The sequence below is a fragment of the Rousettus aegyptiacus genome, unplaced genomic scaffold (assembly GCF_014176215.1).
Source record: "Rousettus aegyptiacus isolate mRouAeg1 unplaced genomic scaffold, mRouAeg1.p scaffold_m13_p_3, whole genome shotgun sequence".
Taxonomy (NCBI): Eukaryota; Metazoa; Chordata; class Mammalia; order Chiroptera; family Pteropodidae; genus Rousettus; species Rousettus aegyptiacus.
Genome location: NW_023416306.1, coordinates 160,700,557 through 160,988,914, shown reverse-complemented (window position 1 = coordinate 160,988,914; position 288,358 = coordinate 160,700,557). Strand labels below are relative to the sequence as shown.

The 288,358-nt window shown below is 36.7% G+C and overlaps 1 protein-coding gene and 1 pseudogene across 2 annotated transcripts; both read right to left on the bottom strand.

Annotated features, from left to right (window-relative positions):
* Window positions 1-90,151: 90,151 nt before the first annotated feature.
* Window positions 90,152-90,270, bottom strand: LOC118601353 (annotated as a pseudogene).
* A 77,555-nt stretch (window positions 90,271-167,825) lies between these two features.
* On the bottom strand, window positions 167,826-261,879 carry FLRT2 (fibronectin leucine rich transmembrane protein 2). 2 transcript variants are annotated; one of them, XM_016153384.2, is made up of 2 exons: window positions 261,283-261,879; window positions 167,826-177,023 (listed from the first exon to the last, which is right to left on the bottom strand). In XM_016153384.2, exon 2 carries the CDS (start codon window positions 176,636-176,638, stop codon window positions 174,656-174,658), a length of 1,983 nt encoding a protein of 660 aa, XP_016008870.1. In that variant the 5' UTR covers window positions 176,639-177,023; window positions 261,283-261,879; the 3' UTR covers window positions 167,826-174,655. The 2 variants fall into 2 exon arrangements, with proteins under 2 accessions (XP_016008870.1, XP_016008859.1); XM_016153373.2 differs by lacking the exon at window positions 261,283-261,879 and adding an exon at window positions 257,912-258,045.
* Between the last annotated feature and the right edge of the window lie 26,479 nt (window positions 261,880-288,358).

Sequence of the window (288,358 nt, the reverse complement as noted above, 5' to 3'; positions counted from 1 at the left end):
AATAAAACACTCACACAAAAATCTCATAGATAATAGACAACAGAGGGAAAGGAGGTTGCAGGAGGGTGAAATGTATAAAGGAAGGAGAGCGAGCTTGGGGTGGTGAGCACACAGTAGAATATACAGACGCCATGTTAGAAAGCTGAACACTTGAAATTTATATAATGTCATTAAGCAATGTTACCCTAATAAATTTAATTTTAAAAAAGAACGAGTTTACTTTGGTAAGAAACTGCCAAACTATCTTTCAAAGTGGCTGTACCATTCTGCATCCTTACTAATTATAAATGAGCATTCCTGTTCCTCCACATCCTCCCTGAGCATTTGGTGTTGTCACTGTTTTGAACTTTTACCTTTCTCTCAGGTATTTAGTGATTTCTCATTGTTGTTTTAATTTGAAATTCTCTATTGATATATGATTTTGAGCATCTTTTCATATGCTTATTTTCTTTCTATATGTCTTCTGTGGTCAAGTATCTGTTCAGATCTTTTTTTTTTCTTTCCTTTTTTTTTTTTTTTTTTTTTTGCCTAAGACTTTTTTATGTTTAAACAAGAAGTATAATTTGTTAGACTGTCCTTGACCCATGAGATCTTGGATAAGAGACTTAAGAATACTGATCCATATTAAAAAATTGGAACATTTGAGTGTTTTATAGAAATTACATTGCATAGATGGATTGACAAAATGGTAAATAGAGACTGCAATGATTTAATTTTCTTTGGCAAACTGGCCCAGATTTAATAGTATAGCACATATTACCCTAATTATCATAAACTTGCATTATCAAAATAACTGTCATAAGGAATTAAATTTAATCTGTAACTACCAAGAAAATAGTTTCCCTGAAATTTCAATAGTAATCAGGAGCCTTATCTACTCTCAAGATGAGCTCTTAAAGGCTAAGTATAAACTCCATTTCCTTGGCTATGGAAACCATATCAAAAAGCCTGTGCAATTTCCTGCTTTATTACAAGAATTTCGTCCAGGTCTTGTCCTTCTACCCTGTCCTGAACATTCATAGTAATGAATTTGAAGCAATCCACTTTGTCTTATTTGGATGTTATAAATATGCTTCAGAGAATTTACCCTGGCAACACTGACCTGGAAGTCCTCCATAGTATTTGGCCATTTTTAATTGTTTCTAGTACATGCCATGAAAAGCTCAGTTCTGAATCACATCGGTCTAGATTTTAGGTCACTGATACCACTGCTGCTCATATCAGCCTCCAGTTCCTGATTGAGACGAAGTCAACGATGATTCTGAGTCATGGGCAGTACTAAATTTTTAACTTTTGCCAATCAGAGCCCACTTTTGGAAAGTAAATTACTTTTTTATGGAACTCCTAAACTAGAAGTTGAGCCAGCACCGATGACATCAACTTGAGAGTCATAGTTTAGGTCGAATGAAAAGCCTTCACTACTTTTAGAATATTCCTGATGTTTGAAAACCAATATTATCATTGACTTGATTAAAACTCACCAAAGATTAAGGGAGCATTATATATATAAACACATACACATTATAGGTCTGTAAATGTCATTTTTATGAAAATACATTAAATGTCCCCCATATGCTCGCTCTTTATTTTCCTGCAGAAAACTCACACTTTTCAACAGCTAACTAAGCTATACCTCATCTTGGTTATCAACGGCGATTCATGTTGTCATACCTATAATAAAGTGTAACAACTCAACACTGGCTCTCCCCATTGGTGAAATGCAATGGGTCTCACCCTGGAGCCTTCTCTCAGTGCGCCCCCTGGTGGCAGCACCAGGCTGTATCACTACCACCTGGCAGATAATTCACTTTCTAGTACTCAAAACGAATAAAGTTAGATATAAAAAGTTTGGGTGCCCATCATTTCATGAGTGTTGGTCTTCGTGAAAAACAAAATCTATCAAATATAAGATGATAACACCCCCTCTGATTCATGTTAATCTGGTATAGTAAAGGAAACTCTTTAACAATATTCTAACTTTTCTTTGTTATTATTTCTTGCAGTTTTTATCTTTTTTCAGTTCCTGATTTTAATGAACCCTTTTGTCGTTAAAAATTGTTTGAACTCATCAATATTTCAACTTTTTTATAGCTAGTTTCCCAATCACTGCTATCTCGGATATTAAAAAAAAAAAAAAAAAAAAAAACCATGATACAGAAAGCAGTTTATTTAAAATATAATACTTTGAAGTGAAAAGCTTGACCTTTAGGATTTCCAGACTTTTCATAACCAGATACTCTTCTAATACTAAATAGCTTTCCCTACATCTGTTCTTTGCAAACCATTTCCCTAAATGTTTCTGTTATTTAGCATTTTTGACATAAACGTCTGTTGTTAATTATTAAAGCAAATATTAAAAATTATCATAGATCTTAGTGATCCCTTTGTTATTAGGCAAATCTTTGGCCAGCTTCCATCATCAGGAGTTCATTCACATTTCAACAGATTAATTTTGTGACTGCCATACCAGCTCATTTGAGGTCCATTTCTTGAATCAATATCTATCATTTAAATGTAGCATGGTCCTGTGAGATTCAAATTAGTCCAAATGGTAATTGAGCTACTCTATTCCCAGAATTCAGTACCCACAATTTTGCCTTTCCAATCAGAGAAAAGACATAAGCAAAATCAGTGATAAAGAGCAACAACTATTCATGAAGGAAGTTATAGACCAATAGTGGTAAAGCGATACTATATTTTCACAAACGTTTTCCAATAACTACTTGCTGGCTTATCAAGTTAGGCAGTAATTACTGGTAACAGGAAACATGCTTAGCCTTGAAGCTTTATTAAATAAGAATTTGTTTTCCATTCTCCTCTTATACTTAAACAAATTATCCTATTTAATTCTACTTAGCCATTACTTTTGTTCTTGACTTCTTGCAGAGAGACATGAGCATTTGCTAATACACATAAAATAGCAATTCCTTCCTTATATTGAAACTAACTGGAAAACACTTAGCACTGAAAACAATGACTATAACTGTTGATGAGGAAAACATATATTCACAAAAATCATTTTGTGCATGTGAATTGTTGTATCACAAGTATCTAAAATTGTTCTTAGGATCCTCTGGTCCCCGTCTTCATACAAATGCAAAAAGATTGACTACATGAACTGTTGCTTTGTGTTGCTATAGAACATACCTCTGTTCCCCCAAGAACAGTGGTAATAATCATTGGTGGGGGTATGGTGGTGACAGGAGTTATAAGTTGTCCCATAACAAGATAATGTGAACATATTCCCAGAAACTAGCATTTTTCCACCATCTGTGTTTGTTGAAGTTGTGACATTTAATGGGCTATCGCCCAAGTTTTGTAGTGATATTCTAATTAACTCACATCCCCCCGGTGATTCTATTATTACAGATACTAGTCATATTTCATGTACTAATATCCAACTCTGTAACCAGAGGTTGAGAAATCTAGACTACGCATCTACATTTTAGTTCGGTATTCATGCAGCTGTTAAGATGGTAAGGCAGGTGATGAAAGAACTTCAGATTTCTTGTCTGGTCAGCTACCAACATGTTCTGTTGCATGCATGGTGTTTCTTTTCTCATTCCTTGGGGCAATAAATTGTTTTGAATACATTGGAATTTTAGAGCCAGAAGAGACTTCAGAAATAGCATAATAATTTAGTTTAACTTTCTCATCAGGAGGCAGACTTACATAATGGATACTGGAAAAATTAAATTAGATAATGTGTATGTGTTTATATATATAATGCTTAGAATAATGTGGACCTAGTATAAAGTCTCTGTAAAGGTAGCTGTTTAATAGATGAGGAAGCAAAGCACAGATATATTAGTGTCTTCCAAAGTTCAAGTAAATTACCAACAAAATTGCCAAGTTCAGAATTCAGAGTTCCTGACATCTAGTTTACTGTTCTTTTCTCCACACCATAGAATGATACATAAAAACCTTCCACTTAGTGTTATATATAATAGCTAAAATTCCTCTTGGAAAAGCTATTGCTAGGAATGCATTTGAATTTTATTAGCTTAATGTAGTTAGTTATTATATAGCTATTAATAGCATAGCAAATTAATATTGTTATAAATCTGATTAGTTTGATAAGTCATTTGATCTTTAGACCAAAAATTAAATCTTACAAACTCTTCAGGTTCCACCATTATGAATGCCCATATTTTAGCTATCTCATTTTTTTTTCATGAAACTACTTATGTTTATGTCTAAAGCAAACAGCATTCCATTGATTATAATTGTTTAAAATATTCATTTAGTATATATTTAAGTAAAATAATCAGCCAGTATTTAGAACTCATAATAAAACTTATTACTCAATCTGCAGGTATGATGTGTTCTACCAGGTACATCTGGTACCACTACATACCATAGCTGGGAGGTTTTCTCTTGCTGAATAAGGGAGATTTGGAATCTAAGGCAAAACGAGTAGGTGGTCAGTTGGATAAAAGCATAGGGTTCAAAACAGTATTAACCACTTAACCTCTGTTTGCACTTATAATCGAAAACTCTCGTTTTATCTATCTCCATAATCTTTGTTGAGTATTTATCAAAATGATCTACATAGTGCCCCTTACTTTAAGACACATAATATGACTGGATCACTTTCACAGTAAAAACCCCAACTCAACACTAAGATCACAATACTTTATGGTTGTTTGGAAGAAAATAGTGAATTTCCTATAGCTTCCTTTATCATCCATGGTACCTTTAACACAGCCAAGAATATTCTACAGAATAAGTGCTAGACATCTCTCCATTCCTTTCCCTTAGTTCCTCAGCTAACATTTTAAACTGATTGGCTTACCATTCAGTTTCCTAATCTAATCACTAGTATGGGGATGGAGCTAGGTCAGGTACCACCATGAAGCCATTGCATTTGATATAAAATAAATTACCTCTGAAAACACCTTGAACATAAGTAGGCTAACATGACAACTACTTAATAGACATATTTTACTCTGATCTTCAGCATGATCTGACTCTCCAGTTTTCTCTGAGTACAGCCCACTAACCTCTAACTTGCTCACACTCCTTCTGCCACGTGATCTTCTCATGCTTCTTAAACATGCCAGGCACAAGGAACTGTACACTTTGTCTTTTTTTTTTCCTATTGAAACTTCTTCCTGAAAATATCCACATGGATAAAGGTCTTTAGACCTTTGCTTAAATGTCACATCTTCAGTGAAGTCTTTTCTGAGTATTCTTTTAAAAATCGTCCCACCCCCAACCCTGCATAACCATTCCCCTTCCCTGCTTTATGCTTCTTCAGAGCACTTAACTAGTCCATATTTTACTTATTTATTTGTCCATTTATTCCACTCCTTGTCCAGAAATTAAACCCCAGAGAGTAGGGATTTTCTGCTTAAATCACTACTAAACCCTAAAAGGCTATATGGTACATATTAGGCATTCAATAAATATTTTAAAGTAATGCCTAATCCATCTAGGGTTCTTGTTTCCATACTCCTTTCCTCAGCTGAGATTTAGGTCAGCAGATGACACTTCCTGTTGACTCCAACTTATAAGTAAACTTCTCTAATCACTAAAACACTCTTCAACGCACCCCTATTTATCATACTCAAATCCAAGACTACTCAATAATGTGAGAATATGTACTGTAATATTTTTATGCTCAGAATGACAAGGGATCAAAATATAGTATCCCTCATGTGCTATATTTTATTTATGTACTTACTTAAATACATTAATAAGTAAATATATATTTCCTTATTTACTTAAATACATAAATGTTTATTTTGTTTACTAACTTATTATTTACTGCCAGTTTCTGTGCCCATCCCCAATCTCATTCCTAAACACACACATTAGAATTGAGATTCCATGAGAACAGACAGACACCTGGCTCATTCTGTTCACCAATGAATGTCCAGTAGAAAAAAGTACATACATGTACTAGATTTTTAAGGGGCATAAAATGAATTTAAAATGTAGGCTTGTCTCTCTAGAATCTAGAAACTATGGGTAGGCTCTTGGAGGTGAGATCCTAGGACCAGATCTACCATTTTATGCCGTTATTTCTCTACACAAATACTATGCTCTGAACAAGTTGACCTTTTCTAAATATAATCCATAATTTTCACTCTGGTGATTTTGCTTCTGCCATTCTGCTTTCCTGAGGAATTATGGCCTGACCCCATATTAGCGTATGACAGTATTTCATATGCTTACTAATCATCCCTCCAACATAAATCCTTCTTTCATAGCATGCTCATTTAGCATCACAGTGGTCTTTTCATTATTAAAACAAGTGGTGTTTAAGTGACTTAATGCTTTGAAAAGGGGATGTAGGAGAGGTATTGATACAAAATTATGGTAATAACAAAGAGAATGTGTGTGTTGTCCATAAACTAACTGATCCTAAGAAATTTACAGTCCGTTACTGCAATCTGATGTGTACATGTTTGTAACATCGACTCGTATTCATCGACGCTATTTTTTTTTTTTTTTGCCTAACTGATAACTTAAAAAAAAAAAAAAAAAAAAAGCACTGTCTGCAAATAAAGGGACTCATAGAAGGAACAGGAACCAGGTGGTGGCTCCTTCCACATCGTGAAGTGTCAGTACCCGTTGGGCCGTATGCCAGGGCTCATCTCCCAACAAATCAAACCTTGGCTCTTCCATTTTAATTTTCTTCCTCAACTCTCTGCACATTGTCAGGCTGTCCCAGATGAAAAATTTTACCTTCTCAGCAATCCGAATGTGTTGTCTTTTCTCAGAACTGATTCTCCTCTGAGGGCCCGTAGGTCATTGCTTTTTAGTCCCACAGAAAGGTAGACACTCCAGGAATCCAGAGAGGGCCGACCCTGGCCCGTCACTGGAAACGCTAGACCACATGTTTCCATCTAACATAATACTATACTCCGTAATGCAGACAGAAAAAAAATTCAAAAGCCAAAACGGATAGAACCACCCTTGATTCTACCCTGAGTGGTAAAACTAAATATAAAGTATAGGCAAATGGATGGTACAGCCTTAAAAACAGATTACATTTATATTTTTCCTACTTCGGTAGAAAAGCCAAATAGCTTAATCATAATTGCATGTATAATATGAAATGTTAATTTACTTATGCAAATATGTATCTACGGTACTGTGTAAAAAGACAAAAATATTATGCACTAAAACGTATGTCATGCATACAATTCCATGAACATATCCACATACATAAAGCATAAATGCCGCTTATAAAACTCTCACCGTTTATGGCTTTATACCGTGATTAGTACTCTACATACACTAGATTATAATTTCTTGATGAACACGACAATGTGTTTTGCTCCTTTGACTTATTCCCTGAACTTATGACAGTTTGGTTAGATAGAATATATTTCAATAAGTAGACATCGGATTAGTGAGAAAGTTGAACAAACAGAAGGATAAAAAGAACAAAGAAAGTTTTTGGAATCTGATATTCACAACTGTGTTTCCAATTTTTTTCTTGTGCCTTGTAACTCCGTTATATTCAGCAGGGTTCAGTGAATGTTTTTCAGACTCTGCTTTTCCTTTCCAATTAAATCTCTTCCTTTTCATTTAAATTAGACATGTTACTCTCTCAATGAACACCATAATAAAAGTATGAAGATAGCAGACATCTAAGAAGAATTTAAAGAAAATAAAATTTGGATCACATGTATTTGCAGAGTACAACAGCCACTGGACAAACCAATATTTTTCAAGTTCAATGCAGGAGTCCTTAGGCTGTTGATTATACAATAAAATCCTCTACCCTAGAGGAACAAGGCTATATTGTACACATATGTAATACCCTCAAAGGACTTCAGCCAAGTGACGTTTCTAACATAAGCCACAGGCAACATCTAGCAATGTGTGTGGAATTGCTTTGTGTCTAGAATTTCAGGAAAATCAAATGAGTTAACATTCTTCGACCATAGAAATCTCATCGGTTTTGCTTTTTGCTATTTCCCCACTCCATTTTTCAATTAAATACAATTCAAGGCTGAACCAAAGTGGCCAGCTGTTATTCGAGACAGAAATTTCTTAAAAACCCTTAGGAAATAAATACATGGACACAGAAAAATTTGACATCATTCTAGTGTATTTAGAGGCATCTTTTCCTACTGTCTACTTTGAATTTATTGTTTGCCTATAAATGGTTTTACTCTGAAGCAGCAAATCCAAACAAAAGAAGGTCTAGGAGAATCAAACTGAATTAACTTTCACGCAAGAGTAGTTTTTCAAGATTTCCATTTGCATGTAGATAGCATTGTGGTGATGAGTTTGGACACATCTCCCATTCTAAAATGCATCTATGGTCAATTGGTGTAGTAAGTGGTATCTTTTAAATAACATGATCACACCCAAATTGTATGGACCAGAGGTTAACTGCTTTTATCGTATACTTTTAAAATTAAAAAGACACTGACCATTTAGCTTTGATCCATAATTTCAGTTTTGCAAAAGAGTGAATATTGAAGATCTATGAAACATAATAAGAATAAAATCATTTCATGAATTTATTTTTGGCATTAAATGAAAACAGATTTCGGTTTTATTTAAACCTTTCGAATGTCATCCTAGAGATGCACTAAGAATGGCTTTATATCATGCTAAACATAAGAAAATTAAAAATTTAAAAGTAATAAAATTAAAGACTGACTACACTGAGAAAGACCTGAGTGTTTTTATTGACCAAACTAAATTAAATGCAAAGAGCAGCACCATGAAGGCTAAAAAGCACATTGCATTATTTGATTCTGTTCAGTTTTGAAGAGCCTGGATTGCTGCTAGAATGAGAGTGAGGTCAGGCAATGTTTCTACAGGAACCTGAGACTAGCATTTGTTTTCTAAAGTTATGGAACACAAATATTTGTTCCTCTCTCTATAATCCTAAAAGAACTGCAAACAGGTATAAAAGTGCAATAAAATAATGAATTGTGTTTGAAGCTGTTTAGAAATTAAGTATCCTTCAACACGATAGTAAGTTTAGCATTTATAGTTATATAGTTGCTTTTATATAATTGTAGCCTGCAATCAAACTATTTAGGGAACATCAACACATCTAATAATTGGAAAATCAAAGTGTATGTGTATGTATATATATATATATATATATATATATATATATATATATGTTCAGTTGTTTTCAGTATGTGTATGAGATGACTGATCAAAGATTTTTCTTCATTTAAGTTAACTGACTCTACAAGAATTAAATACAGTATTCAAAATGCAGTCAATTTTCAGTTACATGCATTAAGATAATATACCATTAATAAAGCAGTTTAGCCTTGTTTTCCTGTTGCCTAGCCAGACTGTGCTTAGGAAATAAAAACATGTTAATACAAGCTTAAGCGAAATATAATTAAGAAGTTAAATCAGCTGAAAAATACATTTCAGACCAAACATTTAAAAATATTTCTACAATGAATATTAACAATTTGAGCCTATTACTGCTGCTACCCAAATTCATTAGCACAATTAAAACTTGACCCTATAATGTCTTAGATGTGTAAAACTTTGCCTTATCGTTCTTTGAATGTTCTATGGCAACCAGATGTCAGTTGAAGTCATCCTACCTTTGATATTTCTTCAAAAGTGACTGGAGTCCTTTGACCCATATCCCTTGCAATGTCCTATGTCCTTCACAGAATGTCTTGTGATCCACTGGTTTCTTGTTTTGCTCTGTTCCACACGAAACCATATGTGCAACTCAGCCCTACTCTTTGATTTTTCTCAAAAGCAAAACATGCATCTGTTTGGCAGCCTTGTTTAAGGTTTATGGCCATACCAAGGTCTATAATCACAAAACCCAAACAAATTAAAATTAAATAACGGCTATCTTGATTCTTAAATGGCTTTGGTCACCTATCTAAATTGCTTATCCTCCTCACTTAAGATTCCTTTCCCTCCCCTTCTCCTCTATTTATTATGCCCAACTACTACTCAGCTTTCTATTGCTTAGGCTTCTGGATTTATTGTTATCTCTCCAATATGCTTTCAATAAAACTTGCTGTTTTTTTATTCTGATAATTTGACAGCACAGAAAAAATAGTAGAGGATAAAAGGTTTAGCCTTTCCTCTCTACTACTCACCAATCTCTTTGTATGGAGTAATATAAAATTATTTGCAATGAAAGAAATTTGCTGCCTCATCCTCTCCTCTTAAGAGACAGAAAATGTCACAGGCAGTTTTAAATAAGAACTAATTGTATTCCGTTACACATATTTCCAAAGGCAATTGAAAGACATTTGGAATTTGTAGGATTAGCTGCTAAGAAGATGGCAAAAATAACTGACTTGACAGCATATAGAGCATAACGTACCATTTTGGACCATATCCTTCTATCTTATTGATTTCCTACTTTTTCCCACAAAGGGTCCTACAGATGATTGAAAATCCTCCCCCATGCTAACTCACTCCAACTAGTCCTAAATGTGCCTTAGACATTGAAATTCAGTACAACTATCACTTCTTACAGAGAACAAAGTCTGGGTTAACTGCTTTCTTTCAGTGCTTCACTATTCTGTGCATGTTTCTTTCTCGACATTTGTCACAACTTATTTTAATTACCCTGTTTACTTATTGTTTGTTTCCCCTCCTTAAAATTGGATGTTGCCTTGCACATAATGAATACTCAAAGTAGTTGTTGCATGAATGAGTGAATAAAGATATCAAACGAGAATGCCAGAATGATATAATAAAACATACAATTTATAAAGTAACCAAGGATAAAACTCACATTAACCATTATTTATTATCCATCATAGGATTTCCAGTAACCATTGGCCATTTCCTGAGTTTCTTCTTCTGTTTTTCAAAAGAAATCTCACTCCACTGTTCAAACACCCTCAACAATTATGTTCAGAAGTAGACAGAGAATGAAAAATTTAATTGTTTTTTTTGAACTACCATGTTCATTTTAAGTAATTTCAACAAACTTCATCTCTATACAACCTCTTTATACAGTAAATAACTGGAAATCTTGTCTAGCTTGATAATAATGTCTGTATGAGGCTATTAAATTTCTGTACAGGGATATGTTTAAATAACTTTCTAAAAAATACTCATTTACAGAAATTTAATGGTCAAGACTATCTGAAATATGTCCAAAAAATACAAGGAAAAAAATTTATAATTGAGAAAAACATTGTAGTGATATATTAAGTTCTGCCAAGTTTCCCATTATAGAACCAGGTGAAATGCTCCCTTGGGCATCACTTGGCATGAAAGAAATCAAACCAGAGGGGAAGCTAAACATTCAAATTGGTTCATGGTTTTATAAGTTAGAGAAAAAAAATTAAGATATGGAAAATTATAATTTTTCTTATTTAAATAAAACTATTATTTCAAAGAGTTTATTTTGATGTAAGACATGAATGCAGTCTATTCTCTGACATCATGAGACTGTGCACAATCCAATGTGTTGGGTGAAAATAAAACCAGAAACTCAAATGGTTCGGATTTTGAGACCACTGTGATTCGGATTTTAAGAACTGCAAAGGCTTGTTAGAAAATCAATGAAAGCTTTTCGAAATATTTCTGTGACAGAATTAACGTTTGGGATAGCAATAAAATAAAAGACACTTCTCACAAACACACCCCTTTACAGCATGAAATGTATAGATTATTTCAAACCGAATGCAGAATTTAACATGAATTAGTGAATTCTCTGAGAACCCTATCTCAATTTGGAACTAAAATCACAATTCTAGGCTTTAAAAGTAAACGCAATAGGACACTTTTGATTGTTTCCATGTCTTGGATATTGTAAACAATGCTGCAATGAACACCCTACAGCATATATCTTTACTAATAAATGTTTTCAAATTTGGGGGGTATCCACAAGAGGGATTGCTGGGTCATATGGCAATTCTGTTTTTAAATTTTTGTAAAAACTCCACACTGCTTTTCATAGTGGCTGTCTCAACTCACATTCCCATCAGGAGTGTATGAGGTTTCCTTTTCCCCCAATTATTGAATTGCATACTTGAAACTTATATAATTTTATTAAGCAATGTCAACCAATAAATTTAATTTTAAAAAATTGAATGCAATATAAGTACTCTGACAATACTGCCATCTACCCAATTTGTTTAAAGTAGAACAGCGATATCTGTTCTCTTGAGATTACTGACGTTGTGTTCCATGCTTTAGAGTTTCAACATTTAGATGCGATATTTTCATTTATTTTACTTTTAAGGTTTTGGAACACTCCACTGAATTCACATTCCCCTTTGCATATTGTTTTGGCATTATTGTTGTAATTTTGAAATCACCTAACTACTTTTACCTGATAATATAATTTTCTCTGCCTGTTTCCAACTTATAGTACCTTTAACTTCATTCCTTTTCTCTCGGTTTCTGAAGCACTTATCAGGAAAATAAGAATGTTAAAATATTAAACATATACAGAATTACTTTCAATTACACTGGTAAAATTCTTTAAACTATACAGGGAATATATTGGCAAGTTAAACATGTGCATATAAATAATGTATTGGGAACAGTGGCTAAGTATCAAATGGCAAGATACCAAAATCTGAAAATTGTTTCACATCCCAATCCATCACTGAACTTTTGAGTGACATAGAATACACTCAGGTTATCTGCCTCAATTTCCTATCTATAATTTAGTTTAATTTGAAAGGCCAATCAGCCTACTTCTTCATTACTAGCTGTGTTGAAGGAGAAGATCCGGCCTCCTTTTGAGCTGTTATAAGCCTCAGGGTGCATGGATGGTAGTTCTAAAGTAAATATCAAGTCTTTTTTTCCAAACTTCAGTTCCACCCGCAGAGAACCAATAGCAGCATGACACTGGCACCTGCTAGCTGAGAATCTGGGGAATTCTGTGTTCTAAAGCATCATAAACTTTCAACTCATCAAAATAATAACGGCATACCTTTTGTTCAAGTTACAGAGAATGAATAAATTACTTTGATTCCTCTTTCACTGTGCCTTGTGTCTCTTAGCATTCTTGTTTGTTTTTGTTTTTGTTTTCCAGTTTTCAGTACTGGATTGAAGGAGAGGAAGAAAGCGAACCCCAGACGTGGAAACCTAAAGAAATCTATTTTTTCATGTTGTTTTTCCACAATTGTGTAAACTCTGAGAATTGAGAAAAAGGTCATCACAACAAGAATTCTGATCTCAAGGCTGAAGTTAGCACTGGATGCAAAATGATGAGAAGGATGCTCTTCATCTTCAGAAGAAACTACCTCCAGGTCTTGCGCTGATGTTTACCTGTTCTACTCTGTTAAAACTTAGAAAAATTACAGCTAACAAGGCAAACATTTTTATACTGAGTTTGAAGGTTGGAGCGTTGCCATGACACCTAGCCAGTATCAAAGCAGGGTTAAGGAGTCACTGGTTTTTCTTATTGGTAAAGCCTTTCTGTACTCAAGTATTCCATATTTCCATAACCTATAAAGCTTGCATGTCTATGTTCAGCTTTATTCATCATTCATTTAAATCATGTATATTTAATGCATGTATTGAGCAGTGTTCTATCTAGATGCTTGGATGAACAGTAAAGATAGAGCTCTGCCCTCAACAAGCTTATATTCTAGTGGGAAAAAAAAGAACCTATCCACATTTAAAAATAAATAAGACTGTTATCCCCCCCGCCCCACATTGAATGGCTTCTTTCAATGTGGTAGGCCAGGTGGCAATATAACCTGCTGTCATTGCTTATACCTGGGTGCACTTGGCTGTCATTTCTGATGGTATAAGAGGACAACCTTAGTCCACTGACATATCAGTCTATGAACCATTCGAAGACCATTTAAAAATGGAATATGAGTCCCTGTTAGTGTCTTAAAATCCCCTATTGACAACTTTGGTAAGATTTTTAAAGCACGATTATGTAATCAGTATTAAAGCATTAGAAAAATCCCTGAGACAGGGGTGAAATTATTTTTTAAGGAAACAATGATGTGATGTGTTCACACAAGAGGATAATATTGTTTAGAAAAATAAATAAAATCTACATTTGAGTCTCTATTATGGCTCATGAACAGTATTAATATATATTTATTTTACTTATGAAATATCACATTAATTTTTTTAAAAAAAATAAATACTATAACAAATACAACAATATAATTTAATGTGGCATAACTTTTTAGTATATGCAAAATAATGAAAAGTCTTATAATTGAAGATGTTACAGATTTAATGAAATATATAAAATAATTTCAGTTGGTGATAAGTGCTATGATGATAATAGGTTACCTGGATACTGGTCTGGGTCTGCGTTTTCAGGGAAGGGGTGTTCTTTTAGCTGGAATAGACTCCAGTGAAAATCTCTGTATTAGATTTGGAGAAGCTTCCCTAAAACTACAGCATCACCCTGAACCAAAGTCAGATGAACTACAACCTGAATTCATTTGTGTTGTGTTTGATACTCTAGTTGACATGCCTCATCTCCTCTCATCTCATATTTATTAGTGGGTTTGCAAGTGTTAAAATCCAGTATTTGCTCACAAGCAGTAGCAGGCGTGTTTTTACTGGGTGGGATTGGAGGGGTGTGGGGGGACTATCTTACCCATGAACAACTACAACTACTCAGTAATAAATCAGTTCCAGATTTGTCCTTTCATAGAAATCATATGAACAAAAACTTAGAGAAACACCAAATCAAAACAGTAAGGGCCCTCTCACCAAAGCTCTCTGGTGCGTTATAACTTTCCTTATTTCTTTACATATGAAGCATAGTTTATTTGCAGTAACTTCTTCAAGAACAACTTTTTTATATGCTCAATACAGTGTTATGCATATAAAAGAAGTTTTAGGAATAGGAATTTTTTAAACTAACCGGTCAACCCAACTTCTTTCTTTTTATGTTGGTTTCAGCATTTTGGAAAAATGTTATACCATAGAGTTAAAATTACGGACTTCTGAGTTAAAACCCAGATCTGAATACCATATGCTAGGAATTGTGGTGAATATTAAAGGCATAGTAGGTATAAAAGTTATTAATACTCTTCATGGGCCATAATAGAGACTCAAATGTAGATTTTATTAGTGTTAACAACCAGAACCCAATAATGATTTTAAGAAAACAAACAAGGAAGCCATTATTCTTTCAGAACTCAGCATCATGATCTCATTTGATCTTTAGAGTAAATCTGTCATTAGCAGAACAAATATTATAAACCCCACTTCACAAAGGAGGAATCTAAGGTTCAGAGAGTGGAGGTGACGGACCAGAGGGACATGTCTATTAAATGGCAGAGTAAAAATCTCCTACTTCAGTATTATCCTACCAGCAGTACCCAGTGCATGGTTTCTGGATTTCCAAAATCCATTTATAAGGTTCACAGTGTCAAAAACACTTTTGTAAAAATACCAAGATATAATCTGCCTTTTTCACTATGTCGACGTTTGAACTAGTATTACAAAAACAATGGTGCATTTAACTGCCAGCACCTTAACATAAATTAAAACTGTAACACCAAACCGCATTAGAATTCATCATATTCTTTACCACTACACAAATAGGGTGAAGATGAAAATAAGCTTCACTCTAAAATATCTGCCATAAATCACTAAAACTTGTTAATAATATTATTTAAACTTTGAACCTTCAGCCTTTGTCTTCTAAATATTCTGGGTGACAAAATGGGAAGTGTAATTGAAGCACTTCTAATGCATTTCCATGTGTGATGGTTATCTGAAAAAAATAATACTTATATATTTGTTTGAGTTGCAAGCTGAACTAGCCACTTTGTTCATGGCACAAAATGTTTACTCGAAAAGAAAAATGATTGACAATTATGCTTATTCAGACTTAGGTATTAGACAGATGTTTTTTCAAAAAATGAATGAAGCCTCATCCTGTCACTTCAAGGAAAACGACTGACGACATTTGTTGTCAATGATAAAACTTGAATTCTAAGTGGAAATTATTATAAGTTTTGAAAGCTGTACCAGTCACTGTGAGTTTGACAGCTTCTGATAAGACTGAAGGTGGTAGGAATAAATGTTATCTGAGTCTTATTTGTACAATGAAATGTGTCAAAATTTATAATATTTGCATTAATTTAGTGAGCCAATGTTTTTCATTGAATAATGCATAATGTTATAAAAAGCATACATGGGTAAAGATCTATTTAAAGTACATGATAGACCAATGGATTAAAATCCAAATGAGCAAAAATATTTAAAATATGATATCAGACTGCATATTGAAATTAACTTATAAGAAACTACCACTTACTGAGTTTTAGTATAATTTCAAGAAAGAATATCCACAATTTTCTGAAAGGCTATAAATATGTAGTTAAACAACTAATTTATGAGAAGCCAAATATCCAAAACCATATATTGCAATAGATTCAGCATGTAAGCAGATATAAGAATCCAGATGTTTCCTATTAAACCAGACATTAAAGATATTTGTGAAAGTAAAAACCAAAGTCACTTTCCTCACAACTTTTTTGAAAATGTAATTAATTTTCATGAAAATATTTAAACAAACAGGAATGGTTTTGTTATTGCTGTATTCAAGGTTGGCTTCATGAGAATATGGCGTGGGCAGTGGTCTCAAGCCCTGCACTCAGAAAGGCTCCCTGCTTAGTTTAATGCTCTGCTATATCATCTTAAAATTTTTAATTTTATCTTTGAACTTGAGTTTTACAAGTGAGGTCCAATGGGACAATGGAGCATGTTCTTAAGAAAAGATACACTCTACATGCATGGCCACTGTCCCTTGCCAGCCCAGTGGCATAGAGCATTCACAATGCCACATGAGCTCAGAATCCTGGTGAGCCCACAATGCATGGAAGTCCAGAGAGATTTAAAGCAAGTACAAGGTAAGCACATGTCGTATAAGACTAGAGTATGGGGTTGGCTATCAGCCCTGAGAAGATATGCTTTCTCCTTGAACCAGAATTTGCTTTAAATTCAGGCAAATGGCAAGGGCATTTTAAGAGACACTCACAGCCAAAAAACTCTATCATATCTTTTCTTATTTTTATTACTCCCCTGTATTAAACAAATACTCTAAAACATGATATAAAAAGGGAAAGCTGAAGTAATCATTGTTCTTTTTCCTTTCAATCCTTCTTTACAAATCATTAAGGTAAAGGAAAAGAGTGTTGGGAGAACATGCACGCATCAGACGGCGAAATAAAAACAGTAGAGCTAGTTTTGTGGGTTTCATTGTTGTGGAATACATATGCACATGACCTATGACATATGAATTGTGTAATTTCACTCGTTCTACACAGAAGCTAAGTGTTCTCATATTTGCATTTAAAGCTGAAATTGCACAATATATAGATAAAGGGTATTCATGCTAATAATTTTAATTTCTTTTACTTATAATGACATTAACTGGCAAATAAAATAAGAGGACAAATAAACAATGAAAATGTGATATATATTATATAAAATGGAATATTATTTAGCAATAAAAAGAAAGAAATCCTGTGATTTGTGACAACATAGATGAGTTTGGCTTTTTAGGCTTCCCATGTCAGTGAGATCTGAATATTTGTTCTAACTCCTACCCCTATACACACACGAGGTAACTCTGCCAAGTGATGAAGGTGTTAACTAACTTTATCGCGGTAATCATTTAGCAATATAGACATATATAAAATCACTATCACATCATACGCTTGAAACTCACACAATGTTATATCAATTATATTTTGATAAAGCTGGCGAGGGAAGTGAAAAAATGACAAGATCACGAAAGAAAGGATAAAGCTTTTTAATTGCTTTAAAAAATATATCTTTCCAAAAAAAATGATTAAAATTTTTTTTCCTGCTCTTTGAACAATGGCCCAATTTCTGATTTTGTAGCAGGCCTCTCAAATTATGTACCTGGCCCTTCTTTATTTTCAACAAATGAGCAAATAAATATTTTTAAACTTGTTAGTTTAACTTCTAATATGTAACAATTGTGTGTTGGAGCTGCCTTGTACTAGCTTATGGAGTTGATTGTGTGCCTCTCTTCATAGCTTTGAGTTCAGTGACCTCACATTGGTTGCCTGAAATCAGTCATCACAGATGTATTTATAACACAGATATCAGCAAATGCTATCTGTGTTAGCATTTGCTGATATCTGTGGCCTTTTTTTTTTCTGTCCTGAAGAGCCTGTTGTTAAACATTTACCACCACACAACTGAATATAACGCACATAAACAAAACTTACTTGGCATCTTCAATAACTTTTAAGAAAGTAAAAGTATCCTGAGACTAAAAGACATGAGGATCACAGTTTTATGTAACTGATTATTTTAATTGTGACAGAGACTTCTCAGTGACTTATTCATTCCTCCATATTCTCAGACATGTAGTATTTCGGAGTCAAATAAGAAAATTGCCATTTCCTTTCATTTCTGTATATACTCCCCATTATATGCCTTCCATTGCTTTCTCTCTCTCTCTCTCTCTCTCTCATGTGTGTGGACATTTTTCATTTTTCATTCTGAAAATGCTCTTATCAATAGGTAAATCAGCCCACCTTCACTGCAGGAAAGAGTAGGATGAGATGGGGAAAATAAGCCTTTTATTAGGCAAAAGTTTTCTTACACAGTGACACGTAAATACTTAGTGATCCACATCTTTTCAGCCTTCAACACCTGTGCCATTCACCTCCAGAGTGAATAGCAGGTCATAAACTGCACGCAATTTGAACTTGATGCAAGAACCATTTTGTGGAAGCTTTACAATGAGTATCTAAACATAATTACTTCCTTTGCTGCTTAGTATAATATTAAACATACTTTTTTTTTCATTTTTACAGCTTTGCTTTGAAATTAATTACCAAAGTCAATGCCATTCCTGATCAAAATTAGAGACCCTACATGTTTTCATTAATAAACTTAAACCACAGAAATGATGTCAGAACCTCACAAAATCCCCTCTACATACACATCTGTAAAATGTAAAAATCTGAGTAATCTGTACACTTTTAAAAAAAAATAGATGAAAATTGGAGGAAATGTACCATGGTTTTCAATTGCTTTCAATTACCATTAAACCTTTTGGAGAACAATTTGCATAATGTTTCATAAACATGTAGGCAGATTAACCTTTTTTAGTTAATTTATTCATTAGCAGTAAAAATTCAAAGCACCTCTTATGAGAAAATAATGTCTTGCTGTTAAATTACATGGAAACAAAGCAATTGGGACATACTTGCCTAAGTTCGCACTGTGTCAGAGCACAAAAAAGTGGAGGAGGAAAAAAAAAAAACTTTGCCTGTTAGCAGAGTGTTGATTAAATTGCTGGTTTGTGAACAATTAGTGGTATTACTAGAAGATTAGGTGAAGTATTAATTAGAGTTAGGCCAAATGGCTTCCGAAGAGTAAAAATACTTCCCACAAATGTGCTGAAGGTAATGCAAGGCCTTCATTATGGAACACTGAGCCTGTTTTGGGTCCTCTCACCTGTGAGTATTTGGTTCTGCAGGTCCCCAGCTCAGGCCTTGAGTCAGGGCACAGGTGTATACTTTTGTAAAATTTTTTTGTTGTTGTTCTTTTCCTTTTTATGGTCATTATGCCTCAGGAATCACAAAATCCATTATATATATTTCGAGTAATTAGAGATCAGGACTTAGCCCTGACATTGGTTAAAGCCTCAACTCAAAGGTATACCAAGCAAATATATGTTTAAAGAAAGCCCTACCAGGCCAAGGGGAGTTCTAAGGGTTATTTACCCAAACAGATTTTAAAAAAGAAAAGAAACTGCCAATTTGGCATGCAGGATCTGTGAAAAACCCGTTGACCACATAAAGTAAAAGAAGGATGAGGCGAGGGGAATGTGCTTCCTGCACAGGGAACGGAAGACTAGTCTCTCGCAGGTAAGAGCTGGGTGTGCGATTCCAGCTTCAGAGACTCCACGTGCCTGCTACACAGGGACCGGATCATCCCTGGAGGAACATTTATTTAAAACAAAAAAGTCAGACCTGTCTCCAGTGGTCAACCAAAATAAGTAATAACAATAACAATAAAAATAATAATAATTTTTAAAAGATGCAAAGCTCAGCTTTCTCTTGGTTCATGACTCTCTCTCCACTTTTTTTTCATATCATGCTGCTCTCCCCCGTCTGCCTCTCTCTCCCTTTTATAGGCATTTATTGCAGGTCTACAATGTGAAAGCCTGCAGGTCAAGCAGAATTTGTCTGAACTTTCAAATCTTCCATTCTCATAGAAACCAGAGTAGCTTTTTCACGTCGCTCCCCAAGTCGGAAATCTGTTTCATCGTTATGCAACCTGATGTTTGCATCCTGTTCAGAAAACATCCTTATTTCCTTTTTTTGCACTACAGCAAACTCCCTGATGAGACTTTAAGTTCCTGAAGGACTGAGTTTATGTTTCAGTCAAAGCGATATCATCATATGTTTATCAGAATATTCTGCACATTGGTGTTTAAATGTGCTTGCTAAGCTAAATTTTAGAAAAACTAATGGGCTCAAAATTTATACAACTTGTATCTGCTGAAAATTTGAGGGAAGAACGTTAACTTCGGGGAAAAAAAATGCAGTTTTTAAATAAGTCTTTCACTATATCCAGCTAAAGTCAAATGATAACAGAACTGGTCTGCCCCAGTTATTACTTCAGACAATGTATAACTTATTTTAGTTATGGCAGCCAAAATGTTGTTGTCTATACATATTCATTTGCTTGTTGCAAAGACATGGATACTCACTGAAGGTAAAATCGAAGTAGGGCAAGCGTAAAAGAAAAATATTCCATAAATTGAAGTGCTTTGAAAATCAACTAACAGTAAAGTTATTCTGAAATGTGAAGGTAAAAAAAAAAATTACAAAGTTAAGCAATTTTTTTAAAGGTGTGTTTGGTGAGGCAATAAACTGACAGAGAAGCATATTATACTACAAGTTACAAAAAAAGATTATTTCACATATCTTAGATATTTATGTTTCTTTAAGTTACCCAACTTGTATAAGCTTTCAAATTCATTCTGTGTAGAGTTCTAGAAGTTTGTTTCAGGAGAGTGGAGAGTTAACTCCAAACTGTGACAGCTCAGGAATTTCTATACTGGATGTATTTTAAGGACTAGATGACTTGTGTTTCCTGCATAATAGCCAACATTCTTCTTTTACTTGGAATATATGTGCTTTTACTTACATATAACATATATATTTTATATAAAATGTGTGTGTACCATGAAATGGGTATGGAAAGCTGATGAGGAACATAAATCCTGAGAGCGCTGGCCAGCAACCTCAAAGGAGACCCACCAATCTTAGGGATGGCACCATAAAATCCAGAACATAAAACAACTGAACTCCAATTAGACTGCAGTTATATACTATGAACATAATTTTTGGTCTTTCACAGATATTGGCAATCATCTGTGAGGTGGTTCTTTAGATAGTCTAAATTCATACCTGTCCTAAAGAAAGAGGAAGACATTTTGAAAATGGACACTGTAAGGAATATTTGGAAAGGCTGGTTACCTGTATATATCCCGCTTTTTAAAAATGTGATATCATTCTCTACAGCTGGACTATGAACCTCTGACACAATTTTCTCTTAGGCATATCTATGTGAAATCAAAACACATGCCTGAAAATTCAAGTGTCTAATCAGTCGTGTATTATTTTTTCAAGCTAGAGACAAATATAAGATGATAAAAAATAACTCCTGATTGTAAATGTTGACTCTATGCTACTTAATATTCCAATGTTTCACAAATATTAATATCTTTATTTTATAGAAAAGGAAACTAAAGCACAGGGAGATTAGGTAAATTGCACATGATCATACAGCTAATAACAGCCCAGGAACGATTTGAACCCAAACCATTTTGCTCAAAAGCTCACACCACAAAAATCAGAAAACAACATACAATGCAACGTATATATGCCTTACTATTGAATTGTATACCTGAAACCCTGGATTTCATTAACCATTGTCACTATAGTAAAAATAAGTTTTAAAAAAAGAAAACATTATTTACTCTCTCTGCCTCAGTTTCTTCATCTCTGAAATGGTGATATTAATATTAATCTCACGAAATTGTTACAAGCATTAAATGAATTAATCTTTATAAAGTGTCTAGAAGAGCTCCTGGCACAAAATAAAAGCTAAAAAAACCTTATGAAATATAGTATCTGATCTCATAGTAAGCACTTAACAGTTAAAGCGAATGCTTCAATACAATGGCTGAATTCTTTTTAAAAAACTAATTGTCTGAATATTGCGTTCTCACATATGGCTACAGTGTAACAGACTATGTTATGCCAGGCTGGTAAATAAATCCCATTAAATGTTCTCTTCAAAGGACAGGTCAGTGCGTTCAAAATTTTGAGACTGTCACTATTGTTTCTCAAGTTTTCCTTCAAAAGGTGTTTTGAGTTGTGCCAAGTGGTGCTATTTTGGTTACAAGCTCGAATGTCTTTGGAGAAATCCATTTCATCAATACTAGGTTAAATAAAACTGATTTACAGTTTATATATTAGGCAGAAATGCCACTAAATCATCTGTAATCCAGAGGCAGCAAACCACATAAAACTTAGCATAAACTATCTTTACGAGAAATACTGCAAACCCTTTACAAACCTACTGTAAGTGTCTCCATTAGCATACAACCTTTAGGCTACATTTTAACAAATTAGACAACTTTTAAGGATAGAAGAATAATTTACTTTCCAGAACAAGCATAACATAAAGTGATGACATTTACCAGGACAAATGTTTTTAGATCAGAGAAAATTTCATGTCTTAAAGACTATACAATGAAAGCTGTGATAGTGCATTTTAAGATAGTTTTTAATGTGGCATTAGAAGTATTTACTCGAAAATTTTCTTAAGTAAAAAATGTTCTGAGAATGATAAAAAAAAAAAATAGAAAAACTCAGGCACTTGCCTCCATAATAAAATGGTTTAATGGATGGGTAAGTGGATGGATAGATAGATGGATGAGTAGACGAATAAATAGCTAGAAAGACTAATTACGAGAATACATACAAATAAAACCATTTTTTTTTTTACACTTCAAGCAAAAATAAAGAATAGACACAACTCCACCTAGGTAGCCTAAATAACTTCAGATTTGTTTTTGCATTAATGATGAAAAGCACACAAACACTTATTTTTATAGTCCCAAATTTAAAATCATGACACTAAAAACGATATTTGATTACTTGACTAGAAAAGGAGTTGCAAGATCTTAGTTCTAGTGCTGTTTCTTAGATTCCAGAATAATCATGAACAACAAATTGAAAATTAATTTGCCTTATTTTTCTACATTTTTAGAGATTAGACATATTTAAAGCAATTCCAAGCCCTAAAATGTTGTCTTATATTGAAACATGAAAATATTTACAACTTATGATTGAAAATAAATTGAAAATTGTGTTCATTGAAAAAGACTTAATGAGATAAAGTTAAATTTGAACAGAGACCTAAGGTAGATTGTTTTCCATCAGCTTCCCATCCCTAGAAAGATCACTTTTTGTTTTGTTACAGTTTATCCCTTCTGCTTTACTGCCCCCCTATAGAAAAACTCTTCAAAATATTTTGTCATCATCTCTAATTCATCATCTCTAATACTCTCGAGAATATTCAATTAAGTTTTCACCCCCATATTTTTGCCTAAATTTATCCGCATCAAGGTCACTAACAGCATCCAAATTGTTCCTTTCCATAATAAGTTCCTAGAGCTCATCTTTATCTATCGACAATATTGAACACAGTTTATCATCTACTCCTTAAAATGCTTTCTCCTGTCAACTTCTGGAACATAACCCATTCCTGCTTTCTTCTGACCTCTCTCTTCTTCACTCTCCTTTGCTGGATCACATAATTTCTTGATGTATAGATGTGGACATGACTAAGAACTCTGTTCCCAGAACTTTGCTCTTTTGTACTGACTTCCTGGGTGATCTCATTTGTCCCATGGCTTTAAATACCATCAACATCCTGATGACTTTTGAATATCTGTCTTAATCCCTTACCTTTCTGTGACCACTGGCTCATATCCTGCTGCCTTCATGACCTCCCCATTGATATCCAGTTGCCCTCTCACACTCAACGGGTCCCACACACAACTCTTGGCTTCCTTTTCTGATTTTGTGCTTCTATCTGTATTGCTTTTTTCAACAAATGGCACTTCCACTTACTGTTCAGATGTCGATTTGGGTGTCATCCTTGACTCACCCCCTTTCTTTCACACTAACATTCAATAGAGGGCAAATCCTGTTGGTCGAAACTCCGAAACATACATGATATGCGGACAGTTATTACTTCGTTCTCTGTGACAATCCTAACTCAAACTATGTTTGTCTCTCGTGTGTCTGTTGAAATAGGCTTCTAATTGGTCTCCCCGCTTCAATCTTTGCCCTTATTGGTCTATTCTCCATGCTGTAGTAGATTGGTCCTTTTAAAAGGTAGATCAAATGACGCTACATCCCTACTTTCAACCATTCAATTGTTCCCCACTACAGTTATTGTCTTGCTATTCAAGAAGAAAGTTTGGCTTAAGGAATATGCTTGATGCAAATGTACCTTGGTCCCGATATAAGAATATATCAGGATTAATTTGTCCTATGTATTATCACACACTATCAGTTTTCTATTCTTTATTCTTTATTCTTTAGTTGTTTATCCTTTCCCTATTCTTTTATGTACTTCAGTTTCCTAAACTGAGGCATTGTGTCACATTGATGTCCCTACACCTCTTTATTTGATTATATTCTTTAGGCCCAAGTAAAGAGCTCGGACAATCATTAAGTTTTTGTCAGAATCCTCTGTAGCCCTTCTCTTTGAAGGAGGAAGCAAGAGAGTGAACAAATATTTGTGGACCATCTATTATGCTTTTAGCAATTTGTTAAGAAAACTGGTGTTATTTTATTTAATCCTCACTGCAATAAAAGAGAGAATTATGGCCTTCATTTCATAGGAAAGAAACTGAGTCCAAGAGAGAATAATTGACCTACCGAAGTCTAGTAGCATCGCAGAGACACAAAGCAGGCCACTGAGTCACAGCAGACCAATGTTTGCTCCACCACACAAAGGCAGTCTTCTTACGAGAGAAAAAAAAAAGCATTATCATACCATTTCAAAAGTCTTTGGCTCTGGTAGACATCATCTTACAGTCAGGGTTCAAAGAAATTTGATTCATTTTTATATTAACCTACATGAATTGGGTGGTAAAATATGGAGCATGATTGCTTCTTTCACACCGAACCATTAACTATCTCAATTGAATTTCATAGTAAGTATCCAAGAAGGAGAAATGAAAATCTCTTTTTTTTCCCCACTGAACAGAATACTAGAAATATTATTTCATCTCAGAAAAAATCACAGGTACATCCAACTTTAAGCAAATTCAATACACGAAAATCTAGTTTTTAGAAGTCATTGAACTGCCTCACTTTAAAGCACTGGAGTGTATGTGTGTGTGTGTGTAGCTTTTAAACTATTTCTATTGAGCTTTTAACTATTCTATTGAGGAATTTCAGTTAACACAAAATTTTAGGAATATGTCATTCATTTAAAAGAACATGACATATAATGACAATTTCCTAAAGTTCTATGCCAAAATTATATTCTAACATTAAAATATTTAACAGTCAGTAGATATATCTTACATTAATTTGATACATAATAAACATAAAATACATTGTATTCATTGGCTAAAGAATACTATGGATTATGACACAGTAGAAATTTCTCTTACTACCACAACTGGCCTCATTTTGACTTACAATAATTAGAAAAACTTTAATCTGCTCCTGGGTAAAAGGGCTTATTCATTATCTTTCAGATTCACTCAAGGGCCTGAAAACAGGGGGATGTCCTAGATGACCTTTGAAGATCCCTTCTAGTCCTATGACTCTAAAATAAATTAAAGTTTTATGACCACATTATGCATAAGCATCAGTGGGTCTGGAAGACAATGAGGATGAAGTCTGTGCTCAGACTCGCCCTCCTAGTATTTATGCTTCCTATTCATTTCATGCATAACTAATTTCATATAGCAATTGGTAATCGCATCTTGGTAATGACACCACGAGCATCACAAAACAACTGCAATCATGGCTGCAATTCATTGTAACTACAGCGAAATGCCAGCAATAGAGCTGAAATGCCTCCCTGACCCACCCAAAAGTAAAGAATGAGAAGAACAAAATATAGTTATGAGATGGTCACCTTCACTAACTAGCTTTCAGTTCTAAATAGTCTGGGTTCCTACTTTTACTACATTTTCAAGGACATACTCATTTATTGAGATGGCGAAGCTTGGAATTACCCCTCCTTTCAAAATCAAGAAGACAAAGTCCTAATTTATATCACTTAACCAGCGCCACCATGTTTGTTTAACTCTCACTGTTTTAAAGATTTGCTGATGCTTGTGCATAATGTGGTCATATATAAAATGATATCTTTCTGTCATGTGTTCTATTGAACCAACAAAAACAAATTGATAAGAAGTGATTATCAAGACATGTTAAGATAGCAAAGTTGGTGTTCCTTTATTACTGGAATTTAAAGAAAGCATCTACCAGAGATACCTTGCAAGTTTATTTGGAATGTGCTAATACTATGACAATTAATAGCATACCTTTTATGGCATACCTTTTCATGCTAACAAAATACATTTCATTCTGTTATTTTATTTTACATTCCTAAAAATCCTGTTAAGTAGATGAAATGAATCCTTATTATTTCAAAACCATGACTAAGGAAGGGATCAGAGGTCCAAAGATTAAATATTTGGATTGTCATCCAGACTAATTTCCCATCACTATGAAACTCACTAACATTTCTTATATAGTGTATAACAATCCAGAAACCCAACTCCATCGGCTGGGAAACTAAGCTGGAGCTGGACTAGCAGTAGCTGGAACATTGCAACTGGAACTCTGTCCTGCTCACTGATAGGAGCTGTTGGTACCAGAGACTCAGTTGTTCTCTAACTCCTCTGGAATTGTACAAAGCAGTATAAGTGTGGCCATTCTTTGCGACTGAGGCTTCCTTTTAATTAGTTAATAGTAAAGACACTGGCTTTTGTTAAGCCATGGCAGTGCTTTGAATAGCTTCAAAACCAAGAAAAGAGTTACTGATCTTCTTCTTCTTGAATTTTTAAACATTGAAGAGCTTTTAGATGAGGCAGGTCTAGTTTATCCTAATTATCCCTTTACTAGTCACCACAAAAGAACAGAACTGTAGACTTTATCATATTTTACTAGCATGACTAACAGTAAACTGTACCTATTCACATTTGATTTAACATGGGTACATTTCAGGTAATTTATTCATGAGTCTCTGAGTAACCTTGGTCAAGGTTAAATCTCCCTATTCATTAAATGATGTACTTTACTCTTAAATAATAGTTTTTTATTTGTGGACTCTATTTTTCTAAATGATGATGTTTCATTTTTTTTTCAGGTATATCAAATCCATATTTTTTTTAAAAAATCAGAAATGTATAATCTTCACAGACTTCAAATGTTGCAGGAATATCTATTCTGTGTTAAATAAAAATGATATTGTAGATCAAGGAGTAAATATATCCATTAGCATACTTATAAAAAAAACACTGGCAGAATCAAAGGATCTAGAGTATGTCAGTAACTGTCCATCAGCAATGTGTAACCAACCATCTTTTAACAAGAGTCATCAGCAGAAACCCTTTCTCATAGGTTCAACAGAGTAAGTCTCAAAAAGGAATGGATGGAATTGTGATTTTAGAGATAAATAAGCTAGAGAGAATTCAGATCCGCTTCATTTTCTTTAGAAAAAGGGGGGCAGGGTGGGGTAGTAAGGGGAAGTCAGGGCTACTGAATTACCAAAAGTTCGGACTAACTAAATGCATTAGAGAATTACATGAAGAAAGAGAATTAATGAGCTTTGAAGCCTCCGGGAAAAGTAAGGCTGGAAACTCTGGTTTATATTAAACATGCTAAAGCAATAGAAACCAGTTTCACCCACTACTAAAAATATAACAAAATTAACAATAAATAAATAGTTGGAAAAAGAATGAATGAAGCAGAGGGTACTATCAAAGTGAGTTTTCACATGTTAAATTATTAATGATTATTAATTATAATTTGATTATTATGCTTGATATAAAATTTGTTGGACTTGTACTCGTGCAATTTCAATGAAATTATTTTGTGTTCATATCATTCTTTTACACTACAAAACAATAAATTTTTTAGAGAAGGAAACTTGCTTGGTTCCCATTTCAAATAAGTAGTGTCTTCTTAAAATGGTACAACTTGGAGTTTACTAGTTATTCACTCCAAATCATGTTTTGAATTTAATAACAATTTTTCAACATTTAACCTGAAAATCTTATGATTGTGAAAAATATATGGAAAACTACATCTACATTTTCTGAACTTGGGTATAAAGCACATTTTAGTTGAGGAGGAATTACTTTAATTATTAAATTCGCCCTTTACTTTGTATGATCCATGAAGTTTCAGCAATAATCCTTTGGAAACAAGTCTACTGAATAGTTAATGGAAATAAAGTTCCAGCATGAACACTTCGGACTTTTCCTGAGATTTTTAATTTCAAGAAAGAATAAAATACAGCTGCCAATCCATTCATTCGTGAGAAAATGAATTCATGCACTTCTGCCTGATTTATAACTAAATAGTTAATATACGTTTCCATAAGAACCATTTGATGCTCTTTTTCTTCCATTTTTAGTTTCAGCCTCCAGAATACCTATAAAGGACACTGTCTTTTAAGAGGTAAATGCAGAGTTGCACATAAAGTCATCAAAACATGCCCTGAAAAGTTTATTACAACAGATCTGCTAATTTTGGATTACTGTCCATTTTGGTAAAGCAAGTTTTCTCCCTTGTATTCATGATAGTGCTTTGCTATAAAGCTGCCTTACACACACAGAGAAACACAGATTCCAGATGGAGAGATGCTGCACAAGATGAATTTCTGAAGGAATTTGTTTAATCTGCATAATGGTAAAACTCTCATTACTTTCTCCTTCCCTTGATTTCAAAATCAGAGGTTGCATAAAGCATTTAGATCTGGTTCCAAGTAAGTCATTTATTGTAAACAGACTAATAATGTTTAAGGGGCTCTGCACTACCGCCAGGAAGATCAATGGCTAATGAAGTCCTCTATGTAATCTAAACCTTGTTTCTAATGTGACTTTTCCTTCCTATCACAATTTGTTTATTTTTGAAATTGTAGAAAGATGGCCTCTTTCACTTGGAGACAGACACCCTCCTTCTACAGAAATGTCAATATTCTTTATTTCATTTGTTCAACAATAGAACCCCCAATCTGCTGTGCTCAAATAACATTATGGCATGGTTCCATTTTTCACATTAGAAAGTAATCAACATTGAATCAATAGGAAGCCATGTTTACTCAATAATTAATTAAATTTCCTAGAGAAAATGAATGTGCAATAATTTAGTAACCTGTGCTATAAAATAATCCTTGTTTTATTATTTTGGCCAAGATCGTTATCATGCTTCTAAAGGATCAGACTAAAATATGAGAAATCACTAGAAAAGTACCACAGGAGACAGGCAATGTGACCGCTGGAGAAGTAACACAAATGTTCATTGTGCTCAGACCTCTAGAATGTGTCTTAAGATGCCCTAACAAGGATTACAAGGGAAATAACTATTAAGACTCATCCCTATGTCAGTTTATCTGGGTTCAGGCTAATGATATTTGGATAGCTGGCATATATCCATACTCAAGGAAACTTTAAACTATGAAAACTTAATGACAAAAAAAATTCATCAAAACTAAAGATTTTAAGGTTTAAATTTATAAATAAAAGGTAAGGTAGTGTTGGCTGAGAGTATTCACTCTAGATCTGGGTTTCATAGGGGATCAAAACCTGGGTTTGCCATTTACCAGCTGTCTGACCCTGAATAGAATTACCTTTTCCATGACTCAGTTTTCTCATTTGTAAAATTGAAACAATAATAGCATTTCTATCATAAGGTTGTGAACATTAACTAATATATAAAATGGTTTATATTATAGAGTTCGGCATTCAAATGTATTTTTTATCATAAAATATATATATATAAAAAATTCTGATCCCCAGGGTTATATAGGAACTCTCTATAATTCCTGCTCAATTTTTCTATGAACCTAACACCGCTCTAAGGAATATCTATTTTAAAAAATCTGGGATACACACTCTACTTCCTGTAAATACAGAAACTCCTTTCTTTCTATCTTCCTGTTCTCATATGAAGGAATGTCCATTTAAAAAAAAAAAATACTCCTAGCTTCCCTCTGCTGCCTTACTCATTGGGAAAAGAATTGCGTTCTGATTAATGCATTTGGAAAAAGGAACTGATGATGCTCAGATAACCCCTTTGTCTCTCCTGTTTTCACATTCGTAGCTTTGCAGGAAAGATCCATTCTGGTCTTGGTCTCTGCATAGGCCAGACCCCACAGCTATGGCCTACTTGGTGTTAAGCAGCTGTATAAATTTGTCTGACTCTGAGGTAAAGTATTAGCAAGACCAGGGGGGCCATGAATCTAAAACCAGTTCCCCCAATTCAACATATTAGGTAGCAAAGCTGGTATTTTGAATACCAACTGTATGACACTTGTGCCTAGCTTATAATTTGTTTTGAGATTGGATTTGGGAAATGGGGTGTTATTTACCTACCATCTGAAAGTTCCAACACCCTTCTTGAAGATTCACAGTGCTTATCTGTCTGTACCACAAGTTGGATTAGTGTTTACCTTCGAATTGCCCAAGAAAACCTAGGTGTTGATATATATGCATGTGTGTATCTGACAGTGTCTTTGTGTGTCTGCGTGTGTTTTTACATATAATGTTAACTCTCACGGAACCAAGATTTATGAGTATACATTTGGAACCATTTTGGTGTCAGAGACAAATTGTTGGCATTCCCAAATAAACTGTTCTTAAAAATGTTACTTTAGATAATCTATTCAGTTTGAATTTTAGTTGTTTTTTGTTTATATTTAAAATGGTGATAACAACACCAACATTGTGGCTTAGGGCAAAGATGAAATGAGGTAGAACGTGGAAAGTCTCTAGCACTTCATAGTGTCTTCAATGAATGTTGATTTCTATCTCACATCAACCTCCTTCAACCACAGAGTAGAATACCTCAAAAATGAAGCATCATTTCATGGAAAATGTGATTCTCCTGTTTTGCGTCATATGGCACAGGAAAGTCTCACTGTTACTGTTGGCCTGGCTTACCTCCTACTTCGGGTTTTATTCTAAATGCCAAATTCCTCAAGGTCTTTATTAATAAAAACTATTTCTCCCCCATTTCACTTTCTCTTGGCCTCCTGTGATTCACCACACTAATTACAATGTTTATGTCACATATATATTTTATGATTGTTTGCTTAAAACTTATTCCCAACAAGAATGTCAAATTCGTGAGGAAAAGATCTCAATCTGTTTGATTCAGCACTGACCATCGAGAGTCCATCACACAACAGACACCAAACATTTGTTAAATGAATAAATTAAAAAAAAAAATTTCATAGTACAATTCAAGTATCAGATAAGGGTCTGAGCAAACAAGGATTCTTCTGCATTCTTTCACCTGAAGTATCAAGGTGTGATATGCTTTTATTGTTTAAGGAACATCATAAACTAGAGCAGAATAATATCTTACTCAGTAAGCTTTATTTTTTCGCAATCAATAAACAAGCTCCAAAAGTAAATTAGAGAGATCACAGCTGAAATGGATGCCATCAAGCTGCTGTTGGAGTCATAGTGTCAGGCATGTCCTCCCACACACCCTGTCACACCATGGGGTTGTGAGGTTGCTATAACTGCTATTCAAGGAGAGTGGTCAATATTTACATTCAGCTTGAGTCTCTCGAATATTATTTCCTTTCCCAGAGAGAGTGCATTCGGCCCCATGAATTTTTCTAGGAGCATCTTTGATAAAACATGTCAGTAGCCCTCAAGGGAGAGCCATTCATCGCAGTGCGTACAATTTGCTGGTGTCAGAGAACAATGTCCCTAATGACATGATTCATATATACACAGTCCTCCCTTTGCTCTTCCAAATGCCTCCATAAAGAAGCAGCATTGAAATTTAAAAGGTACTTACTTAAAATACAGATTGTTTGCAAAGTATATTAGCTAAAATTCAGCCAAGCCAAACTCAAATAAACTAAGGCCATAAAAGTAATACAATGCTTTATTGTACCTTAAGGCTGGTAGAGTCCTTTGTTAGAAAGCCACCTGAAATAGCCAGTCTTTCTGCCTTTCTCTTTAATAGCTAGTAATAAGGAATGCTCAGAAAAGACATGCATCAAATACTTTGCTATGGATGGTTGGAAGGGACAGAGGAATGTTCTTGGATTTACTCAGGTTGAATCTGCTTTAGTGCATCAAGGGACAATTAGCATTACAAATCATTCACTCTTGACTCTCAAGGATGTAAAGTGGATGAATTAAATACAACTAGCTTTACCTACTTTAATAGCTTAGAAAGGGACTGGTCACTATCAGATCCTTATTAAGACGACATACATATTTAAATACACACGTTATGGGAGGTAAGTCGGCCTGATTTAGTGAAAGGAGCATACACAGACTCTGGATCCAGACAGAACTGGGTTTAAATCCTAGTAGCTATTTATTCAATGTTGCCATAGACAATTTATTTATAGCACTCCGAGCCTGTTTCCCATCTATAACTTGGGTAAATACTTTTGACTTGAAAAGTTGACTCTCATTTATAAATAATGTATAAAACATATAACGTAGTGCCTGGACCACGGGGAAAACTCAACCAATTTTATGTGTTGTCAATATCATTACATTATACCATCTAACATGGGCCAGGTCAGGTAATGGACATGAGTGAAGTTGGCCCCATACAGAATTGAGACCAATGGAGACCATCGTAAAAGGAAAGAACTAAATAATGACAGCAATGCTGACTGTCAGGGCTTTCTTTTTGATGACTGTTTCTTCAGCCCCTCCAACTATCATTCTTGTGTTTTTAGCTTCTCACGCAATTCTGGCTCATACCTTCCCTTCATCATTTTAAGCACCCACATGTCCTCCATCTTAAGTCTAAAATAAAAAGATAAAGAATAGCAAAACAAGACTTTTTTTTTTTTGATCACACATCTGCTTCTAACTACAACCACACTCTCCTCTGCCTCTCTCATGCAAACCCCACGAAAGGATGAAGTTTATTCCATTCCACTTAAATCTTTCCTCTCTTTCAGCCTCAATTCAAACAAAATTGCTGTCACGAAAGTCAGCAGTAACCTCCCAACTACCAAATCCGACAGCCACTTTGCAGTACATACCTTTCATGAATCCATTCTCTGCTTCACTTATCGATACATTCATTTCTTTAAAATGATCATCTTATCCTCTTGCCTCCACCCTGGGACAGCTGTCTCTCCATCTTCATGGATGCCTCCTCTCCTGCCCGCCCAGTAAACACTGTGGTTCTTCAGGTTTCTACCCTGAACCTGTTGCTTTTCTGATTCTGCCATCATTCAAGTCACCTCAGTATCTTCATGGTTTCTGAAACAAACTTGTACTGATGATTCTAAAATCTCTGTTTATAGCTAGTCTTTGAAATTTGGCTTCCAACTTTTATATTCAAATACCTGCTAGACTTCAGTGATGTGCATCCAATGTCTTGAACTCAACATGTCCAACATTGTACTTACTAAATTCTCCTTGAAATTATACTCCTTGTATAGTCTGCTTCTTTTTTAGACATCTGAATCTACCCAGCTGCCCAAGCTACAAGGTAGGGAGTCTTTGGCTGGTCTCGTCTCCATTACTCAACTTTCCCCAAATTCCATCAATTGTCAAGGCCCTTATTTTGCTTTATAAGATTTTCTCAAAGCTTTGCCTCCTTTGTGTCTGACCACCTTTCTTCTCCAGACAAATGTAGTTGTACCCTAACTGATTGTTTCTCTCTATTCTTCTTTCACATAACTGCCAGAATTATATATTTCAATATAATTCTGATTATGTCCTTTAACGCTTAAAGATCTTCTTTGACCATCGATTACTTAGTAAATCAAACCAACTTGGCTCCTCAATGTGACAGCCACTACCTCCATCTCTGTGCCCTGCCAACCCACCCAGCAATCCTTAGCTCTCAAATTTGGGACTTCCCAGACATTACTTTGGCACCACTGGACTGCATCCACTATGAAAGCTAAATATGTACTAAATCTCTGAACCAGAAATTCCCCTCTTAGTAAATAAACTCCACAGAAACTTGTTCACCAAAAGAATGTTTACGAGCGTACATATTCACAATACTTCCAAAATGCAATCTACTCAAATAATCATATGTAGCAGAATAAATACAAAATTGTAACATATCTATTCAATGGAATATATAAGGTAATGTGAACGAATAAAATACAATTGCACACAATAGTATGGATAGATTTAATGGATACAAACATGAATAGAGCCAGTGGTTGTCAACATGGGCTATCTGGTAGAAACACCTGGAAAGATTATTAAAACTAAGGTTGATGCCTGGATTTTGATTTCATTGGCCTGGGGCACAGCTTGAGCATAAAGGTTTTCTTAAGTTCCTGGATGTTATTGTTAAGATACAGTACCACTATCTACATTTTTACAGTTTTAATTTGTAACACATAAATATTTAGATATATGGTATTTATTCCTTTTTATATTCATGCTTTTACCTTTTCATTTCACAAGTATTGATTACTAGATCAATAAATGGGCCAGGCCCCACACTAGTGGCAGAGTGTATGCTGGCACATAGAACTGGTGTAGACTCACCATATTCACCATTATAGTTACCCATACTAGAGTCTATTATACAAAATGACAGTCATCCACCTGTGTGACAATCCACACAGAATCATCTCTTTGAATGACTGGAAGTTGCCTCAAGCCATGAAGACAGCTGCTTCTGAAGTGAAATCATGGAGTGCCAGGATGTGATGAGCAATGACAAGCAAACTTTCTCCCATATTGTTTGATATACCTTCCCTTTATAAGCCATGTGAGCTTTTCTTACTTTACCCTCTCAATTACTTCTTTCTTTCTCCTGCCAGAAACTTTTATTTATTTCCCAGGTATCCTCTCACTGTTAAATTGTTAAGGTTTGAAATGCTCACCCAGAGCAGCACTTAACCCTAAATCATTTCTGTCCATGGACTAAGTTAAAATAGCTGACTATGTAAAACATTACATGTGATTGTGGTTCTTATTATTTATTTTCTTTATGAGAGAGACAGGAAGGTATCACAAAAGACAAATCACACTATTTATAAACACTTAATAATTTTGTGTCTATAACTAATAGTTAACGTTAGCGTAATATATCAATACATATTACTAATAATAATAGTTAACATTTGCTGAGGTTTTTCCTTTCAATCAGGTACTTTCTAAACACTTTACATGGATTAATTTACTGCATCCTTAGGGGAAACAGTGAGATAATATGTACTATTATTCTATTTTAAAAGAAAAGGAAACCGAAGCACAAAGAATAAATGTGCGTGTTAGCCTTCCTGTGTAAAAAAAAAAAATGAACATGGACTTAGACATCCTTTAAATGTTAGATATATACCCAAAAATGCCTCTTTTTTTTTTTTTGACTTGTGAACTCTTGAAAGCCTCTCACTGCACATTGCTATTCTTGCTTGTTTTATGAAAAATGGCCTTGTTTTCCAGTCAATGTTGTCATGAGTCAGGTAGTTCACGAGTTTCAATCCAGCAGAATTTTCAGAGAATGGTTTTCTAATGTTTTATATAAAACTAAGGATGTCAAAAATCTAATCCATGGTATCAGAGTTTTGCCAGAACATTGTTCAGACTGAAATGAAAAACTGGATCTCCCATGGGGTTCTCTTACATAATGAAATCATTGAGATATGAAGGGCCCCAGGAGGAGGGCTTTCAAAGTTCTAGCCATTGGCAAATAAGAAACCAATTGAGATTTGTTTTTAAAGGAAGATGGTGTAATATTCCTACAGTTTGATATTAGGAGAGAAGCCAAAAATCTAAATAGTAGACCATCTGGAGAAGAAATATAATGAAGAAAGCCAACAAAAATATAATTACAACAACTGGCTTAGAAATAACAACTGCCTTTATTAAGAACAGCCTAAGTAGGGATGTCAAGAACAAAATCTGAGTTAAATTTCCATCTCAGCTTCACTGTGGGAATAGGAAAATACACTCTGGGGTGTAGACTCGACCCATGAGTGAGAGATATGAGAAGAATTTAGTAAAATATCAAATACAAAAAAAAAAAAAAACACTTAAATCTCTGCCTCTGTGTTTTTCAAAAGAAAGAAATAATTGAAGAGCATTGACTGTATGTGATAATCTATGGTGGATGCTGTCTGGGAGTACAGAGATGAAGCTAACATGGCCTTTTTTTCCAGAACTCTAAATCTGCGCATAGGTATTTTAAAAAAAAAAAAAAAAAAAACAATATCCATACAGTTTAAGAAAATGATTAAAGCAGACTTAGATATAGTTATTCAAAAACAATTCACAGTACATTAATTAGAACTTCTTCGCTTCCTAAAATAATAAAACGGGAATTGTTGAATTGATAATTATGAGAAACAAATTTGTAATATATTTGCAAATATTCTTCATTTAAAATATGTAGCAACCAGAATGCAAAGCACGAACACTAAAACAAATATAAAAATATACACTACTTCTAATGACTTGACGGATTTGGGAGAGAAAAGAATTATTAGATGCAATGTGTAAAGAAAGAAAACCAAGGTAGACTTGTGATGATGAGGTGAAAAAAAGATTATAGAAAAGCTTCTAAGAGTAGACTTACTTAAACTGAGGAATGGCTAAGTATCTCTTAGGAGGAAAAGTGGGGGGGAGTAGACGTATTTACAAAAGCTCCGTGTCCTACCTATAAGGATAGGCTGACACACTAAGAAAACAATCTTCTTGATGTGAATGGAATAAAGAATAAGCGGCAGATGATTCGAGAGCATGGTAAGCAGGGTACATATCGTTATAGCCATAGACGCCAAGCTAAAAAAAACAACAGCTTTACTCTGAGATTGCTCAGGAATCAATAGTTGATTCTCGGCAAGGAAGTGACACAAACTGATCTGCCTTTTGGATAACAAGCTACATCTTAAAACTTGATTACAACAGCCCCCTGCTGCTGCCCTTATCCGAGAGGAATGTATTCCAAGATCTGAAACCAAAAATAGTACAGAACTAAATATATAATTTTCCTGCATAGATATACCTATGACAAAGCTGAATTTATAAATTAGGCATAGTAAGAGATTGACAACAATAACAAATAGTAAAATAAAACAATTATAATTATATACTGTAATAAAAACTGAATGTGGTCTCAAAATATCTTACTGTACTGTACTCACCTTTTCACTTAAAGGAGGCACTTCATGGGTTCTCTTTGGCATATTAGAATCACCAGCACCACTATTCTAGCATTTTGGGACCATTACTAAGTAAAATAAGAGTTACTTGAACACAAACCCTGCAAAACCGCAACAGTCGATCTGATAACCAAGATGGCTACTCAATGGCTAACAGGTGGAAAGAATCTACAGGTGGAGGTGCTGGATAAATGGGAGGTGCACATCCCTACAGGTGGGACAGAGCAGAACTCGCGAGATTTCATCAAGCTACTGAATGGTGAGCAATTTAAAACTTATAAATCATTTATGTGTAATTTTCCATTTAATATTTTTGGACTGTGGGTAACTGAAACTTCAGAAAGTAAAACTATAAATCATGAGTAAGCAGGAACTACTGTTTACAATAAACCAACTAAATCTGGTCATTTAGATTGGGGATCCAGAGCAACAGGCATCCATAATATATTACGGAAAATGCACGTGGGTCTGACTGCTTTACCCTTTTATGGTCTTTGGAATACAGGAATCTCAAATGGCCACTCAAAACTGATTCTACTTTTTATCTGCTGGGAAATGCTGAGATGACTTCTCTATCCTCTATGAACATATCTTATTGCTTCTTTGTTGCCACTGTCTACCTCCTGAACACCATCTTGTACTCGCTGAAATGTATCCTGCTTCCTTTTCTGTGCTCCAGAAGGTCTCCTGGCCCCTCCTTGGCATCCTCCATGCTCCCTCCCAACACCAAGCCTTTTTATATTCTGTTCCTATTGCCTGGCATAGTCTTCCCTTTTCTCTTCTTCTTTTTTTCCTATGACATGTCAAGCTTCTTAGGGGAAGATACTCAGAGAGAAATTATTTGACTTCCCTATCTTGGAAACAACCTCAACAACTGCCTCTAAACATTTGATGAAATTCCCTTCTGTAGTACCTTTGCAATTTGCAGATTGTTTTAGATGATGACTGACTTTTTTACTTCTGAAATGTAAGGTCCAGGAAAAATATGGCCAGCCAGGGGAGTCTAATTCTTTGACTGCAACTTTCTTCAGAGATTGTAATGAGTCAGTCATCTGTGTACCAAGTCTTGTGTGTGGAGGACCACTTTCCTCCATGAGACCTGCCAGGTAAAGACTTTGAAATTGCCTATGGTATGGCCTGAAATATCACACAAAGGTTTTTGGCAGGTGAATTCTTTGCATTTTAACATAGATAACTTTTAAAAAATATATGTATCATAATCTATTTTATTCCTTTACATGTTTGCTTTTTGTGTAACATTTGAAATGTTTTTCAAGAGATATATACTTATTCTTATATTCTTATATACTTATATTCTTATATACTAATATTCTCCTAGTAGTTTAATAATATTATTGGTTATTATAAAATTACGATCACTTTTGAATTATGATCAGTTTGGTATACAGTATTAAGTAGAGATAAGCATTTTTTTCTTTCAAAAGAGTATTACCAATAGTTTTACAGTGTGTTAACTTTAAGAGAGGCTGAGTGAAGTGTTTACAGTACTTTCTGTACATGTCCTTATATCTTTCTATGAGTCTGTAATTATCTAATAATTAAAAAATTTATTTAGTGTTTTAGCCAATCATCCCTACTGTAAGCTGCTTTCGTGTTTCAAATACCTAACTCAGTAAGCACATTTTTCCCCAGATAAGTTTGTATAGACTGAGAATTTATTGCGAATCTCATTACCACTTGCCCTGAACTAGAAGGCTAATTGTTAGCCTTTTAGTTTCCATCATCTTTTCTAAAACACTAATCAGATCATGACATTGATCTATTTCACACCCAAAATTATGGATGCCTCCAATTAAAACAGGATGCCCCCTTAATGATTCTCACTTGTGACATTTTCCTTCCCTTATTTATCTCTACCTGCTCCGATAATTCTAGATCTACCAGCGTCGTTTAATAGCATGTGCAATCACTTAGGCTTCCTTCTTACCATGGAATTCATTGTCACATGTTGAACAGCAACTCTAAATCATGATAACACCTGCCTTTGATCATGAAATATAAAATTATTTGACAAGTACTTAATAATTCATTTAAAAATTTATAGTATGGATAGAGTATGGGTTCAGAGTTACAAAGCCCTAGCACTACCTATTGGCTTTTTACCCTTAAACCCCTCTGAAACTTTGTTTTCTTTTCTTATAACAGGAAATAAGCCCACCTACCTCATTGGGTAGCCATAGGAATGAAAGTAGGTAATGGACATATACAATGTCTGGTATGACAGATGATATTATTCCCCCAACCCTCACCTCCCACACAGCTACTTCTTAGTAAATTCTGGTAGCCAAGCTCATTCAAATCATGGAGAAAGAGAAATAGAGATTCTTGATAGTGAAAATTTCGAGAACCCAAATCAATCTGCAGCTAATTTTATAGATAAAAAAAAAAAAAAAAAGGCACAGCCTGGACTAGAACTCGAGACTCTTCACACCCAACTAAAGGGTATATTGCTGTGTTTGCCATGTAGTTAAGACTAAGCGTGAATTCCCTACATCGAGTGGAGTTTTGAAATGAAGGTCATGGAAATTATAGCCATTAGATACCTTGACCACTGGTGTTCTGATGCTGACCTCACCAGTGTTTTTGATGGAATGGATAGTGACTGTGTTTGATTTCAATCAGTGTGAAAATGAAAACTCTGACATTCTTGGCAAATGAACCTATGTGGGTCTCCTAGGTGACTAGAAGTGATGAAAAGTCAGAGCAAGTTGGATTCCCACTAACGATAAGGATAATTGGACTGGGGCACAGGTCCATGCTCTGTCTGGGGCACATGCTCACTGCTGACGTGAGAGCTCTCTGCTCAGTGCAGGCCTTTTATAATATACAACGTTTGCTCAGCTTTTCTCTCTCCTCTGTGACATGAACTCAGGCTTCAGAATCCAGAGTAGCCCCTGAACCACATGAGGTCTCTGACATCTAGAGGCTTCTGTAATCAAATCCTGCTATAACTCAGAAGGGATGCTTCTATTTCAACACAGAAAGGGCCACTACAAGAATATTTACGTTCACTGATACAATAATGGTTTTGCTAAAATTTAGCAACTTTCCTTACTACATATGCTCTATTTTCACTAAGCAAGGTAACTGGCAATAAATGAAACATTTCTTTATGGACTAAAGTGGGCAAAATGATACAGTAATAGCTACTGTCTACTTTGACATAGTCTATAAAATATATTCATTAACTTATTTGTTGGTAAATATTATCTTGAGATAATTTACATTTTTCTAAAGACTAAAAGTGAATGGAATGGGGAGTAAAATTGGCAACATATGTACTGGCATTCTTTATCTATTCAATTGAAATTATTAGATTTTCTTTTCTTTTTTTTTTTTCCGTTTTGGTAAATTGACCTGGGTATTGAGAGTTAAGATTTCTATAAAACTTAAAAATAAAAATTTAATGGTTAAACTATTGCAGTTATACAAAGGAAATTTTAATAAGTTCAAGGAAAGCAAGTATATTATCTCCCAGAATGCATACATGGGAAATAGTCATTTATTAACTTAATCGATTTACCTCAGGCCAGAATCTGACCCTCCAACTTGTAGAGTTGGATTTTATTTGTTTAGCACACTAAGAATGCATTCATCAACCAAGACTGATGTATAAGTCTGAAAAAAAATCTATTGTTTTATAATGAGAAATATGACTATCTCAAAGCCCAGAATATGCACATCAGCAGATCAGTGTATTTCATTCTCATAAATTACCTAGAAAACAACTCTGACTTAGATGACTTCCTGGTGAGTGTGAAGGCAGAGGTAGTAGTGTCACCATTTGTCCCTCCTAGAAGGAAGGGCATGATGGAAGTGTGCAGGCTGCAGGCAGGATGCTGCCCACTAGAATCACTAAAGGCAGAGCCCTCGCGCTTGCCAGTGCTTTGTTGAAAGCTAGCACACTGCCTCCATGCTTCCATGTCTGTCCAATTCCATTTTTGATGAGCATAGTCTTTCTTTAGCAATCCGAACATATTTGGCCGAGGTACGTGTAAGTCTTAAAGGGCTGAAAATAACATCATCTCTTTAAACTACTTTTTAAAATATGTATCAACAATGTTTATGATCTTAAAGTTTAACTTTCAAAGAGCAGTTTTATTGTCTTCCTTTTATATTTTTAGGAATGCCTTAATATGATTCCTAAAAGCAACCACTGTTAAGGAAAACAAACATAAAATGGTAATGTTTTTACATTGCTATAGCTGATGGCCAAGTGCTAATATTTGCAGGTTCTATTTATGAATTGCAGGATGAGCTGATCTTAAGGTCCTGACCATTGACTGCTTAAACGTTGGTGGATTCTTTCTTTTTATGTTTATGTTTTATATTTATTCTTTCTTTCTGTTTATGTTACTGAGACCCATCCTGAGGGCTCCACTCTAATGTCTCTCTTAATCAATTTGTGACAATGGCCACACTGGTCATTCTGGTAGGCCCTGGTATATACAATTCTAAGAATATATATTTTTTGAGTGCGATCTTTCTCTAAATTATTTCTTATGTCTTCCTGCATTTGAATTAAACATTATAAGATTTACTTTTTTAATTTAAAAATTAAATGTCAAAGAATATAAATCACCAAACCCAAGTTACCCTAAAAATTTGTGTCATGGTTTGAGGATGATTCCTTGGTTTAAATTTATTTCTCCATCTTACAGAAAATGTATGTTAATTATTTTCCTTTTTTCCCCGCTAAGGAAAGATTTTAATATAAATTTATGCCATTAAAAATGGAGTTGGGTTTAATTTTTCATTGATCTTTAATTACCTTCTAGATCAATGAAAAATAACTTTTCTAATTTAAACCCCCAAATCATAAATCACATGTCACAGAAAGCAACCTGTCCACAGATTTGTATCCTACTTCTATGGTTTAGAGTTGTTGATAGAAAGCAGCTACTTAGCAAGGGGCTGTGTTTCCCAGTAATACTTGCATCTCAGTGTATCTTGTAACTAGTTCTTCTAACAGATTTTGAGTGGAAATAATATATACCATCTCTATACCTCTCTGCTACCTTCTACCTAAATGCAGAGTAGTCAAACATCCTAAAGGATGATAGAGTCACAAGACAGAAAGAAACTAGGATTTTCTATCACCACGTAAAAGCTTAATTCCTTGATACCCATATTCAGCTCTTATGTAAACAAAACTTCTTTTATTTATCTATATAGTATCTAGTGTTTCTTCAAATAATCACTAAGCATCATAGAATCTTAAAATACAAAGTTAATGTTAAAAGAAATGTTAGAGGTTATTTAATCTACCCCCACCCAAGCTCTACTCAAATATTAATCCTTTAGGGGACATATTTGGGTTTTGGGAAAGAGAGAACATAAGTAAGAAATGTATCTTAAAAAGCTGACATGCCAACTCTGGTAAATTCATTGACCTTTTCTCTACTTATCCAGCTGATTTCATAGACTTTGAAATGTTATACTTGGCTCTGAACTAGAGAAAGAAATGTGGAATAAAGAGAGGAAAAAGAAAGGCTACTTTTCTTCTGACTGAATAGGGACATAGACTAATGAATGAAGAAGAATTTTATTTCTAGGCTCCTTAATCACCAACATGGCCTAGAGTGATTTGAGGCAGTATGTTTAATTAAGGAACAAATAAATAAAGAGTGTAAAATCAATGGAGAATAACCAATATTAAGTGTACAAAAACATTCTAAAACAAACAAACAAAAAAGCAAAATAAAAGTTGAGGAATGGCTGAGGAGAAGACAAAGGAAATGGGGCAAATCGGGTAAATAAATGGGAGCAGAGACCAAATTCTAGACCCAAAAGCCTTAGTTCTATTCAATTTGTATTGCTTTTCTGTCAAATCAAGCTAATGTACTTGAATATTCATTGTTTTAAATGCTTTTTTGGATTGTGTACAACAACCATTGTGAAAATCTGAGAGTGTATCTAACTAGTAAAATCTTTTTTTGTTGCCAGACCCTTTACAAGTCCTTATTGTTAAAAATGCACAAGACACTTCAGAATACTCTGCTTCCAACTTTTACTTCAATGGAATTGTTTGCATATATGAAAAAAAAATACGATGCATAGATGAGATCTCCATGGTCAAAAGAGATGTATTAGCCTTTGTCCTATGCCAAGGTAATTATGTTTTCTCATTGCGAAGGTGACTTTCTTGTGGCTATTGGGCACAACAAGAAGGATGAGCTTCCTTACTCCTGAAGGCCATGTCCATTCTTAGACAGCTCAAAAAAAAAAATGCCAATGAAACAGATAAAAACCTGAAAAGACAAAAATTTCCATGTTTCTATGCCTGTCCTAATTAACACAGAGATGGCAGTATTGAGTAGGGAATTTATTTCATGGTATTACTGTAAAAATTAAATAAGAAACACATAAAATATATTCAATACAATGACTGGCACAGAGTAGTAAATACAGCAATGACTAATGTTTGTTATCATTATGGTAACCTGACTATCTCTTATTTCTTCCATCCTCAATTACTCAGTCCCCTATTTCTGTTGACCAGTTTTGTGCCCTCCCCTAAATACATTTTAGGACCCTTAGCCAGTGCCTACACTGCTATAATTTCCACTTCACACCCCTTTCTGTTATCTAATTTTCTATGCATCTTTGAGTTCACTTCTATCTGATTTATCACTTAACTACTCTTCATTCAGTAATTTGACCAAAAAATGGGCCCACAGTTTCTCCTTTTATTTACTGGTTAGCAGGCTAGTAGTAGCCAACGAACATTACAGTGAACAATAGTTTAGTATAGAAAATGACATGAAAAACAGTAGCTCTCTCTAGCCGTATCCATTCCTATGGTCCCTGATTCCCTAGCTGGGCTTCCTGTTGTTCAACCTACTCTTGTTAAGGGCTATTAGCCTAAAACAATTTAATCGAGAAGAGAAATGAATGAGGAGTCATGGAAATAATATGTGTAAAATCATAACACAGAAGAATATTGATGATTACCAAGAATGTATAGAAAGTAAGAAAGACTATAGAAAAGGTGACTTCGGTCTCACCAAACCAGAGTGAAATGAGCCAAGAACACAGCTCAGGCCACACCCAAACTGAGCCGATTATGTGTGGCTCTTCAGCGTCCTGTACTGTGCTGAGAAATGGATCATAGGTGGAGACACACACAACCATACAGTTATACTTTAAAGAAAAACCTGCAGGAAACTTTGCCAAGGCTTAACATGGGAAACAATGATAGCGCAAAGGAAATTAACTGACATGTCAACTGACTTTAGTAGCAGTCAATTGAACCAAACATCTCCTGCAAGCATAGTTCCTTACCTGTCTTAGAAGCCAGGACTGCAAGGAAGGAATCACTTCTTGCCCCCTCCAGTCCAAAAAAACAATTGAACCCTAATGTGTAGGCTGCCCTCAGGAAGACAATCAGTCATATATTCAAATCATACCCTGCTCATCCCCCCAAAAAAATAAACAATAGGACTAGTTGTTTTTTTCAAAGCAGTTTACAGCTTCTTAACTAAACCATCCTAAACCTTGTCTTCTGTTCTGCTCTTCATTCAACAAATATTTAGTTAAATCAACACTTTTTGGGGGACTGACGCATACAGCAATGCATAAACCAGATCAAAACCCCACTCTCAAGGAGTTGATATTGCAAGGTGAAAGATAGGTAAAACACAAACAACAAATGTATAGTAGCAGGTGTTTATAAACGCTAATGAAAAAAATAATATAGGAGACAGAGGATTAGGAGAGCATGATTAGATGTTCTTATGTAAGATGATTAAGGAAGGCCTCCTCTGAGGGGCGGTGTCACCTGAGCTGTGAAGAGAAAGATATATCTAGGGGGATCAGTGCTCTAAGCAAATAGGAAAACGATCGCTAAGAGCCCAGGCCTGGAGCATGATTGGGGTGCTAACCTTTTCATATCAAAAATCTGTAAGCATGTTCTTCCCTAAATTAAAAAAAAAACAAAAAACCTTTTCTGCAAAATTCAGAAGTTGCAGTCACTTCTGAGATACAGATATAGTTACAGTGCTGTCACACTCTGCTTGGCCCTGCTATATTGTGTTATAATAATGATGAACATCATTATCTTTATTATTGTTGTTATTAACTACAAAATCTAAACTCAGATTGAATCTTGGAGGCAAGTAGACAAAATGGAAGCATAAAGAAAAGGAAGCCTAGTAGCTTGAAATACTCATCAACCAACATTATCCTGAACCACATCCCCTCAATTTGCCCTCTGTTTATAGCAGAAGGATGCTCTGTAATATTGTGCTTCTGTTAGTTAAACATATGTGATGCTTTCCAGAGATAAACAAGTTTAATTCAAACTGGGATATGCATGGACTAGCCAAGACTAGGTGGTCAGAAATTTTTGACATATAATTAGAGACAGAGTTATAAGACTCGTTCATATTTTGACATATTTACAATCAGAATGAAGAAACAAATGCATGCTCAGTAATAAGTAGAAATTTACAACTTGACACAGCATAGTGAACAATGGCAATTTGTTGGATTAAGAGATACATTGAGTGTTAGATTTTGTTATAAAATTCCCATGTAAAAAAAAAGCCACTCAGGAATGAGAGCACATGGTGATTAGGAGTAAAGGATTTTACATGGAGGAGGAGTACTACTGAAACTTCACACCATGCCTATGCACTGCCTGGGGAACGTTACTTTAAAATTCCAGCTTCTAGAGATACAGAGTAGACTTTCCCCCAAGCTGCCCATTTGAACTTCCATAGCTCAGTGGGTGGCAACTCCATTCTCCTAGCTGCTCAAGGCTGAAAACTTGGAGTCATCAGCTTCTTGTTCTCTAAGTCCCAGATCTAACTCATCAGCTTCATGTGTTTGCTGTGTCATCAAAATACATCCAGAACCTGACTGTTTTCTCCAACCTCTACTATCATCGCTCCTGTCTAAGTCTCAAGATTTCTCACTTCAGCTATTGCAAAAGCCACCTCATTCACCCCTCTGCTTCCATCAATGCCCCCAGAAATCTATTCTTAACAAAGCAGCCAGAGTGATCTCCTCAAAAGTTAAATTAGATCATGTCATTTCTTTGCTCAGAATAGCTGCCTAATTCGCTTAGATTAAAATCCTAAATCCATACAATCAACTGGAACTCTCTTAGTCACCTCATCTTGTGCTATCTCTTTGAACTTGACTCCTGCTACTCTTCTTTGCTCACTCAGCTCCAGCCATCTGGTCTCCTTGTTACTCCTCAGATTCACTGGGTATTGCCACATATTTTACTGCATGGACTATTTCCTCTTCTCCACGTATATACAGGGCTCATTCCCTACATCCATCACGACCTCACGTGTCTGATCAAATGTTACCTCGGTGGTGGAGGCCCTTGGGTTCCCCTCCCATGCCTCTCCTAGCCCTCCATCATCTGCATTCTGCACTTACCATAGATAAGATATATTTTTATTTTTAACTCTCCCCATCCCTGACCCCACAACAAAGTAAGTTCCATGGCAACATGGAGTTTGTGTTGTTCATATGCTTCCTCAACATCTGTATCAGTCAGTGGCAGGCATCGCAAACTGGCTTTACTCCAATTCCAGAGATAAACTCAGTTTGAAACACCACTTTCAAAACTCACATAATATTAAACTTACCCCCATAAAATAAAATTAACAAACATCATACTCTTTTTCTTTTATTTTTTCTCCTTTCATTTTTTTTTTCTTAAGTATGAACTAAATATGATCTTTGGTGTTTTGGTACATTGTAACAACATTTTGTTGGAAAGACAGATATTCAAATGTTAGAAGTACCTACAGGGATGTAAAATAGACATGACTTCATTGGTAAGAATAGTGACTCTCTGCTCCTCTAAGATGTATATTTTAGCATTATAAAAGTATTTAATACTCTATATATTTTAACTTTAGTCTCATCAAAAATTTACTATATTTTATACTTCTTTATAACCATTAATATGTAACTTTTTAAAAATATACCTGCTCTTCAACTTCAATTTTTAAATGTTTTCCCTTTCTAGTTACTTTTTTTCTTGAGAATTTTTTTTAACACAAAAATTATACTGATATAAAAACTAAAGTCTTTAAATATGAAAAAATAAACACTATGGAGGACCTAACCCTACTTGACATTAAAACATGCAAGAAAACCTATATAATATTTTTTTTAATGATGTGGTTCTAAGGAGTTAACAAATATTTCTATATAGTTATAGTTCTTGCTGCCAAAAGCAGGGAAAGGCAGCAATTATAACGAGGCTCAGAGAAATTAAGTGATTTGTCTAATTTCACAGAGCTTATACTTGTCAGAGTCATACCCTTAACACAACTGTAACTTTAAAGACTCGGCAAACAAAGTATTATTTGGGCCATAAATTATACGCTATCAAAATGCAGTATAATTTGAAGTTTTCTTGCAGTACTTATGCTCTAGTTGAGGATATAAAATACATGTTCAAGAAATAACGTACAGTGGAGGTAGATGTTTCACATTGACTTAAAAGCTTCCAATTATGTGGCTGTATTTGATTTTCACTACAGCCCTGGGTAATAGAGCTTTCCTTCACATCTTTATCAAGCAAGACAGACAGTTATGCTGCAGTCTCAACTACCCTCAAGTCCCAGTGACTTTCCAGAACTAATATTGATTTCTTGCTCACTCTACATGTCCTTGCAAATCAATTGGGGCTATAGCGACTCTATTTGGAACGCTGCTATTTCCAAAAAGAGAAAGGGAAGATATGGTGAACCACCACATCTTAGAAATGACACAGCTCAATTCTCTTCATGTCTGATTAGTCAAGTCTTATGTCAGCTCCTGAGTGCTCAGTGGGATGTATTCGCCATCTACAGAAAGGGAACAGCAAAGTGCCACGTTTGAGCCTGAAGTCAATGACATTGGGAAGTACAACCCTCCCTTAGAGATTATTCAAGATGTAATACAATCTATCGTACTGCATAGATTATTCATATGAGGAACCTGGAATTGAGAGAGAGAGTGGGTAGTTAGTTATTGGTCAGAGTATGGAATCCAACTCAAACTCATGAATCTAGTTCTGTTGTTCATTATTCCACGCTAAACTATGCTGCTTGAGAAGTCAGCAACAGAACCATAGATAGCCCTGAACAGAGGTCAGCTTTGCCAATGAAGAACCATAAGGCAGATTCTGCACACCGCCCCACTCATCACCAACCCCACCACATCTTCACATCAGAGCCTACAAAGAGCATCCTAGAGCATCTCTGAGGATCTGAGTCATTGTTGAGAAACTCTAGACCTCCAAAAAGCAAAGTTTAAAAATAATTATCTACCCTGAATTCTCTGAGCTTCAATTTTTCTAACAGTAAAAGTAAATTAAACAGACTGCTCCTTAGATTCTTCATAACTGTGAGAATCAGTAAAAACAAGGCTTATTTGGCCTCTCACAACTGACAAGTTTCCACTCTTATTTCATAATGTTCTTTGGTCATAATTAGAGACATAGAAGAAAATGTTTTTCAATGGAGAAAAGTAAGACATATACCTAGTGTAAGGTAAAAATTATCTTTATTTTTTCATTTAAAGTGATGAATCTTATAAAAGGAAGCAATTTTTCCCTTCCTTCATTTTTAAAATAAAAATACAGAACTCAAAAGTAGTGTTAAAGTCATTCTTGGCAAAATTCAGGTTGTGGGAAATCCTGCGTTACAAGTGACCTGATTTCTTCAACAAATAAAGTATAGAGAAGCAATCTATATGTTACGTATCTTTAAAGTATCATTGTTCCTCACTAGAACAAACTGTAAAATCTTTCTGTGATAATGAGGGATATTTGAAACCTGTCTGTAAATTATAGAATTAGTTATTGTTTTCAGTTTTAGAATATTGTGTCTTTCAGAGACACATTTCGCAATATTTACAGATAAAATGAAATGATATCTGATAAACAGTTTTCAACACAATACTTTGGGGCTGAGGACAGTGGATAGAAATATGAATGAAATGAGTGTGCCACTGAGTTGATAATGGTTAAAGCCTGGTGTTGGTGAGAACATTAGGATTCATTATACTGTTCTTTCTCCTTTTGTAGGTTTGAAATTTTCCATTTTAAAATATTTATGGCAATTTACGGTAGCAGCCCCTGTCCAATCTTTAAGACCACAACACTAACTTTGTCATGCTTTTTTAAATGTATTAAACTTTATTCATCTGATAACTCCTATCATCTCATTTATTTATCTATGAACTGAAACCAGAAAACTGATAAGGCCCCAACCCTATATGTTGTGACATTTAGGTTAGTGAAGCCAGAGACACACATCAAAGCCACCCTATTCTTTTAGGCTGTAGTCAGAATGAACCAAAATAAACCCTTTTCTATTTAGAGTATGAGTCTTTGGAGATAAAGCACTAACTACATTTTAGTTTGTCCCCATTGACATTGAGTGCGATTTGCTTGGTATTTGAAACACACAGAAGAAACAGCTTTTCTCAATTTTAATTCCCCAAATTTAAGTATTCTCTTTCCTATTTGCAGTGACAGAAGGATTTGGATGTGAAGAGGGCCATCCAGGGCTTACAACCTTTGTCAATCACAGTGTAATAAGACGTAAAATATAGTAACTCCATTTTTTTCTTACTCTAAGAAACTCACTCACAAGATGTACATTTCCAACTTAGCCCTGACCTTGGTTTGTGTTGTCAACACGAGATTCCTACCATCAGCAGTTCTTCCTAGAAATTCCATACAACAGTATGTGAATTTTATTTTTAACACGGCACTTAACATATCTGAGATGGCAGCAAACGTCCAATATGAAATCCTTGAATTTATTTAACTTGAATCACTTGTGGCTGACACAACAAAGATCCAGTGCTGGAGTGTTTAATTCATGGTCTTGAACAAGATTCTGTATTGTGCCTAGATGCGGCTCAGTCAGAAGCTGGAGAAATGCAGCACAGTGCCATATTGAGCTAGTTCCTCAAGTGGCGCCGGTAATAGGAGAGCATTGTATGTTTGTGCAAGCACATGGTCTTTGTGTGTGTGGTATTTTATGAATGTCCGCTGCTTGTGGTGTTTGTGCACAAGCTTAACCACAGGAGAGGTGCGCAGTGGGCACGGGAGACGCGTTGGGATGAGGAATGTGTATTGCACAATTTCAGCCCACAGTGCACAACTGTCCATCAGTTAATACGGTGAAACAACGCCTAAGTCAGAGGTACTTGATTTAGATTTCTTTGGTAACTAGATCAGAACTAAGATATATTCAAATTGCTTTCTCAGAATCTCCTCAAATTTCACTCATTTTTCCTCTCTGTATTATTTTTCCATTTCCTTTTGGGACCTACCCACAGCATTACTCCCTCATGATTAGGTAGAGAGAATAAATCACTTTAAACAAAATTAAGGAGCATGATTCAGTTCCATACAACAGAGCACAGTTGTTAAGAATGGTTATGGACCCAGTTTGCCTTGCCTGTTATCACTTGTTTGCTGTGTGACCTTGTTCAGATGATCAACTTCTCTAGGCCTTGCTTTTCTCACTGGTAAAATCTAACAAAGAATAGAACTACATCACAGGGTTGTTATGTAGTTTAAGTCCCAATTAATGAAAATCCCTAGTTTTGTGTCTGGTACGTGGTAGATGCTAGGTAAATTTTAGCTAGATGGAAAAGAAGGAAGAAGAAAGTTGTTCAGTTTGTTTAACAAAGAAACATCGTGGGTGGGTGGAGAGTAAAATTTTTTTAAAAAGGGATAAATATAGATTTAAAAAAGGAAAAAATGCTGAGAGAAAAATGTACACCCAATATGAAAGACAGTGACATATGAAAGGCAGCAAAGAGAAAAACGTTTTCAAGAAAAAATGAGCCCCCAAATTTGAATCTTTTCAATTCAGCGCCATCTTTAAATGCCTGTCATTTAATAGGTACTGCATAAGACACTGGGTTATAATACATTATATAATCACAATAATGAATTCTTAAATATGAGACACTATTTGCCTTTAAGAGATGACAGACAGTTCAATGATGGGGCAGGTGAGACAAATAGCCATTATGTTAAGCCGTCCAAGTGCCCTGTCAAGGGCAAGCTTGAGACTATGTGGAGCTAATAAGAGGCGAGAGTTAGGGCGAGAAAGTTTCAGGGGAAGTTCTGCTGAGGACATGGCTCCTGAGTGGGGGCATAAAGGAAAGCTAAGGTTTTGCCCGTTGAAGTATGCTGAATTGTTGGTCCCAGAAGATGCAAAACCAAGCAGACTAAAAGAAGGGTATTACTGAAAATTCCAGGGACCTCATATTGGAAGGAGCCTAACAAACAGATCAAGAGGAAGCCATGAGAGAGACCAGGACTACAGAGAGCCTTCCATTTGGACTTTTTTTATGAAAACAATAGCAGCTTTTTAGAAATATAAAGCAAGAGAACCTAATGAAATTGGCCAGGGGTGGAGGCAAGGGCAAGTATGAGAATCGTAACCCAATAGCTTGGAGCCATTCTAAATTTTTCAGACTTCTAGGCTTCTGAGTTGGTGAACGGAGCCTTATGGAGATATTCATAGGAAGAGAAATTACAAGAAAAGGGGAAGATGAGAGAACAGGTGGGTGATGAGTTAGTCTGGTCTTGTTCTGATTTGAAATCCATGTTCAAGCGCCTGATAAATTCATTCAATATAGTTAAATATCACTGGATGATGATTGTTGAAGATAAATACATTGAAATTTTCACTATACAAATGTCATTTGACCCTATTGGTCCTTATGCTGCTATTTCTATGTCTGATTTTTTCAACTGAATTTAAATTGCTTCATACCAAAGGCAAAATCAGGTATCTCTCTCTTACTCCACAGTATCCTCAGCACAGTGTTGGCTGAATAGATTCATGTAATAAATAGCCGAGCAAACTAAATTGAGTTTTTTAAAATAGAAGCTAGTTCTAGAGTAGAAAAAATACTATTCTTAGGCTGTTGGTCAATTAAAATGTTAAAAAATAAAATAATTTCTAAAATAAAGATCAGTTATTAATATATGCTGTCTTAATTCCGATTCTAAAAGGCAGCTACTTTTATTAAAAACACATCATAAGATTATATACTTTTAAGATAAAATTTGTATCTTAATCTTAAATTCACCTCCTTTATAAAAATTTTTGGGAGGATTTCTATAAACTAAAGTGTATCACATGAGACAAAGACTTCAAATTCCTCATGTGTAATTGTTGACTGAGCCTCTCCCTTTGGACAACCTTGTGAGTCCTTAGACTTCCTGTGTCTTGATTTGAACTCTCCTTCCAACAGCGATTACCTCTGTTAATGACATCCCCTCCTCCCAGTTATCCAAGTTCAAAAGCCCTGATGCAACCATGACTTCCGCTTCCCTCTTATCTCATGTCCCATGCCCAGTCTTCATATTTCTTCTAACCTTTAACCCTTTTAATCACCACTGTTTCCTTTAGTTTTACGCTCCTTTCTGTTCTTCCTACCAACACTCTTGCCTTTTAATTGTTCCATGTCTCATCTGTCACTCTTTTATTCAGCACAGATTTACTTGTTAGGAGTGTCTTCAATTATATACTTAAAATGCATGAGCTCATTTTATCCCACAAGGAGAAATTATTGAGAGGAGGGACAATCCACATAGAATTGGAGATACCGTTATTCATCACAGCTTCTTCTCACTCCAACCCCAGGCACCATAAGGTGACATAACAAAAGGTTGTAAAATGGCATTATAATGCCAGACCCTGGTTGTCAGGCTATATTTAAACTCTTTTAGCAATTGAAAATTGTGTAGCTAGAGGGCTGCCAACTCAGAATGTTGCAAGATGGAGAAGCTTTGTAACAGGGAGAAGCTTTGTAACATTCTATTTTGCTTTGATTAGCAGATATTTTTAGAGGATTTAAATGGAAAACTGGCTGTAACACACAGCACTAAATATGAAACCTTTTTTACAGACCATGTGGGATTCCCTTTTATTTTAAGTGGGGAAATAATAAAACGAAAAGCACACCAGCTCACAAACAAAACAAAATAAACACAAGTACCTTGTGACATTTCTGTTTGGAGGGAAGGGGTATAGGAGAGGAGTCATAGCATAGAATCACAAGACTTTAGAGCTAGATGAGGCCACTGAGCTCCTTCGTTCCAAACCCCTCATATTACAGATGAGGAAACAGGCTAAGGGAGTGTGCCATTTTCCCAAGGTCACCGTTAGTTAACTTTTCAGCAGGGACCAGAAGTTGAATCTTTTAAGTCCTAGTCCAATCCTCTTAAATCCTAAGAAAAGGTGGGAAACAAGTGTTATTTCTCAAGGAATCACTTATCCCCTTGCAGAAACAGATTTTGCCTATCTGGAAAGGACACAGCGTGCATTACTATATGGTTTAAAATATGGAGCAGTTACCTGACAATCCTTTGGAAAGTTCTTTCAGACAAGCTAGTATCTTCCTGCTGGGTTTCCTGGCTGTCCTGGAAACTAATCCTAGGGCCCGTGGTTACTTCTACAGACTTTACGTATGAGACTAAACCAGCAGCTTCTGAATTATGATCCCTGAGCTATTTGGGGTTTGGCATGCCTTGCAGTTTAGCAGAGAAGTAAATTTTCAATTTCCAGAAGAGTGAATTTGGGAAGGAGGAGAAAAAGAAATGTTTCTAACTGAAAAGTTAAACATACAAACTGTGGATTTTACCATGAAAGGTAGACAGCAGTTTCATTGTATATGAAATTCTCTCTCTCTCTCTCTCTCTCTCTCTCTCTCTCTCACACACACACACACACACACGCACACACACCATAAACGAACACAATAACAAAAACACAGTTTCATGCCCGTGTGTGCTACCTGGAGGACTGGACAGACCATTTGCTGAAATTCTCAGGGCTTTTAAAGAAGGCCACGGGAATGAAAGAAACACCCATCTGTATACAGAAAAATTCAGTCTTTTCTGATGTGACCAAAAAATAATTATTCTCAAAGATCTTTGCCCCTACTTCTTACAGCAGAATAAGAAATAGCATAATAGCATACTCCAGGGAGAAATCCTATATGTCCCTGGCAGTGTATTGGAACATACCAGAGAAAATTAACAGCTTCAAGTCAGATAGGTTCCTGGATCAGAGAAACCTCCTGCTGAGAACTTTTCACTTAAGCTCAGTTTTCTCAAATGGCCATTTTCCCTACACACATATTGCTAACAATCATATATGTACATGTACCCCATGTGCACACATGTGAACACACACACACACACACACACACACACACACACACACACAATAGCCCCTACAGTCAACACATGGCTACAATTTTCTTATTGTCCCAAATTGAATTTGAATATGCAGTAAGCCAGCTGGATGATGATAGTTCTACAAGGTCTGGAGATAATTTATCAATTGAACTTCAAAGGTCTCATAGCCTTTCTGCACTGGTCATTATTAAGTAGGAAAATATGTAATCATTTGAGAAGAAAAATATTAGATTTAAACTAAGGTGAACTAATCATGATTCCATGTAAGTTTCCAACAATATCGCTCACCCCCAACTCCTTGTTTTTCTAATCTGCCATTCTCTCAAACACAGTTATCCTTTCCCTAACATCTTTAGATCTAGGGTAGAGAAATCTATGGAGAGAAAAAAGAAATGAATGAAATTTAACAGGCAGTCCCTCTTCCTACCATTTTCACATGGAAAAAAAAAATGTTTGCATGGTTTGGGAATCTGTTACCTGCTGAGATTTCAAGGCAAAATGCATCTAAAATTTAGAAATGGGCACAGTTGAACACATGAGTAAGGCAGAGAAGAATTAGAATATTCAGTTGTCCCTCAAAAGCTTTAGAGGAAGATAATTCTTATAGAGCATTTGATATGTACTGGCTCCGTGTGAAGCCACTTACCAGCATTTGTGCATTTGATCTTCAGAATACCCTTGAAAATAGGTACTCTTTCAACTACCATTTACATAAGATAAAAACATTGATCTCAGAGTGGTTAAGTAATTTTAGTTAACAACCAGCGAAGTTGGTACACTTGACCCCCAAGCCCATCCTCTCACTAGCATAAAATAAGTGAGAAACAAAATAACAACAAATACTATATTGGGCAGTTGCTACATTTCCAGCTTGTAACTAAAGTAGGAACAGAAAAAAAAAAACACACACACACACAAATAAATGACAGGTTAAGTAACTGTTCAGATGTCTCTTGTTTTTGTTAACACAGTTGATTTCCAGCTAGCAGATACTTTTTTACCAACTGCATGTCCAAGGAACAAGTCTTTAGGTATCAGAAACACAAGAGATTTTTTAAAAAGAGTAAAAAAAAATCTGCTCCCTGACATCATTATTAAATTTTAATAGCAAATGAAAGATAGGCATCCAAATAAATTCAGGTCAAGCCAGATAAACATCTTATTCTCATAGGAAAATTAGAAGTATTCACAGGAAAGATGGTATTTTAATTAAGAATTAAAAGATGGGTAGAATTTGAGAGGCTGACATGGGAATAAGATTCCCTTGGTAGGACAAATGCTAACAGCAAAGGTCCAAGGTGTGAAAGCATGTGCCCAATTCAAAGGTCATCTGGTACATGACCCGACTAGTCTATAGACTTGAATAGTATGAAGGAATAATGGAAATAATAAGATTGAGTCCACATTGTAAAGAAAATTGCACTCGCCTGAATTTTCTTTTGCTGTTTAATTGGTTATTTATAGTAGTATTGTGTTGGAGTGTCACAAATTGCCATGCCAACAATTGCTAAACTGGAACTCTCCATGAAAATATTTTATTTATAAATTTGATTTGGATGCCTTTAATGACTCCTGGTGTTAAAGACTTGAATACACCAAAGAAAAAAACAATATTAAAAATTTGTTTTACGTTTATTCATAAAGATATATACACTCCTATGTTCATTGCAGCATTATTCACAGTGGCCAAGACATGGAAACAACCAAAATGTCCTTTGATAGATGATTGGATAAAGAAGATGTGGTACATGTATACAATGGAATATTACTCAGCCATAGAAAAGATGAAATACTGACATTTGCAACAACATGGATGGATCTTGAGAATATCATGCTAAGCAAAATAAGTCAGACAAAAAAAGACAAGAGCCATATGATTTCACTCATATATGGGATATAAAACAGAAAGCGACAAGTGAACATAGACACAGAAAATAGTATGGTGGTTACCAGAGGGAAAGGAGGAGTGGTGGGAGTTAAAACAGGGTAAAGGGGGTCAAATATATGGGGACCTAAGGAGATTTGACTTTAGGTGGTGAACACACAATGCAGGATACAGATGTATTATAGAATTGTGCACTTGAAACCTATCTGATTTTATTAACCAATAAATTTAATAAAACTTAGAAAACATGTCTTAGTGTTCCCCAATCAATATAGAATACTTGAGACTATTTCTTCTATAAACCCTCCTTATCGCATAAGTATCTGATGACATTCCCGCAGTCCATCAAGAAGATTTGAGGCAATAACCTATGAGGATAATTGCTGAAAATATTTCCTCAAAACAAGCCGAAAGGTCCTATTTTCTTTTTTCACTTGGCTATATATATATGCAATGAGATAACACTAAATTATCTGTAGCATGACAAGGGGCCCAAACCTACTAAAGTTTTAAAATCCTACAATTCGATCAGGCTTCGTTGTTAAAGTCCTTTACAATTCCCAGTTACATGCTAGTTCCTGGGTGGCATAGAGTTTATATTTAACCACAAGGAAAATTAAGGTATTTGAATTATCAACTTGTCTCTACTATTAAAGGCAGCAAATTCTAGTACAAAAAAAAAAAAAAGTAGTTGGAAATAAATAAGTTTTAAAAAGCTGCATTGAATGTTTCAGTTTTCTAGAGATGTAAATTGAAAACCCCCACAAAGTGCTGTAATCAGTGGCCCAAAGGGTAAAATATAGCAGATCCCACAAACCAGTGGTTGGCACACAAAAACAAATTTTTGGTTTATTAATTAGGAAATAAACTATGAGGCAATTACATGATCTAAATCTGTTATTGACTTGATCTAGCATTTGACTAAACTCTTGGTTTGAGTAAAATCAATGCAAAGAGTTTCAAATTGACTAACTTAAAAGAAATAGGTACACCTTCTTTCCCTCAAATATAGCAGATAAGGCATGGGAAGATTTTTTTTTTTTAATCACAGCTATTATATTTACATTAACTTTAATCAAAAATAGAATTTTCATAAGAATTTTTTTCACAATATTTAATAATATCTTTATAATAAAGGATGATTACTAAGTTAAACTGCTTAAATGTGAGGATTCAATTTAATGTTCAACTTAAATTTGACTGCCAAACCCACAATAGTTTATATAGGAATCTTTGTTCATTTTTGTTTATTTTTAAATTAATTTTATTATCAGTTTCAAGTATACAGCACACTTGTTAGATATGTATAGTTTATAAAACGATCCCCCTAATTGCTCTTTCTCTCCTCCTGCTCTCCACCTAGCCATTACATTAATGTTAACTGCACACAGAAATCTTTTAAACTTCGTTCTATACGGGGACCTTCTGTTTTCTTTCTAATATATGTTATATTTTGCTATATCAGTTGGCCAGGTTATAATCGTGCAAATATTCTCCTACCCAGAAAGATAAATACTTTTATTTTTGTTTCCTGCATCAAATCTAAATTCCAAATTCTTTAAGTGAATTTGAAAGCCTCCCTTAATGTAATTCTGTCTTATCTAGCCAAGCTCACTAGATCCAAACAATACATTTCAATCTTTTTCCTCATCCCGTGTCTCTTTCCCCACACACGCAGCTCTGCTTCAACTTGGTATATTTTGCTTTCATTTCTGTGCAAAGCCATGTGTTATGCTTCTCTAAATTCAACTAATCCTTGAGGTCCTGCTTAAATTCTCTCCTCTAGCCCATGGTGGACAGTGACTATGCTGAACAAAAACTACATTCACTGACAGTGTGATAAAATTTAGCATACTTAAATATATCATATTTTATGTTCTTATTTTGTGAAAAGTAGTTATCACCATACTGTAAGCCCAGTAAGCTCTTTTTATACATATTGATTGATATTTCCACAGTTAATTTCCCTCTAGCACCTCTTTAAAGATAGAGTGTTGATTTTAAGAAATCACTATGTATTCTGTCCTTGAAGAACTGTGAAAAATCACCTGGCATTTGTGTTCAGTTGTTTCAAACCTTGCCATACTATTAACTTTCATTTTACATCCAAAAAAGTCATAGCTTCAGATTAAAAGTGACTTGCCATTGCAAAATACAGCATAATTAGATGTGCGATGGTCCATAGTGATCCCATGTATCAAAATCTGTCTACTATAGTCTCTTAGACACTGGAATATAAGCCAAATAGAATCAATTATTATAAATAAAACATAATTCCAGTGACAAACAAGTTCTTCTGAAGTATCATTGATGCACATTCACTGCTGTTTTATGAAACTGAAAAATGAATGATAAAAACATCACCAATTACTAAGATTGCATTTTATTGGACTCTCCTATAAACAGCTGCTTTGCCTCCATATTTTGGAGCAAGCAAATCACACACAGGTAGTTAGTTTCTTTTATGCACTGGGTTTGCTCCTGAAAAGTTGTGTGTGTGTGTGTGTGTGTGTGTGTTAAATCCTATCTCCCCCTATTGGCTCACACTAGGTTTATATTTCAGATTTTTTTATTTTTTCTCAATAAACTCTAACTCTAAATTTAAAAATGTCTCTGCCTTGCTCTCAACATTAGTTTTTTTAAGTTTAAACCAAGACCAAATGACTAAAGGCATTTCAAAAACTATATTTTAAAGGTTTGGTATATATATGGTAATGGAAGGAAATTTAACTTAGGGTGGTGAACACACAATGCAGTATATATATGACATTTTATTGAATTATACACTCAAGACCTTTATCATTTTATTAACCAATATTACCCAAATAAATTTAGTAAAAAAATAAGTAAATAAAAAGTCTGGTAGTAAATATATCACAATAGTTATTTCACTGATTTACTGCTTTGTCCCTGATTTATCTGCATATTTTAGTGTTCTCGTACTCACAAAACTTCGGTCAAGGCTTCTTTTTTTCTGGACTCAGTTTTCACCACTCTTTCCTTGTCTCAGTCAAGCTTTCATGTTTTTATAGATCCTGGAAAGTGAAAGAAAACAATAAACTGGTTCAAATCCTTCAAAGATTCATAAAGTTTAGATCCTTTTTTTATAACTAGCAGGAAGAAAAAACAACAGCCATTCTCCTGACTATTGTTCTTGCTTTAAAACTCTCTTAATTTTGAATGAAAATTATTGTTTTAGTAGCAGACACCCAAGGAGATAGACAGAGAAGGAACTTATGTGTAGAAACAGATGTGAAATTCCCCAGAGCACACCTCTGTCAGTAAGAACTTGTCAGATCAGGTAAAACTGATAAAATGGCAGGTATCAGCATGTAGCCATTTTTGTCACTGTGATTGAAATAAAGAGCTGAACATTTGCCAAAAATGATTTTCAGCAATGTCTCCTCAGTGCATGTTTTTCTGAGTATCAAAACAAACTGAGGCTTTTTTCCACACTTGTTCGGCATAACTGTGGGGACAAAAGATGAAAGCTAAATTAGGACCAAACAAAAAGGGTCAATATAACTCCTTTTGGAGAGAATAATATAAACATGGAGACACAGAACAATTCCCTTTGTTCTCTGGAAACATAGGTATAAAGAAGCTACAAAATTTAGGTTCAGATTTGAGAATTTCGACAACCAACCATGAAAAGATGGAGATCAAAGAAAACAGAGACCAATAATCGAACCCGATGAGCTTATTCAAACATTTAGTTTGAGACATGCCTAAAATCAGCTGCACCTCCTGGGATTTTCCAACTCCATGAGCCAGTAAATTCACTTCTTTCATTTAAATTTATGTGAACTGGCTATCACATAAAATTCTCATTCTCTTTTCTAGTAAACCAGAAGGACTGTATACTCACGAGTTTGACTTAGCTCATCCCTATCTGCTTGTCCACTATCCCTCTTCCAGATGTGGATAGGCATGTAGTGTTGACTTACAGTGCCAAAATTACAAAGACTTTGAACAGAATAGCCCCTAAGAATTAGCCCTGCCATAATTTTTCTTCAAAGTTAAGTGCATGCTTTTTGCTTAGCACGTGAACGGCCACATCTGTATGACTGAACATCAGACTCAACGTTTTCCCTGAGCCGCATTGCCACGCAGTCCAAAATACCCTCTGTGGTTTCCTTCCAGCCTCAGTCTTGACCTTGGGGTGCCATTTAGAGGTCCCTCCCCACACCAAGTCACATCTGGAAAGGGCTTGCTCTCAGCTGGCTACCAAACCGATTCATTTTGGATGTTGAAGAATCTCTTAATAATGACAGTTGGGTACCATGGTAGGCAGTGCAAGCAAGAATCGAAAGAAGTGGGGGCCGCTGAGTACCCCTTACATTGTAGCCTCTGGGGAGCCACATGCTGTTTTCCCTGAGGTCTGCCTGTGTTAGAGGGTGGGGTTCTCCTCAGAAACAATACCCAGTGTGCATGTCAACCAATGGAGTTTTCTCACTTCACATTAAAAGCTATCTTCTTAGCATCGAATGCTCGTGTTCTATTCTGACCATCCTGTTGAAATGTTTTACTTTCTGAATAAAAAACAACATCTAATTTTTGACCTTGAATGGCTTTTTATTGATGATATTGATTTGTAAAATATTCTTTCACTGGAGATGAAGTTTTAAGTCCAACTTCATTCAGCTAACAACAGGAAATAGTTCTCTTCTACATATTTTCCTTTGATTTTGATAAATTTTGTTCCTTTTGACTTTGTCTTTCAATCCAAAAGAATGAAACACTAGATAATTTAATGTTTATGTTTTTTAAATAACGCTAAAATCTCATGTACACACACACTCATGCTTTTATATATACCCATAAACCCTGAATAAATAACAAGAAATAAAAACCTTACCAAGGAAATGGAAGAGGACCTCTCATGGCTTAAACTGTTTTGAGAATATGTCTGTTAAATAAATTTTACACGTGATCAGAAGTGTAAGCCAAGGAAATACATATGGTGAAACTTTAGCAAATACTTACTAGGGGAGTAACCCACAAAGGAATTAAAGATCCTAGCCACATATTTAATTTTTTCACCCAAACTGTTAAAAGTTATGTCATTTTTCACTAGAGAATGTAGGTTGGCTAATGGATTTAACACTACCATTTGGTCTAATTTCCTGATGTCTGCTCCAATCATTGCATAAGCCTCTTTATAAAGGAAAAAAAAAAATCTTAGAGCTTCATCTCTTTGTTTTCTGTGCTCTCACACAGGCACTCTGTTATTTTTTACTCTTTGAAAGCTAAGGTTGATTGAAAAGGAAACAATTCAGGATAGAGATGAGTTTTAATGTGTTATACCTATCGCCAAAGCCAAAATGACTGAGATGAAAACAGTTTCCAACATAAACTATACTTTGTAGGTCAGGATGGAAAACCTGGAGAAAGAAAAAGTGCTTTACACTATTTATATAAAACACGTCTTCTGGTTTTAATAATTTTCATTCTTTCCTATCTGAATCTAGTTTTATCTTCTAAATGTCATGTTGCTCTTTCTAATAAAGCCTATGAACAATATCATTCTAGAAATGGCAATTATCTTCTTCAAGGTTTGGGCTGACCCTTTGTAACTTGCATTTTCCAGATGAGAAAGTTCCATGTTTGAAGTAGATCTCTTTGTTCGGCAAAATTTTTTAAGTAAGACTTTGAAGCTCTTCTTCGGAAGAAGTTTTAGGATCCTGAATGTTTTGCAGCCTATATACAAACCTAGATATTTGATTAAAATGTTTTGCAGCATTCGTTACTAATCTAGACAAGTAACTGAAAATGAATAAAAGTTTAAAGTCATATCCGAGTTCCAATTGCAGCCCGTCCCTTAGGAGCTGTGTGACCTTATATCATTTCCATAACTCTTCTGCGTTCACTTCCTTATCTAAAATAGGGATAGAAATTGTTTTCATTTCACAAGATGGTTATGAGGAATGGGTAGCATAGTGCACGCTTTTAGCATAATATTAAATAAATAATGAATGCTCAAAATAAGTCAGTGATTTGGTTATCGATATTATCACTGCACTATTAAAATTTTCATGCAGTATTAGTCTCCTCATATCACTGAGATTTTAAGTGCGGAAAAATATTTGGGTTTGGTCATGTTAGAACAATAAGTCCAATGTTCTTCACAAACCCTAAATGCTTCTTCATATACTTATATAAAAACAGGCAAGCATCTGTTTTAGAGTTCTGATTCTTAATCATTGTTGTGTTGTTAGTCACCATAATTTATCGCCTCCTACATGTCTATCCACAGGTTGACTTCTTACTTGTATATACAGATATTTTGAAGAGAAATGCTACCCTTTCTACATCTTATAGTGAAAGCGAGTTCTGCACAAGCCTAAAAAAGTTCATGGGACTTCATTATTAGTACATTTATTTGCTTGATTTTATTTATGATTCTTTCTTCTTTATGTTCCAAAATAACTTACACAGTAAGAAGGTGGGTAGATAGAAAAAATAATCATGCATGAAATAGAAACAAGATTATCATATCACAATCTTAGGACAGTGAATACTGAAAAATAGCCTTGTACATTCGATGGTTTCCAGAAGTGGAGAGAAAGAAGAATCAAGAATAAAGCTACAACAAAGCTGGGCATGATACGGACTTAGTGAAAAGAAACAGCATTTATGAAGATTTGGTAGGTGCTCAAAACTGCGTCAGATGTCAATATATCACATATTTCATTCATTCTCATAGCAACTTTGTGAAGTAGGTGTCATTGTGTCCATTTTAGAGCTATATAATTGGTGTTAGTAGCTACACAGGACCTAAATACACACACACACACACACACACATTACATATATATTTATTTTATATATCAACATATAATATACAATTATATCTATTATATAATATATAATATGTTATATGTGATGTTATTATAATATATTATATGTAATGTGATTATAATATTTTATATATAATATTAACAATATATTTATATATATATATTACACCGAATGAAATATAGCCTTCATTTGCAAGGAATATAATTAAGTAATCTGAGAAAACTAAATGACTATTTTACTGACTGGAAGGAAAAAATGATGAGAAATGAGAGGTCGATATGTGCTTAAAAGGTCAGAGACATCCTCATGACAGAAACCTTTCCTTAAAGGTGGTATAGGGTTTGGAGAGTTAGATAAGAAACCTGATGGATTTGTAGGTAAAATGAGTTACATATTCAAAGACAAATGGAAATGGCCAGGATGTGTGTGCCACACCTGCTCACTCTGATAGAAGTGAACACACCTCAGAAATGTGGGCGAACTAAGAGAGTGGTTAAGCAGAGGTCAGCCAGCACTGGTTCCTATCCGAACAGAATCACCAAATTCTTCCTTAGTAATATCTAAAATTCAAAACTCAGTATGTTTACTTATTCATTTCATGTTTTGATATTTTTCAAATTATTCAAAATAGTAATTTGAAAGTTTCAAATTGAAGTTAACCTGTTTTCTTATCCATTTACTGTTTGCACTTAGAAAAAAATTAAACACCCTGAATACCATATCTATTTTAAAGAGAGAGAAAAAAATACAATAATACCATATGAAGCAATCATGAGATTTATTAAAGACTAGAGATTATTTGACCAAGTGTTGACAGTCTAAAGTCTTAGATTTAAAATTACTTTAATAGCTTTGCCAAATGCATCTCGGGCTCTAATTAATGTAAAATGTTTAAAAAATGTTTGAGAGAAAAATATGTTTTAATTTCCCAGCCTTAGTAAAGTATTTACTGAATCTGGAAATGATGTAGAAGCTTCCGGGATTTATTTCTTTATAATTAAATAACATAACAGACAAAATATTTCTGGCTCATCCAGCTTAAGCAACATTTCCTCATAAGAAAAAAAAAAATGTTAAACAGGTAGCAGGTGTCAAAGGAAACTTTCATTAGACACTAGCACGACCTACACACCTCCTCTGATCCTTTCTACACCCACAATATATATTGGAAAAATTAATCTTATACTAAATTGCAAGACCCAGCAATGACCTTGCCCAAGTTTCATAACTTCTCAAAACACAAACAACACTATCGTTATGTAAAGAATGTGGTGAGTCAAAATGGCATTTCACTCTGAATGGCAGGGGGAGAGAAATTGCTGTTTTGTTGAATTTACCCTAGATAAACACACCCTATACCAAAATATACTTTATTTGATTATTTTCCTAAAATGTTAGGTATTTCATTGTGTTTAATCAGGAAGATTATATCCACCCCAGGATGATGCTCGATAAAGTGAAAGAGAAATCTACCCTTTCCAATTAGTTGCTCAAGCATTTAAAATAATTTTAATAGTGTTATCAAAATGCATTTGACATTAATTACCACTTTGTTAGGATGCGGTCAATGGTTCAGATTCTTTTACCAGTTTTTGAGGTAGCAGATAATAGAGCAAATGCATCAGTAGTTTAGTGGTTAGCCAATCAAAAGGTTGTGTTACAAACTCTAAACTAGGTAAATTGAGTGCAAGGAAAACATGCCAAAACATTCTGTAACACAATATTGTGAATATTTTTAATCTTGGAGCAAAGAGATGCTAAGCCAGATTTGAATTAATTTGATTGCTAAAGCATTTCGACACTGGTATAAATCTGATAGTAAATAGATTACAAAAATCGAGTTTGTGGATTTTTGTGATTCCTATCAGAGCACAGTCCCTGTTTTGTCATCAAAGAATTAATTCATAGACACCAAGTACAATTATGTTAGAACATTTTACAGCTAAACCTCAGAAAGTGACCCCTCTCCACCTCATCATTAAATGCAGAGAATTCTTTTTAAAAAACCGAGCTTCGGTATTTGGGAAGTCCCTTGATTTAGATTAGACCTGAAGGCATTTTTATATTGGGGCAAATCTGATTTGTCCCACCCCATTTTCCTCCCACTTGGACAGGGCTGAAGATATTGCACACACAACTGTTTAAATGCTTTATAGACTCCTCATAATTGGAACAGAGATGGCAAAATCTGGAGAATGAGGAGGCGGTTATCCTCCCTCCCTCAGACGTCTGCAAAGGAGATTCTGAGGACATCATCCTGGTAACTAACCTGGGAACAAAGGAAGTATCTGCCAAGGTCAGGGCACTACCTTGAAGGGATTTCTCACTAAGTGCCATGACAGCCAGGTAGGAAGGGAAATAGCCGTTCGCAGAATATACTGAAACTTAACCCCAATATCCTTAAACCACTGATGGCTAAACGACGATGGAAACCTGCTATTTTTAAAGACCAACAAATTTCTCTATTCTTTAGGTGAATGCTTAGATTTAAGCTAATTTTAGTCTTAATATGATTATTTTTGTCTTAATATGATTATTTTTGCGTGGTTTTTTGTTGTTGTTGTTTTCTGTTCTTTGTTTTTAAAGTAATCAGTACTAGCAGGAACTTTCTAAATTAATCTTGCCAGGATGTCTGGTTAAATTTAAATTTCAGGTAAAAAAACAAATATTTTTATGTTAGTAGAAGCACTTTCATTTGCTAAATCTGGCACCCCTAACTATGTTGAGCTAAACCTAAAAGCATAAAAATATAAAATATCTTCATGAATAAGCATGCTATAACTGCAAATTCTTATTATATTGACTGGGAAGTAGGCCAATAATTGGGGTAAGAGGTAAACCATTTTGTTGTTTTTCCTCCCTCTTGCTCTGTTTCAGAGAAGACTGAGATAAATTTGGGGTAGTAAAGACAAGATCAAAGACAGCCACCTTGATGTCAGATAAAATGGCCCCTGCAGCTTCTTGGCTGGAAGGCTAGGACAAAAAAAAGACAGGTCAGTTGGCGTTTCTTTGGGAATATCATGGTTTATAGACATGACGGCTGGGAAAGTGACCACCCAGATGCATTTGTGAAACACATAAATATTGTTCAAAATCACCCAGAAATCCTTGGGGAGAGAAAGCCGACAAAGGATTAAAAATCTTGTGGCCAAGCAAGATAGGGTTTAGACTATTGTCTAAAGGGTCATATAAAGATAGATGGGACCCCTGATGGTTAAAATATTAGTATACTGGTTTAACCTAACACCCTGTATTGATACCACTACCCCACCCCAATTTATATGTGATAACAATACTCACAAGTCCACTGCACTAACCCAGAGTCTGAGTTACATGTACACATACACTGAATACATTTAAGACTTTTAAACCTAAAACATATTTAATTGTTCCGCTGCCTAAGTAGGGCCCATAAAGGATCTTATTTTTAAAACCATTGGGTCTAACTTAGCCACCAGTGATTAATATGTCAATGTAAATTGGGACACATTCTTCAAAATGGTTAATATGATCAAGACCAGTAGGAAAATTTCCTCTGACCTAAAGTAACATTTATGGAAAAATTTAGATATTTTGTTATAAATACATTTACCTCAATAACAAATGAGAGTGATCAAAATTAATTTCCCAAACTCTTAGAAGTAGAGATGCAGTAAATAAGTTTGCATCTCTTCCTACACTAACTTAATTTATTTTATTAATAATTGATTTCCAAATGTAATGATAAAACATCACATCACTATGAGCCACCTTTTAATGTTTTTAGGGGCTTTCTTACAGTCTGCTCTTTAAAGAAGTTCGTGGGAATGTGGCTTTTACATCAATTTATATTTATGTAATATTGCCTAAGATAAATGTTTATATAAATAGCTACTCAGAAAACTTTGTGAAACATTTAATTAAATATAGAGAAATGTCATTACCAATTTTTACACTCCTTAAGTTTTCTTTTTCTTTTAGCTGTGTTTAAAACAGTGAGTGAATGAACGAATGACTAAATGAGAGAGATGTATGGATGGATAGATAGATATAGATAGATGATAGACAGATAGATGATAGATAGATAGATAGATAGATAGATAGATAGATAGATATAGATTGATTGATTTTAAAGGCCCACTTCAAACTACAGTGAAAATGAGTTAGGAATTGTTCTCTAACATGAATAACTCCTTTTAAAAAATTGCATTTCCAGATGACTATCAAAAAGTTTAGAAAATTTTTAAAAAAAGATTAAAAATGACTATGTTAACATTAGCTACACAGGCATTCTTTGTGGAAAAATTCTAAACTCTCATAAACGTTGTTCTATTCCATTTTCTTAAACCCACAGAGAACAAATTGTTTCCCTCAGTTACTTCTTCCCATATTTCCATAGAGGCTGGATGCCAAAGGATGCTTTTAGTTAAGAGAAAATGGATGGAACCATTCTATACCTTTCTGAGCCTGCACAAGTTTGAGAGGTAAAGGGAAAGAGATTCGGTAGACACTAATACAATTGTTCCATACACATGAAATTTTCATCCCAGATTCCCTAATGTCAGGTCATTTGCATGTTCATGATCTTATGGTCTTCAGTTAATGTAGCCTTTTCCATCTGGCCTTTTTTTATGCTGACAGCAAGGAGAATAAATCCATAAAACACTGCAACCACAAAGCGTAAAGTTCGATGGTAAAGCTATTGCTTAGCTTAAGGTTTAATAATACTATTTAAAGCCATTTTACCTCAACATTGACAAAACAAATCTATTTAATAAGTTTAGAGAACAAGAGTTATTGCCTTGTGATAGCTGCTGTAAGCCAGGCTTGGGCTCTGTCTCTAAGAAGAAAATAAATTTGTTGAAAAGCTCAAATTTTGGTCAACCAACCACTTGTTTTCATACCGCAAAGTCAAACATATTGTTTAAATGATTCTAAAATAAATCCAAGGAAAGTAGATATCAATCAAAAGTGGACACCAGTAATTCCAAATAAAATATTTCTACTCCATTAATCAAGAAGACAACCAGTTGTATCAAGCAGCTACCTTGAGAAAATTACTAGCATGCATTCCAGATGGGATAAAGTAGAATATGTTTTGACCCTTTTCCTCAAGTCTTTGGACTATAATGGTAGAAAGTTAAAGGTTTGAGAATGGTCTAACGATTTGCTTGGCCAAGTTCTAATGCATCATTCTAGAGTATTTTGGACCAAGCCCCACATTAAGAAACACAGTGTACCATGAACCAGTACACACAGAATACTTAACCATACATACACACATAAAACAGATAATACTTTACTTACTTCATATAAAAAACTCTGAAATTTTTATTCTATATTTTTAATTTAAATGATGAGTCATTACCCACAATTTCAAAAACATTGGTCTAGTAAGCAGGATTATGACCACCATAAGTACAAAATGCCTGACTTAAATCACTGTATTCCAAAGAACTAGTCCAGTATATAGAATTGCATGAATAGGTAGTAAATTTTTAGTGGATGGCTGAATAAGTGAATAAATGGAGTAGATATATGTATCATATTAAAAATAAAAGACTAGAAGTTTTGGAAGTGCTTATTAGAATTTCCCCTATATTGTATTCTTATTATTGCTAAAATAGGTAGATTTAATAGATGAGTACATGATAGATAAATGGATGGATGGATGATAGATGATAGATAAATAGATAGATAGATAGATAGATAGATAGATAGATAGATAGATAGATAGACAGATAATAGAGTGAGCTAGATCAAGTTTTCCAAATCAAATATGTTTTATAATATTTTGCATCTCTCTGTACTAAAGGTTCTCAACTAATAAAATGATATTGTTTTAGTGTATTATGGTTAGGAACATGGATTTAGGAGGCAGTCTAACTGGACTCAAACTGAACTCTGTAAATATATTTGTGACTCTTACCTTGTGCACTTTACTTAACCACTAAGTATCTCAGTTAACCTCATTGGTAAAATGCAGATGGTTCTAGATTCATTTTCATAAGCTTGTGAAGAAGATAAAATGATTATATATGTGTAAAGTACTTAGAATTCGGACTTATTATGTAAAGACTATTCAATAAGTATTTCTCAAATGTCTTGGTCAATCCAGAATGGCAGACATCTTTCGTCCCCTTCGTATCCTCAAACACAAAACCTGAGACATAGAGATCAAAATCCGCCAACAGTGAAAATGTGTGATGTCGGTAGGCTGTGCTAAGTTTCCCATGAGAGAGAATGTTCAAACACACTCTAGAGATTCACAAAGAGTGTGTATGTTGCACATGGTCCTTGCAGACACGTTGAATATTTCCCCAAAGAACAGCAACAGTGTTGATTGTGTAAGAATAACTCCAGTCCAACTCAAAGGTAGGACCTAAGGAACACAAGTAAAGAAGTATACTACCAATGTGCTACCTATTGTACCATTGACAGATCCAAACATGGGTATTTAATCCCTGTCTAACTCTCTAAGGATAAGCCATTGCTTTGACCACAGGGATGGACATATGATCTCAAGTAGTGTCATCTGAGAAAAGGAGAGGGTATTTGTTTTTTTTTTTATCTGAGTGGTAAGAAACTCACATACTTTACATGATAAGGTATAGCCCAGAGTTGACTGCAGCCATTTTGTTACTTTGAGTGAAGTTAGTCTGAGGATAAAACCAACATAAGGAAGAGTGTGGATTTTAGATGACCTCTGAGAAATGGAGTTGATAAGCCATTTCGGCCCTGTTCTACATCTGGACATTCCAGTTATGTGAATCTATTGTCTACACTGCATAAATCGTTTGAGTTCAATTCTCTGTTTAATTGTTTCAAATATCTGATGAGGAGTTCATCTAGGTGACTTACAATATCTCATCCAAACCTCAAAAAAACTTAAACTTGGGATCCCTTTTTGTGTCTTTGGAAATGGAAAAAAAGCTTTTTTTTCCTAATATTTTTATTTTATTTAAATATTTACTAAATTTTTAGAAATAAAAATATACTAATGATTTCAAAAATAAATTCAGTGCTTACAGTGAGTTGATAACAGTACTAAGTACTTAGCAAACATTCTTTTATTTAATTTTCTAGCAACCTAATGAAGTTGAAATTATGACTAGACTTTATTTCATACGAAGAAAATTAGGCTGCTAGAAATTAATAAATTTGCATTTAAGATATATCATTAGTAAAAGAAAAACTGGAATTCAAACATGATTTTTTTCTAGCTTTTAAGTTATTAACTATTATACTCTGCTGCTTTAATTAATTATGTTTCAGGTGCTATGTTAGGTAGGTTCTAGAAGCACAACTCAGTATACTCCAATAAAATAATTTTGAGACTATATTATGTGCCTGATAAGATATATAATAGAATAATTGAATCAGATGAACTTAGAAAGGTATAATCAGAATTTTTTTTATTCCCCCGGAGCAGAGCCTTCAAGTACAGTCTGAAATATTTCCATTGTCTTTTTCTGGGTTACAATGGGGCAGACTATGGTAAATTTCAGTATTAAAGACTGTTTAACTTTCAGATATTAAAAAGTCTAGACTGTCCAAACTCATAGAAATTACAACATCAAGAATGAACTTATAGGAGAACTATGAACTTGTAGAGATTATGATATGTCAATACACATTCATCACCTGTAACAAATGTACTGTTCTAGTGAGGTATGTGGATAATGGAGGAGATAATGCATGTGCATAGTCAGGGAATATATAAAAAAAACTTTTTATATTTTTCTCCATTCTGCCATGAATCTAAAATTACTCTAAAAATATCAAGTCCTCAAATTGAAAAATACGTATTTTTTATGGTCTAAACCAAGAATTTATGTTTCATCCATATTGGAAAAAATACTAGAACTTTACCTCTCAATCCTAAACTACTAGTCAACTAAGCAAAATATTGTTAATGATTTTTAGACATTAAAGAAAAATCTATGCAGGATATGATACTTCATAAAAGGAAAACATTTAGGTGACCCTACCATAGTCCCAATGTCCTGACTGGAAGCAATTATTTGTAGGAAGAAGGAATCCAAACAGAATCCTATAATCCTGCTGAATTCAGGAGATCAAGACCAGAATTTGAGGATACTAAAGCAGATGAAATTCATGTGACTGAGTGTCATAAAAAGAGGGAGCTTCTCAGTAAATGAGCCCAAGAAATTTACAAAGAAATTTTTAGTATTTAAGTTTTATAATACAGATGCTATCAGTTAAACTAGAGAAGCAGAACCAACAAAATGGAGATATTATTATATTATATTATACTATATTATATATAATGTATGTGTATATACATGCAGGCATATATACACATATATAACATATGCTGATAAAATATACTATAATAACATAAATATATAACATATGATGTACATAATGTATTATTTTATAAATTATAAAAAATATATATTCACTTATTACAAGGAATTGGTTTATGAATTTAGGGGGCTGATAACCCAAAGCAAGTCAGGCACTTAGGAAAGGAAGATTACGTGTAGGCTAGAACCCTATTAGCTTGATATAAGGCTCGATCCACAGGCAGGCGGCTGGAAAGGCGAGATCCAGAGGAAAGGGAAGGCAATGTCAGGCCTAGCTGCTGCTTGGAGTCTCTCTCCTCAAGGAGAGCCTACATCCTCTTTTATGGGCTTTTAGCTGATCAAATCATGCCACACAGGATAACTGTATTTTGATTAATTCAAAGATAACTGATTATTATTTTAATTTTATCTGAAAATTTTCTTCACAGCAACACCTAGACTGTTTAATTGATAAACTAAGAGATGTGTGCATGCTACAGAATGGCTGCTGTCTCGCTTATAGACCATTCTAACTTGAACAAGTCCAGAAAGGGAATTCTCAGGAGCCTTATTTAGTGGAGGAAACTGAGCACATCACAAAACGATCACAGATGTAAAAGGTAAAACTTCAAATGTCAAGCAAAGAAGAAGAAAGTTACAAGTTAAGTAAGCAATTTCCTGAACTCACATCAGAAGGGGAAATATTTAAGTTCCTATGAGCCAGAGTACAGAAACAAAGAGGTCTATCTCTGGGTAAAAGGCTATTCTAGCCAAGCAAGCCCTAACAAAGTTTCAAAACAACTGACAGGATCAACTTGATCTGCCACCAAAGTGACTATGTGTCAAAACAAACCTCAGTGGTCCTTAAAGAAAGAAAATAAAATCCAATCACTCAACAATATAATGTTAAAATGTCTAACACACATCCAAAAATTAGTAGATATGCAAAAAGAAAAGAAAATATTACCCATAACCATGAGGTATGTCAGTGTTTTTTTTTTTTAAGAGTCGTTTTTTCTTTTTTTTTTTTCGATTCAGGAATAGCTACCATTAACTTTCATTAATGTAAAAGTTGATTGATTAATATTAAAAATCAAAGTGAAGAATAAAGCTGATACCTATGTTAAATATTATAGTTTGCTTTAGTTAGGAAATTTTTAGAATGTCTTTCCCTAAAACATGTAGAAAAACAAATACAAGAATAATGACAAACTTCTCCTCAGAAATCATGCAAAACAGAATAAATATTATGATATCTTTAAAGTGATAGAAGAAAAACACTATGAAACTAGAATTCTTTACCAAGCATAAATATCATTCATAACCAAAGAGAAATTATAGAACTTTTTGGATAAAATTTGAGAGAATTTATGACCAACTTATTCACAGTACAAAAATTTTTAAGAAGTTCTTCAGATTAAAGATAAAGGACATAGATAAAAATTTGTATACACAATAGAATGAAGAATGTTATAATGATAAATATGTGACAAAATTTTAAAGTCCATTCTCATTTTTAAATTTTCCGATAATTTATTTTTAAAGCAAAAATAAGAGTAACATATCTTAGAGATTATAACATAGGCATAGCAGTATAATTATGACAATGATAAAAGAAGGGAATGAGCTGTATTAAGTTATATGAAATGGTAAAATATATCAAAATAGGCAATAATAAGTTAAACATATTATAAACCCAAAGGCAATCTTATGGAAAAAAGAATACACAGAGATATAACCCAGAAGAAAACGGCGAGAATAACACTAAATGATAAAATATACTTAACTAGTCCAAAAGAAGGCAAGAATGTTAAAAAAAAATAAAAATGGATGGGACAAGTGGAAAACAATTAGCACATTTTAGATTTAAATAGAATCCTATCGATAATTATTAAATGCAAATGTTATACACACTGGATTAAAAACCAGAGATTTGTCAGAATACATAAAAAAGCGAATCCCATTAACCAGCGTCATCCCAAAAAATTTAATTTAAAAACTACAAAATCTAACCATATGCTCCCTACGAGAAGTCCATTTTAAATTTTAACTAAAAAGACACAGATTAAAATTAAAGGATAGAAAACAAAATGCATGCAAACTCCAAGAGAGCTAGAGTTCTTATATTAACATTAGACTAAAACTCAAAAGAAGAAAGCATATAATCAGAGATAATGATAGACATTTTATAATGATAATGTCAATTCTTAAAAAAGACATAACAATGATAAAGGTGTATGTACCTTTATATTAATAATATCGAGTGTCAAATTACATAAAGGAAAAATAACAGAATAAAAAATAGATGAATCTAAAATTGGATATTTTATATGTAGTAGAAATAGTGACATATGTTAATAAAAATAATAAAAATAATTGTAGAACTATCTTTTGTTGCATGTTTATAGTATTATTCCATAATAGTGTAAGTACTTGAGGTAGTATCAATCAATATGACCTTGAGAGCATGCAGAAAGGTATCTGAAAATTTCCCAAATATCTGAAAATTAAAACAATACATTTCCAATGTATTAACATGAATCAAAGAAAAAAAATCAGAGGCAACATTAGAAAACATTTTAAACTAAATAAAATGAAAATCACAACTAATCAAAAGTGTGGGCCGCAACTGAATCAGTGCTTAGAGGGAAAATCTTATCTTTAAATTATATTAGAAAACAGGAAACACTTAAAACCAATGGTCTAAGCTTTGAGCTTATGAAGCTAAAAATAAGAGAATAAATTAAACCCAAAGTAAGTATAAAAAGGAAATGATAAGGATAAGAGTATAAATCAATGAAACAGAAACCTGAAAAAAGCAATAGGGAAACATTAATAAAACCAAAACCAAAAATCAAAAGAGAGAAAATTTCAGCTGGACAGAGAGAGGAAGACAAAAGGGAAGGGTTAGGGGGGAGGAGAGAGAGAGGGGAAAGGAAGGAGGAGAGAACTTACCAATATTAAGAATGAAAGAGGAAAAATTACTAGAGATCAGACATTGAAAGGAGAATATTACAAATAACATTAAGCCATTAATTTCAAAAAATTTAGTTTACACGAACCCCTTGAAATATCCAAGTTACCAAATTAAGCTACAGAAGAAACAGAAAATATGAGTGGTTTATATCTATTAAATAAATAAAAATAATAATCAAAAACGTCCCCCTTTCGTTCGCACACTCAGGACGTCCCCTAGCGGCTGCGGTGCGGTGCGCGGAAGGCAGGGAGAGCCCATGCGACAGCCAGGCCACTCCAGATTGGTCGGCAGCAGTTTTAATAACCAAGGGAACTTACGAGGCTTATCTTGGGTGTCATAAGAGGAGTAGATCGTCACATGCACCTGCCAGAATCATAAGAGGAGTAGATCGTCGCACGCGCCTGCCAGAATCATAGGCGTTCACATAGAGGCCTTAATGGAGTTCAGTCACATGTACTGTCCAGATGGTGCCAACACCATGTTGCTCTCTGGAGGGGCCCTGCTCAGACCCGGGTCCCGCTGTGGGAATGGCCAGAAGAGCACGCATTCCAAGGACAAGGGAGGGAGGGGGTGAGGAGACTCTATGACCTAGGTTCAGCTCTCAGACCAACCTCTCAATGACCTCCAACACCTCACACCTGGTGACCGGCTCTTACAAACTACAAACTTACAAATTTACAAACTTACAAACTCACTCCTCTTCCACAGCATGCCCTGAGCCTCCGGCAAGGGTTTTACTAGAATGGAAGCGGCTTGTTTGGTGGCTCGCTGGCAGATACCGCAGCAACAGTAGAGGTACATGCAAGAGAAGACACCCACCAAGGTAACAATTCCCAAAATAAGTGACTATATTTTCCGGCAAGAGCCTCATGATTCAAATGACTGATTTATTTATTAAGTCCCCTTGGCTGGGAGTTGGATCACTCGGAGTGTTCAGTTTTGTCCTCACGTCATTTAATAAAGTGATACATTAGTTTGAATAATGGCACAGGTGCCTCCTTGTGAGGCAGTAATAATGTCAATATCTAAAGCCATTCTATTTTGGAGGAAAGATTTTCTCCTTTTCTCCTTAGAGACATTTCAGTGCTCAGTAAGGACAAGTTTCGCTGGCTATCATTTAAGGCTTGCTGGTTGAATTTAGGAATAGTTTCTATGTGTCTATAATGTCCTCCAGGTCAGTGGGACAAAGAATGTGCCCAGCTGATCCTGAAGAGAGGAAGGCTGGTGATTTTTATTACAATAAGGTTGAGTCTCCCCTATACCCAGAGATAACAAGGGTGCAGTGGCCCAGCCACCAAGGTGGAAGCCACAGCCAAAATTTGTGCCACTCAACTATTGAATCCCATTTGGGGTCACCCAAATAAATACCTGAGCAGTGCGACCAGTCAGTGCCAGATCAGTCGCTATCCTTTAATGTGACACATAACTACACAGTGACGTCCCTGGTGCAGTTCAGTTGGTTCTGTTTAGAGAGTTTCCAACATGGGGGGGGGGGGCAGGTGTTCAAATGTCCACAACCTGGGGTGAGCCACATGAACCCTCCCAAATCTGAGTGTAGCCATCCATAATTCCAATGGCGGTAATTTTAGGACTCTTCGGGTCAGCAGTTCGATGGGCCGCCTGTGTAATTTATTTGACAGAAAAAGAACATTCGTGCCCAGTGTTATTGATAGCACAAGCCACAGGCCAGCCTTCTGGATCAATGTTGGTACTATCACATGAGTTAAGAGTACTAGTCCTAGCTTGTTCTTCCTTAACACATGGCCAGTCCCCTCTGCAGAGTGGTGATACCTCCATGGCAATCCCGATGAGCTAGAACGGGGCCACTGCCTACATACCCAAGGACAGGATTGATCTCTTTGCTGGGCATACAAAGGGGACAACTGTGGAAAGGTTTTGTCCATCAGGGCCCATCCCATGGCTGGATACCACAGGAAGAGCAGAAGTCTAAGGCCAGAGACAGATATGTAGTACAAACGTGTATGGGAATGTCATTCCCCTTGGTAAGAATTACACCCGCAGCCTGATCCTTAGATGTTAATGTGGCTTCAGCTTTTGGAACTTAGTTATTTGTAACATGCATGTGTGCCGGGGGAGGCAGTACTATCAGGTGTGAGGAGGGGAACAGGGGGCAGGATATGCCAGTCCAGGAATGCCACCTTCTCCCTTCTCTCAGTGGTGTGTGTTCTGATCCAGCTGTCGTGCGTCACAACAGGTCCTGCTTGCAGCCAGATGTCTGGACCTCAGTGCAGATCGAGTAATTCCCTGACACCCAGGAGTGTGAAGTAACTCGTCCATCCTGGCGGAAGACTCCTTTGCAAATTCCAGTAGATAACTCCTTTCCCAAGCATGACGGGGTTTGGTGTTCTAGTAGCCTGGGACATCGATCCAGGGTGAAAATCAGAGCAATGGCTGTCTCCCTCAATGTCCATACCTTTACGGAGTCTTGGCAGGGGTCCCCAGCTAGGCGCATGGGGCAACAGGTCATACTGGTTGACCATTCAAATATATCAAAGCCTGAGACAGTATTTTAGTCCACCTGGTCAAGGTGATTTACCTAGTAGTAATTTAATCTGCTGCTTTAGTGTTTCATTTCTTCTTTCTACCAACCTTGCTTCTTGCAGGTTATAGGGGAAATGGAACCTCCATTCAATGTCATGTTCTTTTGCCTGGTCTTGCACATCATGATCTTTGAAATGTAACCCCCCCCCCCCAACCCTGTTTATTCTACAACAGTATTTGTACTTGGTACTCAGCTCAGTGTCTCTGATCCCATAATGATGGCACTCTGGTTTGCATGGAGACGAGCAAACTTGAGTTAGGGAGACATGGTGTCCACACAAACCAGGGCGTAATTAGAACCTTCACTCATAGGAAGGGGGCCAATCTAATCAACTGGCCAATCCGTGATCCTCTCATCAGCTGAGAACTCTGGTGGAAAGCCCCAGTTTCCTTTGGCTGTTGGCTTGGGTAGTGTTTGGAATACACATGCTTTTACTGCATTAACCAAATCATTATACTTCAAGGGCAATCTGGCTTTCTTGGCAATCCGCCGTTCCACTTGGTGGCCAGTCTGAAGGGACAGTTGCTAGGGCTCACATCCGAGCTTCTCGATTGCCAGAACGTGTCAGCACCTTATGAGTCTGGAGGTGAAGGACAGCCTCAGCCTCTTGCAGGACCCAAATGTCTTTCCATATATTTTGACCCCACAATGGCTTATTCATGATCATTCATCCCCTGGTTTTTCATCGTGCAAGGCATGGAGTTAATCCCTTGAGAAATAGCCCAACGGTCAGTGCAAAGGGTTAGTAGCCAGGACTCGTGAGTGATCGTCAGCCAAAATGCTCTGAGTTCAGCCTACTGGCTGCTGCAGTTTGGTCCCCATTTCATTCCAGCTGGTGTCAGTGTTGGGGAGAATAGTGGCCGCATCCACGTGGAGGGGCTGCCCCAGACAAGACGCATCTGCATCCCAGGCCTCAGAGAGAATTCCCCCCACTCCGAAGGGCTACTGCAGGAATAGGGGAGGGATCTATATACTCTAAATGGTCAAGTAGCACCCGCATTTCTAGAAACAGTGATCTGACCCACAGGTGCCCCTCTGTTGCCAATAGGAGTGCCTCTTAGTCAGTGTGGGAGTTTAAGGCCTTTCTTTATCGAGTGGCATAAGGGATGCCAAGCGTTTATGAGTGTTTCTTCTGGGTTTGTTCCCCACCCCCCGCCCCGCTCTTGTTTAGCATGGGTGTGGGGAAAGGGGAAGGAAGACTTATCTGGTTCTTTCTTTCACCTTAAGATGACAATATACCTTAGGAGTATCTTCTCTTCAGTATTTTCACTGAAAACAAAAAACTTTAAAAAAATTTCTAGCCTTCTCTTATACATTTGGGAAGTGGATGAGGGTGCTATCAGAAGGCCAGATCACCCAACCTCTATTAAATCATGTGGCGATGTATATAGCAACCCTCATTATAAACACTGATTTTCTTGTCACCTTTTATCTTTAACTTTAGGTCATCAGGCAAATTAAGAGAAGTTCCACTTGACATTCTCAATTTCTGAAATAATAAGCCTGGTAGTGGTACAATGTATTTTAAGCCCTCCAGGAGATCAGAGGAAAGTGGAGAATGCAGACAGATAAACAAATCATTTAATACAATATATGAAAGTCACGCAGGGACTCATATCTTGAGAAACCCTCAGTCTTATCAGAAAATAGTCAAGAGGACAGACACTTAGAGAACAGGATAGGAGGTGCTCTATGAGAGGAAATGACAGGTAGGAATTAAATTTTCGAATAAAAGCATAGTCCCCTGACTCCTCACTCATTATATTCATCCCTACTACTTTTAATATTTGTTTTCCATAATGTCTAATAACTGCCTATTTATTTCCATGCTCTTGCAATTGCTTAGGCTCTGTTATGTTTTTTTAAAGCAATAATCACCATTTTATATCTTATGAGAAATTAAATATAAATATAGTTTTTTAAAAATCCTCATTGTTTATCTATGAGCTATTGAATTTTACTTGGGGCATGATTGGCTTAAATAAAACATTTAATGTCAGTATTATGTGCAGAGAAATAAATGTATACTCTTATGTATATATCCGTATTTATGTAGCGGTACACAAAGAGTATAATTTGCCAGGGTAATTGCCAGTTCTAAGGATATCTAACTGCTCATAAGTAATTGTAAAATTTTGAAGTCCTTTCTTCTATATTTGCTCAAGTTAAAGAATGTAATTAGCAAGTTAAATGTAATTAAACTTCTATGACTTCACTCTAAAAATCTGCATAAAATATAAATAAGTTGAATCCAATGACAGCGGGTTTCCAAGAACCATACGACATGTCTGCTTTTTCTGTGTTCCTATCTCCCTTCTTCGTTTCCTTGTTTCCTCCTCTCTCCCCATGGAGATTTAAATATTAAGTAATTAAATTAGTTATAAAGGGAAAAATGTACACAGTAGACGCATTGGTTAGAATTGAGCAAGTATCACTTCACTGTCATTGAATAGTATCAGATTTGCTAACAACTAATAAATGAGGCGATAAAAAAGGGTAAAGAATCAAAATTCCTAGGCTCGTGCCCCTCTGAGAGCCTTCTCACAGGATCCAATCCTAGATTAACAGGTGCGTGCTTCAAACAACTAACAACTGGTCTTCCCCACATGTATTTGACATGTAGTGTTAAACCAAATTATTTTCCAACTCACACATCACTTAAGATTAAAAAGATGAACAAGGTATAAATTTACTATTTCTTTTAAGTGCCAAGAGGCCCAAAAGGGCAAAAAAAAATGACATGAGAAAAAATATTTTCATCATGCCTATTATATACAAGATACTGTTATAAACACTACATTTTAAAATCATTTTATTTAACAAATACTGCTCTAGTGCTTGCTAGGTACAGGTTACTGTTCTAAACCACTTTATTCATATTACCTTATTTAATTATCATAATCACCCTAGGAGCTGGAAGTTAGTTCCACTTTACCAATGGGGAAACTGAGGAACTACTGAGATGTGATGGAATTGGTACTTAACCTCTAGGCCTTTGGGCTTCATCAGGTCACTTTTATTATAAAAGAAAGAAAAAAACAAGTTTCATTTCAGTCACGTGCCTTTTATTTGCCCAAGCCAGTATTTGAACTTGGCTTTATTTGGTATCAATGTTCATAATCTCTATTTATAAAATAAATGCAGCAATTCAGATTAAACTAATTGGCTGCATGAAAAGAGAGCATGTCCACAGTTTGAATTCACAAAAATTGGCATGCGCCAGTCTCCGACTACACATGTGCTAGGTCTCAGGCATGCAGCAAAGAATCTAAGAGGATCCCCAATTTTTCCAGCAGTAAGCATAATAATTTATACTTAGTAGATACACAGTAAATGTTTCTTTCATAATAAATGATCTATTTTAAAATTATCCCCTCTCTGCGAAGAATTTGAGAAAAGAGGTCCTAATAAACAGAATGAGTAGCGATGGAGACAGGGAAGACTTTAAGAGGAAATGACAATTGATCTGAGAGTCTAAGGATAAAAAACGGGGCAAAAAAAAAAATAACTAAAAAAGACAAGAATTAGACGACCATTCTAGATTATAAAACGGTGTGCTGCCATTGTCAAATCATGGTTTGTTCGGGTGTTTATTGCTGCTTAACAAACATTCCCAAAAATAATGTCCTAAAACAAGAATTTATTGCTAGCTCTCATGGTTCTCAGGGTTGACAGGTGAGCTAGAAAATCTTCCTTGCTGCAGGTGTTATCACCTTGGCAGTATTCAGCAAGTAGACAGGCTGGTCCAGTGGATACAAACCATCTGTGGCACCTTGGCAAGGATGGCGCAAACGCTGGGCCCAGCTCAAACTGTCACCCCAAGGGCCTTCAGGTTGATGATTTTGGTTTGGAGTGAGGGGTTGTCAAACTTCTCACATGGCAGCTCAGAGCTAAGAGTGAAGATTTCCGGAGACCTGGAAGGAAACTGCCAGTCTCGGAATGTCTGGCTGCCACTTCCTTCACATCCTATTAGTCGAATAAGTCACTTAGTCTGACTCATGGGGAGGAGAATTAGATTCCATCTCTCAAAGAATTTGCAGTTGTCTTTACCACATTCTTCTAGCACACTGAGCTTCAAATCATAATAGGGGTACGAGCCCAACAGATGCTGCCTGTGCTAAAATTTCGATTAAGGCTGAAGACTTACTACCATCTTGACAACACTCATGCAAACCCAAGCACAGCCCAGACATCTGTGAAACACATCCTACCTCTTCATTTTGAGGAATCAGGCAATTTCTGTGGATTGGACTTAGCATAACGATGAAGATAGTAAAAATAAACAGAAGATAGATGCTGTTTCCCAGACAACCTGAGCTAAAGCACCCACTGGACGTGGACCTTACCACACTCAAGCCCAAATGCAGAGATGAGAATCTGATACGTGCAAGAATAATTATTGGATCGGTGTTTTCTCCCATTGGTAGACCAGGAGTGGAAACTTGCTATTCATTTTACATGAGAAAGAATGTTCTTAAAAGTCTCCTCCTCCTTAATCCTCCCCCATCCCTCCCACCGTCTCAAAATAATTCCCACTAAATTGAAGCCATATTTGTAGATCCTAAAAAGAATTTTCACTTAGTAGCCAATAAATAGTAGTAGGTTTCAATTCTTGTACGTGTGCAGTGTGCCATGCTGAGTGGGTCACTTCATTTGGCATTGCTGGGGGACTGGTAATGAATTTCCCTGACAGATACATCCCCGGTCAGATCAGATCAGGGAAATGAGCTCTTTGGGGCACAGGCTTGTACAGAATTATAACAGTATGTGCTCATTGACCCCAAATTGAAAGAATGTTTCATTCCAATACTCTGAAATGGAAACTGATCGTCTCTGTTGTTTTCATTGCTTAAACTGCATATTATTATGAGGGATTTTATTTTAAATTAACTTGAATGGTAGCATAGCTTTCCATGAAAAAACAAATAAATCAAATGTTTCGTATCTTGCCAGAGGCATATTGGGTACAATATGAAAACCAAAAACAATTTCTTTATGGTTTTACAGGAAAAGAAACAAAATCCTGAATTTAAGATAAATTAACAGTAATATCTTTTTCTTTCTGTCTGTCTGTCTGTCAGGCTCAGTTTGTCTGTCTGAACTTTCTATTGTTCTATATACTTGAATAAAAGCGATACATTCTCTCCTTTGTCTCTCTTGTATAATACCTTTGGAAAAAGATTGTGAAATCTTAGTTTGGACTGAATTCTAGTTAACTGTCAGAGATTTCTGCCTGAAGTTAGGTGCTCTTTGAATTTGAGTTTCCCTTGGACACAGTCCTTGCAACTAAAATAGTCTCCAGAATCAAAGCCCAGGATCCGGCCAGCCTGTGTCTGACCTTTCCGGCAGATGTGTGTAAATTGAACAGATTGCCTTTCCCAGCCCAAACTGCGTAATCTTTGGTTAGGTTTGTTTTTCACGCAAATACTTAGACGGGCTGTGGTTTGTGCCTCTGGGTGTTGGTAATAGAATATACACAGAGCCCAGGTCACTGCCTAAACCCAGCTGCATCTGGAATGACCATTTTTAATCTTGGGATGAAAGCTTGATATGTTAGGGAAATTAGTTGATTTGGTCAGCAAGATTTTTCTTTTCTTGCTAAAACCCAAATTATGATCTGGACAACCACTTGACATGGTCAGCAAAAGAATATAAAAAATAACTCAATTCCGATTTGGCCGAAATGCCAACTGGCCAGCACAATTACAAATAGGTTTCATTGTGTGGTGTTGGTGATGTAAAAAGTTGAGCCCACATATGGTTATTTAGTGGGGATGACCTAACGTCAGGTAGAAAAAAAGGCATGAGAATATTCCCCAGGACTGATCTATTTGCCTCAACAACTTTATACATAAAGTGAGACATCTGGAGAAACGAGATCTCATAGCAACATGAGATAGAATGGTGAGGGTCAAGCACCTTCTGCTTGTTTTAAAATACACAGTATCAGGGTTCCTGAAGGGTGCATTGGCTGATCTGCAGGGAAAAAGTGAGAACTAATTTTATGAGTGAGTATTCAGAAAGGGTGGCTTGCAGACAGCCTCTTGAGAAGAAGGCTTGGGACTGTGACACCCCAGATGACAGGGAGATCATACTGCACTGCTGTTCCTCTTGAGAGGTGAAGGGACCCGATGATCAATATGCCTCATGGACAACTTGGGCCTCTTAAGGGGGCACGAAGTTTAGCCCAATAAAAGAAATGGGGACTGTATAGATCAGCTGACCTGCATTCTACTTTCATTTCTGCAACTTCCAGCTGTGTGGCCTTGGTGGGCAAGCCATCTAACCTGCCTGTGCCTACCTTGCAAGTCATATCTTCAGTTTTGTAGTAAGGCTTAGTGAAAAGGTGTGTAAAGCACTTAACATTATGCCTGGTACTTGGTAGTGCTTTATAAATAGTACTCTCTATGATCGCTCATGTTTTATGTGACAGTATCATTTAGTGAATGAACTAGACCAGGTTTTCTCACCAGATTTAACTTTTCGTAGTTGTATGAATTAGAACAAATTTCTTTCCCTCATTGAACTTTAGTTTCTTCATCTTTATAATGGGAGAAACAATAATTACATTGTAGGGATCATTTGATCATTAAACCAATGATATAATAAAGAGCCTAAGAGAGTCTCTAGTATTTAATAGTGTCCGTTTATTATGTCATTACTCTCCCCATACTTTTCCCACATTGGTGCAGAGATGAATAAGGAGAACTGCCAAGGGGCTTTGTTAACTCTCCAGGGAAAATAGACCCAGACTTGAGTTCAGCATCAAGAGAGAACTATAGCAGAAGAAAGTGTAGCAATGTACTCGGGGGCTTTGTTACAATTTCAGGTAACAGTACAACCATGGAGAAGAAATGCACCGAGAAATTGGATGTATGTGCTCACAAGAAAGGTTTCTGACATACAAAAAAATGGGACTTCTTGAAACTGGCAAAACATCCAAGCAGTTGGGAGAGTCAAAAGGTACTTGACTTACTTTTGCTGGGGAGACTCTAGTGGCTTCTGTTGTGATGATAACCAGTTACAGGCTCAAAACATTGAGCATACATGTTTCTTTAATGCTCTTTAGCTAAGTGTTAAATGATCTGCTCTTCTAATTTTATTTAATTTCAGTATCTTTTTCATATTTTCTTCTTTTGGAGCACTCCAGGTCTTTTTACATCCTTCATTTAAAAGGTATAAAGCAAACCAGAAACTACAGGGAATAAAAGAACTGATATTTATGCTGCGGTACTTAAACTTTTTCCCCCTCAACTCACACCCAAGAACTTGTCTGTAGGCCAATTTGCATTTTGGCCACTTTTGAAGCACTTGGCTTCAGCAGCCACTGTGCAAACTCACAGCACATGTGGTACTAATTGGTGCTGTTGGCAGTTTAAGAAAAAAGCCTGGGACTGAGTGGGCATGCAAGCCTCACAATGCCTGTACACAATGGCTCTCACCAGGAGCTGGAAATTAGAAGTGAGGAAAAGTTTGGGCATGTGTGACAAGGTCAGTGAGCTGAATCTTTCAGCTCTTTGCAAAAGAAGAAAAGAAAAGCAGGAAAAAGATTTGAACTACATACTGTATTTTGTACCAAACTTCCAAAGCAGACCAAGGAAACCTTGTTCACTTCACATGTACAGTAAGGAGCATGAATGTGCAGCTGGAGGAAGGAGCAAGGGTCAGATGGGTGCCTGGAACTGTAGGGAGAGTCAGGCATTGCCCGGGACGGGTTAAACTCCCCTGGGTCAATTTCTGCAACTGCAAAGTAATCTCTAGTTTTTGTAGCATTTGCTTCCTACCAGCTGAAGGGAGCAGGGGACAGATTTGTAATTTGTTAATGTGCTTTGATTTTGCAAACTTCAAACCCAAATACAGGGATCTCTCATGATGGCTCAGCTATTGGTGTCTGTCCACAGGAGGGAAGTAGCATAGTGTTGGGTTAATTATTCCTCTAGACAGCTGTGTTGGTCCAGCGCCTCTAGGCTGGGCTTCTAGGTTGAAGGAAACAGAATCTGCATGAAATGGAATGGAGCCTCAGGGAAGTGGGGTTAATTATTAGGATAGCCGGGGAGAGTGAACCCAGAGAAAACAGAGCCGCCCCCAAAGCCGCTTGGAAGGCTCACGGAATGGGACAGTTTCTTTTTTCTTTTATTTTTTTTTTTCTTAATATGCAACAGTAGCTTTGATTTCCCAGTAGCAATTATAATCATCTTAACATTCAACTTCTCTCTCTTCTTCACTGTGCCTGCATGTGCTTCCTTCCTCTCGAAGCACAATAAAACCAAAGAAAGCTTCTTGTCTGACCCTATCAAGTTCTTTACGGAAGCTTCAGTTCTCTTTTCCCTAAGAAATAAAAATATATATATATATAATTTCAAAGACCTGAAATTACAAGGGCACTTATTTCATTTGTCTCTTTTTCTCTCCTACTGTAAGGCCCACCCTTAAACATGCCAGGCCTAGGACAAGGGTGTGACCAGAGACCCCTGGACTGTCTTCTTCCCTTCCTCCTCTCTGTTTGTTCATCATGAGAGGCCTCGTCACATGTGTGTGAACACCTGTCCCCTAAAATCCAAACTCCATTCACTTCATTGTACCTGCTCCTCCAAGATCCTGATGACAGCCATTCCTCCGTGCCTTAAGAGGCTGACTAGGAAACAAGTCTCTGCAGGATGAAAAAGGGGTTCAGGGAAATTGGATTAGAGACTATCAGGGCCCCAAGCAACCCAATATGACCTAGAAGAGGCTCCTTGAACCCATGCATTTCCTGTCCTAGGGACAAAGCTAAGGAGGACAAAGGTACAAGGGCCTCTACAGTGTAGGACCCTGGGAAAGGCCCTATCTCTCCTGGGCCTAAGACAACCTATTTACCTCCATTCTCTCTTCTCAGTTGGTAACTCTGTCTCAAAATAACTGCTACCACAACCATACCTACTACCACCTCCGCCACTACCATCTGAGGAATAAATAGGGAATAATATTTAATATAAGGGATCTTCTTTTAAAAAAAAAAAATCATATGTTTTTTTCTGCTCATCTCTGGACGCTAGAAAGTCCAAGGTCAAGACACTGCAGGTTTGAGTCCATTGAGAGCCTGTTTCATGCTCCTTTTTATAAGGTCACTAATCTCATTTTCAAATTACGTCCCAGAGGCCTCACCTCCAAATACCATCACGTTAAGGATTAGGTTTCAACATATGAATTTTGAGGAGACACAAACTTTTAGTCCATAGCACAGGCCAAAGCTATTCTGAACAGTAGAAACAGGAAGTGGACAAGAGGCAGTGGTTTCATCAGTCCTTTCAAAAGGAGCAGGGCTGAAAGTGAACATGGTAAGGAGATGTATGCACAGGTAACAGATGCCAAGGGAACCCAAGGCCAGAGCCATTTGTAGGACTGGTTATGGGCTATTCAAATCAGAGTTAGTTCTTGTGAGTCTCTTTCAGAACTTGGTTTCCTGATTTCTAAGCATTCTCACTCATTTCCTGATTTCTAAGTATTCTCACTCAGTTAAATATTCATTTTAAAGTTGGTCCTGAACTGTATGGTATAGATGATGCTGCGGCTGAAAACTGCAGGGATCTAAGATAAAAGGGACATTTTTTCTTGCTAGTCACCCTTCTTGTCATCTTTCCTATGTCACACGTGAGGGTTTACCTTAATTTTCTGAATTGAAAGTTAATTTTAAGAGGTTCAGGTAGTTGCTTGGGTCATAAAGCAAGAAAGTGGTAAAGTTGTGAGCTGAATCTCTCCCTTTCTGACTCCCAAAGCCAAAAGCGGAGGGTTTTTCTACCAAGAATTTATTTAGAGAACATGTTATAGAATCCGATGCTCACCTGTACAGCTTCATTTTAATAAATTAACAAATAAGTAAATAAAATTATAAACTTAGGAAACAGCAATGACAGCATTTGAGTCTGAGTTTCTTACCTTATACCGTTTATTCTCATTTTTAACCTGTTAACATGGATAGAGTCTTTTGTATTAGAATGTGCTAGGTTACATTTTGGTAACAAATACAACTAGCCTAGACTATGCTTCACTTCTTTTAGATTTGTTTTTAATGTGAATTTCGGAGAGGAAAGGAACTGGGGATCTTGAGAATAGCATTTTGAGTGTTAAATTCTTGATGTCTAACGAAGGTTTTGTCAAATCTGTTAAAATCTATACCAAGTTGAAATGACTGCAGAGCGATCATATGAAACTTTCAAGAAAATACTTGAAATTAAGTATAAATACAGTGGAATTAAGCTACTGAAGTATTGCACTTGTTACCACAACACAACCTAGCACATCCTGACTCATGCAAAAGATAATATCTGACTTGAGAGAGATAGAGCATTAAAAATGAGAAGATACTACATAATAAGATTGGAAACTGATTCAAATCCTGCCTCCACTATTTCCTAAGTTTATGTTCTTACCTTCTGTTTCCTTATCTCTAAAATATATGTATCAGATGGGATGATAGAATTGAACTTTTTGACAAATTCTCTGTTTGGAAAAATGAGATTTAAGAATGTATTTTTAGCTGCTAATATTTTATTATATACTAATTCAGATTGTTTAGTAAAGAAAAACTTGAGCAATTAGGACATGGAGCGGGAAGTGGTTAAACTGTGGGTTTGAATGTTGTTGGACTGAAATTTGAGTACTGGTTGTTTCATGATAAAGTAGAGTCCATGTCTGTCTTATTTCTTATTCTGGGTACATATTAGGAACTTAATATTATGTGTTAAATAAATGAAGTTATTGGCGTTCTGAGTCTTGCTTCGTAATCTATAATATATTTTCTTTAATAGCCACTTTAAACTTAAATGAGCTAATTCTTAGCAATGTTTTTGTAAATAGTACAGACTCAAAAATAGAAGGTATTATATTTATTTTTTATCGTTATACAAACTCCACAAAGCTTACCTTAACTGGGAGCAGTAACAGTTGTCAGAAGAGGGGAGATAGGAATTACAGGCGGTGTTAAAAGATGGAACAGCCCAGTATTTGGAAAAGCAAGGCAAAAAGAAATGTTCAGATTCCAGAAGCCAACTAGTAGTGCTAAAGCCACTGGGGAATATGGGAAAATAAGAAGGGCTGACATCGAACAGCTACCATGCCAAGTATATCACATAGAATACTATGATGTTATTATTAACTCCCCATTTTATAGGTTAAGAAACCACATCTCACAGAAGTTAAGAACATTGATCAAAATGTTGGCCTAGTAAAAATTCAAGCCCAGGTCTGTTTGATTTCATATTCTCTATTCTCCAACTGTATCGTGCTATGTTCTGGATGGTACCAATAAATAAATGTGTTCATTTACCCTTTAGACTAATATTTGCCTTCTTACTCTTCCAGGTAATACTGGGCCCTATTTTAACATGTTTCCTTCTAATATGTATTTAATGATAAAGACAGAGAACCAGAGGTCACTTGTCCCCTCAGGTCATTTCTAGATATGCTTCACATCAAAAGAGCAATTGTTCAAATGATCTTCTCAAATGTTAGTGCCAACATGTAATAAAAAACTTACAACTACAAGGAATCTACAGGGATTATAGCCATGATTTAACAGTAGTGGAGACTTTCGCGAAAGAAATTTTAATATTCTCCTTCTATTCAAGATTCATGTAGGAAAAATTTTTCTTTGTAATTCATATAAAGATTTGAGAGACTTTTCAAACTCTGAAAATTGAAGAGAAAAGTGCACATTTGTTTCTTTGCTCTTTTGGTATTAGTACATCGCTCTAGAGAACAGTGGTTCAGATCATTTGGCCCCAACCTGGACACTGTAGATACAAAGATGCAAATTTAAAAGAAGCTCTAAGGTACAAGGAACCCAGAGTTCACTTGGTGTGATAAAAAAAATAAAGAGATGAAAACAATATAGTATGATGAGTCATATATAGGGGTATAATCCTCCAGAGAGAACTCCATCCCATATAGGTGACTCAAAAAATGTTTTCTGAAGGAGTGGAAAAATTGGCAGCAATTAGTTAAGTATAAAAAGTGAGTGAAAGGGTGGAAAGAGGAAAGACATTTGTGAAGTGTAAAGAGCATGTGCCAAGGAAAGTAGGTATATCACTTCCGAACCAAGGCTTTACAAACACCTTGCAGTTTTTTTGTGCTGTCTTTTTCTTTGTCCTTAAATCCATGAAGCTTCACGGGAGTTGTTACTGTAACATTATGCATCCTCAGAGCTAACTATTGTACTGAAAGTTGACCAGCATCCTTATACCTTGGGGCGACTGTGTGAGATAGTTCAGGCCAATAAGAATTAGACAAGAAATTCTGGGAAACCTATGGCTTTCCTAAAGAAAGCTAGATGTGGCTTGCATGACTTTTTAAGGCTTCTTACTTAATCTTCTTTAATTTTTCTACTTTGAACTGAGACACCACCATAAAATGACAAGCCTAAGGACAAAATTCACCCCATTCTATATGAAGAAGAGAAACAAAAATAAAAATATGAAAGTCCTGATAGCAAACTTCTTATTATGTAGAAAAGAAGTTGTTTGAGTCGCTTTAAGTTGAGTTCTTAATATTGAGTCACTTTAAGTTGTTTGAATCACTTCAGGTTTATTTTTTCTGCATTCCCCACTATACTAAGCTTGTATTCAATCCAAACATGTCTATCAAGCTGGATCCCAAACACAGCTTGCTCACTCATGTGCCCTTGCTCCAGTTAATTCCCCAATATAAGATGGTTGTCCCTTCCTTTTTGCCTCATCCAAATTCACACTGTGTAAGCACAGCCCATGCCCAATATCCCCACAGAGGTAAGAAGTGATTAATTCCCCATGTTTCACAGTCAAAAATCAGGAGTCGAAATCCAGAAAGTAGATATTGCTAGCTGTATAACTAAACTATTCACTTAAGCTATGTAGACCTTAATATACTTACCTGTAACATTGGGAAAATAGCTAATATTTCACAACATTCCTGTGTACACTGAATGAGATTACTTAATGAACCAATTAAAGGCCATGATTTCAAACATAGATAATGCTCTTATAGATTTAAAGTTTATTTTCATACCTTTGCCATAGTCTACATAGTCTACTCATCTTTCTTATCCCTGAAACCCTGCTAGTGTTTTTTTTTTTTTTTTTAATGCCTACAGCACTTGGTATTCCAAGGTGGTCTCTCATCCAAGTACTAACCAGGCCCAACCCTGCTTAGCTTCCGAGATCAGACAAGATCAGACACATTCAGAGTGGCATGGCCATAGACTCTGCGAATGTTCTTACTGGTTAGTGCAATGTCATCATATGCTCATCTTTTTTTAAAATCTAATTTTGTATTTTAAATGGATTATCTTGTTTTTACCAAAATGCTCCAACTGCTTTATAATCCAGGAACTTTAAGAAACATATTTTTTAACCTATAATATTCACATGGAATTTGCAGTTCTGAACTAATAATAGCACATGCTCATTAATAATACTTCAGGCAGTGTACAAAGCAGTTTATATGTATCACCTCTTTAATCTTCATAATCCAATGAGAGAGGAATGATTATTTTCCTGCTGTTGCAATGGAGTTATGCAGCCCTGGGGGGTCTCATCATTTGCCCAAGGTCACAGAGTTAAGTGAGGGCTAGGCTGGGATTGACACTCAACTCACCTGTCTCTGACACCCACCCTCTTTCACGACCTGCTTTCTCATCTGTAATAATAACTCATGCATGCCAGCCAAATACCAAAGGGCCACTAGCCAATACAAGTTAGCTGAATATGATTAACTGCTGGTAAGTGAGTCATCCTTTTTCTCATTTCCACATCAGCGCAAAGAATAGATTAAAACAATATGTCTTATAAGGTCATTTGTGCTACCTTCATTTAGTTCCTACAGAAAGTACTATTTTCCTCACTAGCCTGTGTCTATCAGGTGCATCATATTTCTCTCTGAATGTCAAGGACATAGCACCACTCCTGGAACACAAAGTATCTCAAACAATTGTTAAATAAAACAGTACCGGATGTAGAAGTTTCATTTTTTTTGTAAATAGTACAATGACTAGAATATATCAATGTACCTCCTGAAACAAATTTGGTATTTCAAATCTTTACTGAAATAGAAAAGTATAAAATCTACATTTTTTGTATTAATTACTAATGACAAATTACATTTTATATTTTCTGTTATATAATTGATTTAAAGTTTTTCACTTATTTTTAAAAAATTTAAGTTGCAATGAATACCCTCTAACTTTTGTATTTAATAAAGTATAAAATACCAAATTATCTATTAATTTGGACACCATTCATTGCACTTTGACTTGGAACACAAAATAAGGACATATAATTCTCCATTGTTCATAGAAATGTTATCTTAAGGCAATGTTTCAACAAAACAAATATTGAAAATCAATTTGTAAATGTAAATGTAGCTTTAAACAAGGGAAAGTTATACCAAGATAGAGCTACAATCATTAATTAAAGGCAAGAGTTTTCCAAACTAGAGTCTCTTCCTAGACTTTGTGCCAAATCTCAGCAATTCTAGCTGAAGAACCCAGTGTTGGAAGATCATGGGCTACTTCTTCCTACAGTTTCTTTGCTTTCATACTGTATAGATCACCCACAAGCAGCTGGACCCACTAAGAACAGGCGACAGTGAGAAATTGGTGCTTTTTCTCTACCACAAAATTCAAACCAAAAATAAATAAACGAATAAATCTGGATGCATAGAAATGCTTTCCTTTTCAATAGCCCAAGGTGACTTTCAGCAGAAAAAAGGAGATTATTTCTTCCTGAAATAGGATATATGGAAGCACTTTAAAACTCAGATACTCATTGTATGAAAAAGTGTTGTTCTTATTAGTGGGACAGTGTTACTTATTTGTAATGAGAAATGTCTGAAAGGGTAACACATTTAGAGATTAATATAAAATCACTTAATCCTAGAAAGTTTCTGGGTTTTAATTATCTGAAAGACTGTAAGTGTTGTTATAATCCACTTCAAGCATACAATGAACTCTGACATAGGAAAATGAATAGAAACATTCTCTTAAACACAGATAAGCACAGGCTTAGACAGATTGTAATTTGTGTTATCATATTACATATTGTCATCACTAACAAATCTGGTTTCTTATCACTATCTACAGCTTCAGGTGATATGTCAGCATGGTCCCAAAACATCCATATAAAAGCAAATTCAAGTCAGTCTACCATCTAGAATGTTAGTTTATTCAACGCTAAACATCTGTACATTTGAAGCTCTCCAAAATCATTGATTTTTTACAGTTTTTATCCAGATGGTGGTACATTATATACTTGAGAAACAAATAAATTTTACGGTCTAGAGGATATAGAAAAGAAAAATAATAGTGTCGGTTTAGCGAATGAGAATGTGAGATTTACATAAATGATATTATGAGCCAAATGAGTAGATACATCTAAAGCACTACCTCTATCTTCAGATTATCAGGGACACTAAAACCAGAATATCATCAGTATCCTCCATGGAGTTCTCTTTTGCCCTAATAGCAGAATGCACATCAAATGCCCTGAATCTTTGTCTTTGCTCAGCATCCATTTTTAACTTCCTGTGCTTGTGTGTATTCATTTTCTATGGTATATAATAAATTTCTGCAAACTTATCAGCATAGAACCACACACGTTGTTTATTATCTCACAGGTTCTGCAGGTCAGGAGTCCAGACACGCCTTACTTGTGTTCTATGCTCAGGGTTTCACAAGGCTGAAATCAAAATGTTGGCTGGGCTTGATCTGAAAAGGGTCTGCTTGCAAGCTCTCTCAGTTCATTGGCATGATTCATTTTGTTGCAGCTTTAGAAGTCAAGATATCTGGATTCTTCGAAACTTAGCAACAGAGTAGGTCTCTAGCTTCAGAAAAGGACTCATATGATTAGATCAGGACCACCCAGAATAATCTCCCTTTTGCTAAGTCAAATGTGAAGGGACCTTAATCACTTCTAAAAAAAGAAAAATCTCTACACCTTTGCCGTATTCTGTTGGTTAGGAGTGAATCGCAGTTTCCTCCCATCCTCAATGAGAAGAAATTATACACAGTTGTGCACACCAGAAAGGTAGGAATCTTGAGGCCACCTCAAAATATTGCCCATCACATTTTGTCAAGTTAGGGCTTTGCCACTCTCATAACTACCATGAACCACTTCAACACATACAGGGGTGACGGTGGTGATAAAGCAAAATTTGGAGTTTAAAAATGGGTCTCATTTTTCAAGTTCTTGCCACAGATCATAGAGCCATGGCGCCACACCCTAGGAGGGTTCTTTGGTTGGCAGTGATGTTAGAATGCGAGGTAGAGAATTTCTCAAACTGAGTGCATTGGGAAGTCTACTCACTGGGGAATATTTAAGGCCAGGTGAGGGAGGTGGACTGGTGAAAACGCCACCCACCCTCGTCATCTTGCTGAGGCCCTGATGCAGCTGCCATTAGTGACTCTGTTTCTCCCATCAAGGCAAAAACAATACGATTCATTTTCCACTTCCAAGTAAGAAAACGCAACAGAAGTGTGTGCCGTCATGTAATAGTCTATGTCTACTTTTCCATTACGATCAGCAAAAATGCAGTTGTGAATATTTGATTCTTAAGATGCTTTATTTCTGTGTGTGTGTGTGTGTGTGTGTGTGTGTGTGTGTGTGTAAGAGAGAGAGAGAGAGAGAGTTGTATTCTGAAATCAGGATTTCATTATGTATTAAAAGGGGAATGTTTATACATTATAATTCATTAAGTGCAATATGTTCTTGACAATAAAAACAAGAATGCACTCATTTTATAACTTAAATTTTCTATCACGCTCTGTCTACACGGTGGTGTTTTTCTAGCACTTTGCAAGCTGGTAAGCTTCACTGAGACTTCACCAGTTAATTTTGAAGCTTGAGGAATTAGTTTTCTTTTCTGCATCTGATCAAAATGTACCTGAGGAATAGCAAAAATAATGGCACAACCAGGGATATTTCAATGATTTCTAGAAATTGTAAAAAAGGCTATCAACTGAGTGTGAACTTGCTGTGACTTCTTTCACGCAAAGCCACAGACATATGCAACAGGTTTTCAGGCACGTTGAGTCTTTCATTGAAATCAAGAAAAAAATAGCTTAGTTTTCATCTCTACCTTTTGCACTATAAACCTCTCCCTGGGGAGAGCAGTGGAGTGAGCTCATACCTCTCTATTCTCATTCCAATTTTATCGTAATGGTGTAAACTGCACCCAACTTCCCTCAGGATCCTGTGGATGCTGAATGCACTTTCTAAAAACTTGTGACTGCTTGAGTTTCGCACATCAAAAATAAGAAAAAACAATTACTTGAAATTACACCAAGATGTAAGGCATCGAATAATGATATTCTCCTTAGCTTAATAATGCAATGACTCATTCAGGAACTCGGATAATATTTATGGAGACACTATGACCACGTGTTCGGTAGTATTTTAAAAACCAGAATCACAACAAGGACCAGTAAATAAGTTTTTGACCTCTTGCCTTCAGAGAACTTACATTCTAGTGTTTAATAATAGCACATAAGGTGGTGGTAAGTACAGAGCCAAAGGGTAGAAAGTGAAAGAGGACTTTTGTTTAGACAGGGTGGTTAGAAAAGGCTCCTCCTACAGAGGGGACCTCATGCTGTACATTCAATAGTTTATGCATTACCTTTGTCCTCGGTAGAATGTAAGTTTCATGAGTGACCTTCATGTTGTACACCCAATGTCTAGATGATGCTCGAATGAATAAATAAATTAAAAAGTGGTGTCATGCAAGGTGAATAGTTCAAAAAAGGGATTAAAAGGTGAGTGGAGGATGGAGACATGGAAGCAGCTGCAGAAACTATTCACATAGGCCTTGAATGAAAGCATCGAACCATGCACAGAGCAGGGGAAAGCACATTCCAGATAGAGAAATGAGCAGATGAGAAGTTGGAAAGACAGCAGCACGAGCACTCACAGAGAGGCTGGTAGAAGTGGAGTGTAGCAACACAGGGTAGCAGGGCAGTTGCAATTGGTAGCCTAACACATCACGTAGGACCTCACAGCCAGTGCAAAAAATGCTGACTTTCATTCTGAGTGACATGAAAGGCATGGGAAGGCTCTGAGCGAGAGAGGGAAATGACTGGCTTTACGTCTGTGAAGTACAAACTGTACACAAACATGAGTGGAAGAAGAGACCTGTTAAGAGTCTATTGCAATAGGCACAGACAGAGAGGCAGGCGTAGAGAAAGTGAAACACGATCGCACTCACCACAGATTTTGAGGTTAGAGCCAAGAGCGTGACTTGTGGATGGGAGTTAATAACAATGCCTTCGTTTACTGAGAAATGGAAGATTATAGAAAGATAAGGTTCAAGGTGGGGCAATGTAGTGGACTGATGCTTATGTCCTCCCCAAAATACATAGATTAAAGAAAGCCCTATCCCCACAGTGTAGCTGCATTTAGAGACAAGGCTTCAGAGGAAAAAAATGAAGTTAAAAGAGGTCAGAGGGTGGGGCTCTGATCCAATAGGATTATTGCCCTTATAAGAAGCACCAAAGAACGGAATTATCATTGTAGTAACAGCTGCTTTCAACCCCCCCTGTAACAAAAGTTTCAGAATCCCGAGATGGGGCTATGAACTGAGTTATGCATCACTCAAATTTATATGTCTAAATTCTTAATTCTTATTGTGACTGTATTTGGAGATAGGGATTTTAGGAGGTAATTAAGGTTAAATGAGGTCATAAGGATGGGATCCTGATCAAATAGCATTAGTGGATTTATAAGAGAGGAAGATAAATCCCTGTCTCTCTCTGCACCAAGGAAAGGCCAGGTGTAGGCATAGGGGAAAAGCAGTCATTTGTACCCCAAAAGGAAAATCCTCACCAGACACCAACCCTGCTAATACCTTGAACTTGAACTTCTAGTCTCCAGAAAAAAAATGAAGAAATAAAGTTCCATTGCTGAAGCCACACAGTCTGTGGTATTTTGTTATGGCAGCCTGGGTAGACTAATAATAGGAGTTGTATTAAGAATTCTGTCCTGGATATTTTCAGTTTGAGATCTGTTATAATTCTGAGCCAAGATAGCAGGTGTTGAACTATCTGGAGTTCACAGAGGTTAGAGCTAGAGATATAAACTGAAAGTCATCTGCTGTAGATGGTATTGGGATGGTTACCACAGTATTTAATCTGGGGACAGGATGAGACCTCTAAAGATAAGAGAAAGATGAAAGAGTTCATTGTGGAGCTCTGGGGAACTCCAACATTCAGAGGTTGGATAAAAATGATGGAAAAGCCAGGGAAAAAAATCTGAGAAGTAGCTGGTGAGGGTGAAAACAGGTTTGCAGAGCAAAAACCTTGCCTGGGGTGAGAGTGGGAGAAAATGAGGAGAAAGAGCAGAGAGAAGATGAGAACTTAGCAAAGACAGGAGACTCTAGAAAGGTTCTCATGCCATCAGACGCTTTCTCAAATCCTCCATGAAATAGATTTTGAGCCGAAACTATGAACAGAAATAATTACAAATGTGTTCCTTCTTCAGTTCAAATCAGGCTGAGTTGGAAACACACCACTTTTGTAATAAATAGAACCATTTCTATGATAATCTGTCACTATCTGTAAATTAAGCATAGGAAATTAATTCTCCAAACTACACATGTCAAAATTAACTATTAAACATAGAGTATATTCCAGGGTTATAGTCAAAATAGTTAACTAGTCTGACATTCTGAAAAAAAAAAAAACAAAAAACCGTGACCGTAAAACCACTCCAATTAGCTTGAATATGTTCCAGCCAAGGAGACAGCTTTTAATTAACTGATTGTTTTGCTTTTAATTAAATGGCCAGGCAATCTGAAGAATTACTTGGAGAGAATTATTTCTTATATCTATATTTTCAGCACAATCTTATTTCTGAACTCCAGATCTATATCCTCAAATTCCGTTGGATTAGCTCCATCTGGACGACTGATGGAAAGACTTCAACACTGCTTAAGCAGAATAAACCATCTCTTCTAACAAAGTAGCTTCTCCTTCGAATTCTCTGTCTCCCAGTGGCTGGGTTGCTTTGCATATTGAATGCCCTCCAGTGTATCTTAGATTACTAACAAATTCATTTTTCACCTGCACTCATCCATGATTGTGGCCTCTAGAAAAGGGGCAGGATAAATCCTACCTCAGGAATGAAGAGGATATGACATAAGGCAATTGTATCCCCAACATTGATAGAAAATGGGGAGCCCCCTTTGCTTCTTTGGTGTGTGACAAGAAGAGAAATGCAGGAAGAAAAATTTAGTGAGGGCTCTGTTTCCCTCTCACCGTTATAAAAATGAAGATTCAAATAGGAAGAATTTGAGAATGTTATAGCTTGATTTCCTTGGAAAAGCCTTGGGGTAGGTTACTAACTTACCAAAAAAAAAAAAATCTTGAAATTTGGCTGAGATCCAGATCCAATGCACCATGGGAGCAGCTATACAGCATGCTGGGGAGAAGGTGCTTGGGTAGAGGGCTGGGTTATACTGATACTTGTCAATGCATGACATGTAGGGCACCAGAAGTTACCACCTGTCTTGATAGAACCAAGAGATGCTGAGAGAAGAGCTGGACCAACAGCCTGCTACAGAAAGATGAGACAATCACAAATATAAACATCGGCAACCAAGCATGATGACAACAGCCACAAAATAAGTGACATCTGAGACTATAAGGTGAGATGACACCTGTCACACCTCAGTAGATTCAACCGGTCTTCCTCTGGCAAAGCCACTGACACTCAGAGACCTCTAAGTCATAATACCCCCCACTCTTCCTCTGATAGTAAAATGACATTATTTTAGAACCACAGAGAGAAGGAGAATATAAAAGATATGAGCATTGATGTGAAAAAGGTGGGGCTTCTTGAAACAGACTTATTTTCTCTCCTCTAAATATTCATTTCTATTAATTGGCAATTTAAAGCTCTAGTCATCCTTTGATATTTGGCGGAGTGGGGGCTTAGGAAGAAAGTTAGACCAATTATACAAAATAAATAACCATATTTTCTTTGCATAGCTAAGTGGTAGTGAATAAATATTCTCTGCTATAGCATTGAAGGTAAACTTAACTCTTCAAGCTAAAATGTTTCAATATGTCACTGACACTTCCCCTTCATAGACCTACAGAGAATCTGAAACTCTGGGATTGGGGCCCAGCAATCTATTTTCTGCTAAACTGTTCAGATAATACTGATACATGTTAACCTGGACATCTACTTTCCTAGAGAATCCATGAGAGTAACTCAGGAGTCAGTGGCTGGGGAAGGAGTCCTGTAAGGAAGCTCTGGGCAAGAAAGAAGAGATTCTAGGCTGTTTTAGACTAAAACAATCTATTCCTTTTCTTTTGTACAAATTTCCACCTAAGATACCATTTGTGTAAGGTATGAGGTTTAATCAAGTTTCTTTAATTTTTTTCCCCCTATGGATGGCCAATTGTTTCATCACCATTTGTTGAAAAGGCTATCTTTCCACCATCAAATTGATTCTGCACCTTTGTCCAAAATCAGTTGGCATTTGTATATGAGTCTATTTCTGAGTTCTCTATTCAATTCTATTGTTCTATGTGTCTGTCCCTCTACCAGGACCACACTGTCTTGGTGACTGTCACTGGACAGCAGCTCTTCATGCTAGGTGGAGAGGCTCCTCTTATTTTATTCTCTACTTTTTAAAGATTGTCCTAGTTGTTCTAGGGCCCGTGCCATTCCACATAAATTTTAGAATAAGTTTAACTATGTCTACAAAATCTTGCTAGGATTTTTCATTAAACCTATAGATCCATTTGGGAAAAATGAATATCTTTCCTTTTTTGAATCTCTATCCATGAATTCAGTATGTCTTTCCATTTGTTCAGCTCGTCTTTGAATTCTTTCATCAGTATTTTATAATTTTGAGCATACAAATTCTGTACATATTTTGTTAATATTTAGATATGTCATTTCTCTAGAGCAATAGTAAATGGAGTGTTTTTTCTCTCCATAACCTTTTCCTGAAAACTCCATTCCATGCTGCTGTTTTAATTAGCTGTGTTGCTTCCAAGTCATGAATCAACACCTCCATTCCCTGCTGAGCACTCTTTTCATCTCTCTCTTGAGCTCCTCAACCTTTCTTCCAACTTCCCAGCTGAGGACTTGACATGAAAGTTCTAAATGTTCCTCAAACTCAACCTGCCCTAATACGACCTCATTTTCTTTCTTATTCTAGTGGCCTTTTCTCTCATCCTTCCTATTTTGGTGAGTGAAATGCCTGCTTGTCTAGTTGTTCTAGCCAAAATCAGAGAAAGGTTTCAGCCCTGCCTCTCTCTCTCTCTCATTCCTGTAGTTGATCAGCCTCTTTAGTGCTGCCATTTCATCTGGCTACCTCTCTTCATCCTCAAATCTGCCTACTCTTCTCTATGTCCAAGGCCACTGCCATGGCTCATTATCTAACCATGCCTCACTTGAACCACAGAACACTATCATCTGTCTACAACTGTGCCACCCTGAACATGCCCAATCCCGTCTGATCTCAGAAGCTAAGCAGGGTCAGGCCTGGTTAGTACTTGGATGGGAGACCACCTAGAAAGATCAGATGCTGTCAGTGTAAAACATTTTTTAAAAGGATTTTAAGCTGATAAGGCCCTTACAATCTGTGAGGTCAACTAAGGGTTGCCTAGCCTGTAAAAAGAGAAAAGAAAAGAAAAACTTTTATTTAATTTAACTCTCTCTCTCAAGTTTAATGTACTTCAAGCAATTATTTCTCTACACCACAGCCTGGACAGTGTTTCAGATATACAAATTTTTGTTCGGCTTGGATTTTTTTCAGTTCTTTCCTGTTACTTACAGCCTTAGGACACAAAAGGCTTTTTATAACTCAACTTTCACTGCATTTCCTCTAGAAACACTCTGAACCTAGATTTACTGAAGCCTTTGCACCCATCTGAAATTCTTTATCTCTCAATTTATCTGTTTATCTTCTAAGACTCTTTCCTCATTTTTGCCTAATACATTCATCTTCATTCTTAAAGACTTAATTTTATTAACCTGTCATTAATGAAGCCTTCCCTTACTCTCACATATAAACCTAGGGACTTTTTCTTCTCTTTTTATATAATATTGTATATATTCTTTTATGTTCACTTATACCAGATTATTTTGCATCTCCTTGTTTAGATGTTGATCCACTAAATTCAATATAACCTCTGATAGCAAAAATATTCTGTTGTATTCTACTTTGTTTCCGAAATTTCTTGTGATATAGCATGGCCCACAGTAGACACACGAAATGTTTGTGAGCGAAGTGTTAGACAATGGAAAACAGATACACACATAAATTATGGTAACACAAGAGTAAAACTGATATATGTTTCATTGGAGTATAAATGAAACAGGAATATGTAGAAGAGAACATTATGACCAGGAATATTTGATTTTGGTCTAAAAGAACAGACATGACAATATCAGGAGAGAGAGAGAGAGAGAGAGAGAGAGAGAGAGATGTCATTTTAGGAAACAGATACGATATCTCTAAATATACGGATGTGAAAATCATATGACATCTTTAGTTACAGCTACACAGTCTTACTGGCAAACCTATTTGGTAAATGGAGAAATGAGTATACTGAGAAATAAGAATGTAAGAGATGTTAGATCTTATTGTGAAGAGTTTCCAGTGCCATGTTAGGGAATTAAAACAGCACACATTTGAGACCTCTTCAAGCACTTTTGACAGAGATTGGTGGGTTTTCAGAAATCTGCTTTGCCATAAGTATAAAGCAATGGAGTTTTATACTTGACAAACACTTTAGTGGTGGGGAGGATGCAAAGTACCTTCAGTAATTCCAAGCAAAGGTAACATGAACCTGAACTTGAGCAATGATTTCTAATAAACAAAGAGCATCTAGTCTCTAGCTTCTAACTCTGGTGGTTCCACATTTTCATAGGAGGCCCCGAAGGATATAAATAACTTTATCTGCATATATTTGTTCAAAAGGGAAGACTGTGTTTTACTATGTGTTATAATAGAGACAACATATAAAAATAAGGCCTGCTCCAATATAGAGCAGAATGAAATTTTTTATGCATGCTTTGAACTTCCTGGATGCTAAAAGATTTTGCCAAACCAAGCAATTCTGATATTGAATTAAATAATCAAGCATGAGGAGAGAAATTATGATAAGACCAAGCAGAAAAAACATACTATTTTTATGAGAACTGAATATGGATGAAAAGTTAACAAAACAAAGGAAAACTAACAGTTTCCACTAAAATGTTTTAGAATGATTATATAAAATTTACTAGGCTTTTAAAATCTGGGTGGTATTTATATGTCTAACAGTATGTTATTCATAATATTACTGACCCTGACCTCTTGATAATACTGTAAATGTATTCATATTTGTTGAATATATGTTTATTCATACTTGGAAATATGATATTTTATACACACATATACAAATACACAAATAGATATAGTACATTCTAGATTTATCGTGAACCCCAAATGGTCATCATTTCAGATTTCTTAGACACTATAAGTTTTGGCATATATCAGATAAACGGGACCACACTACAAAAGAATTTATATTCTTATCTTTGCTGAGACAGATAGAAATCCATGAGAATTACAGATAGGAAAGACTTTAGACATCAGGAATCGTTACCCCTGCCAACTCTGCTGCTGCTGTAATTCCTTATCATTCCAGTTTGAAAGTGGTAATGGAATATGCTTACATATCCTTTGGGAAAACATCTTCTCTTACAACCTTTATAGTCCCTGTTCCTAGGCTTGTGGTGTGACCTTCATCTTGTCTAGGCTTTCTTGTGATGTAGAGTTCTCTAATACTTAGTGCCAGTATCACTCAATGGACACTAAAACAATAATGCAACACCATATGCAATTCATTGTTTAATGGATTTTTATGTCTTCTTAACTATTTGGAAACATCCTTGAGGCACAAACCATATAATATCTACATTTTTTCCCTCCATAGTACCTAACAATTCGCTGAGTGCAAACTCATACTAACACATCTAAACACACTGTCAAGTTGAATTTATTGTTTTGAAGATAGTCATAGGGCTAACTAACCTACATGGGGTTCCAAAAATTGCTTTTTCATACATTTCTCTGCTTATTTATCTTGGTTGATCTTCTTACTCATCTCTTACAGCCCTTAGTGGAGGCCCATGCAATGTTCATATATCAGCTCCACTTACTGAACCCTCCCCGTCACTATCAAAGCAACTTATATCATGCAATTGGTTCAAAATACCTCTTTGGTAAGAGTCAAGAGAACCAACACTGCAGGGCTGACTCTGCTGACTCTGATAAAGCCACTTCTCTGTGCAGCTCATCCCAGAAGTCTTTGCTAAGGAACCACCGACAACACTAATTAGAGAGAAACAATTCAAATGAACTGGCTATACACTGGTATTTCAGAAAAAAAAAAAAAAGTCAATAGATCTTTGATAGATGGGGAAAAACTGGCAAAATCAAAACAGGTCAACCCTCGAACCTAAGCTATATTTCAGAAAATTCTACTTCAGGCAGCCATGGACCTGCTCGGCTGCTGAAAAATCGTTCAGTTTGCTTTTAAATCTGCACTTTTCCCTGTTAACTAAATTTCTTCAAATTATTGGTTTAAATATGCCATCTGTTTTGTTTTGTTTTGCTTTGTTTTGCTTTGTGTTTTGCCAGAGTCCCAATTACTATGTCTTATACCTATTCATCAGAAAATCAAATTTTTAAAGAGAATTGAAAAATAAATAAATAAAATGGGCATGGACACTTTGTGATCCTAGGCCTCATCTTAAGAAAGTGAAATGCTGTGTTCCATACTTTTCCCCCACCCACAACTCATGGCTGATAGAGCAGGTCCCAACAGATCTCCAAACCTCATCGATAAGAGATTGGGTGACTGTGGTGCTGCCCATAGAATTTCAACCTAGATTTAAAAAGAAAAAATAAAATGGTCTCCATGTTGGTGGCTTGGTAAAGATTGTCACAGTATCTTTTTATAACCTGATAAATGCAGCAAGTTCAGCTCTTACACTCTTGTGTAGATGGGTCCTGGAGTCCCCCGCCTGCTTGTGACACTGTTCTACTTATTTTTTCCTGGACTTCAAGCCCCCTCTCTTGACAGATAATTTTTATAATATTATAGTTATTCTCCTCCTCTTGGAAAAAATTTAGGTCTCAACTTACTCTTAATATTTTAGCTACTACTTTTTTTCATCTCAGTTTATTGAGGTGAACATATGCTATATATATTTATGTTTTGACTAATACAAACAACTCAGACTTTTAATTTTCATATAACTATGTTTATAAACAATATTTTCACATCACGTTCTACTTTAGTTAAAGTCATTACAAAGAGCTACAGTCATGAAAGAGGTCATTTGCACCAAGTTTAAAGTTTTCCCCAAAAGCTTTTTCTACTTTACAATTATTTTAGAATTATTTTAAAATTTTTATCCTAAGTACTCATATTAACAGTTTTTGGAAGGAAAGACCAAGAATCCACACATGACTTTATAAGTAATATATTTGGTTTTAAAAAATGACCAAAATACAAGTTGACATGGGGTTTCATTTTATTTGGAACTAATTAATTCATAGTCTTAAACTTATGTACCATGATATTAAAGTTATGTTGGGTTTTTTTGTCTCCAAAAATAGTTTTGAAAACATTTCTAGCCATGATCATGCATCATATTAATATGCAAAGTAGGTGTAGCTGCTAGAAAATAAGTGAAAACCTAGAATTATCTTTTACTTTCATCAAATAATATTGTCATCAGTGAGAAATTATTATTTTCAGAATATTTCTCCAAACGTTTCTCCTTTTTCTACAGAAAAAAAGAGTGAGACATTTTCAAATTTACATCTGTTCATAGGAATATGAGTACTTCTTTAAGATCTCCCAGAATCATGCCAAATTTGATTATCCTATGTTTAAATAATAATATGCAGTCACTCGAACTTGCTGTAAATGGAATCAAACCAGCAAAATTCAGCAAAATTGAGATAATATTGGTGGGAAAAATAGAAAAGTGTTTTGAGATCTTCACATGAGTTATACCTACCATTATTTCCCTCGCATACAAAGTTTTAATTCTATAAGAAACAGTATCTTCAGTACCTTAAATTCTGTCCATTTAATTTTACCTATTACACAATTTAAATCGCTGTTAAATAGTTCAAGGAAAATCTCTATTCTTTCAAAAAACTTTAAAAGATAGTAAATTGGAGCTCTGTTTAGAAATTATTTTCTAATAAAACATTGTAAGTGGTCAGATTGTTAAACCTGGTTTAAAAAGCCTACAAGCAGAGGGAGGAAACTTGCTTTGGCTCCTCCAGCTGGAACATCTGGTAAACCTTTTGACACACACTAGCAGGAACAGGAATATGTTCTTTAAACTAAGAAGCAAATGGCAACTGCTAAATGTGTGGCCCTTAGGGACAGTGCATATTTTCCATCTGCAAAGGTCCCCTGGCCTTTAAGCAGACAATAAGCAATGAAAATGCCTCAGGGCAAACCCCAGCAGGGCTGTTTCTTTAAACAGGACTCTTAACAGTATAAAGACTTGTCTTTTCCTAGAGATGTAGACAATTCTATCTCTACTAATATTTGGAAACATGATTAGATAGAAAAATACATCATCAGATTTGTTGGAGGGTTGTACCAAGTACACAATGAATGCAATTGTACGTGGATGAAATATAATCAAATAGATATGTCACTATATTATAAAGAATGGTGACTCAACGTACAGCCAAGAAAGATTTTCTTTAATGGCTCAGAAGCAATAAAGAAAAAAAAAAAAAGCACAGATTATACTCGAAAGAGAGAAAAGCCATGGAAGAAGCTTATGAAATGACAAGTATTAAGGTTTGAATGTGTATTTCCTTTTTACACATGCTTTAGATTCACTTTGTTTTTAGCTCAAACTTCATCTTCTTTTGAATTTTGATCACCTGTTACCATTTCCACATTCCCACTCTTTGTTATGTACTAATTCCTCATAAGCACTCATGCAGTACTTTTAGTGTACAGAACTTTATACAAGCTTACAATATTTTCTCTGGACAGACCCTGAAATAAACCTAAGAAAGTTGTCATGGTTCCTAAAAACCAAGTTCCAAAGTATTCACTTAGGTGACAAGAGAGGCATTCTTCTACCTTGGGTCAAATCTTATCCTTAGCCCAGTTAGAATGTAGGAGGGAAAAGAGTCTTGGTATCACTTAGACATAAGTTTATTTCAAAACTAACATCTCCCACATTGTTTAAACCTGAATAGATTGTTAAAATCAGTGAGTGTCAGTGCTGCCTCTATAACTTGTGGGCTCATAGTGAAATTTAATTTGATAGTTTATATGAAATGCCTAGTATAAGGGGCTGATATAAATTGTATTTTTTAATATCCAGGATAACATTAATATTTACCTTATATGATTTTTGTGAGGAGTAAATGAATTAATGGGTAAAGTTTTTAGAATAAATTCTGGTACATATTGGTGCTCTTTTAAAATTTTTATTAGCTACTTTTATTATTACCAATGTTACAGGGTCTTGATGATATTAATTCAGTAGTACAGGATTAAAAAAATAAGGGTTAGGGCAATGACAGATCAGTGAATGAATCACTCCAGCTAAGTATTTACAGTTAAAGAGAAAAGGAAAATCTTATTTGGTGACTTTTTTTTTTAATTACGGTTTATTCTTTCAGTAAGTAAGTATTTACTTAATATGTATTCATTCCTCTATGTATCAGTCAGGGTTCTCCAGAGAAACAGAATCAATAGGAGATTGTATGTGTGTGTATACATAATTATGTGCATGTGTATATGTATGTATACATGCACACACACATGCACACACACACACATACACAATGATTTTTGTAAGAGAATTGACTTATGCAATTATGGGGTGGACAAGCCTCAAAATCTACCCCATAGATCTTGGGTAAGTCAACAAGTCAAAGATCCAGGAGAGCCGATGGTGTATTTCCTGTCCAAAGGCCAGCTGGCTTGAGATCCAGAAAGGGCCAATGTTTCAGTTTTAGTCCAAAGGCAGGAAAAGGGCATTTTCCCAGGTTTAAGGTACTCAAGCAGGAAGAATTCTCTGTTACTTTGAGGAGCATCAGCCTTTTTGTTCTATTTAGGCCTTTGATTAATTAGCTGAGGCCCATCCACATTAGAGAAGATAATCTACTCAGTCTACTGATTTAAATGTCCATCTCATCTACAGACATCCCCACGACCACACTCAGAATAACGTTAAACCAATATCTGGGTACCCTGTGGGCCAATCAAGTTGACACATAAAATTATTCCTCATACTTTAGACATTCCAATCTAGCTATAGAGACAAGAAATATTTCTTTAAAAGTTAGTATAACTGACATAACATTAATTCACTGAGTGATTAGCACCATCCAAGTCCAATAGGTAACTCTCGTCAAGAATTCACTGTGGCCCGCCATATGTTAGACAGTGTGCATGACTTTGGTTCATAGATATAGACATAGAATAAGTACAATATATACTTTACATGATATTATAAAGATCTTGGGCTTTATCTTATAAAAAGTAGGAAACTAAAGATAAAAAAGTAATTTAATCAAATGCACTCTTTTATTGAGCCCTTTGATAATAATGTTTAGGGTGATCAGGATGATATTTAACTTTTTCTAGCTCTTTTTATTTCCTAGGCTTCTAAATATGGGAACACGACAAGGCTTGGTCTTTGTTATCTACTAATAACATGCTCAGACTTCTTATCATCTCTATTTATTCTCACTCCATAAGTGATAGCATCAAATACTTCAGCATTTATACAACCACAAGTAATATTAAGATTTAGCAACTGGTGTGGCAAAGGAATAGCAATTAGAGTAAGCACTGTAGTACTGTAACGGTGTCCTGGAAACCTCCACTGAGCTAGATATTACCTCTTTATTAAGATGATCATGGGGAAATTGAGTCAAACTCATAAGAAAAGAAAGACTCCCTGGTAAAGGTGGTGGACTAACATGGTTGTGCAAATTCTCTCATAGATAACAATTATGAAATCTGAAAAACTCTGCTCAAATCAAAACCTGACAAATAAATTGCCTATGCACAAAGAAGGGCTCCCAGGGCCCTGAAAACTTAAGCCGCATGTAGGCGATTTCTATAAATGTGCGGCTTTCATAACAGAGAGCATTTGCAATTTTCTACAGCTTAATTAGTATAAAACTAGAGCTTACTGGCCTGAGGTGTCAGAAACTAGAGCCCAAGGTTGACATGGCAGCTGGAAATGAGGGGCTAATTTTCTAGAAGTAAGAAAATTATAGACATTGAATTCTTAAGTCTGAGAGAAATCTCTGCCCAAATTTTTGGCTGACCATCAAATTATGTAAACATAGGGAAGACCCTCAAGAATCAGGATGAAAAATAACAGCTGGAAGACATAAATATGGAACAGAAACATAAGCTGCTGTCTACTGTAAAGGAGACAAAGTTTTTAGTGTGAGCCGAGGCAAGTTAATTAGTAAAATAAGAAAACAGACAAAAAATAATTCTCAGAACACAAAAGAATTCAGTGTTGCTATGATACAATATTAACGAATTCACCTTTCAAACAAAAATTAGACATTAAAAAATAGAAAAGTACAATCTTAGGACTAGTTAAAACAATCTGAATCCAAGAGGTCCCAGATATTGACTTTAGCAGACAAGAACTTCAAAGCAGGTATTTTAAATACAATGAAACAACTAAAGAAAAATATAGTCTCAATGAATTAACAAATAGGGAACCTCAACAAGGAAATGTAAAATATAAGAAGTAGAAATTAGCTTGCTGAAAAAAAAAATATATGAAAGTTCCCTAGATGATCCCAAAAGCAAATTGGAGATAGCAGAAAAAAAGAATTAGAAACCTTGAAGATAAATAATTAGAAAGTACTCAATTTAAAGAATAGAGAAAGAAAGATAAAATAAAATGGAAAGATGAACAGAGACTCAGAGACCTGATCGAGTTGCAGTGCAACCCGTGGACAATTCAAAGGGCCTAATCAGCATGTAATTCCAATTCTAGAGAAAAAGGAGCAACAGGGGCAGAAAACATATTCAAAAATATAATGAGTAAAACTGCCAAATGTCATAAATTTAACACTTCCAGGAATAAGAATCTCAGAAAACCCCAAGCTAGATAAACACAAAGAAAACTACTCCGAAGCACGTTATATGTAGACTGTTGAAATGCAACTATGAAAGAACAATCTTGAAAACAGCCAGATAGAAACCTCAGTGGAACAATAATGAATAATAAATCGTTGATTTATCTGGGACTCATGACAAAGCCTTAGTTAGTGTGCAACAAAGAGGAACAGTGAAGCCGTACGAGCAGGCACCACGAGAACCTGAGCCACCTGCTCATGGAGTTTGCATTAGCCTTCACTATCTCCCTAGGTTTAGTCTTCCATAGCATTTCGTTTTTTTTTTTTTTTTTTAAAGTTTTGGTGGTTGGTAACACAACCAGTTAAGGTCAGTTACTCTCTAGCTGTCTTATGGTAAGATGTTCATTTCTACCTGGATTTAATAACAAAGCAATATTTATTGGGAATATTTGTTGGCAGTGAAAAGCATTGCCCTTCTCTAAAAGCATAGGCATCCGCTCTGGATTCTCCTGTGAGAGTTTTCCCAAAAGCTCTACACAACCTCTGTCTGCCACAGGCACTTCCCTTACCATGGATTCTGTCAAGTTAGAAGGCACAAGTGAAACTTGTATCACAGATTGTATCTTCTTCAAAGTCTTTTTTTTTTTTTTCACTCTGAACTTCACTAGCCACTGGCAGCTTTGAGGGTTATATAGGATAGGGGTCAGACCCAACACAAATGTGTTTTTTTCTTCATGGTGGACACTGCAGAGGCAATACTTGTTTCTCAGTTTAGAAGTGACATATACTGACATGCATTAAACTATCAGATTCCTGGGAACATCACCAGATCTTGTTTTCACCTTCTGACATGCACGAAACTTAATAAATAAGTTATCTAGGCTACTTGCTACTTCTTGCCTACCCAGTCCAATTAACTTTAAATCATTAATATAATGGACCATGTCTCTACACTATTAAGATTCCCAAGTTCTCCTTCGTACACCGTTGGTGGGAATGTAAAGTGGTACAGTATGGAGGTTCTTCAAAAAATTAAAATTAGAACCTTCATATGACCCAGCAATATCAGTTCAGAATATCTAAATAAAGGAAATAAAGTCACTATCTCAAAGAGTTGTCTGTACTTCCATGTTCACTGCAGCATTATTCACAATAGCAAAGTATAGGAACAACCTAAGTATATGTCAATGGATGAATGGATAAAAAAAATGTGGTATAAATATACAATGGAACATTATTAACCTTTACAAAGGAAATTCTGCCATTTGTGACACATGGATCAACCTGGATGACAATATGCTACATGAAATAAGCTAGTCATAGAAACACAAATACTGTATGATTACACTTATATGTGGAATCTAAAAAAGTGGAACTCATAGAAATAGAGTGAAGAGTTGTTACCAGTGGCTAGGGCTGTAAGGGAAATGGGGAGAGGTTGGCCAAAGGGTACAAACTTCCAGTTATAAGATAAATAAATTTCATAGACCTAATATACAGCATGGTGACTAGAGCTAATAATAATGTGCTATACACTTGAAATTTTCTAACAAAGTAAATCTTGAGTGTTCTCACCACACACACATACACACATAGACAAAAGTGGTAGATAAGTTGATAGTTAATTAGTTTTATTATAAAAATCATTTGCAATGTACAGGTATATCAAAACATCATGTTGTACACCTAAATATATACACTTGTTATTTATCGGCAATACCTTATTAAAGCTGGAGAGGGAAAGAGAAAAAAAAGGATACCCAATTCCCTATAGATTATATAATGAGATAGTAGGAGTGTTGTCATAAGCCACAGGCAAGAGAATAGGGGTATACTGAAGTCCTTACCAGTTGAAGACAAATAATTTCTGATTATCTTTGATACTAAGAATGTAGAAAAAAAGATTTTCTGGGCCAGTAATTGTGTGCCAGGTGCCAAAGTCTCTATTTGTTTCAGGAAAGATATCACATTTGGATTTAAAACTGAATTACAGCATGACCTGGTTATGTCTACAATAATCTAAGTCATTTTCCATGAACCATCTAGCTTTTTTACTGACCATATTTGCAAGATAAATAGGGATGAGATAGTAATTAAGACTTTTGCATCTATCAAGACTCTTATAAAAGTACTTGCTTACCATTCTCTAGGTATCTTATATAGCTTTTGGTTTACTATCTTGGGAGGGGCATTTCTAGAGACTTCCACATGCCTTTTTTTAATATAAAAGACTATAGTTCAGGGAATCATTGTGGAGATTCTTTCAATTACTTAGTATATCTCTTCTTACCACACAGACTAGATCTGGAAAACAAAGCAAAACAAAACAAAGGATAGACCCTTAGTCTTACTAGGATAGATTTATCTAAGATTTCAACTATCACCTGATCTCCATAAGCCTCTGTAACCAGGAGGCCAGAATAGTACTTTAAGTCTGTCAATTACTGTAAGTTCAAAGCTACCATGTAATATCAATGAGAAAGTCTGGGCATTCACTCTTCCAAGATCACTGTCACTCTGAAAATGGCCACTGACCACTTTGGGAAAGGTGCAAGAGAAGATGTATAGTGTATGTCTGTGGCCACATTGCAGGGTTTTCCTCAAAGAGACAAGGTCTTACCCTCAATCAGTCTAGATCTGTTAACTGGCTAATGGCCTTTGGTAAGCACCATGATCTGCATAGCATTGGCTCAAATTTGGTTTCTTTCTATCAGACTTAGAAATTCTGCCTGTATATGTGTCAATAAGCATCTTTGGCAGCTACTCATCTGTGATCGATTAGCTATCACAATAGTCCCTAGTGGGTCCAAACACTCTGAATACAACTCTGTCCTAGTGACTTACTGTGATAAGTGTGCCCACCTTGTCTCTGAAGATAAATGTTGCCACTGGACCTTTAGTAGAAAGGTGTAGCCAGCCTGTGGCAATCCAAAATAATTGAGCCCTGGAAATAAAGACCATGACTTGATTCTCTTTATACTCTTTCATCTCCTGTTGATGTCCTTCACTATTCAAACTCTTCTGAAAGCCAAAAGTCACGAGAATATATTGATACAGTCTGGAGCACTGAACAGGGTGGAGAGGGATGGGAGTGTGTCTAGAAGAGCAAAGGGAAAAGAGCCACTAACGTCACCACTGGAAGGTAAGCTCCATGTAGGCAATGACATTGCCCATCACCTCCCTGCTATGTTCTCAGCACTTAGAATAGTAAGTCACATAGTGCTACATAAATATTTGCTGAATGGATTTATAAGTGAACGGATGGATGGAAGAACACATTGGAGATAGCTACATGTCACAAAAAAATACAAACAGACAAGGCAAAAAATTGGTAAAGTGATAGTAGATATTATGGCAGTTGGATTTCCAGTAGATTGTATCATTTGTCAGCAATGCTTTTGAAGGTTAGGCATGAGCCTAACTTCTCTAGATGAACAGTGCCTGTTTTAAAAGACTGTTTGTCACCACTTGGAACATATATGTTAATAGTTCAGAATCAGAAGGAATCACTAGCTTTACCCTAAAATATATCTCTCCAAGTCAGTCTATAGAAATCTGTGATTTTACTCATTATTACGACATTGGGCTCAATATACTATTTCCATGTCAAAATGATAGACCACTTGGGAAGATCAAAACTAGCCACCATTGATTATAACCAAAAGTTTTATACCTTTCTCAAGAAAATTATTTTATTGGGGTAGACAAAAGAAGAGTACTTGGGTACTAGGTATCCATTGGGAAACAAAAAAGAAATATATTTTTAATGTTGGAGGAACAATAAAAAAGGAGAGACTCAAGACATAATGATGGAATTTATAATTTGTGGCAGATTGAAAAATAAATGACCACATTTTTTAAAAAAACTCTTTCCATCAAAAAAGAGTCAATTTCTCAACCCCTAGACATTGGCTTACTTTGTACAATGCAGTACGAGCAAATGGTACATAAGCAAAGTTTTGTGCATGAGAGGTGTCCCTATTCTTGCTACTGGGAACACTTCCATCTCCTAAGAATGAACCTGGGCTAGCCTGCTGGATAAAGAGATATTCATGGCCTTGTCCTATGTAATATTAAGCCAGCCATCAGACAGGTGAGTCACTCCTAGACTAATCTCTGCCAGCCAGCCGTTAGATAGTTCATGACACAATCCTAAATCAAATCATTCCATCCCAGGCCAAAGAAAACATCTACTCAGTCCACAATACTGTGAAAAATAATGCTAGTTGTTTAAATACTAGATCTTGAAATAATTTGTGATGCAGCAAAAATTAACTGATAAATAAAGTCACGTTTTCCCTATTAGCAGAAAGTATTTTTCTCCTTGATTAAAGAATCATTGATTTTTTTTTCTTGATAACAAAAAGTAATGTTAGGAGTGACAAGAATACATGGAGAATGAGGAAATTTCCTGAGATGCTATAGTTCTGACTCCTGTACTTTTCTTCCTCTGATTTGCCTCCTCTTTGCCATTTCTCCTCTTCCCATGGGATTCCAGTTTGGTGTTGGATCTGCTGTAGACATAGCCAATTACACTTGTATTGCATGAAGAATCTCCTTGTCACTAACAGGCACTTTAGGCTCATTTGCCAACTCCACATGGGGCCTTCATTCCTGTTTAAATTGCAAATTCCCTAGACTGAGGTCATATTTTAAACTGTTTTCTGTCACTTTTGCATTTCATGAAAAGGAATTTCAACTCTGTTCTCAATAAGAGATTTTGATAGAGAAACAACACAAGATTATGGATATTAAAGGTAGTGGCCATTAACTGATCAGAAATAGGAAATCATCTATGGGAAGGGAGAGAACCCTCAAGTAAAGATCCAGCTACTCTAAATGTCACCATCAGTGGACTTGATCATATGTCATATGTGCACATGAATATTGTCAACAATCCCTATAATGGAGTCATTTGTAAGACTTCTATAGTATTAAATATCTACCTTTTCCTCTCTACTTTCCAAAGACAAGATAACACTAAAATAATTTTCAAGAATCTGAATATAATAATCCTTGAATCAAATATTACATATCAGATGCTAAATGCAAAACAAGCTAAATATATTATGTATATTAGATTACTTATATATAATATATACATATATTATATACACTAATTATGCCTTGGGCTTATAGTTTAGCTTTCCTTCTCCTCGGCCCTCCCCCAGACTTTCATAATTATTAAAATTACGCATTATCGGTAAAAAAAATTCTGGATATTAATATGATATACATTTTATTGCTAATATACATAGGTATAAAAATTCTCATCTTTGAATGGTGTTATTGATTATAGGTATGAATCCCACATGAGAATGATAGAGAGCCCTTTTTAAGGTTATGTGATAGCTACCAAAACAATATATTATTTACAAAACACGATTTGAGCTTGCCCTTTGTCTTGTCATAATTCAAGAAAATGATGTATTTTCTAAGCATATAAAACAAAGTGATTCGATGTTTTTCAGGCACATAGCACCTTGTATCACAAAAGAGCTTTACACCATAATAATTTGCATTCGATAGTACTTTTCCTGTGAGATTTTTCAAAGCCTATTACATTAATGTGAATTCAACTATGATGCATTCCCTTGAAGTAGGGATTTATTCTTCATATCCCTGTTTTACAGATAAGCATATTAGGTGCTTTGCTGAAGGGTACACAGCAACTCGTAAGTCAGTTGGAAAATTGATCCTAGAAATCCTAATTTCCTATCCCTTGTTCCGGTACCTTGACAAAATCATTTTCCAAATAGAAAAACATTACTCTTCGACTAAATAGCAAATTAAAGACATGCTGTCTCGTGTAATCTTGTAAATATGCTTTAAAAGCCACCAGTACTCCTGAGAGGTTTACCATCTGGTTCTCATGGTGGCAAAAAGAAATGGAACTGAGCATGAGAGAGACTTAATTCTATTCAGCAGCCAGAGGTAGACTTCTGCACAGACTAGAGAGTCTGCCTTAGAACCCTTAGATCCTCTTTGCAATAGGGAAGTTAATTTCACCTGTGGCCATGCTGGAGGGTGCCAGATTTAGCAGAGAAAACATGGTATGAAAACTCCTAAGCAATCTGTAGTACATAAATATAGTATTAAAGGCTTACAACCACTGGTAACCAAGTTCCAAGATGGCTCCCAACAAGCCTTGCATCTCGGCATCCGTGCCCTTGTGATTGTCTGTTCCACATTGAATCAATGCTAAATCATAAAAAGCATTGATGCTTCCAGGTGGGTCCCAAGGATCACTCATTCAGGGAAGCCAGCCACCATGACATAAGAACACTCAAGGAGCTCTGTGAGATGCCCATGTTCAGAGGAAGTTAGACTTTTGTACCAACAACCAGCACCAACTTTCCCGTCATTTGAGTGAGCTATCTTGCAAATGGATTCTTCCACCCCAGTCAAACTTTCAGATAACTATGGCCGCGGTCAGCTGCATTCTCAGGAAATTATCTATGCCACAACTTTCCAACCAAGCTATTCCTAAAATCCTGACTGGCAAAAGGTATGAAAATAAAATTATACAATGTCTTGCGCCAGCTTTTTTATAATCTTATATTGTTGTATAAGATTTGTTAACTTTTGTTGTTAACTTGATATCATTTCTCTTTACTGAACTGCAATCTCTTCCGGTTTATCTACTTGAAAACTTATCAACTTGCTTTGAACATGGCAGAGTATCAGTTATTTTATATGGAAGATTGTATTCCTAAAGACTGCAACAGTATGTATCTCATCCATGTGCACTTTTTACAACATGATGCTGATTCTCTTCCCAACCAGTGATGGTGTCTGTGTTTCCTCTCCTTGAACCTATATGGACCTTTATAAATTTCTCAACTACCAAATTGTGGTAGAAGTAATACTGACTGATCATAGACTAGGTCATAAAGGCTTTATAGTTCTCATCTGTTTTTCTCCTCTCTTTCAGGCCATATGTCTTTAGAGCTCAGAGCTACCACAAAGCAAGGATGCTGAGTAACCTCAAGAATAGACCACATAGGATTGACAGAAATAGATGCACCTATCACAGCTCTTTGAGTCTTCCCAGTGTGAGTACTACACAGGTGAGCATAGAAGCTTTTCAGAGATGATTTCAGCCCTGGCCACAGTTTGACAATAGTGACAAGACCCCAAGCAAACATTGTCCAGCTGAGCTTCCCTAATCCTCAGAATGTGCAAGACAATAACAATAGATTATTGCTATTGTTTTAAGCCATGAAGTTTGGGGTGAATTGTTATACAAATAGACAACTAAAACATAAGGTAAATTTGTATTTTAACTTTTTTTGTGCTTGTAAAGCTTAACACAAATGCAATTAATAGAGCATTTTCAACACTTTTCAAATGTGTTTATTATTCATTAATTTTATTCTTAATATTCCTTTGTTTTCTTTAATATTTCCTGGATATATTCTCACTTGTTTATCTATGTCTCTCTACACCAGAATATAGGCACAATAAGGAAAGGGGTTTCCCTCTTTTATTCATGATTGTATCCCCAGTAGATAGAATAAAATCTTATAACCTTGATTTATAAGTAATAGGAGGACTCAGATATAATTCTAATTACTATTGGAAGTGAACAGACAGTTTAAGCATAGGTGTTGTGGATGATTAAGACATACAGATTACTCTGCCTTTTATATGAAGTGATTGAACAATAGAAAAATAATTGTGGGCGATAACTTCATTTTGTACAAATGTCCACATTTTAAAATTCATGTATTAGACACAATATGCTAATTTACCTTTTCACCCTTGGGTCATATTGCAAGTTCCATTAATTTCTCTTCTCATTATAAATCTGAGGTATTATACAATAGTTTTCATTAAAAATACATTCTTTTTTTTTTATTATTAGGTATTCGTTCTGAGTGTTACCTGTTCTCAGTCTCTGGGAAGTCTCTTTTCTCTCTTTTCAATCTTTTTTCATCATTTCTAAATTTTATAGGCTTTTACAAAATTTCTTTCCTTGACCTTAAGAGGGATTTTGGAAGGTATTGAGTTAATATCATCCAAATTAAATGTGCTGTTTGCTCTTTTTTGGACATAATGAAGATGTAAAACAAGGCCAGCTACCTAGTCTTTTGCAATATTTCTTGATTTGCCACCAACAGCCAGCCATTGTGCCAGTTAATAGAGCTCGTAGCAAGTCCAATTGGGAAAGATGCTCTTTAAAAATAACCCCAGCCTTGTGCCCAGTGCATGTTTTCTCTATGCACCACTATTAACCTGAAAGCTCAGAATGTTTTCAAAAGAAGAGAGAAACTCAGAAAAATATAAAATAAAATAAAACATTGCAGCACCTGCCTCCTTGTGGCATTATTTTCTATGAAATGAAGAAATTTGATCTCAACAGTCAGTTAATTCTCTCCTTGACACATGGTTTCTTAAAAGAAAAAAATATCGAGAAATAAACTAGCCAGCTGAGGAGATATGGATAAAATCAGTTTAGTGGGAAATTTGAGGTGGCATGTATTTAATCGTTTATATGCTTTATCTGTTAGTATTCTTTTTATGAAAATCCTCACAGAAGAGATCTGGTTTATAACTCCTGTAAATCACAGTGATCCTCATGCAGCACAAATCAGAGCTTCTTTTATATCTTTTTTTTCCCCTTCCATTTATTCTGATTGCATTTCTTATTGATAGAATATTGCCACACATTTAGAACATGGAGGTGCCTTTAATGTAGCAACTCTCGCCTCTAAGACATATTGGGTTATATAAAAACATCATTAGATTATGAAAGCAAGATGGCATTTAATAAGGGGTTAGGGACATTGTCTCTGTTGTATAATTATAGTCAAAGCAATACTTTGCTAGGCTTCAGTACAATAATGACTGAGAATCATCTCTACTACTCAAGGCTCTGAATGATCTTCAAATGATCTTCGAATATCCTTTGGCAATTTGTCATTAACCTAAATAGGCAAGACACCCATGCCCACAGTCTCACACACCAAAATGATAACAATGCTTTCTTTATTATTCACTTTCTTTTATAATTGTATGTCTTTAAAATATTAGAGATTAGTATATATGTGTATATACATTAGTATGTATGTATGTATGTACATGAAGTGTCAGTGAAGTATTTAAATCCCTAACTTATTGCCCTTAATTGATTTGACAGAAAGTTCTGTTATTACCAAAAATTGATATATATATATGTATGTATATGATATATATCATATATATCAAAAATATATTTATATATACATATGATATATATATGAGATTAGTATATATATATGAGATTAGTATATATGTGTATATACATTAGTATGTATGTATGTACATAAAGTTGTACACATATATGTGTATACACATATATACTAATCTCTTATATATACATACATATATATCATATGTATATATAAATATATATTTGATATATATGATATATATCATATATACATACATATATATCAATTTTTGGTAAGAACAGAACTTTGTCAAATCAATTAAGGGCAATAAGTTAGGGATTTAAATACTTCACTGACACTTCATAAAGGATTTGAAGTCTCATTTCCTTTTCTCTCATCGCCATAATCTAGGTCAATGTAATTCAAATGAGTTTTAAATCAAGAATAAGAAAATGACCAAGTAAGAATAAATAAAAACTTTAGAGTGAATAAGTCAAATCAAGACTATCCTATCAGCTGTCTCAAATCTCCTTTCCTTCTTCCAAGCCTAGCCCTTCCATGGCATACCTATTGTGGATTAGTTCTGTACGCTCCTTCTTGTGGAGAGCACACATTCTCATAAACACTAAGAGATCGACAAGGAAAAGATTATTTTCCCAAATCACTCACTCCCACGTGGTCCCATGCCCAGAACAATTTTTTCACAGCAATCACCCAATCACCTTGCACACAGTCCCCTGGCTAATGCTTCTGGTTGCCTCATCCATTCCCTCCTTATGAGCATACATGCCTAATACACAGCTCTATCCCACGTAAATTCAACCTACAGCATCCTATGAATCTTTTAGAAATCTCCTTACTATTTGCAAGTAGCAAACATATTTCATTGCATTCTTATGTTTAATATATAAGCACTTAAAATAAACTAGTGTTTGTTGTAATTTCTGATAGAAACGGGGCATTTCTATCATTGTAGTCAAAATGTTATGTTGTACTATTTGTTTAGACAGAAGTGGCCCACCACTAACCAATGATTTTTCTACGGGGGCAGGGGTAGTGCTAAATTCATTTTTTTTTAATCTCTAGAAATTGGAGTCCCTAGGACAGAGAAAAACTTAAAATGGGTGTGAAATATAGTGGATGATTAACCTGATAGAAGAACGCAGGAAAGAAGGGACAACTGCCTCAAATGTCAACTCTGCTTTATTGGATGCAAGGGATAAGAAAATGAAGACAAAGTCTCTCTCTCAAGGATTCTTCTTTTCCTATGCAGAAAAGGGCCAGAGAAGCAAACACCTATAACTCAATGTGGGGACTGTTTAATTGAGTCAGATGTAGGGCCCAATCATAGACACCGTGGAGTTTTCTACGAAGTGCTAGGTCTTTCACATTTAGGCACTCAACATTTGAATGAACAGATGAGTGATTTAATGTAGACATGGTTTTAAATCTAAGCTCTTTACTTTTTATACGCATTACAGAAATTCTATAAATGATGGTTAACAGTAGTTTATATAATAATAAAAACGAAGATAAAATTTAAGATGATTTGCACATGACCAAAGACCAAATGAAAGCATAAGAATCCTTTCTTAAGCTGAAAGTTAAAGAGTCTTCTAGTTCAGAGGAATCATTCATCTGAGAAGACTAAAGACTTTTAAGATGTTCTAAAATTTCTGACGGTTTTAAAAGAGTGAGCAAATTTAAATACATGAAGAAAACTTCAGAATATTATTGAAAGGAGGAAAAAACAATATGAACAAAAGTACAGAAACAGCAGCCAATGACTCTTCCCCAGCTTAATCAGTTTGTCCACATAGGGCCAATTATTTCAATCTGACTCACTATCCCAGCCAGGCCGAAAATATATTCCCATTGTCAGCAAAGCTAAATATGGACCTAAAATGCTTTAGAAACACAATGCAGAAACAGATTTCAGGCTTGGAATATATTTTTACTCACATAATCTGGACCCCTCACATTTCTAAATGAGAGTAGGAAATGTTTAAGATTGGGCTTCATTGTATGTTGATCCATTGCCAGTTCCAAACTGAGGAAGACAGAACCTCTTTGGGCCACATATATAAACACCCAAATGTTTAGGAAGGATATTATTTGAGTACAATTCAGTCTGTGGCAGGAACTCACAGGTTATTTGAATTAGTTGTATCTAAGCCTAATATCCCAAGTCAGAGGTAGCTTCCCTTCTTACTGCCTGTGCTTCTGACCCACTAACTCTAAATCAGAGGTTCCCGCAGCCTTTGAGTTCAACTAACTTGCAAGAGCAACTTGCAGATTTCAGAGAAACATTTTACTTACTGGATCATCAGTTTCTTATAAAATGATACAGTTCAGCAACAGCCAGGTGGAAGAGATGCGAGCATAGGGTAAGATGGGGAGAAGTGATGAGGGGTTTCCATGCCCTCTCTGGGGGCATCGCTCTCCCAGCTCCTCACCGTCTTCACCAACCTGAAAGCTCTCTAAATCCTTGTGGGTTTTTATGTAGACTGCATTTCACAGGTAAGTTTGATTGAATCATTGACCATTGGTAATTGATTCAACCTCCAGCCCCTCTCTCCTCCTGGAAGGTCAAAGGTGGGAATTGGGTGCTGAAAGTTTCAATACTCTAATCACATGGTTGCTTTTTCAGGCAACCAGTTCCCATCCCCAGGTGGGTTCCAAAAGTCTTCTCATTAAACTAATGAAAGATACCTTTATGGCTCCCATCACAGGAAATTCCAGGGATTTGGAGAGCTGTGAGCTAGTAACTGTGGATGAAGACAAATATGTATAAGACGACCAAAAATATATATTTCTTATCAATCACACCCCTTTTTTTTCCCAATTTTGCTCTCATGGTTTCTGTCGGAGAATGGGGAGGGTATAGGGAGAATGCAATCAACCTCCCTAAACCATCTTTTACTCAGATGTTAGAGTAGCCAGTAAGAAAGAATAATTATAAATATGCTATAGTGCATTTTATAGAAAAATTCTTTTCTTTTTTTTCAGAGAGGAGCAATTCGAGGCACACAGCACAAACAGCCTATAGCAGAATACAAGAGAATATTAATAAACTAAAGCAATCCCACTACTTACTAATTCCTTCCTAATTTTTATTTTTATTCGTATTTTCAATTCTGTAATATCCTCTCTCTCTCTCCCTTTCTCTCCAAATTTATTAATACATGCCGTTACTTCGAACAGAAGGACCCTCTAGTGGCTAGGTTTTCCAACAAAGTCTACAATTGCCTCCACAAAATGAAAAAGCACTATTCACCTGCAAAGTTAAAGGAGAACAGGGCTGACATTCATTTCATGAGTATTCACAGAGAGAACTGAAGTGCGTTCTTCTGTTCTCTGACCATTCATTGGTGCCTTTCCCTTACCTTTGACAATACATTGAGAAGCTCTTTAGTAGGCTGTCCTTATCCTGGACTAATGTGACAAAAATGCAGCTCTAGGGAAAGAGGTGCACACTCATCACCCAACCTCCTTCTACAAAGGGTTTTCTTTCTATTCTCTGCTGCCCCCAGAGAACAGATAGTAGTGGAGTAATAAATGAACTGGGAGATTTAGTCATCAGACCTGAGGAAAACTCATGGTGTGAATCTTTGCCCTTGAGAGATTTACTGAGTAGCATTAGCCAAGCTTATTTTTCTGACTACTTGTGGCAAAAGATCAAATAGAAACTAAATGCTTCAAAACCATCCCGACAATGCTCTCACATTTAAGGTACAATTCTTATATGAAATGTAAGTTTCACTTCAGCTCCCACTTTAGATTCAAAAATCTGGTGCTTCCAGTGTGACCCAGAAGGAGACAGCTCTGAGACATATCTGAGTAGCCTTGTTACCCTGGCTTCTGTTTGCAGCTAGCAGCTTAGAGAAAACACAGCTTAGATTTTAGTTAATTAAATTTCATGCTTAACCCAGTGTGGCCCTTTAAAGAAAATTCTTGCTAAATTATTTGAGGAGCATTATTACCAGGAATCAAGGCCAGACTTACCTGCAGGCAAAGGCCGTGGAAATCTGGGTACGGGGAGAAAAATATATTGGTTAAGTCTCTTTTTTTTCCCTTCAAAAGTGAAATAAAACCTGACTCAAACTAGCTTAAGCATAGAATGGAAGACACTAACACAAATCACTTAAAAATAAAGGAATATGAGTAGCTTCGGGCATGGCCAACTAAGGGGCTCAGAACTAGGTTTCTCTCCATCTCATAGCTTCTCTCAGAACAGAAAGATGGGTGCTATAGGTACAAGACTTGACAACCCTCAGCTGCAAATCCATCAGGTTAGACTATCTATCTTCCAAAGGCCTCAGGAAGTCTCAGAATGTCTCACCGGCCTGACAGGGTGGTATAGCTACCTGCAAAGAGGAATATGACATTCTGATTGGTCAGATCTGACTCATCTGGCATCATCTGACTGAGAAGAATGAGAGAGTGAGACCTCAAAAGCACACTAGAACTGACTTTACAAGGAGATGCAGAGCAAGAAGGTGAAGCACGAATAAAGTTTCGCAGACTGCACTTCACTCCCAACCAATATTACACCTCTGGGGGTTTGATCCAGACAACAATATTTTCTAAAGCCCCTCAAATGATTTGAGTAGAAATATTGCTCACAGGCATCCGAGTTTCCCTTCCTTGAAAGACCTCTATTGAAGTCCTTGAATTTCTTCCATTACTCACTCCTTTGGGCAGTCTTTATAGATGTATTTGACTTCAATTAGTACTTTACTTATGTAAATCTCTTAGTAACATTCTGAAGTTTCTATTATTGTCTTTCCTTATACAAATTCAGTAACCAAGATTCAGAGATTAAATTGTTGGTGAAATATCATATAGCTGTCAGGTGATGGAGACAGATATTGAAACCAAGTGTGATTGACTGGGCGGCTACTTCCTTAATGATCATGTTTATTGCTACAGTTTCGGTATATTTGAGAGCCTCAGCATGTGGACCACACCTGAAACCAAAGTGCCATTTTCAGTCCTGATTTTATTTAGTTTTATCACTTCTGTTTTTGAACTCTAGCTCTTAACTCTGATCCGTGCTGTTAAATCCACGAATTGTATCTAAACTATAACCCCTTTGATCAATTCATCCCCGCTCACTGTGGACCCCTTTTTGACTCTCTATTCATCTTTCATATTCAGCCTGATTTCCCTTCTAAACCTTCACTTTCAAACATAGTACATAGAATGCCAATTGGTCTGTAATTTTAATAGTCTTTATTTCTTGGCCAGTTAAGTCACATCTGATTTTTTTCCCATTAATCTATTTAAGTAAAATTTTTTCGTATAGAACTTCTTTAATAAAAATGGATTAGAGACGGTAATTCTTAGCTGCACTGTTCAGGATGGAACAACATGAAAGTGACAGGAATTTATTGGCATTTAACCTCCATTCCAATTTCTTCTAAAATGCAAACCAAAAGAAAAATAATCTTGGATGTTGAAATTTCAATAACCTATGTCTAGACAATTTAAGAGATTTCACAAGTGAATTTTTAGTTTTTCAACTTTTTAGCTCATTCTAGAACTTAGCTTATGCTAGATATGACTTCACTATTATATATCAATAACAGAATTTAGCATATTTTTACTTCAGACACACTAAGACACAACCTCTCTGTCTCACACACAAATACACACGAATGCACATGCATGCACACATACACACACAAGAGAGCTCTTATGTTGTTCTATTTAATTAAAGTTGTAAGCAATAAGATATGAAGAGTATCATTGACTGACATTGTAGCATTTATAATCTCAAAGGAGTTAAAATAATTACTAAACCGTAGAAAGTATAGTTATTAATTAGTAATAAACGGAACACATTCATCTCTTTTCAAAGGTTAAGATTACATAACTGTAGGAATGACATATCTAAAATTATTTTTTAGGATAGCCAATACAATAAAATAACCTTCAAAACTTAATTAGTATTCATCAAGAATGCCAAGACAATTAAGTGAGGAAAATAGTCTCTTCAACAAATGTTGCTGAAACAACTAGATAGCTACATGGAAAAGAATGAATTTGGACCCTTTCCTCATATCATATACAAAAATAATTCAAATGGATCAAAGAGAGCTAAATGTAAAAATAAAACCACAAAACTCTTAAAGGAATATATGGGAGTAAATTTTTGTGACCTTGAGTAATGCTAAGATTCTTAGATCTACCTAAGGCAAGCAAAGGAAATATCGATGAAATTAGACTTCATACGAATTTTAAAAATTAGTGCTTCACAGAACAGTATCAAAAAAGTGAAAGGACAATCCACAGAATGGAAAAAAAATATATTTTAAAATCGTATATCGAACAAGGGACTTGTATTTAAAGTATATAAAGGACTCTTAAAAGTCAACAATTAAAAAAACAACTCCATTAGAAAATGGGCAAAGAATCTAAATAATTTGTTAAAAAGAGAAAAAGAGACATGAAAGGCCAAACTAAATGAAAAGATGCTCCACATATGATCTAGAAATTCTACTCCTACATGTGTACTGGAATAAAATTAAAACCATTCCATGAAAAAAAATGTGTAGATGAATCATCACAGCAGCATGACTCATAATAGCCAAAAAATGGAAAAAAAAAAAAATGACGTCCATCAACAAATGAATTGGTAAATAAATATGGTATATCCATATAATTGAATATTATTTGTAAATAAAAGAGAATGAAGTACTGATGAATTTTGCAGCATGGGTTAACTTTGAAAACATTATGCTCAGTATGACCATGTAGTTTATGATTTTCTTTACAGGGAATGTTCACAGTAGGAAAATCTATACACAGAAAGTGAGTTAGTGATTGCTTAGGGCAGAGGGATGGAAGAATGGAATTGGGTGGAAATGAAGAATAACTGCTAATTAGTATGGGGTGTTTTTAGGGGGCGATAAAAATGTTCTAACGTTTATTGTGGTTATATCTTTGTGAATATACAAAACACCCTTGAATTATGTAGTTTGAATTGATGAATTACGTGATATTTAAATTATAGCTCAGTAAAGCTTTAAGAAAAAATGTAGTCAGCAATATTGTTATAACAAATCTCTTAAGATTGAAGCTATAAAGTTTAAGAAACCTATGAATATCCCCTTTATGGAGAATTACATAACCTGCTAATACATTTTGTGTGTGTGTAAAGTGTATTTATTAGCTTTACTTACATCTTCATCTTAGTAATAAGTCAGATTTTACTTAATTCGTCTCCTTGAAGTTGATCTCCATGTTGAGACAAATCCATCCCATGGATTATTTTCTTATCAGTCATCCATAAGGCTCCCATTCTTTTAATGCTTCTTATAAAATTCAATCAAGGAGACAAATAAAGCTCTTGACAACACTTTTTAATGTCCTAATTCTTTTTAGTCATTGATAAAGAGAACATGCTCACTGCAACCTTTTTCTTCTTATCTATGAAGAACTATAGACACACATTATAAGAATGACTCACCCAGGAAATACAGGAGTAGTTAATCAAACTGGGAAAAAAATACATATATGTATTTATCTCAGCTTAGTATTAATCTAAATTACAGAGGGAAAACATGTTATATTTTCAATTATCTGGTTATTCTGTGATCTTTAAAACTTTAATATAAATAACAATTTGTATTATGAAATTACGATATTTTTAATAAATAATTCAACTGTATACATTTTATTTAATAATCTTTAGATTGCTTATATTTTCATTGCACATTTTTTTTTTAAATCTAAGAACCAGAGAATTTTTTTTATATGGGGTTAACTTTTAAAATAATTAATTTAGTTCACAGAGTTGGTTCTATAAAATAATTTCACTAAAGACAGCATTGTAAAATCTCACTGCAAAGCTATAAAACATCAATAAAATTTAATTCGAAAAGTTAACAAAGTCCATTGAGACTCAACCACATTTTACAACTATTCATTGCAGTTACTATGAATACTGCCAAAATGTAGAAATATTGTGGCAAATAAGCTTTTCTCATTTCAATCCTAGAGTTGGCACTGCAGTGTCTATCAGCTCAGTGGTACAGCTACCACAGAAAGAATATGATAACAAATGAGTGTGGTAGAGAAAGACCCAGAAGGAAAAAGGAGGAAAAGAAGAAAGAGATTTACAGCATGCACATAGTTTTCCTTCTTTTTTTTTTTTTAACTTTACTGAGATATCTTTAGTATATGAAAATTATCTATATTCCTAGTATATAACTTGATGTTTTGATTTATGTGTACATTGTGAAGAGATCATCATAATTAAGCTAAACTTATCCATCACCTCTGTATAATTGCCACTGTGTGTGTGTGTGTGAGTGTGTGTGTGTGTCGAGAAGATTTAAACCTATCCTCTGCAAATTTCAAGTATACAACACAGTATTGTCAGCTGTCATTTAAATTACCATGCTGTACATTAGGTCTCCAGAACTCATTCATCTTTCACATCTAAAACTTTGTACCTTTTGAACAACATCTCTTCACTGCCAACCACATTCTACTTTCTGCTTCTGTGAGTCTGATTATTTTAGGTTCCACAGAGATCAGGTAGTATTTGTCTTCCTGCATCTGGCTTATTTTACTTAGCGTATTGTGCTTCAGTTTCATTCGTGGCAGAGTTTCCATCTTTTTAATTTTGAAGAGTATTTCATCATATCTATATATATGATGGAATACTATATATGTATATGATGAAATATATATATATATATACATATTACATTTTCTTCAGCCATGCGTCCATTGGTGGACATTTAGGTTTTTTTCTTTATCTTAGCTATTGTGAATAATGCTGCATTAAACACCTGAGTGTAAATATGTTTCCAGGATCCAGATTTCATTACCTTTGGATATGTACCCAGATACGGAATTGCTAGGCCATACAGTAGTGCTATTTTTAATCTTTCAAGGAAACTCTGAACTGTTTTCTGCAATGGCTATAACAATTTACATTTCCACCAACAGTGTACAAGTATTCCTTTTTCTCTACATTTTCACTAACACTTGTTATTTTTCCTTCTATGTAATAGCCATCCGAGCAGGTATCAGGTGAAATCTCATTGTGATATTAACTTACATTTCATACTCCTTGATTTAAAAATATATTACATATCTTTGGTAATTGAAACAGTATGGTGCAGACATTAAAATAGACATATAGGACAATAAAATGGAATAGACATCCCAGAAATAAATCCACATACTTTTGATTAACTAATATTCAACCAGGATGCCAAGAACACACAATGAAGAAACGATAGTCTCTTAAGTAATGATGCTGAGAAAACTGGATATCCACATGTAGGATAAACATATACTTATCCCACACCATATACAAAAATCAACTCACAATGGACCAAAGACTTAAAAGTAAGACATAAAACTGTAAAACTACTAGAATAAAACAGGAAAAAAGCTTCTTGATGTTGGTCTTGGCAATGACTTTTTTGGTCATGATACTAAAAGCAGAAGCAATGAAAACAAAAATAGGCAAGTGGAATTGCATCAAACTAAATAGCTTCTGTGCAGCAAAGGAAGCAATCAAAAGAGTGAAAATGCAGCTGATGGGAGGTAATATTTGCAAATCATATATATGATAAGAGATTAATATCCGAAAATATATAAGGAGCTCATACCTTTTAATAACAACAACAAAATAACCCAATGATAGAATGGACAAAGGACCTGAATAGATATTTCTCAAAAGAAGGCATATGAATGACGAAGAGGTGAACAAGAAATGAGCAACAGAATGTACTCAGTGTGCACACACTTTGGATCAGTCTTGGGAAGCTATCTTATGACTATACACACATAGGAAAATAAAAGCATATGGACAAGATATTCACAGAAACTATGGTCGTAATGGCTGAAAGCTGAGATCATACAAAATACTGATAAAATACTGATAAAAGCCCAGTTTCTATTTGTTGATCAACCTATATCAGCACTTTCAACAGAATACAAGAGGTGAGAAAAATGCTGTTATGTGTGCCTACCTGGAAACAGTCTGAAGAGAGCTGTTTACAAAGATCCAGACAATCCACCAAGTACTTGCTGTGTCCTGCTCAGATTTGAGAGGCATTCATCAAATATCAAATGGGGCCAGGTGCTCTGGCGAAAACTGTCAAAGAATCTTACTGGATAAATCACTCAAAACAGCTATATTCCTAAAAGAGTCAGGTAGGTCCTATCTTTACTTTGGCAAGAGAAAAGAGATTTCACTCCAGAAGACCAAGTTTTCTGATAAATGCAGGTTGTTAATGATGGATGGAGGAACAAGTCTTGCATAAACCAACAATAAATCAGATTTCTTTCAGAGTCTTCATTCAAAATAGGTTGCCCACCACATACTTCACTCTTTGTCTCCAGGATTTCGGTTATACCCCCCTCTTTTACTGAAATAATGTCCATCTTTCTACACTCAGCTATGATTGTAACTGTTCTATGAACCAGTATTCCTAAAGTTTTGTGTTTAACAAATGTTTAGGGCGCTACTTAACCATTATTATGCATGTCTGTGTGTCCGCATGTATGTGTGTGTGTATGTATGTGTGTGTGTGTGTATATATATATATATAATACATAATTCATAATGTATGCATAATATAAATATTTTTACATATATGGGGTGATGTGGATAAACACAAAATGTATAAAAATAATTTTAAATGATTTTTACCTATATTTTCCCATAAATTATGAGGATATATTCATCTTAATAGTCTCTACATTATCTTTCTGGGTGAATTCACAATAGTCCAATAAAGACATATAGATACAACAAAATTGATTTAACCATACTAATATTATTAGATACTAGAAAAGCAATGCTGCAATAAAGATTCTTACACATATGTTTAAGTACACACTTTGTTTTTACTACTTCTTACATTAAATTCTTAGATCTGGATTATTCACTTAGATGTCCTACAATATTTTGGAAAAAAATTCTACAGAAAAAAATGAAATCAATTTTTACATTCATAAGTCAGATATGATTTTTCTTTACTTTTCTCAGCAATAATGGGTAGCATTACTATTTTTTTTTTAAATCTTGGTAACTCTGATAGTTAAAAGTAATATTCTACTATTTTAATAGTTTATGTTTTTTACATTTACTATTATAATTGAACATCTTTTCATGCTTTTTACATTTATCTAAGTTTTGATGCTGATTAAATTAAATAGATATATTTATTCAAAGATAGTCTGTTAGAATATTCTGCAAGCTTTCTAGGCATAGTGGTGATAAAAAGTATTTTTTATATGTGGTTTTATCCTCCATTTTATAATAGAAAGCATTTGTATTTCTTCTTTTCCCATGAATAACCTCGTCATTGGTTTATCTTTCAATTAATTTAATCTTAATTTGAAATTATGTAAATTTTTTATAGTTACCTATTCTCCTTAGGAATGTATAAATATGAGTGTTTGTCAGCCTTCTCTTGGTTGCATAGTTCATTTATTCCAATTTTTTCTTTAATAAAAACCTTAAATGATATGTTTTCCTCTTTATATATATTGAGATAAACACAAGTTAACATGTATGTTATCATAATTATAGTTTTTATTTTCTCTTTTGCAAAAGTTTTTGGTAGATTTATTTTAAATTTCTTGGTGCTTGGAAATTTTAATTGATTTCTTTGGATAAGGGTTGTTTTGTTTCTTTGTTGTTGTAGGGTGGTTAACTGTTATTAAAGTTCTATTCTATTGCAGTCAAATAATATGGCCTCTAAAACAACTACTTTGAGGACTCTGATATTTTCCTTGAGTCATAAAGATCAAATTTTGAAATGCTGCATTTAGATTTAAAAGGGAATTATAGTCTTTGTATGAAAAGAACAGAATTTTATATACATATATTAAATTAATATATAAAAATATTAACTATGTAATTACCACCTATATTATCTGTCAAGGACAAATTATATTAATACAGTATTGTCAACTTATATAACATATATTGTCAATTTCATCTTAGTTTTTGAACTGCTTATGGCAATATTCGATGTTCTGTGTTCATCAAAGTTATTTATTTAGCTTTATAGTATCATCATGAACATCTTTCACTAACAACAAATTTCTATTTATTCTAGATAATGTTACTTCTTTAAAACCTATTTCATGATATTAATAGTGTGACATTGTAGGAATAGTGATAACAGCACTAACTCTAAAACCCAACTCTGCCATTTACTTAATCATGGACAAGTTAGTGCATAACTCTGTGCCTCAGTTTCTTTAGCTGCAAAGTGGGGATAATAATATTACTTTCCCCATAATGTATCTATGAGGGTTTAAAACTGTATTAGTTATAGCATCCTTTTCTATTTATATTTTCTTAAAAATATGTCTTCTTACTTTTACATTTTTTTCCTTACTTCACTTTCAGACTATTTCTTAAACTCAACATCTACAATTTTGTATTTTGAAGAGGATGACATTGCACAGGGGTCAACTTGTTTAGTAGATCTCCTGTGTACTTGGCAAATGAATGCTATGTTATCCACTTGGATTTGGAGCCAGAAGACTCCATATCAAGTGGGATCCAACCTCTCAGTTCTGACACTTCATCACCCTTGAGAAAGTTATTTACTCTCTTTGAGACTCAGTGCTTTTACTTGTAAAGTAGGAATAACATCCCCTACAAAAATCTTATTTTGAGGCTCAAATGAAATAATATACAGGAAAACCCTTTAGAAACTAAAATGATATGTTAGTTACTATTGTTGTTGCAGAATCATAGGCCCTTTCAGAATCTCTTGGGACAAGATATCTTCAAAATTCAGAATATTTAAGATTTTAGAAAAGTAATTCAGTACACATGACAATTGTTAGTTTTGGTAAACTCTGAACTCATAAACAAACACATGACTACCTCTGAAGCGAGATGGACAAATATTCCCACTAAGTGGGATAAATAAAGGCTACATCTAGCTTCAGGACCACTTAGGACATGTTTAACTCTTGACTCAGGTACAAAACTTTTCATTTCAATAGCTTTTTGCATTGTTAACATTCCATCCATGTTTTCAATATTAAATCCATTTGTTTTGGGGGGAGTTCATGCAGATTCCATTTTTAAAGGACATTTATTAATTTCCTTGATGTGTGTGTTGTATAAGCAATGAGTGAGAATATAAAACAAAAGAAAAAGAAAATCGGATTTCACCAAAATTTAATATTTTTGATTAACAGAAGACACTATCAAGAGAATGAAAAGATAAAATGGGAACAAATATTTGCAAATCATTTATTTGACAAGGGTGTGTGCGCACACACACACATGTGTATGTTTATACAACTACTCTTTTTGATTGCATAGTTTATTCTAATAAAGTACAATTTTTACACAATGTCAATGGGCTGAAAAAGATAATGACTTCATTGCAACAGTGTGTATGTACTCCAAGTACATACACATTTAGACAGAAAATAACAAACATAGCACTCTTCTAAAGAGTGTTATGGATTCAAGCAAGTTGTGCTATCCTAGAGTTTTCTATTTTCTCCTACTTTTACTACCTTGCTTTCTGATATTCCTAGGTCTTAAACTTAATTTTTAAATATCATTTCTAAGTGATCTGTTATAAGAATTCTTCATTTTTGATAATTTTAGTTATCTACAACTTCTCTTTATTCATTGGACCTATACATTTTAGAATGCATGCAAAACTCCCAGTTTTACTCTCCTCTGTGCCCATTATTTTATGCCATTATAAAACTCCCTTCATTTTTAGTAATATACTAAACAGGCTGAGTGTGCAGAGTATATTTGGCATAGGTAAACAGTACAGACCAATATCTAAGGTGTAACGAGACACAATGGCACAGGGTTCTCTTGTGACTGGCGCCCAAATCAAGAGTTGGTGCTCATGTTGATATGTTGACAAAAGTATGAATTTTCAACTTTTTCTCAGGTGATACCTATCACAAAGAAAGCAGGTCGAAACCAGGTCAAAACTTAGGTCAATTTATTTTTTCCCAATTCCGATTACCTTAAAATCATTTAAGAGTTTTCATGGTTCTGGCTTTAGTTTTTTGTATATTAGTTCAACATAGTTGGGATTTCTATCTTATTTCTTCATCCTTATGATGATAACTATGCAGAAGCTGTTTCAGAATTTAGACTAGCTCCATATTAGCCTAAACACATTTTGAATGGGAAATATTAGGGTTAAAATTTATTTTATCCTAAATTATTTAATTAAACTTGAATAATGTAACATTTTACATAATAAATATTTGAAGAATTATAATGGTTGAGAGAATATGCCTTACATTTTAAGGACTTGGATTAAATTTTAACTTTATGAATTAATATACAGATTAATTTCTGGTATGTGACTTTAAACAAATTACTCTAAGTTTTGTTATTAGTCTTGTCATAAACAATAGTATTACTTCAACTATCAACAGTTTGAGTTTTTTAAATTTATAGGTACAGAAAAAATGAAAATAAAAATTCTCATGAATTATTTTTAAGAGGTTATTATTTGTCATTAGAGAGATATTTTTAAAGCAATTTGATGAGGAATACATTGCCTGAGGCAGTTCTGAAAGTCTTGACACCATCAAGGTGTTAAGTTTACCCTAAAAAAATTACTTTTTAGATAAAGATATCATATCATATGGTTGTCAAATGACTACTGAACACATATTGATTTGGTTTATTTTGCTTTCTGGGACTCAGAAGCTTGTATCACCTTCACTACATTTTCTACTGAAGAGATGAGAAAAAGAAACAGAGTGAAAAATGGAAATGTGTTGAGAATCTGCTTTCCGACCATAAGTCCCTGTCTCACACGGAGTAGACCACGTGACACCAAGTCAGATCAAATGCTATAGACTTCTCTTGAGAGCACATTCTCGAAGCACAGGCTGGAAGATCATTTCTTATTACTAATACCTGCATGAAAATAAAATAAAAAGCTGCCAAAATTTGCATGTTAACTGGTCAAATTGTAATAAGATAAACTAATGGCGATCTCTCTAAAATATCTCAAGGGTTAAAATGTCTCTAGGATTAAAATGTCTCCATACGGAAACCAGGCGTGAGAAATTTTACTAACATTCAGAAAAATCTTAATTCTAAGTTTGAATTTTGTCCTAACATATCTCTAGTTTCTTAAAGGGATACTTTAATTCTGTTTAGAGACAAGCAAGTTATTATGCTAGTTATTTTAATGGTTAATGTTGCTCCTCAATAGCTTTTGATGCTCATGTGGACTTGATGTTATCCATCTCCTTAAAATATCTGTATAAGAGAAAGAAATTGCCACAAGAGATGAATCTTGTGGTTTACCTTCCACTTTGTGGACACAGACCTGTCATCGCACCCTTCCAAAACACATTTTCACCTGCATGCACACACTGGGCATTCATCAAACTCATTTCTTGAAACATTCTTGATAGTATTCATTCTACTTTAAACCACCTGTCAAAACAAGCCTTTAATTAGGTTAAGCTGTCTGGCTTTGTGAAAAGGTTTACTGTACTCAGTTGTCCCTGCCATAAAATTAATAGTTTGACCAACTTCTAAGGAGACGGATTTTGCACTCGTGAAAGTCAAATTAAATCCACCTTTGCCAAACAGGGGGAAAAATTGGTGTGTCTGAAACTTTGAAAGCAGCACTTCATTTATTATAATCTTTTGAGTGCCAAAGTACAAATTAGGTAGAACTGCAGCTGCAAGAAAGCCCAAGTTATAGCACATTGCTCTAGCGACCCTGTTAGTAGGCAATGCACCTACGAGATAATGAACAGAGAGAATGACTGTACCAGAGTCAGCACTGCCAAATTTCCGACCAAATTTGCAATAAGCAACCAATCATTCAGTAAATGAATATTCCACAGACTCAACCAGTCCCTGCACATCATTTCTAGACCACAATTCTGATAATATTTTCCAGGAATAAGGCTCATTTTATTATTAAAACTCAGGAGAATAGGACCAGTTTAAAAAATGCTTCATAATTTTAGTCAGGATTTGCTAAAACTGCTTATGGGCCCACATTCTTTCCGTTGAAGTAGCAAAGGAAATAATACTCAAGGTTATTTAATACTGAAGACAGAGTGATTTGGAGTTTGAGTTTGGGATTTTGTTTTTCTCCTCAACACATTGCATAGATAGATCTTCTATTGACTTAGAGATGAAATGATTCATGATTCTAATTATTAGTTAAGGTATGTAAAGTCTTAAGGTCTCTAAGGCAGAACCCAAAGTGGACAGTGGAATTAACTAAGACAAAGTGCTCTGATAGTTTTTATAGAGTCAAAAAGAGTCATCAGAAAAAGTTACAAAAGTACTATTTCAACTTAAAAAGTAAGAGGGTAAGAATTAATTTAAGACAAATATTTATCGATGACTTTCTCTTAACCCCACATTTTCATTTAGTAAATGTGTGTTATGAAAATTTAATATAATTATCTTCAAGAGTAGTCTTATAGAGTTTACTAGGAGTAATCTTGTTTCTTATTTCTTCTTTTAGGAGTACCAGATGCATGGTTGTAAGACAGTCACTTAACTCTGAAGAATTATGATGTCTCTCAATATCGTCTCCAAGCATGATGCTTAAAGACTAGAGATTAAAGGAAGAAATGTTTTGATGTCTTTTCATATTCTCACAAAACTTCTCAACCAAATTGAAGACATTTTTAACATGATATTTTTAATATTTTGTTTACTATTTGAAGTAAAATATATATATAACATAATTTTTTCTTTATAGTTAATTTAAAGCTCTAAGTGTTTCATAGAAGAAGAATAATAAAGAAATTTATGATGAAATATCCCATTTTAATTTGTAAATACTCAGACTGACTATACTAGGAGACATAATAAAGTCATTAGATTATTTTACTAATTTTAATAAGTTTAGAACAAAAAGAGGAAAGACCGTCTGAAGCAATTCTGTTCAAGTTTTACAGACAATAGAATAAAACCCAGCATGAAGATAAATAAATAACAGAATAGACTTATCTGTAAGTGATAAGAGAAAGAGAAAAATGACTGACTAATCAATATAAGTACACTGAGAATTATCATAGACTGTCGAAATGGAGAAAATGAGGAGTTAGAATGTTTGTAGATGATTTAGACTTCATTCATAAATATAGTTTAAAAATAATAATAGATTTTCTTTATCAAGCATTTATATAGATATTTTTGTCTGGCTCAGTTCTATGATTTCAAAATATATTAACTCATTCACTCCTCATATGAATTACCCTGTAACACTGGAATCATCATCTCACAGAGGAAACTGAGGCACAGAAGAGTTAAATATGGGGTGACCTGAGAACCCACACCTAGGAAACAACAGAATAGGGATTCAAAACCAGACATTCCGATTCCAGTGTCTACACACTGGATTGCCATGTTATACTATAATGACCCAAGATAGAACAGGATCAAAGGACCACAAACTATATCTCCTGTTTAAAATTTTATTATATGTTGAGGCATATAATTTGTTTCTATTATGTAAAAAGGCCTTATAGACTATATTGATCAGTACAAGACAAGAGAAACAAGTTGTATTGGGAAAAAAAACAGCAGTAAAAGTCTATGGAGAAATGGTGATTCAAATCTCTATGAACATCATGAAGATAGTTTTAAATATAGAAAAAATAAACAAAAATAAAAATTAATTTCAATATGGGTTTCACAAATAGATTTTTCATTGTGCCACATAAACAATCAAAAATAGAAAGTCAAGAACATGAATTATTTTTAGACAACCTTTATTAATAAAATTTAATGAGATGCCTAGGTTTCATATGTCTCTACTAATTTTAATAATTGATGTGGCTGTGAAATAGAGTCTCAGTTATCCTCTGTTACAAATTTGCACACAAAGCCTACAGATTGAGATCCAGATTCATATTCCATTAAGAAATATGGTCACACATAATGGAAGATTCAAAATGATGTACAATTCCTGATAAAGTTTAAAATAGAAAAATCTTCCCTTGATTTATATATTTACATTTCCTGGTTATTCAATTTCCTTTAAAGTTGTCAAAAAAAAACCTGTTTTGAATTTATATATAAAATGGAGTTTTAATTCATAGGTGTTGTTATAAACATGCATTTTGGCCACCTGAAGGTTAATTAAGAGCTCTGTAGGATATAGGCAATACTTTTCTGCAGAAAAATCCTAATCATTGCGGGATGTCTAACCTTCCTGGCCCCACTAAAAAAACTAGTAGTGGCCACCCTCCAAAAGTTGTGATAACTAAACATAACCCATATAAATTATCAAAATCTATTCTAAAAGGTGGTGCCTCTCCCACTGAGAACCATTGATTTAAGGCTTTACGTACAGAGGTACCTATAGCAAACTACTCAGCTTGAATGGTATAATTATGTAAGCCAGTAGCTTCCTCTCTTATTTTGTGGCAACATGTGTTAGACTGATAATACTTTTTTAAAAAAAATAAAAATAATTTTCATTAAAGGAAAGCATAAATGAGTTTGCATTTTTGCTTCTGGGTCATTTCCCGTAATTATCATTCTATGAGAATACGGGAACAATAGGAGCTATATATAGGCACTGTAGAAATTTTCTTTCAATATCACTATAAATACACGAGTTTTAATGAAAGTGTAATATAGTATCTAACCTAGGAATGAAATCTAAACAGACCATGTGTATTGAGCAACCAGATTGTATTAACAAAACATTCTCAGAAATATATGCTCTGGTTACAAAACAGAACACAGAAATTCATTTTCAAAATCAAAAGATTTAAAGAGTTTTGTATAGGAGACCTGAAATAAGAGTACTGAGTCAAAGCTAGATTAGTCCTTGGGAAATGCAGTCTCTAATTCCTGTTTCTGGAAGGTAAGACATGATTTTATTTATATTTTAAGAAAATATAATAAACAACTCTGTAGAAAACTAAATAGTTTAACCTAAGGAATAAAACTAATTTAAATTGTTATGGTTTTTCATTGGCAATATTTTCTAATATGTTGGGAAGTAAGGCTTATTAAAATAGATTAGATTAGGTTACATTAGATTAGATAGATGTACATGTATCCATGTGTATAGATGCGTATACACATATATGTATGTATGTATACAGGCATATGTAATAAGTGAGAGAATAAGGATGAATCAATCAATTGTGTATTATTTCAAAGTCCCAAACCAATTTATGAAATTACGACAATAGTTAATATTTATAAATCAGTATTGTGCTATGCACTATTCTAAGCACTTATATATATTAATATAAATCTCATAATAAATTTATGAAAAGATATATTATTTAAACGTTTCCATTTTACAGCTAGAGTAACTCCAAGATAAAGATAGAAATAGCAGGATTAGATTCCGAGCATTTTAGTTCCAGAGTATCTTAAAAACTATATTCTATGATTTTCTTCTATTATTCTATCAAACATCAGTTCTGAAATCTGTTCCACATGTATGATTTAAAAAAATTATAAAATATAAGTTCAAGTTAAAACCAAGTTAGAATGATCCTATTGCTTTATAGACTTTAATATGCTAATGTAGCTTATAATTTACCAGAAGACATACCCCAAATTTTTTGGACCATTAAACCTTTTTATTGTAAGCTATTTTTGTAAAAAACTGTTTCATGAAACATGTTTTGAAATGCCGCATGATATTTCCTTTATATTAAACAATTGACATCCATAGAAATTAATAATTCCATATTTCACTCTTAAAATTTACCAATATTTTAAGTTGTGCTTTCAAATGCTGTATAACAATTATTAAAATATATTAATTCATAGATTCCAGAATTAGGGCATGTTGATTATATATATATATATATATATACACACATATATATTTTTTACTTAACAAAAATAGTTTTCTAAGTATTGAAACTTCAAACATATTTGCAAAAACATTTTTAATATAAAACTTATCAAAGAGTATACCTCATGATTCCTGAATCTTCTCAAAGATCCATGTACAAGTATCTATCTTTTAAAAATATTCAATAAATCATTCATGGTAGCTTTAATAGGAATTAAATGAATGGATAAAGTTAGCTTGTTTTTCTTTTAGAAGTATCAGCTTTGACCTTGTGATACCTACATATGAGTTTAATATGTTCAAAAATCAGAAGTTCTTTGCAATCTAGGAAGTGTAATGATATTTAATGGTCTAAGATATATTTCAATGGATTTAGTTATAGCAATAGAAAGAAAGAAAGAAAGAAAGAAAGAAAGAAAGAAAGAAAGAAAGAAAGAAAGAAAGAAAGAAAGAAAGAAAGAAAGAAAGAGAAAGAAAGAAAGAAAGAAAGAAAGAAAGAAAGAAAGAAAGAAAGAAAGAAAGAAAGAAAGAAAGAAAAGAGACCACACAATCCAAGAAAAGGGTGCTATATTCTCAGTTTTAATGTTTGTCATATAAACTCTAAATATTTTTGTGTCTCCGAGATGTTTAAAATTTTCTGCCTTTAATTTTGTTTACAAAACATGTCTTTTGAAAGAACAGCTAGCTTTTCTTTATCAAAGATTCTGAGATATTTATTTTCGAGCTCAATTTATAAATTTTAGCTAACTTTTATTCAAATGAACATACATTATCAGTCATCTGCAAAAATTTATTAAGAACCTTCTATGGATCTAAAACTGGGGTGGAACTGTGGAGATATAGAAGTTGTAGGCAAGGTCCTTATCCATGGAGTATTCCATTTTCTATTAAAATACACTATTGCTCATCCCTTATTGATTCTTGCTTTATAACACAGAAAAGAATAGGAAATAAGAGAGTTTCATCAAAGATAAGCCATAAGAAATAGCCAAGTATCACATATTCAAAAATAAACTATTACATACATTAATTTCTTTGGAGATAACTAAGAGTATTTATTACATATCCATTTCTCCTTCTATAGAGGAAAAAAAATCAAATACTTTGAGCTGAGTTTTACAATTCACCCCTAGAGTTTGAGTGTCAAGTAAAAACAGTTTTGAACTAGAAAACGATAATAATACATTGCTAAGAACTAACTTACCTTTTCCATCGGTCAAACAAATGTAGTGTTAACTTGTCAAGTGTAACATTTGGGGTTTGAAATTGACAATGAGCAAAAAAACCAGGTGGAACTGGTGAAAGACCTCAATGTGAAAATCACTTCATCCTCTTTAAGCTAATTCTGGCAAAAAGGGAACCTGACATCAGCACCGAGAACAATGAGGCAAACATTTCCTCCATCACCTCTTTCAAGTCTTGGCTCAAATTCTTCCTTTTTATACATCTCTTCTATGCACATGTATTTAATAAGTACTACATGAGTTCTCTCTTTGCAATGGGTTATGACCTATTATTCTGTCACTTCTATGAGTATAAATGTGACCTTAACTTACTAACATACCTTTCTTCCTGGCAACGGGTTTATTTTCCACTTCTTTCTTCCTGAATACGTAATAAATTACCAAAACTTTCATAAATCCTCTTCGGAATTTTGCCACATTTACTCATTGCTTTTATTTACTTATTTATTTTTACTTGACATTTTAGACTCGCTGTTTCACATGTTTTTAACCATGCATTATTCCAAGGTGGTATCATGGCTTCACATGCAGGTTTTTGTGTGAAAACCTCATCCCAAGATCCAGGGGGAAATGTGCCACTCAAAGGTAGTGAATTAGTACGTTCCATCCTCCTGTCTTCTGAACTGCTGTCAGTGGACCAAATTAATTCCATACATTAATTTGATCAAATCAACAAATTAGTTCAATACAATTAAATTGATTTTATTGTGTTAATAGGAAAATCTGGGAACTAAAATTTTAACAGGGAAATCTGCTGAACTAATCCGAGGTGAAGTTACTTTCTAGTGATGTTGCTAACCTCATACACTTGAAGCCCGATTTGTTACTACCACATAAATACCACTCCCAGGCAAAGCTGACATGTACGAAAGCAGAGCCAAAAGACAGAAAAAGTTTCCAGATGACTTCTTTTCAGCACCTGGGTCCAGCTTCACTTCAACCTGAAAGATCTGAACATTTCGGCCACTTGAATCAATACATTTCTGCTGTTTTTGCTTAAATAAATTTGAGATGAGTTTATGTCTCTTGCCACAAAAAAAGAGTTCAATCATACTAGCACAGTGTTCCTCAAAGGTATTCTCTGTGATGACAGAATTCATTCTGAATTCTTTAAAACTTTCAGATCTTTGTGCCCCAGCCTTGACTTACTGAAAGAGAATTTTTGGAAAACGAGGCCTGGGAATATACATGTGTTATCATTCTAGTGTCTAATGATCACTGATTTGGAATCTGTTCCTTTCCATGTTCTTGAACCACTAAGCCCCCAAATTTTACTTCCATGACTTCTTTAAATTAATTACACCAGTCCCTCTTCTCCGTCTTCCTATCATTTTGAAAAATAACCATTCCTTGTCTAGCCCTGTAGTAACTACCATCCTCTTTGTATCTCATCAGAGTTCAAGTCTTGCTCTGGCTTGACCTAGAAATTTCCTTCAGGAGCCTTCGTTAAAAGAAAAAACATCACATTTAACTTCATAAAAACAGAAATTTAAAGGAGCCTTAGAGCGATTAGTATTTCTATCTGATATGGATTCTCCAATGTGTCCAAACGGGTGCATTTAGGGAATGAGAGGACTTTAGAGTGCTAAGTCAGGGAGAGCTCATCCAATACTGTCAAAAGACCTTGCATATTAGAGCAGAAAGATGCAATAAGCAAATATAAGGACAAATGCAATTCAAATCGATCCATGGGTTGTTTGAATGGACGATAAAAGAGAAAGAAAGAAACATGTGTTAGGGAACTGTCTTGAGGGAGGGGGAGTAACTAAAAGAGAACTGGGTAGACAATCTAGACAGCCTGAATTCATACTTGCTACGAACAAGCAGAACAAGCAGTCACATCACTGGTGCCCACCTAGCACCTTTCCCACCCCCTCTGTGTGTTCACACCGTAGATGTTTCCTCCTGTTTGTGCCCCGGTGGTCTGTTTGTTGGAGGTCTTTTTTGTTTTCATTCGGTACCGTTTTTGACTTGCTCTCCACCACCCTGGTTGGTTCATTCGCCCTAATTACGATTATCTGATACAGAGTGGATGTGACACTTCCAAACCACTAGCCCAAGCAGTCTCATTAGGCAGGAAACCCTGCCATTAGTCTAATTTAAATAAAAAGGTATGTTTAACACAGAACAAACCCAAGCAGCCAGCCACAGAAATTCTTTTCATCAGATCTATTTACTTCTCTTTGATATTCAATATGATCTTTTAAGCAACAGGCAGTTATAATAAGAGTTAAATGGTCCTCTAGTCTTTCAGGTGGAAGTCAGATTTAAAAGGTGTTCAGTTTTTGCAGACCTGCTAAATTCCTAAGCTTACACATTTCCATAGTTAATCACAAAGTAGCTCAAAACTGTACTCCTTTTTGGAAGTATTAAATAACTACAGAGGATGATTTGTTATTTAAAAACTTAGAAAACACAGCGGGGAGAGCAAGCTCATGAATTTAATTCTATGGCATCATTTTCAAACGACAGGTTAATAATCGAGTGGGTTGTCAAGAAAGTGGGAATATAGAGTGTTATGAATGTATTTTGTCAAATAAACCTTCACTGTTCATATTGGCATAAAATGCTGAGAATGGTCAAGTTTAAACAAGAACACGGAAAACAGGTGAGACTCACAGATAGTGCATTTTAGACTCACTCTCTCTCACTTTGTCACTCAGATATCTGCATGTTGAGGGATGTAGACATTTCAGCTGCTTCTCCACCCTAGACCTTCAGAAAAAGGGACCAGCTCAGTTCCATGTGACGGTGGTGAGGTGAAGGTTCTCTGCTCAATCATCTGAATCCTAAAAAAAAAAAAGTGTCTTCTCCTCTGATGTCACAGAAAATTTTTCCAAAATGGAGGAACTAAAACTGAAAAATAAAAGGAAAAAATATAGATAGCTGTGCTTAGTGCTCCAAATCACGCACTTACTACATTCGATTAGAAATAAATCTGACTGATCCTATGAACACATTGAACCACAATTGAAGTCTCCATTTTTTTTATACTTTCTGACTTGATAATAATACACAGTTCTTGGATCATAACATAACAACGGCACTCTTTGCTTTTAATGACAAAGTGACTGGAGGAGTCACATAGTCTTCCTAAAAGAACCTCATTAACTCTATTTAGGATCACCAAGCAGGATGTCAAACTGCTACCCCCTTAATAACACTCCAGTTATACGATGATGGGCCTGAGAAGTTTAATTTCATGTATGCTTTCATATTATGCCCATTACCATTGCATGAAGCCTGTCTTTCTATTTCTGAATCACTGATTTGGAGAGAAGTGAGTCTTCATTCCCTGATCTTTCCCACACCAAAACATGTATCCGATTAATATTTATTGGTAATATTTTTCTGCACCTCATACTTTTTGTTTATAGCTCTCTTGCTTTCCTGTCACTAAGAATTGGGTCGTCGATCTTCTTTTCTCTTTATATATACCAGCCTTATAATATCCTTTAACAATAAAAGGGAAGTTAGGATCAGTAAGATATCAGTTAGAAAAAGAAGAGTATTTGATTGACTTTTATACCAGGGGACTGAAAATGGAAGAATTATAAGTACACATTCAAGTTTTCTTGAGAAAATGTGATCCTTGCTTCTCCATTGCTAGTAAAGGATAGACAGTGGCTAGCAAAATCTTTTATCTTTGGTGTTTTTTGCCCAATTTAAATGATAAAAATTTGATTGTGATCTAACCTGATTGTACCAGAAATTATTTATTCAGATGCAGATGAGCAATTAGGGCACTGAAACTTTAGGGTACAGATTTAATACTCACCGGCAATCGTAATAGAAAATGCTGTGCTCCCACAGCTTATTTTTAATTGCAAGGATCTAAAACAAGGTTGATTTGTTGAAAAAAATGAAAATCCCCCTAACTCTCTAATGGCCCTCCATAGAGATTTAAGATATGCTCATCCTTATTCTTCTAATGAAATCTTCGAGGCAACACTAAGAACATCAGAATCCTTTAAACACTAACATTAGTAGGACCATGCGACATTCCAACTAGGCTGGCATGGGAAGTTCGGTTGCCATAAGCAGCCCAGAGCACACCTATTCTATTTGTGTCCCTGTTGTCTGTCTTGAAAACCAGCGCCCTTAAAATGAAAGATTAATGAGATCGTCTTCAGCCTTGCTCTAGGCAATCACATTTATCCCTCATCGTTCCGCTTCCCCAGCCTTGACATTTAGCCTCTCCTTACACTGCTGTCTGATATTACAAATTGTGCTGGGCAATTTCCCGCAGCCAAAACAGGAGATTTAAAAGCACCTGGGAGTTCTGGAAATCTATCCTGTCCGTCATGAAATGCTTCCTATCCTGGCTTAAAGCCCAAGGGAAAGAAGAAATGAGTTTACATCGGAGTAGTGGGACCACCACTAATAATAGAATCGTAAGACCCACAGAAGAAAGAAAAGTTTTCTTTATAGGAATTACTATCTTGACACCCTATAACTAATAGAAGTTGGGAAATTTCTTAAACATTACTTAACCTACCTACCTTAATATGACAAGATTAGTTTCAGCAGAATTATTTCCTGGAAAAAAGGGAAAAAAAAGGTTTTAGCTGGTAATTGATACTCCTAACCTTGGTAGTAAAGAAGTTTTTGTCTTAAAATTAAAAAAAAAAAAGTTGCAAGAATGTGGGTGGGAATTAGCTAACTCGAGCCACTGCAATGCAGACATAAGTACATTTCTTATGCACAGGCACCTTCGGGGTTCTATATCCTCAACTCACCAAATGCTGGAGGCAAGGAATTGATGTTAAAAATTGCTTATATACCTATGGAAACTGCTTATTTTGCTCTAATCAAGGAAAACAAGAAAGGTTCCACTCACGTTTTATTACTCCACTCCCACCCCAACCTATCTATCTATATATTTGAGATTTAAGCTAGTTAGTAGCTTAGAAGAATTATAAACTTTTATTTTAACAAAAACTTTTTTTGTAAATTCTGGTTTATAGTAAACTTGTCTGATTCTTTTCCTCAAACAGATGTAGAAGTGGGAAGAGGGGGCACGGAGTGATTCAGAGTCTTGGACACTGCCAAGCCTCACCTCAGTTTGACCAGTCAAGTCCAAGTATAGGCTTCTTGACTTATAGAATCTCTTCACAACTTCCGAGTGAAATATCCTCTAGAAACAAGCTGAGGACTATTTAGACAACCAACCACTCCCCATGCTTACTTTCCAATGGCAGTGTCCCCAAGTGGCAGATGGATAAAGTGAGCTCTTGGCCTCCAATATTTGCCAGCAGGTCTGAACCTTACAAATATTGGAAAGTTGACCACTTTATCATTTTCTCCAGAAGCAAAGAACATAAAGTCTCAAAGAGGTTAATGAATTCTCCAAGGAAACACAGTTATAAAGTAACATTCCATAAGAATGTACATGGGCTGGAACTCAAAATCTTAAGAGCAATTTCAGGGTCCTTTCACACCTCAAATTCAGAGTCCTTATGCTTTCAGACAAAGATCTAAAAACATTATTCACACTGACGCGGTAGTGATGGAAACGACTTAATGTGTCTCCCTTGGAATGGATTATCATCCCCTTAATAGATCAGGACTCATATCAGTTAAATCTGTAAAAATGCACAGGTAGATAACAGGTGGAGAAGGATTAGGAAAATAAGTCACAAAATCTCATGAAGCTAATATACCTCTTCTATATATTTGTTAGGAAGTGTCCCATGGAGAGAAGTCTAGAGCAGGCTAAGCCAGCAAGCCTGTTTAGCTTCTCGAGTCTATCAATGCCACCCCCAACTTCAGGTTTCCAGGTCTTCAGTAATAGAAAGTAACAATTGTCAGTTGGGTCCACAGGGTGTCTGGTATAGATTGACAATCTCTTTGCCTCGCCGTCTATCGCTGTCTCTGTCAGTCTGTCTGTCTCTGTCTGTCTCTGTCTCTGTATCTGTCTCCCCACCCCCACCCCCTCTGGAACTGCCTAGTTTCTCTAGCATTACATATACATGGTCTGGGCTACACTTTGCATGGAGGTCAACTTATTCTGTAAATCTTCTGTTTGCTTGGCAAATAAAAGCTGTTCTATCCCTTGGGATTTGGAGCCAGGACACATAGCATCCAAACCCTCAGTTCTGATACTTCATCACTTTTGAGAAAGTCATTTGACAAAAACACTGCCCTTGACCAAACTTCTTTGGTAGTCTCCTCTGAGCTCTCTTTCTGACTAGTCCTCGCTTTTAGGGATCTATTTCTTTCTTTGCAGAACCCAGTTTTAGCAAAAATTCTACTAAATCGGTTTAGAAAGAATCCCCTTTCTTGATATCTGATCAAATTCCTCATGCCCCATCTTCAGAAACTCATCACCCTGTCCTACCTTAATCAAGAATTCATCAAGTAGGTTTAGCCAGAACCTCTCTTTAACTCTAAGCATTCCTCTTAGTAATTCTCCACCCGCTGACATCCTGCCTACCCCCCCTGCTCCTCATCCATAATTCCCACTTGTCCATGGAATTGGACTCAGTTTTATACCGAGGTCTCTTTCCCTCTATTACAACAGTTTCTGTTTATTTGTTTGTTTCTTTTAATAAAATGCACATTCACTGCTTTCACTTCTGTTCTGCTCTGGTTTTCTTTAATCTCTTGGAGCATCAGTGTTTTAACTTGTAAAACAAGAATAACACCTTCTCTAAAGGTGAAGATGAGATAACATACAGGGGAGCCCTTTAGAAACTAAAAAGCATTACACCATTTTTAGCTGCCATTGTCATTGCAGGTCCTTTTAGAATCACTCAAAGTTCAGAATATTTTGAATTAAAAAGTAATAATTAAGCTGTAATTTGCCAAAAAAAAAAAATACATCTTAAGTGTTCTCACCACACACATACACACAAAATGGTAACTATGTAAAGTGATGGATATGATAATTAACTTGATTATGGTAATCGTTTTACAATATCTGTGCATATTAAATCATGACATAGTACACCTTAAAAAAATAAAGCTTATTAGCTCCTGAAGAGAAAAAAAGTAATTCTGTACATATGCTAATTATTAGATTCAGTGTAGTCTGGGATAAGATCTCATTATTAAACACATTTAATATTTGTGAAGCAAAGTGGACTAATATTCCCATTAAGTGGGATAAATAAAGATTATCTCTAGCTTCGTGACCATTTAGGTTTTACTCACAACTGAATTACAAAGACTTTCCATTTTAATAGCTTTTTATATTGTGGAATCAGCAATGAGAAATCGGCAACCTGCATCCCCATTACTTCAACATTTAATGTCATTCCTTCTCGGAGTGTCCATGCAGATTTGAAAGAAAGTAACAAACTGCCTTTTTTGGAGAGCTCCAAAAGTTTCAAGAGCAATATTATTTTCCAATTAGAAATAAGAGATAAGAAATCTTTGGGTATTAAAATCTGATTATTCTTAACTGAAATGTGGCAATATTTCTAGTTTATAGTAAGATGTAGAATGATGAAACTAATAATAAAATAAAAGTAAGTCAGACAGAGTAAGACAAATAACGTTATAATTTCACTTATATGAGGAATCTAAAAAAAAGAAAAAAAGAACATTTGTTAAATGTCTTATTGTGAGGGGCATTTTATGAGACCTGTTTGTCAAGTAGTATGAACAATGAAAAGCAAAAAAAAATAAAATAAAATAAAATAAAAGTTAAATCAGACCTCATCAAAACATAACAAAACAGCAACAAAAAACTTTCACACATTAAAGAACATTCTCAAGAGGTTAAAAGGGCTCCCCACAGGAAGGGAGAAAATAATTACAGATCATGTATCTGATAAGAATCTAATGTTAAGAACAATGGAAGCTCCAAGAGAGAGACCTCTGAAAAATCTGTATGTTCAGGCTTCTAGACAAATATTGAGTTGCCACAACTAGGTTATAATTAAAAACAATAAAATTAAAATAAGAGAAAAAAAAGAAATGCTAAATAAGAAACATTTTTTATAGCTTGTGATTTTTAAATGCTTTTACATCCCTCTCCTCAGTTTTTCAATTCCAGAAAACCATTGTTCACCTAACAACGATGGAAATATCATCGAATTGATGGGCAGCTCTGCTTGTGTTTTTATTGTTCTTCATTTAAGCATCGCTCCCCACTTTATTCTTTCTGGTTTTTCGTGTCTATCGTATATAGAAAGCATTTCCAAATCACCTTTGAAGGAAGCAGTTTGACATGCTAAATTAAATAGTGCTCCAGAGACATTTGTTTTAGGCAGCAAAACAAACTCAACTAGACAAAAAAAAAATGCCGAGCCCATCAGATCTAAAACCATATTTCTCCTTGTCTGCATGTTAAATGGCCATAATGTAAATGAATGTGAATCACTTGGCGAGCTGTGCAGAAATAAGCTGCAAATTGCAAAGCTGGCGAGTGAATGTGGATATGGGTGGAATGTGATGATAACGCAATGGGTGGGGACCTGTGCCTTCATTAGAGAGTCTCATTTCTCACTCATTTCATTTCCAGTGATGAAGTCCACTGAAACGGATCTCGGTAATTGCAAACTTGATTGCTACATCAGTTTAAGGGACATGAATACTGCTATTACTTTTTTTTTCCCTTTCTCTCTATCTCTTCCCTCTCTCTTGCTCTTTTCGTTACATCTATGGGATTTTCAGGGAGCTTTTTGAAACTATGGGGAGGATCAGGCTCTTTACTAGTTTTGACATTTCTATAGCCTGAGGGCACCAGTGCAATTTTCTCTTTTTACAATGAGATGTGATAGCATCACCAGATGATAAACAAGAGCTGAAGCCTTGGTACCTTGGATGTAACAACTCTTCCTGCTGCCAAGAAAAAAAAAAATGGAAACAAAATTCTACTTGTCTAAATAAAGGTTCTGTAAGTAAAAGAAGGAAGCAATATTTATTAAATATTACTAGAGATAGAAAATAGTCTGCAAAAGCTTTCACATCAAAGTTTTCGATGTTTTTTTTTTTAAATTAAACATATTACAATTTGATAACCATACTAAGTAGATTTTGTGGAATTAGTTCAATAGTAAGTTTTTCAAATTAAACCAAGAGAAACAGCTGTACTAGATGTTGACATCTGTTTCCTGTCATGCTAAGGAAGTATGTTAAGAATTGACTGGTTCGTGAAACACAAAGTACTACTCACTTTTTTTATAAGAATAGTCAGATTTCAAAATGACTGGTGTAGCCCTTTTAAGATCTGTTGGTTAAAATGGAGGATGAACCAGATGAAGAGGATGTGCATCGATTATGTCTAGTGATGCTACTGCTAGATTTCTAAGTGAATATAGGGGAAATCTAACAGAGTCAACTTGACAGACTTTCTATCTGGGGCATCACATTCATGATCAAATTCCACTTTGTCTATGGGATTTGATCTTGCACCCTTATTCAAAAAAGGTTAAGGTAAATTTCAGGATGTGTATTTATTATCATAACTCCAATTGGTTAGACAAGAGAACTTGACCTGGTTGGCTATAGCGATCAGGTTTAGGACATAGCAAAGTTCAGTAGGCTGTGTCTGACTTTACAGTCAAGAGTGCTTCTTACCTATTTTGGTTCACTCTGAATTGTGTGACTTCAGTCTCTAACATTTTGTTCTTTTTCTTCTTATAGTGGGCTTCTGGTTATGAAAACTACATCATAAGAAACACCTGATTCATTCAGAGTCAGGCAATTTCTCTCTCAAATTCTGAGCATCTACAGTTCTATGGTGTGATGGTTAATTTTGTGTGTTGGCTTGACTGTGCCATGGGGTGCTCAGACATTTGGCCAGATGTTATACTGTGTGTGTTTGGATATTGTTTCTGGATGAGATTAAGTAGCCTGCTATCTCTAATGTGGGTTGACCTCATCTAATCAATTGAAGATTTGGATATAACAAAAAGGCTGAGTTAGAGGGAACTTCTCCTACCTGCCTGATTCAGCTGGGACATTGGTCTTTTCGTGCCTTTAGGTTTGAACTGAAATCTTGGCTATTCCTAGGTCTCCGGTCTGCTGGCTTTTGGACTGGCACCTACACCATCAGTTCTCCAGGTTGCATCAGATGTGGTCCATGCTTTTCAGAAAAAATTCTCTCTCATTTTATTCACCTTAATTTTTATGATCTGTGGCAATAATTTGGTATTATAGTCAGAATGGTCATATGGCAGAATATGTAATAGTGATCCATTGAATTCATTCATTTTGTACGGTGTTTAACTGGTTTATCTGAATTGATACAGAGAGTTGAGGTAGATTAGAATCAGAACTTGGGTTTCCACATCCTTAAACCTTAACTCTTTCAACCATTTTATATTGCTTCTTAGTGCTTAACATAGGTATTTATTTGTTTTTCTCTTAAATCTTAGACTATCAGAGAAATCAATTTATATCTTTTACTATGATGTAATTAAAGAGAGAATGAGCTTGGACACAGAGTCTGAGTCTGAGTCTGGCTTCTTTAGATGCCCCAGCCTCAGTTTCTTTTCATTAAAGTAGGGTTAATATGGTCACTTCACCGTGTTTTTTTATGTAAGGATGAATGAAAAGCATTTTACATTGCTTTAGAGGATCCCGGTCCATAGAAAGAGTTCCATAAATTTTGTAATAATTATTATTATGGCACTGATATTTCTCTACTCTGTTCAATATAGTATCATGGTCAAGAATGAGGGCTTTGACATTGCAAAGGGCTGAGTTCCAACCAGGCATCTTTCCTTTCTAGATGTGGAAATGCAGGCAAGCCTTACTATCATTACAGAAACAAGACATATAGAACAAATGAGTAAATTAATATTTGAAAAATTCATCATGCTCATTTTTGGAAAATTTTTACCCATACCTATAATGACTGTGTAATTCTGCATTTAAAGTTTATTTTTTCTTTGACCTCCATAGTCATGAGCCAGAACAGATTTACATGTCAGACCTTGCTTCTCTCTTAAATGTCTACAAGCAACTATGAATAAGCTTTTTATAAACAAAAGTAGCAAGTGTCAAATGCCTCAAAACGACCAGATCCAAGAATGCTAAATGTAGAGGTGTGATGAGGGATGAGCGTTGGTACTAAGAATTTGAAAGGATTCTGAGTAGCACAGCCTCTACCTCTATTACTCTTCTCCTGGCCAAAATATTTTTTCATTACCAAAATAATACAGAAAATTCCCTCGTTTCACCAGGAGGTCATATGGCACTGCTGTGAATCCATGTGATAATTCAAATTCTCACGGCAGACTCCTTGAATGTATAGAATTTGTCGAAGGACCGTGGTACCACTACAGACTCCTCTGAAAAGGGTATATTTCAAGTGTGTGAAGAATCAAATGAAAAAGAAATCCAAAGTTTCCTTCATTCAATCTGACAGCAATGAGAACTCAGATTTACAATGGCCCCATTTTAAGCACCTTGCAGTCGCTAGCCAGTTTAATCTTGATTCACAATTCTATGAGGTAAATGTTATTAGCAGTCTATTTTCCAGATGAGAAAATTGAGTCAAGGAGAGGTTAAGTAACTTGCCAGCATCAGTAAGTGGTGGAGCCAGGTTCTGCTCCATAGTACGAATCCTAGTCTCCTAAGTCTGGGTTCTGTCACATTTTGCTGTCCTCGGGGCTGCAGTAGACCGTAAAATGCAGATCATTTGCAATTGACCTTTCTTCTCATTGGCTGATTTCTGATGGGTCTTTTGAAAGGAAAAGCTGAATTTCACCATCAAAATCAAAACCCATCAGAAAATATCGATCTCGATGCTGACACTAGCACATTCAATTGTTGGAGGTAAGATAGAGACAAGTCATCTATTGAAATAAGTTCCAGATTCACTTTTGTCTCTTTAATTCTTTAACTTTTGGACAATGTATTCCGGGCTCTCAAAATTACTTCAAAAGAGCAAAAGAAAAAGAAAACAGAGAGCTAAATCGGGGGAAAACATTGTTTCGGAGCTTGACTTTAAAAAAAAAGAAAGAAAGAAAGAAAAAAGAACTTTCAAATTCGTTTTCTAGACCTGAGAACTTAAAATTCTTTCCCAATCAGCACCATAGCTAATAAAATGAAATCAATCAGTGTCACCCCCAGAAGAGCTCATTACCTCTCCTTCTCTGCCACGCCAGAAATGAAATTGGTTCCCCAATGCCAGCTGTTTCAGAAGCCTAGAGCCTGCTTCACCTCTAGGGACATTAGTTTTAACCTTTTGATCTCTTTGATTTTATCATATAACCACGTAATTAAATTCCACTAGTCAAGTTTCAAGGGCAGGGAGGCAAGGGCTGGGCAGTTCCATTTAGCCTAAGCAGATGGCAGACACTGCTGGAACAGCATGCTCAGATTGCACCTCGCTAGCGGTTAACGCCGAGTCCTCGTTAAACACATGCAACAAAAAGGTAGTCAGTCGCCTTAAAGAATGAAAGCCTCTTCACCTGCTTCCGTGAGATAAGGTACAATGTATTTTTAATGTATACTTTTATCTCTCTTTGGCAGTAAAGATGGTTTCCACGTGATAACTGAACCAGAAGGTAAGCAAAGCTAATGGGTCTGATTTGTAGACAGCATCTGGACCCCTAGGTTCAAATTAATGCGTTCTTTCTTCTTCTCTTGCCTAAAGCTTTTCAAACGCTGAGGAAGAGCTTTCAGGATTGAGTTTAAAGACACTTCTCCAATTTGTTTAACTGTTGTTAATAGCCAGGTGTTATTTCGACATCTGGTAGAAGTCTGTTTTGAGATTTTACCAAGAAGAAGACACCAGCAACATCTCCAGCCTTGTTAAACTAACAATGTATTCGTGAGGCAGGAGCAAAATTGAGGTTTCCTTTCGCTGCAAGTATATCTGGAATTAGTACACACTGTGGAAGAAGGTGATAATATGAAATAAAAGCTTAAAAATATTCTTAAGTCTGCCCAATTTTCCCAATTATCTGAAGTGTACAAAACAGAAGATATATATGTTGCCTTATGCATATACTAAAAAAATTCATTTGAATATCCTTTTTCGGACTGCTAATTTAAATAAATATTGGTACAGCAATAAGACAAAATATTATATTCTGAATGTAAATTGGGATCAAGTAGGATTCAAACCTGTTTAAATACATTATCCAAAGTTTATTTTTTAAATAAAGATTATACATGCAGATATGAAAATGGTAACATTAGTTAGCTCTGGATGGTGAGATATAGGTAATTTTTATTTTGTACTTTATGAGTATGTTCTTTGGATTTTTAATAATAAATATATATAACAATTATATTCAGAGAGAAAATTATTTACAAATTAATATCATGGCATTTTTATAGCTGTCTCAAATCTTTGCTATTGTTTAAATGATCACAGACAAAAAAGTAGGTTCTATTCTACATAGAATTTTCAGATATTCTTTATTTCAGTCATTCCATCAGAAATTCATCATGGCAGTATTTAGCACATAGATGTTGAAATATTTTTGTTTTTTAATGTCCCTTACATTTAGTGAATTCATTTCTTCATCAGATGACTTTGAAAAACAAGACAATCTATGACACTAAATCAGTTAATGCAAAATAACATTAATATGAGATCAGAAATAAAATTTTTGAATCTTATTCTCAATATCGCAAATGACAAAGGTACAGTTTTTTTTGTATTTCATTTCAAAAGAAAAATAGGCACAATTTTTCTGATTTCTTCATTCATTTCTTAAAAAGCCTGCTACACAGCTCAGTCAGTTCCTGGTCTCTCCAAAAGCTGCACACAGGGAAGGATTCATATGCGTGGACTTATTCTCAAAACATCCCTGCACCAGAGGGTAAGTGACAATCAAAGTGACTCTGTGGTTGAGCTCTTTACACTGGCCACATCTCTGTAGCTCACTGCAGGTTCCCTCCAAGGTGGCTTTGGTGAGACACAGCATACTTGGATCTTAGTTGTTGTTGTTTTTTTTTTTTTTCATGTGTTTCTAAGAAAAGGCAAGGAGTTTGAATAGCACTGTGGAGAATACTAATAGGTCCCCTAACAGAAGCATTTTTAGCTTTGCAAGAGGTTTTCCTTAAATCTCCAAAGGATGCAGTTAAATTGAGATTCTACAGATCACTTGCTAGGAAGTTTGGTTTAAATGACTTAATGGAGCATCCTCAGCGACTCTGCATAGAACCTCCGGATATTCTTCACTCAGGCATGACTAGCCAAATGGCACTCTATTGATGCCACCAGAAAATTTGTCTTCTAGAATGACCAAGTTGGTAGCTTTCCAAATTACATGTGTTTCTAGCAAAACTATTCTGTGTGTAATTTTCCATTTTCTTTTTCTTTCTTTCTTTCTTCCTTTTAAGCTTTGCTTAAAACATTTCATTTGTATACGTGACTCTTCAACCTATCTATGCAAGTCCTCAAGTGGATCACCACTGAAAATGTTATTTTTTAAATGTTTTCTGAGTTCAGATGTATCACTGTAAATGTCTGGAGTTCATTTGCTTCCTCACTTCCTGTAGGTAATGACCATTATCCAAGCCATTGCACATCAACCAACTTGGGCTAAAACCTTGACCTTCACATAATTGTTCTCATGTGGTTAAAGAAACTTCCATTTACATCATAGAATATGACATTCCTCAAGCAGACAAAATCAACATGCTAAAAGCTCCACAACTTTGGAGTTAAATGATTTTTAGGTGTTATTATATCAATTACTGGTTAAAAAATACTTAAATCTCTTTTTTCCCTTTATTAAAAAGAGTTGAGAAGATTTGGAATGCTAAAACTTTTCAAAATAATAAAAAACAGAAGGTATTAATAATAATTTCTAGATTTGCGTAAATGACTAAAAGTATTTTTATATTAGCTTAGTTATATATGCATTTTGAACAACTTAATTTTATATAACTTAACATGAACAAAATCACCTAATGTTCAACTCTTTCATTGGCCCCTAATAGACGAAGATGTTACTTAAGTTGTAGTCTAATAAAATACAGAATTTTTTCTTCAATTTTACAAAAGTTTTATAATATTTTATTAGGAGACTTTTAGTCAAAAAAATAAAAATGACTTTTTTTGATTAATCAGATGAAGAACATTATAAGAATTCTAGAAAATGTTTTCTATAGCATCAAAAAAACCTGCTTCAAGATGGAAAATGCACATCGCTTCCAAAAATAAAAGAAACTTGCTGTCTTATGTATTCATCAATGAAAAGGAAGCATGTCAGGAAATAGAAGTCTTTCTGAAACAATTAGAAAAAAGTTGCTCCTCAGTATAGATGTTACTTATCAGAGTGGCTAATAGTACTATTTAAAGATTCTGCAAGTAATATGTCAGCATAAATCATTAAAACATCTTCTGAGCTAATAAGGTCATTAGAAACAGAATTCTGATTGACTTTCAATGTTTATGAAAGAATCTTCAGGAATTTCAAATATACTTTCAGTAATACTTTCTTTTGCTTCATATCTAAGGAATATTCGATGTTTTTTATTCCTCACTTTTCTTGTAAACAGCTAACTTAATGATAATTATCTAATCTAGATTAAGTCTTTGGTGTTAGAATCTCATATTTAATACAGAAGTCTTTTCTTTGATGTAATATATGTGAGCTTTCAGCCTTCGTGGGAAAGTATGTATGTAAGGCAGATGATGAAGTTTAACAGCATATTTGAAATTCCCTCTGTTATCCAAGAGAAATGAGAAAGTATTGATGAAAGTATTGATTAATTTTAGATGTTATGTCAAATATGCATGCCAAGATTTTCAGGAAACCACTAAAAGAAATAGAAATAGAACATGTATTTTCCAAATCAGTTGAGGAAAAAAACTCTTAAGAGACACAATTTTAACATAAAAATAGATGGGCTAAAAGTAAAAGAAAAAAACACATAAGAAAATAGTCAAAAGAAAGCAGATATAGCTATATTAATTGCAATCAAAACAAAGTTTAAGGCAATAAAATATCTCTCTGAGAAATTAAGTGGGTCATATATAAATTATAAAGGTGATATCTCAATGAAAAACATATAACTATTCTAAAATCTACCCATTAAATAACATAAAGTTTAAATATGACACAACCGACAGAAATTGACACATGCCAATCTTTTAACACATTATCCCAATGACTGGTAGAACGAACAGACAAAAAAAAGAAGGGGCAAGAGATAAAATGGAGGTAACTTTACCTCAATCTAATAGAGTTACACTGAATATTACAGACAACTACCTGGAAAAAAAAAACACTTGTTTCAAGAAATTTTACTAAGCCATAAAACAAATCACAACAAATTCCAAAGGATTGATATTTTGCAGGCCATCATCTCTGACTTAAGTGAAAAGAAATTTGGAATAAGTAATTAATAATATGTATCTATAAAAAATGAAGACTTTCCAAATTTTTTCTGCATCAAATAAGATATGTCAATCAAATTAGAAAAGTTTTAGAGTTGAATATTAATTTAAAATTATATACTATAAGTGGAGGGAGGCAGCGAACAGTACAGAGAGAAAAATATGCAGCTTTATATTAAGAAAAACAAAATTAAAAAATCACTGTAGAGAATATAGCCAGCTAACATTTACTGTTCAGAATATGTAGAGGACTTGAACCAATAAGGAAAAAGGCCTAAAATTGATGAACAAATGATAAATAGTTGGAAAGAAGCTCAAATATAACAGGAATCAAGGAAATATAAATCAAAACCAAAATGAGACACCATTTTCATTCTTAAGAGAGACATTTAAGTGCTTTACAACAGGAAATAGCAAGGGTATAGAAATGAGAATGCTCATATATTACTAGTTGTAGTTAAAATTTGTATAAACACTTAGGAGAGCAATTTGGTAATATCTAGTATAGCTAAAGATAAAAATTGAATGCTCAATTTAGCAATTCAAATTCTGGATATATATATGCTAAAGAAATTCTCATACATGAGAGGCGATATTAAAAGAATGTTTAATGAAAGATTTTATAATACTGAAAAATGTAAAACTGGAATGTTCATCAATATGTTAAAGTAAAATTTAAATTCTTAAATATTTGTAAAATGATTTATACAATAAAATATTATACTGTATTGATAATAAATTAATTAAAACAACCCTTCACAAACATATTATTAAACACAGAAAAGGCAAAGTGTAGAATGATTCATAGAGCTTGAGGTCATTTATGTATAGGTTTAAAACACATAAAATAATACTATATACCACTTTACTTATTGATACATGTAAACATGGTAAATAGTTGAGAAAAGGGAAGAGGTTGGTGTAATAGATGAAAGGCACAAGGGCTTTACCTATATTTTTAATATTTTAATGAAAAAAAGATCCAAAGCAAATTTAAAATAATACTAAGATCAGGTAAAACTAGTCGATGGGGAATATGAGTGTTGCTTTAATTACTCTCTTTACTTTCCTGTGTGACTAAATAATAACTATTTCCTAATAAAAAATAAAAAATAAAAAAAATCCTGAAATAAAAAAGCAAAAAATTGTTTACTCAACCAGGACAGAAATACTACATTTTCCCTCAGAATATGATAAAGTATTCTACATGTGTATAAGGTGTACATTAAAAAAAGAAAAGTGACTTATTGCCTCTGCCCAAATCCATGCTGTCTTCTTTGAAATCGTTGATAGAATTTGAATAAAGATAAATGAAGAAATCAAAGTTGACGCAAAAATATTAATGTTATAAGATTCATTAGATTTTATAATGAGGAAAAGTGTGGACAATATAAAAAATTCTGATAAAAGAATTCATCTTAAAATCGTTTGTTTTAAAACTAATATGGCATAAACATGATTCTGGTTTGGGCTCTGAGCTTTTTGTTTGTAAGGATCAACCTGGCTCCATCCCTGCACATTATTCAAAAACTTAATCCAATATACTTTGTGCCACTGATAACAACTGTAGTTAAGGAGCTCATCTGATACTTGATACAATTTTGAATTAAGCCCTGCCTCGCTCGACACACATATATCTAACTTGATTCTGTATTAACCCCTTGTTTTGAAATACTGATGTATGCAAATCAGAGTTATAGCATTTCCAACAGATTTCGTTATTCATTTCAGGCTAGTTCTTTTAGTGAGCTATTAAGTCATCAAAATTTGGGTCAAGTGTTTTCTGCTCAAGTAGATTATTTCCTAAAATAAATACATGGGACCCTTCTGGAGGAAACTGTAGGATATAAATTAATAATTAGTACATTTCCAGAGTCTCACATCATGTCTAAAATATATACTTTTACATTTATGATTCTGGAGCCAAACTTCAGAACAATCATAAGTCACATTGAGGTAATAGGCCTGATGAGAGAGACAGTACCAAAATTTCCCCCAAGATGTGGAATTTTTGTTTACATCCATTATACAGCACGGTCTGTGAGCAAAATATTCTATATAGGTGTTATGAATTCAAAGGAGCTCGTAAATTATAAAAGAGAAATACAAATTCTGTGTCTGTTTACAGATGTTTTAAAATCTATTCACTGAAAAAAAAATTGTTTAAGCCCTGCTATGTGGTCAGTCTCTTTGCTTGACTGAACTTTAGACTGCCTTCTCGAATCCTATGTTCAACTAGGCCTCATCCTTGGGCCCTGTCCTTCGGCCCACCTGGCCCAGTTGTAACAAGAATCCTACTCCGCCAGTTTAGAGAAAGAATTTCTCATCCTAGATGTCTGATCACTCTGGCCTGTCTATCAGAAGTGGTTTAGCAAGAATTCTCCTACTGTTGATATTTCTTTTTAATAGTTTTCTGTCACTAACTTCTCACTCTGCTCCTTGCCTACAAATCCCCACTTGCCCTTGCTGTATTCAGAATGGCTTTCAGCAATTATGAGGTCTCTTTTCCCCTATTGCAATATTTTCCAAGCAAAATTCTCTTTTAACTGCTTCGACTGCTGTCAGATTCTGGTTCTCCTTGACAGTGCCAAGTACTGTGCTAAGTATTGAACAAAACAACTGTTGTTTCTGCTTTCATGGATCATATAATTAAATAGGAGATTGGCATTAAACACATAATAACAGAGATAAATGACCACATAGAGTCAGTGTCCTTGATAGAGCAGTGGCTGTTGTTAAGAAGGCAGATAGCACTTCTTATCTCTATCTAGTCAAAGGTGCAGTTCAAGAAATAACACATGTCCTAGGTATTCAGGTAAGAAAGGAAAATAGGTGCCTGGAAAACTGTAGAAAGAATTAAAGGAGTCGAGAAAGGGGATTGCCAATAGAAATATTAAGTTAAAGAGTGCGTCCAAGTGATTGTCCTCTGGGAATTGGGTAAACACTGCCACACGGCACAGCCAACATCCCCATCACGACTGCCCTTGATACTCACGTCTCAGTGAAATTTCTAACTGAAACAACATAAGGAGGGCCTCTGCCTCATTTTTGCCTTTCAAAATGCATGAGTATATATCTTGGGGTAAAACCTACTTCCCACCTAAACCTCTAGCAACACTTTTAGGAAATGTATTTTTAGGCTTACAGGTTTCGTGCAGACACCCAGAAGGACATGGGAATGGGTATTGAGAGCCAAACGACTATATCCAGTACACCTTTTGGCTGCTCAAGACCCATAATTTAAACTAAGAAAAAAATTTAATTTTAACATTCACCTGTCTACCATACAGCAACTATCCCTTATATAAATAGAAATAGCCTTATCTTCTCCACAAATTTTATCAATTACTGCATCCATGGGTGGGTTATCACCCTTCAGATCCAGTTGTAATTTTAACCTGATAGTCTGTAATGCGAAAACCAAATTACAGACATCACAATTTACATAAAATTGTAGGGGATAAGAAAAGAGGTAAAAAGGAGAATCAGTACATATATAACAGAGCAAGGAAGAAAAAAGACATAGTTATTAATTCCTTATTCCATAATTGTTATGGCACCTTTTACCCTCTTCCAATGCACTGTGATTGGTCAGGGGTATTTTTGCCTGGTGGACTCAAATCCTTATTTTTAAGAGATCATTACCCCTGGTAATTCAGCCTGTATAGGGTTGTTATAGTCTTTTGTTCAACTTTTGAGAAAAAATATACAGAAGCACTAAGAGGTGCCTCTAGTGCAAGGGTCTCTAATCCGCAGGCCTCAGACCAGAACTGGTTCATAACCTGTTAGGAACCCTGCCACACAGCTGGAGGTGAGTGGCGGGCAGGGAAGGCAGCTTCATCTGTATTCACAGCCGCTCCCCAGCGCTAGCATCACTGCCTCAGCTCCTCAGATCATCACTCATTAGATTCTCATAGGATCACCAATCCCTGGTGCCAAAAAGGTCGTGGACCACTATTCTATAGGATGCCCTGGGTTGCACACATACATCTCCCTGTCTGTGTAGAAACAACCCTATTTCTCCTTGATAATCAGAATCGACTGTGCCAGCCAATGCAATTAACTTTTTTGCCTATGTGGTAAGTGATGTGGAAAGACAAAATTATCTATTGGTAATGTCAGAGCTCAAAGGAATCACTGTTGTATCTTCTTGGAGGGGCAGCATTTTCCTTTTGAGTACTGAGACCTCTAAACCATCACAGCTCAGAGTCATGTGGGTGGAGAGTTAAATGTTGTGATCGGTCTTTAAATAAAAAGTAAGTGTTCCCTCTTCCAGTTCCATCTCTTGATTTCCAGACATATACTTTGGTATAATTTGCATATGTTATATTGTTAAAAAAACCGTTAAATTCTTCTGTAGAATACATGAAAACAAAACTCATATGTGTTAGGTAAGTCAATAATTTATGAGATGTGTTAAACATAGATAAAGTATGTCTTGTCTGTGTTGAACATAGATATAAAGGCACGGGAAGACCAAGAATCACCTAACACTCATAATATATTAAATATACATGAGGTGCCAAGTATTCTTGACACACTAAATGTACATAAAGCATATAAGCTACTCAAAATGTATGAGGTTGTGGCTCAGCTACACATTAGTGACATTCATCCTGAACTCATGTGTCCTGTACCCCATAAATGCAAATAAAATTCATAGCTGTTCATTCAGTAATTAACAAGCTACAGATTGGACCAGGTGTACATGTCTCTGTACTTCCTGGGTAGAGTATGTTGGCCCCAGACACCTTCCATCTCATAGGGACCCTTTTTCAAACCTCAACTCTAGTCCTTATAACCATGCCATAAGAGGGGAAAGAGAAAATACAAAAAAAAAAGAAAAAGATTCCAGTTGTTTTAAGCAGAAGATTTAATGGAAATATTAGGTTGCACAAAATCAATGAAATGGCTAAGGGAGAAGATTTGTGGGGCCATCTCCTAAACTGCTGTTCCAAGGACATTCTGCTGTAGCTTTTAGCCAGAAATCAGGGCTCTCCTGCTACTGCCTCTTGACCCCAGTGAAATTGGAGACCAGACACTAGAATGCTGATGATGTCTATCTTGCCTGACTGCCCCTTACACTTAAGCCCAAATATGAATTGGCAGATAGTCTCTACCTCACTTCTGCCATGAAATTTGTGCACATATGCATATAATGGCAGAGCTAATTCACATATAGAACCTTACATGCAAAAAGGTCTGGCGAATGTGGTTGATTCCTTCTAGAAAGAAAGGTAATATAGAAGGAATTAGAAAATGATGAACACCAATCAGCCATATCCAAGGCTTTGCCTAAGGAGTTGACTCTTACAGTTTGCCACCCCAGCATTAAATACTGGCTTCTCTGTTATTCTTGGAGGTTGTTATGTTTTTAAAAGCCCTATCTTTTGTTAGTTTTCACTTTAGTAGATTTAGGCAGAAATAGGACTAAATACATTGTAGGAGGAATTAGAATACTGCCACCCACACTGTGGAGAACTGCACTTGATGTCATACGTGCTACACATGCATTTAAACTTATTTAGTGCTTACACCACATCTCCAAGTGTATTCTGTCTATAGTTTAAGCAACTTGCCCAAGGTCATATGTATAGTAAAAAGCCAGATCAAGATTTCCACACAGACACCATATTTGAGCTGCAAAAAAAGCCTAAGGGAGGACCTGTGCTTTAGAAATGTTTACATGAATTCTTGCAAGCTACTAGTGAGAGAGAAGAAGAGGTGACTTTTAATGAGTTTGCCAGGCTGTCTGAGTACTTTGCTATGTTCTAATCAAGGTACTTAAATCCCTTTGCAGAAACACTAGACTCTAATAGAAAAGGCTGAGCCTGACCAGTGAGTATTCAGCACATGTCTATAGATATAGTAATATTCACAAGGCACATTTATTAAAAAGTAGGAAATTGATAGCAGCAAGTGGTTCTGTAATGACAGAGGCTTTAATGAGAGAACTTAGTCATTATTATTATTATTATTATTATTATTATTATTAATGAATTCTGCCTTTTCTAATTTGCTTCTAGAGAGAAGATTCTCGGTGGCTTTCCCAAGCATTAAAAAAAAAAAAAAAGAAAAAACCTCTCAATTTATCTAATACTTGCTACATATACTTTAGCGACTAAATTTTATTTCCCAAAGGAAGCTGGGTCATGATCTGCATTAAAAACAAGTAATTCCGTGATTCTAAATGTACTCAGAAGATTGAAGGGTATTTAATCCAATGAGTGCCATGTTATCCTGGTAAAATATATATTTGGGGAAATTAAGTGCTCAGGTTGGTCATTTCTAGATTTCCTTGGCTTTACCTGCAGCATGGTCCAGCACAAGTTTACAGTGTAGTCGGCAGTAGGTAAAGAGTTAGATCATAATAATAATTGCAAGAAAATCTATGAGCGAAGCAGTATTCTGCACCTAATTTGAAATCCTAAACCACGTGTTCAGAGCTTACTCCATCACTTCTTGTCAGATCTTCGCTAATATTTGCAGGGGGCTTCAGTTTATCCATATTTTAAATGGGTGATGCATTTAATGATAGCAAAAGAGCCCATAAGTATAAATTCTAATCCTAGCCAATATCATAAGAGAAAATTCAGCAGCTATGCACAGAGTTGAGACAAATCATTGATTGTTACCATTCTTTGGGCACATTACAAAGTAAGAAAAGGAAATCAGAGATCTCAGAGTTCCTGGTGGGGCCCCTCCTGCCACGTGCATTATAGAAAGTAAATCTGGGACCTTAAATACCTGATGGCCTTACTACTCATCCTCTTTTTGTCCATGTGGGTAAACCGCTTTCAAGAAAAGCTGCTTATATTAAAACCATAAACAACTTCAGAAAGAGAATTCAATTCTCTTTTACTCCTGTCAAGATTTTGTCGAACGGACAAAAAGGCATGCTCATAAACGGCTTGTCAACTGGTTAACTGAATTCCTCCAGGACTATTAGGACTGGAAGAAGGAAACAGGGCGACAGTAAATGAGAGTCACTATTTTCCCAAATTCCAGGCAATGACTGAGAAATTCTGTGAGATCCTGCAGATCGAGTTAAAATAATTGGATCATGAGAAAAAATTGTTACTAAGTAGAGACTGCCTGCTCTGGAAATTCTTTTGGTTTTACTTCAGTTTTTATCCATCTTCAGAAGATACTTGTCCTAACATATCAATCTTTTTCATTGTCTTTTTCTTAGACATTTTTATCTTCATAGAGTCGATTAACTTGGTTTTACTTGGCTTCAAAGAATTGAATGCTAACTGTTTTTTTTCTTTTTTTGTACTTTGGGTTTTTTAATTTTTATGTTTAGAGTATATAAGGGATATTAGAAATTTGATGTTCATCTGAGAAGAAGAAAGATTAAATATAGATTAACTATAGATTAACTAAATATATTGCCATAATATGCAGCAGAGTTTAGGTCTCATGTATGTTCATGTGTGTCATAGAATTAAACAGTCAGACATTAAAATATAAAGTTAATTTTACTTCCATTTGTTCAATAGTAGGGAAACTATGGGGCTCATTCTTACAATTTCACATACTTGCAGTCCTGTCTCTGGTGAAGTTTAAGACAGCACTGAGCACAAGTACTGTGTAGGCTTTAGCAGGTTGGGTTCCCAGGGAAGCAGACTCTGAGACAGAAATTACATTGCAAAAGGCTTATTAAAAAGGGCTTTTGCAATTGACACATGGGTAGAGGGAGAAGTTAAACCACTATGTAATCTCAAGAAAAGCCAGGACTGAGCCTGCAATCCTTTTGCAAGATAATACAGCCTTTTGGATGACCCCAGCTTTGGCAAGATGTCCTGGCCTTCACACCCCCATGCCCAGCAGTCATCAGGTAAGGGTGGCCTTGGGAAGAGTATAGAACCTTGACAGGTGCTCTCTTCAGCTTCAAACTTTCTACTAATATCACTTCCTGAAGTGTCAGCAACATAGGCAAAGCTCACTCTCCTCAATGCTGCTCTCAAATTTTGGATCCCTCCTGGGAGCTGTCCACTGTAATGGCCTGTGCTCCAAACTTTCATTTCTACTCCCTCTCTCCATACTCAATTGTCTGTTGTTCCATCCTCTACTGGTAATTGTTATATTTGGATAAGACACAAATTCCTGGCTCCTATAATAATGACTAGTAAACTCTTACCTCTGAAAATCTAGGTTAAATGTACACGTTTTGGTAATGGTACTAAGAATCAAAGATTGAAGCTATTGGTGGGAATCCCAAGTAAAGTGAATAATTGTATAATATATATTTTCATAAATGCCTTTTAAAATGCTATGTTGGTCCTTTATAGAGGTGGCATGATACTTTAACTTTAAAAAATAATTATTTTTTAACTTTTAAAAATAATTATTTTACTAATTTGATTATACATTATTAAATTCTTATAGAATTAATAAATATTTTAAATATATTGTAACAAAGAGTTAATAAATGACTACCATAAATAACAGCTTGTAAAAGAGATGAATAGATGGTAGCCTCAATCTGTGTCCTGAGGAGCACTCTCCAACTATATGATTGAAAGCCAATCATTTAAAATATCAACCATTATACTGTAATAAATTATTTGAAAGTCTGCATTATATAATCGTCTTTAAAAAATAATGTTTCATTATTAAATTCAGGTGTATCATATAATCAAGTGAAGCAATTGTTTATTGGCAGGAATTCTCAGGCAATAACTACAAGACTTAACGTTTTGAAATTAACATTCATTGTTATCTGTTAAGCAATAATTTTGTAAATGCTTTGAAGGTCCTGGAAAAAGTCTTTTCTAATTATTCTAAAAACTTGTTCTTTATTTTTTAAGACCATAATTGTATACTTTTTCAACGTTCGGTGATAAGAAATGGCAGATTCAAGTGTTGAAATCTGTTCTACATCAAAACTAAACCACAATTAGCATTTAGCATTTTCCTGAATATTCTTCTAATTTCTTTTCTGTCAAATATTTAAAGTTTAATAGCTATTACATAAAAGGCCTTCAAAGAAAGAAGATGCATTCAATATTTTAAGAAATTATTTTGCTTTATATATAATTTTATTGTAAGGAAATCAATCTTTGATACTTTTTATGGAAATAATGTATTTTATAAATATGTCTACTTAGTAATATGGCTTGAATTTCTCTAGTTGAAGGAAAGGTAATTGAGTTAATAAAAATGGATTTTGTTTCACTTGTTTTTCTTTCATTCACTTGTAATTTTTCGGCCTTAATGGATTTAAATGAATCCTGGTCCTTCACTGAACAGTGGACATAAATTATCTCATTGACTCCTCACTACTGTTAGTACTCCATTTTACATATGAGGAAACTGAGGCTTAAGAACATTAAATAATAGTACACAAGTACAAAGTAGGAATTCTTTGTGATTTTGCAACTCCTTCTTTTAATGATTAGGCATGTTGTTTATAGCTGCTATAACTAATGGGGAACATCTTGGTCTTTATAATAAAGTTAATAAAATGAGTGTTTGAATGCTTCTGGTTGTCTGTCTCACACACATCTTCCTGAAATGTATAAGAATGTAGAACCTCAATTGGCCCAATTAACTAAAGCTAAATGTCATGAAAAATTATCAAGGATGACATAGAATTTAAAGTCTAAAAGAATTTAAGAAATCACTCAAACTCTTATGCTTTTGACTAGAAGAAACAAGCCAGAGAGATGAATGATCTTATCCAAGATCCAAGGGAAATCTGAGCTATGAGGCCTAATTTTTTGACATTATTTCCACATATTTTCAAAAAGTAGTTGACATCTATTGAGCACTTTGTATGTGTTAGGCACTATGCTGTATTGTTGCTGAGGTAAGTTTTGTAATTACCCTTGTACAGATGAGGAAACTGAAGCATAAACATGACCAAAGCCCAAGATTAGTATGGGTTGGACCAAGGATGAATCTGGACAGCATTGAACTCAGAATTAAAGGGATTCATCTTGGTCCAATAATTTAGCTCCCCATCTAATATAGAAATTACTATTCTTTCTCAAATGTGATAACCTCCATTACAAAGCAACTGGTTCCCTCTTATGTCAGAGATACTGGTGGAATATACTGTATTCGAACTACAAGAGCTGATATGTAGAATATTTAACGATAGAGAGATAGGGGCCAAGCTATCAAAATAGACACTGGCTCAAATAAATAGAAATTGTCTACAGACCACGAGAATGCAAGTATTAGTTTATAACTGCCCTGAAACCAGTTAATCTCTGCAGTCAAAGACTAGAAGAGAAAAGTCTTTTTTTCCCCTAGCATTCAAATATCTAATCTTCTGCATTTATTGAGCAAGGAAATACAAGATAAAAAGGAAAATAATGCTAGTATAGGCCCCAGTGAGCTGCTTTGAGATTATTTTAACTACCATCAACAGAAAGTATGGAGAAGAAAAAAATAAAAAAAAAAAAAAAGACCCGGCCAACGAGAGTGCATGCCTCTTAATTACAACTAGATTACAAGATTTAGAATGGTATTGATTGCAAAAAATAACTGTGTGACAGCTGGTAGCCTATTACATCTGCATTGCAGAGCCATTAAAATCTTTTTCCGTTTAGTTGCTACCATCCCCACTTTCTGTCAACCAAATGTTGATGTACATCCTATGTTTAGTTGTGTAGTAGAATGAAACTTTGTCATTTAACATTAGGCATTTTTGAAACAAAGTCATTACCTTGACTTTTTTAAATGCTTCTATTTCTCAGTCTTCTGAAAGCTCGTTCTTGGAGACTATTTGATATTCACATTTCCTGAACTAATTTTTAGCATTAACCACCCCTGTATGTGCTCTGCAGATCTGAGGGGAAATGTGCTACACCACAAAAAAGTCTATTATCTTTTTGTTTAAATGATGTCTCCCTCATCAGAAGACAGAGGCCTTGGTACTATTCTGTGCTACCCAGTGGGCTCTCACTTCCCCAACTTTTCTAGGAAAATAAATAAATAGGGAAAATGGGGGGAAAAAAAAAACCCCATCAGACTTGTATTGATAATAGTTGTACCACTATGTGGTATTTGAGATGCTAATTACTTTTAAATAGATGATTCTTACATATTATTTTGACCTTAATACTCATTTGATTTCATCACATGAAGTTGGAATTATGTCACCCCATCCTTGTGAATTGGATTTGGCTCAAAATTAATGGTGGTTGATATTATTTATTCAGTCCCAGCTCTGTGTTAAGTGCTTTACATGCCTTCAATTCTGATAACCACCTTATATGTTTGACTTCACTGTCTCCATTTACAGTAAAATAAACCAATGACCGTTAAAGTTATTAACAAAGGCAATTGGTCAACGAGGCAGGTTTCCCAAAAAAGTCAACCTGATTCAAGTCTGAGCTATTTACAGTCACCACTCTCCATGACCTCCTTCTTTACGGGACTATCATTTACAGAATAGAACTATTTATTTTCTTGATAATAACCAATACAATGTGAACGTTTAAATGACATATGCCATATTTTAGATATAAGATGTGACACAGTGAATAATGACTGTCTCTTTTGATACTGCTGATGGAAACAAAAAATAATAATCTACCTCTGCTTTTACACGTGAAGAATTCATTTTGACTAGCAAACTGTCAAAATGTTTTACTTTGACTTTGTGTTTACCCATACTTTTCATGATGGTGACATTTAGTTGCAAGATAATTCTTTAAGATATTTCTTTATATGCCTGGCTCAGAGTTTTGAGGTTGTTTTTAAAATGCGAAAGGATGTTCTTAAAATCATTTTAATATTTCCTTCAGTCTTCCCTGTAAACATATCTTGATTCCATCTAAAGCTTTCAAATTAGATTAATGTATGGCCAACAATCACAAAAATAAAATTTTTTATAAAAAATAGTAATGGGTAACCAAGAGACTTTTAAGAAAATATTGCTTCTTCTCGTAAAATTCATATCATGCTGTTTGGGCAAGGCTTATTCCACGTAATTCAGAATTTTAAAGCTCTTTCTGAGGCTTATTTTTAAGTCATCCAGCCATAGGGACAGACAAAGTAGGTGTTACTTTAGCTGCTACTGTGGATGGGGTCTTTATTTCAGGAGCCTTATATCACTGTGGGGCCCCATGTGCTCTACTCACACTTTCTCCAAAAGCATATACTGGGCACCTGCCAGGGTGTGGACACCACACTCAGCACTGAATGACAGAATATACACTGTCTCCAGGGGGCCCAGAGGACAGGCATGAAATAGACACACGGAAAATTACAATACATAGGTCCTAAAAATAAGAACATTTTTTAAGTTAGAGTAACTCCACCGAAGGAGTCAGATGATTGACAAGTGTATTCAAGAAAATTTCTTGGTGGGAGGGAGGGGTTGAATTGTATCTTAAAGGAGGAACACTTCACCAGGCAAAGGAGAAAGTGAATGTCATAGAATGAAAGATCTTGAGCAAAACTACAGCAGTCTGAGGAGCTTGAGATTTCTTGAAAATAGACTGAAAACTTTGTGTTTGTTTATTCGTATTAAATATATATATTCATTTTAAATATATATATGTGTATACACACACACACACACACACACACACACACAATTTAAAATAGAGCACATAATGACTGAAGAAGAAATACCGGATACCGGTAAGGAATGCCAGGGAGAAGCATGCGGTATGACATATGTCACACGAAGAGTTTAAATTTTATCTTGAAAATGAACAATAATGTTTTTGAAAATAAGAATGTCACAATCAGGCATTCTTTATAGATTACCCCTTGTTCCATAGTGTGTAGGAAAGTTCGAAGTGGGGACAGACTCGGGGAAGGGTTTTAACCATGTCACACTTAGAAGACAAACAGAAGCACGCACATGTGAGAGAGCATGTAAGAGACAGAATTAGGAAGGTTAGTGGATTATCTAAATGTAGGAGGATATATGTTCAAAAAGGACAAAGAGGTGGGAGCAGCCTAGGCCATGTGTTGAAAACCAGCAGTTTCTTGGAAAGACTTCTGATGATATTAAGTTAACTCTGCTGGAAAAAAGTCTTATTCAACACCAAAACTTACCAGGTCTCAGCAAATATTTTCTAAATGAAAACAAAACTAAACTAATAAAGGCCCATAGTACCCAAAGAAAAAGTTTAGCAGACTCTGGGCCAGCACAATTTCATATTTGATTAGGAAAAGATTTATTCAATATGAAGGTTTAATATGTCATTGAAATGATAAGTACCCCACTGAGAGTTTATTAAAGTTTTCATCCAGTTTAGACTTCATTATCAAGAAAATGGAAAATGATATCATCAGTTGGTGCGTGTGTACTAAAATGGCATCTGGTTTGGAGCATAGCATTATACATTTTTTATCCTTAACTTTCTGTATAACTAATGAAAATAAAGCTTATATAATATCCTCTAAAGCATAACTTATAGAGTATAAATGCAGAAACCAATTTGCTAATACCCTAATAGGTTCTGACATATGAGCATCTTCAGCAGCATTTACAAAATACTTAAAGCAGCTTCTCAAGTAAAAAACAAATCCATTACTAAAAATAACCTGACTCCAGTCATTTTAATAGTTCTCTCAGCTCACCCTGTGGGTACAGACGTATCTGGATTCCATCTGAAGCTTTTAAATCAGATAAATGTGCAGCCATCAAATCAGATAAATGTGCAGTAATCACAAAAACAGAATTTCTATTTAAAAATAGTAATGGATGACCAAGGGATTGCAAAGACATAGACATTTTGAGATTTATAAAAATATTCCCTTGATTTCATCACAGACAATAATTAATATGTGTCCAGAGTGAAGTTGTGTTATCTCCATCATCAAAAGTCTTAAACATTAACTAAGAATTTGACCTAAAGGCTAGTCAGTCTTAAGGCTAGTCAGTTTACTACGAGGCAAGAAAACAGTTAAGAATCCATAGTCACGCTTTGGATTAATTCCTGACTCCGTCATTAATAAGTTTTGTAATTGTTGACCAACCACTTCACTTCTCAGGAAGCTGAGTTTTAAAATCTGAAAAATTAAGAGAATGCACCTTACAAGGTTAAAGACAAAATGCAGTCACATGTATTAAAGCATTTGAAATATAGTCTTATGTACACATGGGTGCTCAATGTTTGTCAGGTGCCATTAGTATTATTTTAGTTTCCATTCTGGTGCACTGTGGAAATTTAAGAGGTGGCATGTGGAATTATCAAATATAATTCTTAAATTTTCAAATACTTGGCATAATTTTAAAAATTTAACTCAAATTGAGTTGATTTTATCAATGCACAATCACCATTTCACCTTTTAAACACCAAGACCATCTAATATATACAACAGATGTGTCATCAAATTTACCAACAAGTATGTACGTTTCTTTTGTGACCTTACTCTGTCGAGTTTAATGAGAATGTAAGTCATTATATTGGCTCTGAGACTCTAGAATGAATTCGAACATGAATTTATTACACTAGCTGTGAGCTCCTTAGCAGTGGAGACATATTTTTCTCTGAATTCCCAGTGGAATCTAACAGTCCTCTGTAGAAAGTGGACGAAGAGTAAATACACTGAATGAACAGATTTCTTTAGAAATAGAGTGGAGTAGAAGGTATGCTTGATTTGGCTAAGACTGTATTTTTGTCTATGAGACCTCTGAATTCAGCCCAGGGTCTGGGACAGAGTAGACTTTAATAGGCTTTCTTGAATGAATGATATTTCTCAACTAAGGGTCTAGTTTCCATAGTACAAGGTCTGTAATTCTTGTTAAAAGTAACCGAAAATACATGGACATTATCTCCCAAGTGTAATATGAATCACCTATTACCACTGTCTTTTATAGTTTATTTTCCAACAGAGAGTCTACAAATAATTAATATTAATTTACTGAAGTGTCACGATTTTATTTCTTGATTCAATCTGTCATATATATTAGTGAAATGACCAAGAGGGGATAGGAAAAAAAGGGTTCTGGATAATCCTGAGATTAATTCGAAGTCGAACTTGAGTGTGTGAATAGATATTTTTTCACAAGTGCTTACTAAAAGTATGAGTGGATGAGCTATAAACAATTCTGAAGTAGAAAAGAACCATGGAAATTCTTAAGGAAAACTTACGTTTAAAACCAATAGTGTATATTATGAAATAGGGAAAAAGACTATCCTGATAACTACACTATATATTAAACAACATAGATTTAACAAATACAATGCAATATACAGATGATGTATTATTGAATTATAAATCTGACACTTATATAATTTTATTAACCAATGTCAGTCCAATAAATTCAATTAAAAAACTTATGTGTGTATATTTAAAAACTATTCATAGAAACACACAATATAGATGGGAAATAAAAGACAAAGATTTCATGTAAACCTTTCACATGAAATGATCGAATGGTCTTAAAACACCTAAGTTGTCCTCAAAGAAGAAAATGAAAAATTCTATTACCTCCTTCATTCCTGCCCTGCTTCCTGCATCATTAAGAAGCTTCTCTTGGTTCTTTTTAGTGCTAACAAATATTGAATGTAACCCAATAAACTTACTCAGATAAACACAATATGGTTTTCTTTTAAAATAAGCCTTTACTGAATATATCAACAAGGTACTGTAATAGTGTAGAGTGAAATTTGTAGGTAACAAAGTGTGCGACATGGGAGGGCTCAGAGGATGTGTGATGCAGAATCTTCCAGCCCCTTGCAGTTCTTTGTCAGCGAGAACGCACTAAACACAAACCAGAAGCAAATCAACATATGGTTCAAACAATAACAAATCATCTGGGTTAGCTTCCAGTGAAGATATACTGGTATTATGAGGGACACGCAGTGGCGACACCTTCACCTTTGTCTTGAAAAGGTTATAAATCTTACATCTCATAGATATCTTTATAAGCACTCCAGCATGTGGTGTGTGTGTGTGTGTGTGTGTGTGTGTGTGTGCACGCACACACGTTTTATACTAGTTTAAAAATGCCTGTTGCGATGGCCTGTCTTTGTGCTCTTCTGGTGGATGAGCTGCTAAAAAAACAAACAAACAAACAAACAAAAACACAAAAACTTTAGCAAAATAATCTGATTTGTATGTTATAACGTCAGTTATTATACATGTTCAAAACTTTCTCCACGCAGTGACAAGCATCCCCCATTGCCAGCAATTGTTTTTTTCGACTTTCCTGAATTAGAGAAGATAAGCTACAGCTTCCTAAATTAGCAATTTGACTTAAAAAATAAGAGCATTGGCAAGGTCTGACAAGACTAAGAAGTAGGTGAGCTCTGTTTTCTGTACATATCTCTCCCATTTACCGCTCTTTTCTGCTTTGCTTTCCCATGCAGCTGGAAATCTAAGTCATGAGCAACACCTTTATTCTCTGGTTCTAAAGTAAAACTTAATGTCTCCTTGTAAAAGTTAGGGAAAAATGCTGTAAACAAGGAAGTCAACGAAAATTAACCACTTCACTGTCAAAAGCCGCAATGGGTTCTGCAGCTAAAGTTTACTGGTCACATGCCTCGCCTGCTCACTGTAGGCGGCAACAATATCGCCTTGTGTTTAGAATGGATGCTCTGCTCACAACATGGACAGCATGTCCTCAGTGGGGAAGAAAGTTCTGACTCCGGTGAAATGACTAAGACCATTATGATCTGCAGTACTAGGAAATGGAACCGTATTATTAGCTACTTCTTCAATACTCTTTACCAGACTGGTCACATTATACATTTTTTTATCCTCAGGAAAAAAATGGCTACTGTATTTCAACCAACATCCAGATAATTAGAAACTGCATTATTTCTCACAGGGTAGAATATTTTCCACTTGTTACACAAGGAAAATAGGCAGAGGAACACACTCCTTGTTTCTGCCTGTGATGGTCCCATGTAATAGGCTGCTAATGCATTTGCCAGTTTTAAGGAAAGCCCAGGGTCTGTCCACGATCAAACACTTCTTCCCAAACAAGCAGGTATTAATGACAATCGTGGGTATGAATGCCATCAGTAATATCTGTGTGATCATGCCTACGCCTTTTCCTTTTATAATTTCTTCTGCATGGTGGTCACGTATGATCTCAAATCACCTCATCTGGTCAGATAGCAGCAAGTTCTTTATAAGCCAGTGAGCATGGCTTCATTCATGGTCTTGGCCTGCACTCTTGACTAAAGACCTCAAAATACATAACAACGTCAGCAAGAGAGGCCCAAATATAGGGCAGATATACCAACAAAAGATAGTCTCGTGACTAAAAATGTCAACCAAAGCGTATCCACTGATGATGATTGTTCAGCGGTTTTCCTAAGACACATTACAAATCCCATGATGTGCTTTTTATCGTGGTATAGGCGAGAGCCTCAGGTATGCTATCACAAATGGGGGACTGATTTTCATTTTAGTCATTTTTGTCATGTTGTGCACCAGATCAAAATAAAGCCTGTAACTAGAGTCTATCTTTTTGGGTACACCTTCTAGCAAAAGAACCTTTTCAGATCATCCTAACCATTTCATATGGCTAGGTCCCCATTGTGCCACTTAAGCCTCAAATGTTCTGTGAATCCCATAAGACATTATAGAAACCTCTCTAACCTTGATCTTCTTGGCCCAGAGCAAGTCATTTCAGCAGCCAAAAATCCCATTGGGGGTTATACACATAATACAAATAAAATGAGAATGACCGTTTCGTGGATAAAAGGGGAAGAAAAAACCCTCAAAAGTCAAAGTACCATCATTTGAACATAGTTTTATCTACACAGCCAAGGGGAAGAGGGCAGAAGGGAATTATCCAGATAAATACACAAAACCCCATGTAATTGTCCTGAATTTTAGATGGCTTTACTGCTACACCGATCACCTTCGCAGACTGTCTTATCCTTTCACTGTGTGGACCTAGATTTTAAAAGCAACAGCCAGAACTCACTAACTAATAGACTAAAATGAAAACCAAAATCACTGTAGAATTAATTTAAATTAATTCATAGCTAATTTCAGCTCGACTGACTGCACGGTTTCAATTCTTGTGTCTATGACATTACAGCTTCAGTTATATTTTCTGCTTATTCTGAAGGACAAAGGAGATTAAAACTTTTAAGTCGGGAGTATATTATTAAAGAAAATAAAGCTCTCACTATAAAGAAAACCTTGCATAGCATTTATATCTAAACTTTTACAAAGAAGACACATCACAGTTCTATTTTGTTGAGAAAGAGAGAGAGAGAGCACAAATGATTATATTAACTTTATGGTTCCCTAAAATGATGGCCAGTGGTAAAGGAAATATGCAACAAAGAGTAAAATGCTTAAATTTGATTCTGAAAAGTATTTTCCAAGGGTGTATTTTTTAGATAATGTATGTACTCTATAGCCCTTCTACATCTAAGGGGTGAAAAGGAGTAAATTATAAATGCTTTCTGAAGACTGACATTGCTTCAAAAATATCTAGAATGAAGCACAGATATCCATCCCTCTCTTCTCCATGCCCTTTGCTCTGTGCCCTGTTCTGTCAAGATCAGGAGAACAAACCCTGGCTCTCTGACTTCTTCGTTTTCCATCCGTTATCCTGTTAATATAAGATTGATTTTCCCTCTCCAGTTCTCAAAGTAGAGGAACATCCAATATTGAAAAGGAATAAATGAAATTTTTAAAATGGGACAGAATCCAAGTCAGTCCAAGGTGGAAACTTGATACTGCCTTTTTAAAAAAATACATTATTTCGGCCAGCTTTGATGTGTCCTTACAGAATTATTACCAGTGAAAATTAGTACAATATTTTAAAGTGTCTAAGTGTATATGAATATTTTGTGCAACCAAGACTGGCATCCATAATTGAGCGGAGGGGGAGAAAAACAAACATAGCATAAACAGCTAATTACGAAAATATATGTGAGGTGATTGGAAGACAAGAATTTGCAAGGGGATAAAGGTATTCATTCAAGCTATTTCAACATGATACTAACTAAGGCATTTGACATAGTATAGCAGAACCACTGGTCACTTGCTTTTGTCTAAATGGTGTCAATAATGCTTAAGTAACAAGTTATTTTAGTATATTCCAAACATAGATGCCTTGTTGCTTTAAACATCATGTTGACGTAGTGCTGTGAATCTACCCAAATAATTCTCATTATCAAAAATAATTCCATTCAATATAATCTTCCCATTATTTTATTAGCCTCTTCTAAAAAAAGTATTCTAGAATATATCTCTGTTGAATGTGATTCAACCTGACATACGATTTGAATAGTAACACTTTTAAAGGGAGTTTTCTTGCTGGGACATCATACCTGTCCCCGAAGATGACTAAAATCAGACTCAGGTCTCTAACTCTGTTATCACATAGGGCCAGGAATGAGGAGTGATTTTTACGTCCCCAGTCAGAAAGCCAACCCCCAGGTTTAAGGGTCTTTTCAAAGCTCATCTTGATTTCTTGATTCTGCCAGGTTGGGTTAACTTATCTCACAGGAACTGACTTCCTCATGATGCTTTCTCCATTTCCTGTTTTGGGTCAAATCAGGGTAACTACCTCCTTTCTCTTATATTGGAAAATCTAACTTTTCTCCCAGACCAGGAAGTATAGAAATAGCATGAAGATATCTGGGCCATTCCTCGTTTGACCCCTATTATTTATCCTACCCCGACGAGTCCATTTTAATCTGCCTTTTCATCTGACCATCAGCTCTAGGAAAGGAAATTTATTCTGACAGCTTCACCAGCAAAGTGGTCAATGTGCATCATAAGGAAGAATCACTCATTCTTCTGCCTTGGCGTTGGGTTCTCTTTGTACAACCCTGTACAGTACTTCAGCAACTGTGGTTTTTTGTTTTTTGTTTTGTTTTTTTTTTTAAGATTTAAAAAGCAAAGAGTTACAAAACTGTTTGTAATTAACTTGAAATAGAAAAGATAGCACTTTTTTTTAAATCCCATTATATAGTACACCGTATAAATTACAGAGTATTCAAATGCACAAATGCATCTGCGTAACATTTATCAAATGTAATTCGCGTGTCTTTATGTGCACACACGTGTGTGTTCTCAAGAGTTTCACTGTCCACCTTTATAACGCTGGACCTCTGGCTGTCACGTATGGCAGTGCTCCAGGTCTGGCACACTGCTGTTGCAGTATCGCATGTTGTTGGGGATATGGCAGTCTGTGTAATTAATGCCCCCGTTTGGGGTGTAAATGGGCTGCAGTCTGAAATCTCCTTTAAGGAGCTGATCGTTATTTAAGGAGACGATCTGAAAGCTGGTTTCTGTCATCTCCAGGATGGAATTGTCCTTCTTGGTGCCCGCCTCGCAGTAGTCATCTTTCCGCCGGCCTCGGTTGTATTTCCACTTCTGGGAGGTGTAGCGCCCCTTTTTGTGCATGTGCCAGCAAAAGACGCTGAGCAAGACCAGGAGCACAAATATCACTGCGCCCCCAATCAGGCCCGCCAGCAGAAAAGGGGAGCCCATGCTGTGGGACGTCGTCTGCTCGTGGCTGGAAGCAGTGTTGCTGCCGTTGTTCAAATAGGAGGCATGGGTGGTGGCCTCGGAACAAATGGTATCTTCTACAGCTCTGTAGTTAAAAGCATCCAGCGGCACCAAACAAATCCGATAGGTGGATCTGGGCTCCAGATTAACCAGGCTCAGATGCTGCTTCTCGCCACTGACGATGCGTTCCTGAACAATGCCCCCTACTAAACTGTGGCCCATTTTCACCCATGTGAGTTTATACGCCATCACGGTAAAGAGAGAGAGCCAGCCGACTTGAATCGAAGTGTCATTCACAAAATGGACAGACAGCTGGATCCGTTCAGAAATGGGCGGAGTCACTCTTTCTCTGCCATCCCAGTCCGGGATCGTTGGAAGCCTCGAGGTGGTAGGAGTCGGAGGCGTATAGCTTCTGCTGGGGGTGGGGACAGAGGGTGAGGGAGGCTGAGTTGTGGGGAGAGCCGTACTCGGGGCTGGAGTGAAGAGAGGCAGGCCCGGCGTCGTCGTGGGACACGACAAAAGATTCATATTCAGCTCCCTGACAGCCATCCCCCGGACTTGTTCAGGACCTTGGCACATGAAACCTCGCACGTTGAGAGATGAGGGGATATATTTGAGCCATTCCGTGACCCACTTGATACTGCAGTCACAAAACCAAGGGTTATTCCGCGCGGTGAGCTGCTTCAGGTTGGAGAGGTTATCGAAGACCCCTTGAGTCAACATGCGCAGCTGGTTGTTGGATATATCCAGCCGCTCCAGCTTCCGGAGGTTTGCGAAGGCCGTCAAGGGGATGTGGTTTATCTGGTTGTCCTGCAGATAGAGCCGGATGAGGTGCGTACCTGGGAGGTCGGGTGGGGGGTGGGAGAGCGAATTCCTTACGATGGAGAACTCCTTGAGCTTGGTGAGATGGCTGAAGGTGCCCTCCGCAATGCCCTTGTTGGTCAGGAGGTTCCCGTCCACGATCAGACGCTCCAAGCTCGTGAGGTTCTGAAAGGCCATGTCTGAGATGACAGCGATTCGATTTTCATCCACTCTCAGCTCCTGCAAGTCCACGGGAAGCCCAACAGGCACGCTGCTCAGATGGTTCTTGGATAGAAACAGCAACTTGAGGCTCACGGCCTCGCGGAAGGCCCCGTCTTCCACCCCCACTGTGGATATAGAGTTATCATCCAGATGTAGCTCTTCGAGCTTCAAGAGCTGGGCCAGAGCAGCTCGTGAAATGGTCTGAATGTTGTTTTCCTGCAAGTGAAGGACTCGGACGTTCTTGGGGAGGTTCATGGGGAATTCGTCCAGCTGGTTGCCATAAAGGTAGACGGTATGCACCGACTGTACGTTGTGCAGTTCCGCAGGAAATCCAGCATTATTAATTTGGTTGTTGTGGAGGTAGAGCACGGTTACGCCCTCCGGGATCCCAAGAGGCACTGAGGTCAAACTTCGCTCGTTACAGTAGACAAAGATCCTGTCGCAGCGGCACACGCTGGGGCACGCCAGGATTTTTGACACTTGTGAGTAGAGCCCCAGGGAAATGACAAGCCAAGATTTCAGGAAGAAAGCCCCGTGGCTGGGCCACTGTGTGGTCTGTAGGCCCATTTCTGAAGTACGGAAATCAAAACACGATGTGGAGAGGAAAAGAAAAAGAAATAATAATAATAAAAAAAAATAGATAGTAAAACCCAAATGACTGCCTGGACGGGGTTCTGTCGAAGTCCAGAACTCCAATTAGAGGAAAAGTCCCAAAGGCTCACGGTAGAAGACTCCTCCTGTGGTCTCTGGTCTCATCAGCCTATGTTGTCCTCCATGTGCAAAAAAAAAAAAAAAAAAAAAAAAATCAGTAGAGAAAATTTCCCACACAGGCAAGAAATGAAGCCAAGTTATCAGCAGTCAACAGGGGCCCAGTTGAGCAAGCACAACTCTCTTCTTCTGTCGTAGGGCAGGTCAGCGTTGATCAGCCTATGAACTTCTTGGTTAAGGGAATCTGTTGTAGGAAAGTAGAAAGAAAAGAATCAGTTAGTTAAGGGTAGTAGTGGAAGAAATACTGATCTGACTATGTGACTTTCAAGAACCATGAGATCCAGTCCAATAGAGGCAGACGGTTGGCATTAAGTGATATTTTAAGTAGCAATAATTTAGTTGAAAATATTCAAGAAATGACAAATGATTATCTTCAAATAAAAACAGAACTGCTATCACTCACTATCAATGACTGTATTGTGAATTTAACAGTTCTAACAGTACCTTCTGGTAAGTATCTATTTGCATATCCAAACAGGTGGATGCCCCAGGCACACTGCTGAATCCACTGAATCAAATGAGGATGATCACCTACAAATCCAACTGGTCGCAGCCTTGTTTCAAGATGAAACCAGTGACTGAGCAACTAATAAAATTTAAGAGAAAAAATGCGCAATCCTTTCCAGTTATAAATAAATAAATGCAAAATGGGGACCTACAAAGTCATTTGAAAAGTTGCAACCTTTTGATCCGATACTGTGATGAAGCAATATAAATCTAATGCGCAGAAGGCACAGAGAAGATATTTTTCCTCCACTCTTGCTTCCTCTCATCTTTGTCTTCTTCCAAAACAGCTTATGCCTGAGTTACCAAGCAAAGTGACCAAACACCAGTCCATGACACATTTCCATTTATCTCTTCTTTCAGGACCCCGAGGTACAGATGAGATATACCGCTCTGATCCCTTTGGCAGTTAGTTGCCAAGCTCATGATAGGGAATACATTATTCTTAAACAACACAACCATCCTCCCATCTGTGAGTTTTTTCTGCTTTTAAAGAGAAAACTTGGAAATGATAGAAGACAGAGTTGGGGAAGTAAAGGCAATCCACAGATAGTAATCATGCCTTCTTTCTCCAGAACATGTTCCATCTGTTTTTAGATTCAAGAGGTAAAGAAGCTAATTGAAAGGTGCCAGATTTGATTTTCCTACAAAATAAGCTAACATGATAGGACATGGCAAGCTATGAGTTTCTTAATTCTCACCAATACCCAAAGACTGAAACAACTTATATCTAAAAGCACGGAGGAACTATTTGAAATTGTCCCCTTAGCTATCTTTAGACACATAATTTAAAAGGAGGAAAAAAAGTGCTATTTAAGTGTCAAGGATATTATGAATTTGTTCTACAATTTAAAAGACTGTGAATCATCTAAAAAATGCCTTTGATGACCAGAATGATAAAATTCATATTTTATTGTTCAGGGACATTTAAAAGGGAATTGCCTTCTGTGCAAAAACAGATGGATGTGTGCTTTATAAAAATCAAGTATTATTTAATTTGTTAAACTTACAAATATATGGTCTGACATTGAACAGGAGCCATCCTGTTCAAAATCCCTCCCTATATGCTTAAAGAATAATTTATAATAAACAAAAGGTAGTATAAGAAAATTGAGTTTAATGCCATCAGCTTGATGCCATCCTTAGCTCAGGTTTCAAATTTTCAAACCATCTCAATGTTCCCTAATAGCTTGCTTCTCAAGTGTGATCCTTGGTCCAGCAGCATGAGCTTGACGTCAGAAGTTGCTGGAAACACAGAACCTACATGTTAGTGAGAACCTAGAGTGTGCATATTAAAATTTGAGAAGCACTTCCCTTAACACAGCGCCATCTTACTCATCCAAATGCATTAATTTATTAAATGTAAAATAAGTGTAAGAGCATATCAGATGACTCTATTGTGAAGAGTAAAGGCAAAAGGCATGCTAATCACTTTTGTCCTTAAGAGACAGTCTCAAATTACATCTTATATGTAATGACATCTTTTCGGTATGGCAGTATAATGACTATATTGAGTCACTCAGCCACAGTGGACTCTTGAAAATGTTTGAATGACAAGCACTAACGTCTGGTAGGAGCTTTAAGAGTTAACTGTAATCAGAGGAGCCCACTTTTACAGAGCATAATTTATTTAAGGACAAAATACTTATCATTTACTATTTGAAAGAGGTAGGAACATGAGACTAAAGTAATAGAACCTAATGTATTTTTGAGTATTTCACAGGAATCTTCAAAGTGTGATGGTAGCACACAGTGAACAGAATTTCCTAAATGGGGAAAACAGCTGTTCTGGGGTCTCTAAATAAATTCTTAAGTTAACAACAACAAAAAAAAGGTTCTTACCTGTGTTTATACCGCAAGTTTTTAGGGCCTTTAAAACAATACACCAGTACTTGAGGATTATAGCATTTACCTGGGAAGTTAGTCAGCTAACAACCTCAAAGCAATAATCATAATCACTGGGAGTCAACAAAGTGTCAGGGATGGACCTGAAGACTCATTATGTATCCAGATTGTAAATTTTCCACCTGCCTCAGCTGAATCCTCTGGAGGAGAGAGAAGGTCCCATCAGCCAACCCTCTGTCTCAAGCTTTGAGCTCTTGCAAGTATATTTTATTTAAGAGTGGTTCTTTTAGAATTATGTAAGGAGAGGATGTGGTCCTGAAGAAAGCTCCTCATAAGGTTACAGGGAGCAAACTATGACTGTTTATCCACCTTTATAGGAAAAAAGAACCATCTAGAAGATCGCAATGTATTGATCGGCTATGACAGGTACAATTTATTTTTACAAAACATATTCTGTTCCTTTTCTTAAAGTTAGATATGGCAGTCTCCCTCCTTCATTCTTTTGCATCCATTGTATTTGCAAAAATATGTTAAAATATACTTATGTACAAAAGATTTATAAATATGCTTATATTACAGAAAGTTGGACAATTTTGAATTTGAAAACAAACTCATGATTTTTTTGGAGCTTCTTGGGAATCCCACAAAATAACAGGGCACAGAAGATTTGTTCTCATCCTTGGATCAACAACAGCCTACATATGATGCCAGCCAACATACGATATCTTTGTTCAAATTAGCGCAAGTGTAAAATTATGAACATGGAATTATTTTTTTAATTTCAGTAGGTTAAAATTTCCTCTATATTTTCAGCTCAAATTCCTACTGAATACTGAGGGCAGAAATACTTTAGGACCTTAAGTAGGAAACAGTATTTAGAGAAAAAGTTGTATAGTGCAATAGTCAAAATTCTAGGCCCTGAGTTTTCATCCCACTTCTGACACCTAGTAGCTGTAGGGTTTCGGATAAACTATTTACCTTTTAGGTCTTAGTCTCTTCACATGAGAAATGAGGATCATAATAGTTCCTAACTCACAGCACTCTAGAGAAGATTAAGTAGGATAATATTCATGAAAAGTTTATATAGTTTCTGACACATGGCAAGGACATAATAATTATAAACTGTTATTTGTGCTTTGTTACTGTTAGAGATATTTAAAGAGATGAACTCCAATATGTAGAGCAAAGTAAAATCACCTTTGACCTGCCACATTCTGCACATGGTCACTTACCCCAGCATTTCTCAGCCTCAGCACTGTTGATATTTTGGGTCCCTTTATTCCTTTGTTGTGGGGCTACCATGAGCACTCAAAGATGTCTCTAGACATGGCCATATATATGTCCTTGGAGTGGCAAAACTTCCCCAAGTTGAGAACCAATGACTAGTACTATCTTCTAAGTACCTTAGAAGGTTAATATTAGTATCTTGATTTTATAAAGAAAATTGAAGATAGGTTTCTAATAAACAGAACTTAAAAATGCTCCTTTGCAGGGACATCAAAAAAGCATGAAAATGTAACACGTCATTCATTCATTTATTCGACTAATGTTTCTTGAGCAATAGAATGAAAATACAGTCTTTTGTGGAGCTGATGTGGTTTTTGGCTTTGTGAAGTTTAAAATTAGTGAGGAGAGAGAAATGAATGAGCAGAGAACCATGGTACTGTGGGAAGAGATCTAAGCTCAGGGCACCAGGGAATTGCATTACTGTGTAGACAGCTCTTAGTCCACAGGGTATCAAAGATGCTGCAGGGGAAGGACTATCTATGTGACCATCTGAAGGACAAGACGGTGCAAGCCAAGGAGGAGATTTAAAATGTTCTGCACAGGGATACAAGCTGGCTCAAATGTGGATGAAAAGGTGAAACCCAGCCCAGCCGAGAGAAGGAACAAAACTTTGACGGCACGAGACTTTCCCCCCAATTCTTTGCTTCGCACTGAAGTAGTCCTGATAATAAACAAGCCCATGTTTCAAAATCATTAGCCGTTTCATTTGTACGTCTCTAACTGTTGGGAATAAAAAGATTTTGCTTTACAAGATGAATTTCAAATATCGAGAGCAAGATATTTTTTTTTTCCTATTTGTTTGAATGCTGCATTGAATATGTTCCCTCTCCAGGAAACTAGAGATTATGAAGAATGGCTTAATGGAAGGTGGTAGGTAAAAACAGAAATTTTCATTTAAGAGCAAAAAAACACAGTTTCTAAAGCCTGTGTGTAAATCAACATGCAACAAATGTACTTGGGAGACAGCAAGATCCTAGCCCTGCCAATCTGTTACAGATGACAGTAACAGCAGCGGTTATTCTGGGCTATTTTAACTCTTTTCATAGGAACTGAGACTTAAAGCACACATATCATGTAAAAGCTTTCAGACAAGTGTTTCTCTCCTAGTGCTGCCTAAGAAGGCTTTTTTTTTTTTTTTAATTAATTCCAGGAGCCTGTATTCCAAGAGCGCTTAATAAACTCAGACTATAAAAATCACAGTACAGAAAATAGGAACTGTCAATAAGCACTACCGATTGTATAATATAATGATACTAGGACAAACCTAATAAAATCTTAATGATTCCAGCATTGGCTGCACTGTGACAAGACAGCACAGTGCATGAAGTGATACAAATGAGAAAGCTAACCATGAAGAGAGATTGCCCCAAAAATACCGGTATCGTAGGGCAGCGGTCCCCAACCTTTTTGGCAACAGTGCGTCTATGAAAATCCTGATGATCTGAGGTGGAGCTGAAGCGGTGATGCTAGGGCTGGGGAGAAGCTGCAAATACAGATGAAGCTTCGCTTGCTCACTCAACAGCCGCTCACCTCCTGCTATGAGGCCCGGTTCCTAACAGACCACAGGTCCAGGGCTCCGGGGATTAGAGACTCCCGTCCTAGGGTACATCAGACTTAGAGCTTCTGGAGTTAGGCAGTTTGTGCTTAAAATGGGACACACACAGGTGGAGGATCCACAGGCTTAACTACATTACAAATGTCTTTGTTACAATCTAGAAACACTATAGCAATTTATAGATCTCATCCACATTTCCACATTCCTGAAGACAGGTTATAAATACTATTCATACAACAATCAGGAGAATTCAGTAGTTAGCTGGCCAAGATGTGGGAATTGGCAGAGGAATTTGGGGAAAATATAACAATAGACACCCCTTAACTTGAAACCATTTTTTCCATCTCATTCACTGAACCTCAACCAAGCCCTTTAAATTTTCTCATTAGACAAACATTGTTCTTTGCCAAAACAAAGAGAAAGAAAGAAGGAAAGAGAAAAGGAGGGAAAGAAAGAAAGAAAACACTTTATTTAAACAGCTGACAATTTTCTGGCTCCAGTCCGTCTAGAATTGAAAACATTAAAATTGGACCAAAAAAAAAAAAATGCTATTCTCCTGGCAAGCATAAAACTCTCTAACACATTTAAAGATTGTTCTCATAAGATTTCCAATGCAGTTGATTCAAATAATAGGGATAAGTTTAGAACAAACAACGAATGTTATAAACTCAAATGCATAAACTTTGAAGACACATTCATTACTGTCACAGGCAGCTCTCAATTTCATAATCCAATTTCTAGGGTGCTCCTACTGACCACCCTTGGGTCCATGAAAATCTGCATAATCTAAGACTGCAAGACTGGGCCTACAGGGTATTCAATAAACCAGAGATTGAGGAATTTTATTTAGACAGCACCAATAAAATTAAAGGAAAGAGAAAACTATGTGGTCCATATAGGATGAACCTCCTACGGCTCATATTTATATACTTTCATTGCATTTTAAAGGGTTAATTGAAGTTCGTTCATTCATACATTCATTCATTTGCTCAAACAGGTAGCAAGCACCTCATGATTCTTAAACTCTTATCTTTGGGAGAGAGCTTTCCCATCATCTGATCCAGCAATTCCTCAACCCTGATGGTCATCCCAAACACTAGGGGATGGTGATGGAAAAAGAGGGTTTCTGGGTCCCACCCCTGCAGGTTCTGGTTTGGCAGGTCTTCAAACAAGATCAGGCATGTACATTTTGTCAACTTTCCCCATTTTTGTCTGACGATCAGCCACTTTAAGGTTTGATTCCCTAGACACTCACTACCAGGAATTCTTTTCAGAGCATTGAGACAACTAGTCGTTCTCTCTTCTGGATCAAACCAACATGTGAGAATTAGAGTGCTGGCATGTGGTGTGTAAAAAGAAAAGAATTTGGAGTCAGAATTTAACTTGGACCTCAGCTCAGCCACTCATTAATGGCATGATAATGGGCACTTGACTTAACGTCTCTGACTCTCACTTTATTCATCTCAAGAGAGGATCATAAGCTGTGCTAATGAAATTGTTGGGAAGACTGGATATAATGCATGCAAAGTTAACAAAGAATGCCAAGTAGTGATTAAATATGCTCAATAAACTGTGATTTAAGAGAGGAAGAGATGATGCAGTGAGCAAGAGCTGGGCTCTAGGGACAGCTGACCTGAACAGTTTCCCCACTTACCAGCTATGCTAACATAGGAATATGACTTTACTTCCCTGTGCTCAGGTTAACTCATATGTAAAGTAGAGAAAATGATGTATTAATCTCTCACGGTTGTTGTAGAACTATAATCACATAGACTATCCTCTAACACATGAAAAAAATAAACTAATTATGTGCTGGTCATTCCTATTAGCAGCTTAAAAACAATAATAGCAACAGTGGAATACTACTCAAACATAAAAGAGAATGAAATCTTGCCTTTTTTTGACAACATGGATGGACCTAGAAGATATTATACTAATTAAGTCAAACAGAGAAAGACAAATACAACGTGCTTTTACTCATACGTGGAATCTAAAGCAAAACTAAAACATACTCATAGGTATGGAGAACTTGGTGGTTAGGGAATAAGGTTGAGGGGGACAAAATGGGTGAATGGGGTCATCTGTAGGGTGAAGGATGGTAAATGGACATTTGGTGGTGATCACTTTGTAGTGTATACAGATGTCAAACTACATGTTGTACCCCTGAAACTTATGTTATATGCCAATTTCACCTCAATAAAAAATAAAAAATTACAAAAAGCCTCCTTCTCCAGGGAGCTTTTGTCCCTAATTTGGTAGAGAGCTAGTTATTTTGAATCCATCAAATTTCACTTTGTTCTTGCATTACTTTTTTGATCATAGTTTTTTTTTTTTTTCCTTTGGAGATACACACATACTCCTTCCCACCCATCAACCATAGGAAATATGTAGGCACATTGATTGGGACTCTGAGCTCTTTTCCTTTCCTATGTAAATGTCCCATTTCTTCATTTCTTCCCGACTCTTAGCAATGCTGATGCCTTCTCTGGCAATGACTTCTTGACATGAGTTGACCAGAATGGAGAAGAATCAAAATGTAGTCAGACCAGCACCAAGCACAGCCCAGCAAATGACTGGGGACAGGGTGTGCCCATTCCTTTCTAGGCATGGAGTTACTAGAAAGATAACTATGGCACAGCCCCAGGTGTTGAATAGAGGTTCATATCAGACCAAATAACTCTTCGCATAAAGTTCTTTACAATTCCAACAGCATTTCAATATTTCATTTCATTGAATCCCACAAGAACCCATAGGAAATATGTCTATTGACCTCAACTGAAGTCCACAGAGAAAAAGCGATTTGCCTGAAGCCATAGAGATAGTTTGGTTAGAAGATGGTATCGTAAATTTTCTCTAAGGAAATACTAGCTTTCAGTTTGACATTACGAATGGTACTAAAACCAATACTCACTTCACTAAGCCCCTCCCCACTGCTTAAATTGATAAAGGTAGCAATTGCCAGGCACTTGGGTGACATAGCCAAAGCAGACTGACACACACAGGTAAAGGGTAACTAGCCAGGGACCCATTATCCACTCTCCCCACGTCACGGCACAGCTCACAGGGCGTTGGAAACCAAATAGCTACCCAGCTGATGGGCAGCATTGAGGTGCCAAGAATTGGCAGTGTCTGAAAGACTTCACAGCTACTTATAGGATGGTAGTAAGACAGATGACAAAGTTTCTTTGCCTGCTTTGTTGTCCAACAGTGCCAGGTCAGCTGCCACCATACTGTACAGCTTGGGCAGGTCTTCATGTGGGGCCACGGTGTGTGTGTATGGGGTGAGGTGGGGGAACTGTTGACAGGGAAACTAATCACCAACTGCCCAAACATGATCACTAGATATATACTAATAGCTTGGCATGAGATGTCATTGGTATCAAGCGTTCCTGGAATTCTACGGGAGAAAAATCTACAGAAAGTGGGGTCAGCAATCCACCAAGCAGTAAATTTAGGGTAAATCTTGCTAGATCTGCTTTTTCTCTACAAAAGAGCATGTCCAGGCAATCCCATAAGAGCACTTAACTCCAGAAAGTCTGAGAGGTTTCTTCTTCCCCCTTCCGCCCTACAGTTCAAACTTGCAGTGCTCATTCCGAATGTGTGTGGTCCTTTCCATGCTGCCCTCCATCCTGTCCGTCATGCACCATGAAGTGGGATAAGAGAGGACAGTCATCCTCTCTCCTCCCTTCTTTTCTCCTTTTCTTATTTGGAAGACAACCTGAGCCGAAATAAAACAAGACATCTGAGCACAATGTTTATACAGTTCTTGATAATTCAAAAGAAGGATAAGCAAATAACTATACTTGAATGATTCACTGCTAGGCTCCTGTACATTTCCAACTTGAAGTCAGATGCAGATAAATATTTGAATATCTATTGGGCATTAGCCACTGCTAGTATTGTGAAATACTCATGGAGCTAAGACATCATTATTCCTAATTTATAAATGAGGAAATGACCATGGACAAATGTGACCTACTCAAGATCAAATAGTAGAGATAGAATTGCAACTCAGTTTTCCTTGTTGAAAAAAAACCAATGCCCTTCCCACTATACCACATTTCTCTCTTTTTACACGTTTAGGGTTTATAATCTAACATTTCAAAAATTCTGCCAACACCCCTGGTTCCCTGGCCTCCTGTTCTTTCATTGTACCCATGAAAGAGCAGAAAGCCAGGGAATCTCCACGGTCACTTTCATTTCAAGCAAACATCTTCCACCCAATTACAAGCCAAATCTCCCCCGTGCCTGCCAGAGTTTCAGATTCCAACCCAAGAATGTCATCTAACAGCATAGACCAGGTGTACCTTAAATAAAATATCATCAACCTAAAGTAAGACCTCATCGCATCTAACAATCCATTACACTTCATGGGGAGGGGGACCTCTCTTCCATTCTCCTCAAAGGTGACGTCAATCTTCCCTCTCCTTCCAAACCTTCTCCCCTCACTCCCAGTAAACAACCTGATTTTAATGTGCAAATAAACAGAAGACATCAGACAGGATGTCCCACGTTTTTCTATTCCGAGCCATGTGAGTCCACCTGCATCTGCACCCAAGTCCTTTCCCTTAAGGCTTTACCGTATCATCTCTTCCTTGGAACGCTCGCCCTACGGGCTTATCTAGAACATACTTCTCTATCTCCTCCTTCCCTGTGTATGCAACCTCTCATCTCACTGTCAAACTGGTCCACTGAAACATGCTTCAGTATTTTCCACTTAAAAAAATCCTCTTGACCCAAAATCCTACCCCCCAGCTGTTGTCACATTTCTCTCCTTTTAGCCAAATTCCTAAAAAAGAAATAGTCTGTCGTCAGTATATCTGTTTTCTCACCTCCCATCCATCTCTCACCATCACACTCCACACTGGTTCCTGCCTTGCATTTCCACAAGCATCTCTCCCTGATGTCAATAATCAGCCCCCGGATGCTAAATCCAAAGGACTTTGCCTGTTTTCCTCCTACTTAACCTCACAGCATCATTTAGACTGGTTGTGCATGCCCTTTAGAAACATTCTCATTCCTCGGTTGCTATGACATCAGTCTGCTGGTTTTCTTCCTACTCTTCCTGCTATTTCCTATTCTGCAGGCTCTCCTTCTTCAGTTTTACCCATTCGGTGTGAGTCCAGTAAGCTCGGGTCCAGGCATTGGTTTTCTTTCCCTACAGAAGGGAATGACATCCAAGTCTTAAGCTTAAATTATCATCTCTATGCAAATGAATCATACGCTTAACTCTCCATCCGACACTGTTCTCTCAACTTTTTACTTGTATATCCCAACACTCACTTGACTTACTTTGGTATTTCAAAATCACTTATAATTTAGTATTTACAATTTCAAATACTTTCTGAGAACTTTATATGCACTGACTCATAATAAAGCAATGCATTTTATACTGCTATTACCCCCAAAGAAGAATTAGGTGGCTCCATGTACAATAGTTTCTCCAGGGCCACTCAGCGGATAAGTGACAGGGGATGGGGATCTGAACACAGGCGTGAACTGGAGAGTCTTGCTCCTGAGCCATGTCCTGCCTTCCTGTAAGCTCCACACAGCCAGAGATGAGTCTGCTTTTGTTCAGTATTGTTTCCTCAGAGCCTAAAGGAGCATGAGGCAGGGATGCAAACAGTGTTTGTGGAACAAATGAACGAATCAAGGAATGACCTTCAGATGATTACTTTGTTTGAAGAGGCTATCTGTAAAAACTCTTCAACATCTTCAGTCTGAGGTCCCACAAAGGAATCACCAAGATGATATTTCAGAACAGGCTTCAAGGGGTTTAAGCTACACTAACCTATTCAGAGAGATTGAGGGACAGATAAAGAGGTGGATAAATAGTCCCCATACACAAAGAAGCTCGATGATCTATCTTAGAAAAAGGCATAGAACATGCGACTAGAAAATAATTGCAATTACAACAGCACTCTACTTGTTTTACAAAATAACATCAAATTCTGTGCTCTTATTGACTGACAGTACTACTGAAATGGGGTCAGCCTGACCCACTGCTACAAACTTCGTTTGATGAAAGACATGTCTGAGCACACTACAAAACTAACACTTCAGTTCTATAGTGGTTATGACCTGAATTCAGGTAAAGCCTTTATGATCTACCACAGAAAAAATATACAGTTCTGCTCATATAACACCAACAACTCATAAATATTTACATAAATTCAGTGCGACTATTCGACTGTGCTTTAATTGCACAGCATTTTAACATTCCACAGTTAGAATCAATACAAAATAGACCAGCATATTTGAGAGCTATAAAAATGCTTATGAAAAAATAAACTGAATCCCAAACCATAAACATGGCCTATATTCCCACCAAAATATTGGACCATATATGTAACATGCATAATGAAACAGAATATCTGGTGTTTCCTTCATAAGGAGAATACAGATTTCAGTCAGTGATACTGATTAGCACATGGAATGAAATTACACAGTGTGTATTTCCAGGTGAGTTAACTGGTTTCGAGTTTTAAAAAAATGAAAAATTCATTGCTGAAGCCTATTTCAGTATTAGAGAGATGGTTCTGAATGTAAATGTATAAAATTTCCTTACTGAATAAATAGGTTTTTACAATGCACCTTCTCATCTTCAGAACACCTGTCATGCCGAACTGTCAGGCTATGTTCAAGGGACTATTGCTGGATTTAGGGGATGAGAGGGAACAAGAGACAAAATAAAGATGATTATTTCTTATACTTGACCTTCTCTCCTTTTCTCAAGGACATTTCTCCCCCGCGAAGTATGATCAGATGTGGGTTAAGATAAAACCAAGTGATTTCCAAGATCTAAAATAAAATCTCAGATGGCAAGCATCAGAATCATATCCAGTGTAGCTACACAGAGCATATAACGAATAATTCTAAGGAAAATAGTGAAAAACACACAAGGGATTTGAGAAGCTACCTTAAATAAAATCTATACTGGTGGCCTTTCTCACTTGAAGAAATTTTGAGATGTGTTCCGCAAACGCAGAGGAATTTAAACATACAAACGGATCCTTTTAGAGGTTTATCCACAGATGGAATACTGCTTTCATTTATGGGCACTGCAGATTTCAAACTTTACCCTCATGCAAGAAGCTTGTATTTTCTTAAAACAGAGCTCTCACCACACACACACACACACACACACACACACACACACACACACACACACACAAAATCAAGAGAACATATGTTTTTTTTTTCTTTTTAAGATAGGTAAACTACAATCTGACTCAGCCCATGCCACCCAGGCCCACATGCACATAGCTGCCACCAGAGGGAAGCAACACAGTTCACACACACACACACACACACACACGCGCGCGCACACACACACACACACACACGGCACATGAGAAGACAGTTTTGTCTCAGCTCCTTAAAGGTTGTCCAGAAAAAAATTCTGATCCTTACTTGCAAATAAAATTTAAAAGCCAAGTATTAAAGAGTAATGCGAAGTTTGGGATGATAAGCACTTTTAAAATATGAAGATTGCCAAGGGGAGCATCATACGTTTGAAATCAGATCGGGTTGCTCATCCCTTCCTTAGCTACACTCTCACAACTGGCTGAAACGCAGGACTCCCTGGTCCACGGGAGGGTCGTGGCAGATCTAACGGGGCTCATCTTCCAAAGTATTACATGGAAACAGCAGATCTGCTCTCTTAAAACACTCAAGAAGCAGGTTAAGGAAAAGGACACATGAGTGGCCAGCCACTTAATGTGATGTGGATTCCCAATGGGCCCGTTTCCTCTAAAACTTTGCCTTACCAGTTCCCCGCCATTTAAAATTTTATAATTATAAACCAATTCCTTTGGATTAGAACACTACCCTCTCTACACAGGCAGAAATTCTTAGCAGACATTCTCAACTGAGTGAGGTGGATGAGACCATTTCCAAAAGTTAGTATCTCTAAGACTATACTTTCAGGGATCATTTCTATAGTTCGTTCATACAAAAGTCAGTACTTCACAGTCACTCATTCGTTCGTCAAACAATTGTTGAACTTTGTTGCCTGATGCGGTACAAGACACTTATGATGCAAGTTGAACAAGACCAAATCCTGACAGTTAGCAAGATGATGTGTTTAGAAAGGAAGACAAAAAAAAAAAAAAAATCAAATAAAAGCTACCAACTTGAGACTTGAAGTAAAACTGTGAACCATGTCGTGAAGGATGTGTCAAAGTGTGACAAAGAATATTGGGAGTCTATGGGTGTAGGTTCAGATATAGTGATCACAGGTGGCATCTTGGACAATGGGATTCTCAAAGAATGAAGAATTGTTATGGACAGGAGTCCAGGACAATCAAGAGGAGGGAGAACAGAGGCTAACATGGTGGTCAGGGCTGAGTATGAGCAGACACAAGTGTAGAAGAGAAGGCCAGCCTGGCTTCTTCCTGCAGCCAAAAGACCAACGTGCCTGGAGATGCTCTGTGAGGGATGGGGCAAGTGGAGCGCCAAGGGTTCTGAGGGGCCTAGTCAAGCAAAGCCTGCAGCGTCAGCAAAGCATTTGGATTTTATTCTGAGGGCAATGGACAGCCTACATTAAGTGGACCAGAGGAGGGTATGGTGAGAGGATGTAAAGATCAAAAGGGATGATCTGGAATGTCTAATCACTATTGCTGTACACTTGAAACTAATGAAATATAATCTCGAATGTCAACTATGATCGAAAAATAAAATTAAAATAAATAATAAATAAATAAAAGGATGACCTGAATCTGTACAGCAAAAAGTTGGAAGATGATTTGGGGAACAGGAAGCAATGATGAAGTAGAGCAGGAAATTTTATCAAGGAAAGGAGCTCGTGGAGGAAAAGCAAGCTCCCAACTTCTCCTGTCAGAATTTTCTCTTCAAATGTCCTGTGTCAGAGGGCCTCCTACATACATCTCCCCCCCACACATTTTTTTTCCAGCTGTCACAAATTCTCTTTGGAAGTAGATGATGTATGAATAGCAAATAAATAAACACGGCTTTGACTCAACAAGAACACTGATGACAAAGTGAGATGCCCATGCTGGGTAACACAACCACATAATTAATTAGAAGGGTCTCTCCGCTTCTGTGGTGAGCACTGGAGCCTGCCACCCTGCTTAGCATTATGTCCCCTCCACTGGGAAAGGCGCAGGCCACCCGCTGTTCCCTAGCGAATAAATTCGTCTCTACCTATAAATTATTCTATGTAGTGAAGAAAAGCATTGGCTTTTTCTTTTTTTTTCTGAAGCTATAAGCACAGCTTGGCAAACAACCATAGATAATTTGAAAAAGAGGCTTTTAGTGACCCTAGTGACAAAAACATTGCTAGTGCAGTCCAGGGTTTGACAGCGCTGCATTATTCATGAATGCTACCTGAGCACAGGGGTGGGAGCTGCTGCCCAGGGTTGCTGCAGGTGAAGATGGGCCCCAGTCAAGGGGGGCAGGAGCCTGTGCATTCTCTGCTTCGACTCGAAGCATGTTCACACATTTCTAGACCCACGTCTCCTCACAAGCGGTGAGATGGTCTTTTGGACAGACTCCCAGGTGCAGAAACTGTAGGTACTTAGGGTCAGGACTTCATGAAGTGAATTCCCAGGTGAAACAGCCACCTCTCTTAGCTACCTCTGGGTGTCACTAAGCTGTGACCCCGGTGTTTTCTCAGAATGTTCGGTCTCCTTGACTCTCCTGCTCACTCTTCAGGGAAGTCAGAGCATGGGAGGAATGTTAAAACTAGTGGGGGTTCCCGAAGGACCTGGAACTGACCACGGTACCACCCTCAACCCTGTAACCCACAACCTCCCATCAGGGCAAGGTGTGCATGGGGCCAACGGTTGTGGCTGTCTGAAGCCTGGACAGCCCCTTCTAGGCTATGACCTGAGAAGCCAGGTTCCAGAATTTCCTGCCCCAAACCTTCTCCCAGGGCCGGGGTGGGCTTCTCCACTGAGTGTCCTCCCAGGGTCATGACACCTCTAGGCCTGTTTTATCTAGGAGGAAGAGAGCGCAAGTGTGGGGTATGCATGCAAAGCTTAGGGTTCAGGATGGAACCCTGAGGGAAGAGAAGAAGCTTCTCAGTTCTGCCACCTTCCACGCAGAACTTGGTGGGGTTTGAGAATTCTATAGTCAAACCCACCTGGCTTTCTAGAACATTCGAGAAAGCAGATCAGTCACAGGAGAACTGTACACATTTTTTAAACAATTTGTTGATAAGAAAAATCACACAGCTTAGATATGTACTAGCTGGCATATCTGTAGCAGAATGTTCCTTACCGATATTCTACTTAATAAATATATCAGAAAGCACTGTGCTCATGAAATACGTAGACTCTCCCCATGACATACTGGGCGTTAGAAGCTGTCCAGGTATTCTTCTAGAACCTTCACACATACTCTCTTGACTGTCAAGCTCTAGGCTTAACAAGAGTCTCAAACCACATTATGCCAATTATACTTTTGTACTATATATAATAAGAACAAATATTTTGCAAAGCAATACCGTAGGCATACAAAAAGGGAGTTACTCATATGACTATCTAGTTAAATGGTTTAGAAAAACGTTAATGGCAAAGAAAAACATTAATGGCAAGTCAGTTGAAGTTGCTTGCAAATTAAGGCAGGGAGGTAGGGATGGAGGAGGCAGAATCTTAAAAATCTGTTATGATTCTACATTCAGATTACTCTCCAAGTGCTTAAATATTTTCATTCCAATGTGAGAAAGTGAACAGGAAATCAGAATTGATGCATTCGGCGGAGAAAGCAATATTAATGCAATCAACGGTTCCATACGCACATGAAAGCCTGGGCATATCAAAAGCTTGGAAAAATCCATGTCCATTTAAATTTGTTTTTTGTGTCTGTATGTTATTAAATATTTTTTGATTTCTTAATTTAACTGAAATAACTTCCTAATTATCTCTGATTGATATTGGATGACTTATACACTATATAAATTTTCAAATGTGTACTATGATTCTATCAGCCTTAAAACCTGGGAAACCTGTGACTTATTATCGACTCAAACTAAAATGCTGAGCCCCATCCAATGGACAGAGCTCCCATAATGCTCTGTATTTCCAACTATAGTTCTGATTTATCAAAAGCAAAATGTACCTGAGAGAAAATAAAACAATGGGCTTCCAGAATGTTTTTTCTTGACAAAAGAGAAAGAGACAAAGATGATTTAAAAAGACAGGGAGAGAAAAGAGAAGGAGGGGGGTAGAGAAGTGAAAGAAGGAGGAGAAGAAGAGAAGAGAGAAGAAAGGAGAGGGGGAGAGAGAGAGGTGTAGGTTTAAACAGAATCAGATGGAAAGGCTTGCGATAATACTAAAGGAAAAGGTGAAAAAGCACGTTTGAAGTCTTCTAAACCCAAGCACTTCTGACTACCTGAATTATTTATTAAGTGCACTGTAGTTAGGCCCCAAAGGGCTATGGATTCTTAGCAGTGTCTTCTCTGTGACCTGTGAAGATTTCGAACCCTCCGTGTCAAAGGGTCAAGTCTTCCGAAACAAGCACTGACGGCCAGAGGCTGGGAAGCCATTGCATGATCTTCACATTTTCCTTCCTAACCCCCCCCCCAACATTCCACCTCTCTGTGCACATGCACAGCAGGAAAGACTAATTTCTTCTCATTTGCTAAACCCTCTTTGAAGATATTTCTCTAGCACTGCGCTGAACTGAAGCTATTTAGAGCAATTTCGTTTATCTGCACACTTTTATTCCCTCTAGCATTAGTCCAATTTCAAAAACAGTAAGAACAACAACAAAAAAAACTTTTTCAGTTTTAAAAACAATCCTTCGTCTTATTTATCTTGGTTTTGATGTCTCTTTTTCTCCTCGTTAGTGGAGTTTTCTAACTCTCTCTCAATTTCTTCACCCACAGCAATTTGTGCAAATAATTGCAGCCCACTGCTGTCATTAATCCTTAAGGTGTGACCTACCATGAATAATAATGTTCAAAGACTTGGGCTTCTTTGTGAGTCATCAATAGAAGTCAAAGATCAGATCCGAGTCCTTGAAAATTTTACAATTTAGTTGGGTAAATAAAATATGGACATTAGAGAAGATTACCAGACATCATATTAACCTGCGAAAAAATAAACTAAATAAGATATAGTAACTAAAGGAAAACCTGGGTAAGGGTTTGGAAACATTTTACTCCTAAACGATCCACTAACACAGGCATGTCGCTTAACTTTCCTGGGCATCATGCCATACGTCTTTACAGAAGTAGATGGATTCGATTATATCTAAGTTCCTTTTCAATTTTTAAAGTAAGTGACAATTTTCAAACCCATCCCATCTCCCAAAATCAACAAAAAAACACTCCACAAAAACATGGTTTTAAAAACTAATAAGACAGGATGGGGTTAATTTAGAAAGGATAGCATGTAAAGTTCTTGAGTTCATAGAAATATATTGAAGAACGCAATATATGCAGGCTTCAACGAAAGCAGTATGTTTTAAAACGTCAAAACAGTCCCACCAAGATGCAAGGAAGTTGTTCTTCTTGTTACCCAGAAATCTGTACAATTTTAATCTTTGAACTTTTCTCTATTCTTAACATAGGTCTCTTAATTCAGGTCTGTGCCAAGATCTGACCAAAAAAAAAAAAAAAAAAAAAAAAAACAGAAAAGAAGAGATTCCTTCATCTTCTGACAGAAGTTATTTATCTGTCCTTATCTTGTGCTCAGCAGAGAGCTTCACTCATCAATGAACAATAAGACAGGGTCATTCTTTATATGCTGGTTTGAGCTCATCAGTTATTCAGTCAATGACATTATTCTAGAAAGCATTATGACATGTTCTTTTTTTTTCCCCTTTAAGAACTGATGCCTCGTCTACGGCCATGCCGCCCTTAATGTACCCTATATCTCGTCTGATCTTGGAAGCTAAGCAGAGTCGGCCTGGTTAGTACTTGGATGGGAGACCACCTTGGAAGACCAGGTGCTAAAGGTGTTTAAAAAAAAAAAAAAAGAACCGATGCCCAGAACCTCAACTTTCCTCTTCTCTATAGACACAAGCAAAGAAGTCTTCATCTACTGTTCTCTGGCATTTACCTCACTGAATAATTGCCACAGTTACCAAGCACACACTAAGAGAAGGGCTCCATATGACGTGCCTTGAGGGAATTCAGAAATATACCAATTCAAGCCCTTGCCTACATGTTACCTTGGAGAGACGAAGACAAGGAAAATGGACAGATGAACAGCTAAAGGCGGAAGGAAGGTCATAAATGCCATAAATGCAAAAAAATTATATCAAGGCAGAAAAAAGAGGGGTTATTTAATGGAGACTACCTGAAAGATTTGAACAGAAAGTAGCATTTGAGTTGTAAAGAAGAAAATCACCCCAACATCTCTCTTAACTCCCTCCCAAATAAACCTGAGAACAGAGATGATCAATAATCTAAGGTTATGGCAGATTTTCTCTGCCATGTCTTCCTAATGGTTGTTAGTTTTATTTTATACAAGAATAAAGGGTTCCCACGCAAAGCTCACACGCATCAAAGGCTGTGCCACCTACTTACAACCTTATGGCAACTTGGTTCCTAATAAGTAAATTGCCAGATCCACTCTGCTACCAGGAAAACAAGTCATTGGCATGAAGGAAACGTTCTGAAAGCAAAATTACACCTACTCTTTCCATGTCACGCTTCACGATAATTGGAACTTTTGCCAGATTATGGTTTTCTGTACTGAATGCAGACTCCCCCACCCCTTAAGCTTCTCTCACTCTGCAAGCTCTACCTTGGCTTTGAACAAACCCTGACGATGGCAAAGGAAGCACAGAGTGTAATCAATTCTGATTTTTCCAATTTATTCTCCAAGCTACAAAGTGCTTTAATGAAACCAGAAGTGCCATCTTGCCTTCCAATGGAGAAGCTGCTAGGGAGAGGAGCATATCAGGAATGATTTGCAATGGTCACTCACAAACAGAGCACAAGGAATAGGTTGTTTTAGCAAGAAGCTTACACTGAGAAATTGAAATAAATGTATCATTGTTGGAAAAGACAGTTTTGTTAGGAAAAGCAAAAAACAGAACAACAAAAGCAACAAAAATACCCAAGGTAGTATTTACATGCAACTTATATATAAATTTTTATATGCAACTACAGGTGAGTATGTGTATTTTATATATATATATATATACATATATAAAATATATATATAAATGTATATATAATATATATGCAAATATATGTATACCTACAATACACATTTCACTACTGTTTATCATAAATAATTATGTAATGAAAAATTTTAGATATGGTTTTTAAAAAAGTGTCTATTGTGAAAAGGACCTTTCCTCCATACAGACCGTGAAATGTTGTTTGTCATAGACAATGAAATCTTCTACTTGACCTCCAGGAGTGATCGCTTGTATAGCCTGCTATACAAAATATTCATGGTGGACGCAAGGACAAACCTCCCATTTCTGAGTACTGAATGCCAGATACAGGGCAATCCTTCTGCTAGTACTGTTTTTTAGCCAGCCACATCTCTGTGACTTTACCAATAAAAATGATAATTATTACAGAGCCAATATTTGAATAGAATTTACAAAATACTCATCTATAACTTCTGTAAGGACAGTGTTGCCATTGATCTTATTTTATGAGACAAAACTGAGGCTTAGGGCAGTTCTACAGATTTGCTCAAGTTTATCTAGGTAGTGGGTAGCAGAATAGGGGTTAAGTTCAAGTGTTCTGATTCCAAGGTTTTGCTCTTGCCTTTGAGGTGAGAAGACCTTTAAGGCTTTTCTCCCCAGGCCATTAATCCACTGCATCTTGACCCTCACCAGCTGCTAGGGCAGCCTGCTGTCTTCTATTACCCAGAGGCCTATAGCCTCTCTGAGGAACTGGTGATGTTGGGCATGATTTTAGTCCTGGCAGCCTGGCTGTGCTCCAGTACCTCTTTATTAGGATCATGCCATGTCATTTAAAGTTCAAAAGTGCTTGTAAACATTGCTGACAAAATGGCTCAACAATAGTGTATGAATCCACGGCAAATTCAGCCTGGCCCTGAAGAGTTTGAACTGCCAGTTTCCTGCCTGCCCTGGGCTGCATTCTGTCAGTTGGTCTCCTCCATGTTTTTTTTTTTGCTTCCCCTTCAAACTCATCCTACTCTCCATCATTTCAGTATCTGCCTGTGCATCCTTACTGACTTCCTGAGCCTTAGTCCCTACCAGGCCATCAGCTGAACCTTCTCCCTTATGAAGTTAACCCTGTGTTCTTCATTAAACCTTCTCCTATCTTCATGTCTATGACAGAACGTGGCTTCCATCTGCTTATTTGATTACATGGTTTTTAAATATAAAAGATGGGTGTAAGATCTATCCTTCTGGATTGATAAAAGACTAAATTAGTTATTCAACAAACATTTACTGAGCACTCAGAGTAGATAAGATGGGTAGCATTTGCAAAAGTAAAAGACTTGACCTCAAACTAAGTCTTCTTTGATGACAAAGATGATCAGGTCTTCCCTATATCAAAAAAGCTTTCTCAGCACTAAAGTCCTATAAGCTGTTACTCCATCTTTCTCCTTGTACTCATGTAAATTATATTATCTCTATTTCTTGCCCTCTGGCTCCCTATAATCCATTTTACATGATCCTAAAATACTTTTGAAATTTCCTTCTAAAAAAGCCTACAGTATGATTTCACGATTCAAAATCCAATGGTGTCTTTCAATCTTCGTTCACGTTGACTTCTTTCTAAGGATTGATATCCCTGACCACTTTTCCTTTCCCTAAACTCTCCCTTCCATCAGTTTCTCTGATATTCTGTCAGTCTTCCTCTAACTTTTCTGATCACATCTCTGTTTTCTTCCCAAACCCTAAACATGGACAGTCCTCACAGTTCTATCCTCATGTAACTTCTTCTCTTTGATATATGATGAAATGTTACTGCTTTAATCTTATAAGGCTAGATCTCGAATCTTCAACCCAGTTCTAGCATCTGATGAGAAATTCACATGGCCATGAATAGACATACTCCATCTAGAACTTCAAACCAAATCTCTCTGGCTCTCCTGACTTCTCCATTTTGACCAAAGGCACTGACATCCTGTCAGTTACCCACAGTAAAAAGGTCACCACTCCTATGTCCTTCTAACTTACCACCCAAATGAGTCACTAGTGATGTCAATTCTTTCTTTACAACTTCCTCTTCATACATTTACTGCTTCTCCCATAAATGAGCTAAACTGTACTGTCTCATACCTCATTGTCTCCAGCCTCTCTTTTCTAATCACCCACAACTACTTGCAGATAAACATCCTGAAAGTATCATTGTACTGCCCTGTTCAAAACTTTATTTCTAATGCTTGCCAGGATAATGTCATTTAAACTTTTCTATTGCTGGATGCAGCCTATCTTTTTATTGGAGTCTAGGATTTAAATTCCAGATTTACCACTTCCTAACTGTGTGACCTTGGGGAAGTTACTTAATCGTCCTGTGACCTTGTTTCTTCATTTGCAGTATACACATGCATTTGTTAACTCACTGAAGAAAAAAAGGATGAATGAACGAATGACTGAACTAAATGTCTAAAGCCCAATGTAAGAAGGAGATAATTTTGTTGTGCATGGCATTTTAGACCTACTTGATAATTCTTCTACTTTAATTAATTCTTTGACTTTCATTTTGTTAATCCAAAGTGGTACAGAGGGAAACATGTAAGCTTTACAGTTAGAGAAACTAGTATTCAATTCCTGAATATTCTAATGAATAGCCGTATAACATTGTTAAAGTCATTTAACTTCCATGAATCAAAGTTTTCTCCTGGAAAACAGAGATAACAATCCTACCTTACAAGGTCACTTTAAAAATTAAGAATAGCAATGTATTGTCTCTTCAGTAACCACCAACTTATTGGTAATTATTAAGATTATTCTTGAGAATGGTCAGGAGGCAGCAATCAGAATATAGCCATCTCCGACACTGGAAAATGTTTAGCTTATTGGGTTCAAGAGTGCTTTGTGAGGCTAAAAACTGTTCATGTTTGTCATCTGAAATTTAAAACAAAGTTAAAAAAAAAACATTTCCCTTATTTCATCTTAATGCATAGCTGCATAAAATATGTCATATATGATTAAGTCCATTCTCAACACTACTTTGTCTGAATAGTAGAAAGAGGTAAAGACATGATTCCAGAGACCCAAGTCTTCTTCTGAGGTTTGTCACTAACTAGTTTGTGGCCTTGGGGAAAGTCATTTCATTTTTCTGGTCTGAGTATTAAAACCATAACAGGAAAAAAAAATTAATAATGCTTGATATCTCTTTCAGCCTGAACACCTCGTGAGTTCCATGGATGGAATGTCACCTTTGAATTCAACTGAGAAGAGGCTTCAGATTTGAAGAACTTCTCAGAGAATCTGAATGTCACCATAAGAAGCCAAGCTCTATGATGAATAGAGGAGACATCATGTGTTGATGAGGATGACAGAGAAGATGTGGTTCTCTGAATCTGTTTCTAGTATCTGGGTTCTAGTAAACATCACCCATGCATTACAACCCCAAATCACTTGAAAATCTAAAGAAGTTTAGAATTCCAACAGAACAACTTTACTCAATTAAGAAACCTGTTTAATTCCAGAATGAATATATGTAGTCAGACAGATTTGCATGTCCAAACATTTTTTTTCTGCTATTCCTGAAGTGCAGGCAAATATTAAGAAAATCATTTAACTTCTTTAATCAAAAAATTCCTTAAAACATGGTTGTAAAGATTACATGAGGGCACTAATGCAAAGCCTTTACTTAGTAAATAGCCTGAATGCCGTAAATGCTCAATAAATGGTAATCATCATTTTCATCATTAGACTTAGTCTGTGTTTCTACGAAGTAACTGGATTAAGAGTTTTTGAATGAAACAACTGAAGTGAAATAGTGACAAGTGTAGACAAGCCCTTACAGAGTCTAAAACTGAGGAGGTCAAGGGTTTATTTCCCAACTGCAGACAATTACGTTTATGACTGTAAATAAGTCGATTTTGCTTATGTAAAAAGATACCAAGACACTATATCATCTCTGCAGTGCTGCTCAGCTGTAACATCCTATCAGTCAGTATATAATTTTAAGCCACACATCTTAGTGTATAATTCACCAATGCCTTTAAGATTTCTGCAAAAGCAAAAATGACCGTACTGTGGAGAAGCATGGTGTCTCTGTGAACAGACGGATTTCTCACAAATTCTTTAGACCCTCTAAATGTCTTAAAGTTGACTGCATTTTGTTATTTCTGTATTAAGATTATAACCATGAAAATAGTGCAGTTTAAGAAAAAATAATCTCATACAGTTTAGTTGGTTATCTGGGAGTAACAGTCAGCAAAATCTAGTAGATTAGATAAAGAAAACAAACTTATAATGGCACCTACATGATGTCTTTCTTTGTAGAGAAATCAATTATCTCCTAATTGCTCACCTCATAACTCACATATTTCTCTTAGTTAATAAGAGACTATGTACTGAGTAATATACATAAATGTAGTTCATGCCTAAATAGCTAATATTTCTCTTCATCGTTCTTTCATGCCTTAACACATTTTCTCTCATTTTCCAGCTCCTTGAACTACATTTTTCCTTATTATATTTTAATTGACTTTTCATATTAAATTTTACTTGAAAGGATGATTTGAGTTCAAAAGCACCAAAATACTGTCATACCTTTTGAGCAAAGCCTTATGTCATATTTAATTTGATCCAGATTTTGATAGAAAATTCTGGTTTTCCTCTTTACTTTTTCCTATCACTAATAAAATCTAATAAAGGCATAGCTAAAAGGAATAGAGAGAAGAAATAGTTTCTGTCATTCAAACACTCTGACTTCACCTTGACTTTCACTATCATGAAACTATCATTTTCAAATGTTTGCTTGCCTTCTTAAAATCGAATTGTTAAAGCCATATGCTATCTCCCAGCTCTGCGTTCTCATTACCATTTAAAGTGTGCTTAATATCAATTGAAAGTCAACACATCACATAACAAGGCACAGTTAGCGTGTTCTGATCTTTGCAGTTACAAGGTAACTGCTCGCCTATGAAACATTTGAATTCTCCCACGTATCATGTTGATAGACAAAAAGAGTTTAAACATTGAAAATGTTGAAGAAGAAGAAGAAGAAGAAGAAGAAGAAGAAGAAGAAGAAGAAGAAGAAGAAGAAGAAGAAGAAGAAGACGATGAAGACGAAGAAGAAAAAGAATGTATTTCAAATGATGTGTTCAGTTACCTTAGAACTTCTAATCTGAAATCCTTTCATCTTCTTGCATATTGGACAAATCCAGAAAATAAATTCTCACATTGCAGTCCCCTTTCTACATTAAAATAGAAAAAGTGACTTCAAAAAAAGCCTGTCTTGTGTTTATGTCTAATCTCTAGTTTGGTCCACGATTCTACAAGGCATAAGCATGACACGTAGCAAACAAAGGTGCTTGAGTGTCTCAAAAAAGAAAAAACAATGTTCAACTGTTTAAATATTTATAGAAATGCTTGATTCATTTTAAGTTTCTTGTAAAGATTAGGGCTACTAGTTGTTATTTAGTTGACCCCGGCTAAATCCATGAGGACAGGTTCTGTGTCATTCTCCAGATCTGGAAGAGAAGATAATGTGTGGAAACAAACCACTGTAAATGATCAGAGAAGGCTGTTTCCTGGCCCCTGTGTGAGAGGCCGATTCCCTGCCCTGTGCAAGGATGGAGACTGTTTGTTTGTTGAACACCAGGATTTTAAAAGGCCTTTCCTGAACAGTCAAAAAACGAACACTCATTTCCTGAGAGATGTAGCCATAATCCTTTCCAAAAATGAAGGAAAATGAGCCCAAACCCAACACAGAGATCTCAAATACCTACAAACCCACCACGGGGGAATTGTGCAGGTTGGCTATGAGCAACAGACCAAGCAAGAAACTTGCTCACTATAGTCAAATACACTGTTCTAAGCCTTCTTCATGGCACCCAGAAAATAATGTGTGTGAGGACAGGAAAATAACGGCGAACCAGAAATGGCCTACTTTTCCCACTAGGTCTCTTATTTGGTATTGAGAACTTATGCAATGGGTTTCGCTTCCAGGGTTTTCTATATTAGGACTTCAAAGAAAATTCTGAATACCAATCCTATTGATGCCCTTTGAACATGGTAGACACTTAGACCTCGGATAAAAGCAAGACATTAATTCCTAAGCTCTTGTCATATAGACTTCAAAAGTTTCTTCCATATCTTTGAAAGGAATCCATGATGTCTCATAGCTATGTGCATATTCATGTACATAATAAACAAGCATAAATAAATATACATTCCAAATGTGAGCTCACCAATGGCTGAACGTATTCTCGGTGCCAAGCGCCTTGTCAGGAATTTGTTTACATCCTATCACCAATCCTCACAAAACACACATAAGTCATTAATACTAACCCATTTCTGAGATTTCCTGTTTCAATACAGCTTTAAGAAAAGTCAAATAATTGGCTCAAATTCACACATTATAAACATCAGCTCTTGAACCTACGATTATGCAATTCCCAAAGCCCTTAGTTGCCCTGATATAAAGCGCAGATCTCATGTTGGCTAATTACTGTGGGTGTGTATGAAACTATTAAAGAAACTATTAAGGAAAATCTAGTTCTTATCAGGATTATATGAAAATTGAATAGGGAAGAATTTAGGATCAGCTAAAAATGGCTGAGATTAGGACAACTCTATTGCTCAACTCCTTTCAGAGCTCAGGAGAAAATTCACAAATGTTTATTGAGCACCTACTGAAGTAAGAGGAATTCAGGCTTTTGGCGAAGGGCTGGGTAGATGAAATTTTAAACAGGGCATTTTAGCTGACTTGCAGAGCAAAGGAGCTGGGCACGAAAATACACCTGGAGGAAGCAGTTCAGTGAAGCTCTGCTCACACACACGCACACACGCACATTCCATGCACGACACAAAACCACAGACTCCCCCAGATTTAGTGATCGCAGCTTACATTTCTCTTCCCCTCCCATCACTGAGGGCAAACTTGAAATACAGATAGGACCTAAGCGAGATACTTACAGGCATCTTCAGCCATTCCATCTCGACCCGCATTTCCAACCTCCCGCTAAAGTGCTACTTCCTTAGGGTCAAACCCTGCCCCTTGTGTCTGTGAAATTTCCTCCATTATTCTTTTGCTGTCCTCTCCTTGAGTCAGACGGTTTGTTCCATTTGTCCTGTCCTTTCTGCAGACACCTTTCCTGAACCTATTCTTATTTCAAGTTACAAGTCAATATCCTTTCATTGTAAGGGCTCATTAATATTAGGAGACTCTCTCTGATCAAGATAAATTATTTGAAAATGTCTTCTTATCTGCAGAAAAGCCCTGGGGATTCAAAGGAAGGAAGCCATGCTGATGGGTAAAAGATAGGGGGGCTGGTGTTTGAGACAGAAACATACAGGCTCACGTGTCTCCTCCCATGAGCACATGCTTCACGTTCTCAGCCACGGGAAGACACTCATCTTGGACATGTCAAGACGGAGCCTAATCTATTTTTCACGTGGCTGCTAAATTGCCTGGGTCTACCCAAAGCAATTTGATTTATTCTAGAGAAAGTGGACTGAAGACCTGAAATTAGAGTCCGTTCATTAAGATATTCAGAAGACCACAATTTGAGCAGATTTAAAATCTCATACTGTTGAAAATATAAATTTTAGCTTAGGTACATTCTTTTACGTAAAAATTATCTGTGGTCATTCAGTGTCAAAAGTTTACTTGTTTGCTTAATATTGCTTAAATAAAACATTTAAATATTATATACTTAACACTAAATAATACTGTTTTTAGATAAATTTAGAAACATTTATAACCAATACTTGTGATCTTAATATTCTAAATTAGCAGGCAAATGATAGGATCCACAGTACGTAAGTGAATAGAAATTAAAAAAAAAAATTTTTTTTTTTTAAATCAGACTCTAAATACCATTAATGCTAAGAGCCAAGTGTAAAATTATTTCAATTCAAGGAAAAAAAAATAGGAAACTAAGACATATGTTAACAATGCTAAATAATCAAAAGTAATTGTTAGGGCTGGCAATGACGTAGAATCCAGGATCTATAAAATGTTATTCATCGGTTCCCACGGAGACTATAAATGCCTAGCAATATCCCTTGATTCCAGACTCCAAAAAGTACATGACAAATTTAAAATCCTACCAGCACTTATTGATTTTGGCACAACATGTTTTCAATTGTATCATATCAATAGGGTTTAGTGTTTAAAGAGGAATCATATGAAAGGTATGACAAGTCTTAAGTTAACCTACTGGCCATGGAGCCAGGAATTGAGAAATGGAAAAAGAGCTTGAATATCATGAGGAAGAGGCAGCCATTATCTTCATGGAATAAAAGTAGCACAATGGAGCTACAAAGACATCACAGAAAAATTTAGAAATTTCAGGAAAAGTTTAAAAATTCTTTGATTAACCATTTTGAAAGCCATGCCCAAAGAAACAAAAAATTAACCTAGAGATATTATCTAGCCATTTAGTCAAATAATCTTTTTCTCCTTTCTCCTGAAGTTAACCTAAATATTCTTAAAGATTATCACAGTATAATCCAGTGGCAATTATATAGTATGAGAGGAAAAGGAAATGTTATCCAGGTGTGAACTGAGATGCAGCGTATAGTAGATGAAGATATATTTTGTGTATTTTCCCTCCACTCATTTGAAAATATGCAAAATACTATGTAATTTGAAAATATCATGGACTGACTACAAAGAAAGCCCTGTGCTCATAGAACTGACGAGGGACCATGTTCTCCAGCTCAGGATTCCTCAGAGTACACTGCATGGCATTCCGTGTGAACAGGTGCAGAACTGAGGTATTAGTTTTTGATTGAGCAAGTAATTCCAACACTTCCTTGCACACGCCAGGCTCTATGCCTTCTTAGAGGTGATACACTTTTCTCAACAAAGGGAAAAGAGTACACCAGTTCTTCTTACCTGGTAAAGAAGGAAGGGAAGATGAGGGTCTCCATTTACTGTGTCCCTGTTTGCAGCTCAATTGCTACCAGATTGGGAGAGAAGCCAGGATGTGGCTTTTGGGATGTGAAGAGCTGAAAAAAAAAGAGGACCTAACACCTTCTTTCTCTAGAGTCACTTCCTTCTTTTCCTATTTAGTCCTCCATCATCACAGATTACACTGACATTGAGAAATATGAAGCATTCAGAGCATGAAAGCCATCTTCATCCTATCACTTGACATTTTTATATAGCATTCCATGTAAGCATAATGGCCCTTTACTCCCCACATCCGTGTGTCAGGGCTTAGCTCACAAAATGTTTATTAAGCAATAAGAATGCATATATTCAACAGACAAAATTTCAACTCATTTATAAATTAAGGACCCATGTACTCCTGTCACTCAGTAACACAAAACTAAGACGAAACATTTAGCTGCCTACTAATGTAGAGATACAAGGATTTATTTTATGTTCAATGAACTATTTGTTTGTGTTAATTGGCAAAAACAATTGGACAGCTAATTTGCAGGTCCAAGGTAATGACATTTCTGATCACTTGAGCACGTGCCTAAGTTATATGTCAAATGTCTCATCAGAACCTGCCTCATAACTTCCTCAAGCAAGGGGCAGGGCTGTGTGGTCTGTTTGTCCCCTGCCGGTGCATTTTCAGATGTTCAGAGTCCAAGCTCTTTTCCATTGCAGATTTTCTAACCTGGAGAGCGGATTCCTACAAGACAATGCACTTCAAATACACTTGCACTGAGAGAAAGCAAGGTGTCTTCAGCTTCTGGAAGTGAATGGATAACATCGACACCAAGATACCACTGATGTATACTTTGATTCTGTTTTTCCAAAACGGTTTTGTATTTCCCCAGATGCTCAGTGACTAGAAAGGCTGAGAAAGTGTATACCACTGAGAACCAAAACTAACCTGAGCATTGCTTGGGAAAGACTTATGTTGCTCCCTCTTGGCTTTCTTTCTGCAGTATTTTACATATCGATGGCTGACAAATGGACTATTTCATCTTGGAAAATTAATTCAAATGAATAATGCTTTGTTTTCAAAAATTATATTTACTTTTCAATAAATTGAATCTTAGAATTTCTTTCAAATTGTTTTACAGTTAATATCTCACCATTCTCCGAAGTCAAAGGTAAGAGACCTCGTGACACAAAGATGGTTCTCATTTTGTCAAAAAGAAAAAAAAGGAAGTAACACAAATGATTCAGTGACTTGCTCAAGGCCACTCAGCAATTCAGAAGAAATGGATAAGAATGAGAAGTCTCAGGGAACACATGACTGTATGACCCACGCACACATTCAGCAAGGGAAGGGAGACGAACGATTGAAAAAAATGCTGGCGGTACAGTTCCTCGTGCAGGCTGCTATTTCTATGTATTGACTTCAGCATATCATTTTTAACTGACTACCCTCAAAGAGAACAGGGAGGTATTTGTCAATGCGGTTAGGGGCTAAAGCTGTCTGTACAGAAGAGAGAGTGAGAGAGATAGAGACAGAGAGAGTGAGAGAGATAGAGACAGAGAGAGAGAGAGAAAGGAAGAAGAGAACAACTGACAGCTGCAGCTATGCACTATATAAATGGGGAGAGACAATATAACCCAAGAGTTAAAAGAAGGAGAATTAGCCTGAGACATTCCCAAGCTCTGACATGTAACTAGGGTGTAGTGATTCTCAATAGGGTGATTTTGCTTTCCTCCCTCGGGGGACAATTTTAATTGCCATAACTGGGAGTGCCACTGGCATTTAGGGGTAGAGACTATAGATGACACTATGAATGCTTCTCAATCTCCTACAAGGCACAGCACAACTCCCCACGACAAGGACCTACCCAGCTCAAACTACCAACAGTGCTGCAGCTGAGAAACTCTGAACTAGTGATATGACCTTCTGAATGCCAGGTCTCCTTATCTGTATAATATTGATAATTATACAACAGAACCTACCCTGAAGTGAGGGTACCACAAAAGATAATTCGAGAAAGCACTTCATTCAGTTCCTGGAATGCTGATTGAATGGGAGGCATGTATTCTCATTTTCACTAATAATAATGTCCATGCCTTTCACTTAACAACACATGAAGAAAAAAAGGAAATGTAAGAGCCTCCAAGAATAATCACTCATTTCACATTTACAATAGTTTAAAAAAAAAAAAAAGTCAGTACTCGAATAGTCACATTTGATTAACTCTACAATATTTAACCTAATCTCAGTATCACCAATAAAAAAGGAAGTTACATTAAAAGCAATCCCCAGAACACGCCCTCATCATTCAGCATGAGAGCTCCAGCAATCTGGGTAGGATGACTAAAATAATATGGCCCTGTGGGTAAAGTTTAATCAGGAGAAATGTACGCTAAAAGAGGGTGTTAAAACTATTATCATTTTAATATCATCTTTGAAATAGGAGCTCTTATTCCAAGGATAAGTTTTTATTTCAAGTCTTAAGGGTTTAGATTTCGTTCTTTTGAACTGTGAACTGTGAAGACCACATCTAAAGAGAGTCTGCATTTGCTGAACGTGTGGTCGTGTTTGAGTAACAGCAAAGTGTTCACTTAAAAAAAAAAAAAAAAATCCATACTCAGGTCCTTTAATTTGTTGAAATAGTTAGAACTTGAAGAGCAAGTCCCAGTTCAAACGACCTACGGATTGAATATGTTTTTCTGCTTTAGGTGGTGAAGAGGGCCAGAAACCACAAGATTATATATCAAATGAACAAACAAAACAAATTGGGAAAAACTCGGACGGCAGAAGTAGCTCTTCCACAGGAATTCTTGGAACTGTTGGCACACTGGTGTCTGCTGCCGGTGCCAATTAGAGTGACCAAGACGAGCTCTGCTTTTTTTTTTTTTTTCATTCCTTTAGCCAGCTGCAAACTGATGACAAAGCAGTTTCACGGCTAAAATCTACTTTTGCCCATTTCCTGAAATGCTGAAAGAATGTAAATGTGGTAAGTTGGAGTTTTTTTAAATATCTTTTTGAAAACAAAGTAAAACTGAGCTTCCTCATTTGATGGTAAAACTGGAAATTACAACATCTTCCCTAAGACATCATCACCAAGATACTGGTTAATATATAAAGTGTAGATTTCCCTTTGGCCAAACCAGAGATAAGTGATATATAAAATAAGAAAGTGAACTCCAAAATTTTTTTTAAAAATCTCAGCTATGTTTAATAGTCACATGCTCCCTGGGAGTTTCTTTGACTCACTAAACTCCATGAAATTAGCTTACCTTCTTGTGTTGGCCTTTCAGATGTAATGTCTTTCTTGTGACTTTGAGAAAGATCACAGCCCCACTGTACAAATGATGAGATCATTACTAATTGATTCCATGTCTACCAGGGTCATGAGAACTTGCCTGACTGGTGTTCTACCTTCAACTGTTTCAAAATAATTTAAGCAAATATACCTTTAAAATCTTACACACACACACACACACACACACACACACACACACACGCACATATATATATATATATATAATGTGTGTGTATACATATATACATACATATCAGAATACCATACTATCAGTTCCTAAACTGTGGAAAAATTGGCATGTGGGGGTGAGTTTTATCAGAATTATGAAACACCAATTAATTTTGAGTATTATGTTCTCTTCTTTTTTAAAATTTTATTTTATCGTGATAAGAATAATTAACATGGTCTACTCTCTTAAATGTTTATGTTTGTAATGCAGTACTGTTAACTACAGGCAGAACTTTGTACAGCAGGAATCTGGAACTTATTCGTTTTGCTAACGGAAACGTTCTCCCTACTGATGGATGGAGCATTATTTCTTATGCCAGTACCATCGGTACGGTAAGCGGAGCAGATAAAAGTACCAGCTCGACGGCCTGGGTTGGAAGCCTGGCTCCGCTGCTTACTGGCTGTGGAAGTTGCAGGCAAATTACTTAACCACTCTGCTTCATTTTCCCCATCCATGAAAAGAATTAAATCATATGTTCTGTATACAGAACATATATGTGTATGTCTACGTATCATATATGTATATGTGTGACATGTAGAACCAACACCAAGTAGGTAAATTACATAAAAATATCTGCTATCATTATCACTAACAACTAGCAACACTAAATATTTTTTTCTCCTAAAGAACATTAAGAAGAATGTATATATATACAACTACATTTATCAATTATTACTCAATAAAGTTGGGAGGGAGATAAAGAAAATGCGCCACTTGTTTTCAATCTCCTAGCTCTTTACCTAGAACTTCTGGAAGGTTCCAGGACCAGATGGAATTGTCAAATCTCTTGTGATTTAGACACACCTAAATATAAAGAAAATAAAATCTATACATCCTCAATCTCAACAAACTTTGTTTTGCAGAACCCAGAATGCTAAAGAACATATTAATTATACATTAATTAATATAATACTATAATACATGATAAAATACATGCCATAATAACTCTTACGCACATACATGCAATGATTCTTTCTATGTACTGAAATTATAATTGCTGCTTATTTCACCTTTTAACTTTGGACTTTCCAAATTATCTACAATAAGCTTGCCTTACATTTGTGATCAGAAATTAAAAGGTTTGCATTTTTAAAATGTTAATACTTAGGAGATTTTAGTATTCTCGTCATGGCTAACATTATTGAGTCCCCTTTAAGTGGGGAAGGCAGGGTGAGCATACTGATAATAACTACTGCCCCGAAAAATGATAGTCTGGGATAAACCAAATATGAAAAAGATTTAGTAAGAGAAATAAAGCATTTGAGCAAATAATCTTGATCTTTCAACCCAGAGGGCAGATACTCAACTCAGTCAAACCTGAGGGAGAGGTAGCTTCAATAGGCTTAATGACTAGGGACACTTATTGAGTGTTGATGACAAATGACTTGACAAGCATCATCTCCCTTAATCTCATCTCCTCCTTGCAGGGAGCCATTTCACAAATAAGGAAACCAGGGTTCAAGGTCACACAGCCAATCAGCAGCCGTGGTCGAATGCCAACCACATTTCCTGGCTCTAAGTTAAATATCCTTTCACCATCCCACAGAGGCCCTCATTTGCGTCTTGCCTTCCCTCAGCCCTCTCGTATCTTTATTCATTGCCTCTGTTGCCTCTGTATTCCCCCCTTCAAGCCCGCCCCCTTCCACGCTTTCTGGATGCTGCCCCATCTGCAATGAAAAGTAAGCAGGAGTACAAAAGCCTCATATAGCTCCCACACTAAGGTGGGGCCAGCGATGCCTGAACCCACCAGTATTCTCACAAACGTGCAGCTGCAGACATGCACACCGACTCTGCAAGGCTCATAAAGCAGCTTTCAGCAGCACTTAGAACCCTGTGTTAGCGGGCATCTGTCGCGGCGGCCAGCTACTGCACAGTAAGTAATTCTCTGCTGAACCCGGGCAGGACTGCTGTGTGAGCAGAGAAGCGGGCCTGGGAGCCCAGAGAAGAATCTCTGTCCTCTGTGGCTCTGGAGGGCATATTGTCAAGTCCTGAAAGGCAGGAAGGAGAGAAAGAGCGGCAGAGATGTCCAAGAACTTCCAAGTCTCACTGTCTCAAGTCACTCCACCTAGGCGCTCAATGTCTACTGCTTCACACAAATACAGAATTAAGACACTGTTTAAAAAAAAAAAAAAAAAAAAAAGGCCGTTCATGCCTTTCATTGGCCCCACATTTTTTCTCATTTGTACTCTTCGGTACTTTTTTTTTTTTTCATGTAACTTCTACTAATTATTTAAACAAGGAAATAAGTGTGGTGCCCTGAATCAATACTATAAGGCCTGATATATGCACATCTCATTCATAGAAGGCATTTTCTAGTCCTGTGCAAATATTAATCAACTTGCTTTTGTGAGGCAAGAACCTAAAGAGCCCTAGTTCACCGGTGCTTAAACAGAGAGGTTAAGACAATAGGGCAATTTAATTGCTGAGCCTTCCAGAGACTGAAAGCTCCCAGGTGAGAGAAGAGAGAGCCCATATTCCCTGAGGGATGAATAAATAAATCCTATTGCAGGGATAAAGACAGTCCAGTGCACCACAGGAACCAATCAATAATCAAAACCTAATGCCAATCACCACAGATTCTTCAAACACCCATCTATCCACTGGCAGGTTCTGATTAGCTTAAGAAAGCCCCATTTTCTCTGCCTTCTCCCTGATTTTCAGGAGGTAGCTGCTACTACCAGAGAATCATGTTATATAACGCTGAGTTATATTTTCTTCCTTGCACAATGCCTTGAAGTGGAAATCGCCTTAAGCAGACCAGAAGTCTGATCTTGACTTTAGCCTGACAAGGATGTGCTCGCTGCAGCTTCTGTTGCCTGATTCTGGGTTTATCCGGGGTTCCAAGTAACTGCTCCCAAAACAGGAGTGTTCTGCTCCTAAGATTTATTGCTTTAACCCACATTTGAATTCTGCTCATCTGACAGAGAGCCCATCAGTTGCACAATGGATTAACTCCTTAATTGTTACCACTGAAGACATGTCCCTGGCTCCGGGTCACCAGCATCAAGGATCTTGAATGGGTTCAAAGAGTGTCCTTAGTTTCTGCTTTAACAAATAGGATGAACTCTATATATTCTTTCTCATTACCTCTGCTTCTTTAAGCATTGTGACAGAGCATAAAACAGTAAATGAATTAAAACGTATCATAATACGTAAATAAATAAATGTCCCTTAAGCATGTACTATCAGAAGTACTGGGAGACACAGTCCAACCTTCAGGGCTGATTCCTCCCCTTAATTTTCAGCATCTTACAGATATTATCTTTCACTAATTTTCTGCACACAGTTCCTTGAGCCTTAACCCTTCACAAGGACAATTCCATTCCTCATATGGGATTTTTCCCTAGGTTTTTCTCTTTCAGATGGCTTTCTATTTTAGATAAGGACAGGAAGAGAGGAGTATGGGGGAAGAAGCTTAACTTTAACCTCCAAAACTGTGCATTGAAACAATGTCAAAATTTTTATTCTGAAAAATTATGAATATTATAGAAATACATAGTAAAAAACTAAATTATATCTAACATACACAGAACCCTATAAGACAATGTCCTTTTTCAGAGCTTACATCTGTCAAAATTAGGTGCTTTCATCTCAAGTTAGTAAAAACAGCTAGACTATTGAGCACTTTCTTCACAGGACAGATCTATGTGTGAATATTTCATGTAAATCTCACAATGACTGCATAAGATAGGGCTATTATCCCCATTACGCGTATTGTAGTAATGATTATAACAACAGCTGAGATGTGTTTATTGAATGTCTATGTGCCTGACACCTCACTTAAGATGTCTTTATTTAACCTGTGCAGTACATCAAGAGGTCGGTTCTCTAGTCACTCCCATAATACTGATGAAGAAACTGAGCCCACAGAATTTAAGTAACTTACCTAAGATTAATACTAAGATATGCCAGGATTTCATCTCAAATTGGCCTGATTCTAGACTTCTTAATGACTTTGCTATACTGCCTCAAACAAATACCAACTGCAAATTAAAATTAGTGTGAAAAGATCTCTAAGAGTTATTGAGCAAATAATTTCTACCTTTAGGTTCCCAACTCAAGCTTTCTATATCTCTCATAGAGTTTCCAATATTGAAACAACCCACAACTAACTCTCACACACACACATGCACGCGCACGCACACGCACACACGCACAAGCAAACGCACATCATATAATTATAAAGCTGTATCAAAATAATTCTCCTCTCTTTATTTTGCCTTACTACCAGCCTGTAGATCTAAGAGCAGGACCTAAATATACCTGAAACCCGGTATATCCCACAGAATATGGAGTGGCCGCTGTTATTAAGTACCCTCCATTGTTAGAAATATCATTCCCTATAAATATCCTCTCAGTAAACTTCATGAGAACATGTCAGAAAGACTTCTCGTGTCTAATTTAGAGACATGAAAACCTAGATTCAGAAAAATAATGGTCAAATAAATATTTAAGACTAGTTCTTCCTGTGAAGCCTGTGCTCTTTCCACTGAGACTGCACCCCATTTGCCACCCCCTCAAGAAAAAAATAGCCCGTGTACACTATGAGCATCATAAAAAGAAAGCCATAAACACAGAATTATACCGTGATACATAAAAAGGAACACCTAGATCAATGCCAACCTGCGACCATCTTCGCAGGCGTAGCTGTCATTCACAGCCAAGAATTCATCCCTTCCAAGGCTATGCCTTGAGATAGAATAAAATGACAGAATCACATTTGTCACACATCCTAAGGACACTGAAAAATGATCCCAAATATTTCCGTTCAAGTGAAATGTGGAAAAGGAACTTTGGGGCAGCATCCTCATAACTTCTATAAACAAACACATTTTTTTTTTCCTGCATTAAATTCTTTTTAATTATTTAAAATCTATTTCTACCTATTTTTAAAAAACTGACACTGTGAAACAAACTTTATAAAATGTGTGCCATGTCACCATAGCATAAGGAGAATTTAACACTTTATTGCAGAAGAACATGGTGTCTTCACCCCAAAATCCACGTCTACTGTGAACGCCTGTGAGGACTGAGGATTGAAACCCAAGAGAAGGGAACAGCGGCCATTTTGTTCCAAGAAGTGGAGACGTGGTAGAATTTTCTGAACTGTCTGAACTAGGACTCGATGGTACTGTCAAACTATTGTTTTCCTTTCTCTGACCACAAAAATATAGAGGCCAGTTTTTTTCTGGAGATAAGTGGCATCCTGTAATGAGCCATGGGAAGCCACGGGCTTGTCATTCGGAGCACTGCTTGCTCTGTTCTAGAATCCTGGAATTCTGGATGAACTGCTGCTGTCCCCCGGACCACCTCCAAACAAATGTGAAGCTGATTTACATAAGCCTCATTTTTATTTTATTCATCCTCTGCCCAAATCTAGATCAGGATGTTTAATATCATCCCACTGTGGGAGGTCGCAGGAATTTAAAAGGCATTGTGGTCAGTGATTAGAAGGCCTGGGTTCCAGAGTTGAGTTTCTATTTGAAATTAAAAGCTGAAACAAGAGAAAGCCTGGTCCAAAATACAAAGGAAGAAAAACAACAGATCAGCTAAAGTATAAACATGAAAGAAACCAAAACCATCACTATGGGCTTCTATCTCCACTAATGAGCTAGAAAGCCAGCAGTTAGGGAGTGGCTATGATGTACACCAGACACTTCACTTGCATGTCCACGTTTAACCTTGTTTTGCTTCCTGAAAAACAAATAACGACCCAGAGGAAAAAGAAAGTCAAAAGGCAGGTGATTTTCTCAATGTGAAATATCCTTTGAGCAGCAGAAGCAAGGTTCACGCAGCAGTGTCTGGCTCCAGTCCCATCCCCTTCACCCTCCACTCCAGGTGACCTCCCTTCTGCTGACCTGCTGTTTTCTGACATAAGCACTTCATATAACAGGAATGTGTCCCAATAAGTGTAAACAAAACCGGCGATTCGCTCACTTTGTGTTTTCTTCTCCTCGAACATTAAACAGGCTGAGACGAACTGTTAAGCTAAACTCTATTTAGATTTTGTGAGCCAGATTTTTAGGTAGTATGTATGAATATTATTTTCCCAAAAGAAACTGGCTCAATGTCATAATAAACATATACACACAAACACAATCACACACACGCGCATATAGGAACATATATTTCTTGAGCAAATGTGATCGTGTCAGAAGAAAAAATTACTTCCGAAAACTCTACAAAAACGCTGCCACACAGACAGCACCTTCCCCGGCTCACTAATTCTAGCCTAAATTTGCTACTGTCAGGGAAATTGGGCGCACAGGCCAGCAGACACCCACCTGCTATTAGGCTGAATGTTCCTGGCATCTTGACATCCTATTGATTCCAACCCCAAGCTTATGCAAAAAAGGCTACTCGGAGTCCAAAAGGAATTTTAGCCACGAATACTTTGGGAGAAATCCAAACAACGAAAAACAGAAAGAAAGACAAGATGCAAATCTGAGTGACAAAATCGAGACAACCCAAACCAGACTGGTGAATGTTCAAGGACACATCTACAAAGGACCCAGACATCCTATTCTCTTTTGATAATTACTTATTTTAGGAAATTCCAATAGCTTATGCATTGAATGACCACCCCCTCCTAACCTGGGCTATCTGAATATTTGTTTATAAGAGTGCTCGTTATTATTCTGATATGTTGCTTTTAAGAGGAGCCTGTTAATTTTTGTTCTCTAGACACCATACATATTCAGTAGAAATGTTATGTATGACCCTAATCTAAGCAGTTAAGATGAACCAGAATTCTGTAAAGTGCTTAAGAGTACAGCATCCTTTAATCTTCTAAACATCCCTGCCAGCTAAGAGTTTTATTTCCATTTTCTAGATATGGAGAATTGAGGTTCAGGGAAGTAATTTTCTTTAGATAACTGGGAAATGAGATATTAGGGAAAAGAAAGCATCAGGATTCATTTATAAATTTTCTGACACCACCTTGCCCTCCTTCACCCCACGAATCACCTAAACCTAAATGAAATGGATATATGCCCAATTTCCAAGTCCTGGAACTCATGGCTTTGGTGGCAGCTACCTGTCACAGTCAGCTCTGCATAAATAGACTGGCTCTGGGGGTGTTCTTCAAAACCAGAGCAATTCTTTCTGTCTTACTGCAACCAAGAGAAGGCACACATCTCAAAATAAAAGTGAACGTACATTTTTTTTTTTAAGGCGGAGAAAGAGAAAGCTGTAATCCCATCCCATCAAGCAGCATAAATTTCAAATGGCCCCGCTCATCCTCCCCCCCCAGCTCCCCACTCACACCAGTCACCACGTAGCTCCCACCAACTTCAAAGACAGCTCTGGGAGAAAGGGGCATGAGGGGCATCAGTGCCAGCTGGAAGGAGGACCTTATGGCTGAGGGAGGGTGGAAGAGGAGTAGAGATGCACTGCAGAGACCAGTCATCTCAAAAAAAAAAGATTTCAGTGTTTTCCAAGAGCTGATTTCTATCAGGGCTGCCGGGGAAGATCAGAAGGTATGAGCTTCCAACTGGGAGGGATGTGTTTCTGCTACAGAGATATTTCCCAGGTTTGCAAGATAGTTCCAGGTTTCTGAGTGCCAGTCTGGGTTTGAGGAGCAAGGGCAGCCATCTAGATGTCAATTGCACTCAATTTTCTCCTTTTACCATGACAAGGCGGCAGTATTTTGCCCTCCAAGGGAGAGCTGTCTGTGACTTGTGCATTTCTAATATTTGAAGCAATACTCTCTTTATAAAAGAATGCTCCTGAATTGAACTATAGGTCAGATAATCAAAACGTTTTTTAAAATAGTTTGCTACATTTCCCAACCTCCACTTGCCCCCACATTGATGTTATTTTCTTTGCCTGTGTCGCGGCTTGAAGGATCTGCGTGGAAGTCAGGCCGAGCATCCTTCCCTCTGCTCTGCCTCTGATTTACACAGTGACTTCTCGGAGACAGCCACTCAGCCACCTAGTCTCCGTTTATCATCCATCGGTTATCATTGTTACCACTACTGTTATCATTCGAAATGATTATAGACTTAAAAGATGTTCTCGCCTGATAATAATGTTTGCAATATGCTTTTTACGCTGCCGAGTTAACATAGTGCATCCGTGATTTTTGTTCTGGTACAAGTCACAAAAGCTGCCACAAGAGAATGTTTAGCAGTTTTTGAACGGTTACATGATGAACTGGAGGGAAAAAAAAATACGTGTCAATGCATTTTTTTAAACAACAAACTGGGTGTCCTGTTGTGCACAGATGATGCAAAAAAAAAAAAAAAAAAAAGCAGCACCACATGCAATGTTTAAAATATCTCGCCCTTCCCTTCTCAACTCAACAACAAACTCTTTAAGGGTAGTGATTGCCATTTGCTAAATAAAGGCCAAGTATGTCCCTGACTCAAGTCCTATCAACAGTAGGGAAAGTAGAACACACATACAGAAGCAAGGCATGGTCCTCAGATGTCAATGAACTGACTAAAAAAAGAATATATTGCCCAGAAAGTAGAATATTAAAGTGGAGCGTCGCTGCAGGAAATTAATAAAAATCTGAGCATCTCCTTTTAATGACAGTGGCAGTGTGCTTGTTTGTGACTAGAATTCTCTTCATGCATGCACTCAACTCTCCTTAATGTCAACAGGAGTTCTGTAACAGCACTGCAGGAGAAAATGGATTTATACGTCACTTAAAATGAATCATTTCATTTCCTCTCCTCCATTTTTATACATATTGACAAAATATAAAAATACATTTTTTAAAAATCGATTCCGCTTTGTAGTTTTCTACTCCAATGGCAAGAGCAGACATCGAAATTATAAGATCCAACAGCCTCTGAATAATTACTGAAAGAGTTGCCCACAATGGAATTCCATGACCTCAGTATCGCCAGCCCGAAATGAAAATTGCCATTGGCAACGTGTTACCAATAGCTCCTTATTTATTTTGAGATTTAAATTTCCATTTTATTTTTAACAAGAGCTTCACAATTCACTGACAAATGTCCTGAGCTATATTTAGAGGAGTAACAATATTTAAGGTCAAGAGCACACAAAGGCAGAGCTGGCTCCTCGCTCTTTCTAAAGAGAAGTACAAAGCACGTGCACATTGGGCGAATTTCATGTCAAGGATTTGGGTCTACCCTCGGAATTTCTGCTCCCCTCTGAGCACAGGTGTCAGTGCTCTAGGGGACACATCTGGAACGCTTCCAAGGTGTGCCTGTAGTGCCCTGTCTCCAACGCCATCGAATATTTCCATCAAGCAAGCAATTAGTTTTAATATGGAGAGCTGCAAACCTGAAATGAATCTGAAAACAGAAGAACAAATGGCTAGTTAACCTACCCACAAAAGGTACAACCGGTTTGTACTGACGTTGCTTGAGGAATTCGATTTTCATAATTTGGGAAACACAAGTCTCTGGCTGTTCTTGAAAAAATGCCAGAGGCAAAGAATATGCTGATTATTTTTCAAAGGAGGAAAAGAAAGTGTTGAAAGCTCTTCATAACATATAAAGTTCCAAGTTTGCCAGCACCAAATATAAAACATTGGTAATGCTTTAGCGCTTTGTAAAAATGTAAGTCACTCTGTCTACTGTTTGGAGACAAAAGATACTTCTGGATAAATTATAATGCCTCTGCCTCTACCCCTAAACAGGAAAACAGTTAAATACTTTGAGGCATCAGAAGATAACCATGGTGATAAAAATACTCTAGTTCTATATAATTAAAATAGCAACAAAATGAAAGAAATCTGAACAACTGAGAGTTTGGCCAGGAGTTTGTGAGGCCGCCTCTGACAGCCAGAATTTCAAATACAGCATAACAAACTTCCAGTTATAAAACAAATAAGTCATGGGAATGTAATGGACAGCATAAGGAATATGGCCAATAATATTGTAATAACTTTGTACAGCAACAGATGGTAACTGGACTTAGCGTGGTGATCATTTCACAATGTATATAAATATCGAATCACTATGAAGTACACCTGAAACTAATAGAATGTTGTATATGCCAGTTATGCTTCAATAAAAATTTTGGAAAGAAATATGTATTTCAAAAGAAAACATGTTATTCTTCGTCTCTGGTAATAAAAAAATATATAAATAAAAAAGCACAGATTTTGAATAAAAGAAGATCGTTTTACCTCAAGTTAGGTCACTGGTGAACTCAATGGTAGATTATCAATCAAAGGAAGAGCAGAGTCTAAGTAAACAAGTCCATAATAATCTCCTTAAGAGTTAGGGCAGGGAGCAATCTTTTCCCATTCTAGAATATGCCTTCACAAATGGCATTTCACGAGCCAGAGGGAATTAAGGTTTACTGAACTCCTTAAAAGCCACGTCCTCCCAGACATCATGTTAAGCACTTAACATACATTACCTACTTTAATCTTCTGGATGGCTCAGCTAAGTAGGTAGTATTATCACTTCTTTACAGATGAACAATTTGGAGCTCAGGAGTGAAGGGCGCTCAGCAGAGCAGAACTATGGCTAGAGAAGGTGGCTGACGGGGAAGAAAGAAGGCTCCATTCCATCTTTCCTCCCGCACACCCACCCTCGCCCTCTTCAGCCTGAAAGTGTCGCTGTTGGTTACTCATTCACTTGCCCATTGGACCTATGGGAAGAAGTACCGTCTGGGACAGGGTTTTCAACACTTGTTGTAAACGGTGTTGGTTTGGGGCTTCAGGGATCCAAACCGCTCATCTCTCATTATCCTGTTCAGCTTCCCTTAGCAGGGGATTACCATCGGCAAGGCTGGTGTGCCAGTCGAAGCAGAGAACTATCTCATTACCCCAGTTCTAACTTAGCATGCACTTACTAAAAAGATAAATCGATGTGGGGACACCTATTATTTCTTTCTTGTGCTGTGAAACCCTTTAATCCACTCTAAAACCATGTTTTGAGGGGGAAATGGTAGATATTTTTGAAGTTTGAACAAATCTTTCAGTTAGAACTAATCAAATTGTCACCAGCACAGAATGTGGGAAATTGGGTTCTAAGTCACACATTCTCTTATTTCACTCACACACCACTCAAGGCACTGAGAAGTATCAGATATACATATTCAGTCTTTACGTGTAATGTAACATAGTGACCGTCTTAGGAATAAGGATTGTGAAGGATGCTCTGGGTCCAGGTTAAAGGATCTCAGTGAGATGGAAAAAGCCAAAGGAGAGCAAAGGTTGAGAATAAACCTCAGACAAATAATAAGGCTAGGTCCAGTTAGCTGAACTTGACAATCATCCAACCTATAACAAGTTCTGTGCTAGTATCTACCATATTCACAAAAAAAGTGTGCTCACTAAGTGCGTGGGAAATCACATCTGATAACTTATTAATAAAATCCAAAGCAAAAATATTTGCTTATCCGTTGGCCACAAGCCTTTTTTGCTGAGTCAGTCTACAATAAATGAGGGAGGTACCCAGAGGTCAATTTCAGTGAAAATAAATCTTGGTTGGTGTTGTTTGCGCTGACCTGGCCTACTCTTAAACAATGGTTAATGCCTTTGTTTTTTTACCTTACCTGGTATGTCCTGTATAAACGTTTTCCAAAGGAGACTAAAGAAATGCAGCTCAACACCAGTGGAAAATATTCTATTTGGAAGAATAGCTATTTGAGAAGACAACAAGTTAGACAATGGAGAGCCCTTAGATGCCTCACAAAGCCTCAAATCAAACCAGAGTTATGCAATTTAGAATAAGGTGGTTAGACCCACATGAGAAATGCTGGAACAAATTTCCATCTGAAGGGATGGCTTAATAGGAGCCATGTGGCTAAATTATTTTGCACTCTAAAAAAAAAAAAAAACAACAAACAAAAAACAAAAACAAAATTTCACGAAATAATGAATGCAGCACTGGCAGAAATGCATTATAACAGGAAGAAAACAAGTGAAAAATAAAGAAGGCATCTTTGAATTTCTTTCTAACATAATTATCTTCAAAAGGATCAAGATAAAAGTTAAAGGGCAGCAGGAAGAACTCCACAAACATCTTTTCGTCTCAGGACCTTTGACAGCGTCCCTACACCTCCCGCATTAACACACCTGTAAGACAACCAGAAACTGTCCTGGCCATGTACAGCATGAAAGGTTGCCAGGTGAGAGAAAACAAGATTTAAACAGGGCATGAGATGTTGTGTATGCAACGGAATATTCACTGTTTATCAGAAATTCAAATTTAACTGGGCATCATGTATTTTTATTTATTAAATTTATTATCCCTATAATAGAACGATCAAGCAGTCACGAGCGAATTTTGAATGAATTATTTTTAAACTGGTTAATAGTGCAACTGGAAGTCGTTGATCACTATTGCGCTTCTTGGTTTCCTAGGAAGCTCTTTGAATATGCAGACTCCTGGGACCTTCCCTAGAGATTAGTTCTCCTATGGGGCAAACATCTTTATGTTTATAAGCTTCCAGGTGAGTCTTAATGCACACACATTTGCAAATGACTGTTTTAACCCAGCATAATAAAAAGAAATGAGGAAGACAAAGAAGCCATATTTCTCTGATGGCTCAAATCACTCCATTAGGCTTTTAATGGTGGCTAAGATGTCTTAAATCTTAAGACAGTGTTAACTTGAGAATGTCAAAGAGAGATCTTGTAAACCCAAATACTGGTTAAGAAAATATTGTCATGGACCACCTCCTCATTACTCTTCCTCATTACTCAGATGAGAGCACTGAGGGAAAGCTACTCGCTCTAAATTAGCAATCCAGAAGCACGACCAAGAATAGAATCTCTGATACCTGATGCCAGAATTTTCCCCATGCTGTCATTTCTAAACAATTCTGCCTTACATCCTGTTTCTTGAACAGCTGAAAGAGTTGGCACACCCAACAGAATGAGCTGAGACATTTTTTTACCCTGAGCTAGTGTGTAAACTCCTTTGCTACAAAATCGCTATCCAATCAAAATATAACAAAGAAATCCACGTTTGTGTCAGGACTTTCCTCAACAGATATAAGCTGCTTCCTCATTGTATCAGTAAATGCTAATGAAACATTAAAAGTAAGTAAGTCAAAATCTAATTGTACTTCAATGAAAATAAAACATTACTTTTTGCTTCAAAGGATATGTGTTGTATGTGTATGTGTGTGTACGTGTGTGTGTGGGGGGGGGGGTGTGCACGTGCATGTGAGCATGGAGGGAGTTATAAAGTAAGGAGCGTTTCTTTCTCTTATCATTAGCAAAATTTCTTCTCTGTGATATACTGGCCATTTAACTTAACTCCCCACCACTCTTCCATTTACAATTGCTGAGAACTTCCCTCCCACGGAAGCTATATTTGACCATTCTGGGTTTCTAACACTGAGGTCCAAATGTTCAAAAGGATGATTCAGCCCGAAGAAGATGTTAACACAGAAACTGTGGCTAATCAGTGATAAAAATGGCCAAGAACTGGAAAGGTAATACTGAAAGCACAGGAACTATAGTGGGAGAATTACTGTATGTGTGAAGTACCTACCACAGAGCATGGGGCATGGCTTACTAGATGCTGAGAATGAGAAGCAAGAGTGCCCACTTCTGTGGGCCCAATGGGTCAGCAAGTCACCATGTATTTGCCAGTACTTAGGTACAAACCTGCTTCTGTGCCTAGTGACATGCAGAACAAAGGAGCTATAAAAGAATATCAAGACCTACTTACTATCTACCCATAATTGTCTTAGAATCAATTAACCATACAATCAATTAACCAATGCATGCTTAATAACACCTACCATGAACATGGGACCTGACTAATTTATGCAGGATGAGAAGATAACACATACCTACTTGAGAAGCTAATAAAAATGACGGTTCAATAACAACAAAGAACAGCATAAAAGTGCGAGTGGCAGGTGATGAAACAGCTGATAAATAGTCAGAGAAGTGGTCTAACTGGTAATACGCACGAGCTCAGAGAAAATGGAACCCCCAGGAGTTAAAGCGGTCTGAGAATTCTTCATGGAAGATAAGCCACTGGAGACCGGTCTTGAAAGAGGAGTAGGATTTAGATAAGCAGAGAAGAGGAAATCCTAGGTTTATGATATAAGCCACAGAAATGAGAAAATAGGGCTAAGTGATGACTCAGAGGTATATTGTACATGATCCATGTCTTTTAAAGCATGGAATGCCAGACACAGGAGTTGGACCATTGCTACTTAGGCTCATGGTTCTCAACATTTTGTTTGTCTCACCACCACAGAACTATCAGATAGACAGTAACAGTGATGGTTATAGAGGTTCCACGCAAATATTTGGGAGGGTTGCATTAGATTGGTTGTGGATTATATAAAATCCTAGTAAACTGGCACTAACACCCTTCTCCCACAAAACACACATACACACGTTTCTATTTCACTGAGTGCAAAACAGTGGTGTGTCTGTCTCTTGGCTGCCTTGGGAAATGAAGCCACTAAGAGCTGCGACAAGCTGAAGGGAGAGACACTTGAAAAGGAAAGAAGGAGCTAACTGTGGTCTTCATCAAACGCAGAATCAGAGAAGGTGAGTCCCTGTCCGGCTCTGTGCCAGTCCATTCACCCCAGCCCACCTTGTTACAACTCCTTCCTCTGCAGCTCAGTAAGAAAGCCAAGAAAATGTTCTGTACTGATGAATAATGATTACTTTTGATTCTCTTTTTTAGAATAAATCTTTGATCTAGCCTTTGGACCTGTCAGTAAAAGGGAGGTTATAAAGGTTCCATGCAAATATTTGGACAAACCATTCTTCCTTTTCTTATGCAGACATCGACCACCCCATCTGTTGGGTTATACTCTTTTAAAACTGCCAATTTTGAACCGTTAAATGAAAATGTAATATGCATTGTTTGGCCACCTAATAATTTCATATCCTCACTACTCGATAATGTTTTTATGTGTATAACTTGTTAAGGTTTCAGAAACATATTAGTTTTTATATATGACTATGATAATTTCCATCTTAAAAGATATTCTAGAATAGAAAAAACTGACAATGAATCCGAATATAAAAACGTTACAGCTGTCAACCTAAGAAGCATTCAAAACTGAAGAAAATTTTTGAGTTTATTTGAGCCAAACTGACAACATATTCTGGGGACCGAGATCTCAAATGCTTCAGAGAATAATTTTGCAGGTTCTTTTATGCATTTAAACTTGAGGAGGGAATGTAAGAAAGATTACATGCAGGTGGGAGAAAGCAAGGCGGGGATCAGATCACAAGACAGTTAACAAGATTTTCTGCTCTCTGGAAGGTATTCATGCTTTAGAAAGAGGGGTCTCGAACCGTGCTCAGTATTAGAAGGATGGGTCTGAAATGAGGCATTGCAAAGGTATGTTAACCTAGATGCACAAAAATAATGGACAGTGTTTGCTTAAAGCAAACATATAATTTACTAAAGAAATGATATGCCTAAGGCATGAATACAACCATGACGACCTGCCCAGTAAAGAGCTTTTTATTACAGTTCCCCTTTTTCATCCACAAAGCTGACCCAAGCTACCATCATGGTGACTCTTAAAACGATGCACTCTCCTGCAGAAACACATTAGCAGACGGCATCCTGTGCTGAAGTAAAGTATATCCATTTTAAACCACTTCAGCCTTGAGCAAAACAGATGAAGAAAAGCCCTGGGTTTCAAATCCTTAGGATGTCACCAGTGCCCCAAATACGCTATTATCACCTTACCCCACTCAAACACAATACCACTGAGAACTACAGACACACACTTTCTTAAGAGACAAACACTTGGCACAACAAATCTTTAAAATCTAAACTCTTGACTCAGTGTAGAATGCAATGAAAAACGTAATGGAATTATACATTAAGCTACCAGAAATGTTTTCAAAGAAATAATGAAAATTTAAGGGAAAACACAAAATAGAGTATTCCTTTAAAACCACACACTCCACTCTTTTACTTCTCCATTAAGTATACAAATTAGAGCACATCTATGCAATGTTTTAAAAAATAATTGCCCTCTAAACATGAATTCATTTAGCTGCTTTCAATACTGTGGTCAGGTTAAAATAAGAAAGTCAAATTATGAATCTTAATGCCTAAAATGAAAAGGAGTTGAATTACTACATGTTAATTTTCATGAGTTATTTATAATACCCTCACATAAATTCTTCTTTTAATATTTTTTTATTTTCCAATTATAGGTGACATACAATATTACTGATCAAACATTTATATAACTTACAAAGTGATCACCTCGATAAATCTAGTACTCATGTGACATCATACATAGTTATTACAATATTACTGACTATATTCCTCATGCTACTTTACACTGCCATGACTGTTGTAACTACCAACTTGTACTTTTTTCTTCTTTGTTTTGTTTTGTTTTCAATTAGAGTTGACATTCAATATTATTCATATTAGTTTCAGGTGTATAGCACAGTGGTTAGACACCTGTGAAATGTACAAAATGATCCCTCTGATTAGTCTAGTACCCTGTCACTACACAGTTATTACAATATTCTTGACTATATTCCCTACGCTGTATTTCACATCCCCATGACTGTTTTGTAACTACCAATTTGTACATCTTAATCCTTTCACCTTTTTCACCCAGTTCCCAACCTCTCCTCCCATTTGGCAATCACTAATTTGTTCTCTGTATCTATGAGTCTGTTTCCATTCTGTTTGTTCATTTATTTTTTTTTCCTATCCTCACATAAATTCTAATCTAGAGTTAGAATTTGAAACCTAAGAAAACCAAGAGCTTTCGCCTTTAATACTCAGTGCAAACTTGGCAAAAGAAGGAGTAACCATCTTTGAAGGAGCCAAGGCATAATTTATGTGTCAAAATGACAACTCTACCCTCTTGGGTGATGGCTGATGGCTGTCAATACCAGGAGCTAGAGAATGAGGATGGCGGAAATACGTAGTTTTATTTGGTATGAAAGCTTGTCACTTTCTGTTCCTGATCTTTCTTCTTAAGCCTAAAGATAATATGCCCATTTGGAGAAGCCTGTTTAAAGAATACTATGGTAAATTAAATAGACATACCAACATCTTTTAAATGTCACTAACACTCACTGTCACATCTAATTAGCGTGAACCCAAACTGAACTGGCTAAAACTTATGAGAGAAAACATCTTAGCAATGACAACGCTTGAGATCATTTTTATGGCAAATGCAAAAAAGCACACACACAAAAAAGTGCTTTAATAACATATTTCAGGATTAGTATTCTGCCATTGTCTCACTGGTGTTTAGCAAGACAAACACATTTTTTTAGTAGCTCCGATCAAACCAAAACAAACTATGATCACCAAAGGGCTCAGGGACAAAATAAACCTCATCTGAAATTCTTCGAACACAGTTCTTCCTGTGACTGTCTGCAGACTTTCATTAGAACTCTAAAGTGAACTCACAGTGTCCTGGTTTTAATGGTTCCTTGTTGCTAAAGTTTCTCTAAGGGCCAAGCTGAATGCATCCAATGTGGTGTTTGCTGCAGGAAATGACCTCTTGCCCCTGCCGTCCCGCCCCGCCCTGCTTCCCAGCACAGAGGACTCTACACTGGTTTCCACACTCCTCGTTGCTCCTAGTGCCACTTCCTGGTCGGCCCCCGGAACCAGAAGACCTCAAATTTCCCCCTCACTCCATCCCAGGCTAGAGAAAGGAAACCTCCATGGGCGATGGCGACCTTAACAATAGGTGGTCAGCTGCCAGGCATGTGGGGACCGGCAAAGCTGCTTTGGGTAGACACAGTTCCTCTTTTCTTTCTAGGGGAAATGCAAGAACAGGGCTCAAAGGCTAAAAAAAAAAAAAAAAAAATTACGTGTAATGACTGACGTGTCCTCCTGTCCACCCCACGGAGCCGGCTCAATGTCCAAAAGGTTCACTACTCATATAGTCCTTTTCAGAGAACACAATAGTTGCTAGGAAATTACTGTTAAAACGTTACTATTTATCATGAAAGGATTTACTGATCAATTGCTACCATAGCTGGAATTACTGAAATGAAAGACAGACTGACATGCAAATCCTTAAGAGAACAGGAGAGTAATGAAACGAGATGGAACGACTGAGAGGCAGGAGCAGGTGACGAATCTATGCCAGGCGCTGTGCTAGACGCTGACGTATCAGGTCCACTGACTTCTGAGGTTGGTAATGACTTTTCCATTTTACAGACAGTAAAACCAAGTTTCAAAAGGTTAAGTAACTGAGAAGTGTAAAGATCTCAAGGATAGAAGGAGAGAGCCAAGGTGGGGATCCATCGTGAAGTGTCCTCAGTAATGAGGAGGGTAAGGGGGGTCAGGATCTGGACACTGGGTCCCTGAGACAGTTCATGGAAATGAAGAAAAAAAAAAAAACAGCACGTAAACAGAGTGTGATGCTCAATCACCACCTTTTTGACCATTTGGTCCACGGCTGCTCCAAACTTCCTGGATGTGAACATATATTTAAGGAAAATCACCATCTGCATTATATAAAAGAAGAAAAATTAGTCATTTGTAAATGTGCATAGCAATGACCGTTGTCTTAGTACTGATTCTTCACACATGGCCGTTAGGTTTTCCCATCATCTTTAAACGTCAGTATCTGTTCTTACAATGACCCTACCCACTGCTCAAGCAGAACAGAGATGCTCTTCCTATCTAGTGAGAAACTGAGAGACTAGCCTGGGGAAGAACTAGAAAAAAACATGTGCTCTGCCTCAAAGGCCCATGTTCTTCCCCCAGCACCTTCTTCCCGCAAGTCAGCAAGGTTCTATGAAGGCAAAAAGTCCTTACTAGCCTATCACTGCTGTGTCTTTATTTGTCCCCTTATAAAACAGGGAAGGGGCCAAACTCTCAAAGGACCCACTCCAAGGAGAACAGGGACAGCTAATTTTCAAATAAGCAGTAAGACTCCTTGCTGGTGGTTCTACACCAGCTTCCCATAACTTACCTGCCGGAAGATATACCTTTACCTGCTGTTCCTAGAAGTTAATTGAGATAAACATTCCCCTAATCTCTATAGGGAAACAAAATTTGCCTGTAAGTTATTTACTAGATGACAGGCCCTATTCTAAGCCCTTTCCAGATATCAACTCATTCAGTCCTCCCAAAAAGCCTATAAGTAGGTCCTCTAATTATTGGCATTGTACAGGGTGATAAAGGAACATTCTCTAAGCCTGAGTTCCTAAATAAGTAGCTGGCAGAGCTGAGGTCTCAGCCCAGGCTCTGGAGTCCACGCTCTTAATCTATACAATATGGCAACAGAGCAAACACACATGGCATATGCAGACAGTATACATGCTCCTAGAAAGCTCCATTTTGGCCTAACACAGGAAGTGTGTGAGAGGATGTTTAGAGGTTCCAACTACCTTTGGAGTTGCCATTATGTGCAAACCCTGTGCCACCGAGGAGAATACCTCGGTGTTCGAGACCTGCTCAGGTGGCCCACAGGGTTCTGAGGGGATGTATCAAATGTGCTGGCTGAACTGGGATGGTTCCAACCATTTCTGTAATGCTCAATTCTGCTATCCTGCTCCCAATTTATGGATGTGTTTGCCCACACCATCCCCAATGCCAGAACTTAGGAAAAAAAAAAAAGGACTACTGAGCACAAGCATTATCACATTCTTCATTTAAATAGATTCCAAAAGCTGTGTCCTTTATCCAACGTTCAATGACGCTGGTTGAATCATGAGAAATTTTGTGTGACCTGTGGAAACTACTTTCATTACTTTTTACTCACAACACAAACATCAATTCTGTTTCAAAGTTCTACACTGTATTACCCTTCATCTGGCAGAAACGGACTGTTTTTTCATCATGAGTAATTCACAAACGATCAAACTGAAAAATATTTACGCTTGCTTCATTCCCGGGAAGCTGATACATAGAAGGAATATGTTCCCTTTGATTTGTGCCAAAGATGTGATAGTACTCAGTGCTGAGACTATTTTTCAGCCACCAGATGACGCTCCCTTTTCCTGCAACTAGGCCATGAGTATAAACGCTGTGTATTCTACCACACGCCTTTGGATCAACTACGGAACACCACCAAATATTGCATTTTCCAAAATGCTTTCACCAAAATACCAGCTGAAATTTCCATCTTTCCAGCACACACACACACACACACACACACACACACACACACACACACACATACATACACAGCTCCTTTAGGATTAGACTTGAGAATTTACCAAGTGCGAGTGATCTTATGGGCTGAAGAATCAAATGGTCTGGTCCTCTGGACTCCTTTAAGAGGCCATTTTGTTCTTGGAGAACGGCCCCTGATTTCAGTCTTGAATGGAGTAATATAACATGTTACATGTATTTCTCAATAAGACTTTTCTTTGTAAATTTCTATAATCAGACTCAATAATCACCCAGTGAACACCACCTTCCCAGACCCATGCATCAGGCTGATGCATCAGGGGACCTCAGGTCACAATGCATGTGACTTGTCTTCCCTCTAACACATCTAGAAACTATAGTTTGTTGTCTGGTGTGCACTCTTAGAGGCTCTCCATCAGAGTGAATCAGGCAAGTGCCAGTATGGAAGTAGACGTCCCAGGTCTACCCTACTTTGTCCTCCAGTCTCTATTGTATAAATCATCAGGATAATTCATGAGAAAACTATTGCTGGCATAGTAGCATTTGCAAATTCCCCTAAATGTGTCATTTTCCTATTCTGGTTTATCTGTCAACAAGCAGGGCCCATGTTTGGCAGAGGACAAAGGCGCATCTTTTTCATTTTAATGACTGGGGGGTAAGGGAGACTCATAAAAACTGATACATTTGGCTTGTTCATTCTCTACTGAAAAGCCTCCCTAAGCGGTGACGTTTCTGTCTAGAGGGCTAAGAAAGAAACGGCTTTTCTCCCTTAAGATATGGCTTGCTGGTAGGCATTTTGCAATAAATTCCATTATAGGTTCTAAAACTTCCCAAGGCTCCATGGATTCAATAGGTATGAATACATCAGTGTCACCTCCAGCACATTCTCCCTCATGACTTGCAACAGCTCTTTCAATCTAAGGAGCCTTTTTTATGATATTTCCAAGTGTCTTTTAAGCATAACAACACAAAATAGCACCTCTTTTTTTTTTTTTAAAGCTAACAATCTACTTTAAAACCAAAAACCCAAGCACAAAGATTTTCAAGCATATACATCTAATACATCTCCATATATTTGGTTTCTAAAATCATTTAAATGTTTTAAAAAAATAAATAAATAAATAAATTAGGTCACTAGCCATACATGTACTAGAGATGCTAATAGTTCTATGAATAAGATTAAGAAACTACCCTGGTCCTAGATGCATATTATTCTGAGTAGTTCCATCAAGGTCATTATTTTTACACCCAGCCCATTAAAACAACTGCGGAATCCACTTGTCTCATATCTGCATTACAACTTAAAATGAAAGTGACAGAGATTTCTTATGAGAAAAGTAACAGCACACAAGAGATATTATGACAAAAGCTATTTTTATGACTCCATACATACTGAGGATATTAATATCACTCTTCCTATGCAAAAACAATATATGACATGCCAGCCTGCATGCTGTTTGGGTCAGACTTTCATTATCCTTTTTCCATGCCCCCCCCAAAAAAAATTTTTTTAAGTAGGATATTTCATTGTTTCTCCTAAAATCTCTGAAAAAAAAAAAGATGACGAAAATGGACTATCTAATTTAAAATAAATTTAAAATCTAATTTAAAATAAAACTTTAGGATTTGTGGCTTTGTACATTGACTATTATGTATAGTGTCTTATAAATTCTGTTCAAGACTGACAGTGCTCAAAACACCACTACTCTTTTCTTGCTGTCATAGAAAAGGGAAGACAGAGACAAGATAAAACCAGTGATCATGATAAAATTCTTCTTCTTACTATCAAATGACCAGTGTACATTTAACAGCTTTCCTTTTAATATTACAGAAATTAAGTGGAACCCATCAATTCAGGACCTTAAATTCTATTTAATATTAAGAAAGCAGTATTTTAAAATCCCAAAGACTCAATTGAATTATAAAATTAAATTGTTTGGTAAGCCCAGAATCACACTTAAGAACGAATTCATGATTATACAGGAAATATGAGAGTAATTTGGTGAAACAAAAGGAAATAAATTTAAATTGGGCATTATATACACTTAGGATGTGACAAGATAAGCCACATAAAATATGGCTTAATGTATGAACTATCCCATAGAATCGGAATAATAATCACCACTAGGATTTACACATGAATAGTACTCTTCAACTTGCAAATTACTTTGAGATATAGTTTCACATCTGATCACTACAAAAAAACCTTTGAGATTAGCACTATTATAATCCTCATCGTATAGATGAAGAAGCTGATTTGCAGAAAGAATATAGAATTGCACAATTTAAGAACTATTACATTAAATTACATGTCATTTGTTTCAATCATGATAGGTGTAGTAGTGTTTTTCTGTAATAGTGTTACCCATGTCTATGAAAGACATAAAAATGGTTTGTATGACAGAACCTTACTGTCAAATGCTTTCTTTTACGTTATCTATGAATCCGATGCACACTCAGAAAACCTGCGCTTTCTGTGGAAGTCAAATGTCTTCACATAGATCCTCTATAAATACATTCGGATGGTCTGCGTCGGCAGAACAGAGTTATAATACTTCAGGTTTTTAATTACCTAAATCTATTTTTAATTTAGGTCATTAGCGATGATTTTTGTTTGTTCAGTATTTTGTAATCCTTTATTTTTCTAAGACAATTCGCTTGTACTAAAACGAAGGAAACCAGTGTTTCTTTTAACACTCCCAAATTGCTCATCACCATAAGAGTTAAAACAAAAAAATCACTAATGCTTGTAAAACCCATCCATCCAATACAAGCAATACACAGTCATTAGTGATTCATTGGTGATATCAGTTCACGAGACATTAAAAAAAAAAAGTCATTTGGTATAATATTCTCCAAATACAAGCAGTGAAAAGCAGGTAGCCTAGCCAAATGCAACTTGGATTTTCTGAATGTAAACATTGAAAACTGAGCCACTAAAGAGCGAGACCCCTTGCCTGCCCAATACTTCCCTTAATAAGATCATCTTATGGATCGATCGAAAGAAGGGGATCAATGCCCTGACTTCCGGCTGTCCGCTCAAGTGTAAAATGTAGGAATGCCTTTTTTAGGGCCCTTTTCATTTGTACTCATGTCAACACCATCTCCCCCTTCTAACTCTAGTATCTTCAGTGAGAGTTAGAGTTAACTATCATCTATTAAGTTATATACAAACACCAGACACATCCATGCTCACCACATAAGAGGAAAGGACAACATTCTACATTTTTTGAAAGATAAGTCTACTTTATCTGTGTTTGTTTTTTTCCCAAAGATCACATGAAGTACTGAGGTGGAGAGTAGCAGAGACTCAATGCCTCTGGTATGTGATAAATTGCATGAACTTCAGAAGCAGATACAGCTGGTCCTATCACTTCCTGGCGGTGTGGCCCTGGTGACAGAGGTAACTGCTGTGGTGTTACCTGGTTATAACCATGATAATTTATACTTTATAAGGTTTCTGTAAAGATCAAATTGAATAAGGCCACACTGCCCAGAAAACCATAATTCTCGAAAATGGCATATGTTTCTTTTAAGGAATGAATAGCCTATTGATGCATCTGGATGTCTAACTTTATGTTAAAAAAAAAAAAAAAAAAAGAGTGAGATGTAAAAACTTCATCACTTTAGTATTAATCTTTATACTTAACACTGTGAGATTGGTCTTGGAAAAGCAGAATGAGCAGCCCAGGCTCTAGGGCACAGCCTCTCAATGCCTTTCGGACTCTGAGACCCAAGAGCCTCGTGTCTCCTTACAGGGTCCTGTTACATTTCATTGATTTTTTTCCTCACCATATAAAATTTCTTTTGCTTAATCTCGTCAAGCTATTCCCCCTGGGTCATTCTGACCAATTATGTTCCTTGTTGTTTATACTGTTCAACCATCAATAGATTTCATTTTGAAGAGCATGCTGCAATCATGTGATGGCATTCTTTCCAGTTATTGAACTGTTGCTGCCCGAAGAATGCCCTAGAAAACAGGAAAACAATTGATGTGCACAAACATCATAACCTTTAAGACAAGTATGAAATAAATTGGGATAATTGGTAACTAGCCTCTAGTCGCTTACATTATATTCTCATCCATTCTCTCAAATGAGATGTATTCATATATCATCTCATTTGATTCCAAACGAGTCCATGAGTTAGTATTGTTCACCTTAGTTCACAGAAGGAAACTGCATTTCCAGAAAGTTAAATAACCTGCATTAAATCCTCACAGACAAAAAATGGTAGAAAGTACACTTGAACTTGGCATTCTTGATGCCAGCTGCCACACATCCTCCATGGAAAATCTAGAAATCACAGCAAGAAATTTCAATTTTTAAACAACATTCCAATTACTTTTGGTTTGAACTGAAGACATATCTATGTCCTCATGAAGTAAAATGTCTTTTTGGAAACCTAAGTCAGATGGACTCAAGAAGTGGACCAAGTACGTAGCAGACCTCCAGAAGAATGTGAGGCCCTTCCTCCCATGGATATTCTTCCCAGTTGTTCATTAGCTGCTGAACAACCCATATCGGAGACTACTTGCATTTAATCCAAGACATTACTTATAGTTGGAAAATAAATACTCTCAAAAAACTCACATTTAGCATTGATGTCAGTCATAGTCGCTGGAGTGAGAATCAGTTTCTGACTTATGTTGAGACCGGTTTTATGGGATAGCTTGAGGACAGAAAAAAAAATATGGTGACAGAAGTGTCCCATACTAATGAGGATGGGGAGCTTGGAAATATTAGGGACACTAAAACTAAACAACAATAAGAAAATACAAAAATAACAACAACAACAACAGAAACAATTTCATAATTTTACCAAAGGCTGGGGCTGTTTAAAAAACTGCTGGTTTTCAGGCCTACGTTATTATACATCGTAAAAGAAGAAAAATGTATCATTCTATTTGCAAACACTGTTTTCTGTCACTCCTACTCGATCATCGTATACTAGGCAGCTATTCTGCAACTTTATTGGTCATCGACAATACCATCTCTGGTGATAATGGAGGGAGTATTTCCTCGGAAGCGAGAGCCATGCATCGGGATGCCATGTCGTCCACCTGCCAGAGTTCCGTGAATGTTCTAGTGTATTTCCAACACTCATTCTATACAACTCATAATCTAACAGATGGCACCAGTAAGCAAGTGTCCCTGGGAGTCGGTCTCTTCGAGAACGAAGGCAAAGAAATGCAGAATAAAATTAAGTTGACTAGAATAATACACATCCTCATTCCTTACTATATGTTGACAATTGCTGACAAACTTCTAGCGGATATAATCTCACAGAACACGCACAGTAACGTTCCATAACAACACAAACTGAGATTGTAAGATAGCTTGATAAATAGCTACTCTCTCACCCTGAGCTGTACTCTCTCTCGATGCACGCACAGCTCCATTACCATCAGACAGCCAGGGGAGAATTACACACTGCTCAAGAGATAGCTTCTGAAACTGTGAGATGTTAAAAAGTGGCATTCAGATCATGGCATTGTGGAGCGCAAGCATGTTGTACAGAACGTGATATCATTTTCCGAGGCAAAGCAATATGCAGGACACTGTGCAACAAAAAGGTAATGCGGAAAAAAAATGCAGTGTTCTGTGCACTGACAGTGAGCTGTTAAACAAGGTAAAATTACCAAATATTGGTGTAATCTGGAGCTTGCCTTTTCTGTTTGGGGAATTATGGTAATGTGACAAGGTTATTGTTATAATTAGGAGAGTAATTAAAGTAACGGAGTAATTGCTCTTCTGCTTTTTTCTTAGTCAAAAAGATATAATTGTAGATAAAAAGAAGAGAACATTCTTTTTATCTTTAATTTCTCGGGAGCATCACAGAACCCAAAAGCAGCCAGACTAGTCACGTTGGTACGTAGCACCTTCCAATTTTCTTCTCATGAACTTTTTTTTTTCAGCTGTTACAAATTCCTTGTCACATAGCGTGAATTCTACACGTGGAGACTGCCTAGTAGGAGTCAGTCATTTTTAATTCTGATGGGTTAAAATGCTTTTCTCCTTCATGCCTCCTGATTCTGGACTTGGTTTCAATTAATTGTATGTTCACACCGGGTCACCGATAAAAATGAGGTGAAACAAAATTGTTTTACTCAGGCAAATATAAATCCGCACGTAGACAAGTGAAATATTTTAAATAAATAAACAAATAAACCTATCCAACCCTAAAGAGCGAGAACTGGGACAAACATGGTCTCTCTGGCAGAAACACTTTGAAGTTCAGAAATGAGAAAGTGGCATTAAGAGATTTGTTTAGATTCCTGGGGGAAGAAGAGAGTGGACCTGGCAGAGCTGTGAGAAAGTCAACATTTTTACTCAAATCCTATGGGTTTCCTGATAGACAGGAAGCTTTGCCTATTCGACATGAACTGAGAGTGATGGACGCAGGCCCTGGAAAGTGACTGACTGAAACTTGCTAATACCAGGAAAACCCTGGGGGCAGAGATCTAACCTGTAACCTGACACCTCACCTCTGGGTGGCAATGGGCAGCACAGACCCGGGGCAGAGTGGTGGTGAGTCTAGAGAACATCAGTGGAGGGGAACTGAGCCACGTGACTCTGCAAGTGACACCACTGTCGTGAGCTTCCCTTTCCTTACCTGAAAAAAGGATCCTAGTCATTTTACTTGCTGAGCTGCTACAAGGTGAAAAGAAAAGAGTAAAGGGGCTTTATAAACAACATAGATATTGCATACATTTGTACGTACGTGTCTTATACATATATGGCCAATCGCATATAACTGTTACCACAAGAAGCTGTGGTTTAGTCCCCGGCTCCCTGCTCTCTGGGCAGTGAGAAGAGCACATTCAAAGAACATTTGAACTATTTGGGAACAAAAGAACTCATTCATTTTGGTGTAAATTTAGCCCCAAAGTGATTACTTACGGTACCTGATAAACCTTTTTTGCTTATCTTCTTATCTCTGATCCTTTATCAGGGACCGGCTCAAAAGTCACCTCCTCACCGAGCCTTCCCAGGGTCCCAAACTCCCCTCTGACCCTGCTCCCGGTGGCAGCCTACACCCGCTCCCAGTCTGTCCACTGCCAGACCATGAACAACTTGAGACAGGGGCTGAGTCCCCTGTCTCTCTGCTCTGCTGAGCTGAGCACGTGCTCAAATCAAAAGTGTGTGTTGATTGGGTTGAATAACAAAGTTATATATACACAGTTAGTTATGTGTATGTAAGTATGCATACACATGTGTGCACATGTACATGTACGCAAGTGCTTACGTGTCCATTCACCTATGCATATAGATGTATTTCGAATACAGCTTCCTTTGACTAGGATACTAAACTCTTAGTAAGCCACTAGCCACCCACATTACCTGATCCAGAAAAGATGATAAGAATAACTCTTCCTTTCTTTCAGAATACATTATTTTTTGAAGCTTAATATCTGCACTGGAAATGGCAGAATCACAGTAATCACTCTAAAGAAACACTGTGTCCAATATGCATGATACAAAAGCATTGGAAAAACAAAATGGAAATCTAGAAAGGAATCATGCAGCAGGAACTCCCTGGTGAATAAACACCTCGATGCTGATGCTACGGCTGCTATTCCTCTGAGCAACTTCATCTTCCCCTCTCTTTTGTGATGTGATTTTAAACTGAAAGCATTAGGTAGCAAGGAGCACTGTAATTAAAGCTTCAAACAGAAAATGATTGAATACTGAAAGAGACTTCTCCTTTGAAAGTGCATTTCAATTCTCCCTGTGTCTCTAGAAGAAAAATGCTTCTGACAGTCTATATTTTATCCGTTTCATTTAATAATGCATATCGACATTTACCCAGGATCATCGGTCGTGGCTTTCCTTCTGATTTTAAATCAGCTAAGCACCTGCCCATCTTCATAACACCAACTCTCCACCCACCCCCCACACCTACCCACTTTCTCTGTTCTCCTTTACTTGTTTTTCAAATTAATTTTTGAAGCAAGGATAATTCTTGCAGGGTGAAAATACAAATTCCCTGAACATCTTAAATGTAACTCTGGGGGCAAATGAGAGCCCTTTGCCTCTTAACTCTGCTTGTGAAATGACAGTGTCATAACCCAACTGAAAAGACACATGCACACAGGACATATATATTCCAAAAGCAAAAGAGGCTACACAGAGGCATCATTATTCTTGTGATCTGTGCTTAGAACATCGTAAGCGACACTTCCTACAAAGTCCATTACCCACTTTCTTGAAAAAGATGCCAATTTAATCATTTTCACAATATCCATTTTCCTTCTAATATGAACTAGTGCTATATGCAAAATAGTTCTCAGTGTTTTTTTGTCTGTTTTTTGTTTTACTCTGATTTTTATACCGTCCTGGTCTATGTAGGGACACCATATAGTCTAGCTCTTTTTTGAAATTCTAGGTTCCCTTCTCATAAAACCTAATATTCGTAATGTAAACTTGGGGAAGAAGTAATTCAAGCAGATTTATTCATCACTTCACTCAATACTCAGTTAGGACCTGCAGAGGTATTACGAGATGAATATGATATGAACCTTGTTCTCATGGTATCTGCAAACTAGTAACGTAGCCACCTGGTAAAAACTGCTTTAAAAAAGAACTGTAAATTAGTCACACCTTTAAGCTTCCAACTGAGTAAGGGGCGTCTGTGTTTTTTGGTTTATCACTTAGAAAACAGGAAGTGTCCACAAAGTCGTTGACTAGACCAATTACAAATGAGAAAAATTATGCTAGTACAGCATTATTTCTAACAGCAACAGCTAATACTTAATGTGTACCTACTACATGCCAGGCCCTGTTCGGAATGCATTGTGTGTACAGACTCGTTTGATCCTCTCAATAACTTTATAAGGTAGATGTTACCTCTGTGCTCTAGATGAAAAAACTAAGGCACAGAGAGACAAATTAACTTGTCTGCAGTACCCGAGGATGGGCGAGAGATGGAGTCTGGCTCTAGGACAAGCTGAACCATTTTTGGCCCCTGCCGCCAGCACAGGTGGGCCCCTGCAGGAAGGGCAGACGCAACATTACAGGGTTTAAAATGGACTTTCTCTAAGGAACATGGCTAACCTCCCAGACCGAACTCAGGCTCTGACTCCATTTTTAAAGCTAAAATATTTTTAGTAATATAATTTTATCACTAACTTTTTGAAATAGGGAACCGCTTGTAGGTGAAATTGGAGGCGGGGAAAAGCAAGGTACTGGAATGTAAGATAGAGCTTCTAAAAAGGTAAATAATTATCTAAAATAAAACCCTACCAATAAAATTCCCATGCCTTGCTCAGACTCCTTGAACAACCCTGTCTCAGAAGGACGAGTATTGCAGATGAAATCTATATAATGGTCTCTAGAATACCAAACTTTTAAAAAAATGTCTAGACAGCACTGGTTATTACCATTGCTTTGACTTAATTTTAAGGGAACCATCTGTATATTTCAAACAGTTTTATTTAAGTACAAAACATCTACATTCACACTACTGAATGTATCAACTCAATGATATGCTTCTATCCATGTTGTATTAACATCTCACTGCCGGAAAACAGAAACACATGTACATCTTTATGCTTATTCTTCTAGTGTTAAATGTCTTAAGTCATTTCTTTTCTAGTTTTTAACAGCTGGCTTTCTCCTCATTTTCTTCTCTCCTTACAAGATTCACTTCAAGATATTAGATAGGGGAGAAATAGTTATGTTGCTGACCTATAGCATCTTGTAAAAATCTAGGCATATTCTGACATACCGATGGGTCATTTCTGATGGTATAGCAAGATTATCAGAGCTGCTAAACTTCCTCCCGCCTCTTATATCTGGATCTCAAGCTACTATGAAATTTGACATGAAAAGCCTACAGTACCTTTCCACCTGTAGACGTTTCAATAAATATAACTTTACACAAAGAGTAAAATCAAATTTCTAACTTGCATACCGAATCTCTAAGGACTCTGATAATGACATTACCAGAATGATGCCTATCTCCATTAGACAGGCATTATTAAATGTTATAGGTCTTTAATTAACATCAGTTCCTTCTGCCAGGTGTGACGTATACCCTACGGGTGAGGGAGTATGAAGCTAGCATGTGACAGAGCATCACCTCTGACTATGCAGGACAGAAAACCACATTCAGGGAAAAAGGACCTCAGAACCAGACCTTAACAGCCATTTTGTAGTGATATTGAACTGTTCTCTGAACTAGGCCAGGTTGATTGACATTTATAGCATTCAGAAAGAAATGGCTAAAAGGACGGAATAATGTTAAAAACCACACCCATATTCAAATGCCGTTTTGGTCAAAGTCAATCAGTTAAATTTTACAGATCATGGTTCAACTAGAAGTACCACAGATTTAGTAAGAGGGTGAGATTCTTGGCTCTATGAGGTGAGCTGAATTTGTTGTCAGCTTTAACTGGAACATTAGGTATCAGTTAAGAAGTGGGGTGGGAAGATTCAAAATAGGTACTCGAACCACAAAGAAGTGGTCTGATGGGAACTCAGAGTCATCTGTATGTCATGGGCAAGTTAAAAAAAAAAAAATTAAAATGTTATATATCCTAGACTGTATTTCTTAGGTATACTGATATGTCAGGAAAGGAAGCACATACTAATTCCACTCTGTAGGAAGGGCATTTGCAGCCTGCGATCACTCACTGTCAAATGTTTACCCTTTACAATGTCTTTTTGCAAGATGACAGTTCATTAAGTCCCCGTGGAACACTACTAAAGTAGCACTTAGAACTTCCTGGTCTTTGGGACATCAATGAATACTTGTTGATTGTTGGCCCAATTACGAATCTTTTTTTAAATTAAATCTATGTGGCGTCATGCAGAGCAGGATGAAGGCCTTTAATAAGTTAAGCTCTTTGAAAAGAATAAAGTAAAATGTTTTCCCCTTTCTTCTACGTGGAATGAAAAGAGAAGGGAGACTTGGCTTTCTATTCCTGATGAGATTTTCTTTCCAATTTAAACCCTCAAAATTACATTTCAAAAGTATCCACCCTACCTTATAAGCTAATGAATATAAAATTGAATCTATTGTTTTTATAGTAATCTGGACAACTGTGTCAAGCACATAGGCAGAGCTGTTTTAATACACTCCAAAACTCATCCGTTATGCTATTTCTTCAATTAGGACATAAAGGCTCTGTCCTCTTCTGAAATTACAATGCAGAACCACCGCCACCACCAACAAAACTATTTACAATCACCCATTGGACCGTAACCTGAAATTTTCTTTCCTCTTTCCTTCTCCCCTGCTCCCTCTCTACTTCTTTCCACAAGTATTTGTTGAATCCCTACTGTATTCCTGATCAGAGCTGGAATCTGAGGATAAATGTATGAATCATATGGCCGTGGTCCCAAGGGGTTCGATGAGCAGAAACGACCCTTAGATAATCCCAATGAGATAGGCTCCTGAAGGGGGTGGCGGGGGGAGGGCTCACGTGTATTACTGAAGCAAGGCATTTAAAAATTGGCCACTACTGAATACTGTTTGCATTTTAAGATTTTATCATCACATCTATCCTGATTTCATGTTTCTTGACCACTAACTAAACCTTTCTTGCTGCATAATCCATTGAATCCTTTTTACTCTGAGTGTTGCAAAGGAGAAGGGTTGTGCATTTCATAACAATGACAAGTGCAGATAACTGTACAATCTTACCAGAATCAAGAGCCAACAGGTGGGAGGTGGCTGCTATTTAAGTATCTCCTACCTTGTTCACTGTCATTTGTTATTACTGCAAGTCTCTAATTTACAAAAATCCCATAGTTAAAGTTTAATGTGAGTATCCTAGATTGAACACTGCATCAAAAATCACCATTATCCCCGTAGTCTTCTAAAATTGAATCCTGGAGGTTAGGCTGGTAAATTTTTCAGAGACTTAATGCAGTGGCAGGAGCATCAGATATATGAGCAACAAGATCCATTAGTTACAGCAGTTTAAGCTTCTTAGAAGGATTTCTGGAACAGCTTCCTCATATCAACGGTTTCACAATTAGCCTTCCAAAGCCAGCCATAAACCAAAAGGTCTTCGTGTCTTACCCATCTGCACCAGGAAACTCCACGCTATGACAGAATCATCAACATTATCATCATTAAACATTTGCTGAGCTACTAGAAGGACCTTATCTCTCTTTGAAGAGGCCTGTGGAATATTTCTCTGTGATCATTCCCTTGGGAGCTTTAAAGGGCATGATTTAGACTGCTGGATCACTAATAATTAATTAATTACATTACATTTATTAATGTCTATTGCTTTCTGTAAACATCAGTGAAACTCACTTTACCTATTTTCGAGTAAACCACATTGGAATACTTGCTAATATTTATTGAGCACTTACCTGTACCAAGTACTATGCAAATGCCCTACAAGTATCACCTCATTTAATTCTCCAGGGAACTCTTTAAGGAGGTTTTGATTTTGCCTTTTCCCCAGTGCACAAATGAGAAACGTGATGCTTCTATCTTGCCAAGATGCCAGAGCTGTGAAGCAATGAAGGCAGCTCAACTTCAAGCAGACGAAATCCAGAGCCAAACTCCTCAACACTAATACTAGCTCTCTAGATTCTGATAATTCAAGAATGACTGGAACTACCTACTCTTGAATGGATGAAGAAACTGTATAAATTGATTAAAATCAAAGATTTTTTAGAGACAAAACAAAAACTAGAACTCAGACCTTCTGTGAGTATCCCACATTGCCTGTCCAATATTAATTCATGGCATCAATTGATAAGGTGACTATTTGGTACACAGCTCCGTAAAACAGAGATGGACAGGTCCTACAGCATTTCATTTTCCACTCTGGGAATAAGATAGGAATGATCACGCATGCCCTACTTACTACAAGAGATAGGGATGTAAAATGATACGCCTAAACTAAAAGCTTTAAGAAATAAAAAAAAAATACGAGTTACAAAAACGGAAAGGATTATGAAAAATAGTCTCCACCTTCAAGTTTCTCACATCATACCATCCTTTCTAGCAACAATTAAATTAGATCTTCAGTTATTCTATTACTGTCTATTGCAATCTTAAATAAAATAAATCTTTTAGGCAATTTAGGGCAGAATCACTATGCATACGCATCTCTTCCATGCAGCCACCCATACATGTATGCGTTCATCCATCCATTTACTAAAGAATTTAAGATTCCGTGGTAATTAGCCCAACACACATAAAACTAACCATATACTAAGATCATACTATCCACAATACTTTCCATAACATTTCATTTAATCTTTATAATAATTCTGTAAGATATAATGTCTTTATGTTACAGAAGAGGCTGGTAAAATTATAATTTGACCAAAGTTTCATAGTCAGGTAATAGCAGAGCTGGGATTCAAACTCAGACCCACCTAATTCCAACACTGAAAAACCACACTGTATTTGAGATTCCACCTATCTGAAATCATGAGTGGATGTGCCCATGGCCACAGGGTACTGACCCTCCCATAAGACAAGTGGAGGTGACACTGGAGCCTCTATTGCTATCATTTGTGCTTTATAGAGTTAACGCATAGAGCGACGTGAAAAAAATTTTTTTTTTATGAACTCTCAATAAATATCCATTGGAGAAGATTAAGCTACTGCATGCAGAAAAGGAGATTCTAGAAGGTCATTCCTACCAGACATGCCTGTGCCCTTCTTAAAGCTTCTCTTTCACCCCCTTTTCCTAATTTTTCCAAAAATTCCCATTGCTTATATCATTTCAATTACGACCTAATAGTCCTGTTCACCACATTTCACAGGTACCAAGTACCACTCTTCTATCAGCAACATGTTCTTAATTTTGAAGGCAGAAGAAAATAGGTCTTGTAGTTTAAATCCCTTCATCACTCTTCTTAAGAGTTCAGTAAAAAGGTGGTGTCAGAATCAAACCCAACTACCAGTTAAGTTAAATTAGGGATCGCTCTCTAGATTCATTATTTACAAGTCTCTCTATCGCTTAAGGACAAAGAATTACCGGAACAATCATTTTTTTATAAAAATTCCATTAATTACCTAGAAATATAGAATCGTATTTAGAAATGTAGACTGGCATAGGGCAATGACAAGCCAGCTCGTTTGCACACCTGTCATAAAGACCGAATTTAAGCTAAACCATAATAATTATTCTCATTCTTTTAAATATTATTAATGAAGGCAATACTATGATTTTCCCATAAAATCCTTTTCAGATTTCCAAACCATTTTGTACAAATAGATCAATATCTCCACCCATAAAAATATATAATCAAAGGGAAATTCAATGTTTGTTAAAGGTCAAAAAAAAAAATCACATCATATAGATCCTTTTTTCATCTTGTAACATTGTGTTTCCAGACCTGTGGCTGTCTTGAAACTAAAATCTAAATAAAGGTTAACATAACACTGACTTTCACCAGAAAAGAAGCCTATAAGTATAATTGTGCGTGACTGTGGAGTTTTGATGTACAAAACACCTTCATCACTTTAGATGACACTAATAATATGCTGAAAAAGAAAAAATATTCATTAGCCAATTATAATTGCATTGGTCATTCATGCTAAATGAAATGTGTCTCATATCACATATTTTCCACAATATGGTCTGCAATGAAATCATTTACTTGATTTGCCTTTTTAGCTTCCCTGTTTGTTACGGCTTTCACTTGTTCACCTGTGTCTTAACAGACATTCTCTAGGGTTCTCTGAGAGTAAATGTTCATTCTTGGAAACTCCTACTTGAGAATTTCACCTTGTGGAAACACAGCATTGTCCCCATAGAATACATATGAGTGTTGCAATTTTTATGTTTACAGTGACAAGCTGAAATTTAGTAGAAATAATTCTTTCATGCCTGTTGACAAACCAGACTCCTCTGCAGGCAGCTTTTTTTAAGAATACTTTCTTTGGGTAATTCTTTTCTAATAATCCATGATCCCCACTGTATTTGAGGCAATGAGACTGCTGGAAAGACTTTTCTTTTTTTCTCCAGAAAGAGAAGTGATTTTAAGAGTTCTTCAGTAGTTAGTGTCTTAATTGAGACAGAGTAATAACTGTTTCTAAGGTATCTTATCCTTTTCTAGGCCCCAGAAATGGAGAAATCAGGCAAGGGGCACTGTGACCCCATAGAGAGCTTATTTGGGAAAATAGAGGCACAGTATTACAGAAATGCCTTATCTATAAAAGGAAAGCCGTCATTTATAAGTTATAACATCTGTATTATTTAAAGTTGGACAGCAAAGGAAAGGGAGTTAATGCTTATTAGTACTTAGGCATCACCTGATCTATTTGTCACAGTGATTCTATGAGATAAACATTATTTTTCCTCTATTTAAAAATTGAGTAAATAGACATAAAGATGAAGAAACATGCTTAAGTGACCCAAGCTGGTTGAGGCATAATAAATCCAGTCTGCCTGAATCCACAAACTCCATGGCCTTCCCATTTCCCCAACCCTAAATTTAACGCAGCTCCCTTTAAAAAAGAATACAATTACGGAGATAATAAAAAACATGTGATTATTGTATTTTTCAAAACATCCAGATGTCTTCAAAGATTCCAGCAAGCAGGAGTCTATGCTTTTGCAATGTTGCAAGCATCTCTCTCAGCATAAACTACCAGGCCACTAATTTTGGCTATCAACCCTCCCTTACAAGAATTCGACTCAACATAATCAAGTTCTAATGCCTCTGATTATTTCTATTTGCTCTTGCCTGGAGGCCTGGGAAGTCTATGGGTTTTACAAATACAAACACAGGGCTCATAAGGCTGTTGGAATGCTCTACCTTCTTAACAAGGGTGCACCGTGATTTGGCATAGGATTCCACAGAGGGAATGAAGTTTCTGCCATTAGATAACTTTAAAATTCAAATACATAAGAGTCGTTTGTGCAAACCTTGCTTTTATTAATTTCCTCAACATTTAAAATTTGATGGGAAGTAGTATAGTAGAGAGGAGACACAGATTTGTGCTGTATGTACGTTTCAGAGATAAGTCAGGGTCAGATGCCAGAGTTCAGTTTATTTCCTCAAACATTTATTGAGCATGGTCTTTGACCTAAATGAGCTCACAGATAGTGGAGACAAAGCATTTGGTAAAATTTTACACCACAATAAGACCACTGTAAAGATGAAGGTAAAGACACACCCTATGTTTAGTTCCTAAGAGATTAACTTTGCAGGGAAGATTAGGGAAAGCTACAGAAAGACCTTGCATGTCAAACCAAGAGGTCAAGACTTGATCTTTTAAATAATGGAGAATAATCTCATCAGCACAGGAATGAGATAGATTAATGCAAAGATGTCCTGAAGGTCACAGGGGTGGAAAAACACACATGAGCTTAAGTACCATGGACACAACAGGACCAAAGTTTAGGGCAAGGACGGAATTTTGAAAAGATGCATAAAACTTGTGATAGAAAAGCTGAAAATGAATGAAAAGGAGTAATCAAAGATGACTCAAAGTAGTGGTCTAAGGCAGTACATCTTTAATAAAGGAATATGAATTAAGCAGAATGGGATTTTGTTCAGAATTACCAGTTCACTCTAAAATGCACTGACACTGAAGTCCAGTAGAAAGTACAAGCAAGTCCAGCAGCCGCAATGGAGAGGGAAGGGTGACATTGGGACACAGGCTGGTTCTTCACAGATGCCTGTGGTCCAGACAAACTAGGCAGCCTTTTCTAGTAAAAGTGACAGTCACGTTTAGGTTTCTTTCAGATGGCCTGATCACTTCTCAGTTGCTAATTGCAGAGAACAAATGTTTTGGTTCCATCCAATTCAGCTATATTCCCACTGTCGTAGACAGAAACACCACAAAATTCCCCAGAGGAACAAACAGAGCTGGTGTTTTCATGGGATCTCGGAGCTGACTGACTATGGAGCCATTTGGCAAACTGCTGCCACACCTGTGTAGAGTGTGCTTTCCTAAGCAACCACATCAATGAGCTCATCCAGACTGACCTAAATCAGCAATAATCTGATGCCACCCTATCCACAGTTGTCTCATGACAGGTAATGGGCATAAGATGACAAAAGAATGTAAAAATAACAATAACCGTGGTCTAGCTGTTCAAAAGGAAATGAAGAATTTGGAATGGACTATTTTAGACATTATCGATAATATTTACATGGAACTAGGAAAATAATTGCAGAGCCTTAATTACAATTTCTGAAGTCATAAAACACAACTTTGACACCTACAGAGCTGAATGCATCAACAGAAAGTGGGAAAGGGAGTGGCCAAAAATCCAATTCAAGAGGGTGAAGACTTGCAAGTACATACTGAGCTTATTTTCAAATCATCGACGTGGAACAGCCTTTCCCAGCCCATCTCTGGGTCATTTTTTTCACCCAGTAATGTCTACTGCCTGAGCAATTACACAGATTTAAGGGAGGAGAGAATCTGACCTATTTATAACACAGTCGATTCTCCATTATTTCCAGGCTCTCTCAGAGGCCACTCGCTTTATGCTATTATCTGACCTCTGGTCATTCCATTGTCCATTATCACCTCCACAGGGAAAAATAGGTGAATCTCAGATCCATCCACTTAACTATTTATTAGTAGTGCTGGTAAAAGGATAATGGCAAAAAATGGCACGTGTTCTCTACAATAAATGCACTCTTTAATCATTAGTCACTCATCCACAGACTTTCGTTGTTGTAGTGAGCAGTTGCCCTAAATTTGATTTTCGGGCATGAAAAATTTTAAGGTTTATTTTGGAAATTACCCTGTGCTCACCTGTTGTATAAAGATAACAATATCTACAAAATAAGATAAGCAACCTGAAGCAATTCTCTCTACTTCAGTTTCCCTGTATATAAAATGGGGTTACTGTTAACATTAACTAAACAGAAGCCACTTTGCAGGGATTTGGTGAATATTTAAATGTGATAACATACATGAACTGCATAAGCAGCACTCTAAATAAACCTTATCTATAATCATTATTGTTGTTGTTATTGCAAACATTATTGTTATTATTATTATACATTATTAATCACTCTGGATGAGAATGTGTCCTTACTAATAGTGTGATTCAAGAATCAAGAAATACACTATTTCTATAGATTATATGATCACCTGGGGAGGTGTTATAAGCCCCCAGAATTAAAGCATAGTGGCTCATCAAAAATCATCTCAGATGTTATTTTATGTGTTTCTTATTGGCATAGAAAGTGTTGCTAACATATAGAAAGCCCAGAAGGGTCTGAGGGTTCAGGTAGGAGCGTATCAAAATATATTCAGTTTAGTCACTAAAAATTTTGCTGAAAAAAGTGGAGGGAGGAACTGGAGCATGTTTATATGTATGCACGCACCCACCACATGCATGCAAGTCATCTTTGTCCATCACTGGATAACCCACCATTAAAGTAGCAACGTGTTGTGAGAATGGTCTTTCAGCCAACAAGAAGGATTTAAAGTCCAACTTTGGTCCCATTATGACCACATTAAACCTTATAAATTGAGAATTTATTTTAACCTTCACATGCTCTTTACTGCATTCAATGTGCAAACCATGAAGACTAAGGTGACTCCTGCTTTGTGAAGACAGAATGATTAAGGACTTATGATTCTAGTCTTCTTTTCTCCTCTCTGGAGGGCCCTGGCTCCTCAGATATCTCCATCAGCAAATAATGTGCCTAGGATAAAATAAACAAAATAAAGACAAAGAGCAAAAAAAAATGAAAGAGAGCAAACACACAAATTTTTTACAAGTCCTTTGCTTTGCTCTCTTTAATTATGCCAAGAAAGATACACAAAGTTAACATGATGACTTAAACTTCTCATGCTACGGAAACCGTTATCTATGTGAATATCTATCTACTCAACTGGTTTTACTCGGTGCCAAGAAAGATATATCATCAAGTGAAATTATTTCTTCTCTAAACAGGTCTTCCACTGTGGCATCTGAATTGTCTCGTGTGTGGTTGGTTTGGAGAGCTTGATGCTGATTTGGGTTGAGTTAACCAGCAGACATTTGCCTGACAAACCAGCCTAGAGTAAGGTAGAAAGGTGTTCGTTTTATTTTTTACCCATATGGGACTGAAATAGTACTTCTGAGGAAGCATTCCCTATGACTAGATTATGAATCTTGTCTTCCAGGACTGGCCAGCACAATTATGCATTCATTCATTTAATTACATTTGTGCAAAACCTGGTGTGCGGGGCACTATTGTTAGCACTAGGGAGATGGAAGGAAGGAGCCAAGGTTCTTGGAGTCTACTGGGAGAGACGGACATGTGAACAGACACATTACAACACAACGTGAACAGGAAGCTAATAAAGGTACGAACAAAATGCTGTAGAAGCCCAGAGAAAGGAACGATTAATTTTGACTGTGAGGGAAAGTGACATTCATGTGGGTCTTATAGGAAAAGAGTCTGCCAAATGGAGAGTAGGAGGGTAATATTCTATTGCAGAGGGTGTAGAGGATGAGAAAGGCTAAGTATGAAGAAGACTATGGATGCAGAGGATGAGTGCTTGAGAAGAATAAGGCCTGAGAGAAGGTTTGAGACCCAGTTGTCCTGGAGCTCACATGTCACACTGGTGTGAATAGGATTTAATCCAGAGAGACAGGGAATCCAAGCAGTAGGTGAATAAAGTGATATTATATGATTTGTCTTTTTTGGAAATTCACTCCGGGACACCAGCAACAATACAGTACAATGGTTTAGAGGATACTGACGGATGGTGGAAAAATCCCACAGGAAACTGTGGCTACCAAGCGTGAGGCCAGCCCTGATGTTTGGCCCCTATGAAGGTTCTTTCTAGAAGAGTAGGTTTATAGCGAGCTGTATTTCCTATGCAGCAAAATAGATAGGGAAAATACTCAGAAATTCACAAGCTACTGTAACCTAGATGATTATAAAACTACTGAGTCTCTGGGTCGGAAAATTTCCAAAAATCATCTAGGTCAGTAATCTCCAATCTTGGGCACTTCTGAGCACCCATATTCCCAGGCTTCATCATAGACTTGATAAATAATAATCTCTAGGCCAAGAAAAGGCCCAGTGACATGTATATTTAACCACCTCTTCCCATTAATTCAGTTGGATGACTCAAGTTTGGAAAGAGATCACTTTAGGCCAACCCATCAGATTCCTTGGTGAGAAGGGATAAGTTCTTTGAAAGAATACCTCAAATGTCCTGTAGGAAACAGCGTGGTGCCTGGCGCACAGTAAGAAATCAACCTTTGTCAGATCCCCAGTTCCAAGCTCGTGACTTGAACGGATGTCTGTCCTGCATTCCTTTGGGACTCAGAGATTATTAGAATTGAGTTTTAAATTCCATTGCTGTCAGCACTATTGGACTTGTTCCTTACCTATTTGGGTAAAAACAATTTTAAACCATTTCCCAAAGAATTTTAATCTCTCTTACATGTTCTAAAGCAACACAACAAGGTCTTATTGTTTTATGGTGGGTGAAATATTGGTTCAAGAGCTACTTACTGAGATGTTAACAGTTCACAGCACACGCTAGCGCATGCTTCTCTCCTCTCCAATTTGATTAACTGTATGTATATACATTACATTATATATTATGTGATCTTAACAGGAAAAGCTTCCGTGCTTCCAGAAGTGAAGGTTTAGGGCATACTTAACATCTTGTTAAATATTACTTTCCTACATCAATAAATTTACAGATTCATAGTGTCAAAAACAAAATCTCATTTGTTGAGTAGAATGCGAACATCATACTATGTATTTGTGCAATTATAAATGAAAAATAACCTCAGCATTGTATCTGCTGACCAGTGCCTCTGAGCACTCCATTTGTTCAGAAAGAGCCGCTGGAGAAGCAGTAAGAAGCTCCTTTACTTCAATTGAAAACTACTTTCTGAAAGAAACATTTTCACACTGAACTGATAACCCAATAGCATCATTCTGATTCTAGCATATATCATTACATAAGCAAGGTATAATCATTCTTTAAGTACAGACTAAACATTATATAAACCCGACAATAATTTGCATGTTCATCTTCTACCTTAAAATATTTTCACGACTCTGCCAAGAGTCATGTGTGAGAAGAATTGTGTAAAGAAAGTGTTTAACACTCATTCTGATAAAAATCTCTGAACGCTGGCAAAGACATAACCACAGCTCACTGTGCCTAGTGCCACAGTCTGGAGAACTTGTTGCAAGCTGTCAGTATTGGTCACCCATGAAAGGGTGCATGGAAGTGAGTGGGGGTGCATGGGGAAGCCCTCCTTAAATGCCAAAGGCTATGCTTTCAATGGTCAAGAAGACTACAGTTAGGCAGGACCCAGCTGTCACCACTTTCTGTTCCTCAAACTGGGACAAGTCCTCATTTCTGCCTTCTGTCCCTCCTCTGCCTCCTCTCTCCCCATCAGCCTACACTACATACCACCTGCTATGAGTTTATTCTGCCACTGTGTGGACTGTCTATCTCCTTTGCTGTCCCTTCATGCTCTGTTACATGCATAACTAATGACATTTTAATTTTGTAGGAGAGGCTGTATTCTGTTAGTGAACAGGTTCAAGGAGTCGAAAGCTTTCTTGGGATTCCAGGGATATGGCAAAGATATTTGTAAAGGGAGAGAGTACCATAATGGAATCATTATTTCGAAGACAGAGTGATCCGCAGTCAGCATTTATTAAGCTTCTACTGTGTGCCAGACGGGTAGACATTTTACATAATATCTCAGTCCTCAGAAGAACAGCTCTGAGTAGAAAGTTATTTCCTCCCATTTTATACTTGAGGACACAAGGACTAAAAGACATTTAAAATTTTGCCCAGGTTCACAAAATTAATGAGCAATAAAGCCAGCATTAGAACCCAAGACTCTTTCCCAATATAAAGCGTTTTTTCTTTAATACTACATATTCCCAGCACACTTATCGGGGTTGATGGTACTGTTTTCAACCATGTAGGAAACTTCAGTGCAATGAAGGGTCGTGACTCCCTCTTTCCTCACCAGCCCAGATGCTTCAAGGAGAAGGATCCAGCATCACCTCTGTCTGTCTCTTAAGCCTTACTACATCTGGTATATAGTAAGTGCTAAAAATCATCTCCCAAATAAATTAAAAAGCTTTCTTCATCATCTAGTGTATACCTTCTGCCTCCACAGGAATAATATCTACTTCACAAGTGCCAAGATATTCACGCAAAAATATGTGTCCTCATTGCATTCTGTGTTTTTCTTTATTTAGAGTTTTCCTAATTAGAAAAGAACATCTCCAAATTAAAAAAGAACATCTCCAATTAAAAATAACTTGGTTATCTCATTATTCTGTTATTTTAGGGACATAAGGGCTAAATGAGCACCACCTAGTTTAAGGGTATAACAGTACTCCTACTGGGTAGTGTCTAAGACTTAGATTTATTTGTGCATTTGAAAGATACACAAAAACACACGAACTCCCCAAATATATATTTACAGATTCTTCTCATTTTATTAGAGTAGTATACATTTTCTTTCTTCAAATATTATCATTCTATCATTCAGCACTGCCAGAACAAAAGGTATTCAGATTCTATGAAAGTATTGTGTTATGTTAAAATATAGTTCTAAGGCCAGATACAATGTACTACTCAAATACTAATCAACTTAAAAAAAAAAAAGCAAGTGTGAGACCTCTAGCAAATAGCAAATCAGAAACTGAAAAGAACATTGTTAGATACAGACTGTCATACATTCAAACAAACCGCTGATAGAAATATTCCTTCTGACCGAGAATCATGACCTAACCACACATTTTTTAAATACACACTTCATGAATGGGAGTGTTTTTTTGCAAGCCTCACTTAAATAACCTTAAAAATTAACCTTTTATAAAGGCCTATATGTATATAAATTAAGAAAAGATCAACATGCCCTTGAAACATATAAAAGTAGCTCAGATTTTGCAATTGTAAAAAAGAACAACTGAGCAAAATATGGAGAAATAAGTTGTAAAGAACTGTCCCACAAGGGTTCTGTGACATGTCACAAAGTCAAAATAAGACCAAGCTTTGGAGATTATGTCTGTGTCAGAATAAATTAGGTCTTTCCATTTATTGGTAATGCGCGTAGGAGGTTTGCCAAACTACTGAAAAGGCAGTCCTTTGCACTAGCCTGCTTTATTCTGCAAAATAAGTTTTTAAAATCATCATATATTCTATTAATGACTGTGTTTTTGCAAAAGGTAACTTGGATGGCTGAAGTATAAGCTCAGCCAGAAGGGGAAACAACTTTGCTTCAGGGAACGCTGGTGGTTTCTTCCCAAAAGAGCCTATGAAACCCATCCGTAATAAATTCAGTTTCCAAAATCAAGCCAAGCTGTCAGGAAAGTTTGGCCCTCGCACCCAACTCACCCCAATTATCCTTGATCCTTGAAAGGAATACTTGTATCAAAATAGAGCAAACTCACAAAAGGAGACAAGGCACCCTTAAATGAATGGAAGAGTGAAGAAGTAGGTCACCAGACACTTTACTGGTTGGGTGACATCCCACAGTGCTCACAAAAAGGCTCCTGAAGGCCAGAGCATTCTGACTTGGTACCATTTTATTTACATGAAACCTGGAACTCTCCTAGCACATGATAATCATGAAATGATAAATGTTATCAATTTGAATAATGCCTCTTTATGGGAATATAAAACTGTATTGTTATCAAGGTATTTTCACACACATTAATCTTATCTGACCCCGAAACAACCCTGTTGAACTCTGCAGAGAGGAAATTAAGTCTCCAGGAGATTGAGTAATTCGTCCAAGGTCATAAATGTAGAAAGGAGTGTGCTGACATGAGAATGTAGGTTTTCTTTATAGAAATATATCTTTTCTTGGCCCCCCCACTGCTCATTCCCCACCACGATTAAGGTCCCAAATCATAATACCTACATCATAGAATTATCCTCACCCAGAACAGGCAAACTTGTATGTAATATAATGTTGGAGAGTAAAATTCTATTTTTGAAATCTAAATATTTATGATGGCTATTTTTTTCTTTTTTTTACTGTTTTAGTAAAAAAAAAAAAATCCAAATCTGTGATCATTTTGAGGTGGGTTCATAAAGACGGAAACTGCTAAACTGTATTTGGAGAATTCAGCATCTTTGTAATAGAACACAATGTCCATCCTTTTGTACAAAGTCAAATGGTTTCAGGGAGAATTCTGGGCAGCCTTAGGCAGCTTTCAACTTCTTTCTGGTTCTAATCACCCAATGAGAGGCTAGGCGAGCAGGGTTTTCTCATGCCAACTCACAGAGCAGTTGTGAGGAACAAATGAAATCTTGTACGTAAGAATTGGAAAACGTAAGAGAGAAGGTCCAGAAATGCTAGGTATGAGTGTGTTTTAAAATCCATTTCATTCCTCAGGGCCTAAAGAGAATTTCCTGGAACCTCTATGGCCAATGCTTAGCCAATCTACTACCCTACCTTCACCCCCTCTTTAATACCTATGAGGAATATTACTATTCCTTGCAGTAGTTCCTTCTTCGAAATATTTGAGTCCAAGTTCTGGTGCAAAGAGGGAGAGGAAACTGTCACAGAGGCTATTTTGACACTGGATTTCATAAAAGTGATGCCCACAGGCAGCTGAGGCTAAGAGTGACACCAACACGTGGACCTATTTTGGGACTCCTATGAGTCTAATGTTTTCCACACTCAGCCACATGACCTCTGTTGACTTCGATGGACAATAAATTTGTGAACTGATCTTAGGAGCCACTGTTCTTTTTACTCCCTGTTGAAGTAGGTTTCAGTGTTTTGAGGCCTAATGGCATCTGTGAACCTCGGTACCTGATATTTTTTGGTGGGTTTAAATCCAAAAGCCCTTAGGTTCTTAAAAGGTTCAGATGGAAGATTCTTTTATCTGTGTCTTGAAAGCTCTAATAAAGAGAAATGAAATATAACGCATGACCTGTGACCTGAGGGGAATAGAAGACCTTTTGCCAAGTTTCTTGCACATTTCCTTAAAAGCATCTTGGGAAGAAAGTGAGAAAAACAGCTCAGTTCTAATGAACACCTAATAGGTAGGAGCACCAGAGATTTATTGTGTGAATGCTTCGAAAAATGGCTGAGGTCTTTAACCACTGAACTTCCAGAAAATGTTGCCCTTATTGGATGTCAGCAGAATAACTGACCAGTGTTTGAGAATCATGAATGTGGCCTTTTGACTTTCAAAATTGTACAAAGATACTTTCTTTGACCTTCCCTTATTACAGATCTGTTAAAAACGACAATGCTTTTGTTCAGGCGACTCGGGACACATGGTGCTGCGTGTGTCTGCAGAAACACATCCCACCTTAAATTAAGTTAGAGGTGGTATTTGAAAAATAAATAAATAATGAAGTTCCAATTCACTGCAAATGGTACAGGAGGCCAGTAAGTGGGAAGCCTGCAAGAAAAGGACTTCTTTTAGAAAGATGTTTTACAGGACTTTTTCTGCATCATTAACTCTTCTGGAATCCTGAACATAACATGATGGATTTCCCTAAAGAAGTAGCTACTGTTTAATTTTGAATCACTTCAAAGAGCCACAGTAGAAGAAATCAAAGAAAACCAAAAAGACCAGTAGATGTGAAATTCGCCAAAGGAAAAAAAAAAAAAAAAAAACCATGAAGGTTCTAACAGATTTTGACCATGTACTGAAAATACCACTGATTATTTTGCTAATACAGTGTTTTACTGTTCCATGCGTCTGAAATAAGTCTCTGTATTCATCGGAACACAGGATATTTTTATTACAATATTTGTGTCATAGCTCTTTAAAAAGGAACATATTTTAAAACCTTGAAAAGAATCTCTGTCTTAAAATGGTTCTTGATGTATATAAGTGTGTGTTTTATTATAAACAGATACTTAATTGGCAGTCATACTGCTGAAAAAAAAAAAGAAAAAAAATATCGATAGTCTTACTCTTATCCTTAACATGTAGCTTTTAGAAGAAAAATATAATTGAAAAAAAGCAAAGCAATCTGGAGGATGGAGAAAAATAAGAAAGTTGGCCAGGGCACTATAATAGTTGTTTGACTTTAATAATAACAATTGGTCTTTTAAAATGTCTTTTGCGTGAAAACCTGCCTATGGGAAAAGAAAGAAAACCTCCTAAAAATTCCATATCCCCAAATACCACTACATCAAAAACCATCTGGAAAATGTCCGATAATGATGTCCACCCACCTAAGAAATTCAGTAAACTTTGTTTATAATTACTATTTAGAATAATCAACTCAAACTGAAATTTCGATTTGAAAACCCTGAGAAGACAAAGCTGGATTAGGAATCAGACTTTAAAAGTCTCCTTAAAAGACCATCTGTTTATAGACACCCTTCTTACACTCCACCTCACCCTTGATCTGTACCATAAGTTCACAATAGAAGCACAGCTGAATTTAAAGACATACATACACTGCCTCTATGAAGTCTAGTTACCACGGATATGTTCTGAGCGTGAATCAAGTTTCCCGTGTTATGTAAGCACTCAGGGGCAGTAAAATTTCACTAACATCCAGCAGCACTGTGAGTCTCAAAACACCAGTCTACCTGACTGTACAGTCCTCGTACTGACAGTGGATAGCACTAGTGTTTTCTTTATGTTGATCGTAGTGTCAGTGCCCTATGGAAAAACAAGTTAGTAACTTATTAGCCTGTAACATTTTATTACTGTTGTTAAATATCGTCCCCCATTCTGAACTCTCTATGAGAAAAATCAAGTTGGAAAATCTAAATACCCAGAAAGAGCTGTTGGTTTCCCAGCCCCCCACGTACTCTGTAGACTGATGAGGAGAAAAAACAATGAGTGTTCATTTCTGGCAGACAGAGGTCACTAATGGACTGAATTTGAATCGCTGTGGCAGTAACCACAAAGTTATTAAAGTAATCTAGTGAAAATTAAACTTGAATTGAAATTAAAGATACCAAAAGATGATTATCCAGGAAGGTCTGACCTGAACAGAAATAAGATGACCCCACCTTGACCTTTTTGGAATCTTCTGAACAGAGAGCAAAGCCAAGAGCCCCGACTGTCACCCTTGCTATTGTTTTTTGTTGGTTTGTTTGTTTTTTAACTTCAGACACTGCTGACTGTAGAAGCAGCAATTCTCTCCTGTAGAAGAATACAATGCTGAAGTCAAACTAGATCAGATGTTCACTGGGGATCTCAACAGACTAAAGCTTCTGGACCTGTACATGCCTGAGACTTTCTTGAAATCACAGCTTCAAACTGGGAAGATATAAGGTCGCTTTAGGGAGATATGCCTAAATCCTAAATCAAAGCCTCCAGGAGGCCAGAATATAAATGTAACAGGCATCAGAAGAGGTTCAAATTAGATCCAGCCGGTCAAAGTCAAACTCAGATTAAGGGCACAACATTTGAAACCTAGCATGGGGGTACAGGGAACCATAGCAGACTTGGGGATCTCAAGGTGCCCATCATAGTGTCATTTGGGAGTGTACTCTCTTCTGTTAAAAACATCCCCTAAAATGGCAAAGAAACTACTCAAGTGTTAAAGGCATGGGCACCAAAAAAAAAAAAAAAAAAAAAAGCCAGCACTCTCCTTACGCTGGCTTGTAATAGGTTCTGCTACAGTACAGCTAGCCCAATTCTTTTTACAATTTCTTGTACCTACTGGCAGAGACATGGAATCATGTTTAAAATTTCGTCTTCCAACCTCCTCCAGTCACAGACATTTGCAACTCGACATGACAGTATGGTGTTGCACTGTCAACTGTGATTATTAAAAATCCTTAAATGGTTTAACCCTCTACTGCTTGCGGCTTTTGAGGAGAGATGGAAAAAAAGTAGTATTTGGGGGAGCGAAACACTGTGGGGAAATAAGCAACATTTCATGGTATGTGTATCATCCAAAGATTTGATCTATTCTCTTCTAACATGGTGGCCTGTCGATCTTATAGATCTGGTACATGTTGCTTAGTGACTTAAAAAAAAAAAAAAAAAAAAGGTCCAAGTCTAACACTTGAGATACCTAAAATCTTACATTCATACTGCAACCACCAAATAGATCCCTGGACAATTGCCAAGTTGCATTCTATTTACCTCAAAATGTTTGGGGGATCCTTTTGTTGGTGATTTAATAAGGTTATACCTCTTAAGACTACAGACAGTATCTTCCCAATGTGGAAGCTACCTTCATATTAGCTTTTGGCTGGGAGAAGTTAGACATAATGAATTCAGCAATAAGCCTGAGAGGGAGTGGACATGCCCACAAAGCTCCCTGAAAACCTGCGGGATGAAAGAGACTCCCAGCTGAGTGGGGAGCAATAGCTCTTATTTAAAAGAGGCTTTGCATAGCAAATGCAGCAGGCAAAGAAATCTAATCAGCACCTTGCACTCCTGCGTGAGCATTTACACGGATTTGTGCCTTGCACTTGATTAGCTTACTGTAAGCTTTACAAGAGATTCCCCATACTAAAATTAATCAAAAGCTCCTGGAGAGTGATTTCCATTTACCAGAGAAGGCACGATGAGTTTCCAGGTGAATAAATAATGATCATAATAAAGATGACAGCAGCGGCAAACGTGGAGCCCCTTGGAACCCCAAAACTCAGCTGGAGGGAGAGGGAAGGTTGGGGAGTTGGAACTGGAATCTTTTCGCTCTCTGAGTGGAAAGCAGGAGCTATTTTCTTAGTTAGCCTAAGTAAGGCTGCTGTTCCGGAAAGGAGGGCGCCTTCTCTCCGCGGCCACCTCCTCGGTGCACACAGGCTACCTACCACTCACCCGCCCCCCACTGTGGTGCATCAGGCCACCGAGGAAAAACCGGCCTCTCTGCAACACCATTACACCCCCACGCACCCCCGCGCACCCCCGCACACGCAAGCACACACACACGGACACGGACAGGCATTGCGAATTCACGCCGCCAATGGTTAGTGCGTTTCATCTCACCCTTCAATCAAAATGTGACTTCTAAAGTTCTTATTTTATGACGCCAGAAGGTGAATGGAAGGAGGGAGGGAGGGCCCCGGGGATGTCAAAAGGAGGACGGATAATTTTTCCCCTTTCCTTGACATTTTCACAGGCACCTCTCCTGCCCCCATTTGCTTCCCCGCACTGACTAAACACGGTGGGCGAATGCCAGGGGGCTCATAGAATGTTAGAAGATGCTAAACAAGAGTGAGAGAGTGAGGGTGGGAGTGAGTGAAATCCGTGCTTTATTTCCCAGGATTGAAGAATACTAAGAGCCCCTGAATCCACCTTCTAAATTTCCAACGAGCTACAAGACGAGGCACCAGCTGGAGCCGATGGTTCTCATCCATTCCCAGGAGAGATTCGCCTCCCTGCACAGCTGCCCACCCTGCGCAGAGAAGCGCCACGGGTCCCTCTAACGTGACTGGGGCTCTCCCGGCGCTAGGTGCCGGTCCCCGGGATCTTGAACTTCGCCTCCCTCTTACTTTCGGCCAGATCTGGAGAGTCAGGAAAGGCGCTGGGAAGGGGCAGGAGCCCAGCGGAGGGGCATGGAAGGATGGGGTTGGGGGCGCCTGTTACCTGCGAAGGTTCTCGAGGCGTCGTTCCAGCCCGGGTGGTAATCCCGCTCAGCGCCGAGTACTCCCCCAGATCCAAACTTTTGCTCAGTCCTCCGGGTGGCGGCGGCGGCGACGGTGGCGGCTGCCGGATCCCGGCCCTGTCGCCCGCAGCGTCGGGGCGCGGGGGTGCGGAGGCCGGAGCCTCAGAGCGGCACGCGCCTCCCCGTAGCCGGCGGGCGCCGGGGCGCCCCGCTCGCCTCGCTCGCTCTCGCCTGTCTCCCCTACGGAGCCGCGGCATCGTCTTCCCCCGTCCTCCGCCACCTCCGCCTCCAGGGCTCGGGCATGCCACTTTCTCTCGGCTCCGGCCGCCGCGGCCCCCGCCTCCTCTTCTGCTCTGCCTCCCCCCTCTCCGCCTCCGCCACGCCAACGAGTCCCGAAAGAAGGAGCGCGAGCCGGGAAGGCGGCGGAACGCGGACCCACAGCGGCGGGGCTCCTCGGAGTCGGTGGCCCCCAGGGGGCGTCTGGAGAGCCAGGCGGGTGCGCCTCCGACGCCCCGGGATCCGCTGCGCGGAGCCCTGCGCGGGGCGCTGCGCGGGGCTCTCAGAGTGCTGCGCCGGCCCCGCGTGGGTCTGGAGGCTGCTCCGACCTCACTGCTGCCGCGATCCGACGCGGCCCGGCTAATGTAGGCGCCGCGGCCCCCACCCCCACCCTCCTGACACCCCCGGGAGATGTTTACAGTAATGAATTCGCGGGATCGCCTCCGCTGCCTCCGCTGCTCCCGCGCTCCTCCGCTCCCTCTGTCCCTCGCGCTCTGGCGCGCTCCCCACCACGAGCCCCCTCTCCCTCCCTCCCTTCCTCACTCCCTCCCTCTCCGAGTCCCTCCCACATTTCTGGTTTAAAGAATGCTTGGGAGGCGCGGCCGCAACCCAAAGCTTTCCAAGAGGCAAAGTCAGACTCGGCTCTTAACCCTGTGCTCCCTGAAGAGAGTAGCAGAGCGCCAGGTCTAACACCGCGGACGCCACAGTGACCATGCACGCCCCCTCCTCTCTCTACCCCGCACCACCGCACCCACCCCCTAACTCTTAGGGATAATGCCACGATCTAAACCCTGAAAGTCGATCTCGCCCCCCCCCCCTTTCCGCTTGGTGTTGTACTTCCCAGATCTATTACTTAGACACTGAGAAATGATCGAAAGGTGAGAATAGAGGGTAAAAATATGACAAGTCTCTCAACCAAAATGGCGTTATTTCAAATGCAGGCAACCTTGGCGATTTGCCCCCCACCCAAGCACCAGTTCCCTGATCCCAGGCCTTCTTAAATAACTCTAATTGAAAATATAATCCAAAATTAAACACAGTTATCTTAAATACCCCCGTTTTCTCCCTTCACCCTGGCCGCTGGAAAGATGGTTGTTCACTTTCCCCATACCTTACAATGGACAACCAAATTCAGTCTCAAAGATTTAGGAAACAAGCTTGACAGCTAAAGAAGCTTCGTTCGTACACAGGCAACGTTGCCACTTCGCAATCTCTTTGCAAAGGTGAAAGAGTAGTGTAAGGAAACCAAATGCACGTCTCTTCCTAGGGGGCGGGAGGGGGGAGGTTCTGGTTTTCTCCTTTCATTTCATTCCCTCCGCTTATGCCTCCAGTAAGTTGCTGTCATGTTCTAACAAGTCTGGAGAGAGGCCGAATCTGAACAGAAGAGGGAGAGCGAGCTCACGCCAAGCGCTGGGCTGCTCCGCGACGCGCCGTCGGTGGGACCAGGCCAGAAGCCCCCAAGAGCCTGAAATTAGCTCAGGATCAAGCTCCCTAGGGAGCCGCTCAACTAGCGCGGCACAAGAGCTGGGCAGGGGCTTTGGCCACGAGATGATTTCCCGTCCTCAGTTCCAAGCCTGAGTCACTTGGCACCACTTTCCCCAATTGTTTTTATTTCCTTAGCATCCCTGTTGGTTCTACCGCCTTCACATATTTGAGCGCCTAAGTCGTGTGAAGACGACTTGGAGAAACGCCCGATTTGCCTCCCAAGCACAAATCACGTACGGATACACCCAAACGCACGCCCCAGACGCACGCTGGCACACACGACCCGGTTCCTGCCCGCGACTCGCTGCTCCTGTTGCGTTATGCTAAGATGGCTAGGAAAATGCTTTGTCTTCTCCCCAAACTCAGGGTGTGACTAATATCCGGAGGAGGAAGGGGTACCGTTGGGGGAGTTAATTGGACTAGGATAGACAGTGCCATCTTGCTTGGAGGTTCCAAGAGCAAAGCGCCAGGGACGACAGCAACGGTGGCCTCCGCCCCCACAGGCAGCTGCTGCGGGCTGAAGCCCCATGCGCTTCAGGAGTTTCCCGGGCATCAAGTGTGGGTTTAGCCAGCCCTAGTCACCCTCTTTTTCGATACTTCCTGTCCCTAGTTACTGTCCAGACTTGAACTAGCAGCCTTGATCTCATGCCTGATTACAAATGAGAAGTGACCGCGCGGGCACTGAAAACGCCGGGACGAGACCCGACCTGGTCAGCGCAGCGGAGGGATCTTTCCGGCGGGGCCTAAGTGGCAGCTGGCAAGGCTCTGCTCCCGCCCTCCTCATGGTCGCCTTGCCCCTGCATTCAGCTCCTGGGGGCGTTATCACCCCCCTCCCATCGGCCCACGCACGCGGCGCAAGGAACGCAGTCCGGGTTCAGCCTGGTGTGCTACCCACGCCTTCACCGCCCCTGCTGGCGCGCAGAGAGGACGCGCTCGTCCTGGTCCTAGCTCAGTGACAGACCGCAGATGGCCAGCAGGGCTGGAGAAAGATTTGGTTTTGGGAAGAGTAACACCCTCCCAAACTTGAAGGAAAACGAACTAGCACACCCTGAATCTTCTTACCCACTAATCGTTCCGGGTTTGGGGTCAGGGGGCGTACTGGCGGCTTTAGACGTCAGCTTTTGATAACGCTGGTGACATTAGCAGCAGATGGAGCGGGCTAGGGGTGGGGTGGGGGGGTGTGGAGCGGGAGGATGTTACTCCTAGAAGTACCAGATTCATTCTGGGGAAGTGAGAGGCTGGATTGCGGTAAGTGTAGTGGCTATGTAAAACCCAATTTAAGATTATGCTCCCAGCAGGCTAGTAAATGTGCGTTTAAACTCAGAACTCAGTTACAAAACTCCTTAGAGGAGGTGGATTCCACCTGCAAATAGACCTCCCTAAAGTCGGGGGAAAGTTAAGCAACCCATTTTCTCTCAGGAATAAAGATAAAGACTAAAACATCCCACTCACCCAATGACCACCCGCTGCTAGTTAAAAAACGACCTCCGCCCCCCCCCCCCCCCGCCCCGCCCAAGCGAACGCATGGTGCCTGCGTAGTGGCATGCCCGGCGGCCACCGGAAACTCCACCTGGCACCGCAGCCCCTTTACCTGGCGGCGCGTCTCCTGGCAGTGGGATCATCCGAATCCGACAGGGTCGGGGAGATGGAAAGGAAAGAAGCTGGCGCGGCAACAGCGGGGCTCCCGGGGCATGGTATTGTTTTAGGGGTCGCCGCCAAGGTCCCTCCTGCCCATCGTTGAGAACTGCCAACTTGGTCCCGGAGCTAGGTAGACACGGCGGTGGGCACAGAGCCGCCGCCTCGCCGCTGCTTGACACCCGGGGCGGAGGGCCAGAGACGCACCCCGCTCAGGAGCAGCTCAGCGCCTGGCGCGGAGATTGCGGCCACTCGATATCTCGGCGCTCGTTCCTCTGCGGCGACGATGGAAGACGCCAAACTCGCAAGTGACGGCGACAGGTTTCGGACGTACAACTAACTACAAGGTATCTTGCCTGAGACAGTTTGCTACTTTCCCCCTCCCCCTCCCCTTTCCCTCCTACAGGGGAGGGAACTAACTTAACCCTGTGTGCGCCCTACACTCCCTAGAGAAGCTGGAATTGACTAAGAAACCGCAGGCGGCGGCTCCCGCGGCGAGAGCTTTGTTCACGTGCGTTTCCAGTGGGCGTGTTGCGTCTGGGGGCACTCGCGTGGCAAGGCGCCAGTGGCGGGCTTCCAGCACCAGACTCCGCATGGGAAGGAGCCCTACCTAGCATTCCATCCGGACCAGACCCAGCCCTCGGACTCTATTTTTGCCTCTTGTTTCCAGATTTATTGAAGTTGCTAGAGAAGTTGGGTTTTATTCCTTTATTTCTCTCCTCCTCTCCGTGCCACCACCGCCCCCCCCCCGTATTATTTTTTCCCTAACGGCGCTTTGAAGATGTAGAACTCTCTGCCTTTCTAACTCTCGCTTTTAACTCTTTTGCGTGTGCGAAACGAATTGGGTACGGAACGCGCCTACCCACGCCAAATTTAAATGAAACGGCAAGGGAAGCTGCCTCCCAACCACGTACCCAGTGCCCGCATAAGCCAAGTGACGGCGTATTCAAATAAGACTAAGACACCTGAAAACGGCAAGGGTCAGGTTTGAGGGAGTTTGAGGTGGGAATAGGTAAGTGGAGGGCGAGGGAGGAGAGAGCCTTACATAAAAACGGGGAACAGATAAGAATGACAAGGCAGAAAATACATGAGTTTCAACATTGAAAGCAGCAAGTCAGCTTTAAGCCCCTGGATTTCGATCGTCATTATTTCCCCAGCTCCTTTGGAATCAGTCAAAAGGGAGAGAGAATGAGACAGAATGAATGAGAATACAGGAGCCTCTGTCTTGGCTATCCAGACGCTTTGCATTTTGTAAACGGCTTCGACTAAGTGCTCTGGACTCCCAAGAAGTTAACTGGAGTTGGAGGAGAGTCATCTCGTGGACACGGAATGTAAGCTTAGACAAGAGAAAACGGCCACAGTGCGCCTCTGCTGTCACCGTCACACCCAAATGAGCCAGAACGTCACCCAGAGCGCAAACTCAGACATGTGCAACCGATTCGTCTTTCACCATCTCCATTCCGGACTAAAGAAAGAAAGAAAGAAATGCCGAGCCTTTAAAAATAAGTCAGAAGGTAACACGTGGCTTTTGCGGAAACTGAGTTATTTTAAAAAGAGAAAATATGTTTCTCCACCGGAACGATATTCTAATTTCTCTCTGCAACATACCCAAGCCAATGGGAATCTGTAATGGCCTTTTCAAAAGCCTCCCAAGCTAGGCCAGCCCACAGAGGCAGTGGGAGCGCTGTTTCCAGGCCGCCTGGCGCAGAATTCCGTTGTAAATCCTCCTAGTTTGCCAAGGGGGCAGCAAAGCATAGGGATAGCTCGTCAGGCTGCAGAATCAACACAGAAGACCACATTGTAGGACAAATACTCATCAACCTGCTTTTAAACATCCATCTTTGTGTGTGTGCGTACGTGTGTGTGTAAGTTACATAAATATCCACACGAGGGTCTTCCTTTGGTACTTTATCTGAGATAACAGTATAATTCTTTCATCGTTAGGAATACATTTTTGTTTAAAGGCAAAACAGAACCCTGTACAAGTTTAACGTTCTGATTTATGCTCCCGGAAAAGGAGTAAGACTGAAAAAGGGGGAGGGCTTGCTTGCAGATGTACAGAACTTGTGTTTTATTACTGTTGTTTCTAAATTATAAGAAAACAGTATCATGTGGATGTGCTCCCTGTTCAAGATTATTGGTGTGATTACTATAATCAGTAGAAGAAAAATTAAGTATGGAAAAATATCACACCAAGTGTATGAACAGAATCCCTGTGACAAATTTCTTATCCACATGACCTATGAGTCACCTTTAGAAATACATGATGATGGGGCCAGAGGAAGCAAAAGAATAGTAAATGTAATTCTGGAGCTCCAGAGTTATAATAATTTTGCAGATTCACAAACTGCGATAAGTTTATTTTTATTGAGAAACTATCACTAACACATAAGGGTAGGGAAGTATAGAGACAAAAAAGAAATCTGTGAGCTTTGAAAAGCAGAGGGTCAGCTCATTAGTTATTCTTAGGCCTTCAATCCTCCATGGAGTTCTCACTTTCATTTAAATTTGGCAACCATCTCAAATCCTTTATCACTCCTTCTCTGTATTTCTTGTACCCTTTCCCATCTATACATGAACATGTATATTGGCCTGTCTTTCTAATACTTTGTGAGAGTGAAAATAACACAGGATTCTGATTCACAAAATCATGGTTTAAGCCCAAGGCACTAAAATTTTTTTTTCTTGGATAAGTTAAGTTTTGAGCCACTGTCTACTCATTTATAAAATGGACATAAGGATATTTCTTCTACCAGCTTCATTATGTTGTCACATCATGAGTCAGTTTATGTGAAAATGCTTTAGAAATTTGAGTTGCTATTGCTGATGATATTATCTTTGTATCACATAGTCTCAGCCTTCAAAACAGAGGAAAACTTTATCATTTTGGACATAGTCCGTTTCCCCTAATGTTATCATTTTGCCTTACCTCGGAACATTTGTCAAAAAGAAGAAATCAACACTGCTACGTTGCTATTAACTAAACTCCCTACTTCATTCATATTTTATTAGTTTTTTCACCAGTGTCCATTTACTGTTTCAGGATCCCATCTAGGACCCCATGTTGCCTTTAGTCATAATATCTCCCTTGCTCTGTGACAGTTCCTTGTTTTTTGTGACCCTGAGAGTTTTGAGGGGTAACGGTCAGGTATTTTGTCTCTCAGTTTCAGTTTGTCTGACGTTTTCTCGTGATTAAACGCTAGTTATGCGCTTGGGTTGAAGAATATCGTGGAGGTGGAATACATCCTCATCACATGTCAGACGTCACAGGATGTCAGAGCGATCTCACTCCCTAAGGCATTGTGTGCAAGTTTTCTCCACAATGTTTATTCTTTTCCATACCCTACTCTTTGGAGGTGAGTCACTAAATCCTGCCTACCCTCATGAATTTATAATTTTAAAATGAGCCAAGTACCCATTTAGTGCAATTTTTGAACACCACCCTAACCCTACCCCAGATATGTAATTCATCCAGAAATAACATCCTAGGAAATTCCTCTTGTACTCTATATCCTGAGGAAGGTGTTCAACAATCTCCTCTTGGCTATACATTTTTAATCTATCTTTACTGCATGCTTTACAATCCCGAAACTCAGTAATTCTCCAAATCCTATTGATTCTTTTCTGAAATATCCCCTTTCTTTCTAATCCTCATTGTCACATCTTGTTGGTTCAGAATACTAACTTCTCTGTGAAAAGATGACATCTGTGACCTCTCATCCCTCTTTCCCTTTCATGTTTTTCTAACAGTACGGTGTTCATTTCATACTTTCTTAAAGTGACAATAGCTATCTATATGTTTTTCTCTGTGCTAGATCTAAGTTTCTCAAAGAACTGTGTTGGTCCTGGTTATTTCTTCCCCTGGTAAATATTTAAAACATATTTGTTGACTTCATAAATAAGCTTCTCTAGCAGGTAGAGAGAAATAAATCCTTTCTTCGAAGATGAGGACTTTTGTAAGGAAGTTCATGGCTAACACTCTGGAGAGGTAGCTTTCCATTTCACTCATGAGTATAAAATACTCCTAAAGTATGGTACCACTTTTGTGAGTGTAGCTTGATGTGAATTCATGACATTGATGTGCATACTGTTCTAATTGTGAAACGCCATGCTATACTGTATAAATCACCCATTCATCTAATAATCATTTGTAGAAAACAAGGCATGATTCCCTATCTTGTTCACACTCTCAGTCTAATGAAGTTACATAGACAAATAATTAAATGCTCATTAAGTAAATATAACAATTTAGGTATATACAATGTACTTAGCTCCCCCAAATAGTTTCTCTCTCTGGAGGGAAGATCTATCTTATCCAAGTGATGATAAGGATCCTTTGACAATGTACTGATTTTACAAGAGACTTTGCAACTGCATTTTTTATATGCAGCCTTCTTTATGTAGTAGCCCCAGTTACCAGCTGAAGTCCTCCATCTCATGGAGAGCTCTTTGGGCCAAGAATTGGAAAATCAGTGTGGAAGTAATTGCTTGAATATCCATTTCACCAAGCCTTGGTTTTTGCCTTTCCATGAAAGTTACAAGATGATTGTGCGTGAACAAAAACAGAAGGTAATATACTGACAGGAAACAAATGCGCATTAAACCATGGAGATTTTCTCTTACATGAAACTGACATTTGTTAAGCAGTTATTGTCTGTTCCAAAGGGAAGCTGGAAAAAACTTGAAGGAAGCGTTCTCCGACAGCATTGGGGAAGAATAAGTAAGAAAATGCTTGTTTAAAAGGTCATAGAGGTGATATAAAGATGTAAGCCATTTTAAGAAGAGATGAATGACCTACCCAAGGACTTATTCAAACCTACATAAGACCATTGTAGAACTGTTACTAAGCCTTATATATCTGATCATAGTTCTGATGAAGAGGGAGGTGCCATTTTAATTTGAGAGAATACATTTATTCGACTGAGTATATATATGCAAATATATATATATATGAAATTTCCCACTGTACTATACAGACACACACTTCCCACTGTCTATCAGTATATTAGAATCATAAAATTGCATTATTTAGAAGGTCACAGATAGTTTTTGAGACCGACTCTTATTATGAGAACAAATATCTTATCCATTAAACTTTGTGTGGTTGCAAGAGCCCTGAACTTGGACTTGGAAGATAGTACCTCAAGTCTCCACCACATTATCAGGGAAATCACTAAGCTGCATGAAGCTTCAGTTCTTTTTCTATCAAATAAGCAAAGCAAAACTATCGTCCAAGGTAGTTGAAAATATATAAAGAATAAGTGAGGTGATTTGTTTCCAAACTCAAAATAAGAATGAACTGTCATTATCTGTACAATCATTGTGTTTTATATTGTTTAATGTGAGATGTATTTTACTCTATATAACCTCAAACCATGAGTTTTTCTTAGGTTGCTATTTCTCTTGCTTTTCTGGCAAACTTGTTCTACATAATGTCTCAAAACTTCAAAGATACAGAGCTGCTTAAATTCTGAAGAGTTACTCTGGACAGTACTTTCTTTGCTACCAAGTTCTGAACTACACAAAAGATAAACTTCCTCGGCATAGAAAAGTCTTAGTTTATCCTCTCACTGTGTCGTTTACAAAATTCATATAATTTGCTGCTGGCCAACTTCCACAGTTGCTCCACTTAGCTTAATAGAAGTAACACAAGTTTTTCAAGTGATTCTTTTCTTTTCTTTTTATTTTTTTGTTGGATTGTTTTAGCGCTTGAGTTTTCTGGATTTAGTAACCTCATTTGCTTACTCAGTTGAAACAACTTAGATTTCATGTTTTCCCCTTTCTCTATTGAAACATTTTTGAAAAATAAAATTAACGCTAAAATTTAATAATGAAAAAAATTAAACAGATAGTGTCTCACAGATAGTGTCTTGTTCTTTATCTTTTTCTCTCATATTTGAAACTTTCTGTTCTAGGAAAGATGATAGAAAGTCATATACTGTGAATGTAACTGAGCTGATTAGCATTTTTAAATCAATAATACAGGGACAGGAGTTAAATTCTTCTTCCTAAACACTGAAAAGCCACTGTGGGTCACTATTTTTTTAGTAAGATGACAAAGACCATGGGGCTCCTTTCTCTGAAGAAGTCATTAAGAGCTTGATTTTGAAAGGCTGCCTTATTTTCCTTGCTGTTTTGAAGAGATGTTTAATGAATCCCAAACATAATGTCAAATCACAGAAAGAACTGAATTGTTCTGTTCTTGGATTATGTGTTTATTTTTATTTCCAGGGATTCTGTGTTTTATGTTTATATATTGTGGTTTCCTCTCTCTTTCATGTCAATGCTTTATAAATGGCATAGTGTTAGATTATTAAGTGCAGCAGATATAATAATGTGGATTATAAATTAGTGTTATTAGAAGGTCAAGCAGTTAACATTTTAAATACCTCCATTTGTAGAGCCTTTATTCCTTACATCATTCCTAAATGAATTACTCTATCTGAGAGCTCCCCATCCCAGCCCACATGTCCCAGATCATAGAAATAGTGAAGCAGCTAGTTATAGATGCCAGATTTCTAGCCCTGCTGTGCATTTTACCCTCTCATCAGCAGAAAAATTTTTTTTCCTTGTCACTATGAGTAAAATCAAAGGTAGTTAATTTTTTTTCTAAATGTCTACAAATGAAAAGCCAGATTCCGTCAAGGACACTGTGTGTTCCTCACATGTCTGTCCTACACAGTAAAAAATTACAGAAGTAAGTCTGTAAAGGCTATGGCAGCTTCAACATTAGTAGAGGAATGCAAATCAAAACCACAAAGAGATACCATTTACTCCCACTCGAATGGCTATACTAATAAAGAGAGACAATAACTGGTGTTGAGTAAATAAAGAAATTGGAACCCTTATACGCTACTGATGAGAATGTAAAACAGTACAGTCACTTTGAATGACAGTTTGATGTGAAGTTTTCTTAAAAAGTTAAACATAGTTATCTCAAGCTCCATCCATGATTTTATTAATCAGTGTCACCTGAGTAATTTTTAATAAAAAAAAGTTAAACATAAATTTATCATATGAACCAGACAGTCTACTCTTTGGCACATCTGCTTAAGAGACATGAAAACATATGTCCACACAAACACTTTTACAAGAACGTTCTTCAAAGCATTGTTAGTAGTGTCCCCAAATTGGAAAAAACCTAAATGTCCATTAACTGATAAATAGATAAATGCAGCATTTCTAAGCAATGGAATACTATTTGGCAATGAAAAGGAACAGAGTATAGATACATGCTAAGGAATGAATGAACCTCAAAAATACTTTTTTCAGTGAAAGGAACAATTTAATTTAATTTATAGAAATGTACAGTAATAGCAAAGTTTATTAAGACAGAAATGATTAGTGGTTGCCAGGGAGAAAAGAAACTTGAGGATAGAAGAAGAAATAAGGATTAATAGTAAACATGCATAAAAGATCATAACGTGATAATGAAAATGTTTTAAAATTGATTCATGTGGATGGATCCATAACTTAGTAAATTTACTAAAAGAATTATTGGATTATACTCTTGAAAAGAGTGAATTATATGATATGCAAAATATGTCTAAATAAAATTATTTTTTAAAAGCTAAGCAGGTTGTAGTCTGCCTCTATGAATATTTAATCTGAGTAATATTCTTGTTAGAGCCTCTACATGACCAATAAATAGAATCTGAATTATCTTACGATTGATAAATAAAGAAGATGAAGAGACTTAAAAATAATAAACTAATATGCAACCTGAACAATTTTTTATTGCCTACTTCTTCAAAACAGCAGGTCATTTGCAATCTAATTAAATCCTCCCACGTGATCTGTAAAATTCCGAAGTAAAAGAAAATGCAAAGTGACATATTCTTTTCATTCCATTCTCTCTCTAAAAAAAAACGTTTTTTTATTAAGTTCTTTGCTCACCAGACTCTTCTGCCAAAATATTCTTGTATTTTTACAACCCATTGTACATTTGTTTACTATAGCTCAAGGAAACATGATGTTTTATTAATAAAAATCTATCTTTGATTTGATTGTTTTGACATAACCCTTGAACAGTTTAATTTCTTCAGATAGTCATCAATCAGAAATCTTCTTTCTTTCTGTCCATTTAGAGCAATATAAATATCATTTTGTGGGGATGTCAGATTTTTATTTTTTTCCTAGAAAAACAAGAAAGCACAAGACAGATGGGTTAAGAAGAAAGTCAGACACGGTATCAGTTGCCAAAAGAAAAAAAAAAATAAAGACAACATCTTGTCCATCAAAGAGCTAAGATCAAGAGTCTTTCTTTTCTCAAATGATGGCAGCTCCAGAGATGTGAGTGACCAGAAAATAAATAAGCAAACCTAACGAAGGTGTTTCTCCATGCCTTCCACTACAGTGTCTGGTATAGGTAAACACATCATTTTACTAGGAGGATTACCTGAAAATAATTAGCTACAGCAGGCAAAGAAAAAATAAAATTGTATAAGGGCATGTCATGTCTATCACACTGGATGAACTGTATTCATACTTTTCTGGGCGCTGCTGATGAAAATGCTCAGGAAAAATAATCTACATCTATCTTCAACAATATAAAAGGATTCAAATTATAGAGAAACTTCAGGACAACTAATGTTGTTGCCCTCAGTTGAAAATGGGTCCTGGTTGGTATTCTGTGTTCATTTTTCTCAAACAGGAGTTTGTCCACTAGACGTGGTGGAATCGAGTTTGCGTGATCTTTAATGGCCTTTATACAACCAGGGAGACCTTGTTTTTCAGGTCTCAGGAAACTGTTGATAGAATGAAGGAGGTTAGAGCTGTGAATGGATCTACTGGAACTGTGAGTCATCCATCACCCATTCACAACAGTATCCCAGATGGGAGAGAGATGAGGATGGGCACATTTAAATAAGGAGGTGTGAGCTTCGAATGCACAGAAAAACACAATTCTCAAGGTTTCGCGATCATTTTTTTACATTGACTCACCAAAAAAATATTTTATTATGGACATAAATCACTTTTTTTAATTTATTTTTTTTTCATTTTCCACATTACTGTCGGGCGTTAGCGTAAGAGCGGAGACTAGGTTTGAAGAGATTGAGAAAACTTGCTAATTGGTCAGGTTCTTTGCCAATGCCTTATAGAATGTGTTTAAATATAAGAACATGTTGCAGTTTATTTGGAAGAGAATCGGGCTGAGTTCTGGTATCAAATATGTTCCCGACTGTGTGCCTATCCTTATGAAAGCCACTCAATTTTCTTAGGCCCCAGATGTCTCATCTCATAGGTGATAATAATTTCTGGCAAACTTACTCTCCATCATTTCGTAAGCACAGAATAAAATGATAAATGTAAAAGTAAGAGAAAAGCATTTCTCTAAGCAAAGATGTCATTCTTATTTAAAAAAAAAAAAAAATGAGAATGTCTCCTCTTTAACCCCTTAGCTCGCTTGAGGATGAAAGCCAGGGTAACTCCTCTAGGAAATGATCAGCTTCTGCTTTACATTTCTTATGTCGTGAGGGCGATCAAGGGCTGATCTTTAGATGTGACAAGTACAAAGTCCTATGCTCGGGCTGGAGTTTGGAGAGCCTCATTAATCATGCTCCATTGTGTTACATGTTCTATAAACATTGCAAAAGCATAAAGTACAGCCTTTCTACTAGTGACATCTTTCCAGCCTAACTCCAGGAAGCCTTTGAGATTTCCTTAAATGACTGGATTTCATTTCAGTCATTAGTCAACTCTGCCTAGTGAGTGACTCTGAACCCCACCAGGCAGGAGTAAGGGGATATGTATTCAAACAGTACAAACGTGGCTTGTCCCAGTCACATAACCATTAAGAACAGTAGGTGGGCTTTCCTTTCTCAGCATAAGTCAAATCATTTATGAGAATCCTATAATATTTTTTTTTTTTTTGCCTTTGGAAACTAATGTTATGAAGCTATAGTTAGAAAAAGAATGCAGACAGTCCTTCATATGCATATTTTGGGTAAGATTAAAAGGCAAGTATTTCTTATGAAGTTATGCCTTCTACTGGCAAAGTCTTTTAGGTATGAATGGGTCTCTCTAGACAACTACGAAACCAGGCCACCTTTGAGACTACTAATTAGAGTACATTTGGTATTAACCAGAACTCATCTACTCGAGGTTCCTCCTTATATTTCAGTGACACTCAACTACTCGAGGTTCCTCCTTATATTTCAGTGACACTTAGTTCCTCCTTATATTTCAGTGACACTCATTTTTCAGGGGTAAATATTTTATTATTTATTTAATAATTAAGATTTTATTAATATTTTCCTTCATGGAAATGTTTTAAAGTACATCTGTCAGTTGGACTATAGGGTTTTTTTTGTTTGTTTGTTTTTTGTTTTTAGTTATAATAACAAAGATCACAACAGAATTAATGCAAATGAGACTGTTTAAATAACTGTGGAATTTAAATAACTGTGGGTAGAATTGGTACAGAGACATACCAATGTATATTTTAATAGTATTAATTTTAGAATTTAGTTGAAGAAGAGTATATTAAGTCCAGGTTTAGAGTTTGTTTTGAAAGTCGTTTCGCTCTTCTTGCCTTTGACCTCCTTTATTCATTTGCCTCCCAGGAAAAGCCATGGATGTAGCGGTTAGACGTTGGTCTAATAATGTAATTCTTGGTGTAATTCATTTCAGTCATTAGTCAACTCTGCCTAGTGAGTTACTCTGAACCCCACCAGGCAGGAGTAAGGGGATATGTATTACACAATTATATATGGTAAGCAAGCTATCTTCCTTCCATATAGATAAGTAGGAAAACTTCATGAGTCTCACATTAAGATGATATTTATGCACAGGGAAAAAGCATGTGACTGGATCTAAGACACATAAACAATTCAAGATACAGGACATATAATGGGTCACAATTAACACGATGTTTATGGAAAAAAAAAAACATGTATTTCCTATGCCTGTAACTTTCTTGAGATGATACAAATATCTATCTTCTAAAAGTTTTGTCTCTTTCATACTAACAAATACTTTTCATGTATTTTTAATATTTTATTCTTTTTACTTTCTCCCTCTCCTCTGGTAACCACTAGTCCATTGTCCATCTTTTCACATATTTTTAAATAGTGAAATTCAAACTAAGCAATTACTACTACTTACAATAGTTAAAATGCATATCTAAATAAAGGTAGTGGGTAAATGAGAATCATTAATAACAAGATAATGTGGATGTGATAATATCAACATCCTTCCTATAATAGACTGAGCAGCATGAATATAGCTGTGCAATTATTTCCTGTTCTTTGCATATCATAACCCGATAAATATGTCAAATTATTATGTTATCTTTCTCAGAACTGTAACATATTACCTACTCAAGTTTAACTAACTTCTCAACAAAAATCCGTATTCTTTCTACCATTCTTGAGCCTTGCTTACCTCTCTTTAAATTTGATTGTTATCTTCCTATTTTTACAAACTTCATGTGATAGATATTTCTTTTTAGTATATGCACAGCATCCTTGTCTTATTGCTTACGTTACTAAATATTTCTGAAACACTGTTATGTGCCAAGTTTTATATTTAATACGGGTAAATAGAAGCAAGAATCAGATCATTGCTGAGGAATAAACAAGTAAGTGAAATTACAGTGCAATTGTAGTGAGTGGTAGAATAGGGGAAATATAAAGTTCTACGAAAGAACATAGAAAAGGCACCTAACTCAGTCTTTTGGAGTCAAGAGTCCTTTCTTGTAGGATATGGAATATTACAGAAACTTAAAGTTGTTGAGGAGGGGGAAAAAAGAGACAGAGGTAGTAATGAGGTTTGCAAGTAGCGTTTAAAAAATTAAGCTTTGTACTGAGGGAAACTGGAATCATTGAAGTATTTTAAATAGGGGAGTATGAAGATCTATTTTGTGCTTTTTCTACTCAACTCTGCCATAGACAATATGTAAACATGAGAGTGAATATATTCCAATATAATTATATTTACAAAACAAGGCAGCTGGCAGGACTTGACCTACGAGCCACAGTTTGCAAAATTAGAGAGCTGCGGATGGGATAAAATGGCAAGAGTTTGGTGACTGGCTAGAAGTAAGGGATAGCGACATTCCAAATTTCTGGCTTAGTCTGTGTGTGAGATAACTACCAATGGATGACCCTTAGTCTGATTAAAAGTATATATATTTATGTATCATATAGAATTTTGTAGAAGAAATCAATGACACAGTAAGAGAAATAATAATAATTTGGAGGATATTTTTAAATGTCCATACAAACGAGTTAGATTAAGCACTGTAGAATCAAAGAGTGAGCTGCTCGTCCTTAAAAAAAAAAATCGTGATACAACTTTATACTGGTAAAATGAACAATCATTTTTTAAAACATAGAGGTTAGGAAAACAATATCTGTTTGAACACCACTGAGTTCTAATAATAAAAGGTGCTAGATACGGGTTAAGTATTACAATGTAGTAACATGGAATATTTTGAAATGCTTAACAAAGGGTCACACATAAGCTGCAGAAACAGGGAGTAAATATGGAATCATTTAAAGGAAGGAAGTGACTCACAGGAAGAGGGCCAATCTGAAAATTTAGAGAAATATAGGGAGGAGACCAAGGAAAAATCTAGAGCGAAATGAAGTAACTGTTTGGGGAGCAGATGGTGCAATATCTCATTCTTAAGAGATAAGACGAATGAAGAATCTGCCTTTTCTCTTCAAAAAGTTACATTAATTATATGTGTATTTCATTTTTATTCTTCTGGGAGTCGTTTTATCTTTATTCAATATTGGAATGTTACCAATTTCCCATTGAACATAACTACTTTCACCTTAAAGAGCTAGGATGCTCATGCCATTTTTTTCCTACCCTCTCCATCTCCATTTTTGCTTCCATCCTTCATCTTCTGCGGCTGAATGTGAAGTCGAGTGAGGCTGCACCCTAATGTGATGTTAAAATATTTTGGCAACTCCTAATTACTGGTTTCTGCAAGACATTTGGGAGATATTATCTACAATGAGGAAAGGGAATCCCTTCGCCCCTCCTTTTTGGCATGCTTCTCTTAGGCTCTCAGTTAGGCCATCAATGAGAGAAGATGTAGCTTTTAAAGTCTTGGCAAATATAACTTAGAACTTCAACCTATTATTGGTTTTAGCATCCACAATCCAGACATCCTGCCACACAGCTCCCCCCTTGCGAATTCACCCATCCCCATTCCCTGAAAACTTGGTGTCGGTGTCCTCAGCGTCTGGAAACTTTCGACTCGGAAACCACCACCAAACAATGAAACGTTTCCCTTTCGTGTACACTGAGTCCCGCTAATGTGCTTTCGATCTTGACAACTCCTCCCAGAACTGTCTAAATGCCCCCATTTGAAAGGAGGGCATTGCTACAAATGTCAAAAACACAATGACAGGAGGGTTGATGCCATCCCTAGTGCTTAATCCCAACGTGACAAGCCCTGAGTACGTCCAGATGTATGTGGATAAGGTTTCATTTAACTTATCCAGAAAAAGAACTTGGAGGAATACAATTGAAGGCTGTTTATTTAGAGCCTACACACACACACACACACACACACACACACACACACACACACACACACACACACATATTAGGTTACATCTCCAGAGGGGGGGAAAAATGTATTGTACAAGAAGTAAAGTAAAATGCATGGATTCTCTATGTTCCAAAAAACAGATTCTAAGGTTTATTATTATTATTTTTTCCTATTAACTTCAATAGATCCTCCTAGTTAGACTGTTTATCACATGGAAACAAGTACACAGGTCTGACAATACATTCTGGAGCTGCTTTCTTTAATGACGTGGTTCATTTTAATGAAACGAGGCTACGTTAAAAAAAAAAAAGTGCTAGCTTTCTACCAAGTATATTGTTAGAATGAAGTTGTATCCATCCAGGTTTAACTTCAAGTTTCCTAAAAATAGTTTACTGTGTTCAGTGAAAAGAATATTCCCATTCTATCTAAAATAAAGCTGTAAAGAATCTTCCATGTGTTTATTTGGAGAAGTCTGAAGATTCATATTTGACATTGTTTTATTTGTCTTAAATTACATTAATATATCCATTACTCTGACTAAATAATGAAAGTTAATATGGTTTAATCCTAATTCAATTTTCTCTCAACTAAGTGTCTGTAGAGATCAGGCAAATTACCATATGTCTTTATTAAGCTCAGTCAACCACTGAAAGGTGATATTTACGATTAGTTGTAAAAACTTATATCTTTGGCTGAAACAAATCCAGAGTAGGTGATGAAGATTGTAACTCTTCAAAATGACATAGCCACAATGCATGGAATACATTTTAGGTCATTTAAAACACAAAATCAATGCTTAAAACATAACATTTAAAAAAGTTGTATTTCAGGAAATAACTACCCAAGTCACTAGATAATGTTCAGAGAGTCGCTGATTAAAGTACTCTTAGTAATCTGTATTACAATAGGTTAGAATTTTTAATGTAGCAAAAATGACTCTATACATGTTAATTTTGCTATTTATACCAATCTGTACATAGAAATGCATTCCTACCAACCTCTAACCTTTTTGCTCAAAAAAAAAATGTCAGAAGGCGTAGTCTACATGTGTCTCAGACTTTGCATCTACTTAAATCTAGGTCTCATGCTCTCCAAGAGCCCTACAAGGTCTTGGAAAAGAAGACAGAAGTTTTTCATTCTCCTTCTTGTTGGAGCCTTCAGAAGTAACATACCTGTTGCAATTGCACGTAATCTAAATACTCCTAAAGCAATAACTTTACATCAAAAAATTACTTACTACACATGTGCCAGATGTCTATGATTGGTGTTGTGGTGCAAAGCTGAATAAATAGCTCTCCTCGCTGTGATCCTTCAGAGTTTGTTTAGTTAAAACTGGAAGGGAGAACATTAAGTTGCTTTAGTTGACAAGAATGATATGTACGTATCAGATAAAACCCATCAATTGAGGTCCTGCTTCAAATTATTGGTTGCTGTTGTTCTAGATCTAACCTCTTTTTTCTTAAGCAGGTATGTGCTAATTTCATTAGCAATCTGAAGCTTGTCAAAGAGACAAATTATTCTTGTAGTATTTTTCTGCTGGTTTCAAGACAAAATATGGTTTTAAAATATGTTGTTTCTGTGATTTGTGTTTCCCTGTGAATTTATAAGACAAACCATTAAGTTAAAGACTGAAGCAGCAAAGAAACCATTCCCCAGTAATTAAAATTTAAAACCTCTAAGATTCAGAATGGGTAGCTGCCAGAGAGAGAGAGAGAGAGAGGACATGGTTGCCTCTACCTACCACGGTGCATCTTTCTCTTAGGGTAGTGGTCTCCAACCTTTTCGGCACCAGGGACCTACGAGAATCTAATGCCTGATGGTCTGAGGTGGAGCTGAGGTGGTTATGTTAGTGCTGGGGAGCGGCTGCAGATACAGATGAAGTTTCCCTCACTCACCTGCCACCCATCTCCTGCTATGTGGCCCGGTTCCTAACAGGCCACAGACTGGTACCAGAAGGGTTGGGGACCCTTGTCTTAGGGTTTCCCACTTTCAATACTACTGCCAGTTTACCTTCAACATCCCTCAGCTGTAAACTCCAACCTTTTACCTTAATGTTTATAGTAAGGTAAAAAGACTCAAATCCTTCCATTATAATTGTCTGTTGGTCAAACTTACTCTGGAAGTTCTCAAATCTTTACTGAATGTTGGTAGAGAATAAATAGGAACTGAATATAGAAAATAAAAGAAAGAGAGACTTTACCTAAGTGTTTCTGTCTTCCAATATCTAGCTTCTCTTAGCATCTGCTAGCCTTATCTTGTTTAACTACTTAATTAGCTCTAGAAGCTATAGTGGATGCTGATATCAAAGAGAAAGGTCTGGAGTGAGAATAAAGTGGGTGGAGTTTCTAGGCATTAATTAGCTTTGCTTTTATCTATTCTATTTGTATTCCTAGGTGAGGATTCCTATGAAGAAGTTTTTCAGAAGCTCAGAATTTTTAAAACTGTTATACAAATCATATTGAACTAGCTACTTCCTGGTCCATGTGTGACAAACACATGGTGTAAGGGCTGCTTATTACATACCTTGTTTCCATGGAAGGTGTCATTACCTTCATGCAATTCTCATTGATTCCTGATGGAGCCTTGGAATCCTTCGTGATCCAGCATTTCAGACAACTATGATAATTGGTCAGTATTAGCACATTAGTTTAAACCAATGCATCATCATTCCTGTTCTAGCTCGTTTTTGAAGTTCCTTATTTTCTAGCTTCAAGCCTATTGTGATGTGTGCAAGATGTCTTGCTTTTAAAGACTTCTTAAGGAATCATTTCTCTGCTTTGTGTCTAAAGCTGGAAGTTGAAAAGTTAATAGCTCTGAGATCAATCCACCATCATCGATTATTTTTTTTTCCTGAATATTACCTTACATTTTTTATGGAGCATTCTTTGGAGCATGTTTCCTGTCATATATGCCATGAAAAATATTCCTTAGGCAAATATACGTGGAAAATGCCACATACTATTGCCTCGCCCCTCAAAGATTACAAGACGGGAGGAATTAGATAACTCTGTGAGCTTTAGTTTAACCGAGCATTTCCCAAACTTATTTGCCCACAGAAAACATTTATCCAATGACACTTTCTAACAAGTCTGGGAACACATTTTGGGAAATGCTCTAATATTTGGCCCATTTATTTGCTCAAACTTCCCCCTTTGAGACATCTAACTTTCTAGGACAAGAATTATCTTTCTAAAATTACATGGTTGATCAGATTATCCCTGAGTACAAAAACTCTGAATGGCTTTATCTGAGCTATAGAATAAATCCAAGCTCTTGGCTATTGAGTTCAAAGTTTGAGGTTCCCTCTGAAATTCATCTTTGTCAGTTGTTTTAGCAAGGCAGAGAGTATGACTTTGCACGTAGTAGGCTCTTTATCAATGAATCTGCCTTTCCTGTCTCCAGGACTTCCTGTTTGTCATTCAGCAGACATTGACATTTCTTGTATGCCCTTCTGCTTTTGATTAGTTCATTCTCTCAGCCAGGAATAGCCTTTTTCTTTATGTTTGTCAACCAAAATTCTTACTTAAATTACAGTTAGAAGATCACTATAGGTGTGAAATACTCCCTTTATCTTCTCCACATCACTAAAAGAAACTAAGCGCTCCTTCAGGCATGTTCTCATTGTACTCTGAATGTCCATCTCCACCTGCTTCATTTGTGTAAGCAGCTGGAAACTTCTTTAAAGGACTAGTCTAGAGTTTTTCAGCCTTGGCACTATTGACATTTTGGACCAGAAAACTCTTTGTTGTATAGAACTGTTTGGTGCATTGTAGGATGATTATCACCATTCCTGGTCTTTACCCACAAATGCCAGTGGTACCCTTATCCTCCTCCTTATCATGACAATCAAAAATATGTCCACATATTGCCAAATGTCTCTTGGGGGGGGGGGCGGGGTATAATTGCCCATGGTCAAGAAACACTGTTCTAGATTAAACCTGTGTATCTCCCTAGCTTTAGCCCCATGCCCACTAAATAGCATCTGGGTGGAAATAGGTTCCTAGTGACCTGTAACCCTGGCACTAGGATTGATGAATTTAGTGAATTCAAGGAATTGAATTGTTCTTATTTGCCCCTAGAGCATTTGATTGTAGTTGACAAGGAGAAAAAGAAAGAAAGAAAAAAAAAAGAAATAAGATATTCTAAAATGCTGCCATTTGGAAAATCTGAGCATCATTACATTCTAATTTTGGATTCATCAAAGTCAAACCTGAGCGGATGCAGAATGGATCCTCCCCATGCAAAGATTACCCAGACTTTCGCAATCTATTTCTCTTTTCTAGGATTTTGTTATTCAGAAGTTGTCTTTTGTTTTGTGTTCTCTCCAGTGCTCAGATTTGGTGAAGTGAATACACAATTGAGCCATTAAGACTCGTTAACGGCATTGATTTGCCTTTTCTGTTTCTCTTCCATTGATGACACAGAACGATTTGTCTCCAGAGGTTTTTTCTTTTTTTTTTTTTTTTAATCCTTTAGAAAAAAATCTCATATTTTCTTACAAAGAAAGAGTTGTCTTATGGCGTGAAGACTCATCAAAGTCGTTGATTACATTTCATTTGTCTGCACTGAGCTGTCTGTCATCTGTAAGCATTTGAGCCTGGCCTGCATCTTTCTGCATTCTTACTATATTTTCTGAGTTACTTACCGATCTCAGTGATTCTTCAATGAATATAAACCACTTTTGGCTCTCTCTGCCTTTAATTTTTCTGGTTACATAACAAGGTTGTTTATAATCTTGTAGGTGTCCTGAAGCCAAAATAATAATGATGCCATTTGTTTTTTATTTATAAAAATTGCTAAAAGATATCCTTTGTCCTTAACCTGGATATTTGTCATCTATCTGCACCCACAATTTCTATGCTTTATTCACAAATAACCAACTCCCGCTTTAGATAGAGGGGATGAATTTGAGAGGTTCCAAATACATTAAAATGTTAAGATCTTTATTTGAACCTTATCTGAATGCTCTAGGCTTCCTGAATCTCAAAACTCAAATACTGAGCTGGATAATAGAGAGCAACCTCTCTCTAGGCTTCTTGTATTTAATTTAGGGGGAATTGCTACATGCAGGGAAGGTCTGTTCTGAAGCCTCCGGTATTTAATTAAAATTACAAAAGACACCTTGCACTTGGCTTTGTTTAGCATGACAAATAATTTGGGACCCAGAGGAATCCTAATTTTGGATCCACTTGAAAGTCTTCAATCTGAAAATGGGGTAACCCTGGTAGAGAGGTATTAAGTAGTTTGCACTTTCAAAAGAATGATACAAATAAAGTTGTTCAAAGGATTAAAAATATTTTTCCCTCTAACTTGACTCTCTCCAAGTTCAGGTTGAGATTTGACAGACATTCTTCATTTCATCTGATTGTTTCCATGGCAGATGTACATATGCAATTTTAATCTAAACGTAAAATAACGGTAAAAAAATTGACTTAGAGTCAGTCTCTCCCCTCCACGCTCTGATTTCTCATTTTATTTTAATTTTTATATTGCCCATTAATTTCACTGATAAAAACAATTAAATATATCTACACAGGTACCCTCAGTCCTTTCGGGTCTTACATTCACTAGAAGAAGAAACCATTAGTTGTAGCCTCTTACCACTGACCTCCACAGGTGTACATTTAGAAATAAAGATTATCGACTATATAGGTTCTCTATTTGAGAGTTGAAATGCAATATTTGCTTCAAGATTTTCATTGACTTTTTCTAATTTCATAGCATTTCTTCCAAGAATGCTAAAAATTTTGAAAATGTCAACCCTTGTAGATCAGTGTGGTTGTGTAGACCATCTGCACCAAAATCACCTAAAATGCTTGCCAAAAATGCAGATTCCTGCGAGGAGAAGCACAGTTAGCCTACCCAAAATATGCCTTTTGGGTTAGTGATTCTTTTAAGAAGATGGTTTTTAAGAAACAAAACACTCAGGGAAAACCTTTGACCTTTCCTCTACCTGCCTAAAAGGAATTTAGATAGGCAATGGGCTCCGGGAAGGGAGCTTTCATCATAGATAACTGTAGTTGAATATGAACTAAGTGCGATAGGCAGGGAGGATCCCAGCAAGGCCCCTTCAGATCAAAGTCCTCTGTCCCATTGTTAAAGAAGGTTCAGCAAACATTTATTTACCCAACTTTTGCTTCTCAATCTCCATGTGACTTGACTCCCTGCCCTTTGAAGTCCCACATCTCAATCAACTGCTTCTCTTGAGCTCCAGATAAAACATAAGCTTCAACTGCCCAGTGTGTCCTCTGTCCTATATTTTTATGGCACATCTCACCCTCAGTATGTCATATGTAAAAATTTGGTTATTTTCTCTTGTTAATCTGTCTCATGTTAATTTTATTATTAGTCCAGCCAGAAGACATTAGATAGGAGGAAAATTAAATTTCTGCCCCACACCTGAGAGGGCTCATTCTGGATACACTGAATAAAAAATCTCTGAGCATAGGTCACAGGTTTCTGGATTGTGCATTTTAATAGAGTCCCTCCAGTAGTTCTGATAAAAACTAATGTTTCAGGTGGCTGTCTTAAAAAGTGACTTCTAGTACTGTGCTAGGTGGCTTATGTACACTATTCTGGATACCTTTCTTTCATACTCCCCATCCAAACCTGTCAACGTATGGAAAGCAGTTACAGCATCTGATTCTTTCACTAACTCTGCTCTATAAGCCTGGCCAAGCCACCATTACCTCGTGCTAAGATCATTGCATGGCCTCCTAGCTCATCTCCTGCTTCTATCTTTGTTCGACTTCGGTCCACCTCTGCCCAGCTTCAGAATGGTTCCTTTTAAAGTAAGTCAAGTTACATCCCTCCAATGTTCAGACATTCCCATGGGCTTCCTGTCTCTCAGGGTAGAAGTCGACGTTATTACAAAGTCATTGCACGTTATCTGGCTGCTCTCCCCCCCTGCCTCTCACCCACGCTTTCCAGCACACTCATTCTCTGCTCTTCCTGGACATGTCAGCCCAGCTTCTGCCTCATGCTCAAGATAGATTACTCTTCTCTCAATGATCTGCTGGGCCCACTCCTTTAAGTTCTCCAGAGCTTTGTTTAAAACTCTTGGAGTCTTTCCCAACACTCCTGTTTAAAATAGAATTATTCTACTTCTATACACTTCTTATCCACCTTTTCTGTTTTTGTCTCACACGAATTTATCACTATCACTTTTTCTGGATATTGGACTTATTTTATTCATTATAGTCTTTCCCTCAACTGTAACCATAAGGACTAGACATTTTTTTTTTTAACTTGTTTTGTTCACTACTATAGTCCAGCCCCTAGAATAGTGGACTATTCAATAAATATTTGTTGAATGAAATGAAGAAATCATCTCATCTTAACAACTGTATTACAAGTGTTATCCTCTCTATTAACAGATAAGGAAACCCAAGCTTACAAAGCAGAAATAAGTGACTCATCCAAAGTCAAGTAGCCATCTGTATAGCTGGGCAGAGCTTTAATCTGAGGCCAAAGCATCCATTCTTTCAATGACCCCATAATATTTCTTAAGGATATTCTCTTAATTCAGTTTCTTCATTCTCCAAATGCAAAAGTACTTTTAACCAAGGATTACTGCATTTATCAGAGTAAAAGAGAGACTTTGGAATAGCACATAGTTCTAGTGGATACAACTAGCAAAAGCTCTTCACCGTTTCCAGCTCCTTTCTTAGACCCTTGGGTGCCCACAGTGCTTCATGGGAGATCCTTACTACATGAGCCAAGGCAGATCTACCTGAATCTAAAGCAGACATTTTGTTTTATATTTTATTTTGTTATTTTATGGTATTATTTATTTTTTCTTTTATTCTTCAGGTGCAAGATTTGAGCTCATTTTGCTTCTCCATTTATGCCAAATTATCATTGTGAATTCAAGCAAAGTATCTATCTTATTTTACTTACCCTTACTTTCTTCCTTTTATCCCTGATCTCTGCTCCCCTTCCTTTCACCCTGTAGACATTTGCTACAATGCGTTTGATATGTCTTATAGCTTAGTTAAAAAACAAAAAACAAAACAAAACAAAAATGTGATACTGTTTTCATTGTCTTATATGTGTTAAGTTTACATAAACGATATTGCACTAAAAATGTTATTCTCTGTCTCACCTTTTTTACTAAGCATTATTATTTTTTTTTTGAGATGTCTGTTGGTTGTTTCCAATATGTAGTATCCCATAGCATGCAGCCTTGACATTTTGCTATCCATTTTGCCCATTTCCCTGGCTATATCTCCCAATTCACTCCCTGGAACAATGCCATGAAGACTATCTGTATACCTGGACTCACACAGACATCCAGCAACAATGTGCTATAGGTCATAAAGTACGTGCTCAGTTTATTTCAGAAAGTATTAACAGACTGCTTTCTAGATCTGGCTTATACACTCAACAGAGTCCATGGGCAAGCTTATATCTATCCATCTTCATCAACACTTACCAAATGTTGCATCATTATAATATGACTTTATCTTTACTAAGTTTGGACTTCCTTTCATAGAATTAGTATTATCTTGTGTATTGATTATTTTAATATTTTTGACATTTTAAAAATTGGATTTCTGTCTTTCTTTAAAATTTGGAGTTCTTTGTATATTAGAGATAGTAATAGAGTGTTTGTTTTAAATATTTTTAAATATCTTTCTTTAGTCTCTTATCTGTGTTAATTTTGGTTATATTGTCCTTTCTTATATAACAAATTTTTATTTAAGAAGTTGTTCTCATCTTTTCTAAGTCAAGAAAAACTTACAAAGATATTCATGAGTATTTTCTTCTATTACTTTGATGGTACTACTGCTAATTGTTTTTCTAATCTTTATGGAAACATACTTTTGCATTTTGTGTAAGGTAGAAAACCGGTCTAATTTTTCTCTATTGAAGGAATCTGTTTTTTCCACACTATATATTGAACAATCCATCCTGTTCTCTTGCTTCAAAACATCATCTTTGATACGCATTTTTTTGTGTATAACATGAGTTTCTTTGTATAAATAAGTCTATTTATAGGCTATATTCTGTTTCACTGACATTTTTCTTCCTTTACCTATCCCATATTTTTTGTCTTACTACAATTATGTAATATAACTTATAATATGTAATATGTCTTAATACCTAAGCCAACCTTGATTCACCTTTTACAAAACTAGCATAATTACTTGTAGGCCCTTATTATTCTATATTAATTTAGAAGGAGTTTCATCAATTTTCTAAAAACATCCACTGAAATTTTTATTATGAGTGCTTTGCATTTGTAGAATAAGTTGGAAAAAGTTGACTTCATTATCATGATATGTTGCCTCATCCAAATGAATAGTTAATCATTCCTTTTATTCAAATTTCTCCTTTGATTTTGTAAATGTCTTTTTTGTTTAGTTAGCAGCTAAAAGTTTTACTATTATTATAAAGAGCATTTACTTTCTACTTGGTTATCACTAGAAATGACTAGTTCCTGAAGGGCGGGCAGGATTTGGAATGGTAGAGATGAGCGAAGAATATTCTAGTGAGAGGGACAAACCTTAGTGAAAATCCATAGCCTGCAAGAATGAAAGATTACTGAAAATGAAAAAATTTCATTTATCTGGATCTAAAGCTATCTGGAGAGAGCTGTTGGAGAATAAGGATAAAGCAAATAGTAGAAGGACATCCAAGGTGCTTTAGGAAATTTCTCTTTCAGAAGTGTTATAGCGTGCTGGCTGAATGCATGGATTCTGAAATCAAATTATCTGTATCCTGGGTTTGCCACTTATTAAGCAGTGGGACCCTGGGTATCTCTGTACTTCAGTTTTTCATTGCTAAATGGAGATTCTGATAGTCCTGACCTCATTAGAGTGTGGTGAAGATTAAATATGTTAAGACACGGAGAACCTGGTGTTGAAAAAACATTCAATAAATGTTCACTTTAATTGCTATTATTAGTAGGAAATGGAAAATCATTATGGATTTAGATATAATTTGCCCAAGGTCAGAAAACAGGCCAGCAGTATAGCAGAGAGTAGAAATTTAGGTCTTCTGATTCCTAGTATAAGATTCATCTTTTAACATTTTGTGGAAACAAATAAACGTATTTTTTAAATCTTTTTTAAAATGGTCATTTAATAAAATATTTTAAAGCGTCCTCTAATATCAAAAATATGATGCTATAGTACTCATGATGAATGAACTGGCATGATAAACCCAAATACTGTCTGCATACATCTTAAGACATAAATGATGTTTGTGTAACCAAGCACCAAATTTACGTAAATTTGACAAGTAAAAGATGTAGGCATAATTTTAAATTTCAAATATGTTATCATGTATATTAAGAATAAAAATAAATTCTTAATGAAGTACTTACTTTAAGCCATAGAAAATATTTCAATGTCACCTTTAGTGGTTGACAGTCTCCCAGAAACTGAGAACAAAGTAATAAAGAAGGATTTAAAGTGAGATTTATTCACCCTCACCATGATCATGTCATTAAAATTAGGCTAATAATGGAGACCTTTACTGAAGGTGATATATCAAGAAGGTAGCTAGCACTAACTAGGAAAGAGATTTTTGTTTCTCTTTAAAATTTTAAAAATAAAAATTCTTTTAGCATTTCTAATGAGTATTATAAACGTGGACCAGATTAGCTTATATTTTACCATACTCACTTACATATGAATAATTTTAGAATTGAGTTCAATAATGAGGGAATTTCTATTGCTTCTTAAGTCAGCATCACAGTTTGTCTCATTCCATGTTTCTTTCTCTCATGCCACACACATGTTTTATTATTTCCTGTGCAGATTTACCTCCACTGGAGGCCTATAGATTACAGAACTCTTTGGGGACAGAAAACATGCCTTATAAACACTGGATCTTCCAGAAAGTGCTGTACAGAAGAGTTACATGATAAATCCTCAATCAAAAAAAAAAAAAAAGTGGTTTGTGACAGAGTTGGATGAAATGATTTGTGTTCATTGAGAAATGACAACTGTTTTTGATTAAAGAGGCTTTAATTTAGTTCAAGATCCAGAAGGCATGGAGACTGGTGGAGTATTATTTCCTACTGAGAATCGTGGAAAATGTGTGGGTTGTTATAAAGAGAAGTTAGTGACAACTAATTTGCAGGTCTACCAGATAAGGCTTTAAATTGGATAAATTAATGATCCAGCATCTCACTAGGTCTAACATTTCCCAAGAAATCATTGAATGTAAATCCAACCAATGCCTGTTTTTTTTTTTTTCCTTCAGACCACTCAAATCTCAACTAGCCTATCCCATCCTACTTCATACACACACAGTATTAAACCTTTTTTTTGTTCCCCCTAAAATATTAGTAAAATAAAAAGAATGTTGAAAGCCCGAGTGGCTTCCTTTGAACAGAACAGCACAAATTCATACACAAAAGCTGCTTCGCCTGGTTTCTAAAACCTCTATTCTTTGTGTAATAACTCTAATTTGGTTAATTATTAGGATAGAAATAGAAAGAAAAAGAAAAAAAAACAGTTCAGATAAAATAACCACCTTCTCCCAAATCTATCTTTTAATGGATTTGAAATCTGAAGTCCAAGGACAACTTTTTTACTCCATTCTTTTTCAAATTCTATTCCCTCTGTTACTCTCAACAGGAAATGCAAATCATGTGTGCACAAAAATATACAACAACCTGGCCCTTAAGTAAAACTTGTTTCTCTCGGTCTAATACTTATTTAAATTTTAACTCAGGGTAAAAACACATGTTTAAACATTTCCAAGCAGCACTCCGTGCTGCTTCGAAGATGTACAGAACACATTTTCAAAATTTTCATCTAATAAATTTATTCCCAAGGCGTTAGAAATTTTAATTGCCAGGGTTTTAAAAATGATTCATTTTAAAACTCAAACTGACTCCTCAATAAAAATATTTTTGAAAAAATGTATATAGTCCATTGATAAATGTCTTTGTTGCAAATGAAGAAGATGGGCCCTCAGTCTGTCTTGGCTTCAGTATTTAGCAGTTGAATCTAATTAATTAGTTATCAGGGGTGGAATTACACATCAAAGCAATTCCTTTTCTCCTGATCATTTTGATGGTAAAATTGTTGGTTATGTTCTTTCTTAGTGACAGTTTTTGATTAATTAATATCTCTAGAATCTATTTTTCTTTGTCTCCACACAAAAGATGCCACTAAATCAGCATCGCCAATCAAAATGTAGCTTCTATCTTCTTAAAAAGAAAAATCCTCCTCTATCTTTTCTTGCTATGGTTACTCTTTAGCTCAGTGTATGTATTTGACAATTAAGAACAAAATGAAAGACCACAAAGTTACTATACCTATTACTGCCACTTCAATTTAAATCATGGCTACATAGTTCAAAGCTTCACTAGGTTTCTACATAGCCAGGATCATTTGTAAGGAGTGCTTCATTAGATGTACTTGTTTTAACAAAACGGCACTCAACAAAACATTGTTTTCAGCAATTGACCTAAACATTTAGTCATTTAGCTGTGGTTCTGAACATTGTTGTTCCTTGACACCCTCAAGCAAATACACCTGATTTAACAAGCATTTGTTCAAATGTGTACGTAAAATACGCTTTTTTTATATAGTTAATGTAAATATAACCTCATGGTTCACTTAGCTGATGAATTTGTTAGACTAGCTTGTTTATAAGGAAAAGAGCTCTATTCAAGTTACTTTAAAAACAGTGATTTAGAGACAGATTGGCATGTTTAGGAAGCCCCTTGCTTTATTATCACAGCTTCTGTGCTTTTCTCTTGTGCCAGTTAAATTTCCCTGTAAACTAACTTCCATTGAGTATGCACATTGTTCTATGCTCCTTCCAACCTTTGCTGCCTGCATGGACCTTCATTGACATCTCTGGGTCATTCTCTGCCTTAACTTTATAGGGCAATTCCACCTTTCAGCTTCCAAACCAAATGCCGAGGAGAGGACCCTTACAGGCTCAATTCACTACAGTGATAAAAGGTTAGTTAACAGAACTATGGATTTCACTGCCCTTAAGATGTGACTCATTCCAGTCTAATCAGTCAGATTTAAGAGGAGCATAATCATGTGGAATAACATATGGCTTCCTTAGCCAACTCTTTAGAGTTTGTGGGTAAAAGATGTCCCTTTAGAAGAAGAGTCCTATATAGGTGATGCTTTCTATTAAATGTTTGAGTCCTCCGAGAAAATTCACATGTCGAAACTGAATTCCCGATGGGATGATATTTGGAGGTGAAGTCTTGGGAGGTGATGAGGTCATAAGAGTGGAGGGGAGGCCTACTCCACTCTTGGGAGAAATGCCTTTATGAGAAGAGACTCAAGAGAGTTTGCTTCTTATCTCCGTCCTTCTCTCTCTGATTTATACCATGTGAGAATACAAGGAGAAGATGGCCATCTGGAAACCAGGAAGTGAGTCCTCACTAGACACTGGATCTGTCAGCACCTCGATCTTGGACTTCCCGGCCCCCCGGATGTGAGAAATAAATGTGTTATTTAAGCAACCCACTCTATGATATATTTGTCATAGCAGCCCAAACTAAGATAGTTGACATCCTAAACTGTACATGGTA

Bases quoted from the DNA above. Each gene is read 5' to 3' on its own strand.
- FLRT2 (XM_016153384.2), bottom strand. From the start codon at position 176,638: ATGGGCCTACAGACCACACAGTGGCCCAGCCACGGGGCTTTCTTCCTG.